Source organism: Chelon labrosus, assembly GCF_963514085.1.
Source record: "Chelon labrosus genome assembly, chromosome: 3".
Lineage (NCBI taxonomy): Eukaryota > Metazoa > Chordata > Actinopteri > Mugiliformes > Mugilidae > Chelon > Chelon labrosus.
The window spans coordinates 15,565,188-15,853,545 of record NC_140339.1 but is presented as its reverse complement, the minus strand read 5'-3'; the positions used below and the strand labels follow the sequence as shown (position 1 = coordinate 15,853,545).

The following is a 288,358-nucleotide window of genomic DNA, read 5'->3' as shown; positions in this document are numbered from 1 at the left end:
TATAGGGATAGGTAAGAAACCTAGTTTTTGCACTCAATACCTTTTTGCTGTGACCTTAAATGAACACAGAAGCAAACACGACTGAAGTCCCTTGATAAAGAAAGCCAAAGTCAGAAACACTAATTCAAACGAAAGAAACTAAATAAACAGCATTCCTGTCTATTTTAACACTTGTACACTGCAGTTCCTTTATTAAGGCAAGGCAAGCACTGTATCTTGCCTACATTTATCAGAAAAATCAGCTGGTACGCCATCTGCCAAAGTTCAGTTTAAGCTGCCTCAATATCTGTCAGCACTTTATAAATTAATGAAACCCTCATACAACAGAGATGTAACTGGGTCACAGCTCTCAAAACAAACAGACATACTAATCTCTAGCATTACGAGAATTGGTCGGAGAAAACTGCTTTTTGTGCTTTTGGGGGGCTTTTCTATGCCTTGTTTTTTTTTTATGAAATGATGGAGGATAACTGAGGATTTACAGAACACAATTAAGGATACAAAGCATATGAAATCAGTCTAAAGAATGCACTTGTTTGTAGGTTTTAACATATGAAGTTTGTTCCGTTTTGCAGACCGTGGCAAAACAGATTCAGATGGAGGTCTTCCATTTGTTTAGACTTCCTCCCGTTACCAATACCAAGCGGAGTAGGTGCAGGCAACCGACACATTACTTTCAAAATGTCAGGCAGGATAGTCAATATTCATCCAATACAAGTAAGCAGAAGGACATCCGAATGTCCTCAAAGGGTCTTGATGGTAAATCAATAAGACAAGCTTTTTAACTATCCTCTTAAAGGCCGGGTTGACCAGTGATATTAGCTTTTGTTAATGAGGCAATTCTTCAGGACAAGGGCTCATTAACGACCAATAAATCAAAAAACCTATGTTTTATATGTCTTTTAAGGTGATTTGCAGTGATACCTGACATTCTCGTGCCTCTTGACATAAAGGCTGTGGAAGTTGTTATCTTTGACCAGTCGTTGCTGCTCTTCTTTGTCTTTGCAGTCTTGTAAACGCTCCATTATTGCCAGCTTCATCTTCATAGAAATGTAGACTGGCAGCACAGACTGCAGCAGGTTTTCCTGTAGACACACACACGCACACACACACATACAATTAGTTGCGTAAGTGCAATTTATTTAGAGCCAGGAAATTAAGCTTATTTGACTGATGCACTCGATGAATGGTCAAGCCCTGAAAAGAGACAAGGTCTGACTGGAAGCAACCGGAACACACGCACACACACAAAGGAGTTTTTCAGACCGCGAGTGGATTATTATAAATAATAGTAGCACTAAATACATCTTAACACTATATCATTACACACTAATAGAAAACATGACAAAGTAGAGGAACTTTCCAGACTGTGCAACTGTGGGTATAGTACAGGGCTTTAACTCACTAAGAAATAACAGTAAGTCTGCCAAGTTCAATGGCTTGATCAAGACAGGAATGGCAACTTCTCAAGAAACGATTAATCCCTTTTCATACCATCAGAAGGCCTTCATGTTACATCATCTCAGCTCACTTTCTGAGTCAAGGATTGGTAAATGTATCAAAAATGGTTTATATAGTGTAGCCACAAATGTCTCTGTGTGTTTGACGCAGGGAGGAGAGAGAGATGGTCATGTGCGTCACTGTGTGAAACAAATAAATAAATAAATTCAATTCAATTCAATGGGATTAAAATCTGAGGTTCAGCTAGGACTCCTAAGGACATTAAGATTCTTGTTTTGAACAAACAAGAATCACAAACATATATACTAGAAATAACTCTTCAATACGGCGGCACGGTGGTGTGGTGGTTAGCACCGATACCTCGAAGCAAGAAGGCTCTGGGTTTGAATCCAGGCCGACTAGGCCTTTCTGTGTGGAGTTTGCATGTTCTCCCTGCTTGGGTTCTCTGTGGGTACTCTGACTTCCTTACACCGTCAAAAGACATGCTCGTTAGGTTCACTGGTGATTCTAAATTGGCCGTAGGTGTGCATGACTGTGAATGGTTGTCTGTCTCTCTGTGTGTGGCCCTGCCATAGACTGGCGACCTGTCCAAGGGTGTACCCTGCCTCTCGCCCGATGACAACCGGGGTAGGCTCCAGCTCTCCCCCGCGACCCTTCACAGGAACAAGCGGTTACAGAAGATGAACGAATGAATGAATGAATGAACTCCTCAATACGATGTGTGTATTTTCCTCATGGATGCATCATGGATCCTTTTGTTTATTTGTACAAATCAGAAGAGCTGAAAATACTCTCCAGCCTCTTGGTTTTATGAACTACTTGACTTGTGCCTAGTTTTGGTCTGACACAGCGGTTTGGAGAAAGCATTATATTTTATCAGATGACAGGACCTTTTGCATTACCATGTCAGAATTTTCCATGTGTGTTTTTTTTTGTTTGTTTTTTTCCCCAAAAGCCAATTGTGCGGTCACAAACTTTTTATTTCCCTGGAGTGCATCTGGATGTCCTCCAAGCTGTGAAGACATATCAAGGGCTCAAGAAAATGAAATTCTATCTACATTTATTTTGGAGCGATATTGCAAAGAGGTGAATATGTTTTGCTTAAAAGAATTCCAGGTTTTGAAAAAAAATAAAAATAATAGTAATCCCAATGTTATGTAATGTAATTTTTAGTCAGGAAGGCTAAGAACTTCCTCATGTGTGTTGTCTATAGAGATGTGCAAGTCTGCTCAACTATGCTGCAAGCTCAGGATGACCTCAATGTTATCACTTACATATAATATTTAGCTTCTATTTCCATACAATACATTTAATATGAAACAGCATGTATTGTCCCTCAACGCATGCAGAGACATACATTTCTATGATTTATGTGTGTGTGTTGGGAGTAGAGGGGTCCATTCGGTTCAGTAAATTTCATTAGTGTTGGTTTCAAAGGGGGAAGGGGAAGTGTTAATGGCACACAGTTTGAATACCATTTTGATGTCCTTCACACCCTGCCAAGAAACATTTCAGAGGAACACACTGAGCTCTTCCTGCTGAAATTAATGTGGGAACACAATGTGAGTTTGTCATTGTTTCCCCAATGCTGTCTTTGAGAACTAACTTTAAGGACCACTCTCTCTTTTTCAAGCCCCAGTTCAAATACAACAGGAGGTTTAAATGTTAATGATTATATCATTCCTTTCTGGCCTGCTAGGCAACACTGCAGCGTCCTCGTCAGCATGTTTTATGCCCCGTACTAAGCAACAGCCAAAACAAATGACAAAAGGGGAAATTGTTTTAAAAAGGTCTCTGAAGTCAAAGCAAGTCAACACAGATGCATCTAATTTAAAAGGCATCACAGGAAAATCTAATTTGAGAAGGATTTCTAAGACGCAATGAAAACATCCATGGGAGAGTCAACATGAGGCCAGCCAAAGGCAATGACAAAAACTGAAATAAAATTATGAGAGCATGGCAATAAGCGTTACTGATCAGCAATTGCCATCATTTCAAAATGCAGAAATTGCAGTGAAAATATTGGTACTTTAATACCAAGCACTAATATACACCACACATTTCCCCCAGTCTAATGAAATATGACAGAACATAGTACACTGCTTTTTTAAACATACATTTGCAAGCATTACAGTCATTTAATACCAATTTATTTTTAGACAAGATATACAGTGAGGTTGCTCAATATGTTAGAATATTTGAAATAGCCAGAGTAACTACAACATCCAATAATTGCTATTACATTCATGAATGTGTACATGTGTGGCTCTTAATGGTGTTTTTAGCCAAAGCCGAAACAAGCATTGTTATCGTTTGTTCAAAGCTGTATATTTAAGAGGTAACGGATCTTCAGTAGCCTTGTGATTATTGTGTGTTATATATTGTTATACTGTATATTTAATGTACTGGAATAAATGTTCCCACCACCTTATCACAGTAATATGAAAAGGTGATTTTACTTAGAGTCTAAGAGACTGAACAGCCTTCCAAAATGATTTGAAAAGAATTTGACGGCGTCAAATAAAGATATTTCCAATTGTAGACTGTATGTAAACAAACGTGTGGACTTTGTGGACTTAACATTGCCCGTTTTGTAAAGGACTGAAATCAATGCAACATGAATGTGTGCATAATACGGTGCAACTCTTATTGACACTTTCTACTAGTGCACACTACTTTACGGGTTAATTATTTACTAAACTGAAGTCTTAAGGAGGCAAATCAGAAAAAATGTAAGTACCAAAGTTAATTTGCAAAAACAACAGGTGACACACTCACACACATATAACATATAACCCAGACCTATTTACAGTATCTGTCCTTGCACTTGGTGCAGCTCATGTAAAGGCCTTGTATTACACTAACCTGTTGTCTCTTTTCTATCTCAAGCTTCATCCGCATGCTTAGGCACCTCAGAGTATCTTGGAAGGTCTGCCTCAGGGTTTTCTCCATTAGGAACTTATGAAAGGCTCCAACCACGCTGCCACACAGAAACACTACTGCATTCGACAGGAGCTACAGGAAGAGACACAGTAGTAGTAGATGTCAGAGATGTCAAATGGACAACACTCGTAATGCACATATGTTATAGGCTTCTCTCCGAAACTCAGATTCAGATTGATTCAAATGGTTTTACCTGGTTAGGAAGGTAAAGATGGGGCTTTTCGCTGAAAACTGTGAGGCGCAGGGAGAGGGCGATAATGTGGGACAGTGAGGAAATGACACTCAGCACCACAGCATACCACAACTGAAATGGTAGCATGGTGTACACTGTGAAGATGATGAAGAGGAAGAAAGGCACCTGGAAATCGAATGTAAAAGGTTCAGTCATTTTAAATGATCATGAAACGAAAACAAATGCTACTATATGTTGCATTTATTAATAGAAGCTTAAAAAAAAGAAGCATAAATACAACTTCTACACCAACTTCTTTACATCTATGTAGACTGTAGTAGTCGAGGAAGATTCCCTAACGAAATCCAATCTTCTGTAACCAGACGCACATGTTTGGGTCGCCTGGGAGAATCAAGCTATGAAAGACAAGAACATGTCCTTAATGTGAACCCTGGTGAGGTTACCTGGTCCCAAGGCAAGATGATAGGGCCGTTGAAGATGAAGGTGTATCCCAAGGTGAGGTGTGTGGCCCAGACAATCAGGCCTAGCAGACGTCTCCATCGCTGCGAGAGCATCTCGGTACACACCAGCACAAACACAGCTAGGAAGACACACAGGCTGCCACTCACCACGCTCACAAAGGCAGAATGTTTCTTTGGGCTCTAAACCAGAAGAAGCCAAATAGAGAAAAATAAATACACTTTTATTATTTTCATAAAGAGTGGGTGTCTTTCAGGCAGAATGGACAGTTAATTCCTCAAGAAGGTTTCCGGTGTTTGACACGTTGTTTTCGTTTACATGAACAACTCATTCAATAGTACTTCATAGAGTACTGCTGTATATGTATGTCATAATACTAATATGTACAGGCCAACTGTAACAGTCTCAAAGTACAGCGCAAGTTGTATCAACACTTTTATGCGCTTCAATCAAAAATCAAATATCATGGATCAAAAGCATTGTGTGTTATTGGTGAACTTGTACTCCTCAGTTAATCCTGAGGTTCAAATAAGTACATGGTGTCCCTGTGTATTCAACCTGTGCTCTGAAGCCTATGTAGGATTACTGAGATTATTATGTGTTTTGTTTTGTTTTGTTTTTTCCCTCCATATCTGTCTCTCTGTCATGTCCTGCTTGCTCCAGCTCTCCATTGTCTTGACTGAGTTATTGTACAGTTGGAGCAAGCACAAGAGAAAAATACAGTTTATTGCAAATAGAAGAAAAAAGAATTGTTAAAATGTGTGCAAAAAAAAGAAACCAGTTTGTGAGAACGAGTCTATGTTTGTGTGAATTTCTATTAGTGGATGTGCTGTGCATGTAAATGAGTGCTCTCTTTGTGTGCACATGATGTATAATCATCTTGGATGATTATAAGTGGGAGAGAGAGAGAGTGGGTGTTGGAGGAAGAACACGAGAGAAAACAAGGGGTTAAAAGACCACTCGAGAGTCAGACAGACGCTCAAAGTCAGTGTTAATAGATCTCTGTAGGGAGAAGGCCGTCTCTGCATTGTATGGTGAGCTTTCAGGTTACCATGGCAGCACTGGAAAAGGCCAGATCTCAACTAAAGCAGTTTTCACTCCCTGTGTAGCTGTGAGTCTTTACAAAACCTTTTTTTTTTATTTTTTTTGTAGGGGGGAAAAAGAACAATTACTTCACATCAACTGGAGGCAAAATCATGTGAACATATACAGCTACGATGTTTGAGACATGAAACCAGCCATATTGTTGAGCTTCTGCAGTCACAGGCTATTGATAAATAAGGTGTTTCTCAGACCGAGCTCAAAAGTGAACAATGCTTCAATTTACAGGCAACCCGTAAACAGCGAAGGCAGAGATAACGCTGCGGTGGCTGAAGATTTAAAATGTGTAAAATGACATCATGTGAGCCACATATTGAGGGTGTCAGTGTGTTATGTGATATATATATATATATATATATATATATATATATATATTCCACAAATACCCTCACAGCCCACAGCTCTTAGAAACAGGTAAGACCAGCTGCGTTCAAATAAAATTTAACACTGCTTTAACATCTCTCCATCCAACCCGAACACAAAACCACTGGTAGAAGTGGCACTTCAGTTCATCCATTTTATTCCTCTCAGCACTGCTCTACAATGCTCTACATCCGATGTCCATGACTGAAGAGGTGTTACATAAGGTGACAGTGACTTTTTTTGACACTGGCAGCTACTTGTTACAGCGACATCATGTCACTCCTTTGCAATTAACAGTGTTATTCAAGCTCCATCCTAACCAACATTTTCTTTTACCATGAAAATAAGCAGCGACTGATGGAATGTCAGGGGATAAATGGGGGAGTGAGTGAATTTTGCAGAAATAATAAAATGGACAAGACAGCTGAATGACAGAAAACAGTGTGTGTGTGTGTGTGTGTGTATGCGTGTGTGTGTGTGTTGAACACGGGCACACTGCATACATGAAGGATGCAGCCATTGTTTGAGTGAAACAAGAGAAAAATGGAGTGTGCCAGAGAGTCAGCAGCAACACAATAGAAGGAAGGTTAAGATGTTTTTTTTTTCCAACAGGGGAAAGTAATATAATCTACGATGACAGAAGATGTCAGTTCACTATATAACCTGCTGGAGCAACTGAACTTCTGCCTGCCACGGGGCCAAAATCAACACCACGCTGCCGATCAGCAAAAGTCTATGAGTACCTGCCTTTTCCTGTCTCAGTCAGAAGCACAATTACACTGACAGCTACATTGTTTTAACCACCGTTTTATGTCCGCCCTTGATTCCTTTTTTTTTTTTTCTTTTATTCATATATCAAGCAAAGAGAGAAGATTTTGGTTTTAACTGCTAACTAATGTATTTAACAGGGACAATGTGCCTCGGTGAGAAGACCAAAGCTCAAGTATCTTTTGTGTATTCTGAGCACTCTGCGACTGACTCTGACCTTTGATCTCACTGTGGACAAAGGCAATACAAATCCCCATCAGAGAAGAATCATTCGTATGATCAAACATTTACTTGCTTTTGTTTATCATATTCATACTTCTCTAACCTGTCCCCCTATATCGTCTTGAAAAAGGCAGCTGACTTCATTTCAGCAGTGCCCTCGTTCAATCATTCTCAGCAGCTGCAGAGTTATTTTTTTGCATTCTGACAGTCAACCTTGGAATTAAAATTTACCATCCAGTCAAATCCTGCTTTGTTAAACATTATGCTAGTGCCGCTTTTCTAATGTGTCACATTAATCCCCAAACGGCAACTCAGTGACTCTTTGCATTTAAATACATCATCATATCCTAACAATATTCTGACTGAGAATAATTAAGCTGACATGTCATAGCAGGAAAGGCACAGATGTGATTGATAACCAGATTCTGGTAAAGTGCATGAGTCAGTGTGACCTTTGGTGAAAGAGAGCTATTGTTAGGCAACTGCTATTACTATTAAGTAATTGCTATTGTTTGTAAGCCCTTTAAATCTTCTGCTATGATACAATATAGACTTTTGATCAGTGATATCCCCTGGAAGATAGCTAGTTTTAGACTCGTGAATTTATGCTTAAGAAAATCGTAAATTAGTTGATAATTATCTCCCTGTATTTAATTTGCTTATTTTATTTTTTAGGAGTGAGAGAGAAACAACATCAGTGCTAACTGTGGTCTTGTTTATGTTTATAAGGGCGTGTGTTTACGTTCATCAATAAGAGACATTGTGTTGACATCAGAGTCGCCCTGTTTATTCCAAGATAACCACAAAAGCAAATTGCTACAATTGTGTGTTTACTGGGAGAAGATAATTTAGATGCGCGAAGTGCATATTCCCAGATCCGACATTGCATTTAAGAGACCGTGTGCAGAAAAAAGTTTTCATGAAATGTCAATACTTTGCCTTGAACAAATCAGCTTCTTGTTGTGTCATTCCTTCCCCAATAGCACAATGTCTAATGTAATAAAATGGAAAATGTTATGGAAACTATGTAAGGGCACCACAGCGCCTCTTTTACTCTGTAACTTGGATCTGTGGAAACATACACTCCTCAGTTGATGTTGTTTATTACCTCACAAGGTACAAAATGTGAAAGTTCTTATTCTCAGCATTTTCCAGAGAAGTTCGGAAATTTGGTTACTTTAAAAAAAGTTACAATTAGCAATGCAAACATCTCTTTGAATATGTTTTCTTGTGTGCAGTGAAGAAAACTTACTTCATAGGCAAATAAATGAAATAGCCGCAAAATTTAAGGCACTCACATATTTGCTTATGATCAGTGACAGATAAGCCATCCCCGATTTTTAACAACCGCGTCTGTGACCAATGTGACATATTTTTTTTTTTTTAACAGTATGGATGTGAAGACTCACCAGTCCCAGGGCGAAGAAGAGGATGAGGAGAACTACACAGGAGAGCATGGAGAGGCACAGCAACACCACCAGCGGCTGATACTGGCTGTTGCAGGAGAATTTGCGGTACAGTGCCTCATTTTTCAGCTCCTTGTCGTTCAGTAGGTACTTTCCTTTGGCTGGCATGGCTAACACTTCTTACAGAGGCATAGCAGGTGTTAACGAGGAGCCCCGGAGAACAAAACTGTGTGTCTACGCAATTTATCCTTGCGTGCAAGCCAGAGCTTTGTAAAAAAAAAAAAAAAAAAGAAGTCCAGAGTTCTAGATTTGATAGGGGCCTTTTGCTAGCTCATGACGCTCAAGTGAAACTTGTTTCTTTCCTTTGGTGTGGCATCTTGATTGTTGTTGTGGCTCTCCACTAGTTGTTCCGTCTGTCTCTCTTTCTCTCTCTCTCGGTCTCTCTTGCCTGTATTAGTCCTTTTGTGTCTTCTATCCTCTGTCTGGTGTTGGCAAGCTCATTCGCTTCATCCTTTGCCAGCTACTGTTGCTCCCTCCACTGTGTTTGAGTACTAAGCCCGGGCTGGGAGACACAGAGGAGGAGGAGGGGAGGGGATTTTAAGAAAGGGGAGGAGAGGGGTATGCGGGAGGATAACAGGGGCTAGTAAAGGGACCAACAAAGGTCAACAGTGATCCCACCAGGGTTAGGAACGCAATGGAGCAAAGAGGTCAGCAGCCAAGTCCTTAGAGGCACCTGAAAGGAGAGGAAAAGGCAAGAAAATGAATGATGGAGAAAGAACACGCAAAAAAAAAAAAAAAAAGGTATCACTACTCAAGCTGTGCAAGGAAACTCTGAAATGAATGCAGGCATCACTAATGGACGTACATTACATAATATATGACAGTTAGTTGATTTTAAACAGTAATTTTGTTTATATTCTTAGACATACAAAGTCGTGACATATGAATCACTGGGAATACAAGGACATCACAAGCGTATTCATACCAAAACTCGACAATTTCCACAATCCGGAAAGCCCGGTCTGTGTCGGCCACAGCTTTGATAGGAAGCAGCCATAACGATGACCACGCTGGTAATGTGAGCAGTTGCTTTGTAGCCATTAACTGAACAATGCAACGTCATGGAATGAACTCCTATACAACCACACAAAATACTTCACTCTCCAGCCAGCTGAGCTAACAAACAAGACGGACCCACAGCTGAGGTTACAGCAATAAAAGGAAACAACAGCAACACAGAGCAAAGAGAAGTGGATGTGGTGTGTGAATTTATGCTACCCATAAATGTATGCCTTACGACTGAATGTAAACTGGAAGACGACCGGTAATTACCTGCTCATCATTCTGAGGATATTGAAGGATGATCAATATCAAAACAGCCTTGACAATTGGTGACATATTTAAGTTTGAGAGTTCCCATCTTTTTTTCTTTTATAATGGAAATCCAACTAAACAAAACAGAAACTGCGTCATTTATCGTAGAATAAAAACACTGGCTTGCTGAATGTCAGAAGCTGTATATACACAACAGAGTCTAAGGGAAATACCACACAATGTGGACATAATGTCCCTTATCTCTTCATTCCATTCAAGACCATTGGAAGTCCCACAGGTCCCCATAATTACTGTGCAATCCAAAGACACCACAGTCTGAAATGAGCAACAGAGCAGTGGAGATAAAAATACTGAAATTGTAAATTAAAAATTTAGCAATTCTCTGGAAGAGAGGAGAATACACTGGCTTGAAAATCATTAGAAACAATACAAAGTTCAAACTGCAAACTGTTCCCCCCCATGCTTATATCTCCATCCCAGCGTGCAGTGTGTTAGATACAGCTTCATGTTTGTTTCTGACATAGCAACTGCAACAGATGCTACATGCAATAAAAACAGCTTAGAAAGAATCGGAAAACAGGGCCGAAAACGTACACCGTTTCCCCGTGTGTAAGTGAAAAGTGAGCCACAGTGCTTCAGTCTGCCACAGTAAGCAGTGTGACGACTGGCTCAATGGCACTTTATTACCACTTTCAACTTTCACTACTGCTGCTGGACAGAACAGCATCGAGCCAGCCTGCTGTCCCCGGCATAATACACCGTCTGAAGGCAGTAAAAGCAATAGGGCAAGCAGGGAGGTAAAACAAAGCACACAGCAGTGGTGGGGGATTGTGCCCTCCACTTGCATCAATAAGAACCAGCTGGCCTATAAGAAGGAAACTCTGAGTAGATGTTTAGTGGCTATTTATATTGAGGGAATCATTTACTCCACACAACTAGTAAATACCACTTCTGATCTTAAACCTGAGAGCACCTGTATGCAGTGCCGATGTACATTCTTTAATGTATGTTACTATAAATGTCATCATAAATTGTGAGACAAAGCAGAAGTGAATATGTCAACCATATATGTATGTATGTACTTTATAATGACATGCAGGAACAGCATGCATCATTACTGATAGCAGATCACAAGGGAACTACTTCTTTATGCTGCTGCTTATTCACATTTGCAAAACTATATTCTTACTAAGAAGAAAACTTTACATTTAAATAAAACTGAAGCAATTCCCTATGTGTGATAGCTCACATTTGGGTGTTTAAGTTGAAATCCCGTCCCACTGATCACATCTGGGTTTTTATATTTCTTAGAATTTCTCACGCATTACAATTAAAAGTGACAAGACTAAACATGACCAGGAAACAACCTGAAATGCAAGCCAACATGCCTCCAAGCTTCCCTGCTCCAATTTTCCCCCCAGTGACTGCACACAACAAGGAAAGGAAGTCAAAGCTGTTGACTAAAATGTTCTTAAATCAATGATAGAGGCAGCCCGGGGACGTAAGAATTTAAGGGGCTTGGGTAGACCTCAGACAGCCATTCAACTCTGCAAGAACTCCCGTTTACCAGATGTAAAGGTTATGTTAAAGGCTTTTTATGCTTCAGCTCTAAAGTTACCATGGCAAAAAAGCAGCACTATTAGCCCTGTGGTTGTGCAGTAACAGTGAGCTGGGAGAGCAGACAAGGATGTACGCCTCAATAGAGCAGTCTCTCAGCAAGCAGGACTGACACCGTGTTGCATTGACTGCCAGGGCTTTCACTATAAAAGCTTGGCACTGAATCCTCTAGCAGCAGCTATACAAAACCAACTAATGTCACTGTGAGCTTTCTTCTGAGCTACAGGAAGGTATTGGCACTTGTGCCAAAGAAAAGAGGGGGTGAAGTGTAACAGAGACTGGAAGCTGTCCGAGTGCCTTTTTTTTTTTTGTGGACAGTTCAGGAAAATGACGACGGGACCATGATAGGAAACCAGGTTCACTCAAAACACTAGGGGGACAGCTTTCCTAAAGACAGTGGCTTAAGTTATCAAAATAAGGAAATATGCGAGTTATTTTTTATCAGTTAAGCATTGCTGTAAGATACTAGATCTGTGGTGATTTTGAAGTACGCACTGCATCAGTCTGCTTGTCAAGTACTGCTAATAACTTTATCTAAAGTGGCACTCGAGGTAAGAGAATTCTGACGGTAGCTGTATTAGTAAAACTATTAATGTTTTAATAAAGAAGTCAGCCAGTAAATTGCCTTTTTCTATCGTTTTCAATCCAGCAATTTTATGGTTTTATACTGCTTCACTTAACAGCAGAACAAAATGAAAGGAGCTGGTTACCTTGCAGAGAAATGGAGTGCAACTCCTTGCTTAGAGCTCATCATGCAATAGCTCGCTGTGATTGCTTCTTGCAATGTTTCAAACTGATCCACTGTCTTATAGACGCACCGCTGATGAATGACGGTGCTAAGATCCCAGGACAGCCATCTTGGCTATCGTCTGATGCGTTCTTTCCTGGAAATGTCACCACATACATCCGGTTCTATATTGTATTAAATATTGTAATACTTTCATCAGAGGGCTAAAGGCTAAGTCACCGTCGTGTTACCTCGGCAGTGGAAAGTCGAAAGTTTTTTATTTAAATAAAATAAATATTTAAATACATGTCTGTTTAGTCTTACAGGACTAATGAAAGAACATGAACAGCCACAGCTATTAGATAAAGAACTACAGGCTGCACTCGCTCAGCTTTTGGTGAGATGACCAATATCTTTCACTGTGCCCTGCTGTTGGAAAGTGCATGATAAAATGAGATTGTGGTTGCTCACGGAAGAAATTAAAATGTCAGTTAATGTCTGACAGTGGTTTGTTGTGTTGCCCTTTCGAGTTGTGACTGTGACCCGTTTTAAAACTGTTAAACTTTGGGAAAGACTCATAATAAATATCGCAGCAACACAAAGAAAAAATAGATAAGAAGAATACGTCCATTAGTTTTATCTGATGTACTGCACTTAATGGTTTGTATGTATTGAGAGTCTAATCCACAAGAGACCATTTGATTATAATTGCTATTTATACTATACTGATCTATGGCAACCCAAGCAGGCTGTTAAGCAACAGACTGACATGTTTAGCCACTCAGGAAACAAAGCAGGCGTAGGTATCTGCTGGGCTGACTAAAAGCGCCAAACTATTCCAGAACAGGAAGCAATTGAAGAGGGTCTGTGAAGGAGCCTCTGAGTATTTGGACAGTGACGCATTCTCTAGTGTCTTGGTTTTTTTAGTTTAGCATATTATTCAATGACTGACTTTCAGCCTGAAGGGTATTCATTTATCTGGAATTAATTGGAATTTGACTGAATCTTACTGAAGGCTGGGGGATTTTAAGGGATTTTCATTTCAAGGAAGCATAAAAAGTTTAAAGTTGAATGCCTCCTGGAAAAGGCCAATTCACTCTCCTCATGCTAAGCAATCACCACCACTGGTAATAAACCAATCTAATCTAAAGATCTGGTCAGATCAGTACCAAACGTACACCCTGTTCAAAGCCTTTTCATAGTGAGCAAACACGAAGGTCTGGTACCAAAACAAATCACTCTGCTTTTATGATCGCCTTTGTGTTGGCATTCAATAAGCCAAGGGACAAAGAGTGACCTCTGTTAAAGAAAAGAGAACCGCATTTCTGAGCCCATGTCGCACAGATTCAGGGTTAAAGGTGATGTGGGTGGAGAAAGGCTAGAGCTAGACCAATAGAATAAGACATCAGCTATAAAGCTGACTAGCAAGGAACCAAGTATTTAAATAAGGAAACTTTAAAATGTGTCTTTTGCTCTATTAATAATAATTTCATTCGGTCAACATGCCTATTTTAAACAGTGTCTCAATCCACATTTCTCTTGCTCACATTAGACATTTTAATACCTGGTTGTTAGAAACACTCCGACTTAAATAATACTGTAGCGTCGTTAGCGGACGTTAAAAGGATGACTAGGAGATGATCGCAAACCTTTCCTTTTTTACAGTACTCGTAATAGTTACTGTCGGCCGTAACTACGCCACAACAACAACAACGACAAACTTATCCGACAGTTCTCAGTTGTTCCTCCGCGCCCCACTCATAACCCCCGCAGGACTCTGTCTTCCTCACACTCAACCCGCCCCCTCGCTTTCTCATCCAACCACATACCTGCCCCTACCATACACATTCACAGACAGTCAGAAATCACAGGACTTAAACATTATAACAAGAATGAATGCTTGTTCCCTCGTACTTGCCCACATGTGGATTCTCGTTCTTTGTCCATCTATTTATTTTTTTTCTTTTACCATGTATTTTGAAATGTTATTTTCTGTCAGTACCAATCCTGTTCAAGCCAGACTAGGTCGCGGTACACTAGATACTATGATCTTGCAGCTTTCCCATACACAAGCCTTTCCATAAACCGATGACGGATGTATGTACTGCAATGCACCCGGTGGATTAGATTAGGCTCCTTGTCCTTTCCCATATCTCCTGCTCTCCTCCCAGTACTGTCTACTGGTATTGAATTAACCGCATTCACCAAAAGGAGCTGCTGATACCTAACAATATTAACAGGACGCTATTTCAGCACTGATTTAAGCTTTAAATGCCATTGCTTACAATAAATACAGGAAGTGCAAGCAAAAGCCCCACGTGCTCGGAAGCAGGCCATTACTGCTCGAGCGTTTCACATTTACTTTTACAAATCCGGCCCAAGTCACACCACCACAAGTGAAGCCATCAGTTTTTCTGCTTGACACAAATAGCAGTCCTAAGAGGTTTATTGATTTAAAGATACATAGAATTTAGATATAAACATATCAGCTATGGAGCAAATTCAATATTGAAATAGAACTGATTGAATTAATCTGACTCATTTCCTTCTCATATGCTGTTTGGATTTGAAAACACCTGCACGCTCATGCCGTCTATCAGTCACCCAAGCCATTATTGGCATAATATTAATCATATCCGCATAAAATGAGAAGAAGCTCAGAAGAGTGGAACTGTATTTGGCAACAAGTGGCTTCTTTTAACGTTAAACTTGCTGCCTGAAGGCTAGACTTTTAAGTTACCACAGTAACCGGGGCTGTCCCCGGAAACCTTTATAGGTTACAAGTTTAAAGATCAGCCCACAGAACAGTCCCAAACCTCTGAACCTTCGTGTCAGGTGTGAATGTGGTCTTCTACTGAATGCTACGTATGCCAGATACACTCAAAAAGCTTAACCTTCACTTGCTTAATTATACAGATGTGAGAATGAATGTTTACAAATGTTGCTGTAGCTTTTTTAACCCGTATATTTGTTTACCCAACATTTATAAAGTACAATTACTCGCAGTAATGTTTGAGCTCTATGGAATGTTTTGTTTCCAAAAGACACATAATTTGGACACAAACTCGCAAAAAGAAAATTGTGGAAAGAATGTGCTACAGTGAGAGAGACCATTGTTTCCAGCTGGAGTAGCCAGCCACATCCCCATTTCAGATTTCATAACTGGACACCTTCCATCCTGTAACTCTGGAGTTGAAGGGCCCCTCTGGATGCCCGGCCCCTTTCACCACCACCAATAAGAAAACCATAATTAGCCCTTAGTACGCCAGCCAGCTTAGTGCGGGTATTACCATTCAAAAGGAAACTTCAACATTTGCAACCAGCACAGTACAATGTTGTTTACACAGCTACGAAAAAGTCTAACACAGATAGCATGCAGAGCTACTGCAACAGAGATGTGTGACAGCCTCAGATCAGCATGATGATGCTAATTTTCCAGACTACCATAAAGCTCTGGCTGCTGACAGGGCCATCTGGTGCATGTTTTCTACAATCTACTGTCATAAATAGTGTTGTTTTAACTGTGCTCATGATTCATAGAGTACGAGCAGCCATAACTGCACTGGCTGACACTCACGGTCAGACAGCATGTTGTTAAGCAGTATGAAATTCCTTTAAACTAAAGGGATAAGTCTACACAGTAATGAATAAGAAGACAGGTGTAAAATCAACCTACAGCGCTTTCTTGAGAGAGGCCCTTTGATGCCGCAGGTGAGGATTAAATATCCCCAACACATGTAATTTCCAGGAATTAGAGGGAAACATATTCCATGATGGTCCTATTAAATACACTGACTACTCTCTTTGTGACGGAAAGACAATGGAGGCCAAATTGGCACGGGGCAAGACTGCAAGAACTTCAGCTGTAATAAAATTTTTGTAGTGCTCTATAACCTCCTTCCTTCTTGGTGAGTGTGCATGTGTGTGTAAAAGTGTGCCTGCGTGTGAGAACTGCCATATTACCACCACACCCTCGTCTGTCAGATGCAATGTCTGACCTGCATCCTGTGGCACGGTCACTGAGAGAGATGTCTGCTGTATTTCTGGAACTAGTAGTCGAGTAAGCTACGCATAAGCAATTATGCACTTCCCTGAGAAATCACTAAGACTCATACCATAATCATGAACACTAAAGCTTTACTCTTTACTAAATTATTTTCATGTGCGTGGAGAAAATTGAGAAGGCAATGAACACTGCCTTTTCTGCCTTGAAATATGTAAAAGTGCATTGTGTGTACATCTACAGTCTGTAATTAGATCTCAGTTTTTCAATATTTGTACAACAAACAATACGACTGTTTGTTATACAGGGTGAGGTCTTGTCCACATTAAAAGCAAATTACTGTACTTTACACACCTTGTTGACAATGGAACTGCATGATCTATTACACAATATCACGAGAGAAATGGGAGGTAACGGGTCTTTCAGATGCACCCAGTGTGTGTTTGTGCAAACCATTATTAGAAATTCAAGACTTCCTTAAAAACTAAAAGTTTCAAAATACATTTGACATAATTAACACTTTTAGAAGTGACACTAAAACGTCCATGACTTGATTTGAGGTGTTAATTCTTGTTTTATCTGCGATTTTTGGACAGAAATCTGTGTATTAATCTGCACTTTGTAGCCCCATGAATTTGCCTCTTTACTACGTTTGTGCAATACGCTTGTTGTGCATATTCTGCACCACAAATGACACACACATTTTACACTTCCATTACTTTTTAATGCCCTGCATTATTATTCCCGCTGTGGATAATATACTGTTGTCTTCATATTAATTGCCATGGGCTACTGCTACTAGATGAATTCTCCCAGTGCTAGAGCTGCAACGACTATTATGACAATGTTACATGGAATATCTTCCCAAATTATAGTAAACTGCAAATGGTCTTGTTTATATAGCATATATTATATATCATATAGCACTGATATACCGCTTTTCTACCGATTGGTACTCAAAGCGCTTTACAATCACAGTGACACACCTGGGCATGTGTGGCATGTGGCATGTTGCAGGATTGGAACTGCTAACCCTCATGCTGGAAATGAGACTTCCAAAAACGGACAAACCCAATCATCAAAAACGTGTGAATTCTTTAAAAGGTAACCCAATAGCTTTGTAAAAAGGAAATGGCCTACCACAGCAACACAGCCACAGTGCATGAGCATCACAAGACAAAACTTGCCGAGGATTTCTGATTCTCAAAATGAAAAGACACCAGTGCAAGTATTTGGATTATGAAATTAAGTTTAGTCTGAGTGTTTGTTGGTCATCGGTGCCTTAAGGTCACTGTTGTGTCCTACGCTGCTTTCCAGTGTAAGAAGTTTTATACATATTTAAAGACCTATAAATCATTTAATGGTAGGTTCAGTAAATCAACTACAAAACAATTGATCAATTAATTAATAAAATATATTCAGATCAATTAAAAAACAATAATTTGTTACAGCCCAGCTACAAAACAATGTTTTACACTGACAGTGTTGGGGCAAGATGGAAATTTCACATGGATTTTAAGAAATTTTCTTAATCCTGAAGACCTGCTCTGTATTACATATCTTGAAACGCATAACATCATTCCCACACAGCTTTAACAGGAGCCCGAAAAAAAAACAACTAAAAAACTGCTCACTCTTGTGCTGGCTGATCGAATGTTCATTGGTACATTAGTGTGACATTAAACTAAAGCTTTTAGATTGAGGGGATTAACATTCCCTGGGTGAGTCTATGCACAGACTATGACTTCATCCCCGGTAATATATAACGCTCGTGGTATAATGCATCAAATGATGATTGCATTCCGACTTATTGCTGAACACCATGCTCTCCTCTCTCTTTACAGACTTCAAGGTCTCCAAGAGAAGCAATGCATAGAGAATGGCAAATATATTATGTAAATCAAAGCTAGCTACACATGTCTGACTCTTGTAAGGCCACACATGTCATTTTAAAGAAATATATTTCACAATAGTTCCCCAGATAATTTAGATGAAGGAGGATTAATATCCGAGATTGTGATTAAATTTTTCGTTGAAAATCTGCAATAGTGAAATTTCCACATCGTTTTGCAGTTCACTTAAATTCAGTAATGACAAGTTAGTTAAGAGCCACAGCCATGATGCTATGGACAATACAGGTTCAGTGTGTTTCTAAAGGCAAGTGCAAAGGGGTAAAACATATACTGCTGCTAAAAGTGACAGAACACATGATCTTGAATCTAAAAGATTATATCCAACACAAAACTGCTGATATAAAAAGGGTCCGATACCAAAAAAAAAAAAAGCACATTGCCAAAAAAGGTCAGAATGTGAGCTTTTCAAAAATCAGTCAGTGGCCATATTAAGGCATTTATTTATAGAAAGGTGATCGCGGACAGTAAACGTCACAAAAGTGTATTAATGCTGCTGACCACTGGATATTTCGCAATACAGATTTTAAAAATAGAGCCTGTTTTCGTCCAAGTGTGCAGAGTGTCAGAAGATATGTTTCGGTGTTGCCTGGCAGTCAGAGGCACAGGAAGTAGTGTAGGTTGTCAGGTTGGTAGGTAAACAAGAGATTAGGTCAAACTCAATCCTAGTTTAGGTCACAAAAACAGAGAAATAAAAAAGAAATGCAAAATTTGCAATAGCCTTAACAGACTGTAGTACTGATATTAAGTTAGACCTCAAATATGAAAGATTAATGTAACTCAACAAGTTATATTATTATAGTTTCAGTTACCCTTGTGACAGGAATAAACTTGTTCTGGGATTCTGTGGTCAACGTTGGCTTGCCTGAACCTGCTCCTCTGCTCATGTCGTTTCATTTTATTCGCAATAGCTGCTGAACGTATTTTCAAAACTCAAAATTTTATACTTTTGAGTTCAGTTTGAGTTCAGCAATGCTTCTTGGCGAGAAGCCTGGAGTGATAATACATGAAATACATGTTAAATAACTTTTAAATATAGGGATACAGGAGTATAGTAATATAGTAGGGGGTTTCATATACAAGAAGTGTATAAAAAAGCACTAAAGAAACCCTATACAACAATCCTGCCTTTGCATTAACATGATCATCAGTCATTCACATTGAGGTCATTGAGGATTACTGCATTTCAAAATGACTACAACTACATTTGAACACAGAAACAAGTCAGAGCTAAAATAACATGAGTACATGCAGAAATTGATTAAATTGGCTGCAAGTACACATTTCCTTAGTGGTGACTCTACATGACACTGGGTGTGCATACAGGGAGGAGTTGGCCCGTCTGAAAAGCTTCCAACAGCTGCCTGGCTCAGACCCAAACCTAGAGAACCAATGAGTGATGTCAAACACACCCTGTCTCTGTACATACTGTACAGTGCACCATCCACACAGATCACAAAACGTGGTTCAGGAACAATATCTGAAGCCAGACAATAGTGCTATTACAAGAGGGGAGAGGTGGCGGTGCACTGAGTGATACTCTCCCATCCCTCAAAACACGACTGAGAAGAGGCCCTTGAGCCGAGCGCTTAAACCCTAAATAGCTCAACTATGTGTGCAGTAACAGTAACTGAGTGATTAGCCATACCGCCACGCTCCCATACCGAAATACAAAAACGAAATAGGTAAAATAGAAACAATATATTTCCACATACAAGTAGCGTATTGTAAACTGGTAAACCGAACAGTTATTAGCTAAGTGTCTCAGCGTGAGTTTAATTGAGCAACGCCATGGTGATGAATGAATGGCTGTACTAAGAAAAATAACACCGTCGCAACATGGAAAAGAAATGCTGATGGCATGTGTTACAAGTGCTGCATGGCACCACACATTCTGCTAAGCCTTCAATTACAGCTGTGCAGCAGCAGAGAGGTCAGCCGGTGGGAGTGACGCAGAAGAATCACAGAGGGATCTCATTACCTCAAAGGCCTCTTAGGAGTTATGGATGACTGGAGTGGAGGGAGGCTGAGGATTTAACTAATGGCATACTTGTCTCTATTCTCGGTGTCTTCATTAGCACTCTTAAAATTTTTGTTCTTGTACCAGCCTTCCATACAACTGCCACCCACTGTACTTAGCTGCAGCTCTGCACTCTGCCTCATGACTGCGTCTAGATATTGCCTCTGCCAATGGCACCCTCCTCTTTCCAAATCTAAATGGGGGGGGCCTCGTCTGTGGCAGCTTTACAGTATGGGGCATGTTGCGTGTTTTGTAAAAGTCACTCTATGTTTTGACACTCAAAGCCAAGGAATGTGGAGGAAAGCATCTCTGCTGAATAGCCACACAGTCAGGAATTTCTTCAGGGAGCAGCACCCTTCCTGGGGTTTCTGCGGCTGAGTGGGAAGTAGAGTTTTTGGCTGAGTTGGGTGAAAGCAAGGTTACTCTTACTGAGCATCTGTCTGCTGTGCAGGATTTCTCAAAGTGACTGGCATGAGATGACTAAAGTTTCACTGCAGCCCCTCCCAAATATGAGTCACAGTTTCACTCCATGCTGCATATAGACAAACTAAGCCAGGTGTGAAGAAAATATCTTGTGCTGTGTACGGACTGAGTGCTCGGACTGTGAGTCTACCCTGAACTTGAAAGGATGATTTTCGTATGCATTCTTAATCGGCGCAGTGGATGGTTAGTGTTCACTCCATAGAGGGCTGACGAATTGATGGTTTTAAAATGTAGCTTGGGGAAAGAGGGGTATTCCCAGGTATTTTCTGGATTCTTAGTCTATACAGCAGTTACTTAATCTGACTTGTATGCGTTTCAATGTTTATTAAAGGTGTATCTGACACATTGATTAATCTAAATTACTGCCATTATACGGACAAAAACTTCACTGGGAGACTCCGGAAATGAATGGGAGCAGAAAGACAAAAGATGCAATAGAGCTGTGGGAACTACAGGAACATTGTCCACTAGCAGCTGCACACCACTTCTACAAAGTAAGGCTTCTTTAAGTTATATGTGACTGATCTTTTAGATCCACGTGAGACATTTCTATATATCACCCAGAAGAAATAGTGCTTTTGTCTGGTACTATTCATACTTTTTCAGCAGCAGATCCCAAAAGAAACAACAACAAACAGTATCAGTAAGGTATATCTGGCAATGATATATAATAATAAATAATTACAATATATAATAAATCAACTACAATGTCCTACATCACACCAAAGAAGGAACATGTCACTCAGAACGAAGATGTGGCTCACAAATGCAGAGATTAATGATTTATTTTTACGCACCAATGTATTAAATGTTTAAATCAGGGGTCTTCAACGTTTTCCGAGCCAAGGACCCCAAAACTGATGAGCGGGGACCCCCTACTTATGTATATGTGTATTTAAAGACATTTAAATTTATGGAAAAGAAATTAAGCGACCCCCCCCTGCAGTACCTTCACGGACTCCCTAGGGGTCGGGGACCCCTTGTTGAAGACCTCTGGTTTAAATGATTGTGATTAGAAAAACTGCAAGTGAATAACTATCTCAAAATAGAAAACTATGTTAGTTCAATCTAGCTAAAACGCAAAACTGTAAGCTTCTGTTAATTTCAAATTACAACTGAACACCTTGCATTGAGAACTGGGCCTCTCTCTCTCTCCCTCTCACACAGACAGATACTTTCTTGCATCACACAGGCTCCATCTAAAAAGAGGAACACAGAGAGCTTTTTGTTCAGTATACCGCCAGCTGTTACTAGCAATCCTTGCTTTGGACTACTTTTGCTACACAGTGCAGAGTAACCGAGGCAGGTTATCACAAGTTTTGAATTTCAGTGTCACCATTAAGATGTTAACTTGTATGTATGCACAACCTCTGTACATCATCAGAGTCTGCAAGTTTCAGAAATGACACAGCGAGACAAACACATTTTCTACAAATGTCTCTCTCCCATTCTCTCTGTTCTCATCACATTTCTACTTTCCTCTCCGTTTTTCCTCTCACTTCCACGCAAACGATATTCTACAGATTTCGAATGTCAAACAGGCGCGCAGGTCTTCGGTGCTTCAAGAGCTCTCGAGTGAAGGCCAACCATACCCTGTGACAGTCGACCGCACACCATCTCACTTCCTTGGTAACCGTGACTCATTTCCCTAACAACTCTGCAAGAACAGCTATATAAAAGGGAACCTGCAGCCACTGCACAATTAGTCACAGATGGATGCTGTTACGAAAGCAACCACTGATTTTAAGTTAAGTCAGGACAAACAGTGATCTGGTTAGGATAGATAAGCACAGACGCAGATAAGAAGCAAGCATTTATTATTGATTTATGGGCACATGGTTTCTACCCCCGAGATGAGTAGTAGGGATCCTTCAAGACTGTAAAAGTCACACGCATTTCTTGTATTCTGACAAATAAAAGACACACAGATCCAAACACATAAAATAAATCATTACTGCTACAGCATGTACAATACAGAATAGACTAGCCTACCATAATTAATTAATGAAAAAGTATTGTTTTGATGGGGCGACATCTGAGCCAAAGCTTCGGGTTGCTCCACTGACCCCCTGCATCCCAAATGGTGCAAGCAGTGGCCCGTTCGACAGCTTCACAAAGGAAGCAGTGACCATGTGGGTGTTTTGTGCGTCAGAAACAAGATCCTGTAAAGACGGCCATAACAGAGTCTTTGCAAAAAAAAACAAGGAAGTGATCAAATTTCTTCGAAATCATATTTTTGTACAACATTATTCCGATTAAACAGATCATTTACATGTCACCCACACCACTGACATGTCCCTACAGTGTAAGCAAGTCTACAGACCTAGACCTAATGACATGACATTGTTGAAAATTCTTCAAATAGACAGAAAGAATTTCCCCCTGAGTAATCATTAAAATAAAATATATATTAAATTGATATGGCCTTAATTGAGGTATTTCTCCTCTGTTTTACTAGTGTGGTTGGAGTGTAAATGGTGCTACATGTGAAACGGAGCTTCTCTGTAAATAAATGATACGAGGTGACATCAGTGCACAATATAAACTGACAATAGACAAAATATCTACTGAATAACACTGGCAAATCCAGCAGATTATGGATGAAGGGCTCAAGTGCAGACTCAAGTCTGAAGTGTGGCAATGTAAGAATTGCCAAAAATACTGCACCACCACCTTTTAACCTTTGCCTCGAGGATATAAGAGCACTCCTCAAACTCCTCAAACTCAAATAGCTAAAGCACTAGTGGGGAAATCAGAAAAATCTGCCGTCTTGTTTCATGTAGGCTCCGGCCGATGGCATTCATGGTAGCTGGTGTTTTCTGCATCTGGCAGATTACTAAATTTACACACCAACAACAACAACAAAAAAGTGACTAGTGATTATTTACAATGGCATAATTGAATGTGCTTCTCTATTCACAAAGACAATATCCTAGATATTCAAGCTTATGAAGCTCAGTTTGAATAGCGCCGGTTTATTGTCTCTGTCCCAACTGCATTCCCAGCTTTTATCGGAGGTTCTCCACTCTATGCGTTTGACAGGTAATCTACCAGCTCTTCTCCTCAAACAGAGAACCAATCCAGGCTAATCACTCATTAACCAGCCAAGCACAATGAGTGGCTTGTTGAAACAGCAATGTGCTGCAAACCTCCCTGTGGCCTGCAAAACCTACACAATACAGAAACGGCAAATGCGCATACCAAAATAATACCACAAAAACGACACACGCCAAGTACGATAAAAAATATCCAGCTCTAGCTCTACGTGAAAAGATTATATTGTGAATAAATGTAAGTTTACTGAAAGGTAACGAGGTAACGTTATCTGTTTATATACTGACTTATCAAACATTCATCAGAGATGTCTCGAACAGGTAACAACAGAGTTCCGAAGATTTTTCATGCCTTAGAGCTGCTCTGCTGCAAATTCATTTTTCCATTCAGTGTCCTTAGTTACTAATGTTTTTCACAGGTAAGTTTTTCATTCCTAAACTGAGTTCTGCAAACTCTGCATCTCAATGGCACTTCTCCAGATGAGGTGCTCTCAAAAGCATTACATAATGTCCTTGATCCACAGCAAGCACAATACACTGAAAATGAAATGGGGATAAAAAGAGAGAGAGAGAGAGAGAGAGAGAGAGAGAGAGCGCAAGACTCCCACACATCTGCACCATCCACACTCAAACAAGCGTTCACAGGAGGCTTGCATCAGCTCATGGTTGGCTGCAGGGTATTTTAACATTGAATACAAATACCCGAAAGAACTTAGACACACAAGGTCATTTCATCCATACACTTACTGCTCAACACATTGTCTCATACGAATTCTTTACAGGCATAATAGGCACAATTCATAAGTCTGGATTAATAATTGCATCTTTCTGGTCATAAATAATTGATTCACTTTGAGTGCAAAATACATTTCATCACCCCACCGCTGAAGGCAGTTTGTAACAAGCGTTTTCACAAAAGGGCTGTGGGTGGGGAAGGTGCCCAGGAAATGGAACAATTTAACAAATAGGGTGAAGAGGCATTTCTCTAATGGCCCTCCAAAGTATCCTGTCCCAGCTGCACTGATCCTCTCCAAACATAAAAACTAAGAGGGCACTACCTTTACAATAAATGTGTCCAACATATATATATATATATATATATACAATAAATATACTGGATGTAAAAAAATATGTTTGTAGGGCACCTTTATCTGTTGTAGCCCGTGGGCTAGCATAGCAGCATCATATACATTTATTTAAAGACAACCTAACAACTTTCACCACAATATCTCGGAGAGGATGCCATTTTCTATTTATGGTACAGGGCACAAAGTGTAGCCATGTGTACCACATTTTTATGGTGGCAGGTGTAAAATGGACACCCTGTGTGTAATAGTCATCACTAAAGGCAAGGTCAACCGCATTAGGTGTTTTTTTTGCCTTTTTACAAGCATTTCTCTTCCCAACAAAGACTTGCTTGAGGAGTAGTGTCTGCAGGATCCTCTTTTAGGTACGCCAAAGATTTTACAAATATGCCACGGGATGTTTTTTTTATTCACATGTTAAATATCAAGTGCTCTAAAGTGAGCTCTTTTTTGCTGGCTAACATTTATTTTCCTTAAATGGTTATTAAGTTTACATACACTTCCTGTTTGGCAGTTGACTTGAAACAGTTATGTCACAACTACTGTTCTAGGCCCTATATGTCAGCTTGAAATGACAGTTCCTGTAATGATCCTGTTTACTATTAACACATCATTTTTCCAGCCACAAATGTCTATTTCTGAGTTATACTGCTACGAAACCTCGTGGAGGCAACCGCAAGTCAGAGCTTATTGCAATTAAAAAAAAATGCAATGCTTCAAGCAACAGACGTAACTGCTTGAAGCACTCTGGGTGCATTAGCTAAAACGGATTTCCTCAGTTTGGTATGCAATGTGACCCCAACATTTACTGAAAGAAGTCTAATTCTACACAGATTGTTCTGGCAGTGCAATGTGTCCTTGTTTATCCGCTATAGCATGCTACAAAAATTTACTAAAACTACAACTCCCAAACCGAGGTACATACTCAGCTGAGAGTTCTGGGTCCGGATACAGCCCTACCAGCCATCCATCAATTTTTTACCAGCTTATTTGTTCTAAGGCTAGGGGTGTGTTCAAAATGCATTAGACCAGAAGACATCCTTGTCATGGTTGCCAGGGTAAGAAAAATAAGTGTTAAGGATAAAGAAACATAAAACCACTTGATCGCAGATTCCATTGGACAGTTTAAACAGAGAGAAACCGTCTCCTGCAGATTTCATGACGTCAATTGCATAAATCTTTTGAACCTTGAGTGATTTTAGAAACCAGTCCGAGTGGCATCCTGCTAATTTTTGTTATTTTTCTACAGCAGGGAAGCATCCTACGATTTCACAGCATAACACTGGGGGGATATCCTGGTAGTGAAAGATGGAGAGTCCTCACACGTTTAACCAGCGAGTACTGGGTTGAGTTTAGCTTCACTTTATATAAATTAAACAGGCCTAAGCATTGTGAAAACAATCTGGTGAGTCTGGTGGTTCGGGTTTGTATACCAGTAAGAGGGCTGAATCACTGACCAATGTTCTGGTGACCAGCTCTGTTTTGTAGCTGTGTTGACACTCATGCCTTAAACACTCTGATATGTTGTCAAACGTGTATTACAAATGTTTGCAGCTAAAAGCAGACCAATGCTTCGCTATAACGCTGAAAAAAATCACATTATTCAGATAACAAAATATTTTTATGGTTAGTTTGACGTCTCTCTTAATTTACAAGGAAAAACAGCACATGAAAAAAGAAAGAGATTACGAGCAATTATTACACGCATGGCAATGTCTGTGCTAAAGAAGGCTTAGTGCTGATCTCTGGCTTGAAGCACCAGAGTTGAAGTTAATGAGTCCGATTAGTTCCCAGTGTGTGTTCAGGGATTAGCACACTGTCCACCAAGAGGAACCATTCTCATGTCAAGCCTGAAGGGGTAGTGTGGAGAGTCTGCTTGGATGCGGATGAGAGAAAGCAAGGGGGAAGAACGAGAGAAGACGGGGGAGAAATTGGAGAAATCATTAGCATTGTAAGTGGCTAAAAGCATTTAGAAAACATTATGAGGTCTAGTAACAACAGAAAATGGCCATTATGTGAGCAATCCTGCCTGTGTGTGCGTTTGTGTGCTTAGCAAGGACAGCCCTGGAACGCTTTTCTCTACAGAGACACAGATAGGAAGGAAGTATTCAACAGTAAAGAGGGACCGCAGATTTATCCTGACGCACACCCCTTCTCAACGGCCTCTAAAACGCAGAACACACATGTATCTCAAAATAATTATTGATGCTTCGTAGGCAGTAGGGGGTTTACTGCATTATTACTGCGCAAATCAGATATGGCCTTGTGCTTTTCTGTGCAGCCAATTCCCAAACCTGGTTGGAAAAGAAATTATTCTTCTAAACGATATAACAGAAAAGAGAAAATAGCTAGCTGCCGTGCAAGACGGATAGTGAAAGTAGCACAAAAGAGAACGAGAGCATGTGTGCTTCTCTTTCTGTCGGACAGATAGTGTCAACCCTAGTTCTAAAGAAAACCTGCAACAACTCACATTCGCATTTCCTGTGGATGTTTCCCTATATTTCCTGTCAAGGTCAACATCTTGTCAAGCACACACGCCGACACTGACGTATGTGCAGTGTAGATTTGTGTAAGTGAGTGAGCCACGTAAGTCGGCACAAGTGTGTCTTCAGCACGGACGATAGAGGATAAAAACAAAACTGACCACTAAAAGGGTTTGTTTCGTATAACGGTAAGAAAACTCAAGAGAAGAGTCAAACTAAGCAGAACAAACACTTCTCCTTTCATTTGTTGAGAAGAGAAAAGCACCTGTTTAACTGAATAAAGCCTGGTCAAATTAGCACTACGCCAAAGGATACCGACTGTTGCTAATGATGACTACACATACATAAACATTAGTCCAGACGTGGTGCGAGTCCTTTTGCCCAGGCGCATAGCAGTTTTTACTACACATTTGTGACATGACAACATAGATAGTGCATATAACACAATATGTTTTTGTCACTGACAAATCCCTGAAAGCACTGACACCTCAAGTTGGGAACCACTTCTTTACATTGCCTACATGGTCAACTCCGGCTGCATGACTGAGGAAAAAGAAGCACAAAACAACTCTACCACTAGTTATTAAGGGATTCATCACAAAACAAAGGATGAGGAAAGTGGACTCTGCCGTCAACACTGCAGATCTGTTCCCAGGTTGTTGTTTTTTTTTTTGTCTGTGTGCACATGTGCGTCCGCGATGCACAGCCCTCAACAGATGGTTGCTGTCCAGATCCATCGATCTGTAAAAATCAATCTGATAACATGCACAAGGACAACAAGGTTCCCATCATGTCAAAATGAGATACACCATAGCATCACAATTAGTAATTGCCAAATAGCGGCAAATGCCAATGTATGTGTCTCAATTTAGATTACAGGTTTTCTACAGAAAGGCCTATGCATTGCAGCCGTTCACTGATCCACTGATCCATGACCAAGTACGTAACCCCAATCTACTGCTCCATTCTGCAGTCTATTATACCAAACAAATAAGATCCATGCATCAAAACGTTTGATGCCCTGTTGAATGCCCCACTTGACTTCCGACCCTTCGTTTCATACTTATGTAACAGTTCTGTTAAACCATTTAAGTAAGTTTCACTTCAATATTATATGCCAGCAAGATGAAAGTGATGTTGGTCTGTGTGCAGCCATTGGTCATCCCATAAGCTACCTCCATTTACAAGAATTGAGTAAGGGATTAGTGATGTAATCAAATGGTGCAGAAACATGAGTATCTCTGTGCATTATGGCCCAGTGACAAGAATGCATTTATCATTCAGTCCCTGGGTTTACATGTTCCTACTCCCATCCTTTGCAAGCATAAAACCTGGAATTCAGCTTGGTGTGCAAACAACAATTGCTATTAAGCTTACGCAAACAGCTCTAATCAGCAGCACACATTTTTGTAGAGAAGAAACAAAGTGCGATATGATGTTTTCACAAGCTCTTACTGCCACTTAAGAGAAATTTTAAAACATAAAGAGTTTGAACTACATGATGATGCAAGAAAAAGTCTATTATAACTTGACTTCACAAACAGTGTGGGAACGAGTGATAATTTAAGTGAGTACCAGACCTTAGTTAGCCTTTACACTGATTTGATTATGAATGAAAAACATAGCTTTCCCATGCTATACCTTCATAGCTCTGCGATATAAACTGGGAATGACTGAAAAGCGGTGATATGAAGAAGGTCTCATTGTATTAATGGAGTTCAAATTGTGCAGGGTTTAAGTAAAATAATGTTATATGTCATAATCCAAATATTAAAATCATCTGGGCCATAGCAGCTAGAGTAAAACATTTATCTTTTTTTTTATAAACCCAAGGCATTTATTGCCTCTTGTTGTATATTTCACTTATGCAAAGAGACTGAAATAAGACAGCCCCTTTAAACCTATGAACATTATGTTCTAGGAAGAGATATAAACAGATAAACTATCGCAAATCAGCGGCGGACAGCGCAGTAGTGCGTCTGCATACTTGCAAAAAAACCAAAAACGTAAACATTTCCTGCAGAGAACATATTGTGGGGTAAGGCTTAGATGTAAAGAAACAACAACAACAAAACACTGACAAAAGAAAACATAAAATTACTGGTAGACCTGTATAGATTTCAATGCAGTGTCAGTTTAACCCAAATAATTGAAAAGACAGATCCGCTCCTATTATAACTGACTGGATGCACTGAAACAACGTGTGAGACAAACATTACGACCGCATAGACAACACAAGCATAGCTTCACGTTGATTTTCTCAATCAGGGACCACTTATGATTTAATAAGCACACACAGGTTTGTGATAAATTCATGAACGACAGACCAGTTAAGACTTAAGAAGAAACGATATATCGTTATATTCAGCTCACGTTAAAAACCTGCTTCAGATGTTCGTTGTTCGGCTCATAGTTGGTCCATTTATTCGGCTGCAACATACCAAGGACTTAATCCTCATTCAATTTGGGACAATAGCAGAGATTTAAACCTCTAACTGATGAGCGGCTCCGTTCAAAAAAAAAATGAAGCAGCCTCGTTGACTAGCTCAAGTAAACCCGAAAAGAGGTTACCAATTCAACTTGATGCAGAGTCAGGATGACAAGAGCAGCCAGGTGAAAACGCGTCATGAAACCCATCAAAAAAGTCCACCTTTTAAAACTTCTAACCCAGGTAAATGTCCATATTTGTACGGAAGCCGACCAAAATCGAAAGGTTTTGACAGAAGGGAAAAGTTTTCGGCGAAAGACGCACGCCTTTGAACTGTTTTTTGTTTCCGCACAGGAACAATTAACCCCTCCTTGAGCGATGTGGCAACAGCCAGAGGCTTCACTGGCACAATCTACCCTCAATTAAACACAAGTTCGGCATCTTACCAGCGTCTTTAACGGCGTCCGGAGGCTAAATTGTCTGCATTAATTGCCCGGCGGTTGTAAAAGTCACGGAGCGCGTGTCGCGGTCCCCTTGCTCTTCTTCAACCGTCCGTGCGCGCGCTGCTCCTCGCGAGAACGCCCCTCCTCCATCACTGTCACACACCCACGCGCCCACCGACGCTCCGAGACGCGTTTATTTATTATTTTACTGTAACGTTACTTTCCACACGGCATGACCTCACCGTATGTGGATGGAAACACTAACGCTGCAGCGGAGAGGCAAAAAAAAGTCAAGTCACAACAGAAACTTGTCTCAACACGCGGTTTGATGGTACCGTTTTTATTGCATGAATTTGAAATAGCTGCAGAGAAACAAGGTTTCGGATGAGTACAGGCGGGTTGTAGGCCTCCCTGTAGTGAAGAGACATGGTCAGTGGACATTCAGATGGCACGGCTAACTTGATTCACCTTTCTGCTCGTGTGTAGACCACAAGACCAGCGCTTATATACTGCATTTTAATAAGAGGGGATGGGACTTTAACATTTTCTACAAATATAACAGGCTGTAAGTGGACTCAGGTGTGCTTCACGGCCTTATTCACGTCGCTCAACGGTGAGTATGACATGGTGTAGCTATAGTAGTCATTATATAATGTGGGGTGGTGGTTATTGCTGGCTACTTGTGATACTGTGTGATTTTTGTCACATTTGGGAGATGCACTGTGCTTTGGTGTGTTACTCCCTCCAAGTAAACACTCAGCTTAAAAGGTTTTCTATACGCAGCTGCCCATTCAAGTTGAAACATTAACTTATTACCTATCAATCACAAAGATAACGCAAATGCAGTATACAAGGCCAAACTGTGTGGATTCAAACTTGGATCAATGACTCCATCTACAGGTCAGTTGTTGTACTGCAACGACAGAGGGGAATTGAAATGTTGGAAGTGTTTGCTGCTTTGACAGTTTTTAAAAAATTGTACAAAACAAACAAAAAATAATAATAAATCAACTCCCTTTTAGAGTAAGTAGACCAGCCAAATATTAAAACTAAATTCTCACCATATGACTTGTAAAATGGTCTCTTAAATTTATCAAAGTAACTTGGTCACTCAACTGTCACTGAAGAAAGAAAAAAAAAAAACAACCTGCTGAATTAATAAAAAGGTGATACCTTATTGTAGCTGAATATATCTGTCCCCACCCCACCCACACATTGTTTTTCCTATTTCAACTATAGGACTCAGGGATATGGGCTTTACAGTTAATAATACATTTATCCATACTATGTTCATATAATTAATAAAAAAATAAATACATCATACAAATAACAATGATTTGTAGTTGGTCAATTACCAAAAAGAAACAGATTCAGTTACCATTGTATTGTTGACACATTTCAAGTTTAGGATTTCTCAATAAACCATTATCACTCCCAATTGATTTAAACCTGTAGTATTGAATGAAGCCGCTACAGTGGTGTGGCTGTGCTATTGAGCTGGATGGGAGGGGCTCGGACATCTATAGGGCCGTGATGTGAGCTTTGGCTCTCTCACAAGGCTAAATGTTAACACAGTAACACAGTCACAGAGAGAAACCAGGAGTAAAAGTAGATGCTGATGATTTTTTTGTTGGCAATGGGACCCAAACCAGCTCTTGGCTTTGGCCAAAAAGCAGCGGGCACAAGATGTCTATGTTTACTTCAATCAGTATATCTTGTAAAAAGGTCATATGAAATCTCTCCTTACAGTTTTTTGCTTAAGCATTTTTTTTTTGTTTGTTTTTTTGTTTTTACAAATTTTGTTTGTTTAGACATAACAAAACGGCTTCAACCAACAGAGAAAAAAAATCAACCAACAAAAAAAATTCTCATGCTTAAGTTATGTCCCACTCTTACTGATTGCATTTGTAAAGTGACCATCTTAAAAAAATCTGTGTACATGTTTGTCAGTTTTTAACGTAACATTTGTTTTTTTTTTATACATTTAAACAATTTTCTTCTTTTTTTTTTTCTGATAAAATTTTTATGCTTTTTTTTCCAGCCAGCAGTTCCAGGTATTGCTCCAGAGTCTGTTCCAGACACCTGACCTGTCTATTCCTGTACAGCAGGAGGCGCAAGAGGCATGTTGAGTAGGTGCTGGCTGTGGGAAGGACAATCGCTCCTTAAAAGAAGCTGTTGGGAAGCAATCGAGCAATTACTCTTTGTGATTTCAGTTCAGGTCCAAGAAAATTAAACCCATCTTATCTAACAATTCTTTTTTTGTTCTTTTTTTTTTCCTGCAAGAAATCGTTGCTTGCCCCGAAAAGACTGACAGAGAGAAATATTCTGCAGATGTTTTAATACTACTAACAACCTCCGGAGGCTGGAGTCTGGCAGCAGAAGTGGGACAGGACAGTCAGTCAGTTGCAGACAAGGACAAGGGGGGAGGGACGAGTGAAGTAATCCCTATCTGCAGAGGTCTTCTTGTGTCGAGTCTCGCACATTTTTCCTCTTCTTGCTGTTGCCTTGGTGGTGTGGCTTGTTGCTCTGATGACTTTTGGTGCTCGAGGAGGAGTTCTGTTGCCCCTGGTGGCCACTCTTATGGTGGGAACGAGTCATCCTGCCCTGAGGACAGAACACAAAGACACAATCTGTGATCCTGCAGGATTTTCCTCAATATAACAAATTCGGTTTTAAGTCACAGATATTTATCAAGCACATCAAAACAACTTGTCCGCCCCATTTCTTTTTTAAATGCCATAAATAATATATAAATATAAATAACTTCCTGAGGTGTCGTGGGCCTAACTTAACGAAACATCGGTGAAGGGAGGTGCCCATTTGCACCTCTGACTAGGCCAGGTATCTGCTGTCTTCATGTTGGTTGGCAGCGATATTTATTTGTTTGTCTCGCTGCTCAGCGGGCCATACAAGCCAGCAGCATTTGATTAGCTTATATTTCACAAGGTTTGAATTGTCCACTGTGCTGCTCTGCGGGCCATACAAGCCAGCAGCATCTACTTAGCTCGTTTAGGTTGTAGGTTTAATCGTCACATCTCATGACTGTAGGTTTGTTATGGTTTCTCAGTTGGACAGGGCCTCTAAATGTGTTTTGCCTGGGATCTTGGCACAAGGGACTGTAACATCTAATCCTGTGTATTAACGAATTGTATGTGCACATTTAAGGCCAAGCTGAGCATACCTTTCCCCCTTTGTTGCTTCCAGATGGAGTGCTGGTAGTGTGGCTCTGTGTTCGGTGATTACTGACGACAGCAGATTTTTCTCTGTGGGTACTGGATCCTCGGCCAGACTGCTGCTTGGCTGTCTTACACGGTGTGCCATCAGAGTCCTAGAGGAAACCAACAAAATGTATGACTAAATAGTATACCAGGACCTTTTTATCAGCAGGAAGCTGTGAAAGTTGTAGAAAAGTAGTAGTACAGTATGTGTGTGTGTGTGTGTGTAGCTGCAGGACTGACCCCATCGCTGGAGGTGGAAGGGGAGGACGTGGAAGACGGTGACAACGGAGAGGAGGAGGGAGAGGAGCTCAGTGAAGGGGAAGGAGAGGAGGAGTTGGAGGAGGTTTTGCTGTGGGGAGCCGATGGTAGGACCACAACATCGTCATCGTCATCTTCAGGAACGTTGTTGTTGCATTCATCAAGCTGCTGGGACTCAAACAACGCGACATCATTTCCTATGGAAACAGAAAAGGGACAAACGTGTGCGAGTGAGTGACTAGGTCAGACTGTATCAGGTTAGACTGAGATGACAAAGAACTAGCTGGGCTGCTGTGGATCTTATTTTTGTTACAGTGGAAACATTTAACGAACTGGAGAAGAACTTCAACATACTGTTGAGTGACAGCTCATTCTGAGACGGGCTCCCCCAGTTCTTTCGAATCCATTCCCTGTACTCGTCCACTTCTTGAGTCACCCGAATTATTCGGCCAAGTATACTGTGAATACACAAGGGAGAATACCTCTTATACCACAGCCCACACATGACAATACTGAAAAAATAAAAAGTGTCTACGAAGAACACAATAAGATATTCCTCTGAACCTGTGAAGTGTGATTGACAGCTGGTTAAATTAGCTCCTTACCTCTCAGTCTCATTGTTGGGGTAATACTTAGCGATGGGGGACACAGCGTGGCTGAGCACCACATAGGCGTAGTCAAATGCCTGCTTCACCTGCATGGCACCGTATGAACTCCGGCCAACGTCGTTGTCTGTTGGACACAAGGCAAGACGGTGACAACCTGACTATGTATCAACACATACCACTTCAGTGTCTGCAAAGGGCCTTCAGGCATTGTGTCTATTCCTACCTGGCTGCAGTGGGTCCTCGATGTAGAGCATGGAGGGCCTGTAGCCATCCATCATGTTCTTCTGAACCTCATCTTTGGCAACATAGCAACCTCCATCTTTTATCCTGATGCCTGTTTTCAGGTAGTTGAAGTGGCGACCGTAGAGCTCGAAGAACTCGATGAGCAGGACACCAATGTTGATGTTGGGACTGCACACATCCTCCCTGTAGTGAAGCTGGAAACGAACAAAGGATGTCAGTAACATTTTACATTAATAAGTGATGAGGAATTTCAGTTTAGATGCATGTAGAGTGGACTCAGGAATGCTCAGGAACCCTCGATGTTACAAATACATGAATAAGAAAAACTGTTCTAATATTGTGTAGGTCTCCCTTGTGCCTCCAAAACTGTACTGGCTGGCTGATCAGAGAATGGACATGGGCCTTCTGAGGGTGTCCTCTGGTGTCTGGCAACAAAATGTTGTTAGTGGGGGTCTTTGGGTCCTATGGGTTGAGAGGAGGGGCCTCTGTGGCTCAGGCTTGTTCCAGTGCATCCCACTGATCCTGATCAGTTTGGGATCTAGAAAATTTGGAGGCCAGGTCAACACCTTGTGTTGTTCCTAAACCGTTTGTGTTTGTGCCTGTGTCAGGCTGCGTCCTGCTGGGGATGGCTGCTGCCATCAAGGAGTGTCATTGCTATGGGGTGGGGGTGCCTGGTCAGGTCTAAGCGGGTAACATCCACATTAAAGCCAGGTCCAAACGTTTCCCAGCAGAACATTGCATTGTTACAAGATGATCAATGTTATTTACTTCACCTGTCAGTGGTTTTAATGTTGTGCCTCATCAGTGTAGTTTGAACTACAGAACTCACCTGCAGGAAGCTGACAGCCATGAGAAAGAGACTGTAGGAGCCGATTCCACCGGTAAAAACTTCATTAAGGTCCCTCTGCAGGAGGAACTGCTTCAGAACCAGGACCAGGTAAGGCAGCACAGGGTATTTCTACAGGAAAAATTAGACATGGTAAAACACTATAAAGAATGCATTTCGATGTCTACAGCACCTTCAACCAGAAGTGGAAAATGTCACGCAATACTGGTGGTTAATATGGACTTTTTTTTAAGTCTCACTTTCATCACATTGTCAGCAATGCCAGTTTAAGTGGGTTATAAGATAACTCTTCATAATATGCCACATCAGAAAAAAAAACACTAAAATACTGTTAAATGCAGAACCAATGCAAAACTGTACCTCTTTGAATTCCTTTATGAGACATGCAGCTTTAACGCCACTCTTCACGTTAAAGCTGATGTCAACTTTGACCTCGGTAAAGGAGTCAGTCAGTTTGATGATGGGAACCTGGAGAAAGGAAAAGAAAGGAAATGACTCAACTCCAGACACTGTGCTAAGAAACACTTGTACATAAATCTGCATCCATAATCTACTTCAAGTCTAATGTCATGACTAAGCCTGAAAACAACACTAATCCTCTATGAAAATCCTTAAGCAAAGTGCTAATCGGTGCTAATTTAAAATCCCTAACAAAGAGAGAAACTGGAAACACAAAAAAGCTTTCATCAAATATTTTAAGTTCTGAAATACACACATTCATTGCTTAGACATGGTTTAAAAATAGCACAAATCACTAACTGGTGCTTGGGACTGGCTTAAAAACATTATCAAGAAGATATGCACGATCCAAAGCAAAGCAGTCCATGTTTGTCAGCCGTGTTGCACCTGTGACATCAATAAAACAAACCTAAACCCGTACTGGATTAAATTCACCCTTTATTACGAAATCACAGTAAATCGCTTGAGGTGTACTGAAGTTCTGACACTGGCACTCTCCTTCACGTACATGTCTGTGCATATATATGCCTGAAAGTAAGGCATTTACGCTAACCAGGGGCGTTCACAGCAATAAAATGTATTAATGTGTTAACAGAAGGACAAGTAACAACAGACACCTGAACATGGCTGACTGATTAACTACTGAAAGAATCATTGTTGACTATTAATCATAATTTCTGACACATTCACATCTAAATTAAATCTTTGTCCAGGACAAGAACTCAAATAAGAGTATGTAACTTAAATCATAACCATGTTCTAAACTAAAAGACGAGCTCAGCCTTACCGTGGCTTTGTCCAGGACTTTGATGGAATTCTCATCTGCTACGTTTCTCTTCCGCAGAGCCTCTTCCAACGTCCAAAGTGGGAGCGTCTCCCACTTCCCAAATACGACCAGGTCAATATCACTGGTGAAGAAAGAGAGGCATGAGTGATGTCCGTTCTCTAACACCATTTCTGTTTTTTTTCCTCACACAGCATGACAAAAATATAGCAACATCACCCATTTCAAAAAAGGAAAGACTATAATTACATCCAATACATTTTTGCAAACTCTATATTCCTTAATATGTATTTTAAGTCACATTTTCTCTTTATTCTCGTCAGGAGGAACTGGGCCTGTATACAGTAAATCAGACATTTTTAAATATCCCACACATGGTGGCTCAGTGCACACAGATGGCTTTGCTTCCCCCTTGTGGAATAGCAACAAGCAACCCCTGACCGAGCTGAAGGAAGTCTTCCAATGTACACTAAGTCAGTAGTGCCATGTGTTCATTACAAAATGTCACACATAGGCACCCAGTATAAACACAATCACATGTGTACATGCACAGCACAAAATGATCTGCATCTAGCAACTTACTAGATACAAACAAATACACTTTCTAAGAATGGTTCCAAAGTCACACACACCACCCACTGACATGTGAGCATGAGCACATAGCTTAGTCCTATTAAAGTGCTCAGTATGGCCCACTAATCCAGGTTACCAGTCTGTGTCTGTGTGTTGAGAGGGCAGTTATTTATTGGTCGACAGTGGTAAGCCTATCAGAATAAAGTTTCAGGAAAGAAAAGAAAAGATTGTGGAGAGATGGAACTTTCTCAAATGTTGGGTGATAAGTATCGATGTCAAGTTTTTTCCCCCCACTGATGTTTCCGTTTCTGTTGGTGTTTTGTGGCAAACCAAGTTGGTGGTACTGAATAACAATCTCTTACTAAGACCTTAACCAAACATCCACATTGTATGATTTATACATTCTGTCTGATTGACTTAATGAAAAAAGAAGAAAAAAAAACTAACAAGCACAGGTTTATGTTTAGAAAGCTGCACAGCTTACCTTGTTGGCAGATAAAGACCAGTGCTGAAACTCCCAAACACTTGGACCTGGAAAGACATCACAAGTACTGTTACATACATGGATGACATGTATTAATTCACACAAAAACATGGTAGAGCTGAATCTTTTTATCATTGCGTTTCTTTAATCTCTTACATACTTCGATAGTTCTTTGCTACAAATAACTGGACTAGAATAAATAAAGATCACCAAACACCAACGTGGCCTCCTTTGATTATCCCACGCTACACTTCACTGCTACAAAAACCTGTTCTCCAAGCTGCACAAATATTAGGACTGAACAGCTCAACTTAGAGCCGATTTATTAACAAGTCCAAACAAACTGCATGGGAGTGGTGCAAAAATACATATTAGTGGCTTAAAAAAAACTTACGTAATGTGAGCATTCACCACTTCTTCTGCATTTTAGATATTCCTCGTTTCATGTCATACAATGTTTACATACAAACAGCACCTTTATCCACTGATCTCTTAACCTGCACACTGTTAAAGGGACTAAAATATCCTGAACCCTCCCACAGAGCAGTGCACTAATAGACTTAAGCCTTGACCCCTCACTTCACTCTCTTAAACCGTGTCCCTACATCAGCTGGTAGTATGAACGCTGGGTTATAGCTCAGTCACATGTCCAGTGTAAAGCTGATTGTGTTTGTGAATGAATGAAGTCCTAAAGACTTCTACGAAGGGTGAGACGTGCCCTTCATGACTACAGGCAGTCATGAAGGGCACGTCTTGGCACACTCTTTTGAAAACACAGCGGTGCCGTTGATCTACCTGACAAGATCGACATTCATGTGGAAACAGGCTGTCTGGAGGATGTTCTGACACCTAAGCTAATTAAACAAGCATACCACTGACTGGACCTGCTAAGCTCAGGGCAGACACACTTTGAAGCGCACAGCTCTATCAGACAGATCAAAGTCGATGGGTACAAAAAAAAATCTGAGGTGATGCTGATAACATGACTAAAAACAGAGTGCTGTGCAGCCGGGAGATAACAGAGAATGAGAGGAAGCTTTGTGAAAGGCTGGATATCGCTTATAGCCCGACGCTAGCTGTATGCAAACTGTGGTAATTAAGAGCCGCAAGTCACAGAGACTATTGTGGCAAATGCAGCCTCATCATCACACTGCACGATTTATAAACCATCTGCTTTTTTTTTTTTATAAATACCTCAGCACTGGGCCACAGGTCATGGATGACTCCCTTGATTCTGTCCACCACCTCCAGTCTCATCTTCTCCTCCTCCGGCCGTGGGGAAATGTAGTCGTAGAAGTCATTGATCTCCTCATGCAACCTGCAGGGCACAGAGAAAACAAAGTTGTAAGGAGAGTGGAAAGTAACAGGTGTAAGGATCAAATACAGCTATTATTATTATTATTATTATTATTAACCAACACGGCAGGTACTCTTTCTCGCAGCACAAAAAGGCACGATGTACTATGAAAGGGACAACGGTCACGGTCAGGAATACAAATGTGAGACACCGAGTCACACGGACAGGATTCGGCTAATATCTGTGCTCTTTTCTCCGGAAGAAACTTCGAAGACTTCCCTTATTACAAACAAGGATTATAAGTTCCTTAAATGGCTCAGAAAGGCATGCCTTGTGTACTCATACGTATTCAGTTTAAGACTTTTTGTACTAAGCAGGCCAAGATATGAATTTATGCAACAGCAGAATGAGAAGCAGGGTGTTGCAAAAACACCAACCCTTGGCAAATAAATGTTTCTAAAAATGAATGAATAGTTTCTATTATCAGCTTTCCTGTGGAGGTGCAGGTAGATTATGAGCAAATCCTTAGTTGGAATACGACTGACATTCTGTCCCAGTGGCATGAATTTATGGAGCTTGTTATGAGGGAATTGTCTGAGCAGTATTTTCGGATTTCCGCACAGACAGATGAAGAAAAAAAAATAATCACTGCACCACAACTATGTGGATCAATAATTACTGAAAATAAATGGGTTAATTACACCAGGAAGAGCGAAAGGAATTTTGTCTTCCCACAAATAACTAGGAACCAACCAGGGCAGAGTAAAAACAAAACAAGAATCCCCTGCTGTCTCCCAGCATAATGTCAGCAAAAGAAAAGTGTACTCAATAAGGGCAGGCTAAGCATGAGTGCCGCATTCGTCCTTGGGACGGGTCACACTGCCTACATGTGTTGACCTTTTCACTGACCAGTTTTGTCCACATACACACGGATGCAGGGACGCAGCTTGTGTGGGCAGGCAAATACGAACACAAACACGGCGGCGCACGCAAGCAAATGTGGTACACGCACAGTTCAGGCCAGTAGCGGGCTCATTCCACTTGGCAGATGATAGAGGGAGAGGGAGAGGAAAAGTGACATTATGCTTTTGTAAATAAAAATATGGCAACAAAGCAAAGCATACCGGGAGAGCGGGACAAGAAAACCCCTAGCAGCTACCACAGCTGACTGACTGTTGTTTGGATTAAGCCCCAAAGAGCACCGTGTGTGTCTACTGTCTGGGATTTATGTAACAAGCTCCCTTCCCTTTATTGTTTCTTGGGTCACAGACACCCAGCTGAGTAGAAGCCCGTGATACAAAGCTGCAGGTCCACCCAAAAATGTAGGGAAAATACTTTAGAAGATAAAAGAGAAGAGCACTGAACTAGTTGAGAGAGATCTTCTTCTCTAGGCAGATGCTATCATGGTCAGCCTACGGCCAAATTAAACACTGCAAAACTTTGTGGACTAAATAATAAAATGAAATCACAAGCAAGTTATCGCAGCACATGTGCCCAAACATTCCAACTCTTGCTTTTTATTATAAGTTATTCCAGTTGTAGTAAAAAATGTATGAAAACCCCCACCCCATGATTAATGTATGCCACCGTTGGCCTGAATGTTGCCCAACAGCCTGCTCAAGTCTACATTTAAATGCAGATGAACTTCAAACAGCACTCAATGGAAACAAACAACCACTATGGCCAGAACGTGACCACACAAGATCCTAGTGTTGCATATTGTATCTTTCTCCTGACACAAGCAAGCTTATATTACATCCGTCACGCTGATATATTAACTGGAAAGGCAGTTTTTATCTCAGGGGAAATCTTCGGACAACAGATCGCAAAAGAAAAGTAAATAACATGAATTCATTTTATTGGCTTCCTTTGTTTACACCAAAACGTGAGGCCAATAGAAACTGAGTTTCTGTTTGCTGTTGGTTTTTGCGAGTTAGTCACAAAATGCATCGAGCGGTGCTCACAACTTTAGACTCTGTTGATGAGGCTCTTCAAAAAAAAAAAAAACAGAAAGTGTGATTAACACAGGTAGAATACCAAACACACTTCACACAGTCTGTCTTCATTTTCTTAATGGAAAAGGGAGATAAATCGTTTCCGTTTCCATTTGTTGCCCCTCCTAAAACACAGCCCCTGACAACCGCTCTTGTTTTTAATGACTAATCTCATTCCCCCGTACACACTCTCCGTGCAGAGACTCCAGTCCTCCATGGCATTTATTAGGTTTCATTTAAGAGTAAAAGGAAACTCAGCAGCTATAATATGCATTACAAATACGTCCGTTTTTATTTCATGTAAAGAGAACACAGCTCACTGCGGCTCAATACCGCATCATTAAAAAAGACCTCAAACCTCTGTACAGGTTAAATTAACGCACTGTTATTGGACTGTACATCTGACGCCACGAATAGTCCCAATTGTCAAATGTTTTGCTTTCCTGGTGTGATTACTTGAGAGCATGTGACCATTTTTAGTACACAACAGCATGAGTAGGTTTCATTTCAGTGCAAACAGTTGACTAGTGCTCTCTGGACGTCATGTGACAGGAGCAACCACAGAAATCACATCTGAATGCCCCACCTTCTTGGATCAAATTACATCTCAGCTCTACTGCCTGCCTGCCTGAGAGCGCATGGACCCTTGACACTGCTTATCAGATAATCCCACTTGCCTATATCATAGTAATGTTATGTAATCCTGTGGAACAAGTCTACATAGCTGAGCCTCCCTGGAGAGAAAAAGAAAAATCTCTCCTCGGAGCTTCTTCCTAACATATTTTAATGTTGCAAGTCATGCTGATGGCTGCCTGTAATGTTGGTGCCTTTTCAGTTAAAGCTGGATTCAAACTGAGTGTAAGCATGACATGACTAAATTATCAATAAAGGTTGAAAGGGTTGAATGGCTGCTATGGGGCATAAAACAACTTCCATTCACAGTTTAGACTATAAGTCAGGGGAAAACAAAGAAATATCTAAAACAACATTTCTCATGGCAGAAGGAGATTTAAAAAAATAAAATAAAAAGTTTTGCCCACAGCCAAAAACACAGGTATTCAATTCATAGTTATGTTAAGAGAAAAAAAACAAAAAATACCAACCATTTGATCTATTATTAAAACAATTCTTGACAAATTTTCTGTCCCCAGACTTATCCGCTGTGCAACATACTATCCTATGATGCTAGAAGTGGTATCGGTTTATGACAATATATTTAGTTCACTATGCAAAATGATGGTGACTTGTTGAAGTTTATGACAAATAATTCAATAAATCACATTGTCCAGGGATCATTAAATGGATTATGCCCTGCAATCTTTGTTTTTCAACTCTATTATTCAGATCATAATGTTTTTAATTAATGAAATGTACTTCTTAAGGGGCTACAGAGGAAACCTCAACTTTCCTACAGAGACTTTGGGCACCTGACAGGAGGAGGAGGAGGAGGAGGAGGAGGGAAAAGGTAATACGTGATGGCAGTGAAAAGGAAAACACTGAAAGCCAGACACACGAAAGGTGAAACAGAAAAGTGTAGAGAGAGAGAGAGAGAGAGAGAGACCAGACTGGGTGTGGTGCTGAAATGCCTTCATGTGAATGAGAGCCATCTGTTAAGTTGGGTAGAATGAAGGAAAAAGAGGTTACCATCACATCAATGCACAGCAGCTATTCAGATAATCTGGCACTATGGTACGTATGTGTCCTGACAAACACCTTTAGAATTTGGTATTTAATAACAGCAATAGGCCATAACTTTTCTCTTAGGTAAGCCTTTCCACTTTGCCACCATCTTTGTAACATCCCCAGGCAATTAACGAGACTAGGCCCCGCCTAAATGAACAGAGGAGTCAAAAAAAAAAACAACTTTCAAAATGTTTGGACTGGCTGACAGTAAGGTTTAAAAAGCTTTTTTTTTCCTTCAACTATGAAAATGCAAAGTTGCACAACAACAACTTCCGTCATGGTTTAATGAAGAATCACTTGACATGGACAACATTTCTGGTTCAAGTCAGCATACCACTTGAACAAAAAAGACTGGTTACCTGGATCATACTTCCTCCCACCACACAGTTGAAACTGTTATAAATGTCAACTGTGCGCTCGCATCAATGCAACAACTCTATTGACTAGAAACAGACCGTATCTTTAAGAGGAGGGGCAGGTGTGTGCGGTTCTTGATTCTTTACGTGATCGGACTGTCCCTTACAAAGTGTTCCACGTCAGATCTGACTGGTCGTGATTAAACTGTGACTTTCTGGCTACGAAAGAGTCCAAGCATCATGAGCGTATTCGCAAAACAGGCATTGAATTCAGGGCCTCAACAACGTTTGCAACAAAAGGTTGCTTCTACTGCTATAGACCCAGGGATGTTATGCGACACTGTGCTGTGCTGCGTCTATAGAAGCTCCACATTCAACAGGACCAGCTTCAAGTTGCCAGGAGGCAAAACAAGTCGTGTCACACACTGCTTTTCAGAATGAGGACAGCCACAAACAGAAAGCTGAGGTGTCGATGTCTCTCAGATGGCAGATTCATTAATGTTTCATCAATGAACTGATCTGGTGTGTGTGTGTGTTGGCCACTAGGACAAACGACTCAGGTTACACGGCCAACACACTGCTGGCTGCCAGTGACAGGCTTGGTCATGCCTGAATGATGCAGCTGGGTGCTGTGGTCAAAACAGGAACAGCTGGACTATAAATGTGGTATTTCAATTGCCAGGATGAAACCTATTGGTTACTGGGCATGGAGTAACATTACAGTGGACTGTCACCATCTGAAAAGATGTCAAATTATACTTTTAAATTATTATTTATTTACTGTGTGGTCTACTTTGAGACACAGACACTGAATTGCGTACGGCAGTCGCATTAAAAATAGTCAACGGAGAAAAAAAAAATATGTGCAAATGTGCGACAATGTGCACATTATATCCATTTATTCATTTCTTGACATGAGATTGCTTCAGAGCGTTCATTTGCCCTTTGTGTGAGGCTTGTAGTGAAGCTTGCTGCTTTCAACAACAAGCCTGGCTGCTACAAATAAGTTTGTGGCGAGCAGGTTTGCTACAAGTTCAAAGTTTGGTATGACTGTGCTTTTTTTTTTTTTTTTTACAGATTAGAAATGTGACAACAACAACAACTTTGACAACAACAACTTGACCTCTTGTTGGACCTCTGAAAAGGCATCAGCAATTTCTACCTCTCACAATGAACAAGGAAAAACTATTTCAAACAAATCCACCTAATAATTTATTGCAATTATTAATTTTAAAGGAAACCATTCAAAATAATTTGGGATTTCAAGTTCTATTCCTCTCTGTCGTCAGCCACAATCAACACGGACAATAACAGAGGGAAGCTGTCGATGCCCAGTCCTTCTGTTCGCGAGCTCGTAAGGTCACAGTTCAACAACGGGCTGTGAAAAAAGTAAAATACTGTGCGTCACACGCTGACTGCATCAGTCTGGAGCGCAGGAAAGGTTTCCATTGGACGGGAAGAGTGAAAAAAGAAAAGAAAAATACATTCCTCGCTACACATGGGAAGGCTGAGTTATGGAAAGCTGCCCACACGTGCTGTTCAGAGGAGATCGTTTCACAGGCAGTCCAAAGGAGCAGCAGGCAGGCTTCGCTCTGTACAAGCTCACACGTTCTGGCTGAGAGCCAGCCAGTGAGCAGTGAGATAAAAAGGGGAGAGTGACGTAGACGCCTGTAGACGCTAGATGAACCGTAGTTCTAATAATGGAGCTAGGGCTGCTATGCTATCTGTGTGCTAGCGCATAAATCTCTAAAAGACAGCGCCGATAAATCCATGCGTCAGGGCATCTCATCAGTGAGCGATTAACCGCACATTTCATTAGCTCACAAGTGATGTTCTGCACCACCACTCGAAACCTAGCTGCCAACACAAGGCGCTGCTAAAATTACTCAAGTGCATATTGCTCTTGAATAAGTCACTGAGCAATGACAGTGATTAAAAAAACGGAACAGGTAAGAAGGAAAGTGGGGAAGCTCGGTTTTTGCTGTCGAAGAGAGGGGCTTTAGCTGTGCCAAGCAGCGATGAGGACAGCCAGGAGTGGGGAAAGTCCTTCAGATTGGCAAAAATAAGGGATGCAGGAGACTTGAGAAGTGGTGCAATCTTTTAATGCAAGAAATGTAGTGAAGGTGTTTGTGTGCAAACTTTCGTGGAGAAACTAAGAATTTAACTCTCTGAAAGCTTCCAAATAACAAACTTGTCACCTGTCTGACTGACTTTGTAATCTACACTATCATAACGTGAATAAAGTATTCACGTGTGTCTCCTGTAACATTTAACTTGAGTCCTGAAGAACTTATTTTATACAAATTACTTTACATGACAGCTTGAGAGGTAGTTTAAGATGTCCCGTCACACAGAATACAGGACCCAACCAGTAAATCCACCTATCACTCCGAATTCATTCTCTAACAATGTCCCTCTGTTACAAAATGTCTGGAACTTTGGCCCACACAAGGATTTAGTTGGGACAGAAATGGACGACAGCCCTCCCACAACACACTGACTTCCTGTGTCCACATGAAGAATCTAAATAGTTGTTCCACCCAACTTTCTGGCGTACACAACGAGAAAGTAGGGTGGAAACACTCCCTTTGAGCTCCCAGTCCGATTGGGCAAAGAGGAGGACGCGCTCGGGGGTTTCTGTTTCACGAGAGTTGGCTTTGTTTATCAGAAGTGAGGCTGTGTGGAGCGTGTGAGCGCTGATCCGTTGCCATCGTGAGAGGGCTGCTTGCTTGGTCCCCCTCAGGTCCGAAAGGCTGGAGGAGCCTCAAACACAAATAAGCACATGCCTTCATCTCTGTAGCCAACCCACATCGCCAAATATAGTGTAAAGATTACACCATTTGGGGACCCGCCAATATTCACCCTTTTTCGATTTATGCAAATATCAGATGCAACGTCAGTTCTCAGGTATGCGCACGTCTGCTTCAAAGAATCTCACACACACCGAAAAGGGTTTTTATACGCAAGACACTTCGAAACTCCAGTCCCATCAGCTGAGGTGAACACAACATAGACAAGCAACTACTCAACAGGTGAGAGAAATAAACAACATGGGGCTTATTTACCAGTCTTGCATTGTGCCACTTTCTAATACAGACCTGTAAATCAACAGAAGCTCCAGAGCAGTTTATCATGAATTCTGACACTCATAAAACTCTCTTGTAATTGACCTGCTGACACTGTAATCTCAGAAATTAGATGGAAAAACAGTGGCTGATTTAGAAATGAACTGTAATACGTGTAAGGTGTCACTTTTTGCAAGATCCACTCTAAACACACTCACCAGTTCATTAGGAACACTTGCAATTGCCAGCCATTGTAGGTGGAACTGTAGCCTGGTCGTTACCATCCTACGTACTTCCGCCCAAAATTTGATTTCGGTCTCGCACGTTAGTCTGGCACAATGTAATAGGAATCTGTCTCCGTAATGGGCGGATGCTTATTTTGAGGTTTAAAATCATTGGAGTTCCCTTAACCAATCAGCAACGTTCGGTAATGACGTATATTGTGCGCCGGAGTTCAGGCTCTTACCGCTTACCACTTCCGCTTCCAGTTAAATAAATCAAACTTTTCCCAAAGCCAGTTGGAAGGAGAGCTACGACGTCCGTGCCGTTTATAAAATTGACAAGACAAGCGCCTCTTGTTCTGGTTTTAATTCCGTGATGCTCTCGAGAGTTGAGACAACTTCGCGGATGGCTTCTAGCGTCTCTTCCTCCGTCGCCATTGTTGCTATGCTGTTGAACTACAAGCTTCGCTGGACTACAAGCAACTCGGCAGGCGAGTTCCGCGTCATCACTCGACTGTTCGCTGATTGGCGCGGTTACACGCGAACAGCGGAAGTGCAATTGGGCCAGACTCCGTGCGAGACCGAAATCAAATTTTGGGCGGAAACGTAGGATGGTAACGACCAGGCTCGTGGAACTGGATCACCCTTCTACAAATCTCACTTCCAGACTGAATGTCCCCAGCAACAAAAAAAACGTACAACACGTGAAGATTTAACAATGTAATCACCATAACTCAACAAACCCATTGTGGGTCCATACACGACTCCATACATTTCCTGTAATGCTCTAGTGGCACCGTGATGCACCAGACTGTGGTTAGACAGAGGGCCCTCAGTGGTTGTGAGTGTGATCAAGGCTGTAAGGTCCAGGTTCTGGTATTAGCAGAGCTAATCACTAAGGAATGTCCTTATGCAAACACAGGACTCCCATATTACTATAAATGAGGATCAGCCAAACACTGAGCTCCACACTCTGGTGCTCTGCTTGTCTGCACACGTCTAAGAAAAAGGGGTGGGGAGAGGGCCAAATCTCTGCCCCTAAAAGTCTTTAAACCGGAGCCCCACCCAACATTTCTCCCCAGCTGTCATATTTAAAAGAACCACGAGTAAGAAATGATTAAATGTAATGTTAACTTAGTATACCAAGTGACTTAACATCCTGGCCTCATGTTAAAAATGTAACCTTAGTATGAGCAACATTGTTGGTCGAGCTAATCCTACATGTTCTCTAATGAATCAAGTCTCACACTAACAGAAGGAAGTGTGAGTCTAAAGTTTGTAAACTATTCACTAAGTGAAGTGCACGCATGATTTAAAAACCACCAGAAGCAAAAATGCAGGAAGCATGAACTACTCTGTTGGTCACGATGGCGTTACAATACAAAGAAATTAGGACACTGTGCCAATCGATACTCTGCCCCTGAAGGTTTCAGCAGTGGTTGTAAAAAGTTTGTCGTTTGCTTATGACTGACAAACTACTAACAGAAGTTGTGATCGGCTTAAGTCCCCACTATCTGAGGCGTATCACAACATCAACCAAACCCTAAACAATATTCTCATGTAGCATTAATCTACCTTTTTCTTGCCCATCTGTATGTTCAGTATTTTTGAAACCCTCCATTTGTCAAAATATATATATTTTAAGTCTCCTGTACCTTAGTTTATTGCAATTGCAATCCTACAAATACAAAGTTGCCCATTCTGAAAGGACACCAACAAGGAAAAGACTGGGTAAAAGGGATTACAGCACAAGAACAGGATACAGGAGCGAAGACTGCTTGCAAAACATATAATCCCTTTAGAAATCCTTTAGGCATCTGATAACACGCAAACAATTACTCCTATAATCCCTGGGAATGAAACCTTGTTTGCGTGTCGCTGTGTTCCTGCTGTCATGCAATACCGTGAATGACCAGCGGAACAGACAGCTGGCATCAAGGCTGAGCTGCAGTGTCACATTCAGTCTCTCCAAATGTATACTACAGCCAACATAACGCTGTCCAACAAGCCAGCTACAACCAGCGAGCAGTCAGCACGACCGAAGACCGATTTGGAGACGCATACTGTTGTTCCACTGAGCAATCTTGTAATTATGGAGTCTGAGTCGAGGAATTGGCCTAGTTACCCAAATGTTACCCCTAAATTATTGAGCCACAATGTTTAAAGTCTCATGTGTAATATGTTTGCCTTTTGTCTGCCAGCAGTGTCATGGCTGTATTCTTCTGGCAGCGTCACTTGAACCTGATGTTTACAGCACTGTTTATTCCTTCGTAAAAGTGAGCTCAACAGTTTTCCTCTGGAAAAACTGCAAACTTTATATGTTACCAGTAATGTACAGTAACCCACATCTCATAAACCTGTCAAACTAGTCCTCCTTCCCATTTAACCAGAATTAAATGCAAGGCAAAACACTTCTAGTTAATTTCGCACACTTTTTAGGTGTGAATCCCACGTGGTGACCTGTATTAGATTCAGCTAGTTGGTGAAGTAAAACGACCTGCACCTTAAACTTGTTGCATAAAAAGTCTTACATTGACAGGTCTTTGGTGGGGCTTCGTGGAGTTACCCAACTCAGTGGGGTGGAGCTGACAAAGTGGGTGGGGTGCGGCTGTCAACCCAAGTTTATCTAGGCTTGTTATTTCAGCGTGGAAGTGTTTAAAATAGGTGAAATAACAGTGAAACTTAAGCCCTGGTGCACGCTAGTTGCCCTGAAACGCTTCCAGTCGCACACTCCTCCTCCTCCTCCTCTATTCACTATGTGTCAGACACAGTAAAACTTGGGTGTATGAGGTCACTCCCAGTGAGAGGCGTGTGAAAACCAGCAGATAATCTTCTAAAAGGCGAACTAGTCACTTTCATTAAACTCTCTCTCTCTCTTACCCAACAATTCCTTCTGAGTAGTTCCTGTCTTTCCACGGCGTGCCAGTGTAACCGTCATATGCCCCCGTGTTGAAGCCATTGCCACTGTTCAGGAGGCTGGAATTGAATCCGAAAGTGCTAGCTTTGTTGTCTCTTTTTCTTTTGTTGGGGTGTCCGTCCGTCACTCCCCTCCACACCACAGCGACCCCGCTGCCCTGCTGCTGCTGCTGCTGCTGCTGCCCCCCTCCACCGACAACATCCCTGCCAGCTGCTCGGTGGTTGTGGTTGCTGTTGGTTTCCAGTGGTATAAAGTCCCGCTGTTCGGCTAATTCTCCGTCCCTAACTGAGGCCGACATCCCCTGAGTCTCGGCTTCTCCGCTACCGGTGTTCGAGTCAGGTGCCCCGTTTCTACTGGTGAGGACGGCTCCCGACGCCCCGTTCACGCTCGCTTTCAGGCTCTGAGATCCAGCGGTGTGGCTGTTATTGACATGCAAATACACGAGACCCTGTGTCGTCTCCCAAATCTGCATCCACAGGTTGTTAGCGGGTCCACGTTGTTCTGGTTGAAACCAGGCGATTCTCGGATCCATCAAACGAGACTGTAGGCAATCCGCCCCCCCGCCCCACCACCACCACCGAGCAATGCTCAGCTCGTGTGCAGCTAGCCAGGACGCTAGCTAACGTTAGCTAGCCTGCTATAGCCTCGTTATAGCTGCTGCTGCTAGCTCAGGTCCTGCGCTGCCCGTTACTTCTAGAATCTGGTAAAAACTGGTTCCTCGTCGGAGACGGAACAAACAGTTGTCAACAAAAAACATCCACGGAAAACAATACAATGGTGCGAGTCAAGTGTTAAAAATGGTAGCTGAAGACAAAGTTGCCGTAGAAGACTGGAGAAACGTGCAGTCGCTGCTTGTCGAAGTGCCTCTCTGACCCTTTCCTCCTGATTGTGGGTCCCTCAATGGCGGAGCGTACGAAGCTAGTGCGCATGTGCGAGATAGAAAATAGGCGTGGAAACTGGTGTTACGTAACAGACGACTGCTTCTTGTTACATAACAAAGTCTGATTTATTATCCCCTCATCAAAGTAAAATGGATTTATGTTACGACCCAGTGTTACTCTTTAACAAAACACAGATTTGTGACTATGCTACCGATCACCCAGTTAACATACCACTGTCAACCCCCGAGGCAAAACTCATATACATAATACAATAAATACAATCCATGACCATATAAAAACAATAAACCACCATTAAACCTCTTGCAGGTGAGCAACAGTAATACAAATTCCCAATAAGCCTGTAAATACAAACTAATCCAGTTTCAATTAATCTTTCAGTTATCATTTATAATAAATAGTCTTTAGAAAAAAATGCTCAAAGTAATGTCATTATTTGAGAAACTGGAGCATTTTAGGGTCTGCAAATATCAGAATTAGATCATTGTTTTATATTATACCATTATAGAGGGAGCCTAAAGTAGCTGTCACAACAAGGCTTATTCATTATATTATTTTGTGCTTTTATGCCTAGACTGAGCCAAATAAACTTCTAAGCAATTCAATCAATATTCATTCATTCATTCATTCATTCTCTATACCTGGTTATTCCTGTTAAGGGTCGCGGGGGTCATTCAATCAATATATTTGGCATTAAAGCTAAATACCGTTGCTCATTGACAGTTCAGACACATTTATACTGACTGAAACAGCATTTTGTAGGAGATATAAATAGTCCAGAAATGTCATGTAACTCGAAAGAAAACCAACATTTTAAGAAATCAGGATTTATTTCAAAAAGTTTGATGACATGACATGCCCCCCCCCCCCTTCGCAAAAAAAAAAAAATGTATTTATTAGTCAGTGATACACAATGCTAAGTATATTTTCCTGAAAAGATGTCGGAAACCCCCGACAAGAAAAGTTTCATAACTGTCTGTAAAGCATGATGATGATGCACAGGTGAGGTGCAAAACGGATTACACAAAACATTTACATCTCTACTTTGAATGCTGATTGATAAGAAAGGTTTTAGCTGAAAGTCGGACTCTTGCGCACACTTGCAGACAAAAGTTTGCAAATTTACCACCAAACTCTCAGCTGAGTAAGTTACTGCAAAAAATGTTTCGTCAAATTACCTCCTTAAAAATATCACAATTCCAAGGTATAATATGCATAAAACAAATCATTCTAACTATTCAGCTACTCAGAACAGCAAACAATGTTAAGCCCATTGAAACATGGGCCGAAACGAAAAGCTGGTTACTGCTCTCCAAACCTGATCTCTTAAAAAAATGTCACCGGGAGACATGAATATGCACGTTCAAGTCTGAAAAAATCCTTTTGAGGTAAATTTAAGGGGGGAAAACTGCAACACGCAGTAAGTCTAATAATAGTTATTAGATTCCAACCTAATGTCTCGACAAATAAAATTTCATACCACTAAGTAAAACGGTAAACCATTATTTAGAGAAAATAAACATAAATACTTGATGGTTTCACAACCATATTCCTCCTCATTCTACGCTCCTGATAGCATATCTGTCCAAACCATAGTGATCACAACATGAAGTCCTCATTTTTTCACTGCCTTCTCCAGATAACCAATAAATCTTCTCAGGTTGACTTTGATGTTATCCAGGACACACAGCTGCTGAGGGCTGTATTTGCCTCTTCCTTCTTTGCGAATCTAGTAGAAAAAGGAAAGATACTGTTATTTAAACGGCGGAGAAAATCTCACGGATAAAAACAAAGACAAATTACTTCAGAAACTACAATGGAGGGGAAAAAAAGAAGTGTGAAAAGAATTACTAAGAGAGTGATTGGTAAAAATGATTCTCTGGTACCTTGGCCTTAAAGACAGGCTGAAGTGTCTTGAGTGCAGGCAGTAAATTAATGTTTTTAGCAGCCGTCTCCGCCTCCTCTCCATCCGCGAAAACGTCAAATAAAGCGTCCAGGGCTTCTCCGTTTACAACCAGGTCGACGTCCTGTGTCGCGACCTGAAGTAAGGCCTTTCCAATCATCTGCGGGAGCAGAGGTTGTTAGAGGGAGAACAACTTTTCCACGGGAAGAAAAGAGGGGAAACTAATACCTGGAGGGTTTCTGCGGTGCCCTTCTCTTTGGCTAACGTGCTGCCGGTGATGCCCAGAATTGCGACGGCGTTGACCCTCACACTGACAACATCACAGCGGGTGGCCGCTTCGCTCAGGCTCATCAGCTGCTGGGGGGTCATGCACTGACAAAAACAAAATCCAAAATAAACAATGGTGATAAGTGTGAGCTGTTGGCAATGGATTTTAAAAGTTTCTGTGATGCAGTATTTATCCAGTCAGCACCGTCGATAAACATGGAGTTGACCCAACAATGGCACTTCACCCACTGCACTCATGAAAACAAGTCTACGTCTTCTGTAGCAGCAGCAGCAAGAGTGAAGTTTTGGACATCTAGCAGGGAAAATAACAACTAATGAAGCTGCAGAAATGTAGGGTGTGAAATGTAGGATCAAACATTTGAGTCTGATCTCAAGTGGCAGCAACAAGTCAGGGTGTCTCAACCTCAGCTTCACAGACTTTGACCTTTTCGTAATGTCCTTTGGTGATGCCGCTTTCAAACGGCCATGTATTCTGTACCTGTGGGATATTTTTGGAGGCAATCATCTGTAAAAGCGACCGCATGGCACTGGTGACCGCCTCTAGGAACTCCTCATCCTTGAGTAGTTCTGGAAAAAAAGGGAAACATGACACTTCTCTGAATGAAATAATCACCAAATTAAACTAAATTACAGCGATGTGGCATCAATGTGAGACCTGGGGCACCAAAGACCAGGGTGGACAGGTGCTGCGCAGCCTCCTGCAGGGCTGGCGCGCCACCCAGAGACTCTGCATCCATGGAGGAGAGGACACTGTGGAGGCATGTCAACGCCCGGGACTGAACACGCCGCATCCTAAAGGAAGGTGAGACGTCGTATTTAAGAGTGGATCAAAGTGAATAAGTGCACAAACAATGCAGAGAAGGCGAGAAGTGAGGAGAATTACTTTTTTAGCAGACCTCTCCAGGAGGGATTCTCGCGGCACACGTCCATGGCTTCCTTTCGAGGGAACTCAGTCTTTTTGAGAACCTTGAATCGAATCACATTTAAGTCTGATTATTTACACTGACATGTGTACATGTTTGCCAAAGTGTGAGGTGTGACTGAGGTAGTAGACTAGCCATTTGCCTTTTGTGGTATGCTGTGGCTGATTAAGGCCCCATGAACTTCAGCTGACAGACACAGTGGAGACATCAGGTTGGACACTCCATCGCAAAGACCATCGGGACCCATGTCGCTCTCGTCGCTGCTCGACTCCTCCTCCCACTCGTCGTCCGAAGGGTCTGAACGCGCGCAGAATTTGATCGGCGAGACGATGAAAAGCAAACGTTACGATACAAGCCGTTTCTGGGCGCTCTTCGATTTCTTGCTTTAATAGCCATTCCGATAGACAAACACATACTAGGTGGCTTTGTCACAGGAAATAAATTTGATGAGAGGAGCCCGGGGTCAGCACTGCCGTCCGTGCCCACAACACTCACCGTCAGAGCAGCACATGTTGACGATGATCTCCAAGGACGTTTGTTGGGCTGTCAGCAAGGCCGTTGCCTCCCTCAGCTCCTCCTTGCCCCTCTGGACAAAAAAATAAAAACAAGCAGCCATGTGAGTCAACATCCTACTAAAGCAGTGACTGTTAGCACTAATATCACCCAATCTGAGTTCAGCTGCCTGCCACAGAGAAGACATTTATTCCCACAGATGTGCTCAAATGTGTCCAGGCGCCCTTTTTTTTTTTTCCTCCAAGTTGTGATGTGAGCGAAAGCCTGTTACAAGGGCATCAGTTCTGAAGACGAAATTAGGTTAGGTTGAGGTAATCTATTTACATCTACTAATAACAACTGAATCTGTATGTCAAGATAGTGACAGAAGAATCCTACGCCATAACATGATATTTACACCAGTTAACTTGAAAATAACAAACACTATCACGAAGATAACCCCAGCACAACATTACAGGCAATCTTGGGACTCTGGCTGAGCTGAGAGGGACAGCTCTGTCTCGCCGAGGTCAAGTCTGGGGTCTGTCAATGTGGCGGAGGCCAGCGGCTGGTCCCTAGTTGAACCTTGCTGAGTATCCCTAATCTGCTCGCCCCCAACCCGACACTTTGTCCGACTGTCAGGCCGGGTCGAGCGCCATGATGACTCAGACGCCACCTTTTCACCTGACATTAACACGCACCTCCAAAACATTAAAACTGGATCACTTCCTTCCCATAAACAAAGACTTCCACATACAGCATCTCATCATTTAAAAGGGAACTATTTTGTTTTTCCTAATTTTCTGTCACGCCTCGCAAATAAGTCTCTGGATGTGCGTGCTTGTTCTTTGCGTTTGTTGACAGTCGTTCACCCAGTTCCCACTCGGAACTAGTTGAAGCCTCAAGGACCTGTAGCGTCAAAACATGAACGGATGAGCCGTATTGGATATGCACGCAACTGCATGGGGCCCAGACCCAGGCCCTGAGGGCTGACAAACTTCCGTGTCTGAATATGTGCCAAATGCAGGGACTGCCCCCGTCCGCCTCTTAAAATAGCAATGGACGATTTGCAATGACATCCCAGTAGGACACCTCCCTCAAGGTGCCCTCTTCTAGCGCTCACTGGTGGGTGTTTGTGGTCAGTTAACTCATTCTAATCTCAAACTCTAGGCAAATTCATAATCCCCCCCCAATGTGAAATACTTATTTTTGGTAACCATAAGATGTCCACGTTTTTGTTTTCCCATCACAGCAGTGGCTACGCCCAAGTATGCCACCAACTAAAGTCAAGTTTTTGTTTGATTACTTATCAATGGCTCAGTTCCCATGAGCTCTGCTCCACAGGCTAGGTTTTAGACTGTTTTATGATGACTGAGGATGTTTTCAGCATCTCCACTGTTCATGAAATATTTGACAATTGGTCATATGGCTGGTCCCTTCATAAGAAGTTTAAGCGTGATGTCAGTGTGGCTGAATTAAAAATGTAAAACTAAGAACTAAAATCTCTTTGATCCAAAAGTCCCTCTCACACAAGGTTATGCTTCATGGATAGAAGTTGGATTATTACAACTTCATGTACCAGGTTATGACTCTAATGTAGTTATTTGAGAGACAATAAAACAATAAAAAATTGACAGGCTATTTGTTTATGTAAAACTTCTGAATAAGGATAATTGTGACGCTATGTTGGGAGAAACAAAGAACAAGAAAATGGTACTAAGTTAGATACTCAAGCATTAAAACCACTAAATACAGGTATGAGAGATCAGACGGGTACGACGGCCAAATCCTTCAGTGTCTACAACTTGCTTTTCATGTGATGTCTAGAGATGAGACTTACAGGCAGGAGGTCGGAGAAGTCGTTATCCACTTTCACAGCTTTTCCATTCCGCCTCTGTTTAGGTTCCTCCTCCTCTTCGTCCATCTCCTCCAGAGCGAGCTCTCCTGCAGCCTGGTCTTCCACGTCCGCCGCAGCCGGTGCGTTTCTGTGACGAACCTCTTCTGCTTGTCTGAGCTCGGGGATCTGCACACCTGCATCCAAATCCAGGCACTGTGACAAGGTGGCCACCACGGCGTTGATGGTCTGGGCCTGACGGGCCGCCGGCAGACTGCCCTTCAAGTTCCACAGTGTACCTGAGTGACAGAGCAAAGCAGGGAGAGCTGCAGCTCAGAAAGTGATATTAAAAATAAGTATTTACTGCATTGGTTGGTTAAGCTACAGTTCTGAACAACTGAGAAATAAAAAGACATGAAAAGTGACCAACTGCACCTGCAGCCAGTGTCCTGAGGAGGATGTGCGCCACTGCTGGCTGAGATGACAGCAGCACATTCTCCAGGGCTCCGAGCACAGCAGTGTTCATGCTACATAGCAGCTCTGGGTTATCCTCAGTCACAGTGTGCAAACAGTGAGCTGGAGAGCACACAGAGGAAAGAACAGTTAAAAACCATGAAAGCAGATTAGTTAGAGGTCAGGCCTGATTAATCCCTCATAATTAATCAGACCTGAATGTTAGCACCAGTGTACATGTAGCCTTTGGTTCAATCTTCAACCTTTCTCCTCCTTATTTGATTCAATTCATCTGGTGCCTACAAGACCTGTTGTTTTAGATGATCTAGTCTTCATGGATTGGTTTGTCCACGTTCTGTGCTTCCGATACATCAACTTCAAGAACTGACTGTTCACTTGCTGCCTAATAAAGTGGCCCATCACTTAATATGTAAAGAAATAAATCACATGCACCAAAAAAATTATATTTTTATATATAATAACCATACCAGCAGATATGGCCAGTTCCATGTTGTGTGGGTGTCTCTCCAGACACTGGACAACCACATCCAAGAGACCCGATTTGTTGAAGACAGACAACGCCTGGGTGCTGCTCTCGCTGGCAGGACGACATAATGTAAGAGATGGATGTAAGACAAGCATTCATACACATTTATATGGTTTCATGTCAGCAGCAATGTCCAAAACATACATTCAACGAGTAAACTTGCAAAGTATATTGAGATTTCCTGGATTCTGAATTAAGCTAAAGCTAATGAACGGTAACTTAGGTAGCAGATGCTGGCAAAGGGCTGGAGAGTACTAAAAACAGTGAGCAAAACCTCTTGGCTCACCATAGGTTCCAGAGTAAGTTCACAGCCTCGTTGGCCACATCGTCCACTGCATTCTTCTGATCTTTCATCGGCACAGCGGCGCCGTCAAAGCCGGCGCAGCACTGGGGAAGGAAGCACAGTCTGCAGGCGTCAACAAACAAGAAAAAGTGATGTGAACTTTGAGATAATCAATGCGAAAAATTTCACAGGAATTTGAATTGCGGAATTGCAATGACTGGTTGTACGACTGTCCGATTGCACACAGAGGTATTGTCTTCTCTATATATCTGCGTCCCATAATGAAATCCAAATAACAAATTTTCCGATAAGAACTGGGTGTGGCTATGCCAGGCTAACAATCATAATGAATTCAGCCAGATACTGTTTATTGCTCACAACATCTACAGGCTGAACTGAAAGTTCCAACAGAAAGCTTGAATTTAGACGTGATCCAGGGCGTGATCTCGAAGACCTTTGCTCTGGACTGAGAGCTAATTGCTGAGGATATCATAGCGCGCTGTGGCAACTGCTGACGAAGACGGAACGGAGTGATGGGGCGAGCTAAAAGCGGCGGCGGAGTCTCACCTCTCTAAGCATTGCTGTCAGAGGAGTCATGACGTCGTGCTTCACCATGTCCTCGCACACCTCCTGACCTCCACATGCACTCAGATTCCTGTCAGGCAGAGACAAGTCACGGACTCATCAGTCATTTGGAGGAGACCTCACCATCAGAGATGCTATTTTGTTTTTGTTTTTGATTAAGAAAGAGAGAGAGGGAGCAGGGAGGTACACTGTGAACAAGTGTCTTATGTAGAGCAGTGAAACCCAAATTAACAACAGAGCAAAGGTGACTGCTACAAAAACAAGATGTTTATGGTGGTAATAATGATCACTGTCGAGATGTCACTTCTTAGATAGAGTGTAGGGCTACATTGGCAGCTGTCATATATCCTATCAGCGTAATAAACACTGCCAAATGTGGAACTGTGACCATAAACACGAGCTGCTTATACCCAGATCTTTAATTGTTGCACGGCGCCTCCTGCTGAAGTAACACAGCAAATACACATAATGATGTGTAATAACATAATGAATGCAAACTTGTAGTAGCATGCAAACTTCCAAATACAAACTATGTAATAGCGTCTTTGCCAACATTTGCAAGCCATCTATATTAAACACACTTCAGTATCCCTTTCTAAACTAGCAGAGGCATGTTCAAAATACACTGCGACTACAGCGTCTACCTCTCTCAGGTATAGACTGCTGATCTTATGCGATTCCCACCTGACCAGGCGCCCGATCGTTAGCTTAACTGTGCAGAGCCTGCTGGTTTGTACGCCATTTAGGTGCCTATTGTGGCGCAGGTCCCCGTTTTGCTGCCAAAACAGCCCTGACCCATGGAGGCACAGGCTTCACTAGACCTCTGAAGGTGCGCTGTGGTATCTGGTACCAAGATGTCAGCAGCAGATCCTTTAAGTTCAGTTGCAAAGTGTGGCCTCCATGGATCGGACTCTTTTGTCATCCCACAGATGGTCGAAGGGATTGAGTTGTGGCGAATTTGGAAGACAAGTCAACACCTTAAAGCCATTGTTGTGTTCCTCAAACCATTCCTGAACCATTTTTGCTTTTTGGCAGGGCGCATTATCAGGCTGAATGAGGCCACTGCCATGAGGGAACACGTGGTCGGCAACAGTGCTTGGGCAGGCGGCATGTGTCAGAGTAACATCCACATAAATGCAAAACACCAAGGATCACACTGCCTCCATTGGCTTGCATTCTTCCCCATGTGTTGCCAAAGAAAGCAACACACACTCAACTGGCCACCCACGTGATGTAAAAGAAAACGTGATTCATGAGACCAGGCCACCTTTTTCCATTGCTCCGTCGTCCGGTTCTGATGCTCACATGCTCAACTTAGGTGCAATGGGAGGTGGACAGGGGTCAGCATGGGCACCCTGACTGCTCTGTGTCTATGCAGCCCCATTCAAAACAAACTGTGACGCACTGTGTATTCTGTCAACTTTCCATCAGAACCAGCACCAAATTTCTTTGGCGATTTAAGCTACAGTAGCTCATCTGTTGGATTAAACCACACTGGCAAGCCTTTACTCCACAGGTGCATCAATGCAGCCCACGACCCTGTAGGCAGTTCACCACTTTTCCTTCCTTAGACCACTTTTGACACATACTGACCACTGTAGACCAGGAACACCCCACAAGAAATTCCATTTTTGAGATGCTCTTACCTGGTCTTCCAGTGAGCACAATTTGGTCCTTATCAAAGTCGCTCCTTCCTTTGGCCCATTTTTCCTGCTTTTAACATCGATTTGACTAAACATTTGTCTTGCTGTTCACTGACAGAGTCCATGATAATCAGTGTTAATCACTTTATCTGTCAGTGGTCATAATGTCGTGGCTGATCAGTGTGATGTTTACAATGTCCTGAGTTATATTAACCCGAGTCTAGTATTCTTTGTTACTCCGCATCATATTTATTACCACATAATCTGAGGTTTTGTGGTCTAACTTGGTGAAAACATTGTCAGTCAGCATAATCGTCATCCTTGCATTACAGACCATGACTCAGTGACTGACCCCTTTTCCCGCTGTTTACTTTAACCTTGATTTGACCTGTTGACAGTGTTTGCTCTCCCACTCTAAAACATTACTGCCTTGCAACAGCTGTCATGCAGCTGCCACAAACACGTCTCTCCTAAAAGTGTCTCGCAGATCAAATTATCTTGGCAGCAGGACTTAAGGTGCTCCTGTGAAACGCAGTCCAGTCCTGATTTAAACACCACCACCAGACTCACCTGAGCGCTCCAGTGGCGGTCTCTCTGACAGCCAGGCTGCTGTCCAGCAGCATGGGGCCCAGGCGTCGAACAGCATCCCTCTGGAGGAAACCTGGGATGGTCTGGCTCTGCTGCACCACCCGTGAAATGCTGGCACACGCAAACTCTCGCACATCCGCGCTGGGACTCTGCAACTATAGAAATATGTCATTAGGACACAAGCGTGTGACACCAAATATGTATTGTGCCACAAACCCTCTCATGAGGTTAGGGGAATCATCTAACATAACATTTAATGAAAATATATGGAATCTGTTAATAGGTGTCAATCCACAAGTTAATTTACACCAAATGGTTCATGGTTTTTTTTTAAGTGGAAAGTGATGGACTATCACGCTTAGCTCGTTTACAAACACAAACAACAGCTTTAAAAGTTAAATCACGGATTCAAGGCTAGACATCTTAGAGAGAAAACGGGTTAGGACCGTGATCCTACTTTCTCCAGCAACTCCGCAGCTGGACAACTATCCTCATCGTGCTCTTCCTCCTCAGCGTCCACTTCCTTCACAGCGTTCACCGGCAATCCGACTGTGTTGAACTGCGGACGTTTAAATTTATTGGTTTTACTTTTACCCATCCTGGTCAGTTGTTAAAGTGCGAGCTGCGCATGTAACGTGGCGTGTTTCTTCCTCCTGAACCCTCAGTCTGTTGCCGATCAAACCTCAAACACACAGAGTCCAGCTCCTGCCTGCTTGGAGGCCATGTGGAAGATCGCTTGGTGCCGCAAAGTGCTCGTTGCTAACGGAAAGCGACGACGCTGTCGCAAAATTCCGAAAAGTGTTTTTAAAAAGCCGCAACCCATTTAAACCCTGTATTTAATGAAGAAATTGCGAAAGACAGCTTATCAGATGTTGAAACTGAGACTTTTGATTTGTTTGTTAAAGCATATAAATGCTCATTTTGTATTGGATTAGGACAGAGTCGTGGTTACTACTGTGTTGCATCACCTCTCCTTTCAGAGGAGACCAGTTGCTGTAATACTAAAAAAAACACATTTCCCATTCTTGCTTGATTTCGGATTTCAGCTGCTCACTTTAGGACTCCTTTACATTTCAGTTTGTTTCATAAAAAGTTTTCACTGGGTGCACTGCAGGAAGCCAAAGCACACAGACCCACAGCGAAAATGGCTCAGCTTTAATTCTGAATTCACCTATATGCACTAATTACCTCTTTACCATCATGGTTGCTGATCTAGATCTCCTTGACTGTATGTGTGTTGTGTTTTAACAGTATTTTTTCAGTGCATCGATAGACTGTGTTCGGTGGCGTTGCTTTCAGATGTGCCAGTGCAGTGAGTTCAACTGCAGAACCAGTAAGATAGAATTGAGTAGTGGTTTTTTTAGCCTTGTTCCTCGTCTGCAGAGATTTCTCCCATTTCTCTGAAACATGCTATATTGATGTTACCCACTGTAGATGATTCAGTCTGTCTTTGCAACTGAACATCGATAATTTAAATTGCTGAACTATTTACCCAGTCTTCCACACATGCCTCTCTTTACTTCTCATTCTCCCAGATTCTCTTTCTATACCCTGTCATGTCTCTGATCTGTTGCCAGTAAACCTAATTAGCTGTGCGATCCACCAGTTGTTGTTTTTTAGAATATATTTTGTTTAAATGACTTTCAAAGCAATGCATTGTTTTTATTATCCTAATTTCTTTCCTTTATTAATCCCTCATGGAAATACCTTCTCTGTATTTAACCCATTCATTTGTTCAAACAGCAGTGTGTATACTCAGAGCAGTGAGTCTGTGACCTTAAGGTCCCACAGCTCTAACCGCTCCCCAGACATAGAGTCCTGACTTTCTCGAGCTGTATAAAGATTTTAGTAGTCCATAACCAACTCCAATTCAACCGTAGGCAGAGGCTTCAAGAGTGAAAAGACCTAAATAAAAGCCGGACGAGACACTGTATTTTCACACCTGATGTATTTATTAGGCAAATAATTTTAAAAATAGAAACATTTAGATAAAATTCATGCTGAAAATCAGAAACAGAAATAAACACATCTGAACTCACACTGAATGTGTAAAAGATATCAAAGGTTGTGTGAGCAGATCAGCAGCTTCATGGGTGACGTCAACACAGCGACACTGTTAAAAGGCCCTATCAGTTCGTTTCTTTGTTCCGAGTGTATTTTCCTCCAGGACGACAGAATCTGCCTCGGCGCGTCTCCTTTGGTGCTGCTCAGACCACACAACGGACTCGAGACACTGAGTGGTCAGCGGATATCAAACACTCGACCAGCTACATTGTCTGAACAGAGCACCCGAACTTGTGGTTATTGAATGTTCGGTCGTGGTTTGAGAATAAGTTTCCCTGTCTGGAAAATGACACAGAGAAAGTGTTAACAGAAAACACGAGTCGTCTGAAAACGTCCCAAGAAATCTGTTTACTCACATCATCACAGGACATGTTGTATTCTGCTAAAACTGTACGGCAGCGGGCAGCGATACTGGGGGGCAAAGGTCAAAGAACTTAACCAGTAATCCGAACAGGAATCCCTGAAGTCGGTGTAGCTGCTGGGCTTATGAGAAAATGTGCTGCATCATGTTTGCTTTAAGCACACAAAGGATACATCGACGGTGCCACTACTCGTTTGTGTATTCCGGCGAAGAAGAGAGCTATAAGAGTGATGCAGCTGATGGTGAAGAAGGGATGATTCCACAGAGAAGAAAAGAAAGAGACCTATAGGACAAAAGAAACAACTCAACATTAATGTGAAGAACATCTCATTCAATAATGAGCTGTGGAAATCAATGTTAAGCACAATTTGCCCAAGCGTCACTAACCAATGTGCCACAGTAAGAAAAAATGTTTTTAAATTGCATACCCTACAAGAAGTCCTAATGAAAAAAGCCTACAATATTGTTTAACGTTTCCTCCACATTATCTCTCCAGACTGTTCACTGAATGTAGTAAAAGCCCAAACATTTCTGTAAATAAAAGGGTTTTGATGTTTGATTTGCCAAAACCTCTAAAAGTGTCTCTGTTAATTTAATTTACATTCTGATGTGAAGTTGCCACTGAACAGCTATTTGCCTGACAACATAAATGGCGTGCCTATAATTGTGGTGTTGTGCTTCTATGCTTAAGAATCGGATGTAAAAAAAAAAAAGACTTTTGTATTCACACTCTGGAACTGAAGATAGTTTTCAGGACTGTTTTATGAGCATTTTTAGCTCCTACTCACGGGTAGGTACAGTGGTGCTCATAAGTTTACATACCTTGGCAGAATTTGTGATTTTTCAGAGAATATGAATGATAAGAGGAAATTCATTGAACCACTCTGGGGAGATCTCAAAAGTGCAGTTCATGCAAGACAGCCCAAGAATTTACAGGAACTGGAGGCTTTTTGTCAGGAAGTATGGGCAGCTTTATTGTCTGAGAAAATAAAGAGCCTCATCCACAACTACCACAAATGACTTCAAGCTGTCGTTGATGTTAAAGGGGGCAAGACACGGTATTGAGAACTGGGGTATGTAAACTTTTGATCAGGGTCATTTTTGTTGTTTGATAATAAATGGTTTCACCCAACCACTAACCAGGAGTGAAAGAAAAGTGTTTGTGTTATCATTCATATTCTCTGAAAAACGGCCAAGAAATCATAAATTCTGCCAGGGTATGTAAACTTATGAGCACAACTGTACCTTCCCAGGACAAGAACCTTGATGTCAGCAAAAAATATGACATTTCCTGGTGGCAGTGGCCAATGAATATCTCAGAGCTTCCAATCAGTTTGCTGCAAGAGCAGCAGCCCAAACGGTTCAAGCACCAGTATTTTTCTATGACATATTATATTATATATATTGTGTTTTTTGTAGCTACAGTTACAGCGGGACTAACTGGTTGGAAAAATGTACAACAGTTGGAAAGCTCACCAGGTTATTATTGTTGGTTAAAATTTAACAGTGTTTTTAACCCTCAGTGTGTGTAGTTAGGCTTTACACTATCACAACGAACAAATATGATATACTATATATATATATATATATATATATATATATATATATATATATATATATATATATATAAGTACAAGTCTGATACAGAGAAGCAAGCAAAAACAACTCCACTTGAAACACACCTACATTATCATTGGACACAATAGCTCAGCTTACTTTGAAATTCATCTCAAACCTGGCTCTGTTTTCTTAGGATAAGGGAACCTTTTTCTAAGTCATTGCTTGATGTGCTCTTGTTAAGTTAAAAACAAATTTCAACTGTAATATTAAATGCACCGTTGTCCAGTAGGTCAAAGAGTCAACCTGCAAACACTATTCACCACAGGACAAAATCCTGTATAGCCCTAATGTTGTAATATCCACAGGAACTGAAGCACAGTGTATGTTCTGTCTGTTTTTGCCCTTGAAGTAAAAAATAATTACAAAATCGCACATACCTTCTGTGTGTCGGGGTCTATTAACCAGTTCCAAGCCCCAGTAGCCGTACAAACAGAAACCACTATCAGAATCACTGAAACGAGATGCAGGAATAAGACCCAGAGAAAACAATATCAGATTTGTTTAACACTGGTGACAGGTTCCTAGTCTTGCTATGGGTTTGACAACACACTTCTTCACAGGCACTAAGAATGACTTACTTCTCCACCTGCCCGTGGCAGGTTGTAAACAGGAGACATACTCTGTCAATCTTCTCTCAAAGGCCTTCAGGTCTAGAACACAAAAACAACAAAATAAACACCAGTTGTATTAGACCCGAAGGCTCTGATTGCATGGCTTAATAATTGTTCCCTTTACAGACATGCTGTGATGACACTGCACCTTAACACAATGTGACCCTCAGCAATAAAACTGAGCCTGTGTCAGGTTTGTATCTAATAGGTTTCTTCAGCAATGTAAACAGAGGAAGGGACAGAATCACACAGAAGCTGGAAGTTGTTTAAATACTCTCAACTTTTGCTACTTGGAAGATAATTATGTTACATTAAGTTACATTAATCCGTTGTCTATACAGCCTCATAACGACCGTGTTAGCTAATAATTACACACGGCTATCAACGCCTTCTTGTCAACTGTGAGTTAGCTAGCAGACACTTACCGTGTCTGCTAGCTAACTAGCCAGCTAACACAACGCGACCGCTATATCTGAAACCGGATTTGAAGGCGTCTGTTCTGAATTCCTCTTGTGGCTAAAAAAGGGCTAAAGCAAATAGGAGGCAGTTTAAAATGCGGTAATATCGGTAGCTCTACCTTCGGCCTGTTCCAGAGAGTTCATGTCTGAGCCTTCTTCTTCTTCTACTGCTGCAACTTCTTCTTCGTCGTATTTGAGGTTGAATGGCGGTTGGCAGGCAACGAACTGGTGCATTACCACCACCAAGTGGTACGGGGTATGTATCTCTCATTATTTCAATAACATTTATACATACATACATATATTTATTTCACTCATTATTATTCATTTATTTATTTATGTCACACATTATTATTTATTTAATATGTAATTTAGCAACAGATATTTGGAAGTCCAGAAGAGACTTCGAAAGATTTCATGAGAAACAGTTAAAATGTGTTTTATGTGAAAATTACAAAAAAACTGGGCTTGCTTCAGTCGCTCCTCTGTGCTGTTGAGTTCACTGACAATCACAGCGCCTCTTATAATGGGCTGTGGGCCGGGACACAGCAAGAGGTCTCGGCTCTACAATGCAGAACGCCCACCATGGTTATCTATGGGCCCAATGGACACAGTGCAACATATTAGTAAACCACAAATCACTTAAGGAACTCGAGACGTATTTAAACACCTCTGATGAAAGTCTCGTCTCACTTATGGTGCACACTTGACTTTTCATCTCCATGTTACATACACACTCTGCTTGGATTATTAACTTACCAGACACTGTTTTAACGTGTTGAATTTATAGATTTGAGCAGATTTGAGCAAGAAATATGCTTAGGTGGCCGCTTGGAATTGTGGGTAACTGCTTAAAAATGCTGCGCAGAGGTGTTTTTTAGAATTCTCATGTCATATCCATAAAACATATTCAAATTTGTCAGTTGGACTCTGATTGGTGGGATGTGCCATGTGTTACATGACATCTCTTCTGATCTTAGATGTCACTGTAGCAGTGTTTAATTTTAGTGTTAGCTATTAAGGTCAGCAATTACACTGTTTTATTTGATAATGTTTTGTTTTAAAAAATCACGTCTCGTCACGTGGTATAGACGCTGACAAGAACGCTTCCTCGCCTAAACGCAAACTGCCTGCTCCAGGGCGAGGACCCGAAGATCAGCGGTTCGAATCCCGGGTGAGACAAAAGTGGAGAAGCGCTTCAGAGGTTGAGAGGAAGTTTCATTCAGCCAAAACAACTGCAGAACAGAACCAAGTAAAGAGAAAAAAAATAACAAAATCGAAGAATAGCATCAAAGAGATTACATGATCATATTTTTGTAAGTTGTGTGTTTTAGACTCAAGCCTCCAAGGATCCTGGAGGATTTTCATGTATACAGTATACAATGCAAAATTAATGGCAGATATATTCATTTAAAGAGACAAAGCCTTTGTCATTAATATCACAGATTTGATAATATAACATTCTCTCTGATTTTTTAGTGCACTGAAAACATCATACAAGCCAAAGTATGTTCATTATTTTACATACGTACAACATTTTGTCCAAACAAGGTATGTGGTCAGATGAACATTGTGGCAACACTTGTTGATCGACACTAAGAACTGGGTAGAACAGAACCTGAGAGTCATTCAGGTGGGGGAGCAGGACTTGATACACAAACTGACGCAAAACTGACGATACTACAACAACCTCAAAAGGCCTTTCATCTATCACTATCTTATCCTGATACTTAGTTTTCTCCTCCAGCCTTCTCACAACACTGCTTGAGAATAAATGCTGGGATCCAGTAGAACAGTGTACATAATCAGTGACAAAGAAAATAAAGTAATTCCTAGTCTGGATGGATCAGGAAATGAGGGCACCATCCTGAGCCAGCGAGATAAATAAGTAACAACACAAAACTGATTCCTGGTAAGGTTGGCACGTTGTCTACTCCACTTTGACCTTTGACCCGCAGAGTGGTGCACAAAGAACATATTTACTGACTGGAGGTGTTATGATGATTTTGGGAATAGGAGGCAAAGACAAAATCTGAGCCGGTGTGGAGTAGGTGCAAAGTTTAATGTTTGCTGAGAACATGATTAAGAGCAATAAAATGGAGCGATTACTAAAAGACAATACACATTCCTGCCATCGCCTCTTCACCGAGCTGCCGTCTGGCAAGTGATACAGAAGTATTTGCTGCTGCGCCACCAGGCTGTAAAGAATTCAACCTCTGCACTCTGTCGTAAAGGTTTATTTGCTTGATACTTGATTTATTGCTTTACAATTTATTTATTATGATATGAGCGAGTACAAAGAATACAGATGAGATTATTATATATGTACGTAGATATATGGTGTATACATATATTTGTTTTTGTGTGTATCTATATATATAAATATATACACAAAAACAAATTATTAACATGCATCTGGATTATGAGTTAATTTTCACGTACAGAATAATATATGCTTCAGTTACGTGATCCTTCAACAACCTTCAATATAAAATCATGACATGCAAGCTTTCTTTTTAGAGTGTGTAACATGCTTTGTTGCTCACAGGCTTTAGTTTGTTCTGCAGCTTTACATTGAACTGTTCCCTCAGTATTTTCTCTATCTCCTCATCTGCTACATCCCTCATGTCTAAGACATCAACACCTTCCTCTGGCTTGTAGGTGACCTCACTGTAGGTCCAGCCGACTAGCGCTTTGAATCCTGTGGCTGTTTGCAAAGAGCAGATGGACTTGTTGGTGAACAGTGAAGCAGGGTCTGTCTGGAGTTTGAGGTTGTTATCAAAGAAATGAGCTGGCTCGCGGGGCTCCAAGGTGAAGCCGTAGATAGGATTTGTTTCCTTCCTGTTCACCAGGCTTGATTTGGTAAACTCTGGATTAACAACCTGTGGTTTTCTACCGGTCTTCTCCAGCACCCACAAGTCCCCCTTGTCTATGAGACGAAAGACACCTGCTGCCTGAGGTTGGTCCTTTCCAGAGATGAGCTCCAGGGGCTCCCACACTTGGGATGACACTCCAAAGCTTACATCCGCCATATAAGCCTTCCCATCAATGACGACCTTGTGAATGAGGTGATTTTCTTCAGGGCCAAACTCATTGCTGATACTGTTGAACACTTTTGAGCCCAAGGTCGTAGTGTCGTAGCCCATTTCTCTCAGCACCCAGCCAAACAGGAAGTTGTTCTCAAGGCACCAACCTCCACGGCTGCTCCTCACTAACTTATTGAAGACCATCTCAAGGTCCATGACGATCTTCTCCCCACAGTGAATGCTGAGGTTCTCAAAGGGGATCGACATGACGTGCTGTTTGTGGATCAGTTTCAGAGTTGCAAGATCCAGTTGATCATAGGAGCCATGGAAACCAATTCTTTTGAAGTAGTCCTTCAAGTTCATCTTTCCTGTAAAGTTCAGATTATTGTTACATGATACACTAACATTTGTCACTTTCACAATTGGTTAATAAAAGCATACAAAGGTGTGAAATACATTTTCTCCTTGTCCCACTGTGCTACATATACACTTTCAAGACACGCACAGTAACTACTGTAACTACGACTACTGCTACACTGCTCTGTCTACTCCACCACAACATGTTACGACAAAGAATACAAAGATATTTTCTAACCGAAACATATACAGAAACTATAGTGGAATTTAAACTATACAGTGAATGTACACTGCTATTGATATACACCAGTGGTTCTCAACCTTTTTGGGGTCCTGGACCCCCTGCATATTTTTGATCGACCCCCCAAAGAACAGGAGACGGCCTGGGAATAAATTAATTAATTTATTTATTATTATTTAATAATCGGGTAACCGATGGTGTCATTTATTATTGGAAGCATATAGTACAGACTGGGTGCAGTACATCATGGGAGTAGTAGGATCTGTGTATATGTTTGGTTCTGCAGTTCATTTTGAAATAGCAGTCATCATGACAAGTGTTTGGGCAACACCAAATCTGCAGTGATGTAATGGACTAGTTTTATAATTTTGTCGAGCTTACTGAAAACACTCATAGTTCGTAGATGTTCGTAGTGCTTTAAATAAAGTGATTATGCTCAGGCAGAGATCTGCTAGCCAATCAAATTGTTTGTTTATGTGGTGATAGACAGTGTAAGAGCAACTCATCTGTGTGCCATGGAGTAGTATTTGTTTACAACAGAATGGCTCTGATTGGTTGAACGACTAATCAGAGCCATGACATCAACAGTCATTTGTTCTTTTCTTTTCATGTTAAACGCTAAAAGACTTTTTAACACAGCTTATTTGTGATGTAATCATCTGTCGCAGCTCCCACAGTACGTGAGTCAGCTACTGAAGTGCCTACCGCATCTCCAGATACGCCTGCCGCATTTCCAGAAGTGCCTGCCGTATCTCCAGAAAAGCCCTCCCTATCTCTAGGTGTGCCTGCCGCATCTCCAGACATGCCTGCCGGCTCTCCAGAAGTGGCTGCCACATCTCTAGAAGCGCCTGCCACACCTTCACAAGTGCCTGCCGCATCTTCAGAAGTGCCTGCCACATCTCCAGAAGTGCCTGCCGCCGCATCTTCAGAAGTGCCTAAAGTTCAACCAGGACCAAAACCAATGGATTGGACACCTAAAGTGCCGTCATCCACCAGGCCTCAAACTGCAGCTTCAGCATTGCCAAAACTGATGGAGTTGACACCCAAAGTGCCGACGTCCACCAGGCCTCAGACCGGGGCTTTGGCATTGCCAAAACTGATGGAGTTGACACCCAAAGTGCCGACGTCCACCAGGCCACAGACCGCGGCTTCGGCATTGCCAAAACTGATGGAGTTGACACCCAAAGTGCCGACGTCCACCAGGCCTCAGACCGCGGCTTCGACATTGCCAAAACTGATGGAGTTGACACCCAAAGTGCCGACGTCCACCAGGCCACAGACCGCGGCTTCGGCATTGCCAAAACTGATGGAGTTGACACCCAAAGTGCCGACGTCCACCAGGCCTCAGACCGCGGCTTCGGCATTGCCAAAACTGATGGAGTTGACACCCAAAGTGCCGACGTCCACCAGGCCTCAGACCGCGGCTTCGGCATTGCCAAAACTGATGGAGTTGACACCAAAAGTGCCGACGTCCACCAGGCCTCAGACCGCGGCTTCGGCATTGCCAAAACTGATGGAGTTGACACCCAAAGTGCCGACGTCCACCAGGCCACAGACTGCGGCTTCGGCATTGCCAAAACTGATGGAGTTGACACCCAAAGTGCCGACGTCCACCAGGCCACAGACTGCGGCTTCGGCATTGCCAAAACTGATGGAGTTGACACCCAAAGTGCCGACGTCCACCAGGCCTCAGACTGCAGCTTCAGAAATACCTGTCACTGCCAAACTGCTTCCAACGACTTCTACCCTGGCAAAACTGCAGGCTATTACAGAGCCCACACAGCAGCCTGCAGCAGCTAAAGAACATCCGATTCTCCAAATGCTGCGTGGAAACACAGCTGAGAAACCGCAGCCTGCTATCCAGCCTGAACTCGCCAGTGCTGGGATCAAGAATGACGCTGTACTTCAGATCTCGGAGCTGGAGTTTAACAAAATTCTGGCTGAAGGGACAGACAAGATATCTTCACTGGAGCAAGAAAATGTTGCTCTAAGAAAAGAGTTAGAGCAATTGAAAGAACAGCTCAAAGCCCAAGGGAAGGAGGCAGAAGAAGAGATGGCTGTTCTTCATGAGGAGCTCAGCAAGAAGGGGAAGATGCATGAAAATGCTTCCCTGCATGGTAAACAGGTAGAAGAAGCGCTCAAGGCAGAAGAAAACAAAAGGAAGGAAGCAGAGGCCTGTCTTCAGCAACAAGCAGAAGAGACCGCTAGAGTTAAAGCTGCACTGACTCTAATGCAGACTCAGGTGGATGAGCAACAACGTCAGTGGGAGGAGGAAAAGCTCCGCTACGTTTCTGAGAACATAGTGACGACATCAACTATGACAGCTGCAGCCATCAAGATGCAGGAGGATCTGGAAAACGAAAGAAGACAGTGAGACCAGGAAAAGGCCGACCTCCAGCACCGCTTACAATCCATGAACGAGGCCATCAAGAAGACAGTGGAGGAGGGGGAAAACTCCAGAAAAGAGTTAATGGACAGACTGCAACAACTGGAACAGCAGATGGAGGAGGCACCGAAAAAAGGGAAGAAGAAATCTCTGAGGAAGCGATTCCTCAAACTTTTCAGAAGACCTTGAGAGACCCAGCCTCAGCCTGACCTCTGCCCCCCCACCCCACCCCAATCCCTTTCCTTTTAGTGTGAATGTGAGTGTGAATGATTGTTTGTCTTTGTGTTTGTCCTGTGATGGTGAGGAGCCCTGTCCAGAGTGGCCTGGTGTCTCTCTATGTTAATCCTGTGATGTACTGGCAGGTTGTCCTTGCGGTATTGGGCAAAAACATCTTTTGTCCATTGCCTGCTGGAAGAAGCTCCAGACATCAACAGAAATATGCTCTAGTCATCTACAATGAATGAATGAGTGAGTGAATGGCATTAACAGCATAAAAATAAAAATAAAAATAACATCATATACTAATGTTTGCACATCTCTTCTATAACTAAGTCCTGAGTTATAAAATATTGATGATTCTGTATATTTAAAGTAGCATGAGTAAGCAAGAGTATTACCTTCCGTAATACTCGCAATACCTTCCTCACAGTGTTATTGCTAGTCTTTTGTGTCTATTTTAATTATGTGTCTCTTTACTTTCTTATCAATGAGACCTTAATGTCTGACCGCTGTTTTTTTTTTAATTTTAAATTTTTATTTATTTATTTATTTTAATAGATAACACTAAACCTGTTTGACTTCAGCAACAAATTGTAGTCACTTTTATTTCAGGCAAACTAAAAAACTAAATTCATTACACAGTCACAAAGACTGACGATGACTAAATTGTGACAGATCTAAAACTCTTTATAATGCATATTATCTAATCCCGTGTGATCGGTGCGGTATCTGAGATAGGAAATATGTGTGTATTGCCCAGTTGTTTACCTAAAAGCTCCACGCTGTATGAGGCCAGTACTTTCATTTGTTCACGAAAGCTTCGTTACAAATAAAACTGAAGCTAAAGAAAACTGAAACTAAAACGCATTCGCCTCGCCCACGAGTGCTGGCTGAGCTGTGTGCATTCGTGCACTGCATGAATCAGTTCATGAATCAACCAAAGGATCAACTTTTAGAGAAACTTCTTACCTTCAGACTGTGACATGGCCTACTGCAGTAGTGTTGTTACGGTTCCTGACTGATAACGAAGCCAGGATGAAGTCGTCTTCAATTCACCAGTCTCAAGAATCACCACTAGGGGTGTAGTTAAAATTTAACTAGTTCCCTTTTACACAACTGCACACTCAGTTATAGAATACATTATTATGTGTGTGTGTGTGTGTTTAGGCAGAGTGCACAAAGCAGCGTTTGAACACAGCATTAAATATTTAAAGTTCGAGTTGCACTTAAACTAATACCAATAATCGTAATCCGAGTTCTATTTTGAACGACCATTTTTTGTTGTTGCTATTTTATTTCATCGCACTCATGAGGCTACTTTTGTGAGTAGCTGTTAAAATGTATCGTTGCCTCCCTAACTTTCCATCATCCCATGAACTCATAGAAAAGGTTGAAATACAGTCAGAACTATACAACCTTCTCAGTGTCCCTGTGCAGTTACACCGCTTTACCACAAGTTGGCGATAGCGAAACAGTAATCTCAGATTGGTTGTTTAGAGTCAAGATTCAAAGAGTTTATTGTCATGTGCACAGTGCAGAAACATGTTTTCTTCTTTTGCCGTCCACCCAAATACCTAACATAACAAATCTCAGAAATCGAACATAAAAGATACAGATAATACAAAAATATGAGATAACTAGTGCAAATATCGATGTTTAGTACATACTCTCTTTAGTACAAAGTGTTTGACTAAATAACTGTGGTACAAGGAAGAAATTCCTGCAGGTATTATGCAAATCATCCCGTTTGACATCGTCTTTCCAAGACTAGAAGTGCCAGAGGACATGCTGTTTGTCCAAAGTGATGCATGTGAATATGCACAGGTGGAGAAGGACACTTCTCTTCTGTTCAGGGGTGCCTTCTTGAGCTTGTGAAGGCAGTCCGTGATTGGAGGATGATAGCGAAGCTGTCATGCCTGATGGAAAACCAATCCCACCCCCTTCATGGCGCTGTAACAGCACTGGGCGGCGCCTTCAACAGGCGACTGCTTCACCGGTGCTGTGTGAAGGAGCACTACCGCAGGTCCTTCCTTCCTGCTGCTGTGAGGCTGTGCAACCAAGCCTGCTCCCAGTAGAACACATCATTTCTATTGTGTTTTTCTATTTTTACTGTAAAGACAAGTAATAGAAAACGGAGATGAAAGCCTCCTTTATTTATTTCTACATCTTCACCCCGACCACCAGGCTACAAAGTTATACGCCGTTGCATTTGCAAATGGTAAATATGTTTTACTATTTGTGTCTTTCAGTCCTCATATAGTGACACTATTAAAACTATTTAATACCAAAAGTTGATGATATTTAATGTATGTGAGGTTCTTTTTAGAGTGTGTACCACGATTTGTTGCTCACAGGCTTTAGTTTGTTCTGCAGCTTTACATTGAACTGTTCCCTCAGTATTTTCTCTATCTCCTCATCTGCTATGTCCCTCATGTCTAAGACATCAACACCTTCCTCTGGCTTGTAGGTGACCTCACTGTAGGTCCAGCCTATCAGCGCTTTGAATCCCGTGGCTGTTTGCAAAGAGCAGATGGACTTGTTGGTGAACAGTGAAGCAGGGTCTGTCTGGAGTTTGAGGCTGTTCTCAATGAAATGAGTTGGCTCGCGGGGCTCCAAGGTGAAGCAGTAGATCTGCTTTGTTTCCTTCCTGTTCACCAGACTTGATTTGGTAAATTCTGGATTAACAACCTGCGGTTTTCTACCGGTCTTCTCCAGCACCCACATGTCCCCCTTGTCTATGAGACGAAAGACACCTGCTGCCTGAGGTTGGTCCTTTCCAGAGATGAGCTCCAGGGGCTCCCACACCTGAGATGACACTCCAAAGCTTACATCCGCTATATAAGCCTTCCCATCAATGACGACCTTGTGAATGAGATGAGAGTCAAGGGCGCCAAAGTCATTGAGAATACTGTTGAACACTCTTGAGCTCAGTGTTGTAGCGTCGTAGCCAATTTCTCTCAGCACCCAGCCAAACAGGAAGTTGTTCTCAAGGCACCAACCTCCACGGCTGCTCCTCACTAACTTATTGAAGATCACTTCAAGGTCCATGAAGATCTTCTCCCCACAGTGAATGCTGAGGTTCTCAAAGGGGATCGACATGACGTGCTGTCTGTGGATCAGCTTCAGAGTTGCAAGATCCAGTTGATCATAGGAGCCATGGAAACCAATTCTTTTGAAGTAGTCCTTCAAGTTCATCTCTCCTGTAAAATGCAGATTATTGTTACATGATAAGGTGCTATCTTTTAATAAACCCTATGAAACTGTGATGGCTGTGAAACATGAATAACATGAATAATGTCAGTTGTTCATATACAATGTAGAACACATCCTAATGCATATATTATATTATATTATATTATATTATGGGACTTATCGTGGGTGGGACGTTATGTGCAGACAAGAAAAAGGGGTGGATAACTTTACGTCTCAAGGAAATGCGACCCTGTTGTTTTCCCGAACGTTTTCAGGCTGAACGAACCCATAATAGAGAGATTACACTAGAAATTAAGAAATATCCAACACTAATCTCTGTAACTATGCACTTGCTAAATTGTTAACTGTTGAAGATCGTCAACGAAAATGAACATCCAAGAAACACGAAATTAAAGTGCATTTGCCTCGCCCACCAATGCAGGTCGTACACTAACTACCTTACTGCATCCATTAGTTCAAGGATAGACCTCTTAAGACTCTTCTCACCTTTGTACTGTGACATATCCAGCTGCTGGGTTGTTCTAGTAGTTGTTGTTACGGTTTATAACTGATGGCAGCAGACGATAGCGAGCCACACACACTGGTACTTGGAGATATGAGCTCTAGTCTCATCGCTAGAGGCGCTATTTATCAACAGTTACGTCTGCTGAATTAATTTATCTTGTATAAATGCAACTTGTTTCCGGACACAGAACTACAAATTCAACAGTAGATTATATTGTTTTGTGTGTGGTAAAGTAAAGTTTTCTAGGTAGAGTTTGAATACAGCGTTAAATAGTTAAAGATTTGTTGTCCCAATGCAAGAACAAACTGAGATGCCATTTTTGCAGTGAAAGAAACACCGTCACTTTTTACATTAATTACACGAATTGGAAACACGTACTGTAATTTACAAAATGTGTTTTTGCGTAATATTTTAACAAAAGCTTTTATTTTGAAGTCACTACTTGGTAACGGAAGTCGGCTCGCTAACGTGAGAAAAGCCACAGCTTCCGATTCGAACTTTCAAAACAAAAGACTGTGGTTAACTGTTAGTCCAAATCTGTCCAAACTAGAGTCGTGTATGATATGACGATGTCTAAATTAAAGACATAAAATTAAAATCAAAATTTTTTATATATATTTTGTATTGTTTTTAGTTCAAATCACGTTGGTACTTACTATTTTGTTTGTACTGTGTAGATCGCCGTATTTCCGGTACGTAACACGGAAGTAAAATCCGGGGTGCTGTCTTTTCGCCAATGCTACATTGGAGTTTTGAATGAGTTCTCTTTACTGATATATCAATCAGTTCCAGCCCTGCTTGTGTCAAGGTTGGTTCCGCCAATGAATAATGTGTGCTTCAACTGTTTACGGTGTACAGTGTATTATTTGAACTGTCAAGGGCATATGTTGCACACTAATGCTCCTTTGCATAGATCCAGGCATGGCATGCTGCATAGCCTAAAACTTATGTAAAATAAACGTGGTAATGCGTGGATCGAGTAGACTGTATTATTAATAGATTTAAATGTGGTTCACACTGAAATCATATTTGCACTCAGCTGATTGCATAAAAGGTTCAAAAGCACAAATAGATAAGCTAGATGAATTGACTTTCAGGGTTGCAACTTGCGTAATATAGCGATATTTTTTTGTTTACGCTTTTTTTCTTGTTATTTTGTTTTTGTTTGTTTATGCCATTTAATTTGATTGCATTTATGAGCCTGCTTTTGTTAAAATTGACTCGTTTTCCTAACTTTCCATCATATTATGAACTCACAGATTCGCCCCACTGAAATGGAAAATGCACATAGAGGCACGTTTTTAATAACTGGAGGATGTGGCTACTTTGGTTATCGGTAAGAACAACTTTATTTTGTTTATTTAGAAGCTTCTCAGTTTCCTTGTACAGTGACACTGCTCTACCACAAGGTGGCGTTAGTGAACCAGTTATCTCAGATTGGCTCTTTGACTAAAGAACTGTGGCACAAACTGGAAATTCCTGCAGTTTTTGTATTTTTATTCAAATGGAGGACTTGTGGTGTTTTTTTAGGCAGATAAATATTTAATAAGTTGTCTTCCCTGCAGCCTGGCGTACTCTCTGTATAAAAAGGGAGCCAAGATCATCCTGTTTGACACCATATCTCCAAGACAAGAAGTGCCAGAGGACATACAGTTTGTCCAAGGTGATATACGTGAATATGCACAAGTGGAGAAGGCTGTCGCCGGTGTGGACTGTGTATTCCACCTCGCCTCCTATGGGATGTCTGGTAGGGAGCAGCTGAACTGGCATCTGATTGAGGGGGTCAATGTCCAGGGCACACAGAACATCCTGAAGGCTTGCGTTGAGCACGGAGTGTCCAGGCTGGTTTACACCAGCACCTTCAATGTGGTATTCGGAGGCCAAGTAATAGAAAACGGGGATGAAAGCCTCCCTTATTTACCTCTACATCTTCACCCTGACCACTACTCCAGAACGAAGTCCCTAGCTGAGATGGCAGTGCTAAAAGCTAACGGGACAGCACTGAAGGACCGCTCTGGGGTTCTGAGAACCTGTGCTCTGCGCCCAGCAGGTATCTATGGGCCTGGAGAGCAGAGGCACCTGCCCAGGATAGTTGGCTACATAGAGAAGGGGATCTTCAGATTTGTCTATGGTAAACCCAGTAGCCTGGTGGAGTTCGTCCATGTGGACAACCTGGTGTCAGCACATGAGCTAGCTGCAGCAGCCCTGACCCCAGAGAAGCAGCACCGCTCTGCCGGCCAGGCCTATTTCATCTCAGATGGCAGGCCTGTCAACAATTTTGAATTCTTCAGACCTCTGGTTGAGGGATTGGGCTATCCTTTCCCCAAACTGCGGCTACCTATCTCTCTTATTTACTTCTTTGCCTTTCTCACTGAAATGATCCACCATCTCGTCGGCCCCATCTATAACTTCCAGCCCCTGCTGACACGTACAGAGGTGTACAAAACTGGTGTGACACATTACTTCAGCATGGCCAAAGCTAAGGCAGAGCTCGGTTATGAGCCCCAGGAGCACAACCTGGATGAGGTTGTGGAATGGTTCCGAAGCAGAGGCCACGGGAAGAAGTGCCACAGCTCCTTCTTCGGTCGATTTCTCCTTGACATCCTGTTTGCTTCTGCCTTTGCTGCTGTGGTGCTCTCTTTTCTGCCAGTCGTTGGCAGCTGATGAGCTGTATGATGTTTTGGTCAGAATGACCAAAATGACCAAAACATCATACTGTAATAAGACTAATTCATAAATAATTAGTTTACATATTTTAACGCATGTACACATTTAATGGTGCAGAGGTTTTCAACATTTACATGAAACTTTCTGTCATTACGAGTCTTAATTTGACGTCCGTTAGTTGTTTGAACTTTAAATCACTTAATAAGTGCTACCTCCTTTTCCTACAGTAGTGAGCTTTTGAAAGAAAAGTGCAAAGATACACAGTGTCTTGTTACATGCCAGTGTTTAATGCTGTTTTTGTCAAACTGTATTTCCAAGAACTGAATAAAGCCTCAAGTCAAATATGCTTTCTGAGTATTGACTTTTAAAATCAATACATTTTGGATGAATGCAATCTTGTATGAAATAAAAAATATGAAATGAAGAAAAATGCAAGAGTTTTTTATTTTTTATTTTTTAATCAGTCAGTAAGAACGTGGCCTCCTTCTGCAGCTTTTTCCTTTGTTTTCCTTTTTTAGATGGTTCACACATTCAGTTTTACTTGCTTGGAGTATTCTAATAAGGATCAAGTGGTTAGCTGTGACAATTTCACACAATCCTAAAAAGGATCATAAACATTTTAGTCGGGGCCCACATGAGAATATATTTATATCTTGTATCTCACTAATAAAAGCTGCACAAAGAAGAGTTTTAAATGCCTTTGTCCTCTTTAAGAGTAATTCACTGCAGTTTATTCCTGGTGCAAAAGGAGTCGGACCAGGTGAGGCGTGCTTTGTGTGGTGTTTTAGTCTACCAGGGATGAATGCAGACGTCCCCTTCTCTCTAAACTATTCTCTTCAGAGCCGGCAGCCCCTTGCTGAGTTGGTCACAATCATTGTTTCTCTGCAGCATTAACCACATTCCAGAGAGGCGCAGCGCATCCTGTCTCCCTCCTCGCATTCCTTTTACGCAAACGAGTCCCCTGCGTAAAACGGCATTTTATTTACATTTCCGCACGCCTGGTGTACTCAGACTTACTTCCAAGGGATTTTCAGGGCATATGCGATTCTCCAGTCCACTTTAATTTCTGTCGTAGCGGCGCTAGGAAAAATCCGAAGGAAAAACCAACAAGGGGAAATTCCTCCGCGCAGCGCGCCATTGACTGTAAAGACCTTTCAACTTAACAAAAACTGAAGTTGACAAACGTATCCCTGTCGGCTGAAACTGTGAGAAAGAGTTTGTTTTTTCGGCGAAGCGGGGAAAGAGGAGGCAGACGATGCGGCTCGCGGTGGATGTTTCTGGGTACGTCGGTGGTTTTTCTGTAGCTAAATGAGCGACGGCAGCACGGCGGCGATTTGTTTTGATTTCCATGTGAAATGCAATTAGTGCTCCGCGGTGCTCGCTAGTTTGGCTCGCGGAGCGGAGCACACTCTCAACTTGTTTCTCGCCTCGGGAGCACGACATGGATCATTATCAGGAAGATTTGGGACTCCGGGCCACTCAACTGATGGAGGACCTCTCCTTGTATGAGTATGATGCCTACAAAGACGGGATGTACAACGCGAGGAGAGACTTGGTGATTAACCCCGACTTGGACTTTTCGGCTCCGGCGGCCACAGAGCACAAAACTAAGCCGATGAATGGCACCTCTGTGCTCCACCAGCAGCATCACACGGTGGAGAATTTCATGTCTGGGAATAAAGTGTACACCGCGGCTCCGGTGCGCCCCGTGAATTGCAACCGGGCCGTTCCTGTGGATTTCTGTGCCCCTCAGAGAGACGCGGTTTACAGCGACGAGGGCTGCTGCACCAAATCCGAAGTGGCTCTGCCGTGTTACACGGGCAATTCCGAGAGGCACCGGAGGTATTCTCTGGAGGTGCAGGGCCACAGGTACAGCACCGGCTCCACCTTTGACGGCGTGCCTCTCAACAAACCGGTGGCTCTGCCGGGCAACAGGTGCAACAGTGTCTGTATTACCAGCAGCCACGACGGGAGATATAACGCCACCAGCCCCCGGTCCAGTCTGGCGTCTTCTCTGTCATCTCAGGAGCAGAGCAAGCATGCCAGCCCGAGGTCGAGCATCAGCAGCCCGCGCACGAGTTTGGTGGTACCGGGTCAGGACAGGTACACGAGCCCCAGGTCTAGTTTGGTTCACTGTGAGGGCAACAATGTCCTCAGTCCCCGATCCAGCTATGCAAGCACCGCCAGCGACACGAGTAAACACTCCAGTCCCAGGGCCAGCCTCAACAGCTGTGACTGCTGCAGTAAGCCCAGCAGCAACCGCACCAGTGGCATCAGCATGGGCTACGACCAGAGGCACACCAGCCCCAGGTCGAGTACGGCGAGCCAGTATTCCTTTACCACCAGCCCGAGATCCAGTTACTCTGACTCGCGGTATGGGCCTGTGGTCAACCACGATCTGGAGGGGGCAATCTTGCACACAGCGCCGCTGGCAAGTCCTCGTTCGAGCATCTGCAGCCAGGATGGCAACGCAAGACCGGGGACCACCGCAAACTGCGTGGTCAGCCCGCGGTCCAGCATCTCCAGTCACAGCTCCAGAAGTTCCCGCAGCTCAAGGGGGTCTATGAGCACCTACCCAGACCTGCAGCTGCCTTCTCCCAGGTCATCCATGCTGGGGAGCAGTTTACACGAGGACACTCTGCTGCAGGACTACGGAGACTCCAATGGGATCCACAGTCGCATCCACCTCCAGGGGCTTTCATCGGTGCCTGAACCCCAGCAGCATTCAGTCCAGACGGGGATGGCCATGGAGATAAACGTGGGCTCACCGTCATCATTTAGCTATGGCATGTCCTCGAAAGCAGCAGCTCCTTCGGGCCAGAGGTTTAAGCTGCCTTACCAGGTGACCCCCAGCCGAGAGAGCGGGCCAAGCCAGGCGGAGAAAAGGCTGGAGGCACTCACCTTGGAGCTGGAAAAGGAGTTAGAGATGCACATGAAAAAGGAATACTTTGGTAGGTTCCAATTTTAAATACACACGGGGATCTTTTCCAAATCTGCTATTGGTGGAAAACATTAGAACATGCAAATAATAATGTTGCAGAATAATTTTCAGTCTAATCAAGTATTTTCCCATAACTCACTTTGACTCAGTAATAATTACCTAGTTACCATAGTAGTCCCTTTTATCAGTATTATGCTTTGTAACGAACGAGGACAAGGATTTAGATCAGTGGCTCCTATAGCAACTGAGTGTTGATCAAAAGTTCAGTAAACATTTTCCAGCTTAAGGTCATTTATTTGTCAGTCACAGACAGTGAAACCCACGCATTGTTCATAAATTTTCACCTCAGGTCACTGGGTAAGTTACTGCTCTGACTCAGAGTAAGTTTGCTCTCATTGTTGGAGAAATTATGGGGAAGCTGTGAAGAAATGCCATTTGCAGCTTTCTCCGTCTTACAACACGGGCGAATGCCCCCCTGAAACGAGGATTCAAATAAATAGTTCCTTAAACCGGTGTTTTTCTTGTGCAGCCAGGGTTTATTTATAGGTTTGCTATCTTTTCAAGGTCTGTTTGCAACCTGCTAATGCTGCATCACCACCAGCGGGGCCCATCTCTGGCAGATAAGAGTGGCTTTGCAGGGCAATACTAATTTCTGCCTTGGCAGAGCTAACATTTGCAGTGCGGGCCATGTCACTGAATGGAACCCTCTGTTCTGCCAGAGCAGACACCCCTCGGTCATTCAGAGCAGTGTGGTCTGGATTTGTTGAAAACACTTTATAGATTGTGGTCAAGTGCGCCTTGAGAGTTACAGTAGGGATGCGAGTTTCACACTGAGGGCCACCCAAACTCAAAATGTTTTCCTTCACAGCGTACGAGACACATTTTTGGAGTGGTAACAGTAGCTGTTTATAGACTTTTGTTTATAGAGTTTCGCTTGCCATACAGGCTTTCAAATATTTGCTTTTTGCCTGATATTATTATCGAATTGGCCATTTGGGGCTTTGTTGGGGGACACTAAATGTGTTTGGTTCACCAGCAGTAACACAGCCACAGAAAGCCTGCTGAGGAAGTTGCTGTCTATCTTTTGAATTAGCAGCCAGACAAATGGCTGCAGCCAGAGAACAGTGGCTTGTTTTATAGCCAGTGCACTTGCTCAGAGTGAGGCTGAGACAGCTGTTGATTTGTTCCAGAGAAGCAGGTGAAAGAAGGAAGATGGAAGACAGGAGGGAGGAACGGGGAAGACGGTGAAGGGGTGAGAGCAGGAGAGAGGTAATGGAGAAGGAAACGGACAGAGATGGAGAGAGAAAGGAAAGGGAGGGAGAGAGAGAAGAATGCAGACGCTCCTCACGCCGAGGCCAATAGAGACAGCTCTGTTTCCGTAGCGACAGTGGAGAAATTGATCGCTTGGGCTTTTTTTTTTTTTTTTTTTTTTTTTAAAGGGCAGGTGGGGGGGCCCAGCATTGCCTTTGCCAGTGTCCCACACTGCCTGCTCTGCGCTGCAGGCCGGCCCTTGTGTGGCCTCTGTTTGTTGTGGTGGCAAAAGAGCTGTGAATCAACAGCTGGCTCGATACAGGCTTGCAATTGAAGCAGCAGAGTGAGGCCCACCCCACCCCTTTGCCTCCCCTCCTCTCCACCACCACCACCACCACAGCCACCCCGCCCTGACTCCCCCATGAAGCCCTTCATTAACCAGCCAGTGGGGAGTCGGGCAACACCAGACACTTGGCACACGGTCTTGGCTGGCGGGCCAGACATAGTTGGTGGGGGTCAAGTCTGATCACCTGCCCAGAATTATAATGGCAGTAGTCATGCACATGCCTGACACACACATGCTGACTTGTGGACAACAGCACACTGTGTGTATGCTGCGCTACAGCCTCCTTTTGACTCTGTATGTGCTGTGCATGCACCCTGCAGCTGCCATAAGGTTAGAGGTATACATGTCTTTAACTCTGACTTTAGGTTTTAAGCCTTTATTATCTTCTGATGTGTGAAAAGCTACATTCATAGCGCCACATGGCAGCCACTCTCCGACAACTCTAAATCTGGGGTGTCCCGAGCCACTAAATATGGTGGGAAGTTCATTTATTTTCTTCTTCTCCAGTCTGCACAAGCATGTCTGTTTTTGTTGATAGTATACTGAGACACACCTCGCTTGTGTTCCCCTCTTGATTCATCAGTTTTTTTACCATATTGTCTGTCTTAGAGTAGGTGTGAATTGGGATCTGCTGAACTGAGCCGTAATCATTTTGTACCGCAGGCATCATGAACCTTTTCCGTGTGCAGCAACTGAGTCACTCCTGTCAGACGTGCAGAGATTTTCAAGGATTTGGCAGCAATACACAAACACAGGTTCCACAAATTAAACATTTACGTCGTGCTGCAAATTTGACCCTCCGTTTGTTTGACTGATATTTTCATGCAGCCTGCTAATGGCTTCAGAGATATAGGTTTTTATATCGGGCTTTCAGAAGTGAAAGTCACACGGCGTGGTTGTTAAAGTTTCATGAATCAGGCTGTGCAAGCCTTCTTACAAATCGCAGCACGTCTGCTGTTGTTTTCAGTGATGGTAGAGGCATAAAGTCAAGTGTGTTTATGAAATACTCTAAAATAAATTCATATTAATAATATGCTCTAATCAAACTACACAATTACAAGCAATATCACTTTTACATCTGAGCAATGGATTTGTCTTGTTTTAATATATTCTTTTCATACTGACATACACCTGTTTAAAAAAAATAAATAACAAGCCCACATTGTGAGTTCTGTCATCTAAAGCCCAAACATTACGGCTTGATCTTAACAATAATGATAAACATCCACAAGTATAGGAATGAATCATCTTAAAATGATGATGAACGTAGTATTTTTTTTTACCCTAGTTAAGGCACAACATCCTGTCCTCGCCAAATGGACATGTTATGAAATGGGCACATGAGAGATTCAGCATCCTGTTTTAAATGACTAACAAAGAGCGCCTCAGAGCTTTCCCTGCTGTCCTGTAAAATGATAACCACATCCTCGCTCATAATGATGAGACCCTGTAGGATTTTTAGCATGTGTTCAAAGCACATCTTATATAGTTTGTGATTACATGTTGAAATCCCACCATCTTGCCAGCACACGCCGTGTGATTTTTAAATCGCAGCAGTACAGAGTGTAATGAAGGTAAATCAATGTAGCTGTATGAATAAATCATATGTTTTCAGTTTGGCCGTTGGGCAGGGGGGCAGAGCCAAAGTCTGTAATTTCTCCATGCATTTGTTCTGTGGGAAACAAAGACTGCGGACAGGGGGTGGGGAGTATTTATTTCTTTTTTTTTTTTTTATGGTTTTCTTGGTGCACACCATTGACTGTCTAAAGATGAACAAACCCTCTGTGATGTCACCTGTGAGATCACTGAAAACTGAACGGTTTTGATGCTCAGTGTAGTGGGGGAATCTCTGGCCGTCGCCTTCGTAGTAGTGCAGACTCCCTGCTTATTCAAAAAGGAGGTGGGCTGCATGTGGATCTTAGGCGGGCTGGGCTGGGGTACCTCTAGGCAGAGAACTAGTTACCTGTTAGGATTTCACCTGTCACTCAAAATGGCATTGACCTTAATTATGCACAACTTTAATCCTAAATACAGTTAAATGAAAAACAAAACATTCAGCTCAGCATTTTGACAAGGTCGTCTATGGGCGTTGACTCGCTTTTGGGACCAGCCTCGAGTGGTTATTTGAAGGAACTGCGGATTTTGCGGCAGTTTTCTGGTCCCGTTAAACTCCCTCATTGAATATACATTGTGTCCTACTTTTCTCAAGTTCAATAGCTGTTGAATGTGTAATACATAGAATTTGTAATTTCTCCATTCACCAGATGCATTTGGTTCATATGAAACCTTATTGTTAAAGCGACATAAGGGGATGAGTGTGGCAATTGTGGCAGGAAAACAGTACTTAACACTGACTAACACTGACCTCACCTAATGTGACACGAATTGGAGTAAGTCACAAAACATCAACAGAAATGGGTGTTTTTGAGATTGTTTGCAGCATAAAAGGGAGGGAGCAAGATTGTATTTGCCCCACAACAACATTCCTTTTGGTGAAGTATTACTACATCAGCAGACGCTTGTACAGATTGTTCATTGTTGTCGTTGCAAATAAAAGCAGTTGTATGAACATGGAGGAACGCTCTAGGAGGCCTGTGTCATGACAAGTGACCGAATCTCTTTGATTTATCCGTCTGACTCTTTTCCGCCCTGGAGGTCTCTGTACTGGGATCAAGGCTGTATCTGTTTTTGAAATGCAATCTGTTGTCTGTTTTAGAGGGTGACCAAGTACAGCACTTTGAACAAAGAGGCCACCTGTTACAGCTATGATAAAAATGAATGAGGCATTGTCCTGTTTAATTTGGTTGAGTTGTAGTTGAGAATTCTTTTAGATAAGATTCAATGACATCAGTGTCACTGGCTCGTTGTGAAAAGGCTTCATTTACGGTTAAGGCTGAATCGGAAATGTCAAATTCTGCTGGACTTGTTTCGAATGGAGGCTTTAGCAGACTGAATGTCCAGGTGCAAATTTCAAAAAGTAGCCAGAGGACAGCGGGTTTCAGAGGACACCATATCGGCATGAATATAGTTTTTAATCTTCAAAAACATGCCCATGGCAGCAACCAGTAGGAGACATTTTTCTGTGCTCATCGTGGCAAAGTGAAGGAGGGGCTGAAGATTAGACAACCGACAATGCCACTTACCTATTCTTTGTGCAACCTATGAACAATTGAAGCTTTTCTGAACGGAAGACGGGCAGTATCAGACACACCACTTCAGACGCTGTCCTTTGTCTACATTCTTGTCTCTGCCAAGTCACCAGATTCATTTCTGACTCAATAATCACCTAATCTGACCGCTATATAATATTCCACCGTGCAGATTTATAGTCATGAAGGTAGTCGGGGGTGTGTGGTGGTAAATGCATAAAGTGTCTGCTGCTTTTTCCACTTTGCATGCCTTTTATGGGGGGGTAAATTGTTTAACCTGTTCTGATCTAAGTTATTTTTCTCACCAGTTTTGTCCTGTTATCTTTGCCGAGTGAACAAGTGGAATGATGAGTTCAGGAACTGCCAACATTTAACTTTGATACCAAAGAACATAGCCAGGGAATCACACCGTTACATCACCCAGAGTGTATTCCTGCTGTGACTCTATCCCCAAATGAGTTTCAGAGCATGTGTACAAATGTATGTGATGTTGGAGGGGGTGTTGGTGTGCAGCTCCCCCGTTGCGATCTTGTGAGATCTTGTGTCCTGTAGGCACTGTGACCCTGGACTCACCCCACCCAGGCTTTGACCCTGCACTCGCTATGGAATGTGACCTCAGTGGAGGTTGTCTTGTGTGAGAGAGTTTATAGATTGTTAGTCTGCTGCTGCTGCTGCTGCTGCTGCAGCTGTGTATTAATACAGGCCACTGTCCCCCCACACACCCCCAATCCCCACCCCCAATTTATTTTCTTCACTAAAGGTCGCAGTAATTTGTGCAGTCGTTGTAAGTTTGTTAGTTACCTGTTGCTTTCAGGAATATTAATTGAAATTTCTTGCTGGGCTTGTTTTTTGACTTTGGTGGACAGATTCAAATAAAAAAAATTGACATCTTGTTGTCAATATCGTTTTAGTAAAATTGGCCATTTATGGGGCATTAGTGAAGAAAATTGATACCGAAAAAAATCCCAAAAGGGACATTTTAATGAGGAGCCACTACCTAGAGTTGGTGAAAAACCAGGTTATGCATCAGAATCTAGTCAAATAGTGAAGGAAATGGCACCGTGACTCTAAAAACTCCTGAATAGCTAGTTGAGCTGTACGACGTCTTCAACTCCCAACTTTTCCCCGAAACAAGGAAAAGCACAGGAAGACAGGCTTTGTCTTCAACATGCCCTTCCTGACAATCCCCTCCCATCCACTGTATTTCCTGTCAATGCATTTTAATGTAAATGTCAGCTTTCCTGAAGAAGTCTGCTGCCTTCAAACTGAATGATGTAATGTGGAGAAATGACAGAAGTTAGACATGCGCAACTGGAGCAGAAATTCTTTCTTGAAACTTTCGAATTAATACTCGCACACTGAAATGTTCTCTCTATTTCCAGCAGAGCACACAGCTGTACATCTGCAATGATTAATGTTTTAATGACAGACGTATTTAGCATCAGCCAGTGTCCATCATCAGTTTTATTGTACTGTTGCATAGGAAGGGTTTTGCTAAGCATGCATGGCATTAAATAACTGACCACATGTTTCTTACAGGTATCTGTGTCAAATGTGGGAAGGGCGTGTACGGAGCCAGCCAAGCTTGCCAGGCCATGGGAAACCTGTATCACACAAACTGCTTCACCTGCTGCTCTTGTGGTGAGTAAAAGTGTTGAATGAAATAATGGTTAAAGGCATCTGGTCTGGAAAAACAAATAACAGCTGCATTGAGTGATGGGGGTACACCAATGAAAACAAATGCATTGAAATATAACAGCCCTGTGCTAGGTTGTATAAAGGTTATGGTGTCCAGAATTTGTTTACTATAACTCACAGAGCTGTTGATTCAACTGTGTTTTCATATTGTAGTACTGTTGAACTGTATTGTGTCGCACTGACATTTTGACCACGCCATTATAGTCAGTGGCCTAGGCTAAAGGCTGTTACATACTCCGCGAGAAGCGAGAAGGCTCAGGCTGCGAAAACAAAATGACGTCAGCCCTTGTTTGGGAGTTCTCGCAACTTGTTCTCGACACATCAACCGGGTTCAGAACTTTTTTTCTCGCATGGTGCCTGGCTACTATTTTGTGACTGGTCAGAAATTTGAGGTAGGCGTGGTTAATGCGGAAAATCGGAAATGCTGCCGGCCACTCTGTGAGCTCCCAGATGCTAATATTCGCAGTGCGACCGCTAATCTCTCCTGGATAGAGATCGGCATACTGTGTGTGGGTGCATGCTGAGTGAACGGCGTGATACAACAGACGCGGTCGTCAAAACGACTGGCTGACATCCGAAAAAGAATAGTGCCTCTCGTTGTCCATCTCATGCATGCTTGGCGCGTGCTGCGGTATGAGGGACCTATGAGGACTTCCCCAGTTGAGTTTGGCACTTGAGTTTCTCGTGAAGTATAAATTACTTGGGCAAAGCAAACCTTTTTCTTGTTTTCGCAGTCCTGGGAGCAAGAACAAATGTCTCGCTTCTCGCCTAGTATGTAACAAGCTTAACAGTCATGAAGAAGGTTTGTTGCAGTACTGTGATGTTCCAAGTTGATGCTGCTTGCTAATGCGTTAGATGATCAATTATTATATTGTGTCATCTAATTCATTCTGTTCATATCCCCTGGTTTCTTTATTGGGAGGGTTGATATTTTGCTCTAACCAATCAGGAGCAAGAAGATTATTAGTGTAAACCAGGATGTTTCCTTTCCTCAAACAAAACTGAGACAGCTGAGCCTCTTCATCGTACGCCTGCCAGTCAATACCTGCGAACACATATTTAATGGGTCACTCTAAGCTTCAGTAAACGATGCCACATCGACAAAGTTCATGTTCATGGACTTTTTCACTCCTATTGTTATTGGTTCTCTCACTTCTGTTTGCTTTATATTTCTCATAATGCACAAAGAGGAAGTTTATCAGATATCGGCAAATTCTGTTTGCAGTCTACTCGTGGATCACTATCACTGGATTACTGTGATTCTACAGAAAACTTGATGCTTCTCAGATTTTTTATCTGTGACTTTAAGAAGATTTTTCGATGTTTGAGCAGGATGTCGGATACAATCCCATCCTCGAACAGTGCAAGTCTCAATGAACGTAGAAATACCCACACTACTGTGGGTCTCTGTGTTCTGGTTTGACTGCGATACGATTCAGAGGAGTAGGACTCTTGACCTAAATTGCATCAATCTGGCACTGAGAGTTCTGAAGTACCTTATTTGCCTCCATGAGCAGCTATTTTCTTCATCTTCTGACTGTGTTGATGAGTGGCTCAGGGGTAAATTGCAATAACTAACTAACCTGTTGCTTTTAAATCACTCTCCAGCTCAAGAGACAAAACTTAATATCTGGCCTGTGTGGAAGTTGTGGTATTAGACGCTATGACTTGACATGAATCAAGAGATGTCATTTTGAGGAACGACCTCTACAACTGTGTCTGTCTCATCTATGCTTGCAGCTTTCTGTGGCCATTTATCTTATTTGCTTGTGGCTTATGAAAATGGTTCCCATCTACTTAGACTTACTTGCAAAGGTCTGATTGCTTCTTGACAAACACAAGCAGGAAACAGAGCCATCATTGAGTCAGAATGTCTTCTTTTTAGTCTGCCAGGCCTTTGTGCACCTCAGACTTGTGATATGTTGATATGTGAAATGGGATTACGCTCAGAGGCAGTCGTGCTTTACGTTTCAGCCACAGCCGCCTTTGCCAAACAAAATATTATTAGTATCACCAGCTTGCTGTTAGAGGTGGTGTTATAGTCCAGATCAAAACATCTGCTGCGTCCTTATCCTCAAGCTGCAGTCAGAATAACAGGGCAGCTCTCTGCCGCGGGAACAAGCTAATAATACCGCAAACACATAAAATGCTGACATTATTTGGTCTTTTAAGGCTGTAATTAAATCTGTTCTCTGGCTCAAAGTACGGTATAGATTGTGTCTGTGTCTCTGTGTGTGTGTTTTTTTTTTGGATGCCCTTGTCACCCGACTCCAGCCCTCCTCTCCCGTTTCCCGGGGAAACAAGAGGAAGATGTCGGGAAAGAGCTTTTTAGCCAGGTTCCATTCATATGTGTACTATACATGGATACTGATCCTCTATCTCGCCCCCTCCGGCTCTGGAAGAACTGCCTATAATTTACATGTAACCAAAGCCACATACGTTCCGATTTATTGTGTGTGGAAAGAAAGAGGGGCCAGATGCCGAGTGTCCAGTTGCCGAAGTTGTGGGGTCTGCTGTGGAAAAGTAGCCTCTGGCCCGGTTAATGCTTTAATATTGCTGATAATATTTTTAGGGTTCATTTAGAAGTCAACTTTCATTGCCAGAAAAAGAGAGGGGACGCTGGTTGTTCTCGACATTAGGCCTTTCAAACAGACTTATTTTTAAGACGACCAGATTATTTCCTCTAAAGACTAAAAATACCCCGAAAGAATGCTCGGTTTACTTGTGGGGAGGCGGCATTTACTTTTTAAAACAGCTGTGTTGGACATAATTGCTTTTCGACAGAAAACACAGACAGCTCCTGAGAGAATTATGTGACGTTTATTGGAGAAATCTTGCTCACGATTAGTTAACAAGTCCTTTTCGGTTGCTCTGCGTAGCTCATCGCTGATGGCTTCATGGGCCGCCTTGCCTCTCGAGATGGTTTATTGGTAACGTAAACTCAGTGATGTATCATTTGACCTCGTGTGAATGGGAATGTTTTCTTTTAAGCAGTGTTTTGAAGGCTTCTGAGAAGTTTAGTTTCAAAGTGCCTGTTCTTGTCATAACACAATCCAGTGATTTATCAGGAGCTACGTTCTTATGTCCCCTGTTTGTTTTTCGGTTTCTTTTTCTTTCTTTTCCTTTTCCGTGCCCCTGTGCAGGGTCCTCCTGGAGTCTGGAGCTCCAGAGTGAGGCAGAGTTTGCTGAGACATTGCTCGCTGGTAGCCTTGGGCTTTGTTTAACCATGCATAATTGAGCCCTCCTCTTGGCTTACTCCCATGGTTGCACCCTTTTTTCATGAAATGGCCAAGAATGCAACCCTCCCCACCACCACCACCACCACTTCAGCCAGCCTTCCCTGGAGGACCTCAATCAGACAGTCACAAAGTGTACCAGACCAGCTTATCAGAGGGGGCAGGCCTGGCATGGACTCGCATTAAACGGCACACGCACGGCGAAGCGATTGCATACTTGTGCAGACACGTACACAAGAGGACACGTTTTTAAGATTCTTGGCTCTGCTCGGTTCTTTATTTTGTGCATTGGTCATGTTCTGCAAAGGTATGTCTTGTCTTAAAGAATGCAGCACTGATACTCGTCTGCAGCTGAAACTGTAGCAGGACAAGTTGCACTTCCTCCAGTTCACTTACTTGAGACACTAACTGATTGCATATTTCCAAAAAACAGTGAGGTTGGGTGTCGCTGAGACTCGGTATGCCTTCTCCAGATGAAATGAAAAAGAATAATAAACACGCCGCTTCGGGCTGGATGAGCAGACTGTCAACCGCAAGCCTGATGACTCACTTCTGTCCAAACTGCCTCTGAGAGCAGCAGTAGAGAGCTCAGGGGCTTGGATTTCTCAAAGCATGCACCGCCACCAGTCGCACCAGGCACTTCAGTTCACCTGCCACGCAGGGGAAATCAGAAAGCTCAAACATAGTACAGCTCTTTGTGTTTTGTCCCTAGAGTCAGAAAGTATGTTTACACGAACACTCATTACGGCAGAGATAAATGAAAAAGGCAATCTCTTACCACGGGAGCTATCATATAAACAACATTAAGCTTTTTTAAAAGTCAGTAGCTTGTTAAATATCTGGAGTTGACAAATGTTCTCATTAGCAAGTGGTTGGTGAGCTGACAGCGAACAAGCCTGTAGCAGTATTGTGTTTTTAACACCCTTGTTCTAACCTCTCTGGTTTGTTTGGGCTAAATGCTGGGAGGCACTTTCAAACTACAGTAGGATTATTGAGCAGCAGCGAAATACTGTTTTTACAATTGATTAAATTATTGATTTAAGTGTTTTTTTAAGTTGGCCGTCACTCTGTTGAGTAAAATGTTACAAACTATCATAAATACTTTCTATTCGAAGTCTGTTCATTGTCTTTTACCACAGATGCGTGCGCCAAAAATCAACCACAAGTTGTTGGCATGGAAAAGCACCACAGGTGATTTGTTTTTGTTTTTGTTTTTTTTTTTCATTTCGCAGCTCTGCTTTCGTGCAGGCACGTGTCAACAAGGTGTTTTGTTGTGCAGCAGACCTCAGGTGCCGCTGGCAGTATGTCTGTGCTGTATTTTAACGGGTGTAGATTTGCACACCTCGCCATTATTCATCAGTGTTGGTTTACTCTTTGGAAACGTCACCCTGTTTTCTGTGTCTACATTACTGTTGGTACGCCTGATGTTGAAGAGGATACGAACACATTTAATGGAGCTAGGATGGTTGGAACATAGATATGATTTCACACTTTATCTGCTTTCATATCCCAAGTACAAGTACTGGTGCATCTCTGGATAAAATTAACACATTTCTTTCCTTTGGGATCCACAGAGAAATGTTTTCTTCTATCTCTCAAGTACACGCAGTTTTTTTGTGCTGTTCAGTTACACACTTCAGCCTCTGCAGTTCTTCCTTGCAGCTTTGTAGCCATTTCCCTGCAGCTGTACATTAAACACAGACTACATTTTGTAAATCTCTCTCTCTCTCCCTCCATGGCGGGCCCACTTTTGTCCACACACAATGAGGTGATAGTTGTCTTGCATATCTGTGATGTCCCCAACTGTGAAAGTCTTAACTGTAAGCCCACTCACCTTATCTGCGCTGGAAATTGATGCATACCAAGGAGCCGGAGCTTGCCTCTTCTCAGAGCTGTTGATCTGCAACATTAGCAGCAAATCTGCATAAATATCTTGTAATCGGGGCGTGACGTTATAATGTGCTGGAATGTGTGCGTTTTGGTTTCAATATTTTCTTGGCTGGCTCAAGGGGTGTGGCAGCAATCAGCAGTTAAAGCATTGTGATGTGTAACTGATTCTAATTCATGGTGGATTAAAAGCTTAAAGCTCACTGTGCTGTACCTTCCTTGGTTGGGATTTCAGCAAAAATACTCAAGACCGCAGCCCCACGTAGGGTTTGTGACAATTATATGATCAGTTTGAAACTTCCCTGTGAGTGAATCACTACATGCGTCTGTCCTTGCAGCCTGGACAAAGCTCTGGTTTCTCAGCCACTGACAAAGAACAGAGAGACTGGATGAGTGATGCCTCTTACCAGCAAGAAATAGAGTAATTCCTCTCATTAGATGGGTTTATTGTCAGCGGTAACAAACCATAGAGGGGATGGAATATAAGAAAAAGATGCAAAAATACTCCTCTTTCTTATATCTGCATCATCATGGCCTGACAGGGATGAAACTTGGTGTCGGGTTGCTGGGAGCTCTTTTGGTTTGAGTAGATGCAGGTCAAAGCCGTGACTGAGGCTCTTGCCCAGAGGCTCTTGCTCACTTTGACTTCTCAACCTGATTGCACAGCCAGAGTGTGAGATGTTTTCAGCCTCTGAACAGCACAATGTCGTCAAACCTGAGGATGAGTCATGTGGTGTTGTAGTGCAAAAGTAGCACTAAGCATGTCTGCTCCATCGTTTTGTGTTTAATAGGGTTGGGTTTAAAAAAAATTAAAATCCATTTTCCTTTGAAATAGATTTTAAAATCGAGCTAATCTTATTTCTTCAAATGTCATATTTGTCATATTTTTTTTCATTTCTTACAAGAAGAACAACTAAGAGGAGATCAGATCCTTCAGTTACTACATCTGGATAATGATTTCATGTGAAGCTGAGCACTCTTGAAAACTATAAAGTCTTTTGTCACAGGACAACTTCCCTTGCAGAGAGGAACTGTGATCATGTTGAAACACCGCCAGCAGACAAATGACCAATAGGAAGTTGACAAATACTTCTCGTTGGAATGTGACCTGATATGATTCATGTCTGTGTCAGCATTAGTTATTTTATCTCGTCAAAGGTCTCGGGAGGTCAGTGTTTTTTCCCAAGGTTGAAAATGAACAATTTTACTCCACTATTGCATTTTTATGTTTTCTCGATAAGACCTTGTCTGATTGTAGGCATGTATAGACTGCATTGACATCTGACAGACTCTCTGATTAGTATCACTGTATCTGTTAGGGTGAGAGAGGTTCTACATAATCTTCTCCTTATCTAATTGACTCACAAAATGTGGTGACCTCTTGCAATGATAATGTAGTCGTACCTGGCTTTAGGTTGAGCCGGGTCTGGGCAGAATCGATCAGCAAACATAGATAATGATACTTATACAGAAAGCTTGGGAGTTCAAGGCTCATCTGAATTTTTTGGAGCCAGTCACTGCTGTAATAACAAAAGTAGGCGGTATGATGGTAAACACTTGTCTCCCTCAGGATTGAAGAGCTGAGTGCTTTAGATAATGCACCAACGTCACGGCATTTATTGCAAATATCCTGAAAGGACACAAAACTGTTTTCATTCCTTTCCTTCTTGTGGCTTTTAACTATTCATTCATGTTTTGAATATCCTCTGGTCTAGGCGGCTGATTTATATACAGGCTTCCTTACATGAGAAATCCAAATTTTATGTTAGATATTTGAACAATATGGAGGTTACATGTAAGTGGTGTCAACAGATGTGGGTCATTTTCCCCAGTGTTGTAAAGATGTGAAGCAGCAGTCCTATGAAATAGATGCTTCCAGTAGGAGAGAAACGACCCCCCCAGGCGTAGACACTGGTGGTGGTGGTGGTGGTAATGATGACGGCTGGAGCTCCAGCTTGGGACGTTTTCAAGTCCCAACTTCCTTTTTCTGTAACTGCATGTTGTCAGAGGACTATGAATAAAAATGAAATTAACTTGTGTGTAGTTGCACCAAAAATGTTTTGTTATTTATTTTTTATTTTTTTGTAAAATGCTGAGTTGTCCAACTATTTGTCCAGAAAGTACTACACCACAAGCAGGTTTAGTACTTCTAGAGACCTTAGTTCATCCGTTCTTTGTCCTCTGGGAAAGTTCCTGCAGTGGAAGCGTAGCTTTGGGTGTCGTGAGTTGAGCCTCACATGCATACGTTCAGCTCAGGTTAATCCTGATGTCTTCACTTGAACCCCAACCATGACCCTCTGAAATGGATGGGTTATCGTTTGGTTGTCCAACTTCCAAAAAGTCCTGAAGATGGCCGCTACACTTTAACCTTACCAGACAAGATGCAGGATGAGAAATTGATTAAGACTCAAATGGGATGAAAAAATAAAAAATAAATCTTTCGACTAGGAAACAAGTGTGAACGTCCTTCTTCAATACGTCTCTCTGGACTGTTAACTGCCCTATTTAATGGATATGTATAGAGCTGAAAAAGATTCCTAAAACTTTATTTTGGTAACCATAGCAAACACCTCATACCCCACATGATCCGAGGCAGGAGGCTCGGACACACGTTAACACTGTGTGGGAATAAAATACAGACTTCTCTTTTCAAGGGATGGTTTTGGTTGTAAAACACAGAGGAAACCCATAGAAGTAAAATGTTGAACGTAAAACTCTGCGGCGCAGTTAAGATCAGATCAGAAAGAAGTACGTTCCAGTTAGTTTTGTGTTAACACGCTCAAGAGGAAAATTTTACAGAGTAATACCTTCGCCATGGTGACACATCAGTCCTCTTTCACAAGACCGACGCTCAGTTTCATGGTTTGCCGTCATACAAAATAAGAGCATTAGTAGAATGAGCCTTGGGTCCTAAAAGACCAAAAAAATGACATGCAGCCTACATCAAGGAATGCAGAGGTCTTAAAGACCTCAAAGCTTCTACAGTAACACTGTGACCTTCCTGTGAGCAAGCAGAGTGAGAGGAGTATTAATCCTCACTGTTAATCATCACTGTATTTGGTTTCCGTCCAAAACACCAGATTTAGTTTTATTGTTCGCTGAAATGAAAATATTCTGTTTTTCCAGCTTGTATTTTCTAATCATATATTTTTGACTAACGCTGTGTATCCACGCAGAAAGAAATTCAATTTTACCAATTATAATTTAGCAATTATAAGAATTAATTGTCTGTTTTGAGAAGGATAATTACCCCAGTGTTCAGTTGGTTGTGTTTACATTTGGATCGTGCCTAGTACATTTAATTCAAGTGCATTTATTGTTAGTGAGGATTTAGTTTTCTAAAACACGCGTATAAATTGCAAATTATAAATGTAGCTGCTGGTTTGATCCCTTGTTGTCTTGTGAGGACGTTCAGCACTGCAGTCCTGTCTGCTGACAAAAGACCAGAGAGGGAGAGAGGGAGATGGAGGCATGGAGCCCTCCCCCTCCTTGTTTCGGTAAGGGAAGCGGGCAGAGAGCGGGTGCTGGAGAGGTGCGGGGGGGGGATGAATGGGACCAGCTAGTGACCTCAGGCAGAAAGAATGTCCCCGTTTGCTCAGTCGGCCTGCTCCCCTAGCAGCGCTCCACACAGCCATCAGCACTGGGGCTTTTGTGTTCACCTTCCAGACCCCAAACTCCAGAGCAGAGGCCACAGACCAGCACACAGCAACATCTCGCAGCCCCTGCTGCTGCACTGTTCACGATAAACCTCACTGTTCCTGTCAGTTTAGCCTCTCAAAAGTCTCGGTTTCTTTCAAGAGTTGCTTCACACAGAGTTCTTCCTCAATCCTGCTTTTCTCTTTGCTCCTCACTACCAAAATGCTAATTGCTCCTCAGTCTCAAAGTCTTAAAAGTCTCACCTATTGTGTGGACAGCATTCCTCTGCTGCTCCAGCCATTTATGTGGGTGTTAATGTATTGCCATCTCCCGGCATTGTGACACTTTGTGAGTGTGTGTGTGCGTGAAATACAGCGATTGCATAAATTTCAGTGTTAAAAAGAGCGACGGGGGTGGGGGCACATCTTGTCCATGCGGGGACACCCATAAAATCAACGGTGGCTTCGGGACGACAATTAAATCTGACTAATCCAGCAGATTTATGAGATCCGTGGGTTTCGTCTGCCAGGCCCGGGTGAAGTCATCGCGCTGCCAGAGAGACACACGGGACTGTTAAATGAATTTGAATGGACAAGTTGTGTGAGATGCATGGCAGGGTGCTGCAGAAGCCAGCCCGCAGCAGAATTTCCTTTTCAGATTGGATTCAGACTTGGATTGTGATGAATGAAGGCTCACCCAGAGGAATTCAGTCTGCTCACTCTGTGCTGGAAGCTCAGCGTGTTGAACCTGGGCTCGTTTGCCGCGGACGTGTTTGTTGTTTTAGACCTGCAACTATTTTAATTTTATTTCTTCTTTGGAAATTGTCTGGAACTATCACCCAATAAGGTGATGTTGCTAAAAGTAGCTTCATCATGCAAACCAGCAGCAAAGAACACCCCAGACTCTTCTTTAATATTAACAGTGAAGTCAGGCACCAAATCTTGGGTCTTATATTCTGGTAGTCAAAACATTTCAGCGTTTTTATCATCTCTGCCCGTCAGTCAAGGCACATCCTCCCTCTCGGCTCCTATTGTTGGTTCGTCTGTGAGCGGTGCACAATGGCAGGGAAGGGAAGAGGAAAGTTTTCTTGGGGGGGCGGTTTGAAAAGCAGCTTGCTGTATTGATTGTTTATGGGTTGCGAAGGGAATCTTGTTGGGATCAATAGTTGAAGTAATTAAAACGGAGGCAGGAAGTCGCCCGCGTTCAGCCAGCCATCTGCTCAACTCTGACAGCCGCTGTGGCTGTGAAGCAGCGAGAATAATACAGCGAGATGTATTTTGACGCATCTGGAGTTGACAGAAGTCGTGACAAATTGTTATTTGTTTCGTTCCGGCTGACTTAACACGGCTTATTGCAACAAAAAAAAGTAGGATAATGACAAACATTTATTTAACAGAGACGGCATTAGACATTCACTTTGAAGGCTAACACATTTTATTTTATTAGACAGCACATAACTGTTGAGCGATGTTAATTCACTTAAAACAAAAAGAGTCAGGTGCTGCTTTTGTGGCTTGGCGCTCGTTGACGTTGTTGGTGACGCAAACTGTTAAAATAAAGGCATTGGTTGAAGTGTAACCGCGTTAATGGAGCGTCAAATAGAAGTTTAAGCCAGCTTTGATATGTAGTAAAGTCACGCGCATCATGTAGCGGCAAGTGTTGGGTGTCAGTTTGAGGAGTCGGATCACCAGCTTCCATTGAACGCAAACGGCTGCTTGTTGTTCTATTGTTCCAAGGTTACTTCAAGAGTGGGTCAACATCCAAAAAATGCTCTATCTTATCCCTATATTTAGACTTCTCACTGGTTGGCAGATACCAATGTTTGAACGGCTTGAATCCGGTTTGGGAGTGAAGTCTGCAAACCCGCAAGAAAAGAAAATAACCCTCATGACATTACTGTTGTTTTCTCAATATGAAAGGGACTCCCTGTGGCATCTAAACTGCTCTTGATGTATAACATAAAAGAGGGAACCTGACAGGCATTTCCTCCTAGTCAGGCACATTTTATTGTTACAACACAAACTGGTACCGCAAACTCTGTTTGACCAACCTGCTGTAAGGGCTCGCTTCTGTTCTGACATGGTATACCAATTAGTTGGATAGAAAGTAAATCTCTGAGCTAAAGGTCAGGTGGCAAACAAAGTGTGACCGTTAAAGTTGGTGTCAGTGCACTGAGATTCCTCCATCGCACATCCACGCACTTTTCACCATACTGTGAATCAGCCCGTTTGATGAACTTTTGTGAAACCTAGGTTGAATGTGATGTCTTTGTTTTCAGGGAGGAGGCTGCGAGGGAAGGCGTTCTACAACGTCAACGGGAAGGTCTATTGTGAGGAGGATTTCCTGGTAAGTCGCCCGCGTTTTCTTGGTTATTGATTTCTCCCTGCGACGAGTAGATTGCTGCGTCTTTGCACCCCGTGGTGAGGTGACAGGAGGGGCAGGTGGAGCAGAAAGCGAGGAATTAGGATCTCTGGCTAGATTCTGCAACCCCCTCAGAGAGAACAGACTTCCCAGCTACAATCAGGAGTTTAGCACCACCCCTGCAATTCACACTAATTTCCTCCCAATTTTCCCCTGGGAGCTCAATTACCCCAAGAGCTGCTACCAAGCACTTACAATTAAGAGGTGGAGGATGAGTGTAGGACAGCTGTAGCTCTGTCTGCTGGTCCATCTGCTTCAGGTTAACAGGGCACAACCAGGACTTGAGTAACTCATGGTGCTTTTGTTTACAGTGAGAAATGTTTTAGCTTTAAGTTTTACGTAGGTGATGAGCTCAAATGAGAAATATTAAACTCTGTTTAGTCTAGATGTGTGAAGTGCTGCTACTAAGCAAGATGATTTTAGTAAACTATGACAGAAAATATGGGAAGTAACATGAATGTAGAACAGCTTGACAACACATGGTTTGACAATACTTCCTGTTTAGAGGCAACTTCCCTTTAAAGTTTTACCCGTTTACATAAATTCCTGTTTTGCAAATTACAATCAGCACCTCTCAGATGCTGGGATGAAGCTAATCTCCTTCCGCTTCCCTCCTATGGCGGAGATTTGACTAGTCTGCTCTGTCACCCCGGGGGGGTTTCAGAGGTGGGGTGGGGGGAGTATTGGCAGATGGTAGATTTGGAGTGGAGATGTCAGGGCAGGGGGCAGGCTACCGATCTCCACCTCCCACCTCCACCTGGTAGCTGCGTCTCCTCTACCAGGCCCCCGAAGTCATCAGGTCACGACCCAGAGGGGGTTGCGTGCTGCAGATGGTCACCTTCATTGTCTGCCTGTGCTCCGGGTTCAAGAGAAGTGAACTATCAGTGCGACATAGGGTGTTCTTTTCCCTGTAACAGACAGAAGACACAAGAGACATGAATGAAATCTCTGCCGTGTCAATGTAAAGAGTGCAGCAGCACCCTCTATAGATGACTCCAAGACTGTTCTCATGCATCAACTGTGAAGCATTACATGTTCACATAACATAGTCGGCACCACATTCTCCAAAATGCTGAGGATGATGATAAATCCTGTGTCTGGTCTCCTCCACAGTACTCTGGTTTCCAGCAGACGGCTGAGAAGTGCTTTGTGTGTGGTCACCTCATCATGGAGATGGTAAGGGCTTTCTCAAGCAGAAAGTGGGAGATATATTTAAATCTGACAAGACTTGAGGCTCACTCTCTGACTGCTGCCTATTCTGTGCACGGCCTCAATCCCAAGTCTTATTATTTTATGTGGGGTTTTTTTTTGTTCTGTGTGCGTGTAGATCCTGCAGGCGCTGGGCAAGTCCTACCATCCTGGCTGTTTCCGCTGCGTCGTGTGTAAAGAGGGTTTAGACGGAGTGCCTTTCACTGTGGACGTTGAGAACAACATCTACTGTGTCAAAGACTACCACACGTAAGAGAAACAACTCCATGATAAAATCTGGTTATTGTTTCTTTGAACTTATATATATTCCTGAGATCCATTTAGACAAATGTGCATGGAGCATAAACGTGTTTATACTACATAGAGACTGAAATGTTGTTTGTAATTTCAGTTTTTTTATTCCATTACAGGGTTTTTGCTCCCAAGTGTGCCTCGTGTAACCAGCCCATCCTCCCAGCCCAGGTAAGGAGCAGAAAGAGCTTAACTTGTGCTATTGCAGGCTCCATCCTGCGCTTACATTGATTAAAACTCAAAGGCAAGTGTTTGGTGTCACTCATGTCAACATCAGGTTCATTTGGAAAGCTACAGGATGAATCCTCTGCCTGGCTCAATGTTCAATGTATAGTCCCCTTTTCCTCAAATCCGTGCAACTGAGGTGTGATGTGAAAGTTCAGCATAATCTGTACGGCCTCATTTATGAGAGATGCAGTAGAAAATTTAATAAACCTACTCTTAAGTCCTTAGTAATTAAAGTAAGAACATGCTTACAAGTTAGTTTGGAAAAATGTAAAGATAAACCTAATTTTAAACATTTAACATTTTCAAATTATGTTTTTGATATGAGACAAACATGCATCAGATCAAAGCAAAGATCATCTTCTGGTAATGTGCCATGTGGTGCTATTTAAGCTTTTTTATGCTCAAATGTAGAAACACTAAATCACTTGCTTTATTTATCATTTGAAACACTTGCTTGGACAACTTGCTTTGCTATGTCCATGTTTCTGTCCCTCCTACAAACTCAATACATCTTCTGATGTCTATCTCACGTGGGGTACAAATGTGCAGATATTCCAATAAAGGAGTAACAATCAGATCAAATATTTCCATGATTAAACAATTATTACTCAGCTTCACTTTCCAAAGCTACCACACACTTAAACTAAACACAAACTCAGCTTAAAGTAAGAATTAATTAGATTAATTAATTAAACATAATTTAGAGAAGCTCTGGTGTGCAGCTCTGCTCTGAGCGGTAGTGTGTGTGTGTGTGTCTTGCTTCAGGACATATTGCAGCTGCAAGGATCAAACCCGAGACCTGCTGCTTATTGGACCATCACTTGAGACATTAGACTGATGTAGTTAAAGTCTGATTGTGTGTTTGTTCCCGCAGGGCTCTGAGGAGACCATCCGGGTTGTTTCTATGGACAAGGACTACCATGTGGATTGTTACCATTGTGAGGTGAGTGGCTCCTGATGCGTGCGTGCGTGCACACACGCACAGACACACAATGTATGAGTAAGAGCAGTCTACCACGCACATGATCTGACGAGAATGGATTTAGCATCACTGTGTGTGATTCAGCTTATCAGATTGTTGGAGAGAATGAGACAACAGAGATATTTGCACGTGTACTCCTGCACGTCCACATCCCATAAACGCAGTGAATCTGGGTAAGAGCTGCAAATCGTGGGATGAGACTAGACTCTGTTTTTGTACCAGTGAGTGTGAATCACTGCTCTTGGGGAATGAATGAAACACACACACACACACACACACACACACACACACACACACACACACACAAAAAACAAAAAAACAGACGGATACCAACCCAAGGTTACAGCCTAACATTGTGACTCATTGACAAGGTGCATTCCAGCGCCGAGCTCCCAACTCAGCTGGGGGTTCAGTGCTTAAACCTGACATGTGAAATCTCAGTCATCCTGCAACACAACAGGTTTTGTGAAGCTAATTTCCTGCCAGTCTGATGTATTTCTATTTTTTTCCCCACCTGAATCGTGAGACACATTGTTTCTACTATATTTGTGAGCAAAATAAGACGTCCTGGTGTCTCTGGAAGGTTGACATTCCCAATAGATCGCATTATTACATAAGCAATGGGTAATCATTCAGCCAAGCTCAGGCTGAAGGCAGAGGAAGAGTAAAGTCTGCAGCTGAATTGTTGACTTTGTAAATTCATTACAGATTTTTTTTCAGAAACATTTTCTTCTGTCACACTGTAACTCACTACTTCCACATTTACATGATTCAATGCTGTACAGAGGATACAGGAGATTCATATGGATGCACAGTGAAGAATCATTTATAATACGTGCCCTGTTGAGCTGCTCCTCCACTTCAGATTCTCCAGAGTGGTCAAGGGCCAGTGGGTTTGTGTAATCTCTCCAGCATGTTCAGGGGCCACTGCAGAGGCTCATCCTGTCAGCTGTTTGCAGAATTCCTCCATAGGTTCAAGGTTCAGTGTAGTCATTCATAAATGGTTGATATTTGCCCGTTTGAGAGGCAGCCCTCTTTCATTCTCAAAATTCCCTTTGGACATGTGAACTGTCCACATACTGTCTCTTGCTTGTCTCACAAGCTACCAAGCTGACCAATCGCAGCTCATTGACTGTGTTTGTGGTATGTTCATCTTTTGTCTTTATGTCACCCTGTCAGGACTGTGATCTCCAGCTAAATGATGAGGAAGGCCACCGCTGTTATCCACTGGAAGGCCACCTCCTCTGCCACAGCTGCCACATCCACCGGCTACAGTCACAGGTCAATGCCCACCCACCCCCCAGCTATCCCCTCCACGTCACCGAACTCTGAGGGGGAAGGACCAAGTTCCACCTCCCAGGTGATCCAGAACACCAGCAGCGGGCACACAAAAAAAAAAAAGGCCTGCGTCCCCTCCAGCAGTTCCAGAAAAGTCTCTGTGTGGCCATCTGAGCTACTGCCCTGTCCTCAGCTGGACAGCCAGGCTGTGAACTTACACACACACACAGTACTGCTCCCACCACAAGCCCTGCTCTCAAGTAGCAGGGCTGGGAAAAAGGGTTTCCCTCTTCCTCCATCTGTGGTCCTTTCCTCCCTCCTTCCTCTTGGGTGCCGAACCCTGAAAGCTAACACGCTGGCTCGCCCAGAGGCCCACAGTGACGTCACACCTCCTGACCTTTACCCATTCATCAAAGCAAGCGTTTTTGGATTGGAGGAGAGAACTTGTCTCTCAGATTGCATCCCTCTCATCCTTTTCATGTTTTTATTCCTGTGCTCTGACTGAAGCGGTTTTACCGCAGTGAATTTACTAGTGCTGTCGATGTCGCCATGAGGAAGGCCAGGGAACGAGCCACGGCGTTCCAGCGCAGGCTGGACAGGACAGGCCCGAGGGTGGGCATGCCGTGCCTTCAGAGCGGGCTCTCTCTGTGCAGCTTCTAACACTGAAATTAAGCCCTGCTAACGGCTATGCAAGGGACACCCAGCATCATAACACACATCTCACATCTGTGAGTAAAACGCTTGAACACCCCGACGTAACAGATGCACCGTAGCACCACAAGCCCAGAAGACCGACTGACATTCCACTTAGAAGTCTAAGACGACTCCTCGAGAGATTCACAAGCAGTGTCTTAATTAATGATTATATTATGAATGGAAAAAGAAAATTTTAGATGCACATAGATTGTCTTTTATATATGATTATATATTTGCAGATGTTTTCCACATAAGATACTAGATGTAGATTCTTGTTGTTTTTTTGTTTTCTTTTTTATGTTGCTGCGCTCGTGATAGAATCAGAGGTGAAACTGTTTATCATTCAGTCTGAAGCCTCTGAGGCTTTTGGGTCTGTTGTATCATTTCTCTTCCAGGACACAGAGCCTCTTCACGTCTGTCAGTGGGTCAGAGACCCACAGGCTTTGTAGTAGCAGACCTCATTCAAATAGTATTTGGCTTAAATTGTTTTATCCCGCTTTGAGTACCCAGTGAGTACTGAGCAAATAACCTTACCCCATTGACTGTAGCTTACAACTGATTCTGGTAGTGCTCCCAGTATGCACACTTTAATCAGTGATGTCTGTCTGCGGTAGTTGATTTCTACAAAATCCTTCAAATTCTGACCCACCGTGGGACAAATTAAAGGATTATCTTATCTTATTTTAACACAATCAGCACTTTTAAGATTTACCCTAATCTTCAAGTCTTTAGGAAGAGATTAGTCAAAAATAAGACTTTAAATACAAAGATTTACAGCCTTTAGTGACGCTTTGCAGTTATCATGGAAGGCAAATGTCAGCTCATGACAGAAAATGGCAGCTGTCGCTATGACAATAATTCATTGTCTGTTCTAGAAATTTCATGAGCTCTCTGGTTCAAACTAAACAAAACGCATTTTAGAAACTCTGGCTAGCAACACTTGGTACTGGAGCCGTGCTTTGTTGGCAGTTGGCTAATTAGTATGCAGCTGAACATATGACACCTTGCACATTTCCGTTTTTTCTTTTAACAGGAAGTTGCTGTAATTATAAAAAGACAAATACACAAAGACGGTTTTCAATCAACAACCGCTCCTTCAGGTGCTCAGAGCGGGATTAAACACATTGCATGCTTATCTGCATGTACCATTTGCTCAAGGTCTGTTCAGGACTAATATTTCCTGGTATGATTTCCTGACGCTGTTTTTTTGTCATATGAGTACAGAGTGTGTTACTATGAGGAACCTCCTCTTGTCCACATGCCTTAAGACAGAACTGGTATGTTTGTGTGTGTCGCGCTCTGGTCTGCCACGAAGTCTGCTGATGCGTTTTGGGAGGACGTCCCTGAAAACACGGAGCTGCTGGTCCCACCCGTGTTTGTTTTTTTGTTTGTTTTTTAAAGGGAGCTGTCTCTCTTGCTGATTGTGTGGGTGTGTGTGTATGTGTGTGTGCTGGCAGGCACTTCCATGTGTGTTTGTATACCTGTATATATGCAAAAGAAAACAGAAAACCTACACGAGACAAAAAAAAAAAACACTTGAAACTCTAAGCTGTGGTGGTGCTGGAAAACTATTCTCACCCTTTCCCACTGAACTTTGATTGGCATTCAGCAGTGGCTGGAATTCAACATATTCCCTTTTTGAGGTGAGCCCTTCATTCTTGCACAGTGCAAAAACATCTGAGCTTCTGCCTATAGGTGCAGATAAACCCCAACAATATGTTCTCTTTTTCAAATGATAGTGCAAATGTTTGTGTGTGTGTGTGTGAGCGAGAGAGTGAGAGAGAGAAGGTGTGTGTGTAGTAGTGGCAGGGCCATGGCACATGCACCTCACTGTGTTTGCAGGGCAGCGCAGCATCCAACACAGTGACCCCTGCTCTCTCTGTTGAAACCCAGCGATGATTCCGACGATGCTGTCTGTCCCTCTCATACCTTAATCCAGATGTTTGTGTGTAAATCCTTGGTGTTCGTTTGAGTTTCTCCCTAGAGTTGCGGTGCCTCGTACGGACGTGAAACATGTGAAGTGCGCACATGTTCCGACTAATTTTCCAGTAGCTTGATAGATTCAACTTTGACCGTAGCAAACTCCGCCCGTCTGGTATTCGGACTAGAGTAAAACAAACACCAAGTATTGCTAACAAACACTGGCCCAGCTCTTATTCATACTGTAATACACACAGCTCTGAATAAATACTACTGAATGTGTCAAAGGCAGACTGAAGGCAGGGGTCACCACAGGCAAAAAAAAAAAGTGCTTCTTAATGTAACCTGATGTAATGAGATTCCTTTGAATGTAATAATGATTAGTGTTTGTAAAAGCAGAGAAGAAAAGGACTGCATACTGTACGTGAGACATTCCCCTTGTTGTATGATGTGTTTAACCTCAGATTTTGTACAAGGGTCAAGTAATGTGTGCTATACTTGAAGAATGAGGCATTTCCTGAATTCATCTGCACAATATCAGCCCCCGAGGAAAAAAAAAAAACTTTTAACAGGACCCTTTAAAGAAGTCTTAATTTTTACTTGTTTAAAAGTACTACTTCAGTTTCTATTGCATAGCACACAGCTAGTTACCCTGTACATAAAGAGGCTAGTTTTTTATTTCTATTTTATTTTTCTGTCAAAAATCACTTGGAAAGAGAAGACTTATTCTTCTTCTCCTACTGGTAGTTCCAATAAGCACATCTCGACACCTGTCACACACCTTTTATATCGCTAAGTGTTTTGATTGCCTAGATGGTTCATTTAAAAAAGAAAAAAAAAGAAGAAAAAAAAGGAAACTAGATCTATTTATCTAAACATGAAAAAAGTCTAAAGTTATTTAATGTATTAAAATCGGGACGTATCATTTAACTGTAGATGACATAATCTGCTTTTTCAATAAAGTGGTTTTGTAGCTAACTACAACGGATGTCTGTTTTTTTTTCTTCAGTTTCCTTTGTGTCACATTGTGCAAATCAAGAGTTACATATATTTTAGTATGCTTCTGTAGTGTATATGTAAAAATACTGATAGATAGCTATATAGACTTTATTTAGCCCATGAATCCCATTATGAAAAATACAAGATAGATAGATAAAAGAAGATGTAGATATAATACTATAATCAACAAACCAGTTTTTACAGGTCCAAGGCATTATATTCCTCAAAATGAACATTGCTCACATAAAATCATACAAGAATAATTGCATTTAAAGAGGAACTACTGTTTTTTCCAAACTGGACCTTATTTCTAGTATAAAATACGGTCATTTACTCTATGTTTCGTCCACAACCTCAGAATCGGAAAAATATTCGGCCATGTTGCAAAAAACTAGCAGTAGCAAATTACAGGTAAACAAGCCGACCGTCGCAGGTGCGCGCGCCGCTCAGAGATGACATCGTCCAGGTCAGAAGACATCACCTGTAGATTAACCTACAGACCCCGGATGATGATAACAGGTAACTCCAGACTCAACAGGGAATAGCACTGGCGTATCATAACAAAATATTGGCGAAATGAACGAGTTTCGCGGCAGATAATGCGTTATTTAGAGGCTGCGTCTCGGTGCCCCATAACTCCCACTAAATGGATATACACTGATCTAATTATTTCCTGAACGAGTGCAAATGACACAAAAGTTATTTCAGTGAGTAAACGACCGTATTTTATGCTAGAAATAAGGTCCAGTTTGTAAAAACCAGTAGTTCCCCTTTAATTATGTTTTTTTTTCTGAAACAACTCAAATTATTACGTGTTTGGTACAATTGAGGTAATTAAACATTACATTCCACCTTTTGCTTTGATGATCTTGACAAAAAGAAAAAAAAGTCTAAAAGTTTATAAAAGTCTTCAAACACATGCTGAGCACATGTTGTCTGCTTTTGCGTGATTTGCATCCAACTCATCCTAAAGTTGGGTGTAGGTCTTGTGATTGTGGAGGTCATCTGATCTGATCTGATCTAGCAGCGCTCGCTGCTCTTGCTTCTTGGTCCGACAGCCTCCACACACACACATACACACACATAGCCTGGCGGTGTGTTTGGGAGGTCATTGACCTGATGAAAAACAAATGACGTTCCCACTGAGTTCACACGAGATGTCAGATCACAGAATGCTGCGGTAGCCTCGTTAGACGTTGACTTGAATTCTGCATAAAGCATCAACGATGTGATCATCAAACAAAAAAAAAAAACGATTCACTTAGAGTCATTCAGTAGTTTTGATGCTGCTGGTTTTGCTCTACAATGTAGAAAAAAGTGAAAACAGTAGCTATGGTAACAGGTGCCTGAATTAGGACCAAACTGGATTGAATGTGTGCAAAAGACTTGTTTATAACACTTGTATGTTTGCAGAATAAGATACATGATCTCAGTCAGTGCTGACCCATTTTGCTACCGGAGCCAGACGACTTCATGCAAAGTGAAGCTGACCTAACCTGCAGTAGCTTCATATGCGAGTGGTCTCATTTATCTCTTACCAGGAAAACTAATCATCGTATTTCTCCAAATATCAAATGATTCATTCATCAGGGATGTGGAGTGGGACAGCATGTGGAGAGAAAAAAATGTGACTACGTGTGTTTTCACAGCTTTCTGAATAACAGCAGAATCACCCCGGATGTTGTCATTATGCTCCATTAATATAGCTGGTAGCCAAAGTCAGTGTTTTACAAAGTGCAGTTTACCCCGAGTTTATTTATACTGCACTCAATAACACCGCAAAACAATATATACAACTGTTCATTTTAATCTTCAATTACAACCTCAAACCCCGGTGGGCTCAAGAAAAACTCCCACACAGCATCATTACTTACATAAAACATGCTGGAGAGGGTTGTTTTGCCCATGGTTAAAAGTCTAATACTGTTGTATAATTATGTCCATGCACGCAACCCCTGTAGCTCGTCATGTGAATCTCTCCCCTGGGATGCAGCCCACTGCTCTGATGGTGAGATAACCTACGGCTCGGAGAAGACGTGGCCGTCCGAAACAGCTTATCCGAAAAACTATGAAAAGGCACAGAGACAAACTGGCAGCCATTGGCAAACATGAATTTGGGCTTGATAGCATGAAAAGATGCAGATAAGCCGTAAGCCGTCTGTCTGCGGCGGAAACTGACTGATGAGGCGGTTCCCTCGGTGCTGACCCTTCTAGTAAACTGCTCCAGTACATAAACATTACTGGAAACAGCACAAAGGCACCGCAAACTAAATTTTAAACAGATTTCACACGGTGTTTAAGTGTTTGAAATCACACATGCAGTTTTTAACTTTCCCCAGCAACCCAACAAGGCCGACAGAGAAAACGTCTGATTTGTGCTTTAAAATGAAAGTTGTCTCTTGTTAACGGGCTTCACTGGAGGACAGACTCCTCATTTGACGATTCAAATTTTACAGCGACTTGAATACAACTGCTGGGCTGTTGGGATGAATGAAGAGACTGCACCCCTGTGGTGCAGTATTGTACAACATTTTGGGCTAATTGGAGCATAAAGTAGGTTGATTACAGGGATTCTCTTCCTAACATCAGATATTGGAGTGTGAATCTTCTCTGAACTAAAGCACACAGATCACATCCTTACAGTAAAGGAGCCTCCAAAATGTCCTCACCTGTTTATGGGTGATAGTGAGGCTCCATCTGTCAGCTTTAAGTTCTGTGTGATTCACCTTCTCGCCTTTTTACGCTCGTACTATAAATAAATAAATTAAACATTAGCCAGGTTGGCCAAGTGGCTAGGTCAAAGGTGGGCAGTGGACACAGGAACAGGCTATAAGAAACATGGATAAATAAACAGTCTTACACAGGACTGGTGAAAATGAGCTCGTATAAATGCTGGCAGGACGAAAGGAAAACGGGAACAGGTGTGGAAGTGGGCGGGAGCGATCAAGTTACCTGCTAGTGGGACAGGTAGGAGAGTACAAGGGCATGTGGTGGGCACATGGATCATGGCAGTGACACTCAGAAATACAGCTGCCTGGGTACAAGGCCTTGGAGACAGAAGCTTCACAAAGTTTTTTTCAATTTATTACTTCAGACCCCACAAGAATAAATGACAGCGAGAAAAATCGTGTTCTTGGCATGATTGATGCAGGCCAGGAAGCTTTTTTTTTTTTTACCCCAGCACAGTGGGTCATGGTGACAAACTGTGTAACGGTGAAGAAATCTGAGCAGGGTGAAGAACGAGCATGAATTATTTTGTCCAAGGAGCTATTTTTAAACCCTTTTTACATCTCTTCTTTTTATTGCAGGGAATAAGACATAGTGCTGAGCGTTATGGTACCTGAGCCAGATGAGCTTCACATGCGTGTGGACTCATCTAATTCTTATCTTGAAAGTTCGTCAATGTACTATATCCCCAGAAATTCCCCATTGTATTATAAAATAAGCCTGTTACGCTCATCACAACACAATACAATTGCAGTTTCCTCAAAGTTCTGCCAGCAGCAATATTAAACAACACATTTTAATTCTCCAGGCTACAGTAATGCCATATAACAGAGATTATATATAACACACTGCAACACCTTAACAGTGAAAAGAATAGAAGTAATCCAGAGCTATGCTGCTGCTGCCGCTGACAGTTGAGTTTTGCAATCTGAATCAACAATCAGAAGATACTGTGAGAGTTTAGTGATATGGACAGGAATGGTTTGCAGATGAGTCAGAAAATGGTCTGCAGCTGACCTTTTAAACCACCTGAATGGGCTCGAGTAATCACTCCCTTTCTACTTACTAATAGCTCTTGTTTTTGTTTCCACATAAGCCGGTGACAAATACTTTGCTCTAGTCCCTAAATTTGTCTGCCTGCTGTTTGGTTTGGGGCAGATTTTTCCCGTAAACTCCTGTCCGCCCTGAAACTGAAAAGAACACTGATGAGAGGTAACCGAAATAGCGAAGTTGAGGGCGGTGAAATCAAAACGATAAACCAAAAGGAGCTAAAGTGTTCTGAAGGAAACTGAAGGAAATAAGTGGTTAATGTTACCTATAATGCCTCAGTATGTGGCTGGTTGATTGAAAAGATCAAAGAGGACATGTCACAGGTAAAAGCACCATCACTTCTCTGGATATCCTGCAGGTGAGGGTGGGGATGGGATTCATTAGAAGCAGAAGTCGCATCTTTTACTGCTCACTGCCTAAACCACTGCCGTCAGGCTCATTCCCCCAGGCGGCCGAGAAATCAAGTCATCCTCTTTTCTCAGTTGCTGGAAATACTCGGTTGAGAGACAGGCTCCGATGTGCCAGTTATATACGACTGTGTGACTTTCAACAAAGGGGAAAAAAGGGAAAAGCTAAAGCGAATGGAAGTTTCACGTCTCCTTCTTCTCCACCTGGTTAAAACCTATAAAAGAAGAATCCGAACCCGCTCTCCACTTTCAACCTTTATAGTCTCAGATTTCAGTGACAGTAGGAGCAGCTGTGATTACAAGGCACTGATACGCAGCTCGTCAGGGATGAAGATACATTTTGCGTGGGCGCACATAAAAGCGCAGCCTGCCCACTGACTGAGCTCTCCTGTGAGCTGAACAGTGGTGTTCAGTGTGAGGAGCTCCCTGGTGTTGGTTGACAGCTCCATGAGTTGGGGCACAAAGCGCCCTTTATGTGTGCGAGGGTTCCACCCTGTGACTCAGGGAGCTGTGTGTGTGTGTGTAGATGTGTGTGTGTGCCCATGCAGAGGTAGCGGAGCCCCAGGGGGACCGGGCTGTGAGGTGAGCTCTGTTACACAGCACAAAAGAACTCAAGAACACCGTCCCTCCGGAGCACACAGGTCCCTCCACTGCCAGGAAACGGGTGAAAATATGCTCACCACAGGATTACCTCATGCTCTCTGAATCTTTGGTTACTGACACTTTCTCCCCTTTCTGCTACCAAAGATGTCTGCTTCCTGTTTGCCACCTTCTGTCTGATTCTCTTTTGTACGCACAGGTTTTCAAAAGATCACCCCTCTATTTTTTTTAAAAAAAGAAAGAAAAGACGATGATATTTAACTAAAGAGATCAGCTTTAATATCCCTAACCTTTTTCTTTCATCCTGGAAATAAAGTCAGTGTGTTTCACTCTCAAGTTTCAGCAACAGTAACCTTTTGAGCATCGCCTGAAGAGTATCAGATTTCACGAGCAGAAATGAAGGGAAAAGTCACGACAATGCTGGGAGATAGTTATGAGCCACTTCACAAATCACTACTACTGATACGGCTATGTCAAGGTGCCCGGCAGAGTTTCTTCTCCATAAAATGGACAGCACTGAAAAAGATTAGATGTGGAAAAAGTCAACAGATGTGTGACTTATCTGAAACTGTTTAGGTATTTCTGATCAAAAATCCCCCTGGGACTTTTTGCTTTCTTACAAATTATGTTTTAAAGGTTATTTTCCAAAGTTTCCACGGGGGTTTTGTCGTTATGTGTTTTAGGGCAACAGTTAAGAGATGAAATGAAATAAGAAGAATACAACCATCCCCAGCGGGACGCAAAACAAGACTGGGGCAGTTCATATTCTGCACATTTACATCTAAGATACCAGAACCTTTCCAGATGTCACATTTACTTCTACTGCGCCGGGCTGACTTCAGACATCTCGGTGGCCAAATTTTCGTGAACTGAAACTGCAGTTATCAGCATGGCGGAAAAGGTACGGTGAGGGTAGGAGGTAGTTTCCCAGATTTAGTAATAAAATGATTCATTTGAGTGATTTTACACATCACAGATCAGCTTGTTCGTCGTGAGGAGCGCTACGCATCGCCTGAAAACCGCTGATTTGTTTTCTTTTTTTTGAACCTCTGGAGGGAGTTGGGGAAAGAAACCGAGATAGCGTCACCATCATTATCTCACACTGGACATTAAAATGTTTAAACAGGATGTCTGCTTTGTAAACTGGAGGTATGGAGCTTGCGGTATTGCAGTAATCACGCTGACCATTCTTGCTGGGATGTTTGGATTAAATTTTTATTCTTTGAAAAAAAAAAAAAACATCAAAACAAGGATTGCTCTTGGTGAGAAACAACCTTTTTCACTAATGCTGATTCATGTACATCAAACAGACTTTGAAGGCTGAATCAAAGGCCTCGCTGCTACGCTGCTACTGACAAAAACCACACAGTCATGCAACAAATATGTCAGGCACAATCACAAGTAACCTTGATCTTAAAAAATAAATAAAAAATAACGTTTCAGTGGTCATCGTGACTGCCACTGTGATTACACAGTATCTCCAGCAGACTCAAAGAGGCAGAAATGAGCGTGGGAGTATTATTTTTTCTTTATCTTCCACATTGTGATGAATAAGATCCAGATGTTGGTCAGTTTATCTGTGTTCCTGCGGATTCGTCAGTGGCAGCAATCTTTAAATGGTCTTAAAATGTGTGCTCAGTATGCAAAAGCCCACACACACACACACACTCAGAAAACCAGATGAATGACCCGGGGGGCTTCCCAGGAGGACAAACAGGCCCAGCTGTCTGGCAGTTTGGTAGGCAGGAACCGCCGAGAGCAGCCTCTGACTGCTCTGCTAGGTCAGGGCCATCCCATAGACAGTATTCAGGAATGTATCTTGTAAGCACATATTTTCATATATTAAAATACATATTTACAATGTTTGAAAGTACTTTTGTATCTAGGAAAAAGCCAGAATTTTTGCCTTGAGCTTTCGATGAAGATCACACAGTGTACTTTGTCCTTGGGGCTGCAATCTTCATAATGGTGTTGATCATGTAGCTTTGGGTGTGGGGTTAGGGTTAGAAAGCAGAAAGCAGTTGTGCGCATGTGGTCCAGATAATGTGACTTAAGAAAGACTGTAGAGGAGACAGGGAGCTTGAGCTGCCATTGGTCATCTGAAGCCCCCTGAGGCCTCATGAGACCCCAGCATGCTTCTTAGGCTGCAGTTTGACGATCTCTGCCCACGTACTTAAGTTTAAGCTTTATATAACTTCTGTAGTCGTGGGAAAAAATGAAGCTGGGCTTGACTTGATTCATTTTTTTTTTTTTTTGCATCCTCCAGGGTTTCTCTGTCACTGCTGTCATTTCCACTAGAACTTAGACATGTGCTTGCAGGGCTAATGTTTTGCCTTAGAGAATATGTTCCCTTAAGGTCCCTGGGAGGGGAGGATAGTTGAATTCAAGCACAATAACAGCATTCCAGCGAAGTTCAAGAGGGAAGCAAAACTGGCTGCAAAACCTGCGGGGCCACACTCCTCCTCCGAGGTCGGCTTTCCAAGCTTTTTTACATGCAGGGATGCTGACCGTCCAACTGCTTCCAGCACTGCAGCTCACGATGAATACAAATGCGTTGAGAACGCGCCGATGGAGAAAACTGCGAGTCTTTTCGCTCATTCAGAAGAATCGTGCTCCAGCCCTGAAACACCTGACACCGGCTTGAACTTGGGGATTGTGGCGGGGAGGGTGGGAGGGGTGACGTCGTCATGGCAACCGCTGCACTGGGGCAGGTTGGGACCCTGATTGAGCCGGAGGGGCAACTCTTTAATCGGCTGGGGAGAGAAAAAAAACATGACTGACAGGCCCGAGCAATAGAGTATGAGATGGAATGTGAGGGTATGCAGCAGCATTGTTCAACAAACATCTCAGGAACGCGCGCAGAACCTTTTTCATGCTCTCATGCTGCAGCGGGATTCCACCGTCCACTGAACCATACCCAGCTCTGATATTTCCTCATGTTGCCTGCCTTGTTTGGTTTCATACAACCTTGTGCACCTGGCTTCAATCGTTGAATCGTAACTCAGATATCCATGGTCGTAGCTGCATCCACGACTGAGCCCACTGATGAGTTTCCTTCAGAAAGGTGACACAGTTTTCAAGAGGTTAATTCTCATTTTGCACAAACTATGTGGAGCAAATGTGTTGCCCTAATAACTCGAGACCTCCTGGAGATAAGTAAGGAGGGATCCTTTCTTCAGACAAACTCACCTCCTTCTGTATCTCGTATCAGAGTCAGAGATAAAAAGCACAAGTTGGATTTGAAGTAAAGTATTGTTGCCTGGCAACAGCACTGAAAACCCAGCAGTGTCTGGGGGTCTAGGTTTCTTTTTTAACTTTGTGTTTGTCCTCATGCACACTCTGTAATTGTACCCAGCCGTGGGTTTGAAGAGAGTAAAACATTGGGAAATACATTTTTAATTCGTACTTGTTTAGTGCATCATGCAACGGTGTCATGGTGCGTCGCGTGGGATGCTGTCTCTCAGGACCGTTACCACGAGTGATCCTATCTTTATTGGAGTAATTCACCTGCACACTTTCGTACACGTTCCTCAAACATTCAGCAACAACGTTTAAATATAGTGCCTGTGAGTACGGGTCTGCCAGGCGGGATGCTGTTTAGTCCAGCTGTTTGTTTTTCTCTCTAAATGGATGCTGTGGAGTCTGGGGATTTGAGGGGTGGAACAGTACAGATGGACTGACCTCTGACCCTTTGTTCCACTGAATAAATTGTTGATTACTGGGCGGCTCATTTGCTCCCAGTAAATAAATCTGGCACTCTGATGCCATCTAGTGACGTGTTGTTGTTCTTTTTTTATTATTATTTTTTAAACCGCACTCAGCCTAACATGGTTTCAAACCCTCTCACTTGCCAAAACATTAGGGACACTTGTGAAAATAAATGCATTCCTGCACTAAATCCCCCTTTGTGTCTGTTCTAATGTTCAGTTCATGTTGAAACAGTATGAAAGGTGGTAATTCAGCATTTGCAGAATGCTGCTTTGTGATGCTGTTGAACTGGACTGAATCAACCACTGACTAAAAGGCGGTTGTCAAAATAATAGAAACATGTGTTGGTACAACACAATACAATTTTACAGTACTGCAAACCACAGCCTCCAAATGGAAAACACAGTTGATTCAACAGCTCTCTCAGTTATTTTAAACACATGCTGAATATCATGACCTTCATGAATATTAGATTTCATGCCAAAGTGCTGAATTACTATGTATTTTTTTTCACTTGTGTGGCAAGTGAGTGTACACGTGTGCATTTGTACACAGTATGAAAGAACAACAGAGGGACTGTGTGATATTTATTTCAGAGACTAAATTTCTTGTCACAGTATACAGACAGCATAAGAATGTGATTCACTCATCCTGCCACAACAATCTAATACAAAAAGCTTTTCCTCTCACGGTGGTGAACGTACAAACATACACAGAAAAGGCAGCACTGCCGACAGTCACGATATTCATAACGAGAGTACAAACATACACAGTGCTTCAGCTCGGCTGCGTGGGAGTGACCAGCTGCCTCTGCGAGACTCCGCGCCGCTTCTGAGCCGATGAGACGGACAATGTTGTGGAGCAAAGTGGAAGTTATTGGGCTGACTCAGCTCAGGCAAAATTCTTCTTGAGGAAGTTGATGAGTCCGTTGGTGGAGGAGTCGTGGGAGCTGACCACTGCCGCGTCCTTGAGCTCGGGCTCGATCTTCTTCGCGAGCTGTTTGCCCAGTTCGACTCTGGCAATGGAACAGGGGAAGGAGAGCATCTTTTCAGCAATGCTCTAATTTATAGTCACACTAACAAGCAGTTATGGAGGAAGAAACTCACCCCCACTGGTCAAAACTGTTGATCTCCCACATCACACCCTGGACAAAGATCTTGTGCTCATACATTGCTGCGAAATGGGAGAGAATGACTGTTACTACAACAAAAAGGGAAAGGAATTTTCAAGACAGCACAATAGAGCCGTTCATAACGTAACCGGCTCGCTTAGTTTGGCCTCCCAGGTATGAACAGAGGGACGGTTACCATGCAACAGTGAGCAACGATCTGACTGAACCTCATGTGGATATCAAAGCACATGGGCCGTCTCAATAATTTCACTATTGTTGTTAATAATTAACTATATATGAAGATATTTTCAAACATGTGTCTCGCAGACTGATCTATAGTCATATCAGTTAATGCAGCGAGGGAAGATGATCTAACACTAATCTAACTGTATTGGTTTAAATAGGAGTGAGTATCTGTCAGTAAGCCTGCAGAATAAACTGTAATCAGTTCAACACAGACATAAAGTCAACATAATAAATTGCTAAATGACAATAACAGCACCTTGCCGGTTCATTCATGGACTTCATTTCAGCACCAGTGAGTCATGAAGCCTGTGGATTGCTCTCACCTATAAGTGCTCCAAGTGTGTACGGTGTCAGTTTCTTGAAGATGATTGAGTTGGTTGGTCTGTTTCCCTGGAATACCTGCAGCGATAATACAATCCGCTTTATATGCAAGCCGTTGTCATAAATGCTCATAATCGAGTACGTATTGCTATGTTGACTCATGGTCACTGGAGGGCACTACCTCCCACGCTCTCAAGTCTTAGTGGTGTTGTTTGCTTTTCTGCGCTTCCTCAGACCAGGTAAGTGATTTGTTTTGCACAAGTAACATGTGAGGGATGTCTCTCCTTGAGTTCAGGTTTAACTTTGCTACCATTACCATGACAGCTGTGGCAGGTATTTCCTCTTTTCTTTCTTTGTACTTACTTTGTGTGGCAGAATTTTCTCCAGAGCCTCCCCGCTCAGGCCGCTCGCCTCCAGCTCCTTCTTGGCCTCCTCTGTGGTCTTACCCTTCATCAGGGCTTCTGTCTGGGCCAGGAAGTTGGCCAACAAGATCTAGAGCCACATCAAACAGACACACAGTATTGTAAAGTGCATTTTCTACAAGAGCAACATAGACGTCACGTATGGAAGCCTGTCTGTGCAGTCTAATTTGTCTCCAGTATGTTGGCGTGTCGCTCTCTTTTGAGCTGGATCGGCTTAAGTTGTTTTCTGGTGTTGGAAAAATGTGATTCCCCAGTTTTTTTCTTTTTAAAGAAGAATTTAATTCATTAATGCGTGCTCACCTCCTTTCACATAAAGGTGTTTAATTATCTGTCTGTTACCTTTAAGGGAAGGTTTAAAAATCTAAGTATGCATTTGTAAATACAAAAACAGAAACCATTTCCTGCAGGTTCTAAGGCATTTCAGAAGAGAGAAGCGTCGAACATCACCGCATCTGCATAATCCATGCTACCAATTCAAAAAGCAGCTTTAGACGGAAACTTCCTTGACACCGATGATACCTTGTGGTGCAGGTTGTCTCTGATGGGGTGCTGTGTCTGAGCCGGGATCAGGAAGTCAGATGGCACCATTCGTGTTCCTGAAATGAAGAATCGAGTTTGGGCTTCATTAGCAACTAACCCCTGCAGCTTCACGGTTCATGACCGGAGGCTGACCTGCTGCCACATAGACAAGATCAAATCTAGACACTGACTGAATCATGTGTATGTTGCTGTAGCTGAATAATGATGCCAAGGGCTGTTACCTTGGTGGATGAGCTGGTAGAAGGCATGCTGTCCGTTGGTTCCTGGCTCTCCCCAGACGATCGGCCCAGTGTGGTAGTTCACACGGGCTCCTTGGTTAGTGATGTACTTTCCATTTGACTCCATGTCCCCCTAGATCATGAACACTCTTTAGTAAAGAACATGTTATCAAAGGTCATTCAGTTCTCTCTGATGGGTTGCAGACTGTTAACATAGACACTGCTTCGGACCATATTGATAACTGTCAGCATGCACACTCACCGGCCTCTTAATTAGGTACACTAGTAAAAATGAATGCATTCTAATATGACAGCCCCGCACTAAATCTTGGCTATTGTGAAGGTTACGGTGTTCAGCATTTGTTTCAAATAACCGATAGAGTTGTTTATTCAGCTGTGGTTTGTAGTAGGATTAAATTGTATTGTGGAGTGCCAGCACCTGTTTCTATTATTTTGACAACTCATTCGCAGTCAGTGGACTAGGCTAAAACAGAAACACTGTAGTGTTTCATTCGATCCAGTGTAACAGCACCACAAACTTCATCCTCCAAAATTATCATACAATTACTGAATTACTTCCTCTCTGACACCGTTTCATCATAAACTGAACATTGTAACCATCAGAAGAAGAAACAACAACGAGTTAACTCAAACTCCTAAACAATAACACAGGGACTTCAGAGACCTGCTGCACAGTGGAAACAGACCTGCTGGAAGTAGGCAGTGAAGCGGTGCATGTACTGATCATAAGGCAGCATGGCGTGGGTCTCAGCATGGAAGAAGTTGATGTACCAGATGCCCAGCAGAGCCAGCAGGACGGGAGCGTTCTTATCCAGAGGAGCGGAGCGGAAGTGGTTGTCCTGCAGTGGAGGGAATGAAGCTGATTTACCTCCACGTATTAATGTAGTTCACTCTCCCTGAAGAATCATGTTGATTGTTTTTTCTATATTAGAGATTTGGGCGACGGAAGCTGTCCATGTGATCATGGTGAACCTACCATCCAGTGAGCTCCTGACAGAAGCTTCTCAAAGTTGTCGAAGCCTGAGGGGATCAGATCGAACAATCGGTTAGGTCGATAAATAAAACAAATCAGATCATCTGACTGAAATGATTGTTGCCTTCCCAACTATATCAGCAACATAAATCTCTGCATAACTGCTAAATTCACTGTACGGTCTCTTAACTCTTTAACCAGCATCACTCTGGGAATAACAATGTTGGTCATCCACCAATGTAGTCTGTACTAAAATATCTATAGCTTTGCATCTAGCACAAATGATAGCACACTAACACACTGCTAAAATGCTAACCATGGTGAACACGGGCTCAAAGCACAGCCCCACAGAGCTGCCAACACGGCTCCAGACTCAGGTATTGTTATGTCATTGTGGCATCTGCTGTTTTGATATAGTAAGAAATCATTGTGCATACCAATGTGCAAGGCGATGGCCATTCCAATTGCAGACCACAGGGAGAAACGGCCACCGACCCACTGAAAGAGGAAATTACCAAAATGATAAAAATAAATGCACCTCTCACGCAAAATGCCGATGACTGGTATGAATGAAAGAGACACAGGCTTTGTAACATATTTATATCTTAAATAAACAATATTGTGGGAAATATGTTTTCATTAGCATTAGTTTTAAGTCTTTAACAATAGTTAAGTCAAGTTTTAGGTGCAGAAACTAACCTGTACTAGCAGATATTTTCTCTGTGACATAACGACCACATTATAGCTGTTACCTTTGAAATACCAACAATGTTACTAAATGCAGCTCTCTGACCTTTGACGCAACTCAGCCTTTACAGTAACCTCTGCGAGAGAGAAGGTCACTACCAATAATAACTGAGCCTGAAGAGAGAGGCTTCTGATTACCCAGCAGCTGCTGTCCAGAGCGTCTGTCCCACCTACTTCACAGGTCAAAAGTCTAGTTTATTTATAGCAGCTGTTCACATCCCCAACACAGACAGGGGACGAAAGTGGACCAGCAGCAGCAGCTTAAGAAGCACTCACATCCCAGAACTCAAACATGTTCTCTGTGTCGATGCCGAAGTCCTTCACTTTGGGCTGTAGGGGAGGCAGAGAAACGTAGGACAGTTAGGGTCATGTGCCTGGACGAAGGAAGAGGCTTTAACCCAGAGTTAAAGTTAGGCATGACTTACGCCGTTGGTGGAAAGAGCCACAAAGTGCTTGGCCACGGCTGCTTTCTGTTGAAACATGCAGAGTACATGATTAAGAAGGATGTGAATCAGTCCACTGTTAAATCGACGCTTTCGAGGACCACTGCATGCTCACATCTTTGGCGTGCTCGAGGAACCATGCTTTGGCCGACTCAGCGTTGGTGATGGTCTCCTGGGTGGTGAATGTCTGTAAATAGAGAGAAAATTAATGATAAACTATGTACCAATATATAATGCAGTCAAAGTGATGGTGCAGATCTTCATAGGAATAAGAAATTAGAAGGTTTCGTCGCAAAGTGACTCTTTACTACCCACAGGAAAAGACATTTGAACATGAAACTGGAAGCAGAAGGCCCCTTTCCTTCAGCTGTGTGATGCTGCTCTGGTGCAGTTTCAAAAAGATACCTTGGATGCAACGATGAAGAGGGTTGTCTCAGCGTTGAGCTGTGCAAGGGTTTTGGCAATGTGGGTTCCATCGATGTTGGACACAAACCACACACGGGGTCCGCCTTTGGAGTACGGCTTCAGGGCCTCGGTCACCATCAGCGGGCCCTACAGCTCAAGTCAATTCAAAGTAAGCAAATCCATTGAGAGGCAGGTATCTCTATTCCTTAAACAGCTAAGTAACACTCAGTGATTTTTATTTACTGTATATATATCTATATCTTTCTTTAAAATGTGCTCACAAGGTCAGATCCTCCAATTCCGACATTAACAACGTCTGTGATGGCCTTTCCCGTGTAGCCCTTCCACTCGCCGCTGCGAACTCTCTGCACACAGACACACAGACGCAAATCATCATCTGAGCGGATCAAAGAATGACTGCAACAAACTTTCAGGAGCAGGACTACGCAACCAACACAGTGACGCATTCACTCACGTGACAGAAGCCCTTCATCTTCTCCAGGACTTTGTTGACGTCTGGCATTACATCCTTGCCGTCGACCACGATGGGAGTGTTGGAACGGTTCCTCAGAGCCACATGGAGCACAGCACGGCCCTTCGCGCCCACAGCATCAGGAGACAAACGTTAACACGAGCACTTACACTCAGCTCTGTAGATTTGAGACTTTTACCGCTGATTTGTCTTAACTGCTGTTTTAACAAACGGAAAACAAGCATATGTGCAAAAATTATGTCGTAGCTGAACAGTGATCAACAGTGAGAACCTCAGTGAAGTTGATCTTCTGTCCTGAGAACATCTTCTCTCTGGCAGCTTCAATGCCTCTTGACTTGGCCTGAAGACAACAATAAATGTTAATGCTGTAAAATCAGATACATATCTATAATTGTATGGTGGTCACATTTGAAATGATTACTACCCTTTAAAAGAATCCAGTTCAAGTCAAGGTAATAGCTGAATCAGATAAATGCTGAAAGGGGATGATTATTGGGGAAGAATTAATCACATCAAAAGCCAGAGATCAACCAGATGAAAACTAAATTACCAGTTCAACCAACATCTTCACGACATCATTTGTGATGAGATTCTTGGAGTAATCCAGAAGAATGTCTCCATCCTCAGTTTTCAGTGTGAGGCTGTGCAGATTGAAAGACACAATGCACTGACTCGGATTTTCAAAGTCTGGCGCAATCTCCAATCACACAACATCAGTCTGGGCTAGCTGTCATTGTTAAGGAATGAAGCTGCAGAGTTATAGATCCATGCAAAATAAATGTTTTAACAGGATGCATACCTGAGCTTGTTGAATCTCTCCTTGTCAGCCTCAAACATGTGCCTCAGGTTGAGGTTCAAGGCGTGGGCTGTGTACCAGTCCTGCAGCTTCTGGAAGTTGGGGTCCTGAGTGAGTCCCATGCTGTCCTGAGTGGGGGCTTGCCGTGCTAAGCTGTGCTCAACTACCCTGGCTGAGTGGGACCGAGCAGGTCGGAGGGAAAGCTTTTTGAAGGGCGCCCGGTCGACAGAGCCACACTCGCCCCTCCTACATGAGACACACAATATCCAGGGCTCGTGCATGTCACACCTCCACACTGTCCGGTGGAGTTACAGTGCTCGTTGGCAGGGGAGGCTCACCAGTACAGCAACACAGTGCCATGCAGTTCAAAGTGCTGATCCGGTCCTCAGACGGAGCAGGCAGTACTTAGTCTGCAGTTCATTCTGCTGTTGCACTGATTGATGAAATCCATAAATTAACAGTCTACATTAGAAGGAATCATTTCATCATCTCCTTGTGGTGTCATCTTTTTGGTGAGATTATTATCATTACTTTATTAGTGTTGATTTACTTCTCTATGCATGAAAAACTAAATAAAAATGTTCTTGTCCTCCATAACTCACATTATATTCTGTCATTCTGAGGTCCAGCACCTGCACACTTATTAGACAACATACTGTAACACAATGTTTTCAAGAATAATGAAATTACTGAGTATTAAAGTGAAAGGAAACATGAGCATGTTCAGGTCTCTGTGCACACTGGTACCTGGACAAGTCTCATCCATTAAGCTTCAACTACTTTGCTGCAACTTTAGGAATTATTGGACCTCAACGCCCCCAAGTGGCAGTTTCCTAAAACACATGAATGTAAAGCCCGTGATGTATTATTCTTTATCAGACATTAGAGGGCGACAACACCTTATCGTGTAGCTTGAATTCTTTTAACCATAGTCACACTGGTGAAAATATGAACCACAAGAACAAAAACAAATGCTCGGATGTATTCGACATGAAAATATGTGTTATGTAAACTGAAGAACAAATCTAAATTCACACTGGCACATAAGCATGACAATCAAAACTCAAGCATCCAGCCAATCTGCATAGTTTACTCTACATATGGTCGTGGTTACAAACTGCTTCTTCACGTAGGAACACCAAAAAAAAATCACTAAATATATTGTGATATACCCTGTACCCAACTATGTCCACATGTTCACTACCTTCACTGTATTTTGCATTGTCTTAAACACATAACAAGAAATTATATCGAAATTATATTTGGAAATCACAAAAAGTGACATGTAAAAACAGCCTTGTGTAATTTAAAACTACACATTTACACAGACATGTAGTTGTTTTAGTGAACTATGTTATTTACACAACGTCGCTTTTATTATGAAAGTTTTACCGGAAGCGCGCGTTTTTATTGACGTTGTCTTGACGGCGCTCGCACAGACAGGGAATTCGCTGTCAAGAGGGTGGATGCCTAGAGCTGGTGAGCGATGCTTTGATTAACTTAACGTGTACAAACATTGTTCTGGGGTTTTACTGAAGCTGTTCGGTTTAGTCTTGGTCACGGCAGCACTGGTTGGTGCCGGTCTGTGTCGGAGCACGACGGGGCCGCTTGCATTAGCTTGCGCTTCCAACCAGCTCTTACAAATCGTGTCGCAGAGAGCTAGCTGCTAACGTTAGCTAGCTTAGCTACGTAGCTAGTCTGCTTAGTGCCGATGCAACCCTTATGCGTCCATTATCGGACGCACATTACTCTGATAAGCTTATTGCCATTTTTTGCTTCAAAATCGACAATGTACAACCCCGCAGAACATTGGACAAATGCTTTCACGGTGAGCAGGTGATGAAATCGCGCCACTCTACACTCATGTATTTGTATGTAAGCCCAATTTGATGTCTGCCGATGAAGCGTATCCGCTTACGCTAGCGAAGAAGGAGCGATTGGCGCTACGGGTTATTTCTGTTGTCACTGCTTGTATCTGTGGGCGATGCTTCACACTTGATCCATGGCTTGACAACGTTTAGCCGCGGCTGTGCAGATAAGACGGGATAATGGGTCAGTGATCGTTAGCTTTAGCATCGACCTGGTTTGGCTGCGTGTCCGATAACGGACCTGGGCGTTCTCGTTTTTTTTTTTTTTTTTTTTTTTTTTTTTGTAAGTTATGCGCTGCAGTCGGTAATAATCAACGGTACAAGATGGAATGTAGGTTAGCAGGAGGCAAGCGGACGACACGGACGTGATTCACAGCTCCCGTGGACGTGTATATACTCGGTATTTACAGGCACCGCTGGTATAGGCTGCAGGGTTTTGCTAGCTAGCGAGCCCCGTGTGCCTGTCTCTGTGTGGCCGGTGGGTGAGCGACAGGGACGGGAATGCAGCAGAGCCAGAGCACTGGGTGCCTGCCGTGTGAGTACGCCGTGGCATTTTCATGTCACTCGCTGCTGTTGCGTTTTTTTTGTTTTTTTTTTCCCCCGTGTTGATGCACTGATGCCGTGGAAGCCTTTCCGGCGACACCGCATTTAGGGCGTTAAAAGGCCGTATTAATAGCTGCGACATAGTGTTCCCATGACTTGGGCTATGTCATCCCGGAGAGTTTCGGCGAAACCGGCTAGCAGCGCTAGCGGCCATTCTGTTACACCTTCCTGTTAAATAGTGATTTGGTTTTAAAATAAGCCCTTTAGGGAGTATAAAACTAATCAAACTTAAAGGATTAAAGCAGCAGATTGTGTTTTTGCTGTTGCATCAGTAGCCCGGGGAGTAGCCGTGCTGTGTTTTTAATGACATGTAGAGCAGCAGTACGACTATTCACTATTTCACTGAAAAGTGGCGCTGCGATGGTGGCTGAATACATGACTTGTGCACCAGGATTGAAAGCTTATTTCTTGCATTCATTAATATAGATTAAATGTAAAGAATTATTCTCGAAGAACACAAGAGCATTAATTTTACACAACCCCACTATATTGATAATGTGCCTTTATAAAGCCAATCCAGGTCAGAAAAGACATCTGGAATTACATTAATAAATAACGTTGCCCCACTTCTCTGGCGGTGTGTAGGCATCTACAGTCTAGCCAGGTGTCTGTCTGTCTGTCTGTCTGTCTACCTTTTGACATCGTGTGCATCATGTTGTTTCCTTGGAGTGCAGACATTTCGGTAGAAGCAAAGAGTTTGATCTTGTAGAACAAGGAGATTGCCCGTGATTAGTGATCACTGATTGGAGATGTCTGTGCCTTGATTGTCCGAAGGAAACATTATTCATGTTTGTCATAAGCAAGCCACTCTGCTTGCTGATGGGATCTGTGAGTCAGTTCACTCCCTTTATACTTTACTAGACAAAATGCTGGTTATTAACCAGATTAAGGAGTCAGATTTTGTTATTGGCCATTTTTTTATTCTAGTATTTAAAGAGTATATAGACACACTGCTGCTTTGCAAAGGAAAATGTACTTACTAAAATTGATAAATGACTGTAAAAGCTTATGAATTATTAAAACTGGTTACTATCTGGACATTTATGTTCAGTAAGGCAACTGTTTGAATATAAATGATGTTGAATGTTAAGCATAGACTCTTAAGTATGTATTTATGTATGAATGTTGAGGCCATTGTGTTCCTTTTGTCGAGTTTTGCAGGCTTGCGCACCTCTCGTTAAAACAACCCTAAGCCCATGTGTTGACATCTGCCACAGCTGCGTCACTATGGAAATGCGTGCTTCGTTCTGCAAAATTCCTGTCTCTGCTTAAACTCACTCTCTCCACTGGCGTATTCAACATTGCGCCTGAATGGTCATGGTAGACGGTGGACTAGTACCAGGGCTCCAGTTGTTATTCTGTTTTTCCAGTTGTTTTTTTTTATCTTTTTTTGTGTTGTCAGGTTTTTCCCTCCCCAACATGCGATATGACCAGGAGTGACACTTTTCCTTAGCCTAACATTGAGTCCGGATGCATGTGTGAGGAAGTAGACATACAGTCACAAGATTACTGTTTGCGCTTGCCTCGGGTGGAGTACAGGCCCTTCACAGACCTGAATGATATTTTCTTAAACAAAGGCCCTTTCTAGTGTTTCTGTTGCACAGTTTTAGATTATACAGGTGAGTGTTAGTGAGGAGTCTCTGCTGAGAGAAGGTGTAGACAACTCAGGCCATGATATTATTAGCAACTAGTTTATAGATTTCTTCATTTAATCTCTTCTGTTGTACTTGACAGATTAAATGAAGTTTTCCGTTTTGTGTGTTGCATTTTTGTTCTTTTGTTCTCTGGCCTGCAGCTATTTTATCTCTAAAGACTGAGATTTTCACAAAGCCGCCTTCCTCGAGATGGTATCGAAGGTACAACAGGTGCTACATGAAGGAATGTCAATGGCACGTTCAGTACAAGTTCAAGTTAATTGCAGTTGCCGTGGTTATAATTAAATTGGCATATGTTAGGGATATGTTTCGCGTCACATCAGCTTCCATGGCAGGAAAAAAAAACATACTGCTTGGTAATAAGTGAGCGGTTTGTTGATTGTAAACACAGTGTCTCACAGGCCAGAAAAACAAGTACACAATATGATGCTACAAAGGCATGATAACTTTATTGTAATATTCTGAATACATGATGTGTAAATGGTCTGTATTATAGAGTACTGTACCCTACGATAGGTAAAGGAAGGTGAAATATGCTTATAAAATGTGGAGAGGAAGATTGAAACAAGTCAGTAAGGTGGGAGTCTAGTTTTGACAATTGGCGCCAAATTTGATCCATATATCACTGAAAATAAGATTAATTGTTGTGTGATAGGTAGGTCATGGCGTGCACCTCTGGCCGAATCACAAGCAAAGGGTGGTTTGGATGCAGTTCCCTCATCAGATTAGATAACGTCCACCTACAACGTGTTTTGTCGACACATGCATCGGAGAGATGCAGGCTTGTGTGTTTGGAGTACGTATTGTGTAGCAGGATTTGCTTTTGGATGCACAAAACTAACAGCACTTTTTGCTCTGGGATGTTGCCTCTTCTCCAACGGGATGTTTCAGCTCTGCATCTAGTGCGCTGCCGTGTTATCGGTTGCTCGGTTTGCACATCGTATTTCATACATCTAAATAAAGTAGGTTGTTTCCTCGGTGAAACAGAATAAGATGCCTGTCAACACAGTGAAGCAGCGAGTGGGCTTGCAGATACGGGGGAGAGGGCTTGTAGATACGGGGGAGAGGGCTTGTGGCATGGGAAATCTCACCCTTGTCTCCTGGGAAACCGGTTTAGTCTTAGTTTGTGGTCAGCTATGTGCCCCTCAGTCAAATGTTCCCAGTGAGACGCATGACTGCTCATGCACCAGAGATGATCATATAAAACAAGAATCAAGGTTAGCATGAAGCTCTCATGTAGCGTGATGCTTGTCTTTATTCATTTGTCCAGAACATAAGTTGCGTGTGCTTTTCCCTGAGTGGGTCAGAGTCAAATAAAGATTTCATGTTGTTCGAGAGAATTTCAGTCATGACTTGGAACAGGGTCCATCGTTTAAAAGTATGGATTTCTATGCTATTCATATTTGAAGTTAATGCACTTTCTTTAATATTTAGCTAGGTTTTAATAAATGGGTTAATGAGAATAGGCAAGGCTTTCTGACTTCTGTACTGTGGCACCTCCATAAGTCGTCTCATTGTAGCCTAGAGTGGAAGAATAAATTCCTACTTTTGTCCTGGCTAAAAATACAGCTCCCTAGTGGATGGCATGCAACATAACCTGCAACCTCAGTACATAGCCTGCTCCATGTAGGCCAGGGGAAGCATTTTCATCCCCACAGGTTGCCACCAGCCCTTCATGAATGGAACTGACGTCAGAGCCTTTCATCACAGCTCTCACTTGTTGAAACCCACCGGCTGGGCACACTAAACACACTCTATTGTGCACTGCTATTTGGAGAGGATATCAGAGCTTATTCTCTTTGCTGAATACTGAAAGGCATTTCTATTTTGTGCCAAGGCTCGGATTAGATCAAATCAAATGTGACTTTTTTTTTTTATCAATTGTCCCGCATCACCACGCCCATGTTAATTGTCATTTTCATTCCTCTTGGCTTCAATTAATTAATAGATGAATTGTTTTGAATTCAAGGTGTTGGAATGCGTTCGTGTTATTTGATTAAGACGGAGGCACATGTTGAAATGTGTGTTTGCACATGCGACACGGACCTGTGGGGCCTCAAGTGTGTCCTTTGTTAGAGTGGCCTGTCTGCTATTTTTATTGGAGCCATAAGCTACTTACAATGTCTGTTATGACAGTACAGGTTAGTCTAATATTATCCAGCCCGTTCACCAGCAGTATCATCCTCTTGACTGATGGGAATAGTAGGTGTTGTCACATCTTACTCAACGTGCGTTTGCTTCACCAGCAGGAAGAGTTTACTACAGCTTTAGAGAGTTCAGAGAAAATTTGCTTTTAGTTCCAAACCCTCAGAACAAAATGGGACCAAAACAGGATTAGCTGTGGTAATAAAATCAAACATTGCCCACTACCACAGAAATTCTACAAAATAATTCCAGGAGAAATGCCATACTGATGACAGAAAATCTATTCTTGTATTTAATATAAAATTGTAGCCAAGGCCTTTTATTTTTCCTATTCCTTTCACAAAGTCATGCAGCTGCATGTGCAAGTGTGTGTGTGTGTGTGTGTGTGTGTGTGTGTGTGTGTGTGTTTCTGTGCACTGGTATGAGGGCTGCCACAATACTCTCCTTGTGTTCTGTGGGCAAGAGGAGCCTGGCTCAGCTCCTGTCACACAGTTGCTCACGGCACTTGTCCTGTCATTTGGACTGACCTCCTAGACCTGTCTGCTGATTCTCAGACTTCGCTGTGACTTATCTGCTCTGTGGAATGCCGGCAGTAGAGCTTTTTCTCCCGTGTGCGTAGTCTGAAATCTGCTTTCCTGAACTCAGTTAGTAGAATTTTTTATGCTGTATGTATATTTCACCATTACATGATATTTTGTGGAAATGTTTAGCAATGCGTCGTTGGGTTTTCTGACCTGTTTTCTGCGCTACGTTTGAACCCACATTAAGGGGGTTGTGGGGAAATGCATTCCTTTGCTTCATTGGCAACAGATGTAGAGGAGATTTTTTTTTTTATTTTTTTTTTTTTACTTTGAGCTGAACCTTTTGGAGTGTCTAAAAACGGTGCAGTGTGGACTCTAGGGCAGCTGTTTTGCCCATGCAGGCCGAAATAGACTTCATGAGAGAGCTAATGTCAAGCCTGTGGCTAGAGCATCAGAGTGCTTGTGTTTGCCTGACTCTGGCAGATGGATAAGGAGCTGTCAGCATGGGTAACAGCTGCCCCATCCACAGCTATGAAGCCACCTAGCTGTGATGCGGCAGTCACACAGAAATATGTCTTGAGTGTCCAAATCTAACTTCTGTTGGTATTGTGAATGGCGGTATCTTGAAGGTTGCGCGGTTGGGCTTGTGACTGGAGGGTTGATTGGTTAATTTAATCAAATCTGTTCGGAAAATTTAATAAAATTACATCCTTTCAACGCTTGAGTGGAGCTGCTCGGTTGCCAGTTGTGGAAAGGTGTAGATTATTCTAGATGTAGAGTACCAGGGGCATCACAGTATCAGTGCAAAGCAGGTTGATTAGGAGAAGGTGTAGGAATGTTTACATACTGTATAGTTTGAAAATGAGTAGGGATGTCCCGATAAAGGTTTTTTGCCCCTGATCAGATACCAGTCTTTTAGTATTCAGTATCGGCCAATCTTAAATAAACAAAACATCCCCTGGATCTCTTACTTATTCTCCTTGGTCATGTGTACACCATGCAACTGTATTAAGTACAATAAATGTCTGTCAAAGCTAATGTAGTGAGAAGATGGTAGCTTGTACGTTGGCTTCAATCTGCTTTTTTTTTTTTGGTAGCTTTGAATGCTACTACTTTCAAAAAAGACCCTCCTCTTTTATTTAAGGTAGTGTGTCAGTAGCTCCAGTTGTTTCTGGCGCAAAGGTTTTCACAGACAGGTAACTCACACTTGGTACTGTTGTTCACTACACATCCATACCCAGTGGCACACATGGCTTGACGTTTTTGTTACTGGCGACAGGGAGCTTGCTCCAGGAAACCTAAACCCCTTTCCTGTTGAAGTTGAGCAGCTGACATGTACGGTGAGTGGGGAAGTGGAGCTAACATTAGCCCTAAGCAGGCCCTGCTAGAGGAAGGACATTAAAGTGTGCTGGCACGACTCCAGTGCATCCTGAGGGACACTCCTATCACATGTGTTTGTTTGGGTGCAATTTCTAGTACAGTGTGCCCTGCAACAGGAGGCTGGCAGCCAACAGAGCTACCCCGAGAAGCTAGCAAGCCTCATTAATATTAATGCCATGTCTGCTTCTCTCGGAATGACTTCTGCTTACAGAGTTTTGTAGTCAGGAAGGAAATGTAGATCACAACACTCTCTAATAATGCCACATGTATAATTTGTATCTGCCTGGAACAAACACGAACCAAGGCCAGTATTGCACAGTTGTCTAAAAAAAAAAAAAATCTGGCTTTGTTGTTCAGGCTGAATGGATAGTGTATCACCTGCATGAATTTAGTTTTATGTTACTTGTGTCGTTTACAGTTGTAAACCTACTTTTGACAAAGGTATGGTTTTCATTGAACTGTTTAAAGACACAGGCTGTAATTTAATACCAGACATTATAGATTTTACAAAAAAAAGATATACAAAACCGCAACAACAATTTTAATTATTTCCAGATCAATCAGGTCCTCCATTTCATTCTGTGTTTTCTCTTTGTCATGTCCTCATTGACCTGTTTAGTCTTCCTAGCAACTGGACACACAGGTGTGTTCTGTATTTCTGTTTTTCTACCTATAATTTAGCTCAACAACGTGAAAGTATGTGAAATAGTGCGGTTAGCCCCAGGCTAACTAAGATCAGGTTTCCTGTTTACTTTGCAGAAGCTAATATCCTATTCACTCTGTCAACTACCTGCCAGGTATTGCAGAGCCACCTGGCAGGTTCTTACTGTGCCTGTAATCCCAGGGATTTAGAGGTTTGTGCTGTTGCATTAGTTAACTGGCCTCCCCTCCTTCGCACTGTGTGTTGGCATTTGCGTGTGCTCTTGTGGTCCAACAACATTTGTTTGCTGTTGGTGTGTTTTAACTACAGTTTAGATGATTCAGAAAATGGACGTACAAACTGGGGCTTTTGAAGATCTCACAGTTGGTTCGAGAAGTTACGATGAGCGCTCTTTTGATCATTGTTGGTGTTTCATGGGCTCAATGATGACCTGAAAAATATAGTGAGTCCCAAATGAAATCGTTGTTTGCATCTCCGTTTGTGATATCAGTCAAAGAGCCTGGAAGTGACAACTGGTCAAATGTACACCTAGTTCATGATCTTCCATATTTAAGGTATTTATAATACAACGAGGTTTGGTTGGAGATTAAATTCACTGGGCTACACTGCATTGACTGTATGAAGTGGAAACACTGAAACACTTCATAATAATCTAGACAAATAACTTGTATTTAATGTGGCTTTGTCATATAATGGCTGGTGTCTGATACTTAAAGGTTGAAGCTGATGGCCATACTGATGCAACATAATGGTTCAGTACATCCTTGGTCAAAACATAATCTTTGTCCCAGGAGCATCATATTGTTGTGCATATCACCAGGCCTAGTTTATAAAAATGCCGAGGTTACCATATCCCATGAAAGTTACTCTATGTAAACATCCAACACTGGTAGATATAACGCAGAGCCCACTGCAAGATGAAACCCATCTGGCTTCAAAGTAAGTATATGTGCTTGTATAAGCGAGTAGGGAGGCATCGGAGTTAGAACTAAAGCATTAACAACAGCAGGAGTTAAAAAATGGGGAAACATGCTCTTGTCCCATCGTGAGGAGGTCAGTAGTTTCCCTCGCCTCTGTCCCTCAACTCAGCGGACCAAGAGAGAAGAGGGTGGCCTGATTTTTTATTTTTTATTTTTCTGGGCGTCCCTCTCTGTTTTGTGAAAGGAAGTGAGGTTTGAAGGTCAGGGGAATGCTGGCGGAGATGCGTAATGGAAGCTGTAACGCACGCAGGGCTACTGCACAGCTGCGTAACCTACAGTGACAGCATGCTGGATGCCGCTATCTAGTTTGGGATAGTATTATTTTTTCCCCACAAGTTGGTTGTCCTGACACATCCCATAACACAAAGGCTTTGAGCGTGGCGCTACAAGATAACGGTCTAAACGTCCCACAGAATGATAGCCTGTCTGTGTATCTAAGAGGCAGATGTTTTAGTTAGGCAGATGTTTGGTGGCCCATTGACTGTAATGTTATCAGGAGTGCCGACCAGGGCTCTGCACAGCAAAGGGGCAGGTTTAATGAGGAGTCTTTTACAATCACTAGCCCACAGTAAAAGGGATTGACTGCAGTGATCTAACAATGGTTTGACCGCACCACCTGTGGACCTAATGAATGTTTCTTTTGAATGGAAAGACGAATGATGTATTAACTTATGCACAGATGGAAGTTTTTAATATTTATTTCTATTGTGTGTGTTTTTGTTTTTTTTCCTATGTTTGGTTTTGAAATCTGACGACACTATAGCTAATCTCTGGTTGCTATTTGATCTGGTAAAATATGATATTAAAGTAGAAAGACCAAAGGGCAAAGGACAAGTCGCACAGAATGAGGGCATTGTGACTCCTACGATGTGCAGCTCAACAGATCCCGCAGTGTCTTCCAACAATGGCTTCTTGCAGGAATTTGTCTCTGCAGCTGTGTTCTGCCAAACCAGACACTGCCAGAGATTCTTTGCAGAGACGCTCTCTGTGAGGTATCATGTTCGTAATCGTCTAGAAATGTACAGCTTTAAACCAAACTGTAATAAAATATCGCCACCAAGTTCAGAGAGCTGTGGCTGGATTCATCCTCGTCCCATCAAAGCAGGAGAAGTTTTCATGTGTCACGACAGTTGACAGGATAGTTATAATTTATGGTTGTGGTTTCGTAACATAGCTTCTTGTCAGTACAAGTGAGATAAAAACGACTAAAACAAGGTATTGTGCATTTTGTGGCTTGTACGTTCTAATTATGAAGTAGATGTGCTCGACTGCACACGTCTCAACACTGAATTGAATTGAGGACAAGTTTTAATAATTTGATATGCAGTCAAATAAAGTCTGTTATCAGTCACTTGGAACATTTTTTTTATTCATTTTTCAGGAAAAAGACAAAAATACAGGAACAAATTAGAACACTTTTTGGGAAACTAATTGAACAGAATAAAAGGGATATGAAAAACAATACTTGTGAGGCAGATGTAACATCTTCCTTGATGAAGTAAATTGCGGTGAAAGTTATGACACAGATCAGCCATAAAAGGGAAACGGTGTGCCATTTTTAGCCAGCAGTTTGTTCAGCACAGGGTGTGACAACACGAAACCCTTTGTCTGAAATAAAAATCAAGCTATTATTAAATCCTTATTGCATATTATCAAATGTTCGTTGGGTGGCTTATATTCTTGTCAGTCTACATACAGTTGAGGCTAAGGTCATTAAAATTACCTGCAAATATAATGGTCACGTTTTTTTTGTTGCAAAGGGCAGTCCAGTTTATTTTGAGGGTGTAGCAGTAAAACAGTTGAAACGCAGCTCATCCTTCCTCTGTGACATGATGTTGACTCTCTCTTCTGTGTCTCTACCCTTTCCTCCCTTAGGAAATGACCTAGAGGCCTTACAGATACATTTGTGCTTTTGCCGCTCTAATCTGCATCCGCAGAGAACGGCGAGATCTGGAAGCACACTTGTTTCCGCGGTGAGTAATATCTACCTCAGCCAGCAGACGGGGGAGAGACCAGGAAGCTGCTGGAGACTTCAGACAGGCAGACAGAGCTATCAGCTGGCCGCTCACTCACTGCCTGCCGAGTCCTACTTTGTGAAGAGGATTTGAGACGGACTGGATCTGTCTGCCCTTCGCCTCCCGCTGTTCCTCTGCCAGCCACTGCACCAGAAAAAAAACAGAGCCACATCCTCTGATTCCAGCATTTACTCGCTTTTTAAATTGTCATTTTCCCTCCATGCTGTTGACCATTGTGTTATTTCCCTTGGATTCATTTTTGCTTTCAACTTTTAATAGAATTTTGTACTTATACTAGTTGTTATAGGTTTATATATGTATATACATATGCGTATATACTCTATATACTGTATGAAGACAGATTTTTTCCCCCATTCTGTAGGAAAGTTAATGCACTTTAAAACTTGGCTGTAATACTTTTCCTCCACTATTATGACAAATTTGTTAGAAGCTGGAAACAGAGAATCTGGGGGTGTGTCTTTGTGGTTTTTTAAGCGGGGTATGACGTATCTGCAGCAGGGCTGCATGTAAGCATTTTACTCAGCTTGACGGTTTTTGATCACCCTTTGGCCTCGCCCACTTCTGTGTTGCCTCTCTACACGGCACACTGAGATGAACCGCTGGCAGGTGGAATCCTTGAGCTGTCTTTCTACTTAACTTGAACAGTTTCAGGACTGTCGGATTTGTTGTTTTTTGTAAAAAGGACAAAAACGATTTGCGGGAAAAACAAACTACAAACAGGAGCTTCCGGTGCTGTTGCACCACCTATGTATTGTTGTAGTGCGCAGGAAAGTAAAATGGACTACAAGCGTCGCTTTTTGCTCGGCGGGTCCAAGCAGAAAGTGCAGCAGCACCAGCAGTACCAGATGCCTGAGCTGAGCCGGACCCTGAGCGCCTCTTTGGCTTCCTCTTGCTCTGCCTCTTCACCTATGGGCACCGGCGTAGGCATGCCTGGCAGCTGTCACCCACCTCCATCTGGCACCACCACCGCTGTTGCAGACATCCAGCAAGGCATCTCCAAATATTTGGATGCCCTCAACGTGTTCTGCCGGGCCAGCGCCTTCCTCACGGACCTGTTCAGCAGCGTGTTCAGGAACTCTCACTATTCCAAAGCAGCTATGCAACTGAAGGACGTGCAGGAACACGTCATGGAGGCGGCCAGCAGGCTGACTGCAGCAATAAAGCCTGAGATCGCCAAGATGCTGATGGAGCTGAGCGCTGGGGCCGCGAACTTTAAAGACCAGAATGACTTCAGCCTGCAAGACGTTGAGGTAGGTGCTCCCACAGAATCGCACTCAAACCAAACTAGTTGAACTAATCTTAACACGTCATTATGTTAAATTGTGGTTAGTAAAATAGTTTTTGCTCATGGGGAAAAAATTGTCAAGCTTCCAACCAGAGGCGCTATAGCTAAGCGTCACATGGTTTATCATTTAATTTATCCATAACTCATCTTCTAGATGACGTGCTAAGACGCTTAGCTGCTCTCTGTGAGAAGGCTAGCTCCATGAATCAGTGTTTCCTGGCTCAAACAGGATTCTCACGCCCAGTGTTAAGCTGGTGTCAAGATCTGAGGCCGAGGTGTGAAAAACACTGAGGATGTGAGAAGAAAAGTCATCTTTTGTCACTCTGAACACCACACCGTATTTCCACAACACTGGATTTGCTGATGTGCAAAATATTGTAGCTGAGGTATTCGTCATGGGAGTTTAATATGAGATTTGGAGACCAATGCACAAAATAACCAAAGGCTCAACTAAGATGTAGGAATCATAGTCTCTCTGTCTCTTAAATTCATTTTGAATGTTTTTCTTTCTTTTGTCTTGTCTTGCCACATTTGTCTTGTGTAATTTGTTCTTTTGTTCTTCAAAGTCAGAAAGGGATGCACACAAACATTGGTGTGTTGTAGTTGTCATGGTTCAAATTAGAACCGGATGTGCATCTTGAATAAGTGTATTTACTTGGAACAATAACATTATTGCAGGCTTACTAGAAGCTTGAACTGAAAGTAATAACTGTTGAAACGCAGTACAAGCTCCTGGTCACCTCTTTGTACTAAATCTAGTCTCTGTCAGGCCTACTTTAAAGCCAGGTCAGGAGGTGCATTAGGGGAAGTTGGATAACTCATGTTGACTCCGTCAGACCTCAAAGACAGAGGTCATTTCAGGTTACAGCATCTGTCTGAAATGGGCACCTGAAAAAGGCCTGGAGAGAATGATTCAGAGAAGTAATGGTGATAAAATTTGAAAATCTCTATTCTAGTAGTTACCTCGGTTATTAATTTTGTCTTAATGATGCTTCTTTAATAGTCTCTTATTTGGTGCCATCAGCTGTATTTTGATATGTACACTGCACTCTGTCAATCTTGAGAATGAACCCTCATAATGTCATTTAACGGACAGTAGTGAGCCTGTTATGATTAATCAGTTTGACATTCGCGATTCGAGTCTAATCGCAATCAAAGTCTGCTAACACGCCGTTTGGATTTCATAATGAGTATTTCAGCTGAAAAAAATACCTTTGTATGCAATTAGACAGTCCTACAACCAATCTGAGCCATTTTATTGTAAACGTATACAACTCCATGGTGTTTAGATGATGCGTATGACTGGCCGATCTTTGCCAAGGCATATTCAGATTGAAGTGGAGAAACTCCAAACCATCTTCCTTGCAACAATGAAGCTGTGGCGAGGAAGTTGGTCAGGCTTCTGGGATACAGATAAATTGTTCTGTGGCAAGAAGAGACTTACAATTATGTATAATCACCTTTAGTTGAGTATTACAGGGATTTTAATTCAGTTAGAAATAAAAATTCCAAAATCCAAACTTTTGATCCATCCAGACCAAAACACACAAAATCCAAATCCAGATTCCAGACCAACACCCCCACTCCCACTGAATAAAATGCTGTGCAATAACACAGAACACACTTTATCCAATTCCCAAGTTGTGTAAGTGTTCGTGCTTTATAAAACACATATTTTACGATCACAATTTTACAATCACATGCAAAAATTGCCTGAACAAAGTGCAGGGACTTTTTTTTTATAATCAAATTTCCCTTCTATCTGATTCTGCAGCACCTGTAAGTAAAGCTGTAGCTGTGTGCCACAAGCGTCTCTGCATACCGGAAACCCAGCAATTTAATGCAGAAATTACGGGGATTGTGGCTGCCATGGCACTGCCCTGGCACTGCCTTGTACCCACCCATGATAAAGCACTATCATGTAGCAGGGAGTTGATACACAGTAGTGGCCAAGACACTGGATTGACTGCAGAATCTCCGTGGATGTGGCTGAGCCCAAAACAGGAAACACTTTTGCACCGCAGTCGGTAAATCTGACTCTCTGTGGTCTTGAGTATGCACGGATGAATATTAGAGGAAGCCCAAGTCTGTGAAAGTTTAGACCACATGGCTTGGCAGTCACACATGCTGTCTGCCCCAGGCATAAAGGGTACATTTGTTAAAGCATAGTAGGAAACGCACTTATATTTAACTTTACAATGGCCTTATTCCAGTCTGTTGATTGTACTCGACTCCATGAAAGAAACACTCCAGGTACTCTAATATTTTGTTAGTATGGTGAAACATAACCTGTTGAGGTGAATGGACAAGTAAGAGGGTTGTTTCACTGATTTTAAGTAAAATGTTTTTGACCAAAGTAGAGAGTTGTCAGACCAAAGTGGGCTGTAAGGTTTTGTGATGAGTTACCTTTGGCCTAAATTTCTATGTAGTGCATTGTTTATGAATTAAGATCTGAAATACAATCTCCCATGTTTTCTTGGTAGAAGAAAACTCGTGTTTGTGCAGATTAAACTTGTTTAGACTCAGTTCGCGATAATTGCAGCTAATTCAGTCTTGCTCTGACGACGTGATGCGTTTGTGACTGTAAAAGGGATTTTCCTTTGTCTGCATGAGTCGAGGAATGCTGTTTGGCAGCTGGATGTGTTATGAGGTCTTCAGAAAGAACTAAATGCATTTCTGAGTTTTGGGAGTTGTGGTATGTGAAGCTTTCCCCCCCTTTCTTTCCCTTGCTCAAGCCGCCCTCTCCTCTTTCACTCTTTTGACCTCCCCTTCTTTTTCTTTTTTTTTTTTTCCCCCTCTACCAAGAGCCCCAAAAGTTCAGGTCAGTGCAGTCTACAAAACAAACCACTTTTTTTTCCAAAACAGAGCGCGACTCACTGGCTGCTCAGAGTGGCTCCACTGCCAAATATGCATTAAATGTCACGGTTTGTTTAGAGGCTGTTTGCCGAGCTAGTAAGTTTAAACGGTGGAGAGAAGACCAGGGACAGATGGAGAAAGCCCCACGACCAGAGAGACCTTCGTGGCGACTCTAGTCAGACGACTGAATTGGCGCTCTTACCTCAGGGGTAAAACAACGGCTTCAGCTATTGAAAAGACATCCCTAGCATCTTTTTTTTTTTTTTTGTAAATACATTTGGTGGGTTCTTGAGAATATATGGATATATTTATAAGAAGGTTAATTTTATTGATTTTCATTGGTGGTTTTAGCCCATGTACTGTGGAGGGAAAAAGTAAGAAAATGGTCTTTGAGTGAGTTATATTTAAACCTTTGTTGGTCTAAAGTAATGCTCAGACAATTGGTTTGTGACTGCTGGTTTGAAATGAGCTTGCTATTCACAGGTTAGTTCCCAGTTTAGACCAAAATAGATTTAAAAGAACCCCATGGAGTTTTTGACGTATCCTTGTTTGTCTGTACTGTGATCAAGTACACTGACAACGTGATGTGGCTGTTGACGGTAAAGGTGTTGCATGGAGAAGAGTGCAAGCTGGCAAACATGGATGTAAACAATGCAGGTGTTAAAACAAAAGTGTGCTTTTAAAGAATAACCTATTTTTACGCAAACTGAGAGGACATCCGTGAATATACTATATTTACTTGCCCATGAGATCTTATCTATCCTAATAACTTTAGACTTCTCCAGTAAATTGGTTTTAGTTTGTCGAGCACCAGTAGGTAAGTGAACAGTTTAAAAAATAAATAAATAAAAAGTTCAGGGGTCATTGGGACCTTCCTGTTTCCCTGGAATGATTGTGTAAAAGGGAATACCCACAAAGAGAAATGAGAAATGAGAGCCAGGAAAAGGCATGGCTTGACGTAAACCAACCAAGGTAGGCTGCTTATTATCATTATTGTTTTTTTTTTTACAGATCAGACAGTGGTGTAAGCTTGCCATCTAGTTATTATAACACTCCCTTTCCCCAGAAAAAGTGTTCCTGGATCTCAGGAACACTACGCTTCTAGATTTGGTGGACAGATAGTGCAGGTGTTCTCAGAAAGTAAGAGTGTGTGTGTATGTTGGTGATTGATTCATGAGTGGTCTTGTTTGGTTCTAAAAGGGGCCAACAACGGCTTGGCTTCACTTGCACTCTTTCTCATATTTTCCATGACTGTGTGGAATACTCCACAGCCAATCACATGTGTTATCCATTATCTCGTGCTGTAGCCATGTCCTCATTTTTGTTGTAGACTTTGTAACATTCAGAGTAGGTTTTGATCTCGTTGTCAGCTTGTGTTGCTGCTGGTTGGTTATCTTCATTAGGATATGCTGCACATGATGATATCAGCCCTTAATCCTCATCGCCAGGCTATATATATACTGCTTCTCTTTTGTTATGTATTCATTTTCTGTTTTGCACAAACACTGATTGAGTTCTGATTAGTTGCCCAACGTCAACAGCAGGAGTGGGAATTTCTCATGTTGTGCACATTGGATCCAAGCCTGTGTTTATCAAGTCTCGTAGAGAAGGCTGGCAGTAGGCAGAGAGGGATAGGCAGCATATCGTTCTACTTTATACATTGTGCAGTGAGTCTGAGTGTTGGGGCATAGACTTGTTTTATAGCAGCTGTTTTTTTAAGGGCTTTTGAAATGGCAGCGTCAGCCGATTGGTCTGTCATTGTGTTAGTTCACATAGTTCTGCACGAATGCTCATGGTCTTCAGCAGACAAATTTTTTTACACAAGGTTTAATTGACTCCAGATATTCAAGGCTTCCAAAGATTTAAATTTTTTTTTTTAAGCCTCCAATTGTTTCCTGTTGCACCACCTGCAGATCAAACATGATCCGTGAAAGGCTTTATGGATTGGCACCAAATTTCTGCTTGTCCAATATATGTTAGTGATATATAAATAACAGATGAAACTAATACTATAAACATTCTAGCATTATTAGTATGAGCACGCTAGCATACTGACATTAGGTGTTGGCCTGAAGCGGTGCTCTGCCCTGGAACAGCTTCGCTCCAGACTACGAGTCTTGTTGCTTTCTACTCCAACACAAACACCTTGTTATTTTAGTGCCATAATGAGGAATTGATTCAATACATATCACATGATATTCGCTAGACAGGATACTGACTCAGAAGCACTAAGACGGTCATGTTTTTCTTGGTTCATCTTTTTATATGGCTTCACTTTTACTGTGTAAGTATTTTTTTTCTGCATATCCTCTTTACCCACTTGCTTACGTAGCATAGAAGTAAGCCAAGACAAAACAGCTGGTATCAGTCCTGTGACTTTGTGCGTTATAGAATAGACTCTGACTGGTGATCCTTACGAAGACAAAACCCCCTTCATAGTTGTGCCTTGGGCTTGCTGCAGTATAGTATAACTGACTCGACAAACATGTTTACTTGTACGAATTTATTTAGCGATGCCCCACACACAGTCAGTTTGATGCTTTTCGTTGTTTCAGCAGAGTTTCATTGTTGGTTTCTTCAGTGGGTAGATTGAGCAACATAAAAATAAGGAACAGTTGTGACATAGGGTGATATTTTCTAACTCTGTTATTTTTAAATTGGGACATTTCATAATACCGAATTGTGTTTATATGACGATGGGATATTGATAGATGTAGGAGATTGAATAGTTAAATATAATTTGGGGAATTTTGCAAGACGTATAAGAGGTGAAAGTAAATGAGGCCCAAGAGAGCTGCAGCAAGTATCCATAGCTGCAATTATAGTATGCACCAATAACCAATATCAGTTAGGTTGATGCTTTTTGCTTCATATGTTTTGTAGAAGTGAAAATCCATTTTCGGCTCAAATTTACTAAATAGAATAACAATGAATGAGGCACGCGAGTCTTTTCTCAGGCATGCCAAAGAGGACGATGGATTTGCCGTCACGTCCTGTTTTGTAGTTGTTATGAAAACAATGAAACTTCCAACACATGGAGCTTTTCTGCCTCCAGCCATTTACGCAATTTAGTTTTGGTTTCCATGAGGTGGGGTGTTGAAGAGCGAAAGTGGCCGTGTCCTGTTGTTCCTGTCTGCCATCGGAAAGCAGCAGCATATTTCTGTCTTCACAACTCGGCCTATCCCTTGAGATATTTTCAGCAGGTACCTGAAAAAGAAAACCCAGGGACCATGGCGAGCCCTGTGGTGTCCTGTTTCTCTTATTTTGCTAACTGGACGACCAACAGTCTCCTACCCTGAACTATTCTCTCGACAAACAAACATCTAGGTAGGCAACTCGGTAGATGCACAATCGTGCGTGTGAAATATTTGGTAAAACTGAGTCTGTATTAACTGTAATTACCAATTTTAGACACTATTTTTACACATTTGTGTGTAAAAATAAATAGAAAAATGAGGGGCAGTGTAAGTTTCAATAAACAGAAACATGCACTGACAAGTACAATATTTAATCCAGTGTGGTGTTCATCTTTCACTTGCGAATTCAAATACATATTGTACTCATTCTCACAGGTTTGGTATTTGTATACAACACACATCACAAACGCAGACACAGGCATGCATGTTTGGTTAGCTGAAATCCGCCCAGGCAAGATGTTTTATTTTAAAAAGATGCTGTGTGTGTTGACTTCATGATATGATTTGTGTCACAAATGGGGCTTTCCTCTTGTGGTATTGGCTGTTGCAAACTGTTGGAAAACAAAGAGAAATTTAGTTTCTGGACTCCGGACTTTTCGCTGAACAGGCCTGGATATGTACAAAGTGTTAGAGCTAGGAATAACTTGTGTGTAATGCAGCCGGTGATTACTTGACATCATGTTTAATTAGAAAGGGAGTGAGAGCTTTGTTGTCGAATTAGCGCACACATTTGGTTATTTAAAGTGTTAACTGGCCACAGAGGCATGGTGACAGACATGTTCGTTTTCTAAATCTGTATTGTTCGGTGTCTAAAACCTCCTGACTGAGCTACTCTCACATGTTAATGGCGGATGTTCCTGATGGTGAGTAACCAGTGGGTCCTGTTGTCTCTCTCCAGGTACTGGGTCGGTGCTTCCTCACGGTGATGCAGGTCCATTTCCAGTTTCTATCACAGGCTTTGCAGAAGGTCCAGCCCGTGGCTCAGTCCTGCCTGGCTGAGGCTCTTGCCCAGGCCCAGGAGCGCTGCGCCAACGCCCGCTCCCAAAGCTCCGACCTTGGGCCCCTCACAGAGCTGGAGGAAGCCTCCCGCTCTTGGAAAGGTGCAGCAGAGGTATGCAACCACTGCCCCCAAGACTCTCCCAGGTCTGGGCCTGGGAAATCTGGGGTTTGTCTGTGTGAGGTGAAAAATAGACTGGGTACACATTCCTGAGAAATGCCAGCAGTTTATGATTTCCAGCCTCAATTTCCTATTTCCTCTTTAAAGGGCCTTAGCTTGTCTGTGAACCCGCATTGCTATGTTCTGTACCCCCTGAAACCCTAAGCCATGCAAGGCAGGCTGTTTGTAAAACAACTTACCTAACTAATCCCCAGGCTAATCAGTCTTTCTGACCCATTTTGAGCTTTCTTGTACAGTATATATATATATATATATATATATATATATATATATAGATTCAGGGGGTGATAGTGGGTTGATTGATCTTTTAAATCCTGGCATGCAGACCGTTAGCCCTGGAGGAAAGTGGGCCTGGATAGAGGGGCACAACCACGGCTCTATTTCAGAAGATGCACATATATATAATCTTAAAAAAACATCCTTAATGTTGAAAATTATCTCTCTATTGATGTTGTAGAGCGGAGTATCTCCTTGTAAAACTTGTAAAGTTATCTCTTATGTCTTACAAAAACAACTTTTATTATTGTTCTCCACCTCATTGTAAATGAGGAAATGCTAACTTAATGCTACTTTAACATCGTAGTATAGATGTTGCTGCTTTCACAGAACTTTAATCTGTGTTGCTCTGTCCTCAGGCCACAGCGAGGCTGAGAGAGAGGGGCCGGGACGGCTGCCTGGCAGGCATCCAGGTTCAGCAGCTCTTTTGCTCCAACAACACCACCATCCCTGAGCACCAGCTAAAGGAGCTCAACATGAAGATTGACAGTGCTTTACAGGTACAGTATCAACCTGTGGTAAGCTAGGGAACTATAGGTATCGTAGTTCCAGTGGCTAAAAAGGAATTGAGAAAATCAACTTATAAACGTACTGTATTTTTCATTGAATAATACCATGGAGCTACACGGGGGTCAATAATGCAATTGCGGTATGTAGAGAGGTGTAAAATCATAAATGTAATGCACTAAAGTAGCTGGTCTTTGTTTCTCACTACCCAGGCCTATAAAGCAGCATTAGAAAGCCTGGGCCACAGTGAGTACGCACTGAAGGCAGGCTTTCATCTCAGCCCCAAAGCTGTGGAAGCAGCATTACAGGTGAGTAAATAAAAGATTTTTGTGTCTCCTGCACGTGTTTTGGCCGTTGTATTCTTACATATTTGTTTTTGTGTGTGTGTGTGTGTGTGTGTAAAGGGCTGTTGCAGTGAGGCAGAGGCTCAGCAGGCAGGCAGAATGCAGACCACCTCCCAGCCCATCCAGTGCGAGCTGCCCACCATCCCTGTGCAGATAGGCTCGCATTTCCTCAAAGGAGTGTCCTTCAACGAGTCAGCGGCTGAAAACCTCAAACTAAAGACGGTAGGGTCCCAGACACAGCACACTGGTGTCTGTTGTCTGTAGTGAGCCATCAGCAGATGTTTATGTCACGCCGCTTTGTTGATGTCTCCTTGTGTTTTTTTATCCTCAGCACACAATGCTGCAGCTCATTAAGGAAGCACTGGGCCAGAATGGAGTGACCCCCAGGGACGACTCTCCCGTTACTGAGGTCCTCAACCAAGTTTGCCCATCCAGTTGGAGAGGAGCCTGCAAGACAGCTGTCCAGCTGCTGTTTGCCCAGGCTGGTCTGGTGAGTAGACGTCATAAAGATCAGGATTAAGTTGCAAATACCAGGGCTGTGTATCGAACAGTATTTTAGTATTTTAAAGACACTGAGACAAAGATTTCATTTTATTACAAATCTTGCTCCTTTAGAGAACAAATCATTTATTTTTTTTAAATAAAAAAGGTTTATGCTTTTGAAATCTTATTTCTCTTTGCATGTATGTATTTGTGCAAGATATACTTTGTTGACACCCATCACCACAGCGCAGTTGATAGCATAGAAGAGTGGATAGTAAGTGGCATACCAACATGAACAGGCCTGCTGTACTTCACCGACACTTCTGGTGAAATTACTGAACCCTTTACGTCTCTGTGGTTTGGCGTTTGGCAGCTTGCATCGCATTGTTTGTCAGATTTGTAATGGAGATGAACGGATCTGTCCGCTTGCTTTGAGGCATCCAAGAGGTGTCAACAAACAGCAGAGAGACACAAAGGGAAGAAACATTCCTGCAGCATCTGAGTAAAGGATAGGCTCGTCTGCAAACAGAACTCCCCCACCCTCCTGTTGAGAAGGAGAGTCAAAGGGAGGGTCAGCAGCAGGATTCTCCTCTGACTAACACTGTGTTTATGCTCCAGTGTTTATTTCCTGTGTGGTCTCCGTTGTTTTGTGTGTCAAAACCGGGAGCGTGTTCTCATTCAGCTTTGCCAGCCCCGCGTTAACTGTAAAACAATCTGTGGATGATTAACGGCCGCTTTGCATTAGCTCCTTATCTGAGCCTGTCACCACTCAACCCAAAATAGATCTCATACCCTGAACACACACTCGCAGTATCCTCCCCACACACCTGCATTTACTCAATCAGCTCACCATACATAACTCCCTCACACACTTTATCTCTCATTTTTTCCACTCCTGTGACGGTCACAGTGAGATCGCCGTATCTGTTCAGTTTCTGGCAATGTCAGTCAAAAAAAGCGACTCCCTCTGTTCTCATAGTCATGGGTTTTAAAGTCCAGTGAAGATGACCTTGTCGTCCTTTTTCTGCTCCTGTCCCTTTCTGCCCCCGATGACCTTGTCATGCGTGCTTCGATGTGACTGACTGCCTGCGTCTATGTGGGACTCGCTCGCATGGCCAACCCGGGTTTTCTAAGGATACACCTGCTTTTTAATAACAATAGGGTAATTTCCTACAATACAGGAAATGGACCCCTCCCACATTCCCTCCCTCTCTGTGACCCAGCTACTCAGGTCTCGAGGAGCCAAGGCCACTTTCAAAGAACTTGCAAATATATTTGACTTGCAGCTGGCAGGAAGGCTAGCCTGTTTGTTGTCACTGGCTGATTGAAAGCATTCGGCTTCCTCACCTTGAACCGCCTCTTGCTGCTTGGTGGAAAATGAATGCCAGACGGCAGTGTCAAGCCTTTAACTGGTAGCTGTGTTTTTAAATCCTATCATGCTTAGTAAAATGTGGAAATAATGTATAAATAAACCAGTTTGGGAGTTTTTGTTGCCGTTTGTAAATCATACAAATGTTCTGTATGCTATAGAAGTCTTTGGATTGCTTGCACTAGCAGAATTCACATAAAAACAATAAGGCTGCAAAGACGGGTTCCCCGTCAGGAGATGCTGATAAAAGTGTGTTTCTGTGGCACAACAGGTGGTCGTTGACACAGCTCAGATTGAGAACAAGGAGGCTTATGCTCCCCAGATCACTCTGGAGGGATCCAAGGTGGTGGTTCAGGTTCCCTCTACATGGTGAGTACATCAAGAAACTTAAGAGACTGTTTATATACAGTATGAAGTCCTCCAACAAACGACAGTTACAGTTAAAAATTATCACAGACCCCGCATTCACACCAGCTAAGTTGTGATGACGCATGCCTTTGATTGTGCTTTCAGTATGCACTAAAAAGACTTCCCTAAAGCAGACTTTGTGAGGATCGGATGTTCACAACAGACCGACGAGAAGTCTGTTTGACATACTTAATTTTACAAACTTGCTACACAAAACTGTTCTGCACCTTCGTAGTGTCTTGTCTTGTCATTTGCACATACCATGCTCCAGTAGTGTGTAATTAAACCGAGGTACTGTCGTGACCACATCCTGAAAAATAAACATTTTGTGCGTCTGGTCTGTGTCTTGTATCTGCTATGTGTTAGATATTATTGTCGCTACTCGTGACTGGCTAAAAGCTGTAACCGCATGAGTGTAAACAACGCTAGAAACTCCTGTGTGGACAAAGTCGAATGCAGGGTGAATTCTTAATGGGCAATTTATTTGAGACAAGGCACAAAAATTCTCTTCAAAACTATCACTACCATTTGTAAATACACAATTATTGTGGATATTGCATTGCAGGTTTTCTTCTTTTCAACAAATATGAGTGTTCAAGTGTGAGGTGTGTTGGGTTTTTATGCTTTGTATGGCGGGTGATTGTGTGTCCAGGTGTCTGAAGGAGGACCCAGCCACTATGTCCTTGCTCCAGCGGAGTTTGGACCCAGAGAAGACACTTGGCCTGGTAGACGTACTTTACACAGCAGTGTTTGACATCAACAGGTGGAAGGAGAGAAAGTGAGTGGATGCTAAATAATAATGGTTAACTTAGTGTTATTTCCATTAAACAGAGAGTTGTGCTATTTACCTAGCTGTCTTTAAGTACTTTTAACACTGCGTAATCAATTGCATGTGTTTCTTCCATCCACAAAAGAGAGCAAGCCCTGCCCACCATTCAGTTACAGCTGCAGCGAGAAAGTCCAGACTATTGCAGCCCGACAGACTTGCCACCAGGTACCAGCTCCAAGACCTCCAGTGGATTACCCAAAACGATATCCAAGCTGACTTCCAAGTTCACCAAGAAAGTCTCATCCAGCTCAAATAGTGGAGGCAGCTATTCCATCCCCAATACTCCATCTCGCAGCATGCTAACGTCTAGTAGCTCTGAAGATAAGGCCAAGAGCCTGGGCCACAGTGACGGGCGGCTACAGAGCATCCTGCAGATGAGCAGCTTGTCTTGCACCTCTGACTCTTCCCAGCAAAACCATCTGGCCAATGGCTCTGTGTTTGAAGACCAGGGGATGAACCTGCCCACTGATCAAGAGATGCAGGATGTCATCGACTTTCTCTCAGGATTCAACATGGGCAAATCCCAGCAGGCCTCCCCCCTGGTCAAGAGGAGGAACTCTGTCGCTTCTGCTAATCCTGCTGAGCTGAAGCCCCCGAGTGGTCCTCCACCAGCCTCGCAATCCATCTCTCACAATGCCCTCCAGCCCCCAGCTCAGACGCTGCCTCAACCCCAGCCTCAGCCCCAGCCTGCACCGCCCGTGCAGAAGCAGCAGCCTCAGCCTCAGCCGCCTCCTCCGCAGCAACAACAGCCACAGCAGCAGCAGCAGCAGCAGCCCGCTCCTCCTCCACCTCAGCAGCCCTCCCCGCAAGCCTTGCAGTACTACCAGCACCTCCTGCAGCCCATCACTCAGCAGCAGGCACCTCCTCCTCAGCTTCCTCCCCAGCAGACCCCACCCCAGGTCCTGGCACAGCAGAGAGTAACCAGCAAGTGGCTTGGCACTTCTGGGCAACAGGCTCCACCTCAAGGCCCCCCTGCAGGGCTGTCACCCCTAGGTCCCATCGGCCAGTGGGGTTCCCCTGGACTCCCAGATCTGAGCTCGGACCTGTACAGTCTGGGCCTGGTCAGCACCTACATGGACAGTGTCATGTCAGAGATGCTGGGTCAGAAGCCACAGGGGCCTCGCAACAATACTTGGCCTAACAGGGACCAGAGTGAGGGAGTGTTCGGAGTCCTGGGAGATACACTGCCCTTTGACCCAGCAGGTAAGATCTACCCACGTTTTGATTGCATCCATAGCAAACTGAGAGTAAACATTTTCAACAGGTCCTGTGTAAGTTGATTCTAAAACCAAATATAAGCTGGAGAGTCAGGCTCCTGTAAAACTGACCCTTTTGTTGGCTTCTGATTGGTCTGTCAAGTCCCGACTTTCAATGTTACTGTTGCTAGATTAGACACACAAGGGACACCAGGTCCATTCCCATAGAAAAACATTGAAAGTTGTAGATTTAGCTAGCACTGGAACTCAAATTCAAAAACGTACATTTGACAACTGTGGGTCCAGTTTAGGAAATAATCATACAGAAAACTGAAAACTGGTGAAAGGTCTGCCAACGTTTACCACAGTTTCTGGCATTAGCTGTCTCACTTCCACGTTATCACTCACGATTTTCTACGGGAATGGAGCCCTGCTTATCTGTTATGGTTGGTGGTCAGCAGACCAATCAGAAGACCAACAAAAGATCCATTGTTAGAGTGAAGAGTGATTTCATTCTGTAGCTCGGCACAGAGCTCAAACTTTCCATTAGGTTTTTCTGTAAAGGAGGCTCAGCTTTTATTTTTACTGTGTGTGTGTATGTGATGACAGTCTCGAAAATAACAGGCCGCTAACACAAAGACAAAGTTCTAACATAAAGAAATAAGATTATGGTTGAAATGCTGTTGACTGTGGCAAAATCATTTTGCCACAAGACAAATAAAATTATGTTATTAGATCGGATTCATTTTGGGTCACAAATCCTGCAGCCATTATATTTTTATAAGACGCACTTACAAAAGCTGTAACAAGGTTCAAATGGCTTGCAGTATTACAGTTATTAATTAGAGGTCCATTATACAAGGAGACTAATGTTCAGAAAGGGTTGAGCATGGCATGAGTTTGTGGCTCTGCAGAAAATCAGACTGAACCATTAGGATGCTTGCCATGGGTATCCAGCTAACATAAAAAGTTTCTCATCTAAATTCAAATCTGTGTTGTGTCATAAAAGAAAATGAGTTTGCAGACATCTCTGGATGACTACAAAAGATTATCATCATGGCAACATTGGTACATTATAGTAAAGAAGTATGATGACAGTGGACTTTAATAATACCCCTACTGTTGAACTTGTCAAGCCGTACTGTATATAGTTTGCTATACATTTTGTGTACAGCAAAATGTACTGATAGACTTTATCGATGTTTATATACCATCTCGTAACTAGTCAGTCAGACTGGAGACAACTTCACACCCTGATCTGACCAATGTAATTAATGTAGGTCGGATTGGATGAGCGGCTGTTTTCCCCTGCATGTGGCCTTGTGGACAATTTATGCTGAATTTAGCTTGTGTCAGTTTCTATTTTTACAGTGCAGCAGACTCTTTTGATTGCAGCCGAGGCCTTTTGTGCAGAGCTGACTTACAGCCATTGTAATTTTTCTGCTGTGGTAGACAGTCTGGCTAAACGGATTGAGCTCCAGGGAGCGAAAGAGAAAAGCTGAGGGCGCCAGAAACTCACAGTTGTGTTTGTCCCGCCTTTCCATGCGCAGTTGGCTCTGACCCAGAGTTTGCACGTTACGTCGCCGGCGTCAGTCAGGCCATGCAGCAGAAACGGCAGGTGCAGCACATCCGTCGCCCCAGCAACACGCGCAGCAACTGGCCAATGCCTGACGAGCAGCACAGGACCTGGTCCCACCCAGAATACTACAGTGAGGGGTAGGTATCCATACATGACATTTCACGTGTGTCCCTCAAAAATGAGCAAAAATTAGATGACACTCACTGTTCACACGGTTCAATTCAGATAAAGCTGAAACAAGGTAAAGACATTTAAGTCTGTAATGTGTCGTCTAGAGGTTTTCTTCGAAACTCTTGTGCTCTCAGTTGCTAAAACACATCAATCAAGCTCATCCACTCTCAAGAGAGATGGATGCAATGTTTTATGATGTATTGAAACCAAGAAAAGATATCACATTACTCCACTACTAGCAACACTATATAGGCTGGTGATTTTAAGATTGTATTGATTACTTTTGAGGCTCTCCATGGCCAGGCTCCAGATTTTAGCTCAGATTTGATCTCCTGCTGCCAAGGTGTGTGCACTATCTCCAGATAAGAAGCCGCTGTCTGTTCCTGTGTGTGTTAAGACTGGAGCAGGTTTTGCTGTTAGGACGTCTAAGCTCTGGAACAATCTGTCTGAGGAGCTCACACTCATCCAGTCGATATCTCCGTTAAACAAAACATTTATTTTTACTGATAACTGAGGAGCTTTTGGTTTTATTTGCGTATTCTCTGTTTAGTTTCTTTGGGTTCTCGATAGTTCTTAATAGTGTCGGGCGGTGTTTTGATTAAATTATTGATGTGGCAGACGCTGCCGACATTTGGCATGCTAATCATGACTGTTGCCGCTTAATTCAGCTCACAAGTGTGACACTGTCCCGCTGCCAGACTAATCCAGGGGAGCAGGCAGAACTAAACATTGTAGAACCAGGAGAACACAGTTTATGTACAACTCCAGACTTATTCAACTGTAACAAACATCCCTTTTGCCCCACTGATCATGGCACAACTTTTCAGTGTCTCATTAACCCTTCATAGGGCACTCATTGAAATACTTGGAAATTCAAAAATGTCAATCCTAGAGTGTTATTGTAGGGCATAAGAAGACTTTTATTAATTAATTTTCCATATATGGTTCCTTGACCTTAAGTGGTAAACAAGTGTAAACATGTATTTAGACCATTAGAACTTGAATGCTGATTCAGGCACTTGTCAACACAAACATTATCACATGACACAACATTACACCACTTCTTCCTAGTACATGATAAAGCAGTTATGCTCAGTGTTCACGCAAAGGTGGACCTTGTAGACCACATTTGACCCAGATTTGACCCGACAATGTTGCCTTGATCTTCTCTGATTGGCTGGGTGAAAACCACATGGGGATGCAATTCAAAATGTGTGCTGAAGTTGCCATATATAGGGGCAAGTATACTGTCAAGCCTAAAGGAGACGCTGCTTACACCTCCTCTCCTCGTGTCTTCAGTGAGGCCGTGAACAGCAGCTGGTCGGCCAATCAGGGGGACTCTGCCAGCTCCAGCGACGAGACTTCATCAGCCAACGGCGACAGCCTGTTCTCCATGTTTTCTGGGCCAGACCTCGTAGCGGCGGTCAAACAAAGGAGGCAAGTGCACTCAAACATATGGTTAGGCGAATTTTGTTATCGCACGCCAGTAAACAGTGAGTATTCAATCTGCGGTTAATTAAATTCCTGTGGATGTGGATTTGGCGTCATGCTCATTATCTAGGAAATAACAAAATGTCTGTGTCCTCAGAAAACACAGCTGTGGCGAGCCGGAAGTGTGCACCCTGCCTTCGCCTCCTCTTCACCACATCAGTGATGACAACCAGGTAAAGTATCAGTGAAATCAAAAATCCCAATTTATTGTATGTTTTTCTAGCCTGGAAGTCAGACCACAAATTTTCTGTGGAGGAAAGTCGCTCTGTTGGTAAATGATAAGGCTCCGGCAAAGATCTGCAGGGCTAAACTAATCATGTGGCCGTGCTTTAGTCATACACATCATCTGAGCACTGTCGATTTGAATTTGTTTACAACAAAATTGCTCTGATTGGTTGTCAGATTATCCAGTTGACTGTCTGGCCAGATTTGAAGGGCATGGCAAATCCGTTCTTGTGTCTTTTCACTGCACGCTGACTTTATCTTTTGCTCCACAGGACAGCAAAACTAAAACCTGGCCTCCCAAAGCACCGTGGCAGCACTCCACCCACACCCACACCAACACCATGCCCAATCCCAGCTCTTCCTTGTACCAGATGAACATCCCTCCTTCTTCCCAGTGGAGCGACTCCATGCAGATGCTGCAGTCTCCTGTGTGGTCCACTGCCAGTGACTGCACCCCCTCCACAGGCATCTCCTCTGGTTTTCCCTTCACCCAGCAGCAGCAACAGCAGCAGCAGCAGCAGCAACAACAGCAACAGCAGCAGCAACAACAACAACAGCAGCAGCAACATAAACCCATGACCAAGGGCTTTAAATCCTTCCCCCTCAAACACGAGCACAGGCCCTCCTACCTTCACCAGTACTGATGACTGTCTAACGTCCAACAAGTTGTCGGTGAAGTGCCACGGAGGACCTGCAGCTCCGTTACGTGAGCCACTGAGTGGGTCCAGCTGCGGCCATGACAGTCCACACCCACTGAATTGGAAGATTTCAAAGCCTCAGAGGCAATGTTAAGTATACACACTGGCTTGACATTTTTTGTATCTATATTTTTCCATGTCAAACATCCCCATTTGAAAAAGAGATGTATTTTGAAGTTTTTCGAACTGCCATGTTTTAACTACGAGAGGTGCATGCGTCATGCTGTCAGCAGTTACTCTAGTGGTCGTTTCTCTGTCTGTCGAGCTGACGTCTCCTCAGACAAGAGCTGGAGACGTGCACGGCCGTCACCCACCTGCCTCTGCAGCTGAACGTGTGTATGTGTGTGCGTGCGTGCGTGCGCGTGCGTGTGTGTGTGTCTAAATGAAGGGGGGATGACAAGGGGGCAGGGGCTTGAAATGCTCTCATCTTGCCCATAATAAGTATACTGTGTCTACATAGCTGTAACTGCCAAATCTGATGCAAGATGACCCAGAATACAGCTACCATCTACTGTTTCATAGCTTGTAAAATACTGAAGTTGAAATATAAATATTTAGTTCTTTTTATTAAGAAGCTTTGAGCAGGCTCAGCATAAATATAGTAAGTCACAGCAGAGGTGTAATTTGAGAGAAATACACTACTTTTTCAACAACTGACCAGAGTTAAGAATTATAGCAGTAACTATGTGCCATGTTGGTATTGATAGCACTTGCAGAATATTATTTCCAACCAAAGCGTTGTTCAGAAGACGAATGGTGCTGAAGAGATGAGAGGCGGTCTGAGATTACTGAGAAACGTGAAGTTACACGCCCTACTAGTTGAGAGCATCGGGAACTTCTTCTTTCCCTCCTCTCCTATTGGCAGTTGTTTGCTCCAAATTGACACTAACTCCCCGAAACCCTTTTCTTCTGTTTAATAATACAATATTTTTCGTGTACAATTATTGACAGTATTAATCTTATTTTTGTATTTTCTTACATGTTATACCATTACTGTATGTTAGTATTCTTGTAGACATATTACATAAAACATTATTTTCCACCTCCCAATATGTGAAAAAGCACATTTTTTTCCTACAGACTTGGACTACACCATCTATCTATAAAGGTTACCAAATATGCCATGCTAAACACTAAAACATTGTGTGATGAGGGTGTTTTTTTCGAGCCCTTGTTTCTTCGGTTTCTATGGCAATGGGCTGTATTTAAAAGCCCAGAATGTTATCTTTTTGTGATGTTTGCGGATGCCAATGTTGCCTGTATTTATGAAATGACACCATGGTTTCAGAAAACTAACATACTTAACATGTTTACAGAGAATTGTTTGCTGTATATACATATAAATATATATCTTTTTATAGTTAATGTGCTTTGCACAATCAAGATATAGGGTTTGTTGCTTTTTTTTTTTTTTTTGTCTGTGTTATCTCCCTAACTGTTGCAGCCTTTTTTAAGACATCGTTACAGACCTTGGACTGTAACTGTTAGCTTCTCAGCTGTGTCAAATGGTTTACTAGTGGCTTCTACAAAAGATTAAAAAAAAAAAAAAAAGTAAATAATAAAAACGTGTTGCCCTGATAGAAGATATGAAGGGGGACTGCTTGGCTTATGTTGCTTATTGTTCTCTTGACCTGGCAACTGAATCTTTCCAAGTGTACCAGCAATGCAAAAAATGAATAAAAATGACTAGCAATTTGAAACGCTGTTTGTGTGGTTCTTTAAAGCTGAAAAGTTGCTCACTTTCTATTGTAATCTCCTGCTACAAGCATTCAAACAGGCAACCGGTGCATCTATACAACATGGTCTAAATGAACACTCACGGCTTCAAACAAAAGTATAAAATGTGTTTTAATGTACATTACTCTGCATAACAAAGCATATTTTTGCAAAAAATAAAGTATTTGTACACAACCATCCAACACTGCATTCATTAACTGTGACCCTTGAAAGGATTACATTACTGTTCCAACAAAACAATAAATACATCTCCTTGTGTTACGGAATCATTCTCAACATAAACGTCACAAAGCACACAGCCCATCCAAAATCCACCCACAGGAACTGCAATCATCACGTCCCTTTATGGCCACTCACAGCTGGCGTTGGTGCCGAGGTGTCACTAGCTGTAGACTGGAAACAGACAATAACACAGTGTTAGGAAAAATGCACCTCTTCTAATTGGAACATCATTCTTACAGTCGTGAGTCATGCAATGTGCGAGTTGTCTTTACACTTGAAGAGGGAGGTATGTTGTCGGGACAAGCATCAGCTATGGTTGCCAGATAGACGATGTTGCGGTGCAGGATTTGCTGGTATCTGTTGGAGAAGTTGAAAATACCCAGGAGGTGAGACAAACACATCTGACTCTAAAGACACAGCACATACCACAGCAGACTCAGGCCACTACAAAGTCATTATGCACCAGAAGTCATTATGCACCAGCAGTGAGCTACATCAGTGGCAGGGCACTGTGGGTTTCTTAACTTACTGCACACACTCCACTGCTCGTCCTTTCTGCATGTACTCTGTGATGCATCTTATTAACTGGTCGTTTTCATCCAGCAACTTCGAGAAAAACACAAAACAGTTTAGCTAATGTTGTCTATTATTTGACAAACAAAATGTAATGTAAAAATTAACAGGCTTTATTCGTCTTCTAAAAAAACAATGCTAAAAACATAAGCCTAAATATTTTAACATAGTAAAGTACGAAAGAAATAATGAAAGGCAAACAAAAAAATGTGATAAACTCGTGTTGCTAGCTAGCAGCTAAAAGCTAATGCTAGTACAACTGTACGAATCTCTAAGCTAACGTCTAGTTAACAGCTTTGTAAATATAAGTTACTGGTACATTACCCTCTGTATGGTCTCCTGATTGATTTTCGCCTTTCCTCGTAGTTTCTTTGGCACAAAGACAATCGACATATTTTATGTAGCTTCAGTTATCTTATCATTTGTTTGTGTTTCTTTTTGCCGTCCGTCGTCTTCTTCGTCGAAAGTTTAACGGAGGGGTCATGTGGTTGTTGTGGTGTTACCGCCATCTCGTGGACAGTTGCGGTCTAGCACCCTAGAGGTGATGCACAAGATTACGGCCTAAATTTGGGATTCATGTATTATTAAATCCATTTAACGACAAGCCAAATTAGAGACTAAATTAATGATATTTTTTTTGTATGTGAATTTAACACATATTCTGTCTGTTTTATTCAATTCTTTGTCAGTGCAGGGCTCAGTTTCAGCCAGCGTAAGACTCTGGTCAAAACGAGGAACACTGAAATCAGCCAGGACACCGTGGCCTTAAAGAATGAACTTCTTTGTAAAATGTTCACTTGTGCCACCTTTAGGTTAAAAAAAACAAAAAAAAAAACCTGCCCCAGTGCTTTATGATGGTTACAATCCTTTTATTTAAGATCCTAGAAAACAGAGGAACTTAACTGACTCCACCTCTGCAGACTGTGGAGCTGCTGATGGTGACTGGACGATGGGGTGAGGAGCTCCCACTGAAATCTGTTGTCATCTCTGCTGACTTAGTTGTATTTAAATCTGGCCAGTTTTGCTTGTAGCAGACAGTTAGCCAAGCCACTTCCTGTAGCCAGTCATCCCAGTCCAGGATCGTCCCAATACATTTGTATAGTACATTGTCTACGTGACCGTAACAACGTAATATTGTAAAGACAGCTTGATTTATCTCTAGACTGCAACTGTCCTTTTAGATCAGTATGTATATGGAATAATGTGAAAGGTTATTTGTATGGTTGATGTCTTGATATGATGTGAAAACAAAACTGTTAAAAGTACTTCCTGTATAAAATAGCAGGTTCCATTCAATTTTGTCCCACATGCTATAATCATTTTTCTGTTGAATATTTATTTAAAAAAGGGCAGTGTAGTGTTAGAACTGATGCCTCACAGCGAGAAAGTTCTGGGTTCAAACTCACTGACCTGTGCCGTGTCGGTTCTCCGGCTTCCTCCTACTGTTCAAAGACATGCTTGTTAGCTTAACTGATGATTCTAAATTGGCCGTAGGTGTGCATGTGAGCGTAAATGGTCGTCTGTCTCTCTGTGTTAGACCTGTGATAGACTAGCAACCTGTCCAGGGTGTACCCTTTTCATCAAATAATTGCTGGGATAGGTCCTCCAGAGGTTAAAAGTGGTTAAAATCATCAGAGCTATAGTATTATCTCGATTCTTTTAGGACTTCCTCTATCAGTTTATGTGTTGATCCAAAAGCCTATTAGGAATCTTTAGCTTTTTTTGTTGTTGTAAGAACTGCAGGAAGTCGTTTGTCTTTTCTCACATTTACAGCGATGTCTTCTAACTGTAGTGCAAGTGTAGATTAAAGGGCAGACTTGAGGAGGCAGAGATCACAGATGCATATATGTGAAAAATCTGCTACGTGTTGATTAAAGACAGTGCAAGTCGTGTAAATTGAACAACTCTTTATTTTTACGTAAAAACTCAACTTTGCCAATATTCAAGAAAACAGTTCCTGGTTTACAATTCCAGTGATTGGAAGGAGTAGCAAACATATGAAAACTTGTCAGTTTTGAATAATACATTTTGTCTAATATTCAATTTAACTGGTACTGCAAAAGCCCATAGAAAGTGATGGTTCCTACAGCTACCCTGCAGTGATCAGCTGCCTGCGCGATGTCTGGTTAGACAGCGAGTTATCAACCGGGCTGCTCTTGTTCTAAACAACCACAGCTACAAAAAAACAAAAAAAAGCATCTAGTTTTCACCTTGTAGTGCTATCAATTCTCCTGTCGAAAGTTAACCTTCAAGTTAAAGGGAGAGCTGTAAAAATGATCCACTCTGAAGGCACTCCCTAAAGCACTAATAACTCAGAGCCAGAAAGAAAAAATATATCCCACTTCCCCCACACACTGGCACCACATCCAGTTCTTGTCCCTTTGTCCGCAAGTCAGTAAAAAAAAAAAAAAAGTAAAGAAAGAAGAAATTTTACTCCAGAGAACAATCACATTGACAACAAAGCAACAAGGGAAGCTGCAAAGGAGCCAGAGGGCTGATCTTTATCAGAAATGCTGCCATTTTTATGAACTCATCTAATCCATTTACAAGATTCCCCATATCCAGTAACCAATCCCTGCAAAACTAGAAACCAAGTGGGGAAAAAAAAACAACAACAAAGTAGATGACGCCACTGTCAGACAAAAGAAAGAGCTTTAACAGACGGCTCAGTTTGTTTGGGACACAGAGATGTACTAAAATGATCCAACAAATAATTTAGCCCAACCAAACGCTCACATATTCTTTTTGGCAAAATAGCAGAGCATTGACATCTAACATGTTCGGGTTTCCTTTCTTAATGAACTTCTACAGACGTTACTAATAGTGGATGACGTCTCACGCACAAACCACGAGAATGCTTTCGTTTAGTATTCAACTATGTAAACATGTCCAGTCAAAAAAAACAAACAAAAAAAAAAAAAAAACAGAGTCAACGAATACTTCTAAGGCTAATGCTGTAAAACAAATATCAGTCAAATGAGCGGCCATCATTAACAGGTCAGCAGAGTCCAGCTACGAACCTAAAGCAGAAACACAATTCATCTGATGTTTGACGACCAAATGAACTCTCTAAATGTCCTAAGTACGTCTCTAAAAGCTAGAGGCCAGTTTGTTTAGTGGGAAACAATAATCCGAGGGGCAGTAACAAAAAGATAAGCGAGATAATACATTCATTATTTAGAATATTTTGTTCAAACTGTTGCTTCTGGATTAAATTTTACAACTATAATGAGAATGAATGGATAACAAAATTTATAATGGATGGAGAAAAAAAACAAACAAAAAAAAAACACTGAACACTGGTAACCAACCAAAGTCTGAAGGGAATTATGGTGCAACAGTCCATCGTGTGAATTTTGGTGGCAACTAATATCAAAAACGGGAACAAAAAGATAAAGCTATCGATCACATTACCCGTGATCCACTCACAGTATAAGAGGGCTCTCTGCACACGGCTTTCTATATCAAAGACAATTTCAGTAAGAAATTAACTTGATGCAAAAAGTACAGAAATTACTCCAAAACAAGGTATTTACATGTGTTCAAGTCCATCTGGTGACTGGTTGAAACAAAACATCTGGGGCAAAATAAAAACAAACAAAACAAAACAAAAGTCATTCTCAAGTGGAGAGAGTGATGTGCCCTCCCAGCCTCTGAAGAACAGTCCGCTGTGGTGCTGGTGACTGACAGGATGTCTTCATTCTTCTGTCAAATGTTGAGACCAAAGAAAATTTCATGACGAGTAGCTACAATTCTTTGTGGATCCGTTGCTGTGGTACTATGCAGCCACCTTGTTGTCCTTCTGCAAAACACCAACAACGTAAGTTAAGATTGGTCACCAGTCCTCACCACTTTCTCTTTAACGATACGCGCACAGTGATATCTGAGCTCATAAAGCCGGTTAGACTTACCCTGTATTCGAAATCAGAGAAATCCCGTCCTCCTCTGCCACCTCTGAATCCGCCTCTGAAACCAGGGGGTGGATTCCTGGGCGGCCCGAAGGAACCTCTGCTCGATGATCGCCCCCGGCCTCCGCGGGGCCCCATGAAGCCTCGCCCACGGAAACCTCCTCTTCCTCTATTGTGCCTCAGAGGGATGCCAAAGGTCTCGGCATTCATCCGTCTCTCCTCAGCCCAGGTTGGCCTTCGATCCCTGACGCACACAAACACACAGATCAATAAGATCCAACTTTTTGGCTAAGGAAAAAAAAAAAAAAGCTCAGCTAAAAGTTAAATTTCCAAATTTATCTTAAGATCAGAAAGAACTACAAAAACTAAAATCACACTTGCATACGTCTATGATCATTCAAAATGAAGAAACAATAAATACGACCATGCTAACCACACTACTAGATGTCTTATTCTAAACAGCAAAGAAAATATGTGACTTACCTTGAAAATCCTCTTTCGCCCGTTTTACTTTAAGAGATAAAAACAAAAGTCATATATTCATCGAGTACAGCTCACACGCTGAATGTTTTATGCAGATGTTGCTCAGCTTGACAACACAATCAGATTTGTTTCTGCAGAGCAGACACACACTCACTTCAGCCAGTTCATTAGGTACACTAGTGAAAGTACAACAGTCCTGCACTAAACCTAATCTTCCTGAAGGTTACAGTATTCAGTATCTATTTAAAATACTGGAAATAAGAGAAACACTTTGTGGGGCTGTTAAACCAGATTGTATTAAACACCAACTACATCGTACAGAATGATCATACAGTTAAATTACCACCATTTCAACATGAACTGAACATTTTAACAGTGACGAAGCTAAGATCTAGTTTCATATTAGAATGTCTTTGTTTTCACTAGTGTACCTAATGTTTTGGCAATTGAGTGTACATCAGTTGGGAAAACACAAATGGCCATGTAGCCAAAATGTACAGCAGAAAATGAATGAGCTGCTAAACTGAATTTGTTTTTTGATGCATTGAAACTATCAGCGTGACGCCACGTTAGAAGAGACAAAACACAACACAGAAAGTGTGAGCATGTTCCGATACCTTAAATCATCACAGGACAGGTTATCAAAGAAGGACTTGGACTTGTCATAGTAACAGGAGTTTATCACAGCCTCCTCCTCCTCAGTGGTCCCCTCAGGGGCTGGATGCTCCGTGTCAGCGGTCTCCTCTCCGTTCAGTGCCTTTTCAGTTTTGTCATCTGTGACAGAAATTCAAAAAAACGTTACACATCTTAGAAACTGAAACATTAATTTGTTTTGAAGTCGTCTAAAAATAGTGCCAATACAACTGAAAGCTTTTACATTGTGGGAACGTGCCAAAAACCTTGACGTATTTGTCTCTGGGCAGCGTCACATGAAATATAATACACCACTGACTTTGGACTACTGACCTAAAGTCTACTTTACTCCCACAACACAAAGACTGATTATCTAAATGTAGCCATAAAGGTACAATTTCCTTGGACAGGTCCTGTTCATAATCTGACAACAAACTAATAAATGTTCAAACAATTTTAGCATTTGATGATTTATGATGCTATGTAAATATGTAACTCAAATATTTACTGTTTTTTTCTTTCAATCCAATTTGTTCATTAATTTCAGGATATGGGGCAGAGCTGTTTTGCATCCTGTGAAGTGTGGGCAGATTCTACCAAGTTAAAGAGGTACCTCTCAGTTTGAGCTTGTTCTGGAGCTCCTTGTCAATCTCATCTTTGTGAAACTGAGCGTTGGCAGTCTCAAAGTCAAAGTCTTCGTCAAATTTCATTGTGCCATCCCTGCGCACATTCACTTTGCCTCTGCTGCGGTTTCCTCTTCCCCGACCACGGCGGTTAGACTGAACACCATCTGAGAGAGATCGGGAGAAAAACTAAATCATGTTCTGTGCTGTCACTATTGACTTCATGCTAAAAAGATGGAGGGATAAAGCCAGCAGAAAACAGGGCATATGAATTTAATGGCATTATTAACTGATAACTTATAAAATACTTACAAAATTGGCGCTTGTTGGGATCCCGGTTTTCAAGAGCACCATGTTCATTGTCTGGCTGTGACACTTTCTGGACCTCAGGAGCTGAACAGCACAAGACAACATTTGCCATCAGTTTAAGTTAAAGTATACTCCTAACAAAAACACCACTAGCCTGAGCTTCAAACAGTGTAGGTTCAGTGGTAAACTGTCTTCTATGCATTTGTTAAATATGTTATCAAGCTAAACAGAAGCTGGATTGTAGTTTTTGGCCCTGGAAAGGTTTTTGTTTGCTCTGGAATGTCTTATGGATTTAGTTAAGTTCACCAACTTTAAAGATGAACACTATATTGGCAGGAAAATTTACCACAATCAGTTTATCTTTACCTTTTCTCTGCTCCAGGAGGTCCGGGGGCCTCTGGCTGCTAGTGGCTGTGCTGGTGGGCCTGGGAGCTGCAGCACCTGTCTGAGTCCTCTGTCCTACGGGTGCAGGTGCAGCTGGGGCAGATGACTGTGGAGCCTGCACCGCCTGCTCCACGGTGGGACCTTTTGTTAAAGAGTCCAGCTTGGGACTAGAGCGACCTGCAAATAAGAGCAAAGTCAAACAGAAACCATGAGATTTTCTTAAAAGTAGTATTGAAAGTAGCTGGTATCAGTTAACCGTTACAGTGCCGCAAAGGTTCATAGCTATGGACAACCTGACATCGAACATTACTAATTACAACACAAAGTCAGAAACACAACTCTTATATTTCCATTTTACTTTAAAAAATCCCAGACAAGCGATGTCACAAATGCCTTTTCATTTAAGCACATTTAAAGAAGAGTCAATTAGAAATGGGCTCTAAACTTGTCTCTACTTTTCTCAGTTCACATTGTGTAGCAGGAAACCCAAAAGGTAAAGTGCAGCTGTGCTCTATTTAAATGAGCAGGAGTCAGGTGTTGCTCCAAATAAGCTTGAAACAGATATGTTGTTAGATCAGGCCTGTTTGAAAACTGTTAGTTGTTTATGGAGTCACAACAGAGAATTTGGATGGATCAAGACAATGAATTTAAGACATATTGACTGCATTCACTTAATAATTAAACTAAGCGACGTGAAATTGTTGATTTCACCCGAGTTTTATCACAAAATAAGTTTATACTATAACTTGTGTGGGACGAAATAACATTTCCATTGCTCTCCTCTTATGTGAATCAATGCAGTGTCCATCTACTATATGGTTTCACTTATTTTCAACAAATATTACTGCAGCTTACCTCCTGCTCCAGCAGATCCAAACTCCGGAGCCCCAAGAGGTGTAGCCCCAAACTGGTTGTATGACGGGACAGGGGGCCTGCTGAATGGTGCATAGGATCCAGGAGGCTGGAATGATGGTGGGGGTGCCACATTTTTGGATCCAATTGATGACTGGAAAATCCAATATAAAAGACAGGTGACGAACCATGACGGCACAGACCATCAAAAACACCATTCATATTTACACGGGTAAGACAAGAGGAAAAAAAAAGTATTTTTGGTCTATTCATTTCAGACATGTGGACAATGGTGGGCTTTATGTGGTGATGGGAAGCAACATAGTCACGCAGGTGGAGTTTAATTTGTATACAACAAAATGGCTCTGATTTGGTTGTTGCATGCATAACTATTTTTTTTTTTGGTTGAAATGCACATTAAATTATGAAATCTCAGTGGATTTCATAATGTCACATGTCATATTATCAGAATCAGAATACTTTATTAATCCTTCAAGGAAATTGTTTTGTTGCTGTTGCTCCCATAAAGTGACATGTTGCTAGTTGACATCAACATCACAAATCATCATTTGTATTCTATTAAGGTAAGACACTTTCATGTCTCTGGTATTGTGCGTGCTGGCTTACTGGGTGACTTTGATGACATGAAGCCATAATTATTGTCAAGTGCCGAAGACAAGTCCGAATGCATGCCATGAACACTGTGTGAATGAACCTGAGCATTGTCTCAATATAAAAGCGTCCTCATCTCGAAAAAAAATCAAGAAGTAAACACATTTTGACTCAAATCTATCAGTGTGAGATTTCCAGCAGTTTTTTCTAATAAAAAACAGAAATCATATTATATTTCAAAGGTATGCAGATATTCGTTTGTCCTCCTCAGTGCTCCGCTGTTTTCTTGCAAAACTTTTCAGCTGTGATAAATAATTATGGTCACATTTGGCAAAAGGTCATGACCTCCATAACAGGTGTTACTAATAACTTTAATGATGGCTCTGTCCTACTTAAGCCATGATTGTTAACGGAGAGCTATGATTCAAAACACGTGATTTTCAAAGAAGAAACATGAATATGTCATATGCCTTGTATACAGAATATACTGAATACAAGACAAAATGCTACGTCGTCAGACATGTTTCAGTCTTAAGAAAGAACACAAGTTCACTCACTTGAACTATGGCAGGGTCCTGAGGCAGGCTGCTGGTAGCTTTAGGTGGCTCACAAACGGTTAGGTCTTTAATATCACTTCCTCGGAAGATGATGTACTCAAACACTTCCTCGCGAGGTGGAATAGGTCTGTCAGTGGGACGGTCTTCAGTGCCAAAAGAGCGAACTGTTGGGAAAAATCACAAGATAATCAAAATTACTTTACATCGTTGAGGCAAGGTAGATCTCTGCACCAGTGTAGATCCTTGCAATGATACTCAGACTATACTGTTACTGTGTTCAAATTATTTTCAATGATAGCAGTGATTTAGTGTACTTATAAATAACAAATGGATGTATTTATAAAATGCATTTCATTTCATTGCATTATATTGTGAAAAAAATTATCAACAACAGGTTCATTAGTCAGAATTATCCTTATATTTGTTTTCCTGGTTTGATTTACACATCAAACTAACACAGTTGGTCTAGTCTACAGGGTTAAGATTATTCCCACTGGTATTAAAATAAGACCAATTTGTCAAAATAAAGACTTAAATGTAATTTAGATAACCAACAACCACGGACTGGAAATTACATAAGAGATGTCTACTTCTAATAAGGCATTTAGTTTTTTATTATTGGCCACTTTGTACTGTGCATTCAACATCAACTCAAATACAACGTAAACAAAGGAGGGTTAACTACTGCTCCACTTAGCTTTGAGTTGGCTAACATAAAGCTAGCTAACACAACCAACTACGCAGAAAACAATTGCGGTTTCCCGTCGCCCCATGCAAAGCTGCAGCACTTCGAGCACCGTGATACAACTCCTGGTGACTTAACTTACCTTTAGCAAGAGCTACTGTCGAGTTTTCAGTGTCAATGGTGTACAAAATTCCTTCATAGCGGATCTCGGCCTTTGAGACGAGGCTAATTTTGCTCCCAATGTACGGCGTCCCTCCTCCGCTCATGTTTGCCCTCTGCTTTTAATAAAGCCACTTACTTCCACGGAGTATGTTTTGCTGTCAAACGAGAGGTCAGGTGTGCTGTTTTCAGAGCAGTTGTTTTAAAGCCGCATAACATTAAATAGTAAGTCACTCTGTGAATCAGACTCGGTCGCTCCACATCTGACTTCTACCACGACATGGCCGTTTTCATTTTCCTCCCCCGCCGCTAAGGATGCTGGGAAAAAAGGTGGCGGCTCATTCTTATAAACAAGCCTCCTCGTCCCGTCCACTATTTCCATTACGCATTAATAAAAAGCTATAATTTGATTAAACGTGGTGATTTTATAAATACAAATACTTTACATCGTGTTTATTTGACTCTTAAGAATATTCTTTAAGTGAAGAAAATAAGTCAGTGTGTGAGAGGATGCTTCAAACAGATTTGAGATTCAGCCATTCTCTTGTATCGCGATATTGGACGAGATTACGTTTCGTCACCCTTCCCCCAACATTGCAAGAGGATACCTTATAGATGTTGAAAAAAAAAAACACATATGAAACGGTAGCGCGCATTTTTTGTTTAATACATGATCATGACCCATGTTTTTATTAAAATACAAATGAAATGTAAGTGCCTGAAACGTATCTCACTGGTACAGCATCTTTTAAACCGGCCGGTGGTTATGTAACTGCACGGTGCTGACACCGCTGACGAGCTGTTCTTTATACTTCCCCTAAATTAGCCTTAAAAAAATATATGAAAAATACAGCTAGGATGCCCCCTTCATTTAATGACGTCAGATTCATTCCCACAATGCATAGTAACACGCAGGCGCATTGTATAAAAAAAAAAAAAAAAAAAAAAAAAAAAAAAATATAAGAGCTATCTGTGATCAGAGATGGCGGGCGCCTCCGACCCCCTGGAAGATATGCTCTTTTCAGAGGTGGATGAAAAAGCTGTGAGCGACCTAGTGGGCTCGTTGGAGTCACAGCTTGCAGGGCAAAGCAACCCAGTGGGAAAAACAGACGAAAACGGAGGCGCTGGCTCCGTGGCCCCCGCTAACCATCACTTAGGAAAAACGCTACCAGCTCCAGTGAGCACCACAACACTAGAACAACAACAACAAGGACGGCGTAATAAACCTGAGATGCGCCAGGAGATCAACTCTAAAGACGTTAGCCCGGATAAAACTGTCACACCTCCTTCACTTGGCTGCGCTCCTGCTTTTGGCGAGCCCTCCACCACCACCACCACTTCGGCTGCCTGTGTGAACGCCACTAGCAGCGGCTCGCAATCACATGGAGCATCCATCACAACACTGACTGCATCTGGTGTGTCAACTTTGGCATCTCCGCCGGCCAGCATCAGCACCACGACGGGCAGCCGGGGCTCTAAGGTTACCCCGGGCACGGGCGAGACGTCGACGGAGGCAAACACGCCGAGAAAACGCGTAACGACACCTCGGAGGAGCGCTTCGGCTCGGATAAAGAGTTTGAACGGCGCAGCTATAACGACGAGGAGGAACAGCAACACGGCGGCGGCGGCGGCGGTGGCGGCGGAAAACGTTAGCTCTGTGGAAACCAGTGCAACTACACCAAACTCCACCCGACCGGTCACATCCTCTATCAACACCTCGACTTTCACCGTGTCCAACGCTAGTCTGCCTGTAGGTCAGTCGGCTATCGCTCTCGACCGGGGGACTCCTACCATTGCTTTGCACAGACTACCGAGCCACATCGTAGCCAGTATAGCCCAGAACGGGAGCGGGACCAGTGTTACGGCCTTGGTCCGGCAGGGCGCACCTATAGGACCCGTGACCCCTCCACCCCCACAGGGGAACCACGGCAAAACGGTCACGGACACCGGGGCTTCCAAAACGGACGACTGTCAGTCCAAAACTGTAATGTCAACCCAGCCTAGTAGTGTCAGTTCTGTGATAAACACTGTTCCCTCTGCTTCTCCTCTTGTCACACCGACTACAACTACAGCTGCAGCTACTACAACCACAACCATAAGCCAACCTCTGAGCTCTGCCACAACTGCTGCGGGTGCTACAGGGATGTCAACCAGCTCTGTATGTGGTACCGCTCAGACCACATCGGTCACTACCACTGTCAGTATGGTAAGGCCCACAGCTCCCTCTCCCACGCCAGCTGTGGCCACCCCCGTGCAGTCTCAGCCCCGTCCTGGACTCGCTGCACCTCAGAGGATCGTAGCCCCCCAGCTGATTGTCAGACCACCTCAACAGCAGACGACCATTCAGCTGCCCCCGGGGTTTACCATCCCAGCGGGTAAGGTTTGGAGGAGGGGGGATGAGAGCAACAAGAAGGTGCTGACACTCCTGAGTTCAGTTGTCAGCACGGTGCAGTGTTTGTTGGGCTGTCTCCAGTGTGAGGATGTTATATACGTGCGTGACTTACTGTCGCACGCCTTGGTTTGTGGTGGGGAGGCTCTCAAGTTATCCTCTGCTTATTATACAGTATGCGCCACGAGTGGTCACTACTCCTCAGGTACAATAAATACATGCTTTTAATCATAGTAGCACTACTGTGAGTGCGTTTAGTTTAAGCATGGCCCAGCTGAGCTGCACAAACTCATGCATTTACACTTGGCATCCTTGACAACACCACAAGACACTATGAAACCACAACTGATAATATGGTTTGAGTTTGAATTCCAAATGAACATTGACAGTGCATTTTATCAAAGTGGCTAATGGTCAAGTCTGTGACTTCATTCTTCAGGAGAGATGAAACTTGATTTTGAAAAATTATGATTAATTTCCAACGTGTGCAGTGTATTCATACATCAGATATTATTAACAAATAAAATGACATGCACAAGCAGTCACTAAGTCGATCACCTCTACAATCAAGTGCAAAATTATTAAACGAAATCTAAAGACAGTAAAGTTCCCTGTATACTGTGGCTAGGGACCAGTAACGTCAAGACCTCGTACTAGATGTATAGAATCACAATAGAGCTTTCAAAGATGGCGGAGGGACTGTCTGATGTGGCATGTGTTTCAAATACAGTTTTACATGCAGCGTAATGTTACCGCTGCCCAACAAATGACGACTTCCAGAGTGGAGACCTGTTGCCCTCCACAAAAATCTGTAAATGCTGGCTCTCTGCACAGTTCTGCTTTCTCTAAAGAAAGTTTGGAGAGCACAGGAGGATGTTTTGTTCGTCTTGGATAAGACATGCAGCTCTCCTTGTTGCTTTGATTAGATTGGGGCACCTCAAATATTTGGGATTTACTAATCTACAATGTTTAAATATTTAACTGTATCAAATGCTATGTAGCCACTTAGGCTGTAGGCTTATATGATGGCCAATATTAAGACTTATTTTATTTTATCAGGCCGGAAAATTACACTTCTGTCAATATCTGCCTCATATTTATAGCCCAGATTTAAATTTAGCTTTGTTGTAACCACCATAGACGCTTGCTATTCCGTGAAATAGTAAAAAGGGCAGGTAATAAGTGTGGACAGTAGTCAGAATGACTTTTGCTCTCCTCTGCTGTTTTGTCTTGAACGCCGCTCTGAGTCACCTGACCTCAGGAGTAATGGTTTGGTCAGATAGTCAAGAGTAAGATCAAAATATGCCATTAACCCTATAAGTCTGTAAAAATAAACTAATGTGTAATGAAACGTTTGATCTTGACCTGACACTGGCTATTACACAAGCGTGGTTCCATAATAATTGAAATCCTATCTTTTAGAAAGAGCAAAGAGTCGATATAATGTATTCATGAGCATGGCTTCAATCATATTCCTAAAGCTCAGGCTGCTGTTAGCGCGCTACTCTCATATCTCACAAGGTCTAGCTAGTTCAAATGTTAATTTAATAACATTATGTTGTAAACAGTGCGAAGCTGCAGTCCAGCGATGAACCTATATGACATGGTTGCTAGGTTATCTATGCGAGTGGCCTTTTGAAATATGCAGTGGGAGCTGGTTTTAGTGGAAAACGGTGACAATGATGTTATAGTGTGTCCTCTAATTAATGTTGCCTTGTGTTCTTCAGGGATGGTGTTGGTGCGTACAGAGCTGGGCCAGCTGGTAATGGTTCCTCAGCAGGCTTTAGCTCAAGCGCAAGCTCAAGCTCAGGCCCAAGCCCAGAACAACATCTCTCCACGACCTGCTACCCCCACCACTGGGGCATCCTTCAGAGTAACAACGCCACAGGTGAGACTCTCCTACAGAACCCACATGACAGCTGCCATCCCATGGATCTTACTCAAGTAATGGTACGCTGCGCAGATACTCCATCTTTAGAGGAGGTGTGATGTTTAAGTACATGTGGTATATCCGGTTGTCGTTCATGGCATACTGTTTTGGGACGTATGTGGTGCGTCCCTGGCAGGGTTTTATTTCATGTTCCAGTTATGCAGCAGATGATGGATCATTGGATTCGTCTGTCCACATGCACGTCACACACAATTGGCTTAACTTGTTGGGAAAGTGCTCCAACGACACAGAAAGGCATAAGGCATAACAATGTACAGCAAACGGCCAGTTATGGTGAATTATGACCCCAGAGTCCATACATACATATTTTTTTTTGCTTAGGCCTTTTGAAGGTGAAGATGAAAATGGGTCTATGTAACTAGACTTTAACTGTGATCAGCACATCAAATGTTGTGTTACAGTACTTGGAGACACGATGAAATACAAAATATAAGTGCTTGAGAGATTGTTCAGATGTAATGTGAAAGGTTGGACTTTTAGCCTCTGTGGGAGATGGAGGGTGAGTCATTACACAACTGGGGAACCAGAAAAGAGAACAGCCTTGAGTGACAATATCTTCCCTCTGAATGATGGCCAAGGGTTGATTGACCACGCCGTGGAGGCAGGAAGGAGCAGTTCCTTTCTCTGTTCTATAGGTCAACACAAACACTTTAACGAAGCTGGATCTGGTCTAGTGAACAGATGAGAGGAGTGGTGTGGAAAAACGTGGGAAGTTTGAATACCAGGCAGACGTTCTGGATTAGCTGTAGATGCAAGGACACTTGCTCCAGCCATGAGGGAGATTCTGTAGCCTAGGAGGCGATGAGCACTTGGGATGCCTCCCTGGTGAGACCTCCTGATCTCGTAAAGGAGGAATCAACAGGAAATGGCAAATGCTGCAATGTCAGTTTGTCATCCAAGGTGCTCTCCGTCCAAGCTGACGCCGCCGTGGTGATGATAAAGTCTCAGTGAGGGACACGCTCCCTGGGGAAACAGAAGGTTAGGGTTGTCAAGGCTGAGCTCTAGTTGATGCGTCGACATTCATGCTGAGATGTCAGCCAGAGTATCAGATGGGGGGATAATAAGGATATCTGGGCGTCAGCCACATGTTTGTGGTAAGAGGAACTGAACGAGTGTATGACAGCTCCAAGTGTCCTTGTGCAGGGGCGGAGGGGTGAGAGCGCGGGACGGAGGTTGCACAGTGCACAGACACCGATCCTTTCCGTGTCACACGGAGGGAATGAGGCACCCAGATTTATTTAGGCTGTTAATTCTGCTGGAGTTGGATTTCAAGTCGTGGTTTGTTCTGTGTGGGGTTTGAATGTTCTTCCCACCTTGAATGTATGAAACACTACTACCAGTGCCCTCAAAAAAAGAAGGGCCCTCGAAAGTGAAAATATCTCCTGGTCGCTGTGATGTTGCTGCTCTCACTGCTTCTAAACGGTTAGGATGGAGCCACAGTTATTTATTGCTGCACTGGGAAATAACGTACAGCAGCAAAAGCATCTGAACACATAAACTTTGCTTTGGCTGAAAAGTAACCCTCGGACATCTGTTAGTGTGTACATTTTTACCATTAGCCCTTAGTAGTAACTATCGTATTAGTTGTGGGAAGGTAGAATAAATCATCCCCAATCATGCTGTTGGAATGAATACCTGATAGTTAAGTCAGTTGCAGAGCAGGACATCTGAAGTCAGAGGTTTTCAGCTGACAACGGTCTTTGTAATTTCCTCAGGGGTGCTCTGAAGTAATGGTCAGAAAACTGGCTGTTACTTTAGGTTAGGGGATGAGTCAGAGATGTTATCCGGGACAACAGAAGAAAAGTTTGATCACAGAGATTCAGTAAAGAAAGGGACAGCTCCTGGTGCTGAATTCAGGTCTAATAAACTTACCAGATGAACATCAGAGGAAGCAGAAAGCCATGATGGTGAGAGTGAAAGAGATTTTTGACTTAGACAGCAAGAACTGTTTTGTGGTGCATTAAAAAAACTTTGCACGTCCCACCTATAGCAATCATATTTATTAATTTAAATTAGGTATTTTGCTTAAATTAAAAGCGAATCATTCAGATATTTATTGTCAATGTAAATGTAAAACTTTGTTGATGGGCTTAGCAAAGGAGATCAAAGATAAGAAACACTCCCTTGTTCTAAATTTAGACCCTACCATACAAATGTAGTAGAAATCAAGACTCATCAAACAGGGACATTTGACATTTTTCAATCTTCTAACGTACAAATTTGGTGAGCTCTCGTGACTTGTAGCCTCATTTTCTTAGCTGACAGGTGTGTCACTCTCTGTGGTCTTCTTCTCCTGTATCCCATCTTCTTCAGCATTCAATGTGTTGCGCTTTCTGAGATGCTCTTCTGCAGACTTCACTTGTAACGAGTAGTTTTTTGAGTCGCTTTTGCCCATTCTCCTCTGACTTCTGGCACCAATAAAGCCTTTTTCTCCCGTAGAACTGCTGCTCAATGAATATTTTCTCTTTTTCAGGCCATTCTCTGTAAACCCCAGAGATGGTTGTGTGTGAAAATCCCAGTAGATCAGCAGTTTCTGAAATACTCAGAACCAGCCCATCTGGCACCGGCAACCATGCCACGTTCAAAGTCACTTAAATCATGTTTCTTCTCCGTTCTGATGCTCGGCTTGAACTTGAGCAGACTGTCTTGTCCATGTCTACATTAGTACATTAGAAAAGTACACAAGTCTAATACAAATATGCTTATCATTTTACTTTACACCACTGTTAGAGAAGCACCAGTTTCTGGGTCTTTAATTTGTAATTTCTATTTATTTATTTTTTTTACACACAAAGGACTCCAACCTCCAGCCTCTACTCATGAGAGTGTGGCCACATTTCAAGTATGCTTCGGTCTCTTTTCAGCTTTGCATAATTTCTGCCAATGTTAATGCCAAGGCTGCTGACCTTTGTGAAAACTAAACTGACTGATTAAATTTGAGAATCTTTGATCTGATTTTATGTGAGTTCACAGTTGATATTGGGGGGGGGAGGCGAGGGGAGGGGAGTTACCGCCTCATTAAATGAGCGGCTTAGTTCTCGACCCTAATTGGGGTGTGATTAATATATTAAACTGTGCAATTATAACGTATGAATATTCTTGATTATTTTATCTATAGATTAAACCTAGATTAGTAGATGAATTAGTGTCTCCAGGTTTCTTAATGAGTCCATGGGGTCTTCTCATCAAAATTTAACGAGCTGCTGAATCATTAATTGGAATTTGCTTATTATCACCTGTAGATACATCCTTCATTTGAAAACTTGTGCTGGTGGGTCCACACCTTTGGAACTTAATTGCTTTTAATAATGAGGTAGCTAGAGAGTCAGTCCCCCGCTGTTCCTCTGTAAATCAAGTGGGACAGCTGAAATTACAGTGACAGCAGAGCACTAACAGGTCTGCCAGGTGTGAGCATCCTGACATCTTTTGACAAAGTGTTATTCTTCTTCCCACACCAGAAGCAGTGTCATGTTTAACTTTGTTTATACAGGCTGTTTTTGGTGAATATTAATTGGCAATCGCAAAGATCTCGATTTTCTCATCTGTTTTTAACCTCACTTCTCAGAGATTCAAAAAGCGTCGCCAGTGTGAAGTCGTCAAATAGTCAGCCGAATGTTTGAATGTTAGCTTCGTATACCGTTTCTGCCAGAAAGATAACGTCTGGGTGATGGAACCAAGTGGCAACCTCTCATGAAAGCCATAGATGACAAATACTGCAGGCCACTCAGTGCTGGCTGCAAAAACAGATCAATCCCCATGCACCTTTCCAATTATATCCAGCTTTAAAGTTGTGAATCATTCTGGTCCTGGCTGCTTTGAGTGACAGGTGTGTTGTGGTGTCGCCCGCCCGCTTCACCCTCCACTCACGCTACATCTCTTTCCCCGTTTTTCAATTAGCCGTGAGTCAGGAGGAGCCTGGCACAGCCAATATGGCGACAGCCGGTGCCACCCACGTCGAGCTTCATAAACTCCCAGTTCGGAAATACTATGGGTGACGACACGGAGGATTCATTCATCTTCACATATTGTCGATGAATGGAACGCGTGTCTCCAACGTTGATTTTGTGCGGGAGTGTCACAGACACACATTTCGCATTATTGTAAATGCAAGCGCTTTTGTGTAATTTCATTTGTAGGACATCAGCTCAGTGACCATTTTGTTACCTCATTTGGCAAAACATTACAGACATTTATTTTGATTAAAAACTTTTAGACGCCTCTTAAATTAGTTAAAATAGTATGTGGAGCTGGAACCAGTGAGTTATTGCTTAATAATGATTAATGTTCAATTCACTGATTAAATGATTGTATTTTAAGTTTTGAAACTTACCTTTGACCTGTGTTGAATTTCAATACCTCAGCATTCAAAGTTGACTTTGACAAATTTGAGTAATTGATTAATCAGTCTGGCTCTGTGTACAGTATGTAAGCAATAATGTTAACCTTTAACAGCTCTTGTGACTTCATATGATTAGCAAACAATACAGTAATCACTGCGCAAGGAAGAAACCTGCTATTCATTCAGTTCCAAGTGCTCAGTTTTATCTGATACGTTCTAAACTAATGTAGCAGCACAGTCTTTGTTCTGGCCTCTCATGTTCGGTAAAGAGGCCCTCTAAAGATATTTGGCTCCCCTTCATCGTCTCATTAACTGCAAAGACAAAAGACAAACACTAGAGGGCAGCATTTCACCGTCTTTTTCTCGTTTGGTGAGACTTTCCTCTGCGAGACACAGTTTCCACTTATATATTGTACTGTTTGCTGTTCTTCTAACGCCTTAGGCTACAGTAGGATGTGTATTCATCCTAATTTGTACTACGCTTTCAGTGGAATTGTAAATATGTCTGAATTTGGAAAGGAACCAGAAAGAAAAGTTTGTCTGGACTTAAATATTCTAACAGAGGGGGCAATAAATGTCCACCTATAATAACCTACTATAACCTAGGATAAAATACAAATACATCATGTATAACATAGCCGTGTGCACTGTATTTGTGTCTACTATAGTGTTAGTGTTTGTAATACTAATATACTCTGCTGTGTAGTGGATACTGTTACCTTTCTAGGTATTATTGTTGCACTACAGACTGAACTATCAGACATGTAACCTGAGATTGATTAGAAGGAAAATCAGGTCTCAGTGACTATGATACTTCCATAGTATAAAAAAACAGTAAAGCTTTGTCCGATTCAGTCTCACACACTTTCCTTTCCCAGCTTTCATAGAGAGAAGTCCATACTGGTTACACAATAATACCCTGCTGCTGCCTCTCTGCTTGTAACTAGCCAACCTGCATCCATCCTGATACGAACCCTTCTCAAAAGAGAGTCGCAGATTGTCATCGCCTCTCACAGTCACTCTGATGACAAATTAGTGGGCCGCGGCGTTGCCGTCTCGACAGGAAAAGCAGTAGCAGGGAAATGAAAGGGAATGGTGTTTATTCCCAGAGCTCAACCCCTCTGTCGGCCTGTCACTCTTCCCATGACCCTGAGGCGAGAAACGGAAGGCATCCTGAGCTTCCTTCCTTCCATACCTGTTAAATCATTCATCATCCAACTGCCTGATTATTTTAAAAAGCTAACAAGGCTCGGGTTCTTGAGAGTGCGTTTGTGTGTGTGTCTGTCTGAGGGAGAGAAAGTGAGCGAGAGAGGGGCATAGCTGGCGGTGGGATGCACCCCGTGGCTCTTCCCCCCCTTACCCCCTATACCCCATCCCCTCTCTCTGCTCATCCCACATACACCCACTTCCCCCAACTCTTCAGTACGACGTTCTTTTGGATATTACAAAACTTTTAGTGAAGGGGAAACTCCCTCCCCCTTTTTTTATTATCCCACTTCTTCTCCTATGCACTGTAGTCTTTGCCTCTTTCCTCCTGTCCTCGACGAGGTGGTTCGTGTGTGTCTGTTCATTTGTGTGCAGCACAAGCGCAGTCTATTGTGCTTTGAATGTGTGCCTGCAAAGTGTGCGAGCGCTTTGCTCTGTCTGTGAATGGAAGGCTGAGTGCCAGAGGTCGGGGCAGAGGCCTTTCTGGGTTGTCTTGGCCAATAGACAGGATAGCAGGGATGAAGCCAGAAAGTGTTTAAGAGCATTTGTGTGTGTGTGTGTGAGTGAGATGAGCCAGTGTGCATCAGTTTGGCACTCACTGCCTAGCCCTCCTATTTGGTCTCTTGCATTCGATATGCTAGTAAACAAAACGTGAGCGGTGACAAAACTCAGATTTAAACTCACTCTTAAATCTTCTTGATGCCAGTCATTATTAGTGTTCATTAAGAGAACCTGTAGTATTTCCATTCACCGCTATGCTCTGACCTTATTCCACATACAGTATTTGCAACTTACCTTGAAACACATATTTTGTGATTGACTTTACACTGTATGTGTCTGATTTAGTTGAATTAGATTTAGTTTGCTCATGGAGATGCCTATATCTAAGTATTTAGCACATTTCCTGCAATGATAGTAAAACAAAAAGTCTCTTTAAATACAACGTTGATGTGAAAGAGTGATTAAATCAGCTTTATCTCTTTCCTTAACTCGGAACGGTTCTATCCCAGAATATTGTTTGGTGGTTGTTTCAACAGCTCTTGAACCAGTGTCATTAAAGCACAGTGCTTGACTTCCACAGTTTTATTTTTTTAACCATACATCAGCTCACGACTTCATTTGTCCCAATAAATCGTTTTCCTTTGTTTTAAAGCTACGACTAAGCTAGACTCTCCTGCTTACAATATACAGTAAAATATTGCTGCAGCACAATGAGGCATGTGCTATACACACGTATTGGTGGTCGACGCTGTCTTAACATGTTTCCTTTTTGCTGTGGCATTCAACTCAGGTTAAAATCACCCTCGTCAGTATCAGGAATAGACAGGAATGCACAAATATATTTGTAGCTGGAACTGGGTCTTTGCAGATGGCTTGTTGTGCTAATTCCTTTATTAGTTGCATTAGTCATACCGATTATTATGGTGTCTGTAATTTTCATTTAAACGAATGCCAGTTAGGTGAGCGAATTTCTCTTTGAAAAATAGCGTTCCAGGAAATGTCTGCACGGTAGGTATTTTCTGCGTTTTATAGCAAAAGGCTGCAAATGCGGAGGCTTTAAGAAAGTCAGATATAAGCAATGAAATTAAAGAATTGCGACAAAATAATGCTTTGACTCTTGCTTTGGTCAGTGGCTGCATACTGTAGATAATAACTGTTGTGATTTTATATTAAATAAGGCGGCACATACATAGTCATTCAGGCAGTTTACTGCTGTCCATCAAATCACTTTCCCATTTACTTTAACCTGCTGTTAGGTTTGTGCCAAAAAGTCAATCAATTTAGAATATTTTTTTGCACTTTTCTTCTCCGATTCCTCCCGTTTTACCTTAAGATGCACTAGGAAAACCACTGTTATATCAGTTAAATTAATTGAGCTGTGTATATGTAAACGTGAACTGCATATGTGGACATTTATCTGGCTCCTGCCATTAGACCTCAGCAGAATGACACCATAACCTGCTGCTACCTTGCCACTTGTTCTTTCCTGCTGTCGTGACCTTTCCTTTATCTGTCTGCCAGACACACTGCTCTTTTCTTCTTCTTCTGTTCTTGCTCTCACACTCTCGCTGTCCCGGTTGCCCATTCCTCCTCACTCTTTCCTTCATTACTGAACCTGACACAGTCCTTTGTCGTTTTCCTTTCTTTGTTTCTTTTGAGGTGTTGTGTACTTTGCTTCCCCTTTGTCACCCACTTTCTTTGACACCTTTATTCTCTCTGTTTCCCTGTTCCTCTTTTTTTCCCCCTCCTCTCTTTTCTCTCTGCTGCTCTATTTCTTTCCAGCAGTCTCCTGTGACCTCTCAGACCACCAGGCAGTGTCCTTTGACCCTGGCCAAGATGGCACCGACTCCCTCTCCCACTCCTTCCAGCACTGCCCTCCAGACCTCTTCTTCCTCCTCCTCTTCCTCCTCCTCTTGTCCTGCTCTTCGCCCAGTGAGATAACCCTCCTTACTCGCCTGTATTTCAGTCCTCTTTCTCACATTTCTTTCCCTTTGAATCCTTAAAAACCGATGTCAAGAATCAGTGCCGTGGCTTAGTGGTGTTCTGGAAGTCCCACAGTAAGGTTGGGAACCAGCTTAGATAATCTAAACAATGCCAACATGAGTACAATATACTACTTGTGGATGTGGCTGAAGTACCTCTTACTGCAGTCTCAGGAGAGGAAAATGATGTGGTTTATTAATTATTGCAATGACCGTTCTCTCAACAGAATTTTCCAAACCATTTACTTCGGAGATCATCTTGTAAGCAAGTTGTTTAGAAAGAAAGATAGTTTGGAAAGTAAAATTGTAGAGTCCCATCAACTTAAATTATAGCTGCCAGGTATTGCTGCCCTGGCTACACATCATCACATCCAGTTCTGCACTGAGGAGGATACTATTTTAGGTTGAACCCATTTCTGAAGAACAAAATCTCTGAAGGCTCTGAGTGTTTCCACTGCTAATATCGTAAATCCAGATTACACTTTGTATTAGAATAAATCTTTACTTAACGGAAAACACCCATACTCATTACACTGTATGACTTCATCTCATACAGTACAACATGATGATGATGATGATGTACTGTTCATGTGGCCTTGCCACCGTCTATACGTGACTCAAGTGAGCAGACCTTTAATGTGTCCCCTGCATTTTGGGTGCATTCACACCTGTATTTAGAACTGTCCACTTACCATTGCATCATGTAGGATGTATTTTATTGCCAAGTGTGAACAGGCCCGGAGAGACTCAAAAGAGGTGATGAGGGCTTTAGAGTGAGAGACTGCTCGTGGCGCTTCGGCTGATGAGCAAAACCTGTGTCATTCATCCTCACGCATATCGTTATGAGAAAGCAGAAAATTGGGGAAATGTTTGTAACGGCCGTTAAGAAACCTTCATTTGTGGATTTGAAGATTTCCCCTGTCAGGTAGGTGACTATTAAGAAAAGGATGGCCTCCTGTGTTTCTCAGCCTCTAGCTTGTCACCACCTCCCCTCCCTCCTCCTTGTCTGTTAAGCGATGTCCACTGAAGTCAGGACACCAGATGTGACAGGAGCGCTGTGGCGCCTGCCTCCTGTTCTCTGTGGCCTTGCTGCGAGCTAAGCGTCACGTCCTGTTTATCTCCCTGTCTCTTCCTTGCTCTTCCAGAAGGCCCCCGTGGCACCGGCCGTGGCAGTGACGGCTCCGCAGCAGACCCCCGTGGTTATGGCCCCGCAGGCCCCGGCCCAGTCTCCCTCCCAGCCAGTGCAGCCTCAGCAGACGGGCATTGCCGCGGCCCCCGGAGCTCCTGTCGTGTCTCAGGTCCGTTCCCCCTGCCGCCGCGCTGCCCCTCCTCCACCGCCGCCCACGCTCCGCACTGAAGGGCACGGGCGCTATCAAATCTGCTGGGAGGCTGGCTGTGTCACAAGCTCACCCCGGAAACCACAGCCGCACCACGTCACACAGAGCTGGCCATGGACAAAGAGTCTCACACATGCCCACACACGTTCACGCTCAGACATTCACATTAGTTCATGCCAACCCAAGGACATACAGACACGGACATAAAGGCACAGATAAAGCCACGTTCAGGAACACGGGGACAGTACATACAGAGTCACAGATAGGTACACACTCATATGCATATGTCTCCATTAATGAGGCTTGAGAAGCCGCGTGGGGACTTAAGTTTAGACACATATCGTAGGCAGTATGTTAAATGTGCTCTGATTTGTGACTGACACATGTCTGTGCAGATTCCCAGTCATCCAGGTCATGGTCCAAAAGAACAAAGCTAAAACAAAGGCAGCAGGACTTGTTGAGTTTTATTGAAGATGTTTCAGCACTCATCAAGTCAAGTAACTTCCAAATGACTGGTACAGAGGTTAGGTTTTTATTTGGCATATCTGCGCCTTCTGTTCAGCTGCACCCAGCCTGTGGAATACTCTTCCTGTGCATCTAAGGGCACCACAGACTGTGGACTCTTTTAAAAAAGGCCTTAAGACTCATCTTTTTATAAAAGCCTATGGCTAAAACTGCTATTTTTAATGTCTAGTTTTAAAGTCTTTATGTTGTTTTATGTGCATTGTAGCACTTTGAGGTCATTGCTTTGATGTAAAGTTATAAATAAAATTTATTATTATTATTATTATTATGGTGCCCACCTGAAACTGACAAGACTAGGGTCTGTTAATGACCAGACACTCACCTGTAATTGGAGGAACTGCTCAGATTAACCTAGGTGGTGTCCTGTTTTTGCACAATGAATGGTACACATAATACAGTATCTTAATCATAAAATATTCCATCTTCAATTATTTATTTTTTTGATTGATTTAATTTTCTGAGACTACTGAAACTTTGAGCAATCTGACAATAACTGGACCTCATTTATTTGGACAAAAGGTGAATCATAGTTTTCTCGTCTTCTGCAGGAAATGCAAGAGAATGTGAAGAAGTGTAAGAATTTCCTGGCCACACTTATCAAGCTGGCATCTCACAACTCTCCGTCCCCTGAGACTTCCAAGAACGTTAAGGCTCTGGTTCAAGACCTGCTGGTGAGTTTTCTAAAGGCAAACAAATAAACGCTGCTTATATCAGGTAGACTTTGTAGTTGCGACGTTTTTTTGTGTAAAGCTTGTGTTTAAAGAATTACATTTTTTCATGAAGTGTGAAACATACACTATATTACCAAAAGTATTCGCTCACCTGCCTTTACTCATTCTATGAACTGAAGTGCCATCCCATTCCTAACTCATAGAATTCAATATGATGTCGGTCCACCTTTTGCAGCTATTACAGCTTCAACTCTTCTGGGAAGACTGTCCACAAGGTTGAGGAGAGTGTTTATAGGAATTTTTGACCATTCTTCCAAAAGCGCATTGGTGAGGTCACACACTGATGTTGGTCGAGAAGGCCTGGCTCTCAGTCTCCGCTCTAATTCATCCCAAAGGTGTTCTATCGGGTTCAGGTCAGGACTCTGTGCAGGCCAGTCAAGTTCATCCACACCAGACTCTGTCATCCACGTCTTTATGGACCTTGCTTTGTGCACTGGTGCACAGTCATGTTGGAAGAGGAAGGGGCCCGCTCCAAACTGTTCCCACAAGGTTGGGAGCATGGAATTGTCCAAAATGTTTTGGTATCCTGAAGCATTCAATGGTCCTTTCACTGGAACTAAGGGGCCAAGCCCAGCTCCTGAAAAACAACCCCATACCATAATTCCTCCTCCACCAAATTTCACAGTTGGCACAATGCAATCTGAAATGTACCGTTCTCCTGGCAACCTCCAAACCCAGACTCGTCCATCAGATTGCCAGATGGAAAAGCGTGATTCATCACTCCAGAGAACGCGTCTCCACTGCTCTAGAGGCCAGTGGCGGCGTGCTTTACACCATTGCATCCGACGCCTTGCATTGCACTTGGTGATGTGTGGCTTGGCTGCAGCTGCTCGGCCATGGAAACCCATTCCATGAAGCTCTCTGCGTACTGTACTTGGGCTAATCTGAAGGTCACATGAAGTTTGTAGCTCTGTAGCAATTGACTGTGCAGAAAGTCGGCGACCTCTTTGCACTATGCGCTTCAGCATCCGCTGACCCCTCTCCGTCACTTTACGTGGCCTACCACTTCGTGGCTGAGTTGCTGTTTTTCCCAAACGCTTCCATTTTGTTATAATAGAGCTGACAGTTGACTGTGGAATATTTAGGAGCGAGGAAATTTCACGACTGGATTTGTTGCACAAGTGGCATCCTATGACAGTTCCACGCTGGAATTCACTGAGCTCCTGAGAGCGGCCCATTCTTTCACAAATGTCTTGTTTCACAGTCTGCATGCCTGAGTGCTTGAATTTATACATCTGGGGCCAGGCCAAGTGATTAGAACACCTGATTCTGATCATTTGAATGGGTGAGCGAATACTTTTGGTAATATAGTGTACGTATGTAAGTCACCGTTGCCACTTTAATGTGTAGTTGTATTGAATACGTCAAACCTGTAGATGGCAGCATGAAACTCTAGCCAAAATCCTCTTTTCTTTGTGATGAATTTTCTGCTCATACCCAGTCACACATTAAGTTGTACCCTGAGGTGCCAGGATGAGAGTCCAGTACTTGATCATCACCCCCGGTCGTAGGATTTAATCTTGTTGTGTTCAAGTCACCGTGGTGTATTAAACTTACTGTCTGGTCTCTCTTGTAAAGTGCAGTTTATCTTTCCTCTTCAATTAACAGGATGCCAAGATTGAACCGGAGGAGTTTACTAGCCGGCTGCAGACTGAGCTCAAGTCGTCTCCTCAGCCTTACCTGGTGCCCTTTCTCAAGGTGGGGTCCTTGCTTGAGAATGTCTTTTTAACGTTTACTCGAATCTTATTCTGCTGACTGCTTCCTCTTCTGTCTGAGGCTATGATTCACTGAAGTGAAGTACTAGCACTCTTGGCTAAGATTCTCCCAGTGCTGATCTTCATATTTTTACATAAACTGACTGGGCAGTTAGCAGTGAACCCTATTACTCCCTCATAAAATAGACCTCTTAAGTAGGGCCCTACATTCTCAGTTCACTTGCAGCCCTTGGCTACTTTTGGAATTGACCCCTAAAATTGTTTCCTGAACCTCTCTAACCTGCCCCTTAAATCATTCCCTAACCTGGCTCCTTAAGCTGCCCCTCTCGTGTAGTTTCCTAAACCGACCCCCTAAAGTAGTTCTTTGCCTGGCACAAGAGCCAGTGATGGCAAGGCCTGACAGTAGAATGATACACACACACACACACACACACACACACACACACACACACACACACACCCCTCTGGCCTGACTTCTGACTGTGTGTGACAGTGGACCCTGGAGCCGTCCCTGCCAGTAGCCAGCAGGTTTCTTCAGCCAGCCGCAATGAGCGTCACATCAAGGCGCTCGACCGCCCAACCCGGCCACAAACACATGTTGTCGTACGATGTTAGTTTGCTTACGTCAATAATCTGCCTTAAATAGTCTGTATGGAGGAATATCACATCCTCAAGTCGACATAAATGACTTCTGGTAATGCTGTTTACAGTTTAAAGTATACTGTTGCTCCATTATCCTGTAATCAGCCATTTTGGTGTAGAAGTAAATGTTTTGAACACATAAAACCACATGAATCATGGTCTAGAGAACGCACAAGCGGGGTCACATCATGTCTCTGCAGATGTTTTTTAGTTGCCTGTAACCATATTTTTGTGATAACATCATGCTAAATTAGCTAATAAGCGGAGCAGCGTTTGTTGTTGCGGCCGTGTACGGTGTTTGTCATGCATGTCTGTGAGTATAAACTCTGACCTCCCCCTGCCTGTCAACAGAAGAGCCTCCCGGCCCTGAGGCTGTCTTTGCTGAATAGTCAGCAGTCCCTGACACAGCCCCCGCAGCAGGGAGTCAAACCAGCACCCGGCGGCACCCCTCCTGCCATCGTGACTGGGCCAGCTGTCCGCATACGCCACCCTAACAGCGTCAGCACCACTACGGGTGCCAGTGCGCTGCCCGCCGGGACACTCGGACATGCAGCTGCCATGGTATGTATAGAGCGGACCGGTTGGAACGGTTTCCAGTGCAGACACAATTATCACAATGTAAAAGAAGGAGGATCTTAAACCCCCAGTACCATAACATCACATTTACATTAAATAGATGTGTGTATGTGGAATCTGGATCACTGCTGCCAGATGTAGCTAATAAAATCGGTGCAAATGTGCAGATGAAAACGTGTGGCTGCGTCTCTCGTGCTCTTCCTGTAATTAGTTGGTAGTCATTAGTGGATAGAAAATACATGTGCAAGGTGTCTTACGTTAGACAGACTTAAAGCTGTATAGTGAAGTTATAAACCTGACAAATATTTATCCGTAATACACTCACATTCAATAGAGAGAAGCTAGGATGTGATGAATGCAACCCTGCGGGGGTTGTGTGTTTGTGTGGTGTGTGTTTTCATGTGTGTGTGAGTGAGTATGTTATACAAGGCTGAATTATCATTCTGGAGAGTGCCATGGCTGGAAGTCAGAAATCTTACAGTGAGTTGGAGTCACACCCAGCACACCGGTTCACTGAGGACAGAATCACACTCAGTTTACCAGGAAAAACACGAGAAGTTTTAGAAGAAGAGGACAATGCACTGTTACTAAATCATAAAGAACCTAGAAAGATGCATCGAGGCTTCTGATCTGATCAGAGCAGAGGAAGATGCAGGAGCAACAAGGACTTTATAGTCTTCTCTTTTGATTTTAGATGTTCTGTTATATAAGTAGGAGTATATACAAATAGACTTGAATTATCATATACTACAACATATGATAAATATATTGATTCAGATTTACACACTTAACATCACTGTAACTACACACAAATAGAAAGCTGTTAACACTGAAGCTAATAATAAAGTTCTACATCTCAGAAAAATGTACTAAACAATTTCATATACAATTCATATAGTGCTATAGGAAGTTGTGGAGAAATGACACTTTCCCAATGTTTTTTTTTTGCCCAACAACCAGAACTTAATAACCAACTTAATACTTTATTGAAATAATTCAAAGGAAATCCTTATATCTCACTGAAGCTGGTGCAATTAGGACTTGAATTTTTAAAATTTAAGATTTGAGATGGGACTTGAGCTAATTTTGACTTCAAAACAATGAAGTGATTGCACTTCGATGCTTCTGAGTTGCTATTGAGTATGATACTCCAAAAGGTAATGTAATTATAATGCAGTCATGCTAATTTATATACAAAAATGTACCTTTTCTTATTCAAAATACATTCTAATAATTCTTTAAACTTTGATAGATCCTGGCTGCTGTCTTGTTCAAACTCCAGGTGTTAACTTTGTAAACTTCTTGTGGTAGTAGTTATCAGGAAGACACAGAGAAGACGAAGAGAACAAGCCTTCATTATTCTTCGTATTATTATTGACGTGCAGCCTGTCTCTTCACGGTTAATCACACCCAAAGCTGAAATGAGGCCAGGTGACCTGCAGGTCCGCCAGTCTCACTTACATATCTCATGGGTGTGTGTGCTGAACGTGTGTGTGCTTGTACATTGTAAATGATGCGGCCCCACAGAGCACAGACGTCTATGGATAGGTCAAGTGAGGTCAGACTGAGATTGGTCTGGTCCAGGCATAGGGGTGGATAAGCTAGAGGGTTCTTTCTTTCTCTTTTACATTTTCTCACTTAGCCGCTCGCTCTCTTTCTCCATTTCCTTCTCCCTTTCCTTCTCTCCATCCCCTTTTCTCTCTCACTTCCTCCCTCTGTCTCTCACATCCTCCCCCCTCCCCGGACACTTTCTCTCCATCTCTGGCCAACAGTTTCTCTCACTGTATCTGCCCCCGCATCGCCCTCCCTCTCTCCCTCCCTCTACCCGTTAACCGTCGAAGGGTGAAGCGAGGTAACTAGGTCAGCCCCAGGTCAATTTTAAAGCAACGTGGCGGCCGCAGTCTATGTCCAGAACATGCCTCTGGTCTCTCTCGCTCTCTCCTCATCCCTCCCTCTCTCGTATGCACACGCACACATGCATACGCCAACATAAGCTATCACACAAAACATTAGTAAATGATCACCAGAGGCGCACCAACAGTCTGAAACGAGACAGCTAGTTGAATTAGGCTTAAAGAAATGTGCTCATACTACAGCGCTGTGGGAGAGATTTCTTGGAGTCGTAAGGAAGTATATAGATGTGGAGTCACATTATTTAAAGTGTCTTATTTAATTCACTTACATGCACCAGGATGTACAATTAAGCGCAGAGATTTTTACAGTGTCACCTTTCAAATATAACTGGTGATAGCGCGATACATCACGGCTTTAATTCACTTATATTTATTTGTTTTTATTGCAAGACGTCTGCAGTGTTCCACGTTCTTAACACATTTAGGGGAGAGGATGTAATAAAGTCGTCACTTTAAAAATGTAAAGGTTAGTTAGATTATTTTTAAATTGCACCACCAGCTATGAGGGAACTGGACCTTAAACTGCCTCGGGGCAAATGATGTGCGAGGTGAATGGACTTGATAAACCCGAGAATGAATGGAGAGATGTAAGTAGGCCACATCGCTACATACTGAAGCAGTTTATTCTGCACCGCGCCAGGGTGTATAAATGAACAAATACATTGCCCCATCACATGTGATATCACGAGTTTGTAGCGGTTATATTTCTACAATATCTACATGTTTGGAAAGTCATCAGAGCAAAATGTTCAGTGAATGTGTTCAAACCCACTGGCTACAGTCTATGAGGACAGCCCTTGATTACTGGACGCGATTAAGCTGCAGCGTCATGAGCTGCGTAAGTAAAACTGAAACCGGTCTGCCATATCATTATGACCGCTGCCAGTAGAAGTGAATATCACTGTTTATGTCGTTATCATGACACGTGTAACTGGGTGGGAAACAATAAGGCAGCAAGTGAACATTTTGTCCTCGAAGTTGACGAAGTAATTTCTAGACGACCGGGTCAGAGCATCTCCAAAACTGCAGCTCTTGAGTGATGTTCCAGGTCTGCAGCGGTCTATCTATCAAAAGTGGTTCAAGAAAGGAAACGACGTGAACCAATGACAAGGTCATGGGTGGCCAATGGCGAGTAAAGGCTGGCCAGTGTGGTTGAAAATATGAGCTACTGTAGTTCAAACTGCTGAAAAGGTTAAGGCTAGTTCTTAACCACAGACTAGTCAGGGTGTCCATGCAGACCCCTGTCCACTGCTGCAAGTGCCAACAGCGGGTACATGAGCATCAGAGCTGGACCATTGAGCGGTGGAAGAACGTGGCCTGGTCTTAGGTGTCACATTTTCTTTTCTATCACGTGGATGGCCAGGTGTGTGTGCGTCATTTACCAGGGGAACCCGTGGCACCAGGATGCACTGTGGGAACAAAGCAAGCCGGCGGAGGCGCTTTCATGTTTTCGGCAATGTTCTGCTGGGAAACCTTGGGTCCTGCCACTCCATGTGGATGTTTCAGCAGTATAATATGCCCCGCCACAAAGCAAAAATGGTTCAGGAGCAGTTTGAGTAACACAACAGTGAGTTCAGGGTGTTGACTTGGCCTCCAATTTGCCAGGTTCTCAGTCCATTATGAAGCATGTCCTGGAGAAACGAGTCTGATGCATGCAGGCCCCAGTTCCCAACTTGCAGGACTTGTGACGTGCACAGCATTAGGCAGATGGTCATAATGTTATGGTTGATCTGTGTATATACAGTATTATCATATACTTGTGTTGAATGACTACTATAAAGTAGCTAACAATGTCATTGCAGAGGCATCTCCACTCTTAAAGTCTGTTTTATGTAAATGCTGTTCCTACATTTAACATTTAACGATAATCAACCTTGATAATTGAAGTTTAAAAGTAGGAGAATAAATTCTGAAATGAAAGATGAGCAGTTCAGTTCCCGTGTCTTCCCTTCTGCCCCTGTTTCTCCAACTTTCTACCTGAGGTTTTTTTTTCCCTCCCTCTCTTAACTGTGTCGCCGGCTCGCCAGAGGTGTTAGCTATCTCTGCTTCTTCTGAATGTATTTTTTTTTTCTCTTTCCTCCCACTCTCACAGACCCCTGCAGTGGATCTCTGGGAAAAATGGCCTCTGTCTCTTTTTTCTGTAGCTTGAACAGTAATATAGCATGTGTCAGGGAATGGAAAACAAGGCTAAAAAATATGCAGCAAGAAGCAAACTGGTAGGAATGGATGGCTGAGCCCGAGGCTCGGCCTGTAGCTGCTACCAAGGAAGGAAGTGACTCTAATAGCCCAGCATAGTCCCTCTGCTCCTTCGTCTTCTTCTACCACTACTTCTTCTTCATCTTCTAAACTACTTTTTCACTGCGGTCTTGACTTCTTAATGCCTTTGTCTTATCTGCAAATGCAAGCAAATGTAGGTCACATACAGTGGCAGAAATCCATCCTCCCTGTGCATTTAATTTGATCTCCACATTCTCTGCACTGTGTAGAGATAGTTGTGGTAGAATTCATCACCCATGTATGTATTCCGCATCTATCTTGCATTACCACCGCAATTGTTTTTAATGTGCTACAGTCAAACAGAAATCAGTGCACAAAACTCGAGCAGCTTTTGGCCAGCTCGATCTCCGGATAGTCTCCTGCCATCTAACTAAGGCTGAAATTTGTTTTTTCCTTAAACAATTTCTCTTGGGGAATGTGGAAAAAATGGAGCAGTGATTTAGCAGGCGCGCAGTTTCTTGCTTTTTAATCTTCCTTCTTTCCTTCCTCTCCCTTTCTAGTCGTAGCTTTCTTTGAAATGATCAAATAATTTTTATTCCTCAGGGTGTCAAGACCGGAGGCGCGGTTGGTGCCCAGGTCCGGATGCCCATGGTGATCACACAGTCCATCAGAGCGCAAGGTAAGACATACGTCGTCAGCCACATTCGATGACATCTACTGAATTCAATTACTTGTACCATATCTTACCTGACGTTCTTATTTCATGAGACATTCATGTCGCTCTCTGAAGATTAGAAACTTAAATTTCTTGTCAAATCCAGGCCTCTTACTCACGATTTATGTTTCTGGCCTTCAGTTTATTACATCTTTCAGTTCGGCTGCACGGCAGGACACAGATATCAAGATTGTATTCAACCCGACCTTCTTGCAAAACGAAGAGATTGCAAAATAGCCATTAGTGAAACTGTAAGTGTTGTCTCAGTAGGCTGTGAGATGTGTAAACAGGCAGGAGCCATAGAGAGAACAGGTGTTTTTCCTGTCTGGTTATAAAGCCTTCTCAAACATTTGCGCTGCTGCTTACTCACACTGATTCACAAACACTCTTCCCACAGAAGCCCACAAATATCGCCCCAACACCAACCGGGTGTAACGCTCCCCTAAGAGAGCTGTGTGCTCTCAAGTGATGTGTGTGATGTGTGTATGTGTTTGTACCTGTTTGTGCTTGTGTGTGTGTATGTGTGCGTGCACGCGCGTGACGATGTGTGTATGTGTGTATGTGTGTGTGTGAGTGTGTGTACGATCGGAGGTGCATACAAATTTGATCTGCCCCCTTCCCTAAGATTGCCTGCAGTGAAAGATCTGTAGGTTGTTTTATGCCCATAAATTGGAATGCGGGGATAGTTCTAAAAATACTTTTCTGTGCCTCATGGCTAGGAACATGCCTGTTAAAATCAAGTTTAAATTCACTCTGGCAGTCCTTGTGCCTCTCTGGAAAACGTGTCTCGGAGCAGGATGCGGTTTAGGAGTGTAAGGAGAGCCGGTGAAGCGCAGTGATATTGACAGAGCAACGCTCTCCGCACCAACCTGGGGAGAGCGACAGTGCGCCTTTCCCACCCCCCCCCTACACCCTTCTACCCCTGTGAGGATGACAGAGACAGCTGAAGGTAGTCGTTAGAGAGGAGGATATTTGATGCAGATAGAAGAGGACACTTCAATGATAACATTACTCCTTTCCTTTTTGTTTAGTGTTTTCTTCTTTGTTTCCCCCCCCCCTTTCTTTAACAGGCACTATGGGAAAGGGAGCCATCATCCAAGCAGGCAAAAGTCCCATGGGTCTGCCTGTTCAGATATCTGGAAATCAGAAAAACAAGCTCAACGACCCCGGAGGAGGCTCTTTCAGGTACAACTCCTCTCGCCAGGAGACTGTGGAGAACATGTCGTTCCCGGCTGCCATCACATGGGGGCAGCATTTCACTAAGTAGCTCCTGCATGACTACAGGCTACACTCTCAGCTAAGGCTATGAGTGTTTATCCGAATTGCCTGCCTGGCCACCTGGCCGCCTGCCTGCCTGCCTGCCCGGCTGGTTGATCGGTGGTCCTTTCTCTCTGCGCCCACCACATAGCAACACACTGCCAGCCAATAGATCACCCTCACGATCGCCCTCCTTGTGTCACTGTCACAACTCATCGACAGGATTGCAAATGAGCTAAATCTTAATTTAGAAATAAGATAATTGTGTCCAGATGGTTGGAATTTCTGGATGCGGTTCTGAAAATACCTTTTGGTTAAGTCAAACACGCAGTATTTAGCCTGCAGCTTTGCTCTCTCTCTCCCTCTCCCTCTTTCTTTCGCTCTCACTCTGGTCGTGTCTCTGCTTCAGCTGGGCCTTTGTCTCAAAACATAAAAGGTTCATCGCCCACATGCTGGCCTTTGTGGTCCGTGTTTTGTGTGAGTTTTTATGTGTTTTTCGTTTGTCTATGTGTGTGTGTGTGTACGCCACATTTACGTGCTAGCATGTTTGTATATGTTTGCATAGATGCCTCTGTTTGTGTGTGTTTGTTTGTGTTTAGCGTCTGCGCTCGGGTGCACACTAGCATATGTGTATATTCTGAGAATCTAGGAATATTTGGGTCCGTGTGCATCAGATGTGCGTGTATTAACAGGAGCAGGGGGTTTAGGATTGCCCCGGTGTGACCGGGCCAATCCCAAACCCCCTGCTCCTGTTAAGGACAAGAAGAGTCTGGGTCACATGGGCCAACGGGTTCATGGTAATGGCTCCCGTCTCCTGAGGGGAAAGGCAGCGCCCGGGGCTCTGATTGATAAACCAATAAATCTTTAGCTGCGTTGGTAATTAAGCTGTCAGGCTCGCTTGTTACTGACGACCTTTTCCCCCCTGCGGTGATCACAGTGGCCCACCGCACACAAATGCACTGGTTTCACCATAAGCCCAATAACGTACAGCACCGCTGTCACGGATGAAACACTGACATTCTGTAGTATGTTTTCCCTTTATCCAGGTCAGATGATAGTTTGATTGCTCTGTATTTGTGTGGTGAACAAGCTACACAATGCATAGTCCCTCAGCACCCGTCTTATTTTCATCCATTCAGTTGTCTCACTCACTTGCTGAACTTCCTTGTCATCACATTTTTATTTAAAGTCAAACGAAAGCTTTCTGAAGTTCTTTGAGGGATTGGACTCTCTTGAGATCATCTTCATTCATCACTGTGTTTCAGTTCAGCATTCTGAGAACAGTGTGCATTGGACTCTTTATTTGTTAGGGTTTCAGATAGACCGTGGTTGGTTACGGGAAACCACTCAGTTCTGCTGCCTTGTACACAGTTTACCGTTTGCTGTCGCCTTTCTTACCTGAGGATATAAATGTGCTGGAACAGATCCCAGTGTTACAAGATGATCCATCTGACGCCATACTGTCTTCACAACACGTCCAGCAACCCTGCAACTTTAATGTGATGAGTGTGAACAGAGATTTAGAGGAAGAAATATGTATTTACTTGTATTTTAAACAGGCAACATTTAGACATGCACAGCTTTCAGAGCTGCATGATGATGATGATGATGATGATGGGGGTGTCCCTGCATGTTGGCTGCAAGAACGAAAAATCTACAGCTGGTCTGGTCAGTCAGCATCCACCAGCATCTCCCCCTCCCAGCCTGCACCGTGTTCAGCTGCAGTCTGGGACTGATGTGTGTATGGTTGTCACTCTGAACCACTGGTCCCAGCGGGCCAGCTGTAGCACAAACACACACATACACACTGCAGGGCTTGTGGGGATTCCAGTGTAGCTACAGCCTTCTGTGTAAGTGCTTGTGTGTGTGTGTGTGTATGTGTGTGTGTGTGTGTGTATGTAGTTTACAGTACAGAGTGAAAGCAGCTGTCTCTGTGCCCCCCTCCTCATCTCTCTGTAAACACTCGACATCCGCTGTAATCACTGGCGAGCCAGCCGAGGCCCTCAGCCCTCTGACAACCTCAGAGCTCAGCCGAGGCCCCTCAAATTCGACCCTGCCCTGCGCGGTGGACACACTGGCATCGCTGCAGAGGAAAAGATACACATGCAAAATAGGGAACAAAAGTTTTTGTTCATCAGTGACTGTTGGTTGTGCGGATGCAAAGGTTCACTAGCTTTTTTTCCCAACATTTACCAGCAAAGTGACTTCATTATGCCTTTGCGGTTATCCTTTGTTCCACTGTAAATTGCTATTTGATGAAGAAAGGCTTTACAAATAAATCTGACTCAATTAGAACTTAAAAGTGACCTCCCAAAAATTGTTTGACACACCAAGTCGGAAAACACGGCAGCAACAAGATTAGATTATGTTCAGACTGGATGCTGTGCCACAATAAAAAGAAAACTGTTGGCACACTGTAGGAAAGTCTGCAGTGCTAATATATTCTTATCAGACGATGGTTAATTCAAAGTATTGTGGCATATGCCTTCATCAGAGCTAGGTGATCTTAATGCTTTTAATGCTTATGAATAATTACAGCCCGTGTGTGGGTGGCCTGCTGAATTAATAACTTACTTATTAAACATTTAGATGTATTTATCTTGGTGCTGGTTTCTTGGCTGCTCTTGAGCCAAGAAACCAGTGCTATCACCCACTTGGGTCATGAACACATATCCCATCAGCCGCTCAGTGAACCTCAGGCTGCTGTGTGGAGAATACTTCTCCAGTGGTGCATGTCTCAGTGTGGGCGCGACAACATGCATGGCCCGGGTGTTAGTCACAGGGATCAATCAGGGCCCCCTGCCTGGGTGCAGAGACCTTTTATCCACAGCAGTGTGTGTGTGTGTGTGTGTGAGAGGGGGGTGAAGGAGGTGGTGCCGGTGGTGGAGGGAGGCACAGGAGATCTGGATGCACCCCACACACTCACGCACGCGGCATCTGAAATGGCAAGTGCAATCCTCCCACCACCTATGGCATGCCCTCCGTGAAACACAAGCTTGATATGGAAACGACATGCATATGTATTCATGTGGCTCCCGGCTCCATGTCCTCCAGCCAACCCAAACCAATAACTGAGAGGCTGCTCTTTAGCTTCTGTGGAAGCTAATTGCATCTCTGCTTTATTAGTGCAGAGGTATAGTCGGGAATATTTTGCATTTCATATCTCGTTCCCTCCTTTTAATGTCAGACCTGTCTTTGGCATTCTCATTTGACTTGAGCTACGGCGATATCAAATGGCCCCGAAATCCGACCATCCAAGGAAAAAAAATTAACAGTGTTCTCGGATGCTACTGTTTTGCGTGCCTATACATTAGTTATCTCCTTGCTGACCATTTTTTTGTACATAAAAACTAAATTAAATGTAACTCATCTATGTGACATTTACAGTAAATGAAGACGCACATGTTCTTCAGCTATTGTGCAGCTGTAGTTGTGCCAGCTTGACATAAAAAGAAGACTTCTTCTCTGGCGTCCTTCATGTAAGGACACATCCAAGCCACATAATGAGATTGTAAATTCACTTGGATGTTTAGCTTTCTGTAGGGAATATTGGCATTTGGGAGTTGCTAACTACATTAAAGCCACATATCCTAATATGTGTCGTATCACCTGAGCTAGAAATTCGCCAAGCCACTAATTTCTCATTGTGAACCGTCTAATTGTTTGAGATTGCATGAGATTTTAGTTGGTTTTGTGTTGTCCTCCAGTAACCTCAGTGTTGTAACCTGCTCTATGTTTTTGTTATCTATCCAAAAGAGCTTTTTCATTCGTTCTGTTCATTGTGCATTTAGTCGCTAAAGCAGAACTGTCTGCTGTTGCTTTAGTTACGATCACCTAGTAGAGAACTGTGACACTGGGGTTGAGTACGTTGGTTTTGGTTGTAGGTTTTGCTTGTCTTTACTCACTAGATGTCTTCTACTTGATTGGCAGACGATTGCCCCGCTTTACTTTTATGACCTTGTTTAATCCCTTCTCTATCTTCCATCTACATTTGCTATATACATAGTTTTACTCCGTGGAAGTAGCAGCCTTCTTGTTTTTACTCCAGTGAGTATGCCCTAAGGCATGTTTACTTTTTTTAGGCAGGTCAAGTTATCCATGAGGACGTGATGAAGAAAGGTGCACAGCCTAAGCTGCGTCGCAGGGTGTAATCTTATGGATCCATGCTTGTGTTGTTGTGTAGATACTCTCTGTGAAGGTGTAATTAGAGCGCTGGAGGAGAGGAGCAAAAGAGGAGAGAAGGTAGAGGTGTGTGGCGTTCGGGGAGATACTCTAATCGTCTTTGTCAACCTCCCGCCGTGGTGTCAAGTTTCATATCGGCTCTCCGTGGCCGCACTAAGGAGCAGGAGGGCCTCGGCGGGGTGGAGTTGGCTGACGGTGTGTGCCCACACTCCAAGATGCCTGAAAGAACTCGGGGCCCGGCGCTGCATGCTTGCGTACACAAAAGCACAACAACACACGCACTAGGTCTGTCGCAACCAACAACAGTGGCGTGGACGAAAATGACTGTGGAGGTGAGCCAATGAGTGGCGAGAGGCCACTCTGTGTGTGTTCTGTGGCTCTTTGTTCTCTACGTCAAAGCCACTCAGAAAATCTGCTGCCTGCTCTGGGCCAGTCCTGTAAGCACAACATGTCACTGCTCTGCTAATTCAGGCCAGAATCAGAATCATTACTTGCCAACTAGAATAATTGCAGAGGAGTTTGTCTCAGTGACAACTCACAAAGAATCTTAGAACCTTTACGGGACGTGTGGACCTCTCTGCATGTCAAATGCAATGACCCAGACATAAATTCTGCATGTTTACCCTCTTCTGTCTTTGCTAATATATAATAACATGTAAACACTGGGAAGTCAGCATTACACCCGAGAGGAATAACCCAGTACATCAAGAAAATACATCAGTAGGTGTTCCAAAGCGGTGTGTAAATGGAGTTTGTTGACATTAGTGTACACCCAGATTCATCACGGCTCTGTACCAATCCTCAGGAGCATCCTTACCGAGCAAAGCTCCTTCCAAATGTTCTTCATCTCTCTCTGCCTTTCAGAGTGTTGACACAAATAGACCTTGGAATGGGAATTCTGTGCCATTATGACCAAAGTATAGCCCTCTGTAATAATTTCATCCAGGCAAATATTCATGAGCAAAAAATACGATCCCTGAGTTATTATTTTCAGTGAATGCATTGTGATAACGTTTGGAAATGAATGCAGATATGGAGTAAGTCATCATGGACAAGGAATTATTTTGCCGATTGAAGAGAGTTGGGACCGATCTGGAGATTTGGGTTTTAGCAACAACACTACCTGTTCTGTGTCAGTTTGACTAGCGTTCTGCGAGAGTGTATCAGGGTGACGACATTTATGACAAGATTTTTGCACATGCAGCCAGTTTAGACTCGCATAACAGTTTTTGTTTCACTTATTTTTGATAAACGCTACATTTTTCCAACCGTACATTTTTTGTTTCAACCTGTTTACCCGCATGCCACCAAAGACAGCTCAAATAGGATTGGTCAGTACCACAAAATCTTGTCCCATTCACAGATTCTGCACAATCATCTGCAGATGTGTGTTTATTGAAATTAGTTTGGATGGAAGGAGACAGTGTAGACACAAACAACCACTCAACCGAGTCTTTTCTATGCTGTTGGCGACCTGTGCAGATTATATTGAGTTTACCTTTGGTTCAACATGTTCTTCAGATCCAGATTCCCAGAACACTTTGTACCTTGTACTTCGCCTGGCATCTGTTATTATACAATAGAGATGTGTCAAAATCTGAAGCCCTAGCCAGATAAATGAAATTCAGTGCAACTTCTTGCATTTGGTAGTTTTTGTTTTTGCTTCACTAGTTCCTACAATGTAATTGCTTTCCAACTACCAGCGACTACACTGGTGTCTTCTCTTGCCGAAGAATTAATTTAGTTGATGTTTAATGGATTTTAAGTTCAAGTTAATATTTTCCATTCTGTGCATTTTTCTAATCTACCGTCTCTCTCCTTTTAGGGACGATGATGACATCAATGACGTGGCCTCGATGGCCGGCGTGAACCTGAACGAGGAGAGCGCGAGAATACTCGCCACCAACTCTGAGCTAGTGGGAACGCAGATCCGCTCTTGTAAAGACGAAGCCTTTCTCCATCCGGGGCTGCTACACCGACGAATTCTGGAAACAGGTGAGGCACATATACGTGAACTGCTGTGCAGCGTAGCAGTCTCGTGCCTCATAAACATTTAACGTTTAAATCTCCATTTGCTAAAGCAAAAGAAAAAAAAAATCCTAATGTTACATCTCCCTTTGTATTCTAAAATAATCTGAAGCTGTAGAAGTGATGAAATCCCTATCTGTTGTCTTTTGTGTTAGGAGCGTGTTGTTTTTGTATTTATTGTGTCATCACTAAAGACAGTTTTGATTTTCTGTACTTCAGTGGTTGAGACTGAGCCTTTTCTTGTTTGGCCTTGGTTTAAATTTGATACACTTAACAATTCTTTCACCTCCTTTAATGAATTCTTCAGTGGCTGTCTGAACTCACTGGACCCCAGGCACATGCATAAATACTTTATGGGTTTGTCTTTTGAAGGCTGGCTGTCAGATTGTCCTCTGGACTAAAGGAACAGAGTTTATAGGAATGAAACTTGGCAGTGATATTTTGATTCTTTCTTGCTTTTCAGTGGATCCTGACACCGATCGCACGCAGTATATGCATGTGCTAATCGATACATGCGGAGATGTCTTGCTTTGTTTGCAGTATAAGAGTGATAGTGATTGCTTTGCTTCGTGTTTTTTTTTTGCAATCGGAAGTATACGTAAGGCTCTCACTGCACAGTCAAACCTATAAAATGAGCATTTTTACTCAAAATAAAACTGTGCCTGGCGTCTTGCTCCTGTGCATCAGATCAAAAAACACACAGCGTAATTCCACGTGACGGGGAGTCTAGCGCCCTCATCTTGTTTCATCTCAATTAAAGTATCTTTAGTGTTGCACGGAGGCCTGCAGGTCATGTTTCGTTACGTTGACTCTTGGCGTGGTCGTTATCCCGTCACCTTGGGGTAGAGTGGTTGTGTAAAAATATAATAATCTTTCCTCAGGGGTGGCACACAGCATGACACAGGGCAGGAGGCTAGGGCGCCCCCTGCTGGGCAAGTGGCACTTATGCAGCTTTGTTGTGTCATTGATTTGCCTCTCCACGCTCGCAGCTGACAGCAGTCCGAGGGAGGCTCCCCCGGCCTGCCAGGTCTGCTCAATCAGAGAGGCTCGGCTGCTCCTCTTTACTCTTACAAGCTCCAACTTCGACTTTGCTTACAGTTGCCATTGAGCATCCTGCTAAAACTTCACTGTGGCCTTTCCTGCCTTGTGGTTGCCCCCGCAAAAACATGGCTTCCAGCATCTTTCTTTTCATTGTTGCTTTTTAAATCCTTGTAGATGTCCTAGTTGCCTCCTTTCCTCTCCCTTTTATTCTCTCTCTAGAATCCTGATTTCAAGTAGAGATGTTGACTGCCTCTTCCTATCCCCTTCTTTATTTTCTTCTTTATGTCTCTCTGTGTCTTGTTTCCTCTCCTCTCTTACTTATCCCTTGCAAACAAACACTTGCATTCCTCCTCTCCCAAACCTCTCTCTCCCTCCTCTTAGAACTCTCCAGGCTTGTCCTTGAGCTTGGGGGAAACTGCAAAGCACTCCACCCCAACCCCCCATCTTAGAAACCAGAACACAGGCACAGCTGGAGTTCTGTAGAAAAAGCTCCTCGAAGTAATGGTAGTCCGCTGCTACCTTTAAGTTACACACACTAATGCACATGCATGCATGATGCTTTATCTCGCAAACGTAGAGGTGTGCACAAACACAAGAACACCGATGGGGACATGGGTTAAAAAGGGAACACACATCGGTTTTAAAATAAGACTGAAATAAAAGTCTAAGACCTAAAACGCATCCACTTCATATATTTGAACTGTCACAAAGAAATGTTACCAGTTACATCTCTAAGAGGTCATATAGTGTGTAATAACAGTGACGAGCAAATTCAGTTTGTATTTGGATAACATCTTTAGCATTATTTCCTGTTCAAATTATTCCTAATGCTACTTTCACATCTACAACTTTTACACTGAAACATGCTGTGTGTAAAACATTGGTCAAGACATGCATTTAATCCTTACAATCTTAAGACATGAGCGTGTTATTAAACAGTCAACAATGTAATTTCAACCAGATCACCAAGGGGTCATTAAAATGTTTCTAATATGATCGACACGTGTGTTTGTAGATCTGTGACCGGCCATTTGTCATCGTTTGCTAGTGTTGTGTCTCTTGGCATCACGTTAATCACATATAAGCTGTGTGTGGACGTGGCTCTATCAGAATTTGACTCCTGAGGTGCAACATCTGATCTGACTTTATCCTTGTAAGGAGGAAGGCGAAAGATCAGCACATCTGAATTTCTCATAGCTAGAGAGAAATAGTAGCTGCCTCAAGTGGATTCAGGTATCGAGGGTCAGCAGATGGTGAAGGTTATGTCAAAAGCTGCATTAAAAACTACTCGGTGCATTTTGAGGAGAAGAAATCACTTAGTTACATACTGTAGATGTGAACTTGTATGGAAGAGCCATTCAGGACCTTTTCCATGTTCACTGCCAGCTACTTTTGAGGGGGGATGTTGTTGCTATGGATACCAGTCAGTTCTATACTAAATAAATATTGAAGTTATCAGACCTCAATGCAGATCGGTCTCTCCTTACGTTGTCTGTCGGGTTGAAGATGAATGACTCCAGTGTAGAATTTTTTGACATATGGTACGTAACAACACACAGTGCACATAAACATTGTAGTCTAATGACCCAATGGTTAAAGTGTACGTGTTTGGTCTCTGGCTAGCTGTTGTGAACACAATATTAACAAGTTATTGTCTTTTAATGGTCTCCGGCCCTTTAGTAGAGCTACGTCGCAGTTTGAATGGTTCACGTTATTGCCTGCTATTACTAAACGGTAGGGGGCGGTAATGAGTCATGACCTGCAGAAGTGTGCCGATACAGACATGAAAGAATAAGATTGCTAGCAAGTCACAGGATTTAAAATGTAACACTGAATGTAGACATAATTTTAGTTTATATACAGCACAACTATGCTCAGCACCTTTAATGGCAGTCTTACTAGTACCGAGTTATAGTCAAGTTATGGAGTAACATCCTCACAAATATCGCCATTGTCTTTAAATCCCAAAAGCACAGACTCCCCCACAACTGTTTTGTGGATTGTGTTTCTCTACGTAACTGACAGCAGCTCTGTGAGGGCCATACCATCTGTTTCAGACCTCCTTGTTGTTCTTGTCTTCTTCTTGCTAGTTTTTAAAGCTTCTTGCTCTGTATTTGTTTGGTGCAGAATAAATTAGAATGAATAATATAATTATTAATAGTGACACTGAATCTTTCAGCTGTGTTTTTGGTCTCTACCAATAAAATATCTGATCCTTTACCTGCAAATAACTTATATTCTCCAGCTGTTTGCTGTTTGGTGCTGAAATGGTTGTATTTGGTGTGTCTAGAGTCTGTTGGGTGAGTCAACCAGAACAATAAAGTTCAAGTTAAACAGTTGAAATTATGTTTATTAAATATGGCAATATATGCCCATATTGTTTTTCTTTATACATTAAAATATATATATTAGAGGTGGGAGTTTAACACGTTAAGTACGATTAATTGATTCCAAAAAAATTAACGCGTTAAAAAGAATTATCGCATTTAATCGCAGTTTGCATTTCAAAACAACGTGGAACTTTTGTCAGTGCACGATTTCCTGGTAAACCGATTACACTGATGCACACATCAGAGCTCGGCTAACAGCTACCAAAATGGAGGAATCGGTGCAAATTGTGCACAAAAAAAAAAAAAAAAGCCACCGAAGCACTTCAACCCTACGGTACCATCTAAATGCAAAGCATGTTGCAGTGAGCACAGAAACCGCCGGAGCTGTTAGCGCTAACCCGGTCCGAGTACGGACAAGATGAGTCGCTACTTAAAATGGCACTTTAACTTTAGGTCTGTTCAGTTTTGGCGAGGGATATTTTCTTTCTTTTTCTACTGTTTTGAATTGAAATGCAATTAAACGCATTTTTCCAGACATTAAAACAGCTTGAGTTTACAATATTCATGTCTGTGTCTATTAAAATCATCCACTAAAATCCATTTAAATTGAAAAATGTTGCTTTTTGGGGCAAATATTGTGATGCGATTAAAATGTGATTAATCGAGATTAATTAATTACAAAGCCTCTAATTAATTAGATTAATTTTTTAAATCGAGCCCTACCCCTAATGTATTTATAAAGTATAGCTGCTTCACATTGATATGGAAGCTGGAGTTTATGAGTATCAGTGACTATCAGTATGTGCCGAGCTTTCCACTCACTGGAAATCAATTCTACACAGAGACAATACAATATAGCAGCATATGTGACTGTATTATTTTAAAAGATAATTATAATTTGTGTGATGGGACAATTTAACACACGTTGCTCACCGCTGCTCTAGCTGCAGTTTTATCTGTGAAGCTTTATGTTTCTCATCTGTGGTCATGGCCCCACCAGTGTGACAGTTTTTCCTTGCCACAGTCGCCTTAGCGCTTGCCCTGGGGGTTACAGGCTCTGGGTTCTGTAAACTGTCTTGAGACAGTTTGACTGTTATTGATTTTCTATAAATAAAATGTAATTGAAAACTGAATTGAAGTACCTTATTTAACAAGAAGCTTCAATTTTGCTATTATTTGTATCGTCATTATTAGCCGTAAACCAAAGTATATGACATATTATAAATTTGACCTGATAATGGCATCAGCCCCTTATAGATGCTGGAATATTTTACTGGACAAGAGAAAGCTTTGACATGCCATTTCATGATTCGAAAGTCTGTATGACTTTTGTATCCTTGGCCATCCCAAATCATGGCAAGCCATGTAAGTGTTGAGATATTTCACTGGAGGACTGATTAGACATTCATAGTCACGTCATTAGTGCGGAAAAAATAAGATTCAAGACAAAATAAGTCATTAGTCGGTTTCTAGCTCTATAACATGCGTTTTCTAGGTGAGGATTAATTTGTATCAGTACCAGCTTTGTTTTACTTCTCTCTCTGGTTAAGTCTCTTAAACTTTATCTGAAATATTAATGAAAGATCTTGTTTTTTAGGGAGCAGCAGCCTATTAACGTTTTTCCTTCCGACCTTGTGACATTGCCACATGTACTGCCATTATAATTACGAGGCTAACAGGGCTCCCTCTTTCCGTTTCAAAGTACGAGCGGGTGAAGAGTGTATGTATTGTTCAGCTGATTTAAATAATTGGTGTGGTTTACTTAAAAGGGTGCCAGGGAGAAAATTATGTTAATGGAATAATTTAAAAGGAAGTTGGAAACAGATAGTAACCCTACCAAAGTCTGCCCTCCTCTCTTTTGTTATGGCTTCAGACAAGTTTTGCTCCAAGGAAATGGAATTATCCTCCGTCGAAAAGTGATGGTCAATGTCGTTTACACACTCGAAGGAGCTTAGCTAGTGAAACCACTCTGGAATTCACACTAAGACTGTGAAACAAATTAACTTTTCCGTGTGATGAGTCCTCTTTCTGGGAGTTAATTGCACATCCTAATCCAGACAGTTCCTCTGAGTGAATGTGAGTGTGAGTACAGTATGTATGGATGTGTGTGTCAGAGGAGAAACTGAATGAAAACTGTGGTCATTTGTTGGTGTGATTTTACGAGTTCTTTCTCAAAAACAACTCTCTTGACCTGCTTAGCTGTTTCCTTTTTACAAGTGACAAACCAGGGAGGAAATTTAAGTGATAATAAAACAACGACTCGTTTTATCCCTTTAGTAAAGACACGAGAGAGAGATTGTAAGACCATGGGTTATAATATAACACTCTCACTCGGTGAAGTGGTTAATAATGAACTGGGTGATTGAGAAGCAACAGCACAAACTGTACCTGTTGTGAGACAAAGAGGTGACTATTTGACACAAATAAAGTAGTGATCGTGAAAAGGTTCACCTTGTCCTAAACGCGTGTGTGTATCCTTCGCAGCTAAGAAGTTTGGAGTTACGGAGGTCCCCATGGAGGCAGTGACATTCATCTCACACGCCACGCAGTCGCGACTACGAACTGTGGTAGAAAAGGTTTCTACTATTGCACAGCACCGACTGGATTCATGTAAGGTAAGAGGAAAGCACAGAAATAATCAATCAGAGTTAACAGCATCGCTGATAAAGTCAACTAATACATTTTTATAAATAATAATTATTGGCTATGCATTTTTTGAACTGATAATTTGTTTGTTATACGCCAACATTAAAATTCACAGCTGCTAATTGGTCAGCATTTCATGAACGAGCGGTCAATCCTGCACCTCTCTCGGCCTGGACGGACATCAGTGGGCCTTGCAATTTTAAGAATCAAAGTTCAGTCAGACTGAACGCCTTGCAAACGAATAAGGAGAGGTCCATTTGTGTCACTAGTGTCACTAAATTCAGTTCACCATTGGGGCCGCAACAGCTGCAACTTCCTGCGATTTAAAAGTGACCTAATCATGTAAAACGTATGTAAGGTACTTAAAAAAACACCAATATTTTAACTGATCTTTATAATATAAGTTAATAACGTGTTAATGCAAATTCCTTTTAATGCCACCAATTTTATTAACTCGCGATAAACGCACACACGTTTGGTTATTATGACCTCAACCCATCCCGTATTTTGGGAAATCAGGAAACGATCAAAGCAACAGTAACACTGTGGAAAGCAAGCGGAATTTGAAGTGCAGTTGTATTAAATAACCCCGTGGAGGGCAATAATATGCCCTGAAGCATCAAAAACAAAACAAAAAAAACCTGAACTAACTAAACTGGGGTGTTTGCTAATGGCTGGTATTTGGGACTTGTCTATTCTGGTGGGTCTGAGCTTGCCATTTGGAGGACCCTTTAGTTTGTCCCTTCCTGCTCCGGGCGGTTTGTTTCTGCTTGCTATTCATGGCACTGAATCAGTTCCGTATTTCCCAAACTATGGGTCGGGCCGAAGGTCAAATCACAGAACATAATTATGTAAAATGTGTGTCATGTACCTGGGCAGCTGCTTGCAGTCATTTTATGCACACAAAAATACAATAAATATTAAATTGAAACTCGAGGCTGCATTTTAAAACCGTCGAGTTGGGAAAGAAACTTTATCCGGCCTTTGCAGAATATGAATATAGATATACATATACGCTCTAACTTTTGGTCATGGATACACAGTGGCATGCGCACACGTGCAGTTTCTCTCTCTTATGTTTTAAGTCACAAACAAAAATGCAAGTAAACCACGAAAATAAACACATAAGAGTTGAAGTGAGAAATCTGTTTTACCATCAAACCTGAGTTTTAAAAAAGAATTTCCAAGTGCCCGTCTACACAGACCTGCATACTTTTCTTATTATTGGTGACTTTACCTCTTACAGCCCTTGAATACAACTGTATAAGCACGTTTAATTGGTATACATTAAAGCACAAATCCATCTCGACTGCACGGCTTAATCTTTGCATTGTTATGAAAACTGGGGGAAACTTTGAAAATGGGGTTTTTCTTGATGCCAAGGCGGGAGGAAGAGGAGGAGGGAGGAAGAGCCCTGCTCCAGCTGTCCCCATCTTGTTTTGTGCTTCTTCTCTCCATTCGTTCTTTTCCTTTCTTGTGGTTTTGTAAATGAGGTGTGTGTGAGAGAGGCACGGAGCTCTGTGAAGCCACTCTGTTGACATCAGCGAAAAAAAAAAAGAAGAAGGAGAAAAAAAAAAAAAAGAAAAAGACCGAAAGACAAAGCGGCCTTAAAGAGCAGCCGGGCTTCAGCAGGAGCGGCGGCAGGAGCTACGGCAAGAGTGCAGGCTCAGCGCTGCAACAAAGACAAGGGAGGCTGGATGAGAGAGAGAGAGAGAGGAAGGGGAGGGTGGGCTGGGGAGGTGCTGGTGATGAGCCTCCTCTGATCTGTCTTTTTGCTCTGTGCCACTCGGCTTCTGTCATCCACTCATGGAAACGCACACACACAGACCTGGCACACAGACAGAGTAGGGAGTGATATAGAAATCAAGCTGAGAACAGAGCTGCACGGAGACACGTACAGTCTCGCACACAAACATGAGAAATAAGCAATTATCCTATTAACTTTTGATGACCTACAAAAGTTGTTTTCACTTGCCTTGCCATTTCCCAAGTGGGAGGCGAAGTGACATATGCAAAGAGAAGCGGTGTCTGTAAATAGAAAAAAGTTGAAGTCTGTTGATGTGTTCAGACTGGAGAATGCTGAAGGTAATTTTATATTATACACCTAATGTATTTACTGAGTGTAATCATTGATTGCAATTATAGATTTTAATAGGGGTGGTAGTCAGTTATGCTTTTGTTGTGAGAGCTATAGTATTTTTTTTAACAGTATTGTCTGCCGTATTGTCAACCAGAAGTCGTCTACTACTACAGTTACAGTCATCGCACAGAATAAAGACGACAAATGATCTTGGCAGAAGTATTGCACCTTAATCATTTATGATAATGATTTATAGTAATAAAGAATTAGTTGACGAAGTGAAAGCAACACGGTAGTTTGTAGACTCACAGTCCTGTCAGCTTCACAGAGCTTCGTAGCCAGTTTCGGCTCATTGTCAAGCTGTCCGGACTCATCGCTGTCGTAGTAAGGTTTTTGGAAGAAATTCTCTAAGAGCAAAACAGCAGAAAGACTCATTATCTGCTGTAGCTACTGAAAATAGTTGCACAATTTGCTGGTAAACAGCAAGGGGTGATTAGAGATGTAGATCTTTCTTTATTCCATTATATTCTCAATTTATTGTCATTGATGTCAGACAAATATTCTGCAATCGTTCTAATGTGTATTTTCTTTTGAGATATTTCTGTATGCATATATATCTATATATATATATCTATATATATATATATGAACTAATGGTTTCCCTAATGGGACTCAGTTTCATTCCACTCTTACCGTTGGAGTAATTCACTCTCTGTCTGCTTGTCAGGATGACGAGTGCTACGAGCAGTCTGCAGACGTCCGCTCCCAGCTTCGCTTCTTCGAGCAGCTGGAGAGAATCGAGAAGCAGAGGAAGGACGAGCAGGAGAGGGAGATACTCCTGAAAGCCGCTAAAGTAAGTTGCCTGTCACCTCACCACCCTGCTACACGCCGGTGCGCGCCAAAGTTGTTATGTCCCCACGCAACAGTGTGCGCCTGTGTACGAGCGTGTGTGCGTGTGTGTATATACGTGTGCGCATGTTGATCTTGTGCAGGCCCTGACAGATGAATTAGAGTGTGACACCAGTGGATGAAGTGACCTCCCTGTGTCCTCCCAGGCTCCTGGCCCCGGGGCTCCTCTGTCCTGGCTCTTCCTCCCCGGACACAGTGAGGAGGGGGGGGAATCAGTAGCAACCCCCGTGCACCATACAGCCAATACACACACTCACCCCCTCACCCTCCCATGTACAAGCTGCAAAACACCCCTCTATCACAAGCCTTGACAGCTCAGGTGAAACAGAGCATCAGTTTTAAAAGAAAAAAAAAAATACTACAGATGTTCTCAGAGTGTCAGATCAGTTAGTCTATCATTATATACAGATCATTGCGTGCTTAGTTTAAACTTTATCAACAAGGAAAATGGTGAATACGTGGTTACACTGCGGTAACTGACAGGTGCGCTTTGGAAACGGCAGCACAAATTCACTAAACAATAATAATAAAAGATATATTACAGTAGTAATTATGCATTTCTTTTCCGAAACACTGCAAATATAAAGTCCATAAATGTGAAAACGGATTATGTTTATAAGTAAGGCAATGACAAAAGGTTTGAACGCTGATTTCAAAATGTTTCTATCCTAGCTAGAATGTCTATTGGTCAAAATTTGTTTTTGACCTGTGGCTTGGAGACTTTTGTTTTTTGTGCCTTCTCGCTGTCCATTTTTATTTATGTTGTCAGCTGACTGCGTTTAGTTTCAGATGAGTCGAGTAAATCTTGTGTCTAAGTCACAAGACCCGGTATTAGATTGTTCATTATCGGTCGCTAATGAGGTGGGAAATGTTGTACAATTGAGACTTTTAATAAACACATAACAGTGGTGGTAAAATAATTTGGTAGCATACGTACTAGCTGTATAACGCCTTTTCAAAAGTAGTAGTAAAGTTTTTGTGGTTTGCACATACTCGTGGTTTATATGACTGGCTCTGTAATTTAGAAAGAAGGAGCTCTTCACCGGCACAGAAGCCACAGTAAAATTTCCTCATAAAAACAAAATCCTTAAAATGGTCCCAGTGTGAGTGTGTTGCTTTAATCCAGTTGACTGATTGATCTAATCACTGTAGCACTGACACAAGAAACATATAAGTTTACACAGGTTCTACTAGTGTGGGTTCTACTTTTACATGATACTTATCCAACAGCTCTGTCAGCTCTCCAGTCAGCTCCCTGTACGTAGTGACATTTATCTTTCAGTAAAAAAGGTCTTCAAACTTAGAAAGATCACCACTGACCAAAAAAAAAAATAAAAAAGCCAGAGAATCTTTTGCAAATGAAAATGCCCCGCAGTGCAACATTAGCAGAAAGCTAGGTTAATTTAATTAATTTTGAATGGAGCCAATGTCCCACAGTAAAGATTCTCATTGCAGCACACCTCACTGTCTTAATTGCATTATTACGCTCCAGTCCTGCCATGCAGGATATTAGAAAATCCTCTCGTTGATGAACACTGGCCACCAAACCTCCTGACCTGTCTGTTTTTTTTATTTTATTTTAGGAGCATCCAGATAGTCTCCGAGGGTCGGTTGTGAAAAAAGACACCGCCTCAGCAGGAAACCACGCTCTAAAGTGTGTTGTTTAATAAAAGAATTGTGCGGCTTTTAGATCCTCTTTGTCTTTTCCCAGTTCTACTTGGTTGAACGCTCTAATCATTTTATTACTGCGGAAAGCTTCTTTTATTAACAGGATTAGGGAAGAACTTTTGCAAATGTAGCCAAGTTCTTGTTGGAAGGGTTTACCTTGGGGCTTGTTTGTACTGCATGAGCTTTGCTGAGGAAAGTTTGACTTCACCTCAGGGCCATGTCTGTGGCTTTTTGGCTGTTTTTGCCTTGGCGTTTTATTTTAAGGAGAAGTTTCTAAAGCAGATCTTTGGCTAACTATTGTATAATGTATTACACAAATGCATTATAATATATAAGTAGTTTTCTTACTATTTGATCATGAGTTCTATATCTGTTTCCTCCATCTTTCTTTTTTTTTTCTATAGCACTCACATAATTATATCATCCGCTTTATCAGTGCACAGGCTTTGATCTGTGCAGCCAATATAGCTGGCTGATTTAAGGGAAAACAGGAAAAATCCATCCTAAAACACTTAAATGTTGTAAGAAAATTTCTGATGATCTAACTTGATTTTAGTTTCGATTTTTTTCTTTTTTTCCAGACACCGATGCTCCTTTTAATGCTTTTTCTTCATTTCACTTTCATCTAAAAAGGACACTTTTTTTTTTTACTGCACACCATTTCATGTTCAGCCATTCAGGACAAATCTATCACTGAATTTGTGAACGCTTCTGTTACCCCGTAATTATATGCAGCCAGAAGACATGCTGCATAAGTGACTCCTTGTTAAGGATTTCATTACAAAAACAGATTTCAGGTGAAGGCAGGTTTTGGTGACTGGTTGGTGGATATTGAAGGAAGGAAGGAAGGAAGGAAGTGAGACTAACCTTATCATAAATATATTCAGCAGCGATTACTGCAAGAGGAATAACAAGTTTCACACACTGGACTTCATATTTGGGAGAATATATTGACAGAATATTCAGTGTTAAGTTAACTTTCCACATACAACCCACTGCTTAAAGGAACAAGTACAACCCTCCGGTGGTTGTCTGAATTCATTCTGGGCAATGTTAGAAACTAGCTAAGGTAAGAAAACATGATTTCTCACCATAAAACACTGGAATTCATTCAGTATCGTAGATTGATGATATACAGTACAACACTGTATTATTTAAGTACAGTACACTCTATTACGTCTAACCCAACAAAGCTTGTCGGCGTCTAGTACCCGCTCCTCTTCTCCCTTCTGTTCTCTCCTGTAAGTGGGAAAACCAGGGCAGCTGACAGAGGAGATGTAAAGCATGCCGGTGGCACCGCTGCCCTTTGTAAACAGTCCATCTGTACCTACCCCTCCCACTCTCCTGCCCCACCGCCACCCGCCTCCCTGCCTGCCTCTTTCCTGCTCGAGCGCCCGCTAATTTGACCTCTTGAACAAGAAACGCACTGAAATAATCCCTTCCACCCCCGTCTTCTCTCCTCCTTCCCTCTCTAGAAGCCCTCCCTTCCACTGTGCCGGCCATTTAAAATATGACTCAAGTCTTGAGGGATGCTCCGGCCGACTGGAGGGCAAACACATTAGTCTTAGTTGAGATACCGACCAGTACGTGAACTGCCTGATATATTTAAAGCCAATTAGCAACGAGGCTAGGAGGAGCAGCTCTCTGTCCATAAGACATTAGATGAAGAGAGTAAGAGAAATAGAGTGTGGGAGAGGGCCATACTATTTTAGAAGGTGGATCTGCACCTGCTGTTGAATGTTGACACTAGATAGGTTTTTAACTTTAAATGCGACTTAAAATATTTCAGTTTTCTGAAAATCTCACCTAAATAGGAGTCAGTCAATGATATGTTTTCACAAAAGTATTAGGGCTGATCATGGGCTGGACCGTATTTTGGTTAATGCAGCAAAAATAAAACGACACGGATTAGAGTCTAGAGTCACAAACGATATTCGGTTGGTGTGTAGTGCCGTAATCTGCCTGTACTGCCTGCAGTGGTCAGCCGTACATGTACATTTGGCTGTGTGGTGTAGGATTCCCAGGGACAAGTACATTCACCCAGATCTTAGCTGCTGATTAAAATAGAAGTGCTGTGTTGTTACGCCAGGGACACACACACACACACACACACACACACACACACACACGCACACACGCACGCACAGAGAGCAACGGATAGCCACACTGGCTCACAGTGACACACAGACAGCCACTGCCACTGATAGTCACCAACATCCTTTCCCCTGTGTGTGTATGTCTGTGTGGGTGTGTGTGTGTGTGTCTCTGTGTGTGCTGGCACGTGCAGAATTTTTAATAACCTCTTTTGATTAGAATCCCCCTCCAGCGGCTTATTTAGGGCTGGATTTGGAGCGGGTTTAAAGGCCACTGCCCCCCGGGGGGCGCTCCATTGCACTTCTCTGAATTCAAATACGATGTCCTTGACACCTCTGTATCCTGTTCCCATTTTGCACTATTTTTGCTGCTGCAGCAGCAACAGATGAGCGACGAATAGGGGGGGTGGGATCCTTAAACCAGCTGTTAACCTGTGTTTCTCCCCCCCCTCCCTTTACTCCACAGAGTCGCTCCCGGCAAGAGGACCCAGAGCAAGCTCGACTAAAACAGAAAGCTAAGGAGGTAAGCCGCTGCGGAGATCATTACCCTTGACATTTCCCCGACTCCAGCGTATTAATTTTTCATGCCTCACTACATATGTAATGCCATTTAAAGTCAGACTTAAAAAAGTTTGAGGAATTATTCGCGCCGATTGATGCCCGTGTGTGGAAAATTATTTTCTGCGCGCCCAGGACACCCACCATTTTCTCCACCCCTCGTCTTTTTTTCTTTTCCTCACCATTATCGGCCTCTTCATCTTGCACCAGTAGTGAATTTTGACTCACTGACTGTTCATTTAGTCCTGCTTTTTATTGTGTGTGTATGTAGACGGGCTGTTAGCCTTTATTCACCGTGCATTTTCTCATCTCAGTCACTTTTTTGCGCATCTGTATCTCATCTTAGATGCACATTTGTTTACATTTTATGTTAATTTTCTCCCAACCTTCTTGGCGCAACAACACATTACAACAAGATAGTTGCAGAAACAGCATTTGTTAAAAGCATAAAACTATACTGTATGATAAATGAGGGTTTCAGGTGTGCCAGTTCACTCTCTGCATTAACTTCTGCTACAAGAAAAGGGGTAAAAGAGTTATCTTCCTTCCCAACAGGACGAGGCACAACACCCAGCGCTGTTGCAAACTGGGAAGTGTTTCAACTGATATAGTGCACTTTTTCTTTCTGGTAGTACAACGCTCTATCCTCTTTATCTAAAGTGCAGGTCTTGTAAAGAGTGAATTCCCAGTGGGACGCAGAAAGTAGACCACTCGTCTTTTAGTGCGTGATTATTGTTGTTTACGCAAGCGAAATACTTCTTTCACAGTGGAAGTTTGCGTTTCCTTTCCCTTTTTTTTTAATGTTTTGTTTACATCGAAATAACTTCACTGGGTGCTTTCAGTCCTTGGCTCGCTAACAAGGATCAAGAGGATTGCGTGGAGCTTCCATAAAGTAGGCAGGAGGATAAAACAAGCGGCACTCACCTGTTGTTGTTTTTGTTGATGTAGAATTTAAGGAGCAGACGTGGTTTCTTTTAAGTTACTTACTCTTATAAAAAAAAAAAAAAAAGCCTTTAATTCATCCAGGTAAACTTTACTGAGCACGTATGCACTTTTCTCGCTAACATCCTAATTTATACTCACCCAGCTCGACACTTTCCCAACTGACAGCTCTCTTTTAAATACTGGACGCTTTTATTTAAGGGTAATTGTAACTGTCTTGCTCAAGGGCCATTCCTGTGTTGTTGTTTTGCCAAAGTATTTAATTTCGGGACGTTCTTAGCTCGTCTGCAGCGTTGAACTTCTGACCTTCAAGTGACAAGCCGACTTTGCGTACCTCGGGCTACTGGCAGCGCTCTGTCTTTCCTCTGCGCCTCTCTTGGACATTTCTTTCTAGCAACAGTGAGCCCTGCTGCAGTTTAAAACATTCACACTAGATCTCAGCCTACCCATAAGCCCCACATATGCAAATGAAGCAGCGTAATAGGCAGCGCGATAGGTTTGCCCCGGGGTCTATGTGATCAAAGTGGATCTCCTCCCTGTTAAGTGGCAGTCCGCTCGTCATCTGGATACGGCCAGATTAGTGCCTCGTGAGGAGATGCCGTGTGCATGTATGCACATTTTCATTTTCATCTGGAATTTTAAGAAGGTGGTTTGGAAATTGTTACTTTATGTAATGCTTTCTCCCGCTAGATAGAGACGAGGAAGACTCACTAACCCCCCCCCTCCCCATCCACTCATGCACAACACCCCTCTTCCACCCTCCCTCACCTCTTTCTTTTTTTTGCTTAATGGCCGTCGTTTCTCAGCCCCCGTGCCTCTCCAGTTTTCATCACCTGACAGGCTCAAGGGGACAGAGCTGGCTGTTTGTGTCACTGCAGAGTCTGTCGGCAGCTCACACATCTGCGCAAATTTCATCAGGATAATGAGCCCGAGCTACTCTTCCAGGCAAGGGGCGGAAGAGCCAGCCTCTCAGCCGGATCACGCACACACACACACACACAGACACACACAAAACATCATTTTTGGAAAGATAGAATTACACCTTGTTATGTACTCCAACCAAGTGTCGATGTCTAAATGGAGCTCGCACATGATTTGTTTTTAAAAAGGCAGATACAGTGCACTGTGAAAGAGCTACTGCAGACCTGAAGGAACAGGTGCTGCCACCTAAGCAGCAAATTAATGTTATGAACGGTCAAGCTTAGTTTCAGTTTACAAAAACCATCAAGAGTTTTACAATTTGACCAACACTTGATTTAAATAATTAGGGAAAAACTTCACAATCAGGGGGCAAACCTCAGGAAGAGTAGGGATCCCTCTTACAGTCAGCATCCATGGTGGTACTTCATCGTAAGTTGTAGTACCTTTTTTTTATTATTTTCTGAGAAAGACCCTACAGATCCACACAGACTGCATATTATAAGAAAATGACCTGTTCTCGCCATTTCACAGTCCATAAATGTTAATGACAGGAGGAGAGTTAGTAAAAAAAAAAAAACACTGAATAAAATTTGAGATTACCTCACTGTGTGAGATGTGTTTCTTGTTGAAACTCTTGGTTAACATAACAGTGGGATCAGTTCACCAGCTTCTTAAATCCTGTGACCCTCTGGGTTTTTTCTGTAGTGCAGTACATATATGTACAAAGACCTGCCTTTAACATGTATAAAAGAAGTGTGGATCATCCCACGGATACTTGATCAGTTTGGGATCTAATGAATTCAGAGGCCAGGTCAACACCTTGTACTCTTCTTTGTGTTTTTCATGAGTTGTTCCTAAACCGTTTTGTGTGTGTCTGTGTCACGCTCCATCCTACTGGGGATGGCTGCTGCCATCAAGGAGTGTCATTGCTATGGGGTGGGGGTGCCTGGTCTGGTCTAGGTGGGTGGTAAATGTCTAAGTAACATCCACATGAATGCCAGGTCCCAACAGTTTCCCAGCAGAACATTGCACTTGTATATCTTGTGTGGCTTTAATGTTGTGGCTGATCGGTGTATATCAATGTGCTCATTGTGAATAGTATTGTGCAACTAAGAGGATAGATTGCCACAATCTTTTTCATTCGACTTACCATCAGTAAAAATGTAACTACAATTTTAGACACGAAAATCATCAGTAGTTTCTTCTGTTCGGTGGATTTTATTATAGATTGTGATGAGGAATTGCTCGCTTTAAGTGTTTCTAGCAGGGCTGTATGATTTTAGTTTTGTATACTGATGCGTCTGTGCTCACGCATTTGCACCTGCAACATAAACCCTTGTCACCAGGAGTCAAGGCTGGTCAGATAGTTGCTGGCAGAGGTTTTGCGTGAGAGAGAGCGTCTGTTTCCTCCATTCACCGCCATTTGGCCGAAAGGTCAGATGGGCTATTTCAGAAATGCCCCCAGTGAAAATCAATGGGCAAATCGTGAAGCTCAGTTCCTGTTTGTTGTTATTGTTGGTGAGTCTGTGTGTTCTGTCTGTTCCATCACTGAGGCGGGGGGGTCAGGCGATGCCTAATCATTGAGAGTGAGAGAGAGAGAGAGAGAGAGAGAGAGAGAGAGAAAAGGAGACAGTGAGATAGAGACAAAAAGATGGAGAGGAAACACGAATGGGGTTGGGGGCGAGGGGGCCGGTGGAGAGATAGAAAGGGAGTTAAGGCCAGTGGAGATACATCACAATGTCAGACACACAGACACACTGCAGCCACAGATTCATCATCGCAGCCGCGTCTGCAGGCACAACTGGACGCAGGAAACGAGTGAACTGGAGAAGAGGAGTGGAAAGAGGACAGGAGAAGAGGGACGAGGGAAGAGGGGAAAGACAAATTGGCCACTACAGCTGGCCAAAATTTTGGCCAAAAGCTCCTGTTAGATTCTGCTCAGCTCCGAAAGCAAACAGTGTCGTATCAAGAGCACCAATATTTCCTCTGCGCGGCAAAGTTCATGTGAGTCGGTTATCTCAAACTGTTGCTCACGCAGCATGCACAACCCATTCGGGCTCCACAAGGAACGGTCTCAGTCACATAAATTCACTTTGGGATGCTAAAGATGCCACAGATGTGCAGCTACAGGTGATTTCAACAAGAAGTGGTACACAGTGATATAAGTAGTATACATATATATGAATTTTCTGCGAGTTTCCAAGACTGTCTCATCTTTTATAATGCAACAAGCTGCTAAGAAGAAAGGGAAAATAATTTCACTTCACATTAAATCCCACACTTTGGGACAGTTACAATGTTAATCAACTCTTCCACAGATTCTGAAGTGCCATCATCCATCATGTTAAGGTAATTATTGTAATCATCCACAAAATGGATAGTTCTTTTTCTAGAAGAAACACAGCTAGGTTTCCTACCTTTTCAGAGTCATTTTTGGTATCTTAAGTATTTATCTGGTTGCTGACGGGAGCCAAACAATGAGAAATAAGACGTAGGGTACAGCATCGAAGATCCACAGCTGGATATGAACCAGTGAAGCTGAGGGAGCTCATGGTCGGTGTCTTAACCCCTAAACTACCAGGGGCCTCTTGTTTCTTTGAAACAATTTGAGAATAACCCCAGTTTAATGCTAAGATGTCTAAAGTTCACTGCATGTCTGTCAGCTGTCGGAATAAAAACAACAAAAAAGGGATTTAAAAGAAGATTGAGATCACCTCGGGAGGCTGGTATTGCGCAAAGTAACACCACAGGAGCGAAACCAAAAACGGAACATGTGTGCATATTTTCAACACATGATTCATATTCTCTTACTTACCGTTTCCTCAGCAGGACTCTGTGGTGTGAGTTAGTGTAACTGGGAGTTGCTGGAAAGCAGCATGAAGCTTAGTCAAGCTTCCCTGGATAAATAAAGGTTAAAAAAATGGTTAAGCTACTCTGTCTCCCACTGATAGCCCAATCACTGGTGGACCTTTGGATGATGTGGGGTGGAGTATGAGACAGAACCTCTCCTCTCCTCTCCTCTCCTCTCCTCTCCTCTCCTCCACATTACCATGCCCTTGCAGCAAAACTCCGCTTCTCGCTTCGAGTGTTTCCAGAAGACTTGTGTGAGACTGTGAGCTCTCCAATGGGAATCTCACAGGTTTTTGTTAGAATAATTTTCCTCAAATATTTTTTCTTCTTCAGGCATTGAGAGAGATTTTTTTTTTTCTTTTGCCCGTTTGACGCAGCAGCATTGCTTGAAATGTCTTGAACCTCCACCAAATTAATTCTGCCCTGGCTCAACTTTGAACCTTGCGTGGCTCAAATTAAAAACCCTGCAGTTGTGCATCCTCCCTTGCCGTACCATCATATATGTTAGAATCCATTAATTCATTTAGAATAATATTCATGTGACATATGCAAACCCTTTTCAAATTTTCCATACTTGGTGTGTTTGCCCACACACAAAAAAAAACTAAATGAAAACATTAATGTTGTGCCTGTTATTAAGATCCTAACCCCTCAGTTCAGGCCTTATTACACACATATGTGCCGTGATTCGCCTGGCATCCTCCACAAGTGACCAGGTCATGGAGAGGCTGGTATCCGCCCACGCTGCAAGCCCCATCAGCCGGAGCCTTACACATCTGAGAGTCTCTTGTGTGTCAGAGGACAATGTTACAGCTCCTTAGTTCTTATTAGGCCAGTTATATCTGCGAGTTCATAGGCTCTCCTCCTCTGGCCCTCCACAAACTGCTCTGTTCAAAAGAGGCACTCTCCCCCATTAGGTAGGCCCCAGGGCAAAAGCCTGCTACCCTCCTCCGTGTTCTCTCCCTCTCTGAGCTGACTTTCAAAGAGAATTCCTGCTGTTCTGTGTGTCCCAATTCATAGCTGTTATATTCTTGTCTTCTGGCCTACACAATACATTAATTTCACAAGAGCAGCACCAACTGTGGTCAACTCAGTCGAGAGAAGGTTTTTTGCTGAAGTGCAAAGATGGCGCGTGTTTTAAACCTGTCTGTAAATCAGCGGGAGTCATTTTATAAAACAGAATTTCAACTGGATTTCGGTTACGTCTTTGAGATGTCTTAAAAGCGGTTGAAATTATCTGATGAGAAAGATACAAAAGGTGTTTTGTAGGTCCTCAAGATGTGCAGGCTACTAAGTAGTACACTATAACCCTATTTTTATTTGTTGCTTTGTTGTCTGTAGTCTCAACTTTCGTTTTTTTTTTCTTCACCTCAAGACATATTACAAGAAAAAATAGAAGCAGGCTTTAAAAGTACCTTTGGTGTTCCTGTGTGTTTTCGAATATTACAAAGTGCTGTAATGAGAAGGAAAACAACAAAAAAGGGAGATTTTTTTTTTTTTGCCTCAGAGGGAGATAGCGACTCGTCTACTTGCCGTACAAGCCTGTAGGTTCACTTTTCTCTTTGTGCGCTGGAGCACTCCTTGGGACTCGAGCAACAGGGGAATTGGGCATGCTGAGCTATGCTGGTGGCGAGGTGCCAGCCTCCTGTGCCTGGGATATAAGTGAGAGGGAGGCAGGAGGCAGGACATGTTTCAATTAGGCAACAAACACCGCGCAGAGGATAGGAGAGGAAGAAAAATACCTCGCCCCCGTCAACCAACGTCTCCCTTCTGACCTCTCCCAAAAATACACTTCCCTGAACTGCAGCGCTCCACCTTTTTCTCTTGTTTTTTCATTCAGAATCTAAGGTGTCATCTTTTGTGCAATTCTTATGGGAAGGACAGTAACGCGGGTCTTTGTGAGGTGATGCTAAGTGTGCCAGCTCGGCCTGCATGTTTCCATTAGATTGTCATGTTGGCTAATTAGAGAGCGGCAGCATGATTCACCTTGTTAATTAGGAGGACTTGCACACCATGTGCCTGGGGGCAGTGTGGGGAAGAAGAGCCCAGCCTTAGAGCCTGCTAGTCGCCTGCTGCCTATGAAGATTCCCCTTCTCATCTACCTTCCTTTCACTCCTTTTTTTTTTTTGATTTGGAAATGAATAAATCATTGAGATCGTCCTCTCTCGGAGTGTGAATATCTGAGTTCTCATCTCTTCGTAGATGCAAATTAGGCGTGATCAATAGAAGGTGACGAGCGGCGAATCTAAATGTTAAAAAAAGAGAGAGAGAGAGAGAGAGAAGACTGCTAGACGAAGCATGGCAGCATGGAATGAGACAAAGCGAGAGAACATTTAAAGTAGGAAATTTTCCCTTAGATAAGCAGTATTTTTAATGATCACCGCTCTCCCACTGTCGCTCCGGTGTAACGCCGTCAGAATCTGCTTAACACTGATTTCTGGCTCCTTCATTAAACAGTGTTCCTTGGTAAAATGTGCTGTGCAAATGTTATTATTTATAGAAATAATACTTACTCCGAAGTTAAGTCTGTCTGACACGTTCAAGTTATTCACACGTTTCATACAGTGTCCCCTTCATGCGGTTTAATTCCTGCAAATAAGTTGCAGATGAAGAGGAACCGAAGAGTCATGATAGCGACACTAACATAATGACCTTCGCTCCAGGGACCACTGAGGGCTCTAAATAATTGGTCCTTGGCCCTGCAAGCGCTGCTGACACACTCGGCATCAGAGGGAATGGAACAGGCTGTGCCAAGACCATTAGCTCATGCATGTATTTTGAATTCATCTCCATAGGTAAAATAATATAATCACAACCAGAGTTACCGGACTATTTAAGCAGATTTATGTGTTCAAATTAGGTGATGAAACAGAATTTCAATGCGTTTTGGTGTCTCTTTTACACATTTTCTACCTCAAATGAGTGATTTATTGTATATTATTCAAGATTATAGGATTAGCATCTGTACAAAAGTGCTGCATCTGATCTGCCGTTAAAAAGCAGACTGTAGCAGATCCATGCAGGTTATTCAACACTGAATACAGTGTAGTGTAACTTCAAGCACACAATACACCTACTGCATATATTTATACACAGAATCAATATTTTATTTTGAGGAACTCTACCATAAGTAATTACTGAGATCTAACGATGAAGCCATACATGCATCTATCCAGTATTAAGACACAGTCTTGCCCGCATTAGCAGGTTGGGGCTCGACTCGTCTGTTTGTAGCGCACGGGTGCAGATGGAGGAGTGAAATCTGATGGGTTGCCGCAAATGGCCCCTCTCCCTGCAGCAAACTATCTGCCAGGCACTTCACATGAAGAAAGGCCTCAAGATGCAGCTCACAGATGTTCACGTAATGCCGACCATGTGGGTGTCAGGTGAATGAGACGCATGGATTACAAACATACATAAAACACATACATAAAATGTCAACACACACTCGTGTTAAGCGGAGGGAGAATGCACACAAAGGGACATTCAGTGCTGCCGGTGCTGCAGTACGGGAACTAAGGATCTTTACAGATTAATCACCGTTCTGCAGTGTTGTAACCACATATAGTCATTGTGTACGAATTCTTTTTGTGTCAAATACTGAGTAAAGCTATGCTCGCGACTCTTTAAACCTGCATGTAACCTACTCACAGTGGTAATGCCTGCATGCTGAAGTTTACCATGTTCACCATCCTAGTTTAGCATGTACGCAAACATTTTACAATTAGTACAAAATACAAACGGACATTAATGTGTTTACCACATTTCATGATTGTCAGTTCATCGCTTCTCATTACCTAAAATGACCAAACCAGAAAGGAAAAGTCAAGGAAGCCAAAGTCATAAGGATTCTTCCTCCCACTACCATGAGTGTAACACTTGACTGACACAGAGCTCCTCAGAGCCATACCTCTAGCCAGACTAACAGCTTATTAAATATTAAGGAGAGACACTACTGGAGAAAACATACTTTTTTTTCATGCACTAGTCAATTTGGAGATTTTATTCTATTTTGCGTCGATAACATTTTTTCAGACTAGAAGAAAGAAAGTGTTCAAAATGCACATGCGGTATATATGTGCTGTTTAATTTACTACACTACACACTGTGAGCCATAAATCTCTGCTTCAGAAGCCCCTTACATTAATCAAACTTCCTGTTTTTATTCCAGCTGACGAGAGTTTGTTTATATGTCTTTCGCAGCTTGATTTATGTATCATTTCATTCCTAAAAACATGTCAAAAAACGGATTTGACAGCATTTTCTAATTTACTGACTAATAAAAAGAGATATCAGTACAACTCATTGACTCCAGTGAAACCAGAATTTTGATCTTGAGTTAAAACCATGTTCAAATTTCTGCTCTGATCCTATATAAAATTAGAGCATATTTAACCATATGCTAGCTCCATTAGTTAAAATGTTTACCCTATTCATCTGTACTGTGTCCCCGCAACCGTTATACCAACTTAAGTGATAGTTTAATAGAAAATGTCTAAAATAATTGAAAAATGGATTCTTTCTGCAGCGCTAAATCTGTCCACACAACCTATCTGCACACATTTGTAGTTATTAAAAGCATGCATTATACTAGGTGACAAGTATTCTGACTGCTGGCTTGTGTAGCTGGTTGGACGTGTTTTTAGGTTTTTCTGGTTGTGAAACAAGCCACGGATTGTTTTTTTTTTTTTTTTTTTTAATGTAATCTTTCCCAATTTATGGGTTGATTAGATCTGCCAAAGCCTTCACTTGCACCGCTGACACTGAATAGTATTATTACTGGTGTTAACAGCATGTAACTGTTAATGCCATCCACACCTACACAGTTAGTTTGAAGTTGAAGCTGTGTTTCTTCATTAATTAGAATTTCAGTGTTTTGAACTGCAATGAACATTTTTTTGTTTTACCACATCTCTTCCTATATGCTCTTAAATAAGTATAAATAATAATAGTAGAAACAGGAGACCATCGACAGCGTGTTTGTTGGATTTTTGTGAATCTCTTGAGAAGGCGCCTCTTTTGTCAACCATGTCCATGTACATTGATACCATGCATTTAAAATTATTTATATCCTTAATTATTCCTTTAGATTCTACGTCATTCCTGTTGTCTTACACGCTACGCTGTATTATGTTCTATAGCTCAGCCAGGCTCGCAGTGCAACCCGCCCACCCGTGTTTAACATGTACGCACTCTTCCAAGGGTCTTGAGTGAAATAAAAGCTTTCTCCAAATATAGCATATGCTATGTCTACATACTCACAAGCTCCCTGCTGTGACCTGAGCTTTGTACTGGGAGGGCATGAGACAGATCGACTCAAAACCCATGGTCTTTGCAGGGCAGACAGCCCTTTAGCTTCCTTCAAAGCCCCGTAGCTGCTTGTGACGTCAAGCAGAGCGTGTTCTGCTCTACCAAGGACATCTGTCTGTAAGCGTCTGGAGGGCCGCGAGCAGCCCCTCGGGCCAGGAGCGGGGGGTTGGTGAGAAAAGCCTTTGTTAAAAACAGCGGAGATGGAGGACGGCAGGTTGGCCATCATGGCTCCTCCAGCTCATCATCCTCTTGACTCCAAGCGCATCGGAGGTTCTTGCTGTGATTTGGACATTTTTGCATCATAAGGGAACGTTCTGCTCTCTCGTCTGTGATGAGAAACAAGTCCTGTTATTTCATATGTAGATCTTGACAGACAACTTTAGAAATTTATTAAGGGCACGGAGCTTGCAAATAAAATCTAAGGGACATTTGAAACAGGTAACTACAAGCGACTGTAAGACAGTCAAAGTGATCTGATTATTTTTATTTGCTGCACACAAACTCAAGTGTGTTTTCCTAAGTTGTATTTTAAATTTTTGTGTAATGACGTACGGCACATTACAAATATACTTGAGAAATCTAAAACATACCCATAGCACCGGTTTCCTCTTAATTATGGACAACCTAATGTGCAGTGGACTATTACTATTAGCAAATTAGTGAAAACCTTATTTACGACTACTATTTACTATCCATTTAGTGAAAGTTGGCAATTGAAAACATTTGTAATAAAAACACCACTTATGTTTAGTTTTAATTTTATCCACCTTTTACTTTGTGGGCAGCAGCTGTTCAACTGCTGTGTGTTAAATGTCCTAACTAGCCATCTACAATACAAAAATGTCTAAGCATCCACCGCTCTCAAACTAGAGGTATTAAATGTGATTTTGGCGGATTCTTAAGGACGTAACTCCATGACACAACTAATATGATGCATGTAATTCTGTCTTATTTTTTCAAGCATATTCATCCACTGGAGTCAGATTCATAGCTAGAAACCAAGCTCAAGCGTCAAGTTACCCATCATTCACATCCACTGTCATAACACATCTCTTGATGTCATTAAACCGTAAATGGATACACACTTGTCAGGTTGCTCAACACCTTTTAAAGAGCTTTGTGCAACAGTGTCAAGCATTCTTCCAGAAATGCACATATTTGTATTTTCATACATTTTTTCACAGTTTCTTTACACTGACCATAAAATTGATACCAGGCATTGTGTTGTGTGTGTGCGCACACGGGCAGAAACCGCCTTCTAACAAAGCAATAGATTAATTCTATGTGGTATCTCAAAAATGTTCTACAACGTCTGACCTTTGCTTATAATTTGACTTTACGAGTCCCACTTTTCTCGTTCCAAAGGGCATACATGCAGACTGGAAGCACTGGTATTTAAGTGACTTTGGAACAGCAGATATTTATGTGGTACCATTGATCGGACCTGGCAAATGTATGCATCCTGCCAGCTGGTCGTTCATCCAGTCTGGGAAGAATCTCGGTAGTGACCTTTGCAATTTCTTTTTTCCTTTTTTTGCAATGATTGTCCCGTTGCTTCATACTGCTGTACCAGTCACATGGATTACCTTTTCTTCCCTTTGTGTCTGTATAATACCCAAAAATGGAAGTTCTGTGAAAGAACAGTAAAAGTGAACAGTGGTGGAGACTGAGTGTCAACAGTACAATAGTACCAACACCTAAATCTCAGCACACTCGTTCAGTGTTTGAATTAAATGGTAGTCGAGGGCAACTCGCAATGTAAAGGCAATCTCTCGAGGCCCAGCCCAACTCTGGTTGGATCAGTTGCCAGTCATCAAAGGAAGGTAGACTAGGTTTAGTGGCACCAGATTGAAATCAGAAATCAGTCTCCCAGTATCATGGCGGCCGCTTTACTGACGGGAAACGCAGTCTGGAGGGCTGCAGATGGTAAAATGAAGTCTTCATTTATCATACAGTCATAAATCTGAAAATGCAGGCAGTTGCTGTGGGCGCTGGGAGCCCATGCCTGGTGCCAACTGCCATCCAGAGATGCCGGCATCCTGGTGCCATCAGCGAGATAGCGGACCCCTTGCTTTTTTTCTCTCTCTCTCTCTCCCTCTCTCTCTCCCCTGATCTATCACTCTGCCATAGTTCACTTGTGGTGGGATTCTTTAAGGTCAGGCCTGCGGAGATTTGTGTTTTTTGTGGTAATAAGCTCACCATTGATAACGTTAATACTGCTCCCAAATTCACTTCACAAACTTCTCCATAAATATTGATATTGGTTGGTGTCGTGTCTAGATTCAGCCGGTTTGTACCACTGCTATTATTTCCCCTACTCTGTGTTGTCAGCGTGTTTGAATCTTTCAACAGTTCCGCCGTGCTAAATGTGAAGTGGCAACACCCTAAAGGGCATGCCTTGCCAGCGGGGTTTTAGGAAAAAATCAGAGGCAACTGCATGCACATTTTAGATCAGACTTTGTACACCAAAGCAACCTTTTAGAGAGCGCCATCTGAAAGTAACATGAAATTTTCCCCTGATCAGACAACATGCATGCCTCACACAAACACCAACGCCCAGCGAACACATGCTGAGAGATAACATAAAAGAACATGAAAGACATCAAGGCGCACATTGATTGTCCCTGTTCGCTTCGACCCAGGCCTCTCTTCCCCAGCGGGCAGACACACAGGCGAGCTGGTGGGTAGGCATTCCCTGTGCTGTGGCCACGATTGATAGGCGCGTGTGTGTGTGTGTGTGTGTGTGTGTACGCTGTGTTTGCATGTTGGAGGGAGTGCTGACACCCTCTGTGCCATGGCCTCAGGCCCTCACACCTCCACCCAATAGAAAGGGCAGCTCCCAGCGACGCTGGGTTCCCCCTCAGCCCTGCGGCTAGACATGACATTACCTTGGGCAGAGCCTCCCTACAAACCCCCCTTTATACATCACAAACTGCAAAAATCACAACAGCACCATGTGACTACACACACAATCTTTGAGAGAAGCTCTGTTAATGGCTGGCAACAGTCTTCCATTTTGTTCCGCTGAGGAGAGTGCTCTGCTTATAGAATACATGGAGGAACAGTGAAACATCTGCTGTTGTTAATTTTAATTCGGACATTCGATTCCACTGTTGTGGCACTGATTTGTCATTTTCACCAGGAGTACGTGAAGGTTTTGCCTCCAAAATGATTTCACCTCAATTTCAAAATTCTGCGGCCACTCGTGTAACTACAGATCATTTCGGTGGACATCTTAAATTAAATTCTGCTTAAATACTTAAATACTAATTATATTATTTTGAAGTCTGGCACCATCAGGCTTAAAAGCAGCTCCGTATCACGGACAGACGGTTATTATCGGTCAAAGCTTGTAAATATGAATGAAAATCTCTTTTTGTATCGATTTTATATGGATATTTGAATTTGTTTTGTTGGTATTGGGGTCACTGGTGCGTACTGGTATCTTACACATGTCCTACTCACTCATCCAAACACATAACATGATATTACATCAATACAACGCCATGTATAGTGTAAAGGGTGAGTTAACTTTCTCCTCCTTGTGTTCTCTCTCTTCATCAGATGCAACAACAGGAGCTGGCCCAGATGAGGCAGCGGGATGCCAATCTTACAGCACTAGCCGCCATTGGACCCCGGAAAAAACGCAAAGTGGATTCACCAGGGGCCACTCCATCAGGGACCGAGGTAAAAACCAGACTGTCTTCTTATTTGTTGATGTTATAGTTGCTAATGCTGTCTTACTATCTACTATTGTTGGCACCATGTTCAACATTAACTTCTGTAGAAACATAAAGAGGGAAATTTGGATTTTAGAGATTGTATTCTACCGTTTCACTTCTGATAGTTTGGGAAAGCAGAGAAAGCGGGATTCATGACTTCTAACTCAGCTCTTTTTCCACCTGTAAAGATAAACATGGCAATCTTTAGAAAGGTTATTATAATCTAAAGTATTTTCTTCTTTCAAATATTTTCTTTTGTTTACATTTTTTAGTATACCAGTTTCAATGGTAATGTACTTGGTCCTGTCATCTCTTACTGTTCAAACATTGGAGGGTTTGCTAGACAGTAAAAATAAGACACTGAATATCTCCAAGACAGTGAATAAGAAATGCATAACTGCAGGTGATATAGTGGTTTCCGATACCAGCTGCTGGTCAGAACACCTCTTTAGGGAACTACTTTTAGAGAAGTTTTTGTTTTAATGCAGGATATTCTCCTGAATCTAATTACTGGGCTGTTGTCAAGTAACACTTTTCACAGAATGTAGGTTAAAGTTGACAGTAGTCGTGAACTTGACACTTTGCTAGAGGTTTACCCTTTCTCACATTGTTAAGATAAACAGTGCTCTAAGGACAATTAATCAATAATCTACATGAGGCTGTGGTATCGTGGTTACAGATTAGAAACTTAACATGCAGCAGTTAAATGAATTAGTTTTAATGTAGATCTACTGTATACCAGCGTTCTACTGCAAACGTCTTTTACACCATTCTTTCTAATTTAGAAACAGGCTTCGCGCCTCAGTGCAGCCAGTCTCGCTAATTTAACACCCACTTTCATTTCACTTTTACACTCAACGGACGCTGTATGTTTTACATACAGTATCAAGAACACATAACCTTACACCTCAGGCTCTGAGATGATAGTGGAAATGAAAATAAAAAAGCAGTCCAGTAGCAAAGACGTTCAGATTTCAAACCAAATGACCCATGTAAAAATTTGACTGACCCAGACACAGTGTATCATTATTATTAGCCGCATGTTATTGGCCTGGACGCCAGCCCAAACTTCCCCCACCCATAAACTTTTTGTGGGGGAATGTTGGGCCAGTCTCACTGTGTTGGGAACTGATTACAATCGTTTGGGCGGGACTGTATGTGGCGATAGTAACAGCGACGTAGTCATGCAAGCCATCTTGCACGTTACACTTCATTTGTATAAATAAATAAATACATAAATAAAAATAATTTGTTTACTTAGAGTTATCTGTATGATCATGGCCTCACTATGCAGTGTCGTGGACTCAAGCCCGTTTGGTCTTCTGTCACTGCTGTGAAAAATATGATATATGGTGAAATGAAATATGAAATACAGTACAGTCGCAAAGTTACAAATAAAGATGCGAACAGCAAATAATTCAGTTGACAAGCAGACATGGCTTTAGAGCTATGGATACAATGGATTAAATGATACAAAGCAGATACACTGACTTTAAACATAGTGAAAAGTATTACGTTAAATATCACGACACGACACGTGTCAGGGTCTGGTAATCAAATTGTTAGATGTCGTAGAGATGGGTCAGTCTCCTTTTACCTGTGACTATAGCTCTAAGAGCCATTGTATTCTTAATACCTCACATCCCCTCGTTGCTTGAACTTTTATGCGTTAGCCAAGTTTAATTCTCCACCTTAAGTAAGCAAACATGACACAGATGTAAAGTAATGACTATGTATGTTCCAGGGAGCATGGTGACATACTTCCATGTGACATTCCTAGTATGTTTTTAATTAAGCTCAACTGTGTTATTTTAAAACAACATGTCCCGTTAGAGGTTCCATAAGCAATGACTTCCGTATCATATTTCTCTAACACAGTGTTATACATGAAGTCATGCACAGTTGCTGTACCCAGTCACATTTTCCTTTAGGCGGCAAGAAAAAACATTTAAATTCCACATATTCATCCGTAAATATGATGAATCTAAAATAAGCCTGAATTTTGAATGTCAATTGGTCATTTTAATAACCTGCTTATCGAGTTGCATCTTCACATCCTTCGCTTAGCAGCAGTATGCTGCAGAGGAGCATAGTAATGCACCCGGTAAAAAAGCATAAATAACAAAATAAAAGCATTACTTCTGGTCCTTGAGTACACTGCCAACCTCTTTCAGAATGTTTTACCCTGATGGGTATTAGCCCACGACCTTCTGCTGCATCCAAACAAAAAGCTGCTTTCTCATACTTCTTTCCCAAATGCAGTTACACAACATAAACATGAATATACATTGTGGAGTTGTTGTTTTTTCCCTCCCTTTTTTAATGTCCTGTATATGTTTAATTAGAAGGCATAATGAAGTGAAGTCACAGTGTGCTCCTCCTCTGGAGTGATTGCAGAGGGGGCGGAGGAGGAATCTTAACTTATTTTCACTTCGTTTTCACCTCCTCACATTTCTTCATTTCACATGGGCTGGAAGCGCCTGCGGCGTTCTCTTTCCCTTCTCCAGAGCAAAGTGAATGTGACTTTTCTAAGGGGGTCACAGGATGCCTGGAGGCCTGTGGGTGTTACTGGACTGTTGCCTGCTCTTAGCTTCACTGAGGGGCTTGTCATAGATTTCATCTCCACAGAAATGAGCCGGGGGGCCCTGGCCAGGAGCACAAGCAGCCAACGTTATGAAGGGCCCACGCTGATTATTTCCCTCTGACATCGCATCCTGAGCTTTCCGCATTAATCCCAGACAAAGGCAGCCCTTCAGTGCTGTGCCAGAGCTCAAATTAGGAGCCAGATAATGGCCTTGTTGAGATCCTGTTCTGTTTTCTGAGAGGCAGAGCTCCTGTTGAAATCCTCCTCTTCAATATTCCTTCCCTCCTGCTTGTTCTTTGCCGCGTCAGACCTTTCCACCTTGTTCGGACTGTGACGGAATTCAGGTGACACATTTTGCTTCATTCACCCACCTTTAATTTGATGGTGGCTTGGCCGGACTTGGGCCTGTGCCTGGATGTGGATTGCCACGGGCTGTGAAACTGATAGCCAGTCAAGACTGGAGTGTCTGTCTCCAGCCTGATCTAGTCTGCAGGAGGGAACAAAGGGGGTCTTACAGGACTCCTCGGGGTGGATTAGTTCCAAGGAGCCAATGGCTGGGGCTGCTGGCTGGCTTGCTGTAAGGGGGCCTGCTGTGGCCCCGGCGGTTGGTCACTGCGCAGGCAGGGGCCGCACAGGCGCACACGCTGCAACTCTCCCCCATAAGTCCGCAACCCTGCAAAAAGCACACACAGGGTTTTTTTTTTTTTTTTTTAAAGTTCAGCACAAAAGTTCAAGGGTGAGCTACAATGGATGGGGTGGAGGAGGAGGAGGGGGTGAGGTGCAGTGAAGAAGGGCGGTTGAAGGTGGATGGCAATGTGAAGAAAGGCTACAATATTATCTTTGCCCTCAAGATATCAGCTTGAACATGTGGGCAATACCATTGCTACAACAATAATACTACCAGTAATACTAGCTTGAGAAGTTTAGATTTACTCGGTGTATGGTTCCTGTTTGACTGTAAAATCTAAAACACAAAGAAAATGTACACTGCTGGATGATATTTTCTTTAATTCTCTGGTATTATTGTGTAGTTCATCCATTAAAATGCTGCCGCTGAAGACAGTATTTGACGTGGTAGCAGCTGAGACACAGGTAAACCGGCGCCTTTCCAGCCACAACAGTATTTATAAATTGAATGCATAAAAGATAAAGTTGGATTGCAGCTCAGTGAATCAGAGCTGGGAGACAGACTGTCAAATAGAGTTTTATTCACAATGATTATTCCATCACACCCACTGTAGTCTGTCCCTTCACACATTTAACATGATTTGAACACTTTGCTGTTTCATTTCCCCCCATTGATTTTTGCATGTTGTGGTCGTCTGTCCTCCAAACTGGTGAATCTGTTGTGCTAGCCTGTGAGAGACGGAGGAAGGCTCCTCTCTACATCTAAGGTTAGCGTTACAGGTTCTCCGACGTGTCCTGCAGTGTTAAACACGCTCAGAGCTCTGAAAACATCCTTGACACATTTACGGGCTCAGAGTTATCATCCAGGCACTTAGGCCATTTATCACATCAAAGGGAGAGCTTTTGTTTGTTGACGTGAAAAAGCAACAATAGCAGCTAAATTGCCCCAGTTTGTACAGCCACACTGGCTTTCTCCTATCTATCTCGACCAGGCGCAATGCGAGGGACAAAGGTAGGCGAGCGATTTAATAGTGAGCACAGTCTATTTTCCATTTGAATTCATTTCACCTTCTTTCTTTGAGGCTGTAGATCAGAAAGAAGGAGTGAGGCAATAGAGTGAGAGGCATGGGGAGAGAGGGGGGAAAAGCACAAGGAAAACTGATGCCCTTTCCTCCAGCTAAATTAACAGGAATCACGTGGAAAACAATCTGAGTCTCCAATGAAGGAGGGAGGAGGGGGGGGACCATTAAAATTAGCCCCAAGCTATGGACTGCACCCAATATCACTAAAGCTGCACTCACTACAGATGTGGAGGCTGGCTTACAGGCAAACTATGCTCTGTTCTATAGCTACAATTAAAATCAACCTCGCTGCCAAAAAATAGGAGGGGGAAAGTGGGGGTAGAAAGGCAGACATGGAACATCAAAGACAGATTGAAATGTGTAGTCAGTAATAAGAGTGGTCTCCAAGCCCTGAGGTTCTCCACGGTCCCCTTGTTAATGAGAAATTTTGACCTCTGGTTTGTAAGTTAAACTTGTAATCTCGGTTAATGAAGTAAATCAATCCCAACTCGGGAGTGTTCAGTGTCTCTCCCTTTGCCTTCTCCCCGCCAACCTCCCCTCTGTCCTTCTCTCTTGTGCTTTTCTCCTTCGCATACTCCTCCTCCTCCTCCTCCTCCTCCTGCGTCCCTCCCAATGTGCCGCCTGGGAGTAAAATGGCCAGGTCTTCAACCAGACAAACAGGAAGCTCAGAGAGTACAAGGGTTCCGGAGCTGGAGGGGCGGCGTGAGGACTCAGAGGACTAGGACCAACCAGGCTGTTTGGTTAAGAAGGAGACAGGCCAACTGAATGCTAGTAGAAGGGACAGCATGAAGGAAAACACTCGCTCCTCCTCGTCATCTCTTTTTCCTTTCCATCTTTTCCCCCCTCTCTGCCCAGAGTCTGTTGGGGTTAGTATCTGGTTAAAAAGTCATGCATGCTTGCTGGTGTAAGAGAAGTGGTAGCAGTAATGAGCCAACGCACTGTACTCACTACAGCTCGCTTCTGTATTGTGCTACAGCAGCATCCCTGCTTTTCCTGCTTGCTCCTTTCTTCTCTCCATGGCCAAACCACATGCAAACAGTGGATGTTTTTAATGGAAAAGCCCGTTAGCTTAACCTTTCTTTTAGTTTTCTTAAACATGTGGACCTCTACTTTTGCTCTTAACTATATGGAGGCTTCTGTTAAATCCATCGAGTGCACTGACATTAACCCCTGATTAGCTGTTTTTATTATTTAATTCACCTCTAAAGTAATTCAAGTTGGGATCTGAAGTAGAACGCGATGCCTTTAGCATGACTTATCTCAGGATGTAATGAAGCATAAGGATTCCTGTGTGGGTTCCCCTTCTCTACATACTACATAAATATGATTAAAGAGGGCACAGGGAGGCTGCTATTGGTTTCATAATGTCAAGAAGATTGTAATGTTAGTTTGACTTTTTGTCTCAAGGCAATTCTGTATTTCCAGTGAGGACAGAGAGGAGACAGAGGTTGAGTTTTCACAGTGGTTACAGGGGTTCCTTGGCTGGATGCCACACGTTCTTAGAGCTTTAACACAGTGCACTTTGCCAACTTTATATTCCCCTACACAATGCAGAGCACTGTGGTGCCCACCAGTAGGTTTTGCACTAAGTGCTAGGGGTTAAATAATTTACAATGAATCCACAACATTAGCATGAAAATATTAATTATAGTGTTTTTTTCTTTTAAAACTGACACACTCACAAACCAACATAACATGTACGTTACATAAAACGGACACTGCAAATAGAATACAATTACTCCTTTATTGATCCCTCATGGGGAAATTCTTTCTCTGCGTTTGACCCATCCATTCGTTCTCACAGTTGTGTGTGTACACTCTGAGCAGCAGGCTGCCACTTGGCTCGCGAACCTGTGACCCTTCGGTCCCAAGCTGCTTCTGTAACCACTATACCAAAGCTTCCCCCTCACACTGATCAGACATAACATTATGACTACTGACAGTAAACAACACTGACCACCTTGTAACAATGCAATGGGAAACTTTTGGACCTGGCATTCATGTGGCTGTTACTTAGACATGTACCACCCACCTACAATAGACCAGACACCCCACCCCATAGCAATGACACTCCTTGATGGCAGCAGCCATCAAAAGCAGGATGCAGCCTGACACAGGTACACACACAAAAACGGTTTAGGAACAACTCAAAAAACATGAAAAACAGCACAAGGTGTTGACCTGGCCTTCAAATTGACTAGATCCCAAACTGATCAAGTTTGTCCCCTCAACCCCTTCAACCCCCTCAACCCATAGGACCTAAAGGCCCCCACTACAACATTCTGTTGCCAGACACCACAGGACACCCTCAGAAGGCCCATGTCCATTCTCTGATGAGTCACAACTGTTTTGGAGGCACAAGGGAGACCTACACAATATTAGTTTCAATAAGAAGTACGTCCAAATAAAACTTTATTTAAATGTTTACATGGATATATAAGTTCTAGCGCAAACAATACTAAGAGTCTACAGCCATGTTTCTGTGAAGCTGTACGTAGGCACAGCAGTGCTAATCACAATGGCAATGCTAACCCCCTTTAACAGGTAGAATGTTTATCATGTTCACCATCTTAGTTTTAACATATTAGCATTATAGCATTGCTAATTAGCACAGGACAATATGAGGAGTAATGTAGTAAAACAGCAATATAAAATTTATAACTCAGAGTGAGAGAAACAGTAGAGCCAAACTCATTAGGCGTTATCCTCCATGAATGTCCATCCAATGTATGTTGAGATACATTTCTCAGAATACGTGCTACAGGTGCTATAGAATAAATCAGTGGATCACCGAAACCATTGAGCTTCCTCCTATTGATATCTTCATCAACTTTTATCATGCAGCTCTGCATTATAACAAAAAACATCAGCCACAGTGCAGTTTTTAGCCTGTTTCTAGAATCCATAGATGTCTGTTCACCATATAAAAACAGTCTGGACCAGTAACTATTCACCCAATGTTGCCATACACGGAGACCTGCTGCAAGCATGACTAAAAAGCACAGTTTTCTAATATAGATAATGGGTAGCTTACAAGACAGTTTATCTTCTTCATGGTCTGTTCCATCATCCTCTGGAACAGGATCGAACTGATGTAAGACTTATATAAATGGAGTTCAGTGTGGCAGTATTTAAGAGGCCCTCTGAATAGAGTGTTTGTGTCTCTGCCTCAGTCCTCCATTCAGTTGTGTGTGTGACTTAGACTGATGTTTCCCCAATTTGTTTATGAAGGATTTTTACGCTTTTGAGTGAATATGTAAATGCTTTTTTTGTGCTGCTTGTAAATGGGAAATGCGTTATCTCATTAAGAAATGTAACTTCTGGGGAAAGGATTGGGGCCACATTTGGTTCTGTCATGTAATTTAAGCACCCTGATCTTAAGGAGAATTTTATAAAAATTTTATTCCCTTAAAAAAATGAATCGCTGATTGGACTTATGCAATGCCTTTTAGTCCACATAACAAAAAGACTCATGTCACAACAATACGGGAGTCCAGTTCAAGCTAAAAAAAAATAGTCATCACATTATTCAGTCCTGCTTTGCATATATACAGTGTATATATATATTCAATGTAATTTTAAATGAAGCTGATGCAGACTATTTGTGTTGCTTCTTTTTTTAGATAAATCCTAAATGTGCCATACATTTATACATGTACATAACTGTACAATGCAGTGTTAACACAGTAATCTCCTTATTTAGATAAGAAGCTCCTATACATCCATATTCATGGCAAAGTGGTGATCCCCCTCATTTCTGCCTTTAAAACTTTGCCCTGAAATAATGGTTAAATATACAGTTTTGACAACAAAGTTAAGCCCCAGGCACTTTACAGATACCCATCTTAAAGAAATTAATTACCTCCCTTGTTAATCTTGATATAATTAAATTTCTGAAGAATGAAATTTGCTGCATTTTTTTATTTTTTTTCCCCTCTCCGCCTCGCTGCTATGGAGGCGGACCGATAATGGCTGGCTCTCTAGCTAGCCTGCTGGCCAGGGACATGGGGACAGCCTAACATCGTGGGCCCCATGCTGTGCTATACCGCGCTGTGCATACCCACTCTCCTCATCCTACGCCTTTACCACTCATAGGCATAGGCAGAGAAAACGCCTCAATCACTGTTTTGCCATTCTGTGACTGGATGTGTTTGCTCCATCCTGGAGGAGATGGAAACTCTGGGCCTCCAGTTTCTTGCTTCTAACAAGTAATAATGTTGTTGAACGACTCGAGAATTTTCAAATGCAAGAGCCTCTAATGAAGTTGTCAACAACGAGCCTCTGAAACTTACATGGTGGAGCCCCGGAGAGACCATGGGGTTCTTTCGTTTATGGCTCACTTAAGAAACTCCTGTGCCTTTGTGTGACTTACTGTCGTTATTTATAGGACCTCCTGCGATGCTGTTAGATTTAACTCTGATTGCTTTGTGCAGCACAACTCTGGCATTACAAGGAAGCATTTTATTGTCGCTATGTATTTAAGTTTATTTTTCTTTGACTACAAGTTTTATGCCAGCTCCATTGTCAGCTGTCAAGGTTTGATCCCAGGGAAAGAAAGAAGAAAACACTAGAAAAGATCATTCAGTAGATGCCGGTAGGGGGGCAGGAGAAAGAAGTGAGGAGGGGTGGTGGTGGTGATATGTATTGAGTAGGCAAAATGCTACAGGAAGATGGCAGAAGTGCTAACATAGAGAAGTTTTCCATAATCTGATTCAGGACTTTTCCTTCTGAAGGTTTACATCCACCCTGTAAGCACCTCCTCACTGCTTAACACTCAATACTAAATAATTGAGCACCATCTTTACATTCACTGCTGGTCTCAAGCAGTTTGCGGTTTCCATTTTATTTTTGTCAAAAGCAGGGGCTCTTTGTGTAACCTAAACAAATACATTCACAGGTAGCTGTTTCTGTATTTAATAATGTATGTGGGAATGTCACTGGAAATGAACCCTGGATATCTAAACAATACTTCACAATGATAAAATCTTGCAAAGTGCCACCGTCGGTTAATATTTAAGAATTTGAATGTTGAATAGAGTATATAATAGAAAAACACATCGTCTGTTTAATTAATTGTGCTTTTCAAAAATATATAAAAAATATATTATCACTCCACATGACTCAGAAACAGAAAACAGCTTGATTGTGACAGGAATGTAAATGGTAAAAACACCAATAAGTGGTAATTGCACTTTGTTAAACTTCTTTCACACCCAATACAACGTGAAGACAAATTTAGCTTAACATCAGTTTGGATGAGCTTGTTTGTATACACTATATTGCCAAAAGTTTTCACTCACCCATCCAGGTAATTGAACTCAGGTGTTCCAATCACCTCCATGGCCACAGGTGTATAAAATCAAGCACCTAGGCATGCAGACTGCTTCTACAAACATTTGTGAAAGAATGGATTGCTCTCAGGAGCTCAGTGAATTCCAGCGTGGTACTGTGATAGGATGCTGCCTGTGCAACAAGTCCAACTGTGAAATTTCCTCACTACTAAATATTCCACAGTCAACTGTTATTGGTATTACAACAAAGTAGAAGCGACTGGGAATGACAGACACTCAGCCATGAAGTGGCAGGCCATGTAAAATGACTGATGAATGCTGAGGCTCATAGTGCGCAGAGGTTGCCAACTTTCTGCAGAGTCGTCGCTACAGTCCTCCAAAAGTCATGTGGCCTTCAGATTAGCTCAAGAACAGTGCGTAGAGAGCTTCATGGAATGGGTTTCCATGGCAGAGCAGGTGCATGCAAGCCATACATCACCAAGTGCAATGCCAAGTGTCAGGTGCAGTGGTGTATCTGACACTTTTCCATCTGGCAATCTGATGGACGAATCTGGGTTTGGCAGTTGCCAGGAGAAGGTTACTTGTCTGACTGCATTGTGCCATGTGTGAAGTTTATTGGAGGAGGGGATTACTGTGTGGTGTGGGGTTGTTTTTCAGGAGCTGGGCTTGGCCCCTCCGCTCCAGTGAAAGGAACTCTGAATGCTTCAGGATACCAAGAGATTCTGGACAATTCCATGCTCCCGACTTTGTGGGAACAGTTTGGGGATGGCCCCTTCCTGTTCCAGCATGATTGTGCACCAGTGCACAAAGCAAGGTCCATAAAGACATGAACTTGACTGGCCCGCACAGAGTATTGACCTCAACCTGATAGAACACCTTTGGGATGAATCAGAGCGAGGACTGCGAGCCAGGCCTTCTCGACCAGCATCAGCGTCTGACCTCACAAATGTGCTTCTGGAAGAATGGTCAAAAATTCCCATAAACACAGTCCTAAGTGCCTTCCCAGAAGAGTTGAAGCTGTTATAGCTGCAAAGGGTGGGCCAACGTCATATTAAACCCTATGGATTAAGAATGGGATGTCACTTAAGTTCATATGCGTGTAAAGGCAGATGAGCAAATATTTTTGGCAATATAGTGTATTTTAAACGTATACTAAGATGGCAGTTTGAAATCGTTTATCCGTTAAATTGTCAAGAAGACCAGTGAAGAACTACTAATTTTACACAATCAATTTGATTTAACTTATAAGCACTATGCAGAGTTCAGGCTAATGCTAGTAGCACACATCAATAGGAACTTTGCAGCAATGGCAACGTGAGCGAAAATGTCCGTAGATAAGCCATATTGCTGGTGATGATCAGTCTAGTTTATTTTTGGTAATTTCTGCAGATTTTGGTGCCTTCTGAAGTCCAGCTATGAGATTCCAGTGTCATACTTACGGCGAATGACTAATGAAAAAGAAACATTAACAGCATGATACTAAACATTTTGATCTGTTGCTTCACCTCACGTTAACTGATAGACATTTAGACCAGCAGTGTCTGCCCAGTGTCTCATCAACTTAACAGTGCTGTGGATTGATGTGGATTTTGCTCACCAGCGAGTCATAATACAAACAGAGCAGTTATCTAGGCTTGCACATCACTTAAAGCAGGCTATAGACTGTGATTTGCACTTGTGGTGGTTTTTATTTTAGAAATGCTGTATTAGGAAGTACATGTATGAGTAATCTGTATTGTCAAGTGTAAATGTAAATGTGTGGTCTGCAAAAGTGTTGCATCCCTTAGAAATAAGATAGAGGCATATAGTGGACTATTTAGGTGAAATTAAGATGACGCCAAGTGAATGTATTCTTGACTGGATCAGTGACCAGTGATCAACAAAAGAAACAAAAGCCACTGCTGTTAAATTCAGCTCTCTGAGCCGTTTGCTACCGAATCTAATGGTACCTTTTTCTCTTAGCATCCCACTGGGAGAGACCTTGTTTTGACTTCCAGTTACACATGAGCTACCCCATATAACCTGGACCAACCACCAGCTACTTTACACTACAGAGATGTTCCAATGCAAATGAATATCGCATCTATTACAGTTCTGTTCTTGTCCTTCATTCTGGGGGCCATTTATTTCATTGTTTTTGTTACACCATTGTTGTGTTGCTGTGTCCTCTATTTTGTCTTTTAACGGGGAAAACAGAACATCTAAAATTAGCTTCAGAAAATGGTGAAAGAGAACAAACAATGCGATCCATTAGTGAGGATGGGTTATTGGCTGACTTGCCTCTTCTCATGGCGGCCCATTAAAAGTGGTAATGTCTGCCTGCAGCAGTGCCCGGGGAAGAAGAAGGAGGCCATGGAAGGCATATTTCACATGCATCAGACACTGGAATTAAATAGACCAATGTTCCCTAAAAAGACTGAAGTACATCTCTTTCTGATGTGCGTCCCGGGCAAAAATTCATTGATCTTAGAATGTCCCTTGGCAATTATAAAATATTAAATCCAAGTCGCACTTTTCGGCTCAGCGTAATTTTTTTTCCTCGCTTTTCACTGCTTTCCATTTGACCAATTTAGAAAAAAAAGTTAGAAATGGATGGCCGTGAAAAAAAAAAAAAACGACGCTGATAATAAAGACTGTGCCCACTTTTAGATATCTTTTGTTATGTTTCTCTATTGTTTTTGCAGAACATTTCAGATCATTAAATGAAATGAGGCCCCAGCAAAGCTGCGACTGCCTGAAACATGTGTTATTGCGCCATCGGAGCTGTGTTAACCAGGACTGGAAGTGACTAGGACTGAAGCAACAAGGGAGTGAAATTTGTATGACATCTTTATTTCTGAGCTCAAGGTCCTCGGAGTCGCTGATGCCTCTTTCAGCTCTCTGGGGATGACAAATATTTGTCAGCTGCTTTCCATTAGGACTGTGGCCCTGGTACTCGCCTCCCTGGCCCCTTTATGTCCCTCAGAGATTACAGAGGGGGTCGACAGTTAATTGCCCAAATCATTAAATTTAACATATATCTCAATAAATATAATCAGCCAGCTGTTTGACAAGGTACACAGTTCATTAAGTCCCCTTGCTTGTTTGTCGTTTTCCCTAATTAAGATTTAGAATCGATCATTGAGTGTGTAATGTACAGTGTAGCTCGGCTTGCACAGGGAGTCTCTCTGCTCAAACGAAAAGGAATGGCATCCGCTTGCTAAAGCTTTACCATTTAGCACACTGACTGCAATGGGAATTAGACATCCTGTGCTAATTAGGGAGGCCAATTAACTGTGAAATTCAGGCATTTTTGACAAATAATCTCAGCAGAATTCAGACATCACCATACACACGGATGTTATCAGTTCTGAATGGAGAGAGGATAAAGGCTGCTGGCTCCCGTGCAGTCTTTTGTGCCTGCTTGTGTTTCTGGAAATGTTGTGTGCTGGCACTGATGCGTCGTTCCTGTCAGTTAGCATGCAGTCTAACCAAGTGTCTCCCACGTTGCCTTTGTATCTTTTAACATACACATCTGCAAAAAAAAAAAACATTTACATGACACCCTACTATGCTCTTGCAGCTGCTTTGAAGAGGCATGTCCCCAGACCTGGCTCCTCTGATTTGTCCTCAGTGCAGCAGAACAACGATGTTACAGCTGAGCATGTTTGGCAGCACTTGACCTCAGTTTGCCTTCCTGAAACAAAGAATTGGCATCAACAGAGAACTTCAGTGTTTCTATGTCTCTCATTCCCATTTTGATTCATGATCACATGTATTTTTTAGGCTGCATAAATTATGTATTTGTTGGACTAATGAACAGCCTCCACTGGAGTTGTGAATAGCTAGATATGGCCTCTATCACCCACATCAGCGTTCTGATTACATGTCATGGCAACGCTGAGCAATGAGATGTAGTTTGGCTGAAAAAGACATGCCTGGCCTTTTGGGTCTTTTTTTTTTAAATTATATACATATATATATATACATACACACACACACAACAAGGTCCAGCAAGGTCCAGAGAGTCACAAAATGTAAACATACCTCCTGGGCAAGCCTGTGTCACCACACACCGCTACATTATTGTGTGTTTATCTATGTGTTTGAAATGGGGTGTGTACAGTTATGCGTGTGTGGTCTGACTCGTTGACAACCATAAAACAGGGCCCTGCTGTCTTTATTACCTGTTCGACCTATCCCAACTGCTTTGTTCCTGCTGTGCTTTGAAACTCATTTACCCGTGCTTGAATTGGCGTATTCTGTTCAGTTGGAATCTAATAGAAAGGCGCCATTACACCACGGAAGGCAATGGCTCTGGGTGTGTGCTGAAGCTGTTTGGATACGAGGCAGCGCCGGAGGTGTGTTTGCTGGGCGCCGATGGGCAACTCCTGCAGCTGCCCGCCTCAGGTACAGGAAGAATTGAGCACTTCCTTTTACAAGATGTGTAATTATTATGGCAGACAAGGGTGTGGATTTAAACCGAGTCAATATGTAGATAAGCACTATACACACACGCGCACACACACACACATATATATACACACAGCTGCTTGGAAAATGTTGTATGTGGTATAATAAAGCAGGTTGCCAAAATGCTGCGCAGGTAGGAAGGAAGCCTTCTGGGCTTGGGGAAGAGGGATCTGATGGGACAATGAGGCCTCCAGGAAAGTGCCAGCAAAACCGTAATGAGTTACTCCTCAACTGAGTCCAAATTTTGCAATGCTGCATGCCATTTTTAAACACCCCCAACCCAATCAGATACTGAGTTGACTACATTTGGACTCATTTTAATTTTGACAATGAAGTGTCAAACGTGGACATTGTGAATCACGACTCTGCTTATCTGCAGAACTAGTAGAAGTAATAGTATAAGTAGGCTGTTTACATTAAAATTGCAATGATCATAAATCATAAATCATATTGTAACCATAAAGGACCACAATAGTAAAGACATTTGTGTCTGAATAGCTTTAAAAACTGTCAGCCTCTCACCCCGTCAGCTCGTTGGATAAAAAAACAATGACACTTGGGGTCACAGATGTTCACAGAGACACTCTATTAAAGTTTTGGTTCGTCTTTCTGGGACATCTATATAAAACATGAAGCTCTGCTCTTTCCCCAGAAGAGCCTGGATTTTAATCAGACCTGCTCTTCAGACAGCCGTTCTCCTGCTCCTCGTACTTAGCAGGCGCCACAGTAGGTGCATGGGGACCAGTGTCAGCGGCGCTGGAGCTGAGCCTGTGATGGCTAAATGATGTCAAAAATGGCCCCATTAATGTCAATTTTAGATCAAGGGCCAATTCATGGTGTGAAACTCTGTCGTAAATGTGCTTTCTAATCTCCTCCATCTGCATATCTTCTGTGGCCCCTTGGTGCATTCCTTTTTTTTTTTTTTTTTTTTTGGTAAGAGAAATGTGTCACTGCTCATGTGAGGATTTAAGACTGACAGTTCAGCATACAGCACATGTCTGCTTAACAGTGGGATCTGTCTCGCTGCCTTTCGGTGTCTTAATCTCAAGTCAGTGTCTGTTACTGTGCTCGGTTTCTGTGTTATTCGGCGCCATGCTGTTTTGCCAGCCCTATTGCCTCCCCTAATTAGGCCATTTGCAGGATGCGTTTTCCTTTGTGTGGTCATTTATGTTTCGATACCACTATGAACTGATAAGCTTTTGTTAACTGGTTGTTCCTATTTGAAACGTTTCGCAAAGACATCAAAGCGTGGACCAGAAGCCTCATTTGGCAACTTCTCCAAGCAATCCATCGGCTGCAAAACACCCTGGTGCCTTGATTATTAACACAGTCACCACCCTCTCATTCAACTTGAATTAAAAATTAAAAACCAGCAGAAATGACAGTGCCACACCATTGAAAGTAAAGTGTATAAAACCAACAAGGGCTCATTAGCGAGTAGTTCTGAAGACAAGCATTCTGACTAGAGACTCATTACACTTCTCCTATTTTAACTCTAATTGGGTTCATTTTATATATGAAACGCCTTGAATATTTAATGTTGAAAAAGTTCTACTTCTGACACTTTATGTAGCCAAAGATACTTGGCCTGCGTTAATTGTCCGGGTTATCAGGCAAGCCGTTAGCTGTTCCTTGATGCTGTTGCTCTCTCTGTTGAAGACAAAAAACATGGAACCCGTCGGTGGATCATTGATCATGATCTTCAGACAAATTCATCTAATTTAGTAACTTAACATCAACAAAATCATCATCTGAAGTGCTGATATATTAGTTGTTGTTTGGCTGTGGACAATATATCTCTCTCTAATCATTTAATAGGTGGCGATATAGTAAAGAAAAATGTTATTACCCCCAAATCCTAAATGGTGTTGCAAACTTAAGCTACAGAGACCCACCTAATAAATCCTTTGTAGTATTAAACAAGTTCCTCAGCTAGCCAGGCTTAGAGCATTTTAATTAAACAGATTAAAAACAATGTTATGGTTTCTTCCTCTGGTTGCCTTCACACAATCTTTTGTTTCTCTCAGGTTGAAAAGAAAGAGAGAGGAGAAACAAAAGCAACATTGTGTTTCCAGGCAGGAAAGTTTGAAGTTCTTTGTTTGGAAGCAAGGTTCCGGGTGCTGCAGACTGTTTAGCTTGGTGACCCTGTGACTGTCTTCTGAGGAATTGTATGAGCAGCCCTGCAGAACAGTGCTCCAGGGTCGGCTTTCATCTTAGCAGTAACCTGTGGACTTTGAAACTCAGGGCAATGGAATTGCAGCTTTGTCAGTACACTACTAATTAGAAAATTCCTGACCTCGAGCAAGATGTTTTAATTATGTGTTGTGTCAACGAGTTTGCAGATTTAATCCACCGTTGATACACACTCAAGTGTGCAAACTGTGTCGCACATTGTAGTAGATCAAGTGGAATGAAGCTGGGGCTTTTTTCTTCATCTTCATCATGTAACCTTGCGCCTTTTCGTGCACCGTGTTCGTTAGGAGCCATCACATGCTTAAGTAGCCAAATTAGACGTGGACTTAATGTGTTAGCTCGTGAAAAAGCTGGTCTGATTTGCCTTGGTTTGTGGGAGGCTGAACAATGTGACAGTATTGTGCTGGGTGTGAGCTCTCTGTTGCAGTGAGTCAGTGTGAGGGAAGGCAGGAAGGGGTTAAACAGAAATTGAGCGGGGATGCTGGGGGCAGCAGTGCTGCAGAACATAGCAGTGTTCGTGCGAAGGCAAGTCATTTCCCGAAACACTGCAGACACATGGCCTGCGGCGCTCTAAAACCTTTGGAGACCAAAATGGCTTGCAGGAGTTAGAAGTAATAAGGTGTTTTTTTGCCTTCTTTCTCCTTGACTGAAATTCTGCACGGTTGCTATGCATTGCCATGGAGCTGTGTAGCTGTTTTTATGGTTTATGTGGGTATTAAGATGCTCTGAAACTGGCCATTTTTGAGATTTGTTGTTGCTTAGTTGTGAAGCAAATGGAAGTTGTTTGTTTTGAAAGTAATTCCCTCATTTTTTTGCCATGATCAGAATGCTAGACCTCACACCCATTCCTTTGTATTTCCCCCTTTATTCTCTCAGTTTCTCTTTCTGCTGTTAACAAAATGACAAATTAGCAAAAGCCTGTTTGAGACAGGTTATACCAGATAAAGCAAACATGCCTCACTCACTCCTGTTTTTGAAAACACAGTGAGAATGGCAGCTTCTTGTTTTGGCTTTTCCACAGAAAACGAACCTGTGTTCGGAACAAAGGCCATCTGTGTCGGTGCATGAACATAAAGCTGTGGTATTAGTCAATTGTGACCCCTGTGATTATTGGTGGACTGAACCAAAACTCTTTTCATCCTTTCCCCTGGTTCTGTTAATCTTGGCTGCCTTGTCTGCTTCAAAGAGGGGCTCCGGCATATAATCTGGGTATGTACATCTGTGAATTATTATTCTAATTCTTTATACGTTTATTAGAGCTGAATAAACTCCACATCAAATACATCACTTGGGCAATGTCAGAAAGCCCGGGGCAAATCAGCCGACATCTGTTAACTCTTTCAAAATGGCCTCATCCAGCATGTCTGTGGGCGTAGAGGAGCGAGAAGAAGGAGAGGCGAGAGAGGGAGAGAGAAAGTCTCTGTTGCTGATTAATGGCGGCCGTAGGAGAGGCGTTTCGGGCCGAGTGTGGAGATGAAGCGGGGCTGCACTCCCACGGCTGGGCTGTACACTGTAAACACTGTGAAGCTGCGTTCCCCGACTGAAATGCAGCATGGAGAAGAACATGTGGGAAAGCTTTGCTTCCTGGCATACAGTCAGTCAACCAGGCAGTCAGTCAGTCCTTCAGTCTGTAAATTAGTCAGTCAGTCAGTGAGTCAGTCAGGCCATCAGCCAAACAGCTAGTTCTCCAGTCTGTCTGTCAGCAAATCTGTGAGTCCTTCACTCAGTGGGTAGCATGCATGCTGGTTTGTCAGTCAGTCAGGTACTCATAATGTCATGAAGCCCATCAGGAAGCCACTTTAAGTCATCTACCCGCTAACTGCACTTAGGCAGTACAACTGAACCAAATCATGCCTGGTGACCTGCCAGGGTGGCCAGGATCAGAAACATTCATTCATCAATATTTGAATAGTGTCTGTTGTTAACTTCCACCCTGGCTTTAACCTTAAAAAAAACACCACCTGGTTCAGCTTTTGCCTCATTTCTTTGTTTAGCTTGTCAACACTCTGTCTCTCTTGTGCTATATATGTCCTCCTTGCCTGAAGCGTAGACATCAGAGTTTTAACGGATTTTTCTGCATCAAAGTAATAACAACAATACAGTAATGTTGCATCATGAACAGCTTATCTATTTCTCAACCAACAAGGCGCTAGTCTGCATCCTTCTACTACAACGCTGTGCAGCGTTTTCTTCCCGTGTTGCAGTTTTAGTTAACACCGTATGTTAGCTGGTCACATACCGGTAAGCACAGTACAGCCTTTCTCACCATGCAGCCCCTGTCTACAACTTCTGCTGAGAGGAGTGGAGTGCTGAGACAGCAGGTTGGACTGTGCAGGGCCCAAGCAGCTCTGTGAGCCTGGCAAAGTGGGCCATTAACCCACCGCCCTAAGGTGTGACCTGGGCCAAATCCAATATTGGCTCCGGCATCAAGGCACAGGTGCCACTCAGGGTTCAAAGCCACAGATCAGCAAGAAACCCACTGCCTCTGCTGCCCCACCCCCTCTCCCTTTCTTAAACAATAAAGGACTGAATGTAAATTCAGACTCTAGACACCTACAACCGCTGCTGCTGCCACTGCACAATTTGAGACGAGGAGTCATAAAGAGTAAAAACATAATTTTAATTCTCTCAAGGTTGAAGTGAATGTTGCTAGTCACCGGACGTCCGAGAACATTAAAGTGTGACCTGCTGACTTTGTCCTTTTAGTAAAGTATCTGGGGTTTTTTTTGGACCTCTGATTGTCATGACGATGAATGAATGTCCAAACATGTCAGCCTACATCTGCCCTCACAGCATTCTGTGTCGGCTGCTCTAAATCAATTTTATACACGGGCTCGAACTTAAAGAGACATGATTAAAGTAAAGAAACGTGCTGTTTATGTAATATTTCTTGTGGACTTTTTTGTCGATTTGAGCAACATCCATCATGTATTGCTTATACAATCTAATGGCTGCAGTACTAATTGTCAGCTACATAGAGCACACAGACTCTCTCTATTTGTTGTTCTATGCATGCACATGTGTACCAGAAATGAAAGGGAGTGAAATAGTGTAAAATAACCATGTATCATGTATGTCGCTGAAGACCAGAACCCCCAAAGAAGGCCGTACGGAGGAGCTTCAGAGCCTCTCCTCTCCTCTCCTGTCCTCTCCTCTCCTTAGGTCCTTTCGTGCACTCTGTGTTTTTCTCTCTGTCCCCCGCTCCAAACAAGTCAAATGTCTGAAGAGATGTATCGAAGTATCCCTGCGCGTTCTGTACGATGGATATGTCATATGACATAATGCCTCCGAGCGGCCATCACAGATAAAATGACAGATGCTGTTTTTTGCCTCATGGATCTTTCTTGGCCAAGCTGATTTTGAGACTTTCCTTTTTGCTCTTTCCCTCTCTCTCTCTCTCCCTCTCCCTCTCTCTTTGTGACTCTCCTCTCCTGCTTTCCCTCTTCCCCTCACGTTTTCTCTTCATCCGCCTTGACCTTACAAAGCCTGCCATCTTGTTTTTTTATTGAATTTCAAACACAATTACTGCGTAATTGCTGGTGACAAGGAAAGCGTGGTCGTTGATGTCTCACTTTCCTTTTAACTGACATTCAGCCATCTGCTTGGTTTAGCGTCGGTGTTTATCCCGCCCATCCCTTCTCCCGCCTCCACAACCTGATTTCCTACGTGTACTGGCGAGAGGGATCGGTCTCCATAGATACTGACAACAACATACTGGTGTTTGGGTTGTTAGCATTCTTTCTGTGGAGGGCGGATAAAGACAGAGGGAAGAGGTGAGGCTGCTTTGAGTGAATTCCTGGATGAGCACTGACCTTTCTGCTTGTATTTTAATCATTTAAGGCTGCACTTGTCCCTGAAGGGAATGAGGCATTCTGGGAGCTACTGCGCAATGCCTGGATGACAATATCTGGCTATACTTACTGTCTCCCCCCCGTACTATAACCCACTGTGGCCACGACACCACCCCAGCACCACCCTCCTGCCTGTGGCTACTGCTGCCCATCCGTCCAGGTGGATGGATGGCTTTGATTGGTAAAATCTGTGGCCCTGTCGCCGGCTCACATGTGAGTGGCAGTAATTGGCATGGCAGCAGGCAGGCCCATCTTTCACATGTGGTCAGCTATGATCGGCCTGATTAGACCAGGGTTGTTCCTCTAAGTGAGGGTCTGGTGTGCCCCAGGGCACTGCCGGCTTTACCCACTTGGCCCACAACTAGCAGCCCAGAGACGATAGATGTGGCCGAGGTAACTTTTCAGCAACAGTGGCCTGGCGAGCCTCACTCAACATCCAGCGTCCAGGGGTTAGAGAGTGTACCGAGAGAAATTTGAGACAGGGCATCGTCATACAGTGTACACAAACACAAGCATTTGAGGGGGCGGATGCTGGAGGGATTTTGGTTTGGTTCTTGTAAATTCATACCCATCATATGTTTTCAATTAAGGCCTGTCTGTACTGTGTGTTTACAGAGCGGCGCAATCAATGTAATTGTGAGAGGGTGTTCCTGACTGAAATGTCTGTCTTATTTCTCTCTGCCTGAGTTCAAGTGGGCACTTGCTGGATTTGTTTCCCAGTGTTTCTCATTTCCAAATGTAAATGCGTCTCTTGATTTGTATCAGCCACTGTATACACTCCCTTTTTCTTTCTTTTTTTTCTTTTTTTATCGTTCTCATTTTTCCTGGATCAAATACAAACAACAAGGCCGCCATTTCAGAGTGGGACGTCAGCACAGATCTATGTCCGCAGCGCTGTTTGTTTACAGGGAAAATCTGCTCATATTCAAGGCGATGTATAAAGCCATAAAACACTTTGATTAAAACGATGGTTTCCCCGGTTGCCGGAGCACATTGCCAGTGTTTTTCCTCCGCACGATGTTTCTCTACTTGAAAAGAAATCTGCACCTGAAGATCATTATTAGTGCAACTTTGTGATCACATTTGTGCTCTGCAAGAGGGGTTATTTCTCTTAATTGGAGGTGTGTACTTGTTTAGAGGCCACAACATTCTTCAGTATTGATACCGTCAATGTGTTTGCCATTCGACGAGGATTACTTCATTCAGTCGGTGGGAAACACAGTAATGCTTGCTTCCAAACACTGTTGCGTTTCTCCATGGAAACGATCCCTTATTACGCAGTCGCTAAAAAAGTGAGGACAAATTCCCAGAAAGGGAAATGAATATACGCAAAGGAAAGAACAGTGTTTGAGACCCAAACAGTCATTTAAATCTTTCTGATAAAGAGTACAATCATTTTATTTTTCAATTCACATAAAAGCATATAAATACATCTTTACAAAAAAAAATAAAAAATGAGCACTCAACTTTCCCAGCAAGGTTTGCGTTAGATACTGCGAGGTCACCCACATTTGACACTTCAAAGCACATTCCCATCCGTACCTTGTGCAGTACTCCCTACCCAGCTTTGGAAAGGTAGGAAAAATCTGGTTTATCATCTCCACGTCTCAAAGAACTTTGGGATTGGACAACGACAAGACTATAAATCTGCGGCCACAGCATTTAGCTCAAAGCAGCGCTGTGTCTAACGCCAACATGCTAACATGCAGATACTAAGAGGGCATAATATTCCTTATCTTAGTTGAGTGCTGTAGCATTTCACCACACGCACACACAGAGTTGAGGCTGATGAGAATGTAGTTGGTCATAAACCAAAGTACTAATAGAAGGTAAAAGGCAATGTGATCTCCAACATAAGTAAAAGTCATCCTATGCAAAACATGAATATCTGTAACAAAGTAATGACAGTCACAGATAATACAGATAAAGATATGTCACTAAAGTCCACACTCGCTCTGCAGGAAAAGTCAAAGTATAATTATTTAGATTTATTTTGATGGACATGTTAATATCTGTGCAAAATTCCATTGCGATCCATCAAGTAGCTTTTGAGATAGTATGTCAGTCACGACTAAAATTATGCACCGACTACATAACAGGCATGGATGTCTCTAGAGCCATGCAGCATGCTGTCTTGGTGCTGTAACTATAAATCCGGCCATGTTTGTGATATTTGTGGACATTGAAATGAACATAAAATGATATATTTACCTATGACTCATTGTGATGCAGCCTGACTTTCTTTACAGCATCCACTCAGCCATATGTATCGTATTTACATCAGCCACCCAAAGGCCTTTTCCACTTTGGAAACCCACTGACCCGTAACTGTAAGTTCGCATAACATTCAGGTTGTGTGTCATTAAGTCCCCATAGTGAAAAAGCGGCTCTAGGTCATGTTTTATGACAGCATTCACACACAAGCTGTGTGGACGACGCACATTTGTTCAAGCCTGATAACCAGTTAACCTGGCATAATCCGTCGGTGTTCCAAAGAGCTTCTTTTCAGTAGCGTTTGGCTTTCTCTGTCTTCCAGTGCCCCTGGGTTCTGTGTGATTTAGGTCAGGTGACTGTGGTGGAAAGTTCATGACAGTCAGCAGTCCTTGGTCTTCTTTGGTCTTCAAGTAGCTCTTCAAAGCTTTGAGGTGTGTTTGGGCTCATTATCCTGGCACAGTGTGACTCCTTCTCCACAAAGATGCAAAGCAGAAGGTGTAGTTTGTCTCAGAATGGGGAGCTGCTTCTACTTGGTCACGCTCGATTGAGTACAGGTGTCTAACTTTAAAGTAAAAAACACACCCAGAATTTGTCTTTTCACAGACAACCATCCGTGACTAATCTCAAATTGTAATAAATCAGTACATAGGGTTGTTTTCCATCATCCACTGTGAATTGCTGCTATGTGTTCGCCCACCCTTGCATTTGGCCTTGTTCCCCCGTCTGAGAAGTGGTTTAGAGATGCTGCCCCCCCCCCCCCCCCCCCCCCCCCCCACCAAGACTTGAATAGGCAGTACTTTTCCTTGCCTCTTTTATTTGATAAATTGTATATCTTAGCTCAAGAAGCTTTTCTTTCTCTCACTGAACAAAGATTGATGAATTGATATTCTCATAGCGTGGTCTGCCTTACCATGGCTGGTGTTCCAGTTTCCATGAAATGTTTGAGAGAGTAATGCACTGTCCCCCTAAGAACAAGAACTGACACTTACGAAGCCCCTCTTTGCTTACAATAACAATCTGACATCGGAAACATTCACTTAGTTCTGATAATGATCGTGGCTTCTCACTTTCACATTGACACTTAGTAAGCAATGTTCTGCTGGAAACTTGTTTGTAACAAGCAGCTGCAAGTTGATTTATTTGAACAAGACTCTGATGAGTCAACCAAATCCTCTCCAGACTCATCTGAATGTTGCTTCAATGCAGGGAAATCTGACATCTTGTAAAAAGCAGTTGACATGATCAGCACCACAAAATCACTTGCATTTCTATTTCTGACATAAAAAACAATTATTGCAGTTTCTTAAACATGAGCTCTTAATTCACACTTTCATTTTTAAATTGTCAAACTTTATAAAAATTCTGAGTCCAGGTTTACGTGATGCGCTCTCAACCTTTTGAACCTCTGTATATACTACATAGTAGCTTACTTGACAACTATGAATACCAGTCCTTTATGCGTCCCTCCATCTCACCTTTTAACGTCTCCCTTTTCTCCAGGTTTCCAGCAGCACGGCGGGCTCCCCGGCCAGCTCCTCTGCCCCGTCCACCTCATCACGCCAGTACACACGGCAGCGCATCACTCGCGTCAACCTCAGGGACTTAATCTTCTACATGGAGCAGGAGAGAGAGACCGCCCACTCCCTCCTCCTTTACCGTGCCCTGCTCAAGTAGCCTCTGCTCCGCTCAGCGCCCACCTCAACCTCCTCCTCCTCCTTCCCAGCCACGTGCCTTCAGATCAGGTCTAATATTTCAGCTCTGTGTCTCCATACGTACTGTAGTGCTGTTCGATGTAGCTTTTAATAACGCTTTTAAGAAAGAGAGAGAGAGAGAGATAGAGAGAGAGAAAAATACAAAAATAAAACTGTTGTCGGCATCTTCTCCGTTTAGCTCCACGGTGTGTAGTTAGATCATTCGATTTAAAGGCCATATCATGTTCTTTGTGTTGATGTTGGATTTGCTTGAGGAACTGTGTTTTAATGTCACAGGACTTGACCCAGAACTTGTTCCACGTATCCTGGGTAGCAGTTTAATTGATACTGTTGGCAGAAACTTCAACGAACCACCTAAAAGTTAGGATGTCTTTGCCCAACAGAATAATACTCACACCTCGACACAGCCTATGATATTCTCCTATTTCTCCACAAGCTATTTGTTGAACACAGTTCAATGAATGTAGTCTAGCTGAACTTAATAAATGGGATGTTACAGGTTTCATTCAGACATTCAGATTCCAAATAACAGCATCATGTTTCCTTACCGTATGTGTAAATAGTTCTTTTTGAATTATTTTACAGCATGTATATTTTTATCACATGTAAGCTTTGTAAGAAAAGGAATACTCCATGTGTCAGTACTATGAAACCTGATGTTTTGTAAAACCACGTGCTTTGAAAGAGTCAAATTTAGACAGACTGTTCTGTAGAGTATTGTTACGAGGCAGCCTGCGCCTGTCCCTTCTGCAAAGGTCATTTAACAAAACCGCGGTCCACGCTATGTGACACCAGTTTTCAATCGGTCGCCCTCGTAGAGTGAGTCAGTATTTTTTTATTTATTTATTTTTTAAAAAGCACACATAATGTGAACCTTGTTTTGATGAGTAGCTGTTTGTAATTCGTGTCCTGCAGTATCATGCCGCTGTATGAAGGTAAGTTTTGGTGATCTTGTAGGTGGGTTGGTTCCTTGATCTGTCACTGTCCTCGTCCTGTCTGCACATCATTGTTGAAAAAGAAAAAATGACACTTCAACCATTGTCAAGGAGTCCCACCACCGCCACCACCTCCACCCACACGGTGATAATGACTGAATAAATCAATGAAGCATTTTATTAATATAAATGAAATATCACAGCTGCAAAGTAACTGTGGAAGCAAGCGGTTCTATGATTCCAGCCTAAAACTGATTTCTATATATTATTTTTTATATTTTGTCTCTCTTTGTATTACTGATTGAAGAGAACGATGGGATAGAACAACTGCTTTTACAATGTCGTCTTGCATTTTCGCCTTCTATTTTTTTTTTTTTATCATAACTGTAACATTGTCCATTATGCTGTTTTTTTTTTAATATTTTGTTTTTGGTTTTTTTTCTATTTAACTAAATATCTTGGCCTCTATGCAGCTTTTCTCGTCATATTGAAACTTATTTAAATATGGGTGACATTTTAAAACTATTGTTGTGCATTGTAAAATTTGACAGCACTTTTTTTAATATCTATTTTACCTGACAACTGAAAGCTTTCACTGTATTATAGCAAAGAAATTACTCTTTTAAGTATAAACGGTATTACCAGTTTCGGTCAAAAGACGCTTATTTTTAACAATTAATATATTTCTTTTTATTCTTTTTTTTTCTCCTTTTTTTTTTTCTTTGGCTTTTATGCTTCACAAGGTTTGGTAGACTTTATCTCCAAAATACCATGTTTCAGAAACAAGCACAACAATACCTATTTTGGGGATTTCTGTGGTCAGACATTTCTACAACTACTACTACTACTACTACTACTACTACTACTACAGCTTTTTAGCCAAAATATTATGACAATATTCCTGATGTGAAACAGACGGGGAAATAACATTTCAATGTAAGGATGATTTGTAAATATTGTTTACAAGACTATGTGTTTATTAGAACCACGTTATTTTTGGTAAACTCTTGTACATATCTTGAAAATTTCCTGTTTGTGTGGAAAAAAAACAATACTTATGTATTTGTACCTATTTTGTAAAGGAATAAATGAACTGTTTACTAAACTAAACATAATGTATATTGACTTTTTTCAGTTCTTTCCCTTCAGCGTATACACGGAAATGTTTGTAGGTCTTGGCAAGAAAAATGTCAACTCTGAAATGACTTAATAGCTAAGCAGCGTGCTCTCCTCCCTCTTCTTAAAAGTGAAAAGCAAGCTATGTTGTGTTTTTCCAAGACCTTTTTTTTTTTATATATACCAAAGTCAACTGCTAATTCGGTCTGCTTCATTTCCATTTCTTACATTGCACATGCTAAGTACAAACTGAGTCAAGCGCCGCTGCTCAACTATGAAAAGTCCCCCTAGGTTTCTGCTGCTAATTAAGCAGAAGCATTTTTGAAAAGACCAAACCGTTTAACTCAGTGCGAAATATTGGGGTTTAGGAGCATATTGGTTTCTCGGCCTATGCCTTGGTCCCTCTGGAGCTTTAGACTGCTGATCTGGATTCAGCCCTGAAGACGACCTTCCCCCTTTTGCGAAAACGAACGCGGCGCGCACACATGCTTCTGTACAGTGGGCTGGTGAGATTTATCTGGTTTCATCGGTTCAGTTAGAGGACACAGAGTTCAATTTTTTTAGCTGGCATCGTTTACAGTAAACCCTCATCTTCTCTTTGTTCCTATGGAACAGCATGAGAGCAGTAAGACGCATGTCAGATATACAGTACATCCTTTTATTATCGCAAATATGCAAGAAAAGTCAAATGGAGACACTGTAAATGAACACATGCCCTTTAATACCACAGTCTAATTGTTTTAAACACTTTAAATAATATACATTTGCACCTTATTATACCCTTTGAAATGTTTTAATCCATATGTACACAATGTAATGCTTTGAATTCTTTTCATTCTTTTTGTGAAGAGGACTTAGAGGTCTCTTAAAAACATGAGGGTCCCACAAAACCCAGAGTCCTTGATAATTCAATATACAATAACTGTACAACTGACCCGCCTCAGGAGTGGAGTGATTGCCACGTGGACTGCCTAAACACACTGACCAGTACTTCGTCTGAAAGGGTGATGTGTGTGAGCATGTTCAGTGAAGTTCCCAGTCCTGTCAAGTTTGTCGAGCTCTGTGGTTGACCTGCCATTTACGTGTATGCTGAGTCAAAAGGGTGCTTCTCTGGTTTGGTTATTGCGATGAGAGAGACCCGTGCCGGCGTCCTTTGTTCCTTTTTCTTGCTATATTTCCAATTTGGAAATAATGTGGTTAAAAGCCCATTATATGATTTTAAATATAGGCCTTCTTTCCTTCCTCCCTGAAAATAAAAGTTATTATTGTAGCTGTGGCTCTGATCATTCGCACACCTCTTTCCCCCAGAAATAACCCAGTGACACTTAACATGAAGTGGTATTAAGTGGCAAAGACATTGAGATCAGCAGCAGAATCCAGTCGTCTGGCTGCACAGTACACTATGTTCTGAGTGTGCTTGTATTTTGACTCATCAGTTTGTTTGGTTTGTTGTGGTGTGGTCCGCTGAGTTACGGCGTAGGAGGGCATTTTGAAAATGAGGCACAGGGGATGACACAGCAGCAGGGGGTACAACCCAAGTTTCTACTGGCACCACTGAGCTGCGAGGCCTTCAGGGAGGCGGAGGGGGGTTAGAAACGCTGTGAAGAGTCCAACATGCCTCGGCACATGAAAGGCCTGGTTGACCATTCCCTTTGAGGCGAGTGGATGCAAAGGCGCAGGCCACTGGCAGGTCAGAACAAAGATGGACTTGATTGTGAGAAAGACCCCCAGGGAAGACTGCACTAGACGCGGGGCTACACGTACACCAAGCCCATCTTTATCCATCTCATTGGCCTTGTTTAATCAGCGGCATCCAGACAAAGGACGACATGGTCAGAACAGCTACCACCCATTTTTAATGGACAACTAAAAACAATCGCAGTTTAACTCAAACAACTGGCAGCACCCACAAAGATCAGAATGCACTTGTTTTTTTTTCTTTCTCTCAGTCTTTTGGAATGTTAGAAACAGCATCTGTAAGTAACACACAAATACAAAGCATGAAAACTTGGCCTTTCTTGTTTCTGTCTTTGATGCAGAAATGTTGAGAATAAGACCAAAAGAATGAGAGCAGGATAGAGTAAATGCCGCCCACTCGCCTCTTTGTGAATAACACGCCAATGTTGGGAGTAGAGTTCACTTTGGGTTCTGCCATACATCCATGTGAAGAACCACTGAAATAATCTTGGCTTAGAAGTGACAATATTGAAACAGAGACTTTCAAACTTGGTCTGAAGGTACCCGGAGCTATTCTCAACAAAACTGTCAAGACTGGAGGCCTGCAGGATCAAAATGTTGGTACCCTTCATACAGTTTTGAATAATGCATTGTGTCTTTTTTTTCTATAAACTGCAAAAAGAACATCTTTATATTTGTACAATCAACAAAATAGGCACCTTGTCTACTTTGGTACCTAGAGTGTTTGTTCTGTTTTCTTTTCTTCTTTTTTTTTTTTTGTTCGAGTGTTTTAATGTCACAGTCAGAAGATAAACAGCATGACTTGGCACTGCTCACTGGGTTCAAACAAGTGTTTTGAGGGAACAAGGTAGGGCAGCTCTGGAGGAAACGTTTAAGTGCAAAGAAACATTAAGCATTTAAAGTACATCTCTCGCTGATCATGAGACATACTGGTAAACGTCAGCGCTTTCCCCGTTAGTCCTCACGTCTTTAACATTCTAACTCAAACAACAAAACAAAAAAAAAAAACGACAACTGCATTATACTTGGAGCATGTGCAATTTCGATCCGGCGTTTCAAATTTACAGACGCTCTTAAACTTGTGCTAAATACGAGCAAATGTTTTGTGCTCGTGCAGGAGAATCCCATCAGAGACCCGAGATATGTTTTAGAGCTAATAAGCAGAAATTCTAGAGCACTTTTTTATGTGTGCTACACATTTGACTATAAACAATGTTGAAACATCCAGGTTTTCTTCCATTCCTGTTCGAACAATGGGACTTTTTCCGGCTCTGAATGCATTGCCAGTCAGATCGCTTTAGCCACATAGCCTGCAGACATCTTAGTTTCTGCAACTACTGCCAAGAAATGCTCCCTCACAAGCTCTCAAAGCCTAATGAATACAAGTTCATACATCCTTCATATTGGAGAAAGGAAAAAAGAGACATTAAAAATAATCCTATTAATAATAATTGTTTACACCATGTCATGATAAGAACAGCAAAAGGGAGCAAGAAGAACATACTTTAGAAACAACAATGAAAAATTGTAATAAACAATCAGTTTGGCAAACGATGCTGTGTTCAGCGACGCTCGACATCTGCAGCCAGGCCTGTGGGTCACGGGGTCTTGAGGATTGGGGGCCTTTTGGGGGACTCACAAAATCAGATTAAGTCCTCTTCTTGTCATCCTTAAAAATGTCTTGTTTACCAAAGTGTCACTGTCCCACAGCAGGCTTCTCTTGTTCAGTCAGACAAATTACAGGCCTCATACAGAAAAAGAACCGGGTGATACACCGCTGAGAGAAGGTTAAAGCGATGGGAGGGGGTGTATGTTGAAGGGTGGAGTGGACTGGGGTTGAAAGAGAGGGCAGTTGCGTCCCTCCAGAAGGTTTGGGACACATATTTTTCATAAGGGAGTAAAGGAAAAAAATCAACCAGTCGCTGTGCTAAATTAGTGAGCTGCCGTAGCGTCCATTTGTCATCGTTGTTGTTTTCATCACAGTCCCAGATTCTTTGGGCGTTTTTTTTAACATAATCAAAAACTTTTGTTGCTGATGCTTTTTTCCTTTGTTTGGTACTACATTCCCCTTAGAGTTCTGCAGAGCTGGCGAGGTTAACAAGCCTCTGCTAATACTTAGGTATGTTGGGGGGGTGGCTGTGGTCCTGTTAGGGCAGGGAGGGTGAAGGAGTAGACTGGGGTGGGGCGGTGTGAGGAGATGGAAGGAGGCAGGGGTGTTGGCTGTCCCTCTCCCTGAATCCTCTAGTCCAGGGGCTCCTGTTTTATCCTGATGGGCGTGTTGAGGGAGAGGCTCCGCCGGTCCTCGCGACACAGCACGTACTCGCTGAACTGGGACGAGTCCACGCCACCGCCGCATGACGCCGCCACACTGAAACCTTTCTGGAAAAGACGTTCAAGAACCTGTGTATAGAAAGAGAAGGCGTTGATAGGAACCGTGTCATGTCAGGAGGGATGAGTCTAAATGAGGCATTTAACAGATACACACTGGTACCGCTCTTATGTCTGCATGTTAAATACGAAGCTGCTGCTAGCGGCTGGGCTAACCTAGCGTAGCACAAAGACTGGAAACAAGAGGAAACAGCTGGTCTGGCCTCCCGCCACCACTAAAGCTCACTGGTTGACCTTTAAATCTGGTTCTGCACAAAGCGTAAAAAGAACAAATCCTAGTTTTACTAAATATTGGTTAAATACTGTAGTTGGCACATAACCCATCGTAAACAGTGACTCTACACTTTTGTTTTTGTGCAGATTAAACAAACCCAATATGATGTGTATTAGTAACAGGTCTTTGTGAGGCCGGGCTGCCCAGTTTCCAGTCTTGCGATCCTCAGTTAGCTAGTAGCTGTAGCTACTGTTAGCTAGTAGCTGTAGCTTCATATTTTGCATACAGGCATGAGGCAGGTATTGATCTCATTGATGGACTCTCAGCAAGTGAATAACAGGCTCATAAACATAATGATGACCTATAGAGAGATCTCATTACCAGAAATTTCTTTCAAGGATCATGAGCAACACACACTATACAAGTAAATCTTAGATAGGTAACAATACCATTTTGGTATCCATCCATCCCAACTCAGATCTTCATCAGTCACAACATGCACCATGTGTCATTAACCCTCCCCCTCCTCCAATCACACATTGATGGAATAAAACCAGAGGGCACTCCAACATCACACCACCTCTGCAATATTCATGCCGCTTGTGCTTGGCTACTGAACTGAGGGCATGAGCTCAAAGGGATGAGGAGAGTGGAGTTGGAGTGAGGTGTGTTAAGGGGCCCGAGTGGAGCTCAGCGTGGTGATTACTGGAGCTCCTAATTTGAGTAATGAGGCTGGGGTGAGAGGAGAAGTGAGGTCCGTGAGCGAAAGAAAAGAGCGACGTGCCGGGAATGACGAGAGGGGAGTTATGGGCGATCCGTGTGAGGACACAGTGTCGGAGCTGCGAGGAAAGAAGAACAGGAGACGAGGAAGCAAGTCAGCCCTCTAGTCTGGGCATTGATACGCACACCAGCACAAGTAGAGACACGTGAACTCCAGCATCACTTTTCTCTCCTCATCTGCTGTAATCCACGTGGGATGTTGTTTTTTTTTTTTTTGTAGAGGGTATATATCTAAATCCCAGTGAGACGAGGGCTGTGTATTTACTTATTCCCCCTTCCTTTTAATGGAGCGTGCAGTGCGTGGAAATGAAAGGTCTCGCCAAAGGCTAACCCTTAATGCCAGATATGCAGCCAGAGACGTTCACACAAAATGGAGTGGTTTCTTCAGAGGCACATATACAGATAGACCCACGCACTCACATAAACACTCATGGCCAAGGGTGACCTCTGTTATTACAGGAGACTATCAGAGGACTGAAGAGTTTCTAGGCTGTGAAGTCAAAGGTCTACAGCATCCCCTGACTGGGGATTAGCGCAGCGTAGAAGAGCAGATAAATCACACGTAAACAATACAAATTCATAAATGCTAAACATAATAAATGCACAGCCCTGCAATCCCCTCGCACCAATCCACTTCCTGATTGCAACTAAAATGTGTGCTGACATGCTGCTTGTAAGCAGAAAGGACCACTTGGAAAAGTTTCCCCCTCCCCTCTTTTCGTCCTCTGGCCATACGACGACGACAAACTCTGTAATTTGTGAGACAGAAGGGGAGGCAGACAGCTGATGGTGAGGATGGCTAATTAAGAGACCTGCCCAAGCATCAAACACTCCCAAATCCATGACAGACGACGGAGGAGCCTAGCGATTATGGAAATGATATTACATAGCCTTCTTTGATCATTGCATCACATTGCATTTTTCCCCATCATCTCTTAACGCATGTGGGACTCTGTCATGTTCAGCAATGAATTTGGTCACAGAGGAGTATGGCCTGATCAATAAAGATAGACTGAAAACACTTTTATCATTAATGCTCGGCAGCACAAAGACTTAAGGATATTATTATAGATAGTTGTAACTGACTCAAGGATACTGTAAAACACCATAAAAAAAAAAAACTTCACGTTCAGTTTGACATAATGAATTTGTGCCATGGGGGAATAAACAGTTCCCTGAATAATTAAGATGTATCCTTGCAAAAGGTTTCAATGTCCACAGGACAATGTCCTGGAATCAATCACCAGGGACAACGCGGCCTCTTAAAAAGCTAAAACATGTCGGGTTGCTCACTTCAGCAAAACATACTTGTGACTGCAGGCTTTCAGATCCCAGTTTATGTTCAACTGTTTCATGTGAGGAATCTGATTGGATCTGACAAAGTCCCATTTAAACTGTGATGATGTTCACAAAATAGAATTACAGCCAATCAGCAGTGTTGTTCCTTTTTCCGTACACTGCTTTGGACTTAAATTACAAGTACTGACACAACTATACAAAGTAAGCCACCATTGTTTTTTTAGAGCAGGGAATTACAGAGGCAACCAAAGTTTCCTAGTTCTACCCTGAACTTTAGCATTATTTTAGTCGTCTCCTGCCTGTGTGATTGCAGCTGAATAAAAGCGTCTTTTCATCCCCGGTGATCCTCGCGCATTTGAAACACAATTAAACCATTCTCAAAGTTGCAGTGTCGACTTGACTGCAGAGGGATCTTCCCTTCAAACACGCACACGGCGTTCAGCATTTAACCGTCTCACTGAGCTGCCACTCAATCCGGGGTCGCCATGGGGATGTGGAGGGGATATGTCAGCCCCACTACTCTAACCTCCCCGCATGGTAGCAAAGATGGCGAAGCACGAATCAAAGGAAACGAGTCTCAGGGCTGGAAACCGGAGCACAATGCAATATTGATGGCCACCAGAGCGCACAGACACACCAGCAGCACCTCTCAGATGGAGCACTTACTCCTCATGGCGCAGGGCTCAGAGCTGATTGACACGTTTGACACACGCACACACTGTCGCACGTGATGGGCTGTACACTCAGGGGGTCGCTTTTGTTTAACTATGCACGGTCTTTGAGGAGCGCCGACTGCAATCTCTGCATCGTATCCTCTGCTTGTTGCAAGCATCTGGCATAAAACGGCCGTGAAGCTCCAACTCTTTCTAATTCTCGGAGCCATCTGCCAGCTTTTTTTAGGAGTCTCAAGCGACAAAAAAAAAAAACACTCAGACAGAATTCGAACTTGCAGCAAATGATCATGTAGCTGTGACCGAGCTCCCCGTTGCAAAAAGACACTTTAAAGTGTCTTCAGGTATCATGAGTCACGCACACTTTTAGTTCAGGTGACCCTCGTGGGGATGCAACACTTAACCCTGGCAGTGTAAATACACACTGTGCTGCGCAGGGAACAGAGGTGTTCTGGGTCAACCCTCAAAGGGCCCGAGAGTAATTCAGACTAAAGTGAACGGTCTTGAGCACACGAGGATCTCACACCACATGAATCATTCAGTAACCTTTTCTTACTCATTTGCGGCCATTTGTTGCTGCCTTGCAACATAACTATGAGAATTTCCTCACGTACTGCACTGAAGTAAAAATTTTAAGATACATTTTATACACTTATAAACCTATGATAAAATATGATTCATAGACCTGTAGATTAAACAAGCGTTCAGTGTATAAAATACATAATATTGATTATCTACGATATTAAATTATTATATTCCTTCAGCAATAACAATCAAATATTATAATATGCTTTTACTTTTTATATTTCATGAGCTCATTTTGTTGAAAATATATCTTTCTCTTCTTAAAATATATTCACATTGTAGTGTTGACCCTTCTTTAAACATAGGTTATATAGCTTTACCTCAAATGTGACAAGATGAAGGATGACGGACACTTAAAAAATTCGAATTCGAATTCGAATAAAAATTCCCCTTTTCTTTAAATTTTCTTTAAGTACGTCATTATTTAGGCTGGGCCACTTTTCGAAAAGATCAACTTCACAATACCTAAACAGGCTGTGTCCAAGAATGACACATTTTATTTCTGACACATGCTGCCAAACTGCTGTCCTGTTTTCATCCTGTCCACTCTGCAGATTAATGAGCTTCCTGTTGAGCCTGATGTTGAGCTCTACCCAAAGAACCACACAGGGAACGCGGGGACCCCAAACCACAGCAGTCTTAACGTCTTACTCTGCCACTCAGGCCGCTGAGGAGCCTGGCTGAGGTGTTTGTGTGGCCTTGTCTGCTCTGATGAGCTGTGCTTTCTCTTTTCAGCCGGCGCAGGATTGATGGAGTGGCAGCGTGACATGTAAGAGAGTGTTGCGACGTGTTGCGTTCCCCCGCACGGGCAACGGAGGGACAGGGGGCCCTTCTCTACGACTGCCTCCGCTGTCACATTGATGAAGGACGGATTGGCTCTGGTCTGATCCGAGTGCTTCATCATGGTGATGTATGGAGCAGCAGGGCCGGCTCCAGCTCTGGGACACGTGTGTGCACACCTCTGCGCGGCTCTTCGGCTAAATGTTTTCCCTCCGTTTAATGCCTCTGCTGCTCTCTGTTCCTCTCAGCTGGATCTACATCACAGCGCAGGTGGTTCGCATTATTCCCAAAATTCCATTCATGACTTCATGGAGAATCACTCGCCAAGGTGGAGTTGTTTATTTTCACTCTCTTACATTTGAATACACAAGATGGAGAGAGCTAAAGAACGGGCTGAATTTACAGTAAACATTATATTGTTTTACTTTTCCTTCCAGTATATTCGCTCTGTAAATTGACACCAAGAAGTTAGCATCGGTACATTGCTAACTATAAATAGAGGATGATATAATATTGTTGGACTCTGAAGTATGTCCAATTTTATCGACCTCAGGGATGTTACTTTATCTTAAAGCAAATTAAAACTGAATCACAAACTAGGTTGCTGTGCTTAATGTGCAGTAAAGTATAAAGAAATCTGATGTTATCATACTGTGACCAAAGTATCACGAGGTCCAGCAGTTTCCAGCCCAGGGCAAGACAGCGAGAGCACCTTAGCTTCAATAAAATCACAGTGGAGCTGACATAGAATAAACTGAAAACAGCGCATGTTGAAATGTGGTCAAACGTCCATCTCGTTCCTTTTTGTCAAAACTCCATCCAGTGATACAATAAATATATTTCAAACAAGCCCTGTCAACACCGCCCCGCCCTCCCCTTCCCTTGGTCTTTCTCTGTGGGGCAGGGTGTGGTGGCGAGTGCATTCCCCAGGGTCGGGGTCCATGCCTGAAATCAGATCAGAGGCTTATTGTCTGGCAGGTAAGACGAGGATTATTTTCCTAACCTTCTCATACCTTCACGCAACAATGAGAGAGGACAGAATGAGTAAGTTGTTTAGAAAAATCTCCCCTTACACCGAAAAACACCTCCATCTGCTTCTTGTGTCCTCATCTACATCGACTCAATGAGCCGGGCCCTTCCTTCCACTGTGCGCGCATATGTGTGTGCACGTGCTTTTGATTATTTTTTCAACAGAACGCTGCGTATCTGTGTGTTTTAAAGGGGCCGTCGCAAGGGGCAGGATGAGATAAAACAAAAAGGAAAGAAAAAAAAAAAAGGACGCCACATGTAACGCCGCCCTAACCGTGGGGCGCCATACTATGAGAAAAGAGGGAGCACTGCTTACAGGAAACCTTGAAGATCCAGCTCCTCTTGCTGTTAGCAGTTTGTCTGAAAAGAGGATTTCAGCTCACCTCGCCTTCAGAGGAAACAGCCTAATAAAAGCTAAACCATAAAGACTCTTTCAGATTGCGTTATTCAGACGTGCTCACATCCTGTAACCAGTCTCACTGGTAAACAGAGTGGGAAAATGTTGTGTTAGTTGATGCGGCCAATTAATTATATTGTAAGTCATTTAAAAATCTATAAAAGAAGTATAAACCGGTTTAGGCTGTTTGAGAAATTGTAAGTATGGTATTAAAAAATGCAATACGTGTATTTCAATTGCCTTGAGCGGTGTTATATTGGAGTCTTTTTAAAAAAAGGAGCTGTGTCTTAAAAAGGAGTAAAGCGTAAATTATGCATATCATTTTCCCCCCCTTTCCATTCCTCTTCTTCATTTCTTCGCAGGAAAACATGGCCGCAGTCCACACGTGCTATGTCCCGCTCCCTCCACTCTCCTCCCTGGAGGTGGTCTCTCGCACTGGCAAAGAAGGAGGTGGAGGTGTCAGAGTGCACCAGCCTGCCTGGGAGAGGCTCTCTCCGGGTGCTGCAGGGGCGAAGGCTCCGCTGTGTGCTGGTTTGTTCATGGCTGAGGGCGCTCGAGTGTGTTATATCGAGCCTGTGGTGTGAGACTGTTATATTTCCCCCCGTTCTCCCTCTTCCAGGCCTTGCTGTGTACCGCAACTGTAGAACTAGTTTTCTGAAGTTGTCCTTAACATTTTACTACTCTACTCCAGACCATGATAGAGAACTTATTTGAAAATGATACTGTAAATCAAAAGTATTTGAGGTGATAAGAACACTATTCATCTGTTGCCCCAACTATTATTACAATAAAAGCTAACAAGCAGCCAGGTGCAGACTTGGCATCATGCTACAACAACTGGTCAAATTTTGACACAATAAACAACTTCACACACAGTATGCACCTGTACACTCTAGCTATTATCACGGTTAGTGACAATAAGCTATTATTTCTAAGGCAAAATGATATATAAATGACCACAAATCAACCCGACTGCCTTAAAAATGCACTTTGAATTCCAGTTTTGCTCACTGAAGAAAAGTGAAACAAAAGCATCAAATTAAAGTGCAGGCTGACGCAGGAATGACATCGTGACAGCCTCCTGTCCCTCAGTAGACGCTATCATGTGCAGCAGTTAAGTGGAGATGCACAGTGGCCAACAAAGCCCTGGCTGAACGCTACACATGCCAGCCCGTTGTTGAAGTGCGTTTGGAAAATCTTGATGGCTGCTGATGAAAAAGTGGCTCGCTTGCTCAGCAGAAGCCCTCGCAGAATAAATAAACGTATTGTTGCAGACTGTCTCATAGCGACGTTTCTTTGATTCTTTGTGGAACCTGCGTCTTATGGCTAACCTCGGAGAGGGAACCGATCCCATAAAACACCCGCAGTGCCAAATTCAATTTTAACAGATGCAACACTGCGTCCAGACAGTATGTATATAGGGTTACCCTGCACGAGAGCTAAACAGCCAGATAAGTAACTAAGCAGTAAATCAGTCTTTTTATTGTTTATTTATTGTTTTGCATTTGGTCTCTTCTTACTGGCTTTGTTAGTGTGAAATTCATTGCCAAAGCCTCAGACCTGCCCTGAGTTGAATCTTATCCTAATAATCTCAAGACTCAGGACAGCTCTGTTTGCCTTGAGCACAAATGGCCCTTTCCACCTTCAAACCACAGAGAGAATGACGTTGTTCTCCCATATTCATGAAACCATGGCACAACGTGAACAGTGTCACTGGAAGAAGCTTTGTACGGGGAAGTTGTGCTACCCACAGCTAGAGACTGTTTATGAGCTACATAAGTTAGATCCAGCAAATGTTCAAACTTGTGGTCTTAAAAACGCAGCCTGCTGCCTTCATTACAACGTGGCCTCTGGTTTCAGAAAGACTACGGCTTAGCTCTAACTTATCGTCAGACTTTAGACGGACGTGAAAATTTAATGAAATGCATTTCTTAAATACGAAAAAGGACTAAACTGCTACGAATTCCAAATGTCCGTATTATTGAAAACACACCTTTTTATACTGGCAGCTGATATAATGAAGGTTAATCAAAGCTTAATGCTGCATCAGATTAGTAAATTTATGAAATAACATCCAGGGCCTGATAAGATTTAGGTAAAAAAAGAAAGAAAATGAAAGAAATGGATGATTCTACATTTCTTCCTACGTAAGAAATGATAACTAACCATGAAAGTCTTTTTAAATTATCAATAATAACGTACTCTTATCGCCACACAGAGATAGATATCCTGGTATGATCAGGGCATACCACCTACTTTATATGAAACTCTGTAAACACTTCAGCTGAATAATTGTCCTGAATGTAATAAATAACCACATGCAGAGATTGAGGTGTTTTGCTTTGTGTTACCATGTCTTTCAAACTACAACAAAGGTGAAACGTTCTGCTGTGTTACCTGGACTGAGTTGAGCCTGCAGTAGCCATTGAGGGGGAAGCGGATGACGTGCGTTGGGTCCTGGTTCCAGCCAGCGTTGACCGAGTTACACATAACGTCTCCCGTCTCTGGGAAGATCTCCTCTATCAGGACCTTCTCCCCGCTCAGGGCGATCCTTTCGCCCAGGTCGGGCGTGACTCGGACCACAAGGCAGTCGCAGGGCTGCGCCATCCGCCGCTGCTCGCGCTCCTGCTTCCAGCGCTCGAGCTCCTTGATCATTGGTGTCAGCTGGTAGTAGCGAGCCTCCTCGTACAGCAGGTGGAAGTCCTGCATGGGCAGATGAACATGAAGATCAGAGGAATGGGTTTGCACGTGTGTTACAGTCCTCTTGGCTACATGTGTGACTAACACACTCGCTACATTACATCCCATCACCAAGGTCACAGAGACAAAACCCTACACATATACAGGGTTGTGCAACATTAAGATGACAGTAGAGGGTGTATTTGTGGAGGGATGCCCACAGCAACTATGACAAAGCAAGACACTTGAGCAAGACACTTAACCTCGAATAACTCCAGGAGGTCTGTTCTGGCTGTATCTGCACTTTGACTCTTCTACAGCAGTGAAACACCAACTTTGTGGCACAGGTGAACATGGAGGAATAAATCACTATCAAGGTACTGTGTCTTTTGGCCATCCATTATATTATAGCAAAGTAGCACTCACTCTGCCCTCATGGTAGAGTAACCAGAATAAGAATCAGGCCAATACCCTGTATATACCTGTCTAAATGTGACCTTTGTTTGTTCTTATGAAACCTTACATCTTGTGGACATCAGAACAATAAACCAAGATCAGTGACGGCCTCTGACCAGCAGGACGACACTCTCGATAAACAAAGCATAACCGCGCCGCAGCTCTCCTCCACAGTAGCTCTTGGCAGAGTTAAGCTAGCCTTTAGCATGTTTTAGTGAGCTGACTCCAGAAAGGCCGTCAGTGGGGCTCCAGTGAAGTGGGATGGTGCATTCCTGTGTGCAGACAGTCTGCAGCAGATTGCCTGCCTCTCCCTCCCGGGCAGGGCTTGCTGGGGGCCATTTGCCCCTGCGCTCTTGCCTCTAATTTCCCAAAAGACCAGATGGCACCATCATTCACCGCTACCATAGAATATAGGGGGGAGGCGGAGGTTCGCTATTGGAGGCAGACGGGAGGTGAGGAAAAGATATGTGCAAGTGAACATGAGGACAATCATCAGCCAAGGAGGTTTTTAATGTATTCCTCACATGGAGGGAGTTTTATGTTAATGAGGCTTGTGGCCCGATGTTAAGCTCCTATTAGAACAAGATTTAATTAGGTTACACCTAAATGCTGCAAATCTTTCTGCTAAACAATTAGTAATTAATAAATCGGTGTTCTGATTAGTGTTTCACAGTGACAAAGAATGACAGCTTAATTTAATCGTTTATGAATCACTGACATTGTTTATTCTTACGTGATGTACATGTTCGCTACCTCCTGGCTACAGCTAATGTTAGTCTATGGGCACCGAATGCCCATTTACATATTAAATAGATTTAAAGAGAGGCTGATGCTCTCGGTGCAGGACAGACTAGAAACACTTTTGAAGAGTGAGACTATTTGTTTGTGTTGCATAAACAACATATGTTTCATATAGTGTGCATCACTAGTCCTGATCTACAAAGAGTTTTCCCCTTTTCCTTTTCTGACCACTGCAGGGCACAAAAACGGAGCATGACAGCAACCAGCATATTCATTAACCCTGCTGCTTTGGTCAAACTCTTTAGCCTTAAAAGGCCTCCCTCACTGTCTCACCCCTTCATCTAATCTGTGCCTTCATCTGAGGCATGTGAACGACACCCAAATACAACTCCATCTGGACAGAGAGCGTTGACGCAACACATCTTAAGCTGGCGGTCTAATATTTAAGATTTCAGAATGTGAAAGAGGGGATAGCGGTCCTTTCCCCCCCCCCTGTTTTTTTCCTCCCTTTCTCCCTGTCTTTCTTTTTTTTTCCCTCTCTGCTGGCCTTCTTGCTGCAGCTGACAAAACTCATACTGAGACGCTCCGCTTCAGGCAGCTCTCTGTATCAAAGTGTAGCTCCTCATCCTTCACAGGTCTGAAGCCATGGATGGATATGTTTTTAACAGGGGTCTGTCTGCGAGGCACTTTAGTCATCCTGAGCAGCGCAGAAAACAACAGAGTAATCCTAAGCGCTGAGGTGAGGATGAGAGGGAGACAGGGCCAACAGCTCCGTCCTGGCTGCTAAAGCTGCTGCTACTGCTGCCAGCTCTACGAGACAATTCATCCCCCAATCCTATGTCCAGACAGCCCGTTTGAGCTTCAAAATAATGATCCGACCTGATCGCCCACCGGCAAGGCAACATTTCAGGGAAGGACAGAGGGAGGGAGAGACACAGAAGACAGGAGGAAGAAGAAGAAAATGATGGAAAATGTCACTATGAGGGAATCGGAGGACTGATAAAGACCTACACGTTTTGAACAAAAAGTGACTAACGCCACACAAGCAGTGGTTCACAGGTAGCTGATTAAACAAGCCACTGGAGAAAAATCCAGCCAGGTCTCATCTAATTCTAGTATTCGATGCACAAAACAGAAGGAATTGATTTAAAGTGCCACACTAAAGCCTGAATAATTCGACACAGAAACCACTAACTCTCACCGGTTTATGCCCTCAATATGACTGAGCATTGCTTACACTCTCGTGATTAATTGTACTTTGAATAATGAGATGAAGGAGGATATTAATAGTGAATATTTTGTTCCACTGATGTAGGCTGAAAATTTTCCTATTCTGCTCAGACTTTCACATTGATTTAGCAAAACACACAGCGCCGTGGCTGCCAGCAGCAGAACAGACCCAGCCCTGGGGCGACGGCAAGCCTGATTGTGTTCAGATAAGGACATGCTCAATTCTGCCTTGCACTATTTGCATTTTTTTATTTTTTTTTCCCTCCCCGGCTTCACGCAAATTGAAAGGTATGCAGATCAACACGGGCTTATGTGAGGGGATCGTAATGAGTCGAAACAATGAAGTCCAATGCATTCTCTTCAACTGCGGCGCCTGATTGGACTGTCAAGACTTCACAGGAAGGTGGGGGAGGACCATGAATAAGAAGGGAAAAACTAATCGGTTCTGAGTCAGACCATCATTTGCCAAAATATGCGAGGCTTTCATGTCATGTTCTGTTGTCTGAGGTTTGGCTCTTGTTCAGACTATCCGTGGGGCCCTGAGAGCTAGCCCCGGGCTTCGAGTGGCTTGGTCTTGTTACCTTGTAGAGAATGACGAACAAGCACCAGCCCTGTGAAAAGGTCACGCAAGTTAAGGTGGAGCAGAAGCGAAGACTAGAATACACCTAGGAAACAGGATCACTGAATAAAAACCTTGAGACAGATTGAGCTGTAGGCAGAATGTATAATCATTCTGACAAAGCCAAACATGGTCATGGGGGTACTTTTTATTTATTTTTTTTATATTAGAGTATGAAATGAGTGCGTTTGATGTGAAAGGGTTCACGTGTAGTGAAGATCCTACAAAGAACTGTCCCCCTACTCTGCAGTTCCTCCAGCTGCACGAGGCATTTTAGTCTCTTTCAGCTTGTTTTTGTTTTTCAGCCTGTGATTTTAAGCTGCTGCTGTCTGCCGCCAAAAGCTCTGACAACCACAGTAACTATGATCAGGCCAGAAGCAAATAGCAAAAAAGAAAAAGTTTGTGACTTGCTGGTGAACACACACAACGTTTGGCAGGTGGAAGACAGCCGCTTATATTGCTATTTGTCTTACACATTCTCCATCAACTTTATACATGTCGACCTTAGCAGTTGCACAACTAATACCGAAAATATAAGAAAAGTATTTTTGTCTGACGAACGTTTTAAAAAAGATTTTACAGATATTTAAGCAAAACATTATTTGGTTTCAAACTAGACAGCCTTTGCTTTGTCGCCATGAACTTGCGCTTCATTTAATACTGTATGATAACAGACGTATATGTTTTCACTTATATTAGACTTATTCCATGCAGACGCTGACCCAGGAGCCAGATGTGCGCTGCCTTGTTAATCTAATATGGGCTGAAGCAGATTCACCAGCTCACACAGAGCCAAGGCCATGTGCACATGCATACATGCCTGATAGAGATCATGTTTCCAAGTATCAAAGTTTCTTTCTGCATCTGGGCTGATCATCAGGATGCAGCTGAGCAGAGGGGCGTGCAGGGTTATTCACCTAGGCTCACCTCTACAGAAACTACTCTGAGTGAAAAAACAACAGCTCAGGGCTTTGGCACTCACATCACCAGGCCATGCTCCAGTTAGCCATTTAGCATTTTACCTCTCCGCCGGTGTATATACACCAGCTGAGTCATGCTTCTTTTTGTTCCTCTCCATCGTTTCTTAATCACTGCTTATGCTTACGCTACGGGTAATTAGTGTGTTGAATGGGACGAGGGTGAGTCGTCATTGCGGATTTTGAAAACACAACCTGAGCTGTGTTGTGGTACTAGGTCTAATTTGAAAATATGCAACTCGTGAGAGGACAGGAAAACATGAATAAATACAACCACATTCACACCGAAGATTAACAGCTTAACATATGACTGTTGTTCAAACTGCTCAGGTCGATGTTGCAGACATGTACACAGCGTGCAGTATGTTGTGGTGCAGATATGTACCTTGAAGTCATCTGGAAGGAGCAATTTGCTGGTCCTGAGGAAACTGAGAATGTAGCGGAATATCTCGCCGTCCCGATCTATGAAGTAGTGCTGCTTCAAGCTGTCCAACACGATGGGCTCGGTGCCATTGAACAGACGACTGATTCTGAAAATTGAAACACACACACGCACGCACGCAGGCAGCCGCACACACAAACACAAGCACATAATGGAATGAGCCAGCTTCCTTCAAATGCATGAAACAATTACCCTCCATTTATTTTTCAATTTTATTAGCACTAAGCTTGAAATGCATTAGCATCCCAGGTTGAAACAAGGGGCTTAAGGCGCAGTTCCTCCATTCCAGACTTGTTTGAAGTGTCTCTTCTGCAGAGAGATTACAACAACACACACGCTTGCTGCTTGTACTTACAGAAATTAATGGCATGAATGTAGCATTACAGCTCTATTATTCCATCTGTCAGAGGGGCGGAAATGAAACAGAGGTAGGAAATGGCGAAGGGCCAAATATTAATGTGAGGAGAATATGTGGAAAAAGATGTTTTACTTTTACAGTTTGGCTTCCTTGTGGGGTTTGGAGGAATTTGGACAGGTGCACTACTACTGTACGCCATGCAGTTTGTATTTAATACACTTAGGATTTGTAATAATATCCTTCACATGCTGTATAGTGTTTATATAAGAGACAGTCTCAGAACATAATTCTGCGGTAATAATGGCTGTTTACTTTGCCATATAGGACAAGAGGTAACAACTGTATTTAATGCTATATTTATGTTTCTGGGTTCCTACTTCAGCTATGAATTACTGGGACCCAATGCACAATCCTGATCTCAATAAGTGAAACCGAGCAACCACACTAAAAATGAAGTCCACATGTTAGCCTTTAAAAACATGCATTTGTTGTCAGGATCTATTTTTGTAAGAAAAACATAGCTATGTCCCATCGATGTATGCTGCTTTTCAGTTTAGTTCCTCCTACATGAGTATCATATTATCCTATGTATTGCTTAGATAAATTAAATGCATACTAAGCTTGCAGGACATCCTGTAAGCCTATTTGTTTCATATCTAAATCTTGCATAATCTAGAAGAAAATAGCTTCTGAGATCATTAAAATAACACCATCTTAAATTCTGAATAATGTTTTTCCTGTTAAGTATCACAATAATTAACTAAATCAGTAATTAGATGTATGAATTTAAGCTTTCGCCAAATATTGACGAGACGCTGGCGTAATAATAAGACACTTGTTGCTGCTCAGCGTCCCACGGTTAACCCCTTCCACTGGTGCGCCGCAAGATTAAGGGCTTAGTTGAAGTTGGCTACAGGGGCTCATCAAGGCAAAGAGTGGAAATTGCTGTTATCTTTAAACTTTCATCGCAGCATGTTGGCGCCGCGCCTCGAGATACCCTCGGACAGATATTCATTTCCCTGCGTCTTTGTACGGTTTTCCTGCCGGTTACCTGCAGGTCCCTCTCTCACTGGTCTAATAATCTCGTCTCGGCACCTCCACTTTGTCTGTTTGTTCGTTCCCAAATGCTAAATATCCCCCTGTAATAATTAAAAATCGTTTTTTAGCTTATGTAAAATAGGCTGCAAGTGTCCCATTTTGTCAACCTCTCCAAAGTCTCAGTGAACTGAATGCTTGGCTACTCATTCTGAAACAAAAGCAGAGAAACCTCCAGTACTTGTGCAGTGTAAATAAGCTGTACAGCTGATTTAAACAAGAAATCTGTTGTGCGTAACCTCCTTAACGTTTTCACTGCACGTTTACAGTACATTGTCTTACAGAGAAACAGCTCTTGGCACGGCGGTGTGTTGCTGTTATTATCATCATTCTGGAGTAATCAGCGCTTTAATCACAGTAACTGCGTCTAGGTTGGCTGACAATGCTGTATGACAAAGGCAATCATAAAAACTATTTGCAAAGGCGCCGACCAGTACACGCACCCACCGCTGCCTGAGCACTGGCATTGTCAAACTCTATTACAAGACACTGGAAGGGAGCCGTTGTGGGAATGTCAATGAACAAACAGCAGGGCTGGCTCCACTCACAGACTCATTTTGACTGAATTTACAATTACAACCGTCCACTTTGTAAAAGTGAGTGCGCTCGTGTTTTATGGATGGATGAGGAATCTCCTGACCCCGATGTGTCGGCTCAACACGCTGAAGCTATCAAGTCAAATTCGCCCTGTCTCTTTTCTTTGACTTGACTGTGTGAAGAAGCAGAGCAAAGATGGTTCTCCCTCCCTCTCTCCCCTCCCGCCATCCTTTCTCCCTTTCACTCTTTCTCTCTGTCTTTCTTTCTTTCTCTCTCTCTCTCTCTGTCTCCATCCTTCTCCCTTACTCGCTTTCTCTCTGGAAATCGATGCAAAATGCTTTATAAAAAACCAATACTCATCTCCCTGTTTTGCCTGAGGTGTTCCTTTCTCATATGGTCTTGCAATTCTTCCAGCTAGAATTTCACCATACCCCTCCAGGCTAACTCTGTTTTTCATCTCCACTTTTTTAAAAAGCAATTAAAATGCTGCCTGTTTTTCTTTTTCTTTCCCTCTCTTCCACTCCCTTCTACTCTCTCTCTCTCTCTCTCTCTCACTTCTCTGTTGGTCTCCTCATTTTTCCCTTTGCTGTTAAATCCCTGAATGTGTGTAGGGGGGGTTGTTTTTAACAGGTAGGTAGAGAGAGAGAAGGGTGTGTGTTGGGTGGGGGGATTGGGAGCTGTGGAGAGAAATTAAGAGACAAGACACACAAACAAGCCAAAAGACAAAGAAATTGATGGAGAGAAAGCAGTCGGAGATATGGGAAACTAGACTGAGACAACCAAAGAAGAGAAGGCAGAAACCAGAAATTAAGACGAAAAGAGAAAGAAGCAAAGAGAAAGGCTTGACAGAGTTACAAAACTTAGATAAAGAGAAGGAGTCATGGAGAAGAGGTGGTGGTTGTAGGAGGTTATCAAGGACAGAAACAGCTCCGGCCTCCCACCCCAGCGGTGCCAAGTAGGTGGGAAATATCCGACCAGTGGCTGAGAGCTGCCAGAGACGTGTCCTCGAAGAGGAGGGACGAGGACCCGGAGCACTGAATCTCACTGATTCTACTTGAACAGATCTCTAAACTCAACCACTAGTGGACAGCAGCTCCCTGAGAAATGAAACAAACACACCCAGGGATCCTGGTGAGCTTGTCCTGCCTGACGCCAAGGCTGCCCAGTTTGAATAGTCAAATGATTCACTCATTTTTGAGTCCTGCTCAAATCGACCGGAAAATAAACCTCTCACAAAGGGTGATTAAAGTTTCACAACGAGGAGTAAAATTTTACTAAAAATCATGACTTATAGTTCCGGCCTCTTTGCACATTTTTATATGTATCTACACAATCAGCTACAGCAACAAAAGACTTCTCTGAGGACTGCTCTCATGGCTCTATTACTCAGGATTGGCCCACGATGCGATTTACTTTTTTTGTTTCGTATTTGAGAAATTCAATCGCGCATGCTGTAAAACGATAACTTTGACCACATTCGTGCAAACGTCTCCAGTCGTGCACCGGTTTTATCTGTTGTTAATAAATCAGCATTTATCTGATTTATCTCCTTTAATCTCACAGAGCTGCATAATATGTTTCTGCTCAAGAGCAACAATTAATTCTCATTATTATTTAACATTAAGTGAACATCTAATTCTGTGCAGGCTCGTAGCTATGTGTTGGCGTCATATAGACTAAAAAAGAGGCTTAACAATTAAACAAAATGAAGCTCAGTGAATAATTTCCTCAGTTAATTACGGTTCGTATTACGGCAAAGACACAGAGGACCAATTAAGAGCATGAGGTCAGTACAGATATAAGTGTCTCTGGACACAGAAGACTGGTCTTCAAAGAGAAAAATATCCAGTGCTCCTTTCAAAATAGTTTCCTTGTCTCTGGAACATTTCCCCTAATTTCCTCAGCTTCTGTTCAAGTGACTGCTGAGACTGTCCTCCTTGAGAGCTACACAGAGTGCGCATCAATGTTTCATGACCCCTGTCCCTTAATATGGCCCACACAGAAGAAGATGAATTGCCGCACATTAGTTACTAGACTAACTTTCTCTTGGCATGCTGCATTATTTAGGGGTCAATCTATTAAAAGTAATCAGCGGCTTCAAACTCTTTAACCCTGCTCTTTGAGTCGTCACGTTTTCAGTTTTGTTAAAGTGCCCCACTGGACCGGACATGGCTGAACGCGACATACATGGTTATGCCAGTGTAATTGTTTTGCTTTCTGCTGTCAGCCATTATCCTAATTCACACAAAAGGGCCCCTCCTTCCACTGGCTCCAGTGGAAAGTGGAGCCCCGAGGCCAAATGTACGCTGAGGAGGCTGGGAGAAAGAGAGAAACACACTGAGTGTATGCATGCGAGTGTGTATGTGATCCAGAGTGAGAAAAAAAAAACAACAGAAAGAGAGGGAGAGAGTGAGAGAAGGAGCAAAGGAGCATGTGTGAAAAAGAAAGAGAAAGAGAAAGAGGAAAGAACACTCCAACCAACACTCACACTGATATCCTTTTTTTTTTTTTTTTCTCGCACTGTGAAAACACTGTTTGGATGCTCTGACATGACTCTCTGCAGCATTTACATGGTGCCCTGTGTGTGTGTGTGTGTGTGTCCCTATGAATAACGCCTTTGTAAAGTGTAAAGCTGCATCAGATCATAAAAAACACAGGAACACAATAGCAATAGATAAACAGAGAAGAAATGTTCCAACTATCCACTGGATTAACTTAATATAAAACAAAAAAAACGTCTTGATAACAAAGGCAGCGATAAACCCTCTTCTGGGTCGAGATTTATTTTTTCTCATGACATGTTACGCTGGAATAAAAGCAGAGTTGTCAGCGATTTCCTGTCAGCGGGCTCTATGAATATCAAGACTTTATTACCAAGGGATTATGTGGATTGTTTCCTGTAGCCAATTTGGCAGATTTTCTAACAACCTGGTGTGTATTTACCTTGGACCTCGTGGGACTCAGCTGACGCAGTGTAATGTAATGAATGACACAAGGCATTAGAGCAAAACGCGGGGGGCCCAAAACATGAGAGGGGAAACATTCAAACAAGCAGAGATATTTTATTATCGGTTGTACGTGCGTTCAGAGCTGCAGCAACTCTGACGGTGTCACCTTGTTTGTGGATGGAGCTATAATTGTGAATAAAGTGGGAGGGTGGATCACCACCAGCTCTTACACAATCTGAATCATCATGACTAAATCTTACAAGTGGAAGTGCATCCAAAAAAAAATAAAAAAATAAAAAAATAAAACTTTATGAGTGAATTATTAGAGCTATCTGATGTCTGGCAGAGAGCACATTTCTTTATCTGTCCACTCTTGTCACAGTGAATTAAGTTTGCAATATAATCCATAATTTAGGTTTATTTTGCTGTCAACCGAAATTTAGAGTAGCTAGCAAGTTGAAAATGTATTATTATTACTATGCTGCTTCAGGAAATATGATTATACTGTAAAGTATGACATACATACAACTTTTATTATAATAACTTCTGAAGATAATCCAGGGTTTGAACTCAAATAATGGCTGTAGAGATGTAATAGTGGTAAATCTAAAATAGCTACAAAATCAATGTGTAACTCACCAGTGAGTTGATTTTAAACAAATTAGAAGCTGACATAAAGCACATTCAGTGATTCCTAAGGCACCTTACCTCAAATCAACTTACAAAAACTAAAATTATATTTATATATATGGCAGCAGCTGAATTTTCAAGCACTTTATCATGTGAGAGGAGATACAAAAAATAAAAGCCTGCAGGATATATATATATTTATATATTTAAAAAAAAAATGAAAATCACAATTAAAACAAACTAAAAATTATCAAATTTACAATTTTAAAGAGTTTAAAAATAATAGAGGAAAGACAAATGTCCCCACATGGTTTGAAATTAAAGATATTAAAGTAATAGCTTTTTGAGGGCACTTTTAGAGTTGTCCCAGTGCCAGTCAGCTAAATGACTTGTTAAGATCACAAATCCAATTAGACTTAATGGAGACAAACACCAGTGGAGTAATATAATAATTGATTTGCTGACTAAAATACAATATTGAGATGCAAACTGATTTGAATCTACTAGAAGAATTAATTGGGAAATTGTTTCCATTAGGATGAGAGACTGCTCCCATAAATGCATCACTTCAACTCATCAGACAAAGCAGGATACAAATCCAGTCACTCTTCAATTTCCTCAACAATGATTTTCGATAAATAAGATAAATGATATAATAAAGTAACTCCACCATCGATGTTAAGCCGTGACAAAAAGCCAGGGACGTGTCTTACCTTGAATCTGGGTACTTGGTGAGGGTCGCCAGGCTGCTGGTGTACATGTGTCCCCCGACATCGATGTGCACCGGGGCGTTCGCTTTGGTCAGCTGAGCCGGCAGAGGGATCCCCTGAGCGGCCAGAGGAGAGACCGGGGACCGGGTCAGAGACAGCCGTGACATGCTTCTTCCCTCCTGAAAGCAAGTGTAAAGAAAAGCCATGGGAATAAAGGTAAAAGTATATATAAAAAAAAAAATCAACACAGTGATCCTACACAGGCAAGTAGATAGTATCCTTTCTGAATGGTATCAGATCACTTCCATGTCTGTCTGGTCGCATATTTAGCCTGGAAATTATTGCCACCGCTCTAATTAAGTATGTTTGCATCTTTTCATGCAGCACCGCAGGCGAGGATAGGAGGATGCTTATTAGAGAACCCGGGTGAGAGAGGGAGAGATAGACAGATAGAAAGAGAGAGAGAGGGGGGAGAGAAAGAGAGGGAGGAATGCTAGGTGTCAGCCTCCAGGGGAATAAAATAAACTGCTGCTGCAATATTCTAATTAAAGGTCGCCTTATGTGTTAGACGTGATGCGCCCAGACACACCAACCACCAATCTGAGAGCATGAAAAACACGGAAGCGAGGGAGGGTGCAACTTTTCCCTCTAATAAACACACTCACAGAAGAGACACACGTGTTCGACACACACAATATTAAGGTGGTCGCCTGTCATGTGACCACAGCTATTAAGGGGCCACAAAACGTGCGTAAAACGCGCCAGGATTCAGTTCAAAGCAGATAAAGCATACCGCTACTGTCCACGCTGGGAGGCCAAAACACGAAGTATCCCACTGTTGGTATGCTGTGGCTCCACATCAAGAGGGAAACGTCTACAATAATCTTCCAAAAAGAACAAAAAAGCTCAATATGCGGACTGTGGAGGCACAGTTTTTTGGGGGAGTTGGAGCTCACTGGGAGCACAGCGAGGTCAGTGCCGAGCTGTATTTGATTAAGTGGTAAAATGTTTGAGAAAATATTTTTGGTTCACTTCGATACGCCGCCATCTGATTCCGCAATGCTCCAGGAGGAGTAGATGAGGCGTTTATATCCAGTCTACTGGTGCGTAATTTGTTTGCCAAACAGCGGCAGGTAAACCACCATAACCTCAGTTTGGCCACATTTTAATGGGACTATTGTCTGGTAGAAAGCTGAATCACAGAAGAATGAAATAATGTTTGAATTTGAACTAAGAATGTTTTTTTTTTTATTATTATTATTATTTTTTTAACAAAATCAGCAAATACATACTGTTCTTTTTTGCTCGTTATATTTTCAATGACTACAGACTGAAAGGTTACGGTTTGGATGCTTTATGAGTTTACTTCCAGGCTTAGGTTGAAATACGCATCTGTCCTTACTACAAAACTTTAAATAATATTTGAGCCTCGCAGTACATACACAGGGTTTAAACAGACTCCGATAATATAATTGCACTCTTCAATAAATCACAATTGACCAGTTTGTTGTTGCACATATGAGCTCTTATACTGTCATTACTGGTAAACTGAAGACCGCTGTGAGAGTCCAGATCATCCCCGCGGCTCTGACAGAAGTGCCACTGGCTACCAAGTGAGACTGGAGCCTTTTTTTTTTTTTTTTCTTTCTTTCTTTCTTTCCCAGGGTGTTTCCCTCCTCACAGCAGAATCGTGTTCGTTTAATACGATTACAGGAGGATGGCATTATATTTCAAATCCCAGGAAAAGAAGAAAGAGAAGAAGAAGAAAAAAAGAAAAAACTTGGAGAGACTTAAGAAGTTTGGGATGCATACATACCGGGCTGTCCCACCGCCGGTATCCATGACTCTCCCACATCACCCACACAAGCGACCAATCAAACAATTAAATCACAATATAAAGGCCGATTTAAAAGCATCGAATGGGGGAAGAAGAAACCCATAACACATCTTACTCTCCCAATCACATCACGAAATGATTTCTCTCTTATCCCTAACACACACACAGAGAGAGAGAGAGAGAGAGAGAGAGAGAGAGAGAGGGAGGGAGGGAGGGAGGGAGAGGGAGAGCGAGAGAAAGAGAGAGAGAGCGAGAGGGGGAGGGAGAGAGAGGGAGGCAGAGAGAGGCATACACACCATAATAAAATTCCTGCACAAAATCACAGCAGCTATAAAGGCATCAACTTTCTCCTGACAACTGCCGTCTTGCTGCCTCCCTCCACTGACCCCTGCTCAGACACTGAAGTCGATTCCACACTTAATCACATCCACGTAAAACTGATGTCTCACAATTAAGGTAATCTTTAAAATATATGTATAATAATAATAAAAAATTATAATAATACGGAAACGTTTGGAAAAATACACAATGCGATACAACAGCCCACTCTGCACGAACACCACGAGCCCGTGCTCTGCCTTTAATCTACCAAATGCTCAATATGGCGTCTTATTCCGGCTGTGCAATTAAAAGCAAAATCACGACACGTGTGATTCACAGCCCGTTTGACTAAAAAAAAAAACCCAAACGTGTTACCTGCACAGAAAACGCGTAAAAATCACTTTGGGTCGAGCAGTATACAGTACACGGTACTCTCCAGCACACTTCAACTGTCCTTTTCGAAAACTGTGGAGCCAAACCTGCACTCTAGAGTAAAACAGTGAATCCGGTAATATTAAATTTTCACCATACCGTTTCAAACATTGTAGGGGAGTCCAGAGGAGATCCGTGCCGGCGATCGGTCCCCGCTGCTGTCCGCGTAACCCCCGAAAATTTCAAATATTTTCTCCGAATGCCCCCGAGTTTGTGACTACACCGCCATCCAGCTCCAGTACGATACCTATACTGCCGTACGGGAAAGCCAAGTCTTTTCTCGGTATCCCGCACTAAACTGCTTTTTAAATGACACTAAGCTGTGGCCGGGATCGACTGCTTGCAAAGAGTCTCTGTGGCTTTAAAGGCTCTATTGCAAGGCTGGCTCGACCTGTCCTCACCAAGCTTCTTTGTACCAAAGCGCACAGGAAGCGTCCTTACCTTGAACATAGATGAGATGATCTCCTTCCCCTTCTCAGCTCTTATTTGGATACGCGTAAAATGTGCGCTCTTGCCGGAATCCTCCTTCGTGTTTCGGGCTTCTTGTCTGCCTTTTTGCCTAAATGAAACTGCCCCTGTGGTTTGTTATGAGAAGAAGAAAGCCAATAATCCTTCTCTAAATAACAGAGCCGAGCTAAAAAAGAAAATTCTTGCTCCGGGCTGCCCGAGCGCCTCTGGGCCAGGGATTAGGCTACAATTAGCTCAACTCCACTCTCTCGCCCAGGCAATTTTCTCAAGGAAGAAAACGTGATATCCCCTATTCTCGAAATTATGACTGCACAGATATAATAACTTATCTTATATTTTCCGGCAAAAGTAGACCGTTGCCCTTAACGGTGTGAAGTTGTGATTTAGAGGGGGTAGGAAACCTAACAGGCAACTGTCAGTCGCTCAATAGATTTAGAGCAGCAAAAAGCAGATTTTAATCATTGTCATTTCGTCTGATGTAATAGTTCCCCGGGCAGTCCAGCTAGTAGGAATACATTTCCATCTCCATCTCCAGCTTAAATTTAAAGTTTAAAGCCAGGCGGGCTGCCATAGTCCTTCACTCGGGAAACATATAATAAAGGCGCAATAACTTGTTGATAAAGTCTCAGCAGAAAAATATGCTGAAAATGAAGAGATATCCTTGTACCAATATCTTTCATGCGGCGATTTTCCCCGTGTCCCTGCTCTCTCTTTCTCTCCCTCTCTCCCTCTTGCCTTAATGTCTGGAGTTGTAACGCCAAATTTCCTGCAGGCCATTAAAATCAAATGACGTCTATGGACATGCATGCATGCTGCTGCAGAAAGCGCCCTCACAACCTGCCTGCAGCCAAATGCGCCATTTCAATTATAGCGCAGGGCTTAGATGGAGATATCTGCCCAGAACACCCCCCTCCTCCTCACTCTCCAATGAAAGCAGGCAGCCTCCAGACTTTTAGAAAAATATGATTGTGGCTGATTATTGTTATTTTTTTTTATTATTTTTTTCAGCACAGAAAGACACAATGCAAGTGATAAAGCGCTGAAGTGTTGCGCCACCTTTGCAAAGAGTGAAGGTGGTGGTGGTGGTAGCGGGGGGAGTCAAGCAGGTGCTCACACCAAAGAGACGATTATTTATTTATTTGGATGTTTGTTTATTTGCGGGTAAATAACTGTGAATAATTGATGCAACATTGAGCCCAGTAATTACTCTGTACCAGCATCGTGAGAGAGGTGGAATATTCGTTTCTTGATATTTGGCGCCAACCAGTGTAGGAACTTATTATTGGTCCCCAGAAAATACATGAATGTACTTGATTTTTATTTTTTTTTTGGAACCTTCTTCATTGTTTGCCCCCACCAAAAATTACGATCTTTATGAATTTCTATAGTTTATTTTGTATACTATATGCACTCCTATAACACCTCACTTGACTTCAAAGGACTCGCAGCATGGCATTTTGCATGCTTTGCATAAAGTAACAACAAAATGACAAGCATTTAAATTTGAAATTAAACACTAATGCCCGTGATATTTGTCAGTGCGACTGAGGAGAGTGTGAGAATGCGTCTCTCCTTGAAGCGGGCCAAGTCTCCGTAATTAGAGAAACCTCAGCGCGCCTTAGAGCGCTCATATCTTCCCCACTGGCACAGATTTGTTGTTTCCAGAGGTACAAACTGGAGGGGAATCTGGATTTTTTTTCTCATTAAAGGAAACAAGCCCGGAGTTAGTTCAATTACATGAAGTATGCAGGGATGTTGTAAATTTAAAGATTTAAATAGCTTACAAAGTGGCCCCGGGCTCCATCAGTTAATTTCCTTAATTTATGGATTTTATCGGTGTCTATGTGGATGGGGAGAAGTAGGTCATCTTGAGCATTTGCATACAGCTTTGAGATTTCACAACAAATCCAAACATCTTGCCCCCCTGACCAGCACCTCAGCAGGCCAAAGGACCTGCACACGTTCCTATTTCCATAGCCTAAGTGACACAAAAATGATTAAATTGGGAATTCTCCTCGTATTCAGGGTTAAAAAAAAAAAAAGAAAAGAAAAAAAGGCAGGTCTGCTTGTAATATTTGACCCAGGTAATGAGATTATTGATGTTTGGTCTCCCAGATGCAGGCGCAGACAGAGATAACAGCTCTGTTCTAGTTTTCATTAAAGGACTGTTCCACTAAATTTCCCCATTATTATTACTATAATAATAAGTGTTTCACTTTCTAAAACTGTATGGAAGTCTAATTGATATAGATTTTTACTTAATTCTGAGTTAATATGTTTGAGCTGCGACAAAAAAACATTAAACTGCATGCATCAGTCAAAATTTCAAAGTCTCCTTCAGACATCATATGTTAATGAAGTATGAATTAATGCATGACCCTGTAAGAATAATAACTTTGCCTCTAGGTTCAAAGGCAGGTGCTATTAGTGGTGCTGCCTAAAGTGGCACAGAGGACAATACTGTGCTTTTCTCTTCTTTCAGTTTTGTCCTTTTTGCAGAGGATGACATATGATTCTTAACGCATTTAATCTGCGTATCAATTACACTTTTAACAGCATGTATGTACAGCCACTGTGGATAAATGGCCATTTAAAATCCTTAAAAACAATTCACAGTGCAATGACAGATTGAGAGCTTTTAGGGTGAACACACACAAATGTGCGCCACACTAATAAAATCACGCGTGCCACGATTTAGCAGCTGGGCCAGGGTCCCAAACTCAGAGGATGAATATTCTGCTTAAACATTATATCACTGTGTCAACATTATATCACTGGATCACAAGAAGATGGGACTTGGTACCATCTGCTGGCTGGGAGCAACACTGTGCAGAAACGATCCGATAATTTATCACTATGTTACTGAGGGTCCTACGCATTTATTGGTGCAAGGTTCAAAAAAGTTTCCAAATGAGTTTGTATATGTTCCTTTTTCGAGGCTGTTATTCTACATACTGTATAATCTAATCTGTATGTGAAGCCTGCTGATTTTATTTTCATACACCTTCTTTTTTTTAACTCTTACATTTCCACTGAAGCCTTAAGGCCTTTGGTTAAAAGCTGTCTTTTATGAGCCACATACAGTATCCCAAGTCACCAGCACACTGTACAGCATATGCACTGAGGTGAAAACAGTAGGTACAATACAGTCACATCCGCCCCTCAAAATGCGAGCATTTGCAAGAATCTCTTTCAAGCATTTCACATCAGATCAACACTTCTACTTTCCCCTCTGGCATGTGGAGAAAGTTTGCAAAGAACATTCAGAACTTGCTTTTAGTAATCTGCATGCCTTGTGGAGCCTGGTTGCTGTCAATCGCTCCGTTCTTCCAGCCATTTGACATTCTGCTTGATGTTGGTGTGTGTCTGAGGTGCAGCAGCGACACTTATTGTTCATTATTTCAGAGAGAGAGAGAGAGGGATAGAGAGAGAGGGAGGGAGGGAGAGGGGAGGGTAAATGGGTGTCAGTTTATTAATAGAACGCATGGGGTTGTGTTGCACACAAACACCTAACAAGCACAGCGCAGAATTCCCTCAAGTGCTTAATGCCAGCAATTAAGTTTCTGAAAAAGCTGAGCACAAAGAGTGTGTACTTTCTGTATACTTCTGAGAGTTGCTGTTATGAGTCAATTCCACTTTTACAGGTGAAACTGCAAAGAAGACCCCGATGCTGTCAAGTTACGTCTTTGTTATATTCAGAATGTTAACGTGATTGGATGAGACATTTAGTAAATATTAACCAACGGGAGGAAGACGGAGAACCTCTACGCCACGCTAGACTTAAAAGCGCTTCATATTGTATATGTAGTACAGTATTTACACAAGTGCATTCAAATGCACTTACTTATAGACAACCAAAGATTCAGAGGGGAACACATTGCTTTCAGACTCCACTATACTGATTTGACATGCAGCATCAAGTTATTAGTTACTTTCACAAATTAACACTTTACAGACAGAATAGTGCACATATCCAAGAGTGGAGCTGTAATAATGGTGATGGAAAAAACAGAACTGTCTGAAACTGGCATAATGTGAGTTACAATAACATTTTACATTTTTTTACTTGATCAAAGGAACTAAATAGTTCATCCACCATAGCTGCGAATTCTATAAAGTTGTAAACAGCTCAACGAAAAGGTCAGATTAAAATCATCACAGCTTGATGTGGCAGAAACTGCTCATGCATATCTGAAGAACTCTTAATCTACTTTTCTTTTCTTTTCTTTTCTCAGGGAACATCTGTGCAAGTCTTTGAGATTTGGCTAAAGAATCTCTTTTGCTGCCATCATGTGGTCTGAACCTCTAATCACAGAATATACAGGAGCTGTGATGAGCCGTGCGGTACCTGTGACGAAGGCCTTTAGGGTCGATCATCCGCGGTAGCTGTGTCTGTGAGTGAAGGGTTACATTACGGTGTGTGATTCTCAAGAAAACATACAAAACGCAGAGAACATGGACATTTTCTCGGTTTTGTCGGCGAGGGGAAGAGGTGATAATGTGACTTTGTTTCGTGTCATTTGCTGTATCCGTCACAAACTTCGTTTTTTTTTTTTTTTTAAATGCAATCCTCTCTGATGTTTTGTAAAAAAAAAGAAAAAAGAAAAAAAAAACTCCTCTGAAATGTGTTATTCTGCTTCTGGCTCAAACCAGTCTTACACACATCCAGCATCATGCCTTGAATGTGTGAACAGAGGAAAAATGATCTTTTGCTTTTGTTGCTGCTACTATTTGGTTAGCAGTAACAACGTGAACAGTGTGATGTCTCCAATCACATCTGGTATGCATCACATACCATTCCCCCCGCTCAATGTGCCTTGGGGGAAGTCCCTGGCACTGCAGAGCACCCACAGTCCTCATTAGAGTGCATGTGTCATGATGGCATCAACCCGCAGCCTTGGCTTATGCTTTATATTTACAAGCATCCATCAGGACGCTGTCATCACAACAGTCACAAAACATGGATTTAGTCTTGAACGGTTTGAGCTGATCCAGCTTGTGTTTGTAAGTCGTGGTACGTACCGCATCCTCGAGGGCCTTTTTCCGTCTGCAGCCATGTTGTTGAGACTAGTAATGGCCTGAGACTGAAACTGGAGTCCCTGTCCTTTTGTTGTGCACAGAACTCCCTAACAGCACAGAGGAAAGACAGGGTTTGATGTGTCTTCTGAAGGCCTGCTGCTTTGTCAACACTAAGGCCTCTGCACTGACACTATGGAAGCTGAGCGCCTCAGGGTGACAGGGAGGGGAGTGGTAGGGCTGTGGTGGGAGGGAAGGGTGGGTCACTGCAGCCTGGTAAAAGAGAGACGGAGAGAAAGAGAGACAGACAGAGGAAGAGAGAGAAGAGAGGCGATGGGGGGAAGGGAGCCTGCTAGTGTGGCCAGAGCCCAGGGCTAGAGGAGAGTGCTCTGTGCAGCAGACTGCCTGATAGGGACTGAGGCTGCTGGCTGATGACATTTTATGGTCACAACATGCAATCCCACCAACTTTAGTTGGTGAGAATCCAGTTTTCATGCACTGAACGGTGGTGTTTTTTTTTTTTTTTGGTTACAGCCACACAAAGAATGACGCAGTTCTGCATGTCATCATGTCCTCAGAGTTTTCGTTCTTTTACAGTAAACAAAACAACTGTGGGTGAGAAAGTAATCTCTAAGACCACACCATGTGAAGGCACAAGACTACGTTCCCAAGCACTGGTGACGCTTTTATTTTAAAAAAAGAAAGAGCTAAAACCGACTGCGTTTGCGATGACTTTTGGAATGCAGGCTTCGTTGAGAAATGAAAACATATTCTGCTCTTTGATGAAAAACAGCTACAAAGAACGACAGAAAGCGACACAACACCTGTACTTCAGTGGACTGCCGAGGTGCTGCTGCGGTGCTGGCTCTTTACCTCAGCAGTTTGATTTTATGCCATGTTTACTTCCAGTAAATCTACTGTATGTCTGTGAAGGTTCACAGTCATCCAGGTCATGGTATAACCAAAAAACTAAACTGAAACAAGGAACAACTGGATTTGTTGGGTTTCTTGAAGATGCTTCACCACTCATCCAAGTAGCTACTCCTTGTCTTAAAGACCGTTAGGGAGTTGAGGTTTAATAGGAACATCTATGGGTGGTGTCCACCTGAAACTCCCATGACTAGGGTCTGTAACAGCCAGGTACTTACTTGTGACTGGTGAAGCTACTTGGATGAGTGGTGAAATGTCTACAAGAAACTCTACAAGTCCATTTGTCCTTGTCGTGTTTTTTTATAATTTTTTTTTTATATTATTTCTCTTATAAACATGTCAGATGGTTTCATCTAAATACATGTTTAATGCTCCAGAGAGAATTGAGTAGTAGAAGTAGAACATAGAGACTAGAAAAATTTAAATTTGACTTAAAACTTACTGAAACTAAACTTCCACGGTATTAACGATCTGTATCCAAGATGGGGCCTAGAACAAGTACCTTTGCATTTAATACTGTCATGATTTGGTGATTAGTTTTCCTGGGTTTCTGTTTCTTGTTTTATTTTGTTAAGTTCTTGATTTCCTGTTTTGTGTTACTCCCTGTGTTCCCCCCTTCTGAGTAGGTCATTGATTTCTCCTCGTGTGCTCTGTCTTGATTTGTTTCACCTGTGTCTCGTCACCCCTCTGTTCCCCCTGTGTATATATAGCCCTGCCTTCCCCTTTGTTTTCATACTAGTCACTTGTCTGTCTTGTTGTTTGTCTCATAGTTTTGTTTTGCCAAAATCTTGTAACTTGTTGTAGTTATTTAGTTTCTTATCTCATAGTTTTGTCAAGTTCATACGTTATGTTTCATAGAAGTTTTTGTTTCGTTAAGTTTGGATTACCTGCCTTGTCAGCAGCACCTTTAGTTTTGTCTGTCTTTTTTACCTTTTTTTCGGCAACTCCTGCCTCAGCCCCCTTTGTCCTGCATTTGGTTCCTAACCCCATTACCCCACAACCTCCCTGTCAGATACTCTAACTACATTTTCATGATGATATTTAGACTTAGACTTAGACAGACTTTATTCATCCTCAAGGGAAGTTGCTTGGTCACAGTAGCTCAGTTGCACATAAAAAACACTCTTGAGAACCACAAGTAAAAAGAAAAATGTTATTTTTCCTTGCTGGTGCAATGTACAATTTGACCTGTACTTGTAATTTACTTGAGTATTTTCATTTATGCAACTTTATACTAAATACCTTACTACATTTCAGAGGGAATGTTGTACAACTTCACCAAAATTATTTGACAGCTTTAGTTATTTTTAAGATGAAGATTTTACACAATGTACAAGCCTTTGTTTTAAACACATTGCTCAAGATTAAATCAGCTATATCCAACTTCTGATGTCTTTCAAAAAGCAATGTGTGGTGGTTAAAATAGTGGTTTCCTCCTCTAAATATCTCACATGGTTTAATATGAATAAAATCCAGTCTGAAGAAAATTCAAAGGAAAAAAAAAAAAGACAAAAACTGAAAACAATGTTTTTGCTTTCCTGTTAGCCATCTCGCTACGCCTCACTTTTATCTACAGTCATCTGCTTCTTCTTCTGTAACTGCTTGTCCTATGAAGGGTCGCCTGTCCCAGCTGTCATTGGGCTAGAGGTGGGGTACACCCTGGCCAGGTCGCCAGTCTATCGCAGGGCTAACACAGAGAGACAGACAACCATTCACACTCACATACACACCTACGACCAATTTAGAATCACCAATTAACCTAATGAGCATGTCTTTGGACGGTGGGAGGAAGCTGGAGTTCCCAGAGAGAACCAGTGCTAACCATCAGTGCTATCCACCATGCCGCTGTGCCGCCCTTATCTACAGTCCTGACTAATAATGTTAGTCTGAACAAATGAGAATTTTTACGTTCAAAGTGTTTGCTTATTGTACTGATGGACATAAACATGTAATGGAGTGTTTTCACTTTGCTGCGCTGGCACTTTTATATAAGCAAAGGATCAGAATACTTCTTCCACCACCTCTGCATTCTCCATTTTCCAATACAAGTTTAAAATCAGGACTCTTTTTTTGTAGTTTTGTATTTGACATTGTCGCATTGCCACTTTTACTTCAGTAAAATATCTGACTTCCACCACTGGCTCAATATAAATGCAGTGTGCCGGTAGCTGATAGTACAGTACCACTCTCTAAGTTGCAGGTATCATTTTTACAAGAATAAGTCGACCCAACATCTTCGCCTGTTAACCTCTGATATATCTGTTTTGTGCAGGGAATTATAGTCTGAATGTGTTTGCCATCCTCCAGAGGGTGAGGCAGAGCTGAGGCTGGGGGTAGCCAGAGGCGCTGCTCTCTCCCAGGCCGCCGTGACGCAGGCTGAGCAGCCAGAGCCCCACAGACATTGCTTTCTTTCACCAACACTTTGTGTTAAGTGGCCATAAGTAATACTGGGCTTCTATTGTGTACACCAACCAGAGAGTTTATTCTCTCGCACATTATTATTGTTCAATGGTTGTGTGTGGTCTCAGTGTTGCTTTTTCTTCTGTTTCAGCTCTGACCTCATCCTGTCAGTACAGGCCTCTGATATGGAGTATTAATCCACTGCTGTGAAGCCACTGTGGAGACGACTAGCAAAGTAAAGCACTGTCGGATAAGAAACACTTCTTCTTTAGTTTGTCTGGAATTATAAAAAGAGTCAGTTTCCTCAGTAAGCTGTGTCTGTCTTCTTTAAGTTTGAATTAATAAGATCTGTTTAATGAGTATATGCAACACATTAAAGATCTTTTTCTTCTACAAGTTGGAGTGACACTAATTTTCTATATTAACAACAGAAAAAATGCAGAAAGTCAGCGAGGTCGCTTAAAACAACACAAAATGTTCCCCTTGACACTCCCACCCCCACAGCGGGACATTTTTAGTAAAAAGGCTCTGATAAACTGCCTGCTCACTACCCATTCAGCACAACATGGCAAGCAAACCAAGTTAGCTGGTGAACATCGTGGAGCATTTAGAAGCTAAAGAGATTTTCCCCTCGGGAGTCAGTGGGGGAGTAAAACAAAGCCAAAACATGAGCGAGTGTTGACCTTACATTACCCAGGTGTCCAGAAGCCCATTTCAAATGACTGCTAAAGGTTGGATGCTGGATGTGGACAATATTTGCCATGTAGTATTGTGTCCCTGTTGACAGAGTAACAGAGCATTAAAAATATAGAATTATTTTGTATTTGGGTATTTAAAGTGGAACCTCACGTGTTGCAACAAAAAATTGATAATTAAAGCAATCATTACAATTTACTTTATTTGTTCTGTTCAGACAAGAATCACCCTGTCAGATCATATTTATTTACTGTCAGTTTCTCTATGGAAACTTGGGGTTCATCATTTCCAGAGTCTAATGAGTAACACCACCACTGTGCCCTGCTCAGGAATGAACTGCTGTGAATTGGTGTGGTGCACCTGCCTTCTGCCAGGCATCCACAGCGCTGCAGCCATGCCAGCCAGCCTACAGGCACTCCTAGATAACTCCTGTCTGATTAGCTCCTTAGGAGGACATTGTTCCAAAAGCAATTCACTAGACTCCCAGTATTAATTTAGTCCCGAGAGAGAGGCCCATCCATCCTAGGTAGGACGGGCCGTGCTCGGGGCCTACCCTACGGCCTGCTAATAGCACGGCACCTCCTGCCCTGTCACTATAAGTGATAGTCTCTGCAAGTTTGTTGCCTCGTTGTGTGTTTCTCCCATCAGGCAGTGCGCCTCCCTCCCTCCCTTCTTTCTCTCCCCCTCTATCAGTGGTGGTTCAGGGCAGGTGTCTTCTCTGTCACTTCCATCACTCACGCTGCTTGACGAAGGGAAGACACAGTTCAGAACACGGCAGGAGACGGGATGATTCATTGAAAGCTCGCCTCTCTCCTTGAAAGGGAGCAGGAGAAACAGTGGCAGCCTTTTTGGGAGTTTCTGAGAGCTGCCAGTCATGAGGAAATACGAAGGAAACAGGAAGCTCTGAGAGTGACTCCAAAGCGAATAAGACTCCTTTTGAATATGAAATGTTGACGCATGTGTGATGCACCTTTATTGATGAAAAAAATCCGAACTGTTTGAAAGTGGCAGGGGATCCCGGCTGGTTTATGGAGAGCACACAATGGATTCCTCCTACAAATTTGTTGTGTCTATTTGAGAAGAAACACTGTATTATTTAGAATAGGTGGAGGAAACTGCAGAGGTACAACTATATTTGTCTCAAAATACATAAAATATACATAAATACATAAAACATCTGGATGCAATTCACTGACGGGGTTCTGGAAAACATATTATTTGTGTTTTCACTTAGCTTGTAGCTTCTTACATTAGATATTATGTAATATTTTCTCCAACTAATTTCTAGACACTGTTGATTTTAATCTAAGGTCTCTTGGGGGACCTGTTGCCTCAACAATTTGCAGGATGCGGCTGAAGCGTTTGAGAAGCAAATTATTATTTGACATTCATGCACAAAGCATACTAAATTACTCGTGTCTGATGTTGCCAGCCAAGAAAGTTGGCAACGGCATCTCCAAGACTTGGACGCCGTGCTCGGCGTCAGAAGGCACTGTTACAGATAAGTGACAAACATTGCAATAACAAAAAAAGAAAAAAAAAAATCAGCTGCAAGCTCACACAACTTGGTCTCATGCCTACATTTGAAATGAGAATTCTTTTTTATTTCTTTTATTATACGTCTGTGATTAACTGTCAAATAAACGAAGTTGTTATAGCTACACAGCTTGTCTCTGTTGTTGTAGTGTGACATTGCAGCCACTGCAGTGAAAGAAACACTGGAAAGTCAGGGATGTGTGTGTGTGTGTTGGTGGAAAAAAAAATTGCAATCTATTTTATGAATGTGTGGTTTATCCTTGCATTTCCTCCTCTTTCTTTAACACTCAGTGCGCTTCCTCCCCCTCCCTCCCCCCCTTCCATCAGCATCACCGCCCAGATGTTCGCCTCAGCCCTCAGTGTGTTTTTACATTAAAAATACATCCACAATATGCTGTCATTCGACTCTGGGAGAGGTGTGACGGTATAAATATGAGAAAGCAACGTGGAGAATCATCATACCAACCCAAATGTTTCAGCCATTCTCAGCAGTTGTGTCAGCTCGGTAAAGACATTGCCCCAAGGTTAAAGAAGCGCTCAGCCCACAGCTGCCTGTGTGACTTCATTATGAAACCTTATTGATTCAAGTTCATTACAGCTGCTGCATAATTTATGTCAATTTCGGCATTAAGCCTAATTAGAAGACTTACATGGATGTTTTAGTGTCAAAAGAAAAGATGGTTGACATGTGGTGGCAGCAAATTGAGTGTCAAAGTGCACATTACTTTAATGCATGGATGTACATCATTCTTTGAAAGGAAAGTCAAGTGTCGGGGTATTTCAGATACAGTACTGCCACCATGTGGTTAAAACATGGTATGTCTTAAGAAAGAAGTAATACAGCAATAGACAAAAGGCCTTTTCAATATACTATACAGTATTAACTGAATCTGAATGCAATAAATCTATGATCAGATCAGTCATTCTGTTATTAATCACTCCTAAATCTAAGGTCTTAGCTTTAATGTTGAGATTTTTGAAACTACAAATTACAAGTGAAAGTGTGACATTGAAAGATTCTGCTGGAGCAAATAAAAAAATAAAGACATGATGACAGATTGAGATTGTATTTCTCTACAGCTGTTGTTGTGATTTTTATCACTGGCTCCATGCAGCCCAGTGGTACAGTAAGTGGCTGTTTTTAGAATGAGCAGCGTGTTAGAAAGCCAGGATAGCTAACCAAATGAGCACATGTCCTCAACGGGACTCGAGATCTCGAGATTTCCTGCGTGAAATCATTTCCCACTTGTCGTTTTTCTTTGCTTCATTAATAACGGAGCTTGAGCAAATCATTTTAATGAGGTTCACTGACAGACGTGGCTGGAGCGTGCTGCAGCGATTTGACAAAACAAACGGTTTTCACGCAAAAGGGGGGAGAATTAAGCTGGCGTGCGTGTGAATCAGCACAGCTCGCTGTTTGGCGTTTGAGGAAATTCTCTGCCTCTCAAACGTTGCCCCGCTGAACCGAAGCATCAGCCCCCTCCAGCCGCTGTTGTTCTGTTAATACGGGAGGTTTTGCAAAAGCACTGATGCAGTTGTTGCCACCGTAGACGGAGTGAGTGTCTGCAAGGAGCTGAGTGTGCAGGGCCTTTGTGTAATACACATGTGTGCCTGTTTGTGTGACGGAGCTCTGTTGTCAGAGAATCAGCCGAAACCTGTCATCAGCCACGTTAATGCTGGCTTGAAGGCAAACATGAAGATTAACTGAGGAACTTATAATAATAATACTTGAAAAATGGAGCAAAGTCTCTTTTTACAGTCCTCCCAACCAAGACGAGGTTGTTTATCACTTTGGGAAGATGTTTGGTTGCCTCCCTTGCACGTCTGCTTTGGGCCCTTAAGCTGATTTAGCTTCACAAGCACGTTCTCTTCAAAGCATGTCAAGATTTTCCACGCACACTAATGAGGTAAATGGATGGCTTTTGTTTTCTCCACAGTTTTAACTTCCCCCAAAGTGCTCTCATGACTTATACAAGAGCTGTTGCGGAAATCAGCCTTGAGCATTTAATCAAATTTCTAACTCTACAGAGTGATCAATTTGTGCTGCAATATTCATCTGCCACACATAGTCTCACGCTCGCATGCCGTCTAAAGCACGCATATGCCAGAGCAACAACAAAAGAAGTTGTTTGTTTTCATTAAAATGGGGTCATTTTGGAAAACAATATGCTGGTATGCAAAATCTGCTGCCGTGACAGATTCTGTTCCCTCTTTAAATCTGAGGGGAGTGTGTGAGAATCATGCAAATGACTGTACATTTAGGCACCATAAGGTACCTACTTTGATCTAATCACAAAATGGAAATGAAACAAATCCTTTCTTTGAGAACAGGCACTGTCGGCTGGAGTACGTGCTGGAAGAATAAAAGCACCGATTTGAAAGCACTTGGATCTGAAAATGTAAAGTTTTACTTTGAGATGTGAACGTGCACTGACAGTTATTTTCCAAATGTGTAGATTTATGAAGTGGTGTGAGGTGAATCCTAATATGACTTCCATTCCCTCTAGACACTACTTAAAAGGTTAAGAAATCTCACCAGGCCTGTGTTCATGCGAATGTTAACCAATGAAGCAACTGTCGCTATTATGCATGAACATACTCAGGTCTAAGGTCACAGAAAATATAATTCAAAACCTTGAATTTAATTTGATGGACTCTAGAGACAGTAGATGATCAGTATGTGTTTTTGATCATTAGAGGATAACGTTAGATATAACTGCTTTAAATTCGCAGAATTTCTGTCGTTGGTTTGAAATAGAAAAAAGAAAATCAATCCTAAAACCTTGGCAGAGTTTCTATCATGCAACAATGCTAAGTCAGCATACACTAAATAGTCCATCACAGAGCAGGCAGTAACAACAGTATCATCTGTTGACCACAGTACAGCATAGCTGCTAGATTTGGTTTGTGTAATAGTCAACACTTTCTTTGTTGGGACTACAAAACATTATGGTCACATACAAAAGTGAAAAACTGGATACTACGTTGTGACTGTTTCTCTTTTCTCCCTCATATAAAACCAAGGAATGGATATTTCTGGGAGGATTTTTCCAAAAGGAATCCCGAGAAATGTTGGACGTCACCGCATGACGAACCCCATGCAACCAAAATCTCTACTGTTGAACTCAGACGCCATCACAGAGCGATCACACAAGCAGAATGGAAACAAACTCTGAAAGTCAGACTCGGCAGCATTAGACACAGTACTTGCATTCTCAGTTAATAAGAACAATCGTGATTCCTTTGATTCCTCCTGCTCCCAGCTGGTTCAGTCATGAGGAAAAGTTGCAATGCCCAGTGGAGTACAGAGGCAGGCTGTCGTTTTGATGGACACCTGTATGCGTGCACATCAGCGGTGAGCTGACGGCTCTGTGTGGCCAAATGCTGAAAAATAAACAGGACTCACCAGAAACAATGTTGCTCTGTTCTCAGGTTTTCCTCCACCCTGGACAGTAATATAACAACAAATGGATGGATTACAATTTTGGACACAGTCCCAAATGCCTAATATTTACATGGGGTCTGTGTCTGAGCATCTCACAAATAGCTCTTTTGCCTGCCCTACTATTCTTATGAGATGGAATATGAAATAAAATCTAAATAGTGTATTTTTTTTCAGGACTGTTTCTTGCTTGTCTCTGACGAGACAGAGAGAAGATGAAAAGAAAGAAAGAGAGTTGCTCCCTTCATCTGTCCTTGCTGCTTGTGTGAGTGATCAGTTGTACTGTGGTCTAATGCATCTAAATTCACAAGTATTTTCCTGTGCTGTGGATGCAAATTGTATTCTGTGTACATTCAGGGTCATTCTGTACACTATTTCAACACCTATACTGGAATGGCACAAAATTGTGGGTGCATGTGCTCATTGCTCCATAACAAGTTGTTAATTTTGCACAGATTTCAGTGGCACGTGTGAGAGAATTTCTTGTCTCTGCAAATCAATATACTAGGACTTTTCACTTTGGAACAAAGTAACTGCAGTGAAATAAGAGTTCTCCCACTTCAACTGCAGGTCACTGTCCAGTATTCTGTTGCATTACAAAACACATTTATCCACTGAGACAGCAAAGGTCTAGAGAATTTTAACTGCAACACTTCTATGAAAGCTCATTTATTACATTGACTTTGGTGATCCTCTGACTCTTACAACTCCTACACCAACATGAGGCTAGGACCTGTGACTTTATGTGTAATGTTTGGGCAAATACTGGTTGTACACCATGAACTTTATCTACGGACATACCGTACATGTCTGTGAGCTCTCCATTAAGCACCTCCATCAGGTCAGACTATAAACTTATTCAACACTTTGGTTTATGAAGGCATTTGCAAATCTTAGTACGCTAATACAGTAAACTTTGATGGTTACCATGGTGCACATGGTGATGTTTGATTTCAAGGTGTTCTGGCAGAAAAGCTTTTGAAAGTCTGTGTAGGGAGGATGTTGTGGTTGATTGTGGGTCAAACGGAGGACTCTCACTCAGGATGGTAGTTTGTGTCTCATGTGAAACCAAAAGTCATACTTTCAGTTAAGTCTTCAGTTGCATGTTATGAATTGAAACTACTTTAGGTTTAGGAAAATATCATGGTTTGACCACTGCAAACCTGAAATTGGGAAATATCTCCCATCTACAAAAATGACGTGGTGCATGCTGACATGCTGACAGCATTAGCATTTAACTTAAAGCAGTTCCATGCCTCAATACCTTAGGCTCAGATACAGGCTGACGTGTTTCAGTGCATTCAACGGTAGAATGAATTTAAGTCACAATATCGTCGTTTTTATGTATACTTTCCAACTCCAAGTTGAATAAACTTGAGTGCCTATTGGATTTAAGCATACTAGGTGATGTGCATTTGTGTAATGAGGGAGGGTGTGGCCTTAGGAGATCAACACCCTATATCAGGTGTGCACAATTATTGGGTAGCTTCTTTTCCTCTGGCAAAATGGGCCAGAAAAAAGATCTAACAGACTCTGAAAAGTCAAAAAGTATGAAACATCTTTCAGAGGGATGCAGCACTCTGGACATTGCCAAGATATTAGGACGTGACCACAGAACCATCAAACGTTTTGTTGCAAATAGCCAAAAGGGTCGCAAGAAATGTGTTGACGCAAAAAAGACGCAAATTAACTGTCAAAGATTTGAGAAGAATCAAACGTGAAGCTACCAAAAACCCATTATCCTCCAGTGCTGTCATATTACTGCAACCTACCTGGAGTGTCCAGAAGTGCTCAGAGACATGGCCAAGGGAAGAAAGGCTAAAACCCGGCCACCACTGAACAAGACCCACAAGTTGGAATGCCACGACTGGGCCAAGAAATATCTGAAGGTTTTATGGACTGATGAGATGAGAGAGTGACTCTTGATGGACCAGA

The 288,358-nt window shown here is 42.5% G+C and overlaps 14 protein-coding genes across 23 annotated transcripts in view; 4 read left to right on the top strand and 10 right to left on the bottom strand.

Moving 5' to 3' along the window:
• Window positions 1-30,630, bottom strand: part of adcy7 (adenylate cyclase 7) — a 46,099-nt gene extending 15,469 nt beyond the window's left edge. Inside the window, exons 1-6 of one of the 3 annotated variants that reach the window (XM_084541531.1) lie at window positions 30,507-30,630; window positions 8,920-9,649; window positions 5,041-5,238; window positions 4,598-4,762; window positions 4,327-4,476; window positions 925-1,085 (exon numbers count right to left, since the gene is read on the bottom strand). In XM_084541531.1, the coding sequence (XP_084397657.1) occupies window positions 925-1,085; window positions 4,327-4,476; window positions 4,598-4,762; window positions 5,041-5,238; window positions 8,920-9,084 (839 nt within the window). In that variant the 5' untranslated portion in view covers window positions 9,085-9,649; window positions 30,507-30,630. Of the gene's footprint in view, window positions 1-924; window positions 1,086-4,326; window positions 4,477-4,597; window positions 4,763-5,040; window positions 5,239-8,919; window positions 9,650-30,005; window positions 30,031-30,506 lie in introns of those variants that run through there. The other 2 variants (XM_084541529.1, XM_084541530.1) reach the window with 2 other exon arrangements.
• A 194-nt stretch (window positions 30,631-30,824) lies between these two features.
• Window positions 30,825-50,387, bottom strand: tent4b (terminal nucleotidyltransferase 4B). Its single transcript, XM_084541532.1, has 12 exons — window positions 49,474-50,387; window positions 39,172-39,295; window positions 37,978-38,024; window positions 36,924-37,044; window positions 36,038-36,145; window positions 35,660-35,788; window positions 34,811-35,024; window positions 34,585-34,711; window positions 34,334-34,437; window positions 33,962-34,176; window positions 33,685-33,831; window positions 30,825-33,107 (listed from the first exon to the last, which is right to left on the bottom strand). Exons 1-12 carry the CDS (start codon window positions 50,040-50,042, stop codon window positions 32,949-32,951), a joined length of 2,064 nt encoding a protein of 687 aa, XP_084397658.1. The 5' UTR covers window positions 50,043-50,387; the 3' UTR covers window positions 30,825-32,948.
• Window positions 50,388-50,651: 264 nt separating this feature from the next.
• Window positions 50,652-60,768, bottom strand: heatr3 (HEAT repeat containing 3). Its single transcript, XM_084541521.1, has 15 exons — window positions 60,406-60,768; window positions 59,931-60,103; window positions 57,700-57,787; window positions 57,136-57,236; window positions 56,791-56,900; window positions 56,285-56,425; window positions 55,856-56,148; window positions 54,019-54,109; window positions 53,666-53,820; window positions 53,484-53,566; window positions 53,256-53,392; window positions 53,079-53,167; window positions 52,541-52,684; window positions 52,296-52,472; window positions 50,652-52,138 (listed from the first exon to the last, which is right to left on the bottom strand). The coding sequence occupies exons 1-15, from the start codon at window positions 60,544-60,546 to the stop codon at window positions 52,025-52,027; spliced, it is 2,037 nt and encodes a 678-aa protein (XP_084397647.1). The 5' UTR covers window positions 60,547-60,768; the 3' UTR covers window positions 50,652-52,024.
• A 1,117-nt stretch (window positions 60,769-61,885) lies between these two features.
• On the bottom strand, window positions 61,886-65,248 carry cnep1r1 (CTD nuclear envelope phosphatase 1 regulatory subunit 1). Its single transcript, XM_084575068.1, has 6 exons — window positions 65,182-65,248; window positions 64,572-64,643; window positions 64,371-64,444; window positions 62,547-62,656; window positions 62,369-62,423; window positions 61,886-62,291 (listed from the first exon to the last, which is right to left on the bottom strand). The coding sequence occupies exons 1-6, from the start codon at window positions 65,204-65,206 to the stop codon at window positions 62,250-62,252; spliced, it is 378 nt and encodes a 125-aa protein (XP_084431194.1). The 5' UTR covers window positions 65,207-65,248; the 3' UTR covers window positions 61,886-62,249.
• A 1,961-nt stretch (window positions 65,249-67,209) lies between these two features.
• Window positions 67,210-72,402, bottom strand: LOC311485661 (arylamine N-acetyltransferase, pineal gland isozyme NAT-10-like). Its single transcript, XM_084541222.1, has 2 exons — window positions 72,261-72,402; window positions 67,210-68,456 (listed from the first exon to the last, which is right to left on the bottom strand). The coding sequence occupies exons 1-2, from the start codon at window positions 72,274-72,276 to the stop codon at window positions 67,579-67,581; spliced, it is 894 nt and encodes a 297-aa protein (XP_084397348.1). The 5' UTR covers window positions 72,277-72,402; the 3' UTR covers window positions 67,210-67,578.
• Window positions 72,403-72,405: 3 nt separating this feature from the next.
• Window positions 72,406-75,224, bottom strand: LOC311485660 (arylamine N-acetyltransferase, pineal gland isozyme NAT-10-like). Of its 2 annotated transcripts, none has more exons than XM_084541220.1 (2): window positions 74,991-75,224; window positions 72,406-74,491 (listed from the first exon to the last, which is right to left on the bottom strand). In XM_084541220.1, exons 1-2 carry the CDS (start codon window positions 75,004-75,006, stop codon window positions 73,614-73,616), a joined length of 894 nt encoding a protein of 297 aa, XP_084397346.1. In that variant the 5' UTR covers window positions 75,007-75,224; the 3' UTR covers window positions 72,406-73,613. The 2 variants fall into 2 exon arrangements, with proteins under 2 accessions (XP_084397346.1, XP_084397347.1); XM_084541221.1 differs by lacking the exon at window positions 74,991-75,224 and adding an exon at window positions 74,942-74,978.
• A 775-nt stretch (window positions 75,225-75,999) lies between these two features.
• On the top strand, window positions 76,000-78,057 carry sdr42e1 (short chain dehydrogenase/reductase family 42E, member 1). Its single transcript, XM_084575065.1, has 2 exons — window positions 76,000-76,345; window positions 76,575-78,057. Exons 1-2 carry the CDS (start codon window positions 76,257-76,259, stop codon window positions 77,671-77,673), a joined length of 1,188 nt encoding a protein of 395 aa, XP_084431191.1. The 5' UTR covers window positions 76,000-76,256; the 3' UTR covers window positions 77,674-78,057.
• Window positions 78,058-78,864: 807 nt separating this feature from the next.
• Window positions 78,865-105,823, top strand: wtip (WT1 interacting protein). The gene is made up of 8 exons (XM_084541686.1): window positions 78,865-80,627; window positions 86,903-87,004; window positions 98,099-98,166; window positions 99,355-99,417; window positions 99,569-99,699; window positions 99,861-99,912; window positions 100,844-100,912; window positions 102,131-105,823. The coding sequence occupies exons 1-8, from the start codon at window positions 79,118-79,120 to the stop codon at window positions 102,281-102,283; spliced, it is 2,148 nt and encodes a 715-aa protein (XP_084397812.1). The 5' UTR covers window positions 78,865-79,117; the 3' UTR covers window positions 102,284-105,823.
• Window positions 105,824-114,868: 9,045 nt separating this feature from the next.
• On the bottom strand, window positions 114,869-122,008 carry gpib (glucose-6-phosphate isomerase b). Its single transcript, XM_084541968.1, has 18 exons — window positions 121,076-122,008; window positions 120,827-120,917; window positions 120,548-120,616; window positions 120,259-120,378; window positions 120,065-120,148; window positions 119,784-119,930; window positions 119,494-119,565; window positions 119,361-119,405; window positions 119,212-119,265; window positions 118,626-118,686; window positions 118,192-118,235; window positions 117,902-118,054; window positions 117,198-117,327; window positions 116,956-117,032; window positions 116,378-116,506; window positions 116,017-116,092; window positions 115,443-115,509; window positions 114,869-115,351 (listed from the first exon to the last, which is right to left on the bottom strand). The coding sequence occupies exons 1-18, from the start codon at window positions 121,351-121,353 to the stop codon at window positions 115,228-115,230; spliced, it is 1,821 nt and encodes a 606-aa protein (XP_084398094.1). The 5' UTR covers window positions 121,354-122,008; the 3' UTR covers window positions 114,869-115,227.
• A 482-nt stretch (window positions 122,009-122,490) lies between these two features.
• On the top strand, window positions 122,491-152,577 carry garre1 (granule associated Rac and RHOG effector 1). The gene is made up of 14 exons (XM_084541965.1): window positions 122,491-122,551; window positions 132,761-134,171; window positions 141,158-141,370; window positions 142,072-142,212; window positions 142,432-142,527; window positions 142,624-142,785; window positions 142,895-143,053; window positions 144,687-144,784; window positions 145,476-145,601; window positions 145,738-146,855; window positions 148,399-148,564; window positions 149,898-150,035; window positions 150,187-150,262; window positions 150,587-152,577. Exons 2-14 carry the CDS (start codon window positions 133,668-133,670, stop codon window positions 150,956-150,958), a joined length of 3,369 nt encoding a protein of 1,122 aa, XP_084398091.1. The 5' UTR covers window positions 122,491-122,551; window positions 132,761-133,667; the 3' UTR covers window positions 150,959-152,577.
• A 266-nt stretch (window positions 152,578-152,843) lies between these two features.
• On the bottom strand, window positions 152,844-154,071 carry ss18l2 (ss18, like 2). Its single transcript, XM_084541966.1, has 4 exons — window positions 153,869-154,071; window positions 153,501-153,577; window positions 153,244-153,328; window positions 152,844-153,142 (listed from the first exon to the last, which is right to left on the bottom strand). Exons 1-4 carry the CDS (start codon window positions 153,935-153,937, stop codon window positions 153,083-153,085), a joined length of 291 nt encoding a protein of 96 aa, XP_084398092.1. The 5' UTR covers window positions 153,938-154,071; the 3' UTR covers window positions 152,844-153,082.
• Window positions 154,072-155,436: 1,365 nt separating this feature from the next.
• On the bottom strand, window positions 155,437-163,300 carry lsm14ab (LSM14A mRNA processing body assembly factor b). The gene is made up of 10 exons (XM_084541687.1): window positions 162,733-163,300; window positions 161,906-162,069; window positions 160,740-160,890; window positions 159,867-160,061; window positions 159,504-159,584; window positions 159,182-159,358; window positions 158,553-158,709; window positions 157,936-157,962; window positions 157,456-157,696; window positions 155,437-157,346 (listed from the first exon to the last, which is right to left on the bottom strand). Exons 1-10 carry the CDS (start codon window positions 162,854-162,856, stop codon window positions 157,323-157,325), a joined length of 1,341 nt encoding a protein of 446 aa, XP_084397813.1. The 5' UTR covers window positions 162,857-163,300; the 3' UTR covers window positions 155,437-157,322.
• Window positions 163,301-163,707: 407 nt separating this feature from the next.
• On the top strand, window positions 163,708-245,633 carry LOC311485601 (transcription initiation factor TFIID subunit 4). 3 transcript variants are annotated; one of them, XM_084541126.1, is made up of 15 exons: window positions 163,708-165,124; window positions 166,866-167,026; window positions 174,918-175,067; window positions 176,263-176,415; window positions 177,528-177,650; window positions 179,319-179,408; window positions 180,419-180,628; window positions 185,377-185,452; window positions 186,559-186,673; window positions 192,753-192,922; window positions 198,811-198,941; window positions 201,780-201,905; window positions 206,189-206,245; window positions 219,868-219,990; window positions 243,820-245,633. In XM_084541126.1, exons 1-15 carry the CDS (start codon window positions 163,732-163,734, stop codon window positions 243,991-243,993), a joined length of 3,252 nt encoding a protein of 1,083 aa, XP_084397252.1. In that variant the 5' UTR covers window positions 163,708-163,731; the 3' UTR covers window positions 243,994-245,633. The 3 variants fall into 3 exon arrangements, with proteins under 3 accessions (XP_084397252.1, XP_084397254.1, XP_084397253.1); XM_084541128.1 differs by lacking the exon at window positions 174,918-175,067 and having other exon boundaries at window positions 176,266-176,415; XM_084541127.1 differs by lacking the exon at window positions 174,918-175,067.
• An 809-nt stretch (window positions 245,634-246,442) lies between these two features.
• On the bottom strand, window positions 246,443-273,083 carry kctd15b (potassium channel tetramerization domain containing 15b; the record flags this gene model as incomplete). Of its 5 annotated transcripts, none has more annotated exons than XM_084541790.1 (5): window positions 246,443-250,180; window positions 258,321-258,626; window positions 263,011-263,155; window positions 269,349-269,524; window positions 273,033-273,083. In XM_084541790.1, the coding sequence occupies 5 exons, from the start codon at window positions 273,081-273,083 to the stop codon at window positions 250,022-250,024; spliced, it is 837 nt and encodes a 278-aa protein (XP_084397916.1). In that variant the 3' UTR covers window positions 246,443-250,021. The 5 variants fall into 5 exon arrangements, with proteins under 5 accessions (XP_084397916.1, XP_084397914.1, XP_084397913.1 ...); XM_084541788.1 differs by lacking the exon at window positions 273,033-273,083 and adding an exon at window positions 272,377-272,414; XM_084541787.1 differs by lacking the exon at window positions 273,033-273,083 and adding an exon at window positions 272,035-272,300.
• Window positions 273,084-288,358: the final 15,275 nt, after the last annotated feature.

Bases quoted from the DNA above. Each gene is read 5' to 3' on its own strand.
- heatr3 (XM_084541521.1), bottom strand. From the start codon at position 60,546: ATGGGTAAAAGTAAAACCAATAAATTTAAACGTCCGCAGTTCAACACA. The intron at 57,788-59,930 runs GTGAGTCTGGTG...TCTGCCTGACAG, and splicing joins ACCGCCACTGGAGCGCTCAG to GAATCTGAGTGCATGTGGAG. The intron at 54,110-55,855 runs GTAAGTCTCATC...TTTTTTGTCCAG, and splicing joins ACTTCTCCGACCTCCTGCCT to AGGGGCAAGGAGGAGCTGAG.
- gpib (XM_084541968.1), bottom strand. From the start codon at position 121,353: ATGCACGAGCCCTGGATATTGTGTGTCTCATGTAGGAGGGGCGAGTGT. The intron at 120,379-120,547 runs GTTCTCACTGTT...GTGGGCGCGAAG, and splicing joins AGAAGATCAACTTCACTGAG to GGCCGTGCTGTGCTCCATGT. The intron at 119,931-120,064 runs GTGAGCACATTT...CTTGAGCTGTAG, and splicing joins GAATTGGAGGATCTGACCTT to GGCCCGCTGATGGTGACCGA.
- sdr42e1 (XM_084575065.1), top strand. From the start codon at position 76,257: ATGAACTCACAGATTCGCCCCACTGAAATGGAAAATGCACATAGAGGC. The intron at 76,346-76,574 runs GTAAGAACAACT...TCTTCCCTGCAG, and splicing joins TGTGGCTACTTTGGTTATCG to CCTGGCGTACTCTCTGTATA.
- tent4b (XM_084541532.1), bottom strand. From the start codon at position 50,042: ATGGATCCGAGAATCGCCTGGTTTCAACCAGAACAACGTGGACCCGCT. The intron at 34,177-34,333 runs GTATGTTGAAGT...CTGTTTCCATAG, and splicing joins GAATGAGCTGTCACTCAACA to GAAATGATGTCGCGTTGTTT. The intron at 33,108-33,684 runs GTATGCTCAGCT...TTCTGTCCTCAG, and splicing joins GAAGCAACAAAGGGGGAAAG to GGCAGGATGACTCGTTCCCA.
- garre1 (XM_084541965.1), top strand. From the start codon at position 133,668: ATGTATTGTTGTAGTGCGCAGGAAAGTAAAATGGACTACAAGCGTCGC. The intron at 134,172-141,157 runs GTAGGTGCTCCC...GTCTCTCTCCAG, and splicing joins TCAGCCTGCAAGACGTTGAG to GTACTGGGTCGGTGCTTCCT. The intron at 143,054-144,686 runs GTGAGTAGACGT...GTGGCACAACAG, and splicing joins TGTTTGCCCAGGCTGGTCTG to GTGGTCGTTGACACAGCTCA.
- wtip (XM_084541686.1), top strand. From the start codon at position 79,118: ATGGATCATTATCAGGAAGATTTGGGACTCCGGGCCACTCAACTGATG. The intron at 99,418-99,568 runs GTAAGGGCTTTC...GTGTGCGTGTAG, and splicing joins GTCACCTCATCATGGAGATG to ATCCTGCAGGCGCTGGGCAA. The intron at 99,700-99,860 runs GTAAGAGAAACA...ATTCCATTACAG, and splicing joins TGTGTCAAAGACTACCACAC to GGTTTTTGCTCCCAAGTGTG.
- cnep1r1 (XM_084575068.1), bottom strand. From the start codon at position 65,206: ATGAACTCTCTGGAACAGGCCGAAG. The intron at 64,445-64,571 runs GTAAGTCATTCT...ATCTCGTTTCAG, and splicing joins TGCCACGGGCAGGTGGAGAA to TGATTCTGATAGTGGTTTCT. The intron at 62,657-64,370 runs GTATGTGCGATT...TTTGTCCTATAG, and splicing joins TAGACCCCGACACACAGAAG to GTCTCTTTCTTTTCTTCTCT.
- lsm14ab (XM_084541687.1), bottom strand. From the start codon at position 162,856: ATGAGCGGAGGAGGGACGCCGTACATTGGGAGCAAAATTAGCCTCGTC. The intron at 159,359-159,503 runs GTAAGTATTTTA...GATCTCTCTCAG, and splicing joins TCCCAACAAGCGCCAATTTT to ATGGTGTTCAGTCTAACCGC. The intron at 157,697-157,935 runs GTAAGTCACATA...TGTGTGCGTCAG, and splicing joins GGCGAAAGAGGATTTTCAAG to GGATCGAAGGCCAACCTGGG.
- ss18l2 (XM_084541966.1), bottom strand. From the start codon at position 153,937: ATGTCGATTGTCTTTGTGCCAAAGAAACTACGAGGAAAGGCGAAAATC. The intron at 153,578-153,868 runs GTAATGTACCAG...TTTTTCTCGAAG, and splicing joins ATCAGGAGACCATACAGAGG to TTGCTGGATGAAAACGACCA. The intron at 153,143-153,243 runs GTAAAGACAACT...GTCTGTTTCCAG, and splicing joins ACATACCTCCCTCTTCAAGT to TCTACAGCTAGTGACACCTC.
- LOC311485601 (XM_084541126.1), top strand. From the start codon at position 163,732: ATGGCGGGCGCCTCCGACCCCCTGGAAGATATGCTCTTTTCAGAGGTG. The intron at 185,453-186,558 runs GTAAGACATACG...TTTCTTTAACAG, and splicing joins ACAGTCCATCAGAGCGCAAG to GCACTATGGGAAAGGGAGCC. The intron at 206,246-219,867 runs GTAAGCCGCTGC...TCTCTTCATCAG, and splicing joins TAAAACAGAAAGCTAAGGAG to ATGCAACAACAGGAGCTGGC.